Raw genomic sequence first — 250,167 nt, forward strand, 5'->3', positions numbered from 1 at the left:
TTTTTTTTCTGCTGAAAAATCAGAGTGTAAATTTACATTAGCATGCACAAGTGTAATGCTATTGACTTGTTTTAGATGTGTAGTGAACGCAAATATGGAAAAAACACAATTCACATACCAATTCTGTCTAGTGTGAATGGGAGGGGTGACCCTGCCATGAAGCAGACTGAATCATGTGATTCAGGGCAGCAGACGGTAGAGGGCAGCATCGGCTCTACACTGATCTTTTTCAGTCTCCTCCTCTGATCTGCTGCTTCGGCCTGAGTACACAGCTTGCCTGATGTGAGTCTGTGTGTGCAAGCACGCCCCTTAATTAAATATGCTCTGCTATTTGCTAGCCTCCTCTTTATTAGAGATGGCCCGAACTGTTCACCGGCGAGCAGTATTCTGCGAACATCCGCTGTTCACATTTGCGGCGAACAGCAAATATTTGGCGTGTTCGATTCGCCCCCTATACATCATCATTGAGCTAAACTTTGACCCCTTACCTCACAGTCAGCAGACACAATCAGTTACAACCTCTTCCTGGACCCCCCACCCCTTATCAAAAAGGATTTGCGTTGGCCATATTGGATTCATTCTCTGCTGGCCGCTGACAGTTAGTGAGAGCATGGTCAGACTTGCTGCAGATAGGTAGGGAAAGCATTAGCTGGGCCTGTGTTCTTGTTCCTCACTTGCTGTGAAAGCACCCCAAACAGCCCTATTGAGGACTAGCACATCGGTCTCCTGTGTTTTTTGTGTGTGACACTCCACAGCCCACTGACACCCACAGCTGTGTGCACACTACTGCTGCTGCCTTATGTTGCAGACACAGAACCACTCCAGTGCATTATTACTTCACTGTATTCTGATAGTACTATTGCATTTCTCTGTTTGTGACACTCCACAGCCCACTGACACCCACAGCTGTGCATAATGTGATTCCTGCCCTTTAGGGATTAAAACCCGACTGTGCATTAACTCTGTAATTTTTGGTGAGACTTTTGGCATGGATCCCCCTCCGGCAGGGCCGTAGCTAGAAATGATGGGGCCCCATAGCAAAATTTTGGTTCCCCCCGACCCCCCCAATCCCTCAGACGGCATTGCAGGGCCAGCACTGTGCAGAACGTGTCACTAGCCTGAAGGCTAGCAATGTGTTCTGTTGCTACTGGGCAGCACGGTGGTGCAGTGGTTAGCACTCTCGTTGCTATGTCAACATCTGCAAGGAGTTTGTATGTTCTCCCCGTGTCTGTGTGGGTTTCCTCTGTGCAATCCATTTGCCTCCAACATCCCAAAAACATACAGATAGATTAATTGGCTTCCCCCTAAATTGTCCTTGACTATGATACATAAACTGCACAATACATACAAAGACATATGACCATGGTAGGGGACTAGATTGTGAGCTTCTCTGAGGAACAGTTAGTGACAACTGACAAGACAATATACTCTGTACAGCGCTGCAGCAAATGTTGGCGCTATATAAACAATAATAATAAAAATAATGTGGGGACGGAAAGGCAGATGGATCAGCACACAAGTGCCATTACACAGGGGCGGGCAAGGTGAGTGGGGAGAATAGTGCACTGAGACTGAGCTGAGTTGTTCCACAAAGCTGATGGCTTGTCCTTTAACTTTGGGGGCTGCTGTATACATGCTGGATTCTGGGCACAGACAGTCATTATTGCCCAAGTTTTATCTAGTATGCTTATACAGCTATATGGCACAGAGAGTTAACAGTAATCATTACATTGCCTAGATCAAACACAAAAGAGCTTATTTGTTTACCTTTCTGAGGACAGTGCACACAGTCCCCCATAAACATGTCACTTTGTCCTGATACAGATAACTGCTGTCTGGGCCATCACAGCAGAGAGGACAAGCGTGGTGAGGATAGAGTCCAGGGAGGGCCCCAAAGCAATTGCTATCCCTGCTATAGTGATTCCTATGCCCCTGGCCTCCGGCATTCCACAGTCCAGGTGTTAGATCCCTTGAAACAACTTTTTCATCACTTTTGAAACAACTTTTTCATCACTTTTGTGGCCAGAAACTTTGTAGGTTTTAAAATTTGCCTGCCATTTAAGTCTTAGTTCGCGAACATTTTTGGAAGTTCGCGTTCCCGTTCGCGAACAGAAAATTCTATGTTCGCAACATCTCTACTCTCCATGTGCCCTTCTGCCCTCTGGTCATGTTGTGTGAAATTGCCGCAAATAGGGGGCCTAACTCCTGGTTTCGATCCTGCGTCTGACTTTGCTCTTCCTCTGATTTTGTACCCCATAATGCGTACATGTTTGTGTTTATGCATGCGTGTGTGTGCTTCTACACCTACCGTAGTATGGCTCATGTTGCTGGTCATGATTTGCATTTGCCTCACCATATTATTCACAGTTTATCACTAGCACATTGCCGCAAATATTGGTCATCAGCTCACTCCCTGTGAGGCCCACAAAAGCTGTACTCAGCTACATTTTAGCACAGAAACCGTAAGCGTCTTTTTATTTTTTAATAATTCAGCTTTATTTTACATTCCTGGATCCCCTTGTGTAGCACGTTGAGTGTTGACTGTCACGGAGAGAAACCAATTTTTACAGCTTGTCAGCAGGCTGTAATTAAGATTGAAAGCATCATTCCAGAAGAAAGCACGTGTCATCCCCATTCTGTCCTCTAAACAAGATTCAGCTTTCTTTCGAGAAAAAATAACGTCTTGAACAAAGTCTGAAATCCCTCTTCTGTCTCGGCACTCCTCTCATGCGTAATAATTACTTTTTTTATGGTAGGAAATAGTCGTTCGCTGTTGGTATCAAACTTTCAAAACTTGGGACGCATTGATACTATGCATTTGCTAGTTAAGGTTTGACATTTCTCAGGTTCGACCGTGTATTCAGTTCATCTTGTTTGACAATGGCCCTAAAACTGTCATTAGCAATACGGAACTGTCAGGCACCAGGTAGGGTTGTGGTTATCGCATTGTCACATCATATCCAATGCCTACTAGACATTCATTGACGGAGTCAAGTTGTGGAAGCACCTTATAAATTCAGAATATCATTTAACAGAATCGGTGGTTTGGCAGTAGGAACTAAAAATGAGGAGAAAATACTGGTCATAGAGAGACTCCGCCCTCTGCAATAATACCATAGCAAAAATCAATGAAAACAAATGGGATTTTCTAGAGTCCAAGAACATTGTGCAGTATAAAATGTAACCTTTAATGATTGAAGAATATAAAACATGTTCAGTCTCATATAAAAATAATGTTATGAGAATATAAGACTAATGTCCCTTTCATACGGCACACATAAACCATGAAAACATTTGCCTGACGTGCGTTTCACGGTTCACCTATAGCTTCATCGGAGGAAAATTCTGTAAAATCATTAACGCTGCTATAACTATCCATACACAATTTTAATTCATACCAGATTAAATATATCTTGAGCGTGAGATCAAAAATGCTATTATCCCATCTTTGAAAATGCAAAACGAAGAAGTGGATTTGTATGTTTGGTATGTACAGTGCAAAGATAAATATTCCGGAGACGGGACTCGTTTGATCGGTGTCCGTGTCCATACAGAGTACTGGGTGTGTAGACACAAACTTAGATCAAGCAAATCTGGAGAGAAATGATGTGCAAAATAACCCACTGAACTAAAGTGAGGGATTATGGGACCTGAATATTTGCAAATAGGAAAGGAAAAAAATACTGTATATTTAGCATTACTTTTTTTTTCAATAGAAGGGCTTTTCGTGCCTACAAAAATTGACGCCACAAAATTATGGTGAACAATAGTAGTGATGGCCTGAACTGTGCTAATTTCCGTTGTTTATGTTCTTGGCGAACTGCGAACATAATCATGCAGCCAAACTTTGACCTCTTACCTCACAGTCAGCAGACACATGGCAGCCAATCAGCTAGCACCCTCTCCTGGACCCTCACCCCCTATTAAAAAGCAGTTGCGGTGGCCATATGGATTCATTCTCTGCTGGCTGCTGTTAGTGAGAGCAGGGTCAGACTTGCTGCAGATAGGTAGGGAAAACCAATAGCTAGGCACCCCAAATAGCCCTTTTGAGGCCTAGTACATCGGTCTCCTGTTTTTTATTTTGTGTGTGACACTCCACAGCCCACTGACACCCATAGAAGTGCACACTACTGCTATTGTGGCCACATTAAGTTGCAGGCACATTACCACTCCAGTGCATTATTTGTAGCAATGTACTGCGATTTCTGCCCTTTAGGGATTAAAACACGACTCTGCGTCAACTGCGTAATTTTTAGTGGGACTTTTGGCACGGATCCCCCTCTGGCATGCCCCATATCCAGGTGCTGGACCCCTTGAAACAACGTTTCCATCACTTTTGTGGCCAGAAACAGTCCCTGTAGGTTTTAAAATTTGCCTGCCCATTAAAGTCTATGGTGGTTTGCCAGATTCACCTGTTTGCAAACATTTTTTGGAAGTTCCCGTTCGCCGTTCGTGAGCGGAAAATTCTATGTTTGCGACATCTCTACACTTTAACAGTCGGGCCTGTGTGCCATAATTACCCGTTTCACTTTTGTGTACTTTTTAACCATCCATAACGCTAGCGATTCTGGTCCTCCCTGATTTCACTGGATACTTTGCAACGTGTGCATAAATAGATGACTACACCTTTGACGCCATCACCACTTGCAAGCATAAGACTGCCGTGTACATATATTCACATATAATAATTTCATAGCACAATGCCTTAAAAGATGTGATCTATAGGATGCTGGACAGTAATGGAAAATAAATCAGTACAGTAATGTTCTGAATGAAAGAATAATTGCACCTGCACTAATGTCATCCTTGGACTATAATACAGAAGTCACAGCTTAAGCTTCCAGTACCTTCCAAGGATTTTTAATGCTGCTATTCTTCTGTTGTGTAGACAATGAAATATGTGCATGCTGATGACAATTGCTGAATTTTCTTTATGAGCCACCTATTGTATAGATATAAATTAATAACACGTCAGAGAACATAATAAAATCAAAGCCATGAGGCTGGCGACATTGTCAGGATTGTATTTACCATTAGGCACTTAAAGGGACACTTAAGTCAAACAAAAAAAAAATGAGTTTTACTCACCTGGGGCTTCCAATAGTCCCCTGCAGCTGTCCGGTGCCCTCGCCGTCTCCCTCCGATCCTCCTGGCCCCGCCGGCAGCCACTTCCTGTTTCGGTGACAGGAGCTGACAGGCTGGGGACGCGAGTGATTCTTCGTGTTCCTGGCCACAATAGCGCCATCTATGCTGCTATAGCATATATCCTATACCATATAGCAGCATAGAGGGTGCTAATGTGTCTGGGAACGCGAAGAATCACTCGCGTCCCCAGCCTATCAGCTCCTGTCACCGAGACAGGAAGTGGCTGCCGGCGGGGCCAGGAGGATCGGAGGGAGACGGTGAGGGCATCGGACAGCTGCAGGAGGCTATTGGAAGCCCTAGGTGAGTAAAACTCATTTTTTTTGTTTGACTTAAAGAGACACTGAAGCGAAAAAAAAATGATGATATTATGATTTGTATGTGTAGTACAGCTAAGAAATAAAACACTAAGATCAGATACATCAGTCTAATTGTTTCCAGTACAGGAAGAGTTAAGAAACTCCAGTTGTTGTCTCTATACAAAAAAGCCATTAAGCTCTACGACTTTCAAAGTCATGGAGAGGGCTGTTTTCTGACTTTTATTATCTCAACTGTAAGTGAGCAAATTCCTTTTTCTCTGCCAGAGGAGAGGTCATTAGTTCACAGACTGCTCTGAAAGAATCATTTTGAATGCTGAGTGTTGTGTAATCTGCACATATTATAGAATGATGCAATGTTAGAAAAAACACTATATACCTGAAAATAAAAATATGAGAATATTTTCTTTGCTGCTAATCTTCTAGTAATTATTCATAGTACACAACCAATTCATTATATCATATATTTTTTATCGCTTCAGTGTCTCTTTAAGTGTCCCTTTAAGAACCAGTAGCATTGGAAGATACATAACAGGTGGCAGTAGCTTTCTAGTTTTCAAACATATTTTTTATTTGTTTCCTTCCAGTTAGCTGCAGGATACGGTATTATTTGATTTAGCAGGGTTTGGATGGAGGGGATTACATTAGTGGGGTGCATGGCTGTACATGTTCAGAGCATGCAGCAGGAAGCGTGCTGTAGTAACTCCCCGAGAGGAAGTGAAATCACACGGATACAACAGGAGTCCCCTTCTATAGCTAACCTTATGTCAGTCATGTTGTTCAGCAACAACTCCCTCGTGATGCTATTGCCACGTCACACTGATTGCCAACCAGCAAGGCTAACAGTGCGGATGTGGATCTGTATACAAAGAGGGTGAGACATCGCCCGCCACTTCACAGTGGACACCTATCACAACCGGTGAGTAGTGATGAGCGTATAGAGATGGTTCGAACCTCCGATTTTAGGTTCGCGAACCTCGAACGTGAAGTTCCGCAAAAGTTCAGGTTTGCGCGACCTTCGCGAACTGCAATAGACTTCAATGGGGAGGCGAACGTTGAAAACTACAAACATTTATGCTGGCCACAAAAGTGATGGAAAAAATGTTTCAAGGGGTCTAACATCTGAGTTTTTGCATGGGGGAGTGGGATACACCCCAAAAGTCCCGGGGAAAAATCTGGATTTGACGCACAGCAGCGTTTTAAGGGCAGAAATCACATTGCAATGCTAAATTGCAGGCATAAACTGCTTTAAAACATCTTGCATGTGTATACATCAATCAGGTAGTGTAATTAGTGTACTGCTTCACACTGACAGACCAAACTCACTGTGTAACCCACCGCACACAGCTGTTTGTGTAGTGATGGCCGTGCTGGACTGGTGCGCACCATGGCGAGAGTGCAGGCCATGGGGGTTTTCAAGCCCATATGGTCGCCGGGTTGTTGTTGCTCAATGATAAGAATAATAGTGACTGTCCAGCTGATCAAATTTGGTCTGTCCACAACGAAGCAACGACCTTATTATCTTGGGTGTGCCCCCCCCAAAGCACTCATATAGCCGGCGGTCATTGCTTCATTGTGATACGCAAGCACCTTCACCGCCGCAAGGAAACGATCACGGAGGGCAATTGACACAGGCATGTACACGCACCAGAAAAATTATTATAGCGGCCTCTGCTAGCAGCGGCCTTAAAAATTCAGGAATCCACCTGGAGTCCTGGTGGTGGCGGAGAAGGCAGTCAAGCGGCCTGCAGGCAGAGATGCTGTTTGGGGAGCGACGTAGTCTTGGGGCAGGCAGTCACACGCCGTGCAGGCAGAGATGCTGTGTGTGGGGAGGACTGACTTAGTCTTCGGGCAGACAGTAGCCCTCCGGGATCCATGCCTCATTCATTTTGATAAAGGTGAGGTACTGAACACCTTTGTGACCTAGGTGACTTCTCTTCTCAGTGATAATGCCTCCAGCTGCACTGAAGGTCCTTTCTGACAGAACCTTGAGGTAGGGCAAGACAAAAGTTGGATGGCAAATTGTGACAGCTCTGGCCACAGGTCAAGCCTGTGCACCCAGTAGTCCAGGGGTTCATCGCTGCTCAGAGAGTCTACATCCGCAGTTAAGGCCAGGTAGTCGGCTACCTGCCGGTCCAGGCGTTGGTGGAGGGTGGATCTGGAAGGGCTAAGACGAGGCATTGGATTAAAGAATGTCCGCATGTCTGACATCACCATGAGATTGCTAGAACGTCCTGTCCTTGCATGCGTGGACATGGGAGAAGGATTACTAGCAGTGGCACCTTTATTCCGTTGTGCTGTGACATCACCCTTGAACGCACTGTAAAGCATACTTGCCAGCTTGCGTGCAAGTGCTGCATCCTTTCTGCCTTCTGGTGATTTGGTAACATCTCTGACACTTTGTGCTTATACCGAAGTTCTAGTAGCGTTGCCACCCAGGACAGGTCATTCCACTTGAGTTTTTTTATACGGGGGTCCCTCAACAGGCTGGACAGCATGAAAGCCCCCATCTGCACAAAGTCACTAGCCATCTCAGCTTGCTCTTCCTCAGTGATGTCAGGTAAGTTCTCCTCCTCTCCCCAGCCAGGAACAATACCACGGGAAAGGTGAGCAGCACAGGCCCCCTGCGATGCCTGCTGCGGTTGTTCTTCCGCCTCCTCCTAAGAAAAAAAAAACATTCCTCATCTGACTCCTCTTCCCCATGGGACTCTTCCTCCTCCTCCTCCCCCCTCCCCTGTGCTGCCACAGGTGTTGAGGAGTCATCTGGTTCTGCTGATGATTGTTCCCACTCTTCCCCCTCTTCCTGGTCACGCTCTTCCACAGCTTGATCCACCACTCAACGCACGGCACGCTCCAGGAAGAAAGCAAAAATAATCAAGTTGCTGATGGTGCCTTCACTGTGACTCACCAGGTTGGTCACCTCCCCAAACGGACGCATGAGCCTGCATGCATTACGCATGAGTGTCCTGTATTTTGGCAAACAAGATGCCCAGCTCCCCAGAGCCTGACCTTTGAACGTAGCTGTTCAGATAGTTGTTGACAGCTTTCTCCTGTTGTAGCAGGTGGTGGAACATGAGGGGCATCGAATTCCAGCGAGTCGGGCTATCTCAAATCAAGCACCTCACCGGCAAGTTGTTTTTACGCTGAAAATCGGCCAAGCGGGCCATGGCCGTGTACGACCGCCTGAAATGCCCACACACCTTCCTGGACTGCTTCAGGACGTCCTCTAAGCCTGGGTACTTTGACACAAATCTTTGAATGATTAGATTCAGCACATGTGCCATGCAGGGTACATATGTCAACTTTCCCAAACTCAAAGCCGAGATGAGATTGCTGCTGTTGTCACACACCACGTTGCCAATCTCCAGTTGGTGCGGGGTCAGCCACTGTTCCACCTGTTTGTTAAGAGCAGTAAGGAGAGTTGCTCCAGTGTGACTCTCCGCTTTGAGGCAAGACATGTCCAAGATGGCGTGACACCGTCGTACCTGGCACGCAGCATAGGCCCTGGGGAGTTGGGGTGTGTAGTTGGAGAGGAGATCGCAGCACCATTAGAGCTAAGGAGGAGGACGACAGTGAAGAGGATGTAGCAGGAGGAGTAGGAGGAGAAGGAGAGGAGGTGGCAGCAGGCCTGCCTGCAAGCCGTGGAGGTGTCACAACTAGGTCCGCTGCACAGCCACGTACTCCCTGCTTGCCAGCGGTCACCAGGTTGACCCAATGGGCCGTGTAAGTAATGTACCTGCCCTGACTGTGCTTGGCAGACCAGGCATCCATGGTCAGATGGACCCTTGACCCAACGCTGTGTGCCAGAGATGACACCACTTGCCTCTCAACTTCATGGTACAGTTTGGGTATCGCCTTTTTAGAGATATAATTGTGGCCTGGTATCTTCCACTGCGGTGTCCCAATCGCCACAAATTTTTGGAAGGCCTCAGAGTCCACCAGCTGGTATGGTAACAGCTGGCGAGCTAACAGTTCCGCCAAGCCAGCTGTCAGACGCCGGGCAAGGGGGTGACTGGCAGAAATTGTCTTCTTCCACTCAAAGATTTCCCTCACGGACACCTGACTGCTGCTGTGGGCAGAGGAGCAGGAACCGCTCAAGGTGGGAGGCGGAGTGGAGGAGGGTGGCTGTGAAGGTGCAAGGGAGAAAGCCGCTGAAGATAATGCACCTGAAGGAGGAAGAGGAGAAGGAGGATGGCTTTGCTTTTGTGTGCTGCTTTTGCTCAGGTGCAGGGATGCTCATCCGGATTTCGGATATCCGGGTAACCCGGATATCCGAACATTTTTACACTATCCGGCCGGATCCGGATTCCAGATAGTTGGGCAGAAATCCGGATAGCTATCTGCGGATAGTTTCATGGCCGACCCGGATATCCGCAGATTTCTACACAGCATTACATGCTGAAGCCAGCCTAGCATGTACCGTTGTGATATACCCAAAATAGTAAAACATGAGCTTGCTTATTTGCCTAATTTGCTAGATGAAAGCAGTGAGACACATGGTGATTTGCTTACAGGCTTCAATTCAAGACTTCCGAATCAGAAAGATCATGTGCCCCTCTAGATGATCCTGGTGTAACACACACAGCAAAGGACAGCAATTTGAAGTCTGGAAGATTCCAGGGCAAGGGTGGGAAGAATGAAAAGCTAGCTGGCCATGGAACTCTTCCTGCTAGGGACGGCCTTGCCTTTTGTGGTGGTATAGTGGTGAGCATAGCTGCCTTCAAAGCAGTTGACCTGGGTTTGATTCCTGGCCAATTGTATGTGAGGTTGCTTTTCACATCCTACAAATCCCTAAGCAAGCTCATTTTTCTCTTGGGTATATCACATTGGTATAAATTGCTAGGCTGGCTTCGGCATGTAGTGTTGGTGGTATAGTGGTGAGCATAGCTGCCTTCAAAGCAGTTGACCTGGGTTCGATTCCCGGCCAATGTATGTAAGCTGGCTTTTGACATCCTACAAATCCCTGGAAGACAAGAGGAGGAGGAGGGAGGACGTTTAGGCCTGCAATTTAGCATTGAATGTGATTTCTGCCCTTAATACACTGCTTTGCGTCAAAACAAAATTTATTTCCGGGACTTTTGACGTCTATCCCACTCAACTATGTCTCCCTTCAGGTGTTAGACCCCTTGAAACATCTTTTCCATCACTTTTCTGGCCAGCATAATTTTTTCTAGCTTTTCAAGTTCGCCTCCCCATTGAAGTCTATTGCGGTTCACGAAAGTTCGCGCGAACCGAACTTTTGCGGAAGTTCGCGAACCGAAAATCGGAGGTTCGGGCCATCTCTAGTAATAGCAAAGTCCCCTAACATGCTAGAAACACCAAATTTGCCAGGAATGTTAGGAAGAACAGTGGGAACAAGAGGACATTTTCAACACCTTATCGTTTTTTGAGAAAAATCGATTTTAAAGATTCAACGGAAAAAAATGATACATTTAAAGTGAATCCGAGATAAACTTTTACTCACTGCATAATTGTGTTCCTTTCATATAGTTTATAGGGCATTCCTCAAGCCAAATACTTTTTTTGTTTTGTTTTAATACTCTAATTCCCTATAAACTAAACAAGCCTCGCCCACAGCTCCTTTTGTGCCTTGGCAATGTAGCAACTAGCATGGGCTTAAGGGAGCTCAGTCTGGGCAGGAGGAGGAGGAGGAGGTTACTAGCAAGAGGTTTCAGAGGCAGAGGGGAGGAGGGAGGAGGAGAGGGGAGTGAATTTACACACAGGCAAGCTGATGGCATCTCCAGCCCTCAGCCTGTGATAAACAGAACATGGCTGAGCTCATTGTATCACAGGAATAAATAATCATAAACTTTTGAAGCTGTTTGCAGCTAGATATGCTGTGTAAACTATCTAAACTTTAGATAAGTTATATAGACAAGTTACTTGTTATAGTTAGTTTCTCATCTTGGATCCGCTTTACATACGGTAAATGACAGTTAATGTAGCTACCGCGCTTAAATGTATAATTTTTTCCTTTAAAACTTTAAAATTGAATTTCTCAAAAACTATAAGGTCTTTTAGATTTTTTCCCTCTTGTTTCCATTGTTCTTCTTAACATATCTGGCAAATTTGGTGTTTCTGGCATGTAAGGTGGCTTTGCTATTAACCGCTAAAGTCGGTGGGTTTTGGCGGGTTTTTAATCACGAATACTATTTTCCTTTGAAAATTTAAAATCGATTTTCTCAAAAACTATAAGGTCTTTTTAAAAAACAAACAAACAAAGAAAAAACCATCTCTTGTTCCCACTGTTCTTCTTAACATATCTGGCAAATTTGGTGTTCCTACCATGTAAGGGGGCTTTGCTATTAACCGTTAAACCCGGTGGGTTTTTAATCACGAAAACCACTTGTGATTCGTGATTCCAGGTGATTATTCGACTCAAAACCGCACTCAAGTCGGATATCTCTTTCTACTTGTGATCGTTTGTGATCACGAGTCAATTCGTAAGTGGGCAGAGTTGAATTTGTGATCACTTGAATTCGTGATTGGGGTTATCTGAGCACCACTGTTGGGAGCTAAGATCAGGTTCAGTTCAACACTAAAAACTGAAAAGCACAGAGCTGTCAGATCCAGGAAGAGCAGTGAAGAAATGGAACTGACGCTCGAGGTCTCATAACAGCTGCCTGGCCCTCTATGGCTATTGCCGTACTCACACTGCAGAGTGGTGATGTTTCATTTATTTATTATTAAACCATTCAAAGACTTCTAAGCTGTAATGTTTTTTTTGCCAACTGTAAAGTAGATTTCAATTCTTTTCTATTAACCAATATTTTTAGCGAGGTATATTAAAAAGGCCCTCGGAGCGCTGGAACATTTAATTTCGTAATGAATTCAAAAGCGCTCTTACTAGGCTGTTCGGTTCTCCGTCACAGGTGGATGGCAAGTTTTTTTAAAAAGTATAAAAGGCGCATGTATTCATGAGCAAATTACCATACTTGATCAGCGATGACTTATTAGCATACAGCTGCAAACTATTAGGTAGAGTGAAAGCAATTACTAATCCGCTCGCAAGAGAACCTGCGTCAAGTCCTATCTTTTTTTTTACATGTTATCAATCAGGCAAATGCTTTCCCGCGATCTATAACAGGCAGAAGAGGCTCGAGGTGAGATTTAAAGGACCGGGGAAAAAGTTTTGCTGTACAAAAGCGGAGCCGTGTTGCCGACAGCCCCGAGAACGCCATTTATTAATAATGCATCTTTATTGATGACGGCAGGTGTTCCGCACTCTCAGACACGTCAATCAATTTCATTATGTAAAATGTATTCCGTGCAGCATCAGGAAAAAAGGAACTGCGGAATCAGATCATAAATTAAGCCTCATGATTGACTGGAGGAAGCAGACTGAGCGGATCCCCGCCCACATAAAGGAATTCATGAAGTAAAAAGACGATTGTTTTTTATAACTCGTAACAGGTTTCTGACAGTTTTAAAGGAGAAGTTTTAGAGAAAAATTTTACCCCCCCCCCCCCCAAAAAAAATGTCAGGAATATGATGAAATGTTCACTTCCTGTGAGCAACGCAGGAGACAGAGCAGCCCGGCGGCATGTGATCCCCCATGGAGCCCGGAAGGTGAGTTTTTACTAACACCCCTTGCCGCTTTCATTAATTTCTTCAATGGAGGGGGGAGCACTGAGGGGAACTCGAGGAGAAGGAGGCAGGAGTCGGGCCACCCCCCCAGCGGCTGAGCCGCTGCCCCCCCCCCTCCTTCACTATCCCTCCTCACCCACTGCGCCACTGCCGTTCACCCACCTGGCTAGAAACGCAATTCTTGGTCTTGAATTATCACAACCGCCCCAAACTTGCAATCCATTCTACGGGCCAGCCCAACGGATCTGTTCTTACAAAGAAATGTGAACGGGTCCTATTGATTAACACAGGATCTGTTCAGCTCCATTAGGGTCTGGTCCGTTTCACACCATTGTATGCATCATCTTTGCATGCCAATGTGAACCGACAAAAGCTTAAAGAGAACCAGAGACGAAACACATAATAGATTCATACATACCTGGGGCTTCCTCCAGCCCCATCAGCATGGATCGCTCCCACGCCTCCATCCTCCGTGGCCTCTATCGTCAGTACCGGGTCCCGTCACTTCAGCCAGTCGATGCAAGCGCAGTTTGCTCCCTCCGTACTGCGCAGGTGCCTGCGTAAAGCAGGCGCCGCCAAGATGAAGGGAGTCCCTGTGGATGCGTACAACCGCCCGTGCCCGGCGGAAGTGATGGGACCCGGTACCGGCAATAGAGGCGGCGGAGGACGGCGCCGTAGGAGCGATCCATGCTGATGGGCCTGGAGGAAGCCCTAGGTATGTATGAATCTATGATGTGTTTTCGTCTCTGGTTCTCTTTAACCCCTTCAGTACCAGTGGTCTCTGCACTCTTAAGAACCAGAGACTGCTGGTACCAGAAACTGGCTCCTTCTGACGATTTGTCGCACATACCAGCCGCCACCAACGTCCACCTGTCGCGTCAGGCCACCCACTCTGCCATTTCTATGATGAGCCGTTCAGGAATCGCTTTGATTGGCTCCTGACTGTGTGATCAACGTAAGCCAATGGGAGTTGCTTATATTGATAACAGTATGGAAGAGAAAGCGGGTTGGCACTACTGTGAGAGCAGGCGTCCTGCGGTGGTCCTTCACTTATCCCACTTCCAGCTAAGCATGCTCTGGTATGAAGACGTATATAAGGTGGCAGAAGAAGTGAACAAGCAAGAACCGGCACTGCTGAAAGCTGTGTTTAATAAATATTTCTGGTTGCAGTACAAAAAGCGTGCAATAGAACAAGTTGCTGTCGCTACAGTATGTAAAATTGTTGCAAAAGTAAGGTGGGATACCTTGTGGTGCGGTGGGTGCCGGGTGGTGTTAAGCCTGACGGCCGTTTCGCGCACGTCTGCGCATCTACGGAGGCTGCAAAGCGGGGGGGCGGACTGACGGTATTTGTAACCAAGCGCGCATAGCGGTGACGTCCCGCTCGTCCGCTCCGTCCCTACACTTCCTTCTCAAGTCCACCGACTGCTAGAACGCATTGCGTGCCGGCAGCGTCTGACGTGATGGCGGCGGAAATACACTGAATCCATTGATCAGTGTAGCGTGTATTACGCTTGGTCGCACGCCTGTAACACAAGTTGGGCCATCTTGTGTTAAAAAAAGAGAAAGCACCTCCAATATGGCTTCAGGGTAAGAGTAGTGAAGAAAAAAAGTTAAAGACATAAAAAAAGTGGCAGGGAAAGGTGAGAAAGAACAGAGTGGGAAAAAGATTAGTGCCCTTGTGCCAACATTGCGAAGTGCTGTCCCAGCAGCAGCAGTATCGCATAAACAAGCAATTGTGCTATAGTGGAATATCAATGTGCCACTAAAAATCTACCTGGACTAAAAAACGAAATTGGTTAAAATCAATGACAAGGTTGGTTGCCAAATGCATTGACCTCCAAAGGGGGTCAAGCATAGGGTCAACCCAACCTCTTAGAAAGGTACGAGAAAGATGTAAGGAGGTAGGCATTGGAAAGCCAACACATCAACATATAGTTACATCTAGACAAAGGAGGAGGTTCTTGCTTGTTTGCTTCTTCTGCCACCTTGCTTATATTGATGACAGGGTCAGGAGCCAATGAAATCAGCTCCTGACAGGCTCACTGCTGTCATAGAGACGGTAGAGTGAGATCGGCGCAGGCGGCGAGAGCAGCAAGAACGTGCGGTGGGGGTGATGTGAATTTTACATACTGGCAGGAATAACAGTATCAAAACAGGCGGTAGATTTCAATCACCGCCGTCCGGAAGCGGTTAACTCCAGATCCCACTCCCCGGCTGAGTAGCACGCAGGAAGTGTGATAATAAAGCTGGACCTCATTGTTTTATCAATTAATTGCTTTCTTTTTAGAATTTCTTGTAAGTAACACAGGGACTAATAATGCTCGAGCCAAAACAACCATTTTACTAACAGGAGGATGCAAAACCAAATCTCTGTGTTCTAACTTGTGTACTTCAGAAGGACAGATAATGTGTGTGAAGAGCGGAGAAACAGGTGGCCGAATGAATAAAACAATTCAATACAGCTGGCAAGTTAATCTAGGGAGCCAATCATGAGATCATTCCTGGAATCCTAATCAGGGCTGTCCCATATTCACAAAACAATAAACAAAACCTTTAACTTGAATACAGATGTTGTTTGCATGATATTACACATCATAGAGCAGTGGTGCCCAAACGTTTTTTGCCCGAGGGCCGCACTTCATATCAAGATAAATTTCGCTGGCCGGAACACATATATACAAAATTTAAATATAAATCTTTAACATTTTTCTATGGTGCAGACTAACCAGCAAGCTCATGGTGAACCAGAACTCATTGGAGTGTGTAAGGGGCTACAATGGGACCATTGTAGCCCCTTACACAATCCAATGAGTTCTGGGTCACCATGAGCTTGCTGGTTAGTCTGTACCTCTCGGTGTTACAAGCCCTACTCCATAGAGCCAAATTAAGTCATGCCATGCACTGATGAGGATCAACCAATCCGAAACAGTCTGTATGCATGTTGGATTATTATGGCTCTGTACAAATTAACAAGCTGACACATCATTGCATTCCAGCGGATCTGGAGGTGTGTTTAGCTTTTAAGGGTACAATGGTTAATTTGCATATATTCAGCAGTGGTGCCTGGGAGACATCTCAAGCTCACTCCAACCTGAATTATCGCAAATTCTTTCTGTTTTAAGAAAGCAAACTTTTCTCTAACTTTTTTTTAGTAACAGTTGGTGTTGGAAAAGGAAAGAAAACGGCAAACTAAGAATTGTTGTACTAATCATTTGATGCCCATTTTCTGGGGTACCTGGTTGGATGTGCAGAGGCTTTCTGCGTGATCCCCCCGCCCAGCACAAGTGCTGTGTGAGCTGCGGGTAGCTGAGGCCTACTATTCAGCAGAAGGGTCTCACTTAGTTGCCATGGCCTAGCCGTAGGTAATGGTCTGGGTGAGGCAAAGTTTTTTACAGCTTGACTGGCTGGTAGGGTGTGATGTCACACTGTCCCCTGAGGTGAGAGGCCGGAGCAGTGGCAAAGCATCTAGGAAAAGAGAGCCAGAGCATGTGAGGAGAGCTGAAGCAAGAATCCATGCTGAGGAGGAGGCTGATTCCTATTGGAGGGTGGTTCCTGCAGCAACTAATGGACGAGGGTCTCTAACTATCACAGCACTACAGCAGAGAACGCATACTGGAGAGGAGTGAATGAAAGGTGTGTGCTTCTGACCAGTTTCACCTGACTTATATACTGGCTGCCTCAAGTCTATTGACTAATTTAAATGGACTCTCGTCTAATTAAAATGGCAAAGCGTTTGCATACTGCATTCGCCTACCAGATTATGCAGGATCTAGTATGAGAAAATCCCTGATCCTCCGTCTCAGGACACTTCCACAGGCCACAAAAGTTGGCTTTGTTGGCCACAAATGGCCCACAGGACGTAGTTTGGGCACAGCTGTCATAGAGAATGTCAGAAAATAGTGATATCATGTGACTATTACATATAACAAAAAAAAAAAACTACACACACGTAATGGGGCACCATCCTGAAAAATTTTAAATACATACATATAAAATGTATATATGTAACAGATTAAAGGGCACTACAAATGTCTCTTTTCCTATGTTGCCTTCACTTTCAATAAGTGGTACTGAAAAATCTGATTATGGTTTAGTTTATCTCCTCATAGGTGATTCTCAGTATTACCTTTATTCTTTACAAAAACACTCCTTGGAAAGGGTTTATACAAAGGGAGGAGTTTCAGAATTCTATGGGATTCCGATTTCCGTTCAGAAATTGGCTTTCTGCAGTGGAAAGCGGTATTGTAGGAATCGGAATTCCATGGAAATGCTCCATTACCAAGACTCGGAAATTTTAGGCCAATTAGCAAGCCAATCCAAGCACTAGACCAATCAGAGAATCAGTATCAGGGCCGGCCCGCTCATGAGGCGGGGTGAAACTTTTGCCTCAGGCGGCACATTTCTAGGGGCGGCATCCGCCTGTCGGTGGGTGCGGGGAGCCGGCCGCCGAGCTGGAGGGGTAGCGGGCAGGACGGGGGTATTGGGCCTAGCGGCGGGGAGGGGGGTCGGACCCCCCCCTCCCTCGCCTGGGTCCCCCGTCCTCCGCTCCCCTCCAGCCTTAAATAGATCAGAAGCGCTACTCGTAAGAGGCAGTGGGCGGGGAGGACTCACCTCTTCCTCGATCCAGCGTGCGCTCCACTGACGTCACTTCCTGCAACGCCGCCCACTGTATTGTAAGTGGACGGCGTTGCAGGAAGTGACGTCAGTGGAGCGCACGCTGGATCGAGCGACCCCCCTCCCCGCCGCTAGGCCCAATACCGCTAGGCCCAATGGATTGAGCAACCCCCCTCCCCGCCGCTAGGCCCAATACCCCCGTCCTGCCCGCTACCCCTCCAGCTCGGCGGTGGCGGGGGGGGGGGGGGGGGGGTTGCGGCAGCAATAATTTTTTCAAAATTTGCCTCAGGCGGCAAAAAGTCTAGGGCCGGCCCTGATCAGTATAGCACCTTTGAAATTGGATTACTGTGGAAGGCCAATCAGAGAATGCAGAAGTTACCACGGTTTCCGGTCGGAAGGCAGATTCTGCATAATAGCGTCCATCTGCAAAAAATAGCGGATTCTGTAAGAAAAAAATACAATAAGCTACTGTAACTTTATTGACAAATGCAGAAATCGGTAATTGGAATTCCACAGAATTCAGCGGAATTCCACAGAAATCACACAGTTACGGAAAGTGGAACTCTGTCGGAATTGGAAATCAGTATTTTCTGCTTTTTGTCTCAAAGTAAGTCCCACAGCATAGAATTCAGTTAGGCCAGGAACTGTTATTGTAATGGATGTATTATGTCAAATTAATTCAAAACACTCCAAAGGTGGCCATACATGGTACAATTTTTCATTTTTTTTTTATCAGATAATTTAGTTTGACTATTCCGTTAGATCGAATATAAAGATCTTTCCAGCATGTCCGATCAGAAAAACCGGGATAATTGTTTTTTTAATCGAATTTCTTGATCGAAAAAAAAATAATCATTTCAACTTTGATTCAATTCGATCATTTAGATCAAATAAACGGGAAAATTTAACGTTTTTATTGTATCGTGTATGGGCACCATTAGGCCTGGAAAGCACAAAACACTAGAAAGCGCAAAACACTGTCACAATTGCTAGCGATTTGTGATAACGTTTTGTAAGCTATTTGCAAGCGATTTTGTGAGTGATTTCACTGCTCCTGTACAATTCATTAGAATGGAAACGCTCCCAGAATTCTGCATGTCCTGCAATTGCGATTTGCTTAGTCGCAATCACTGTAGTGGAATCTGTCCCATCCATTTACATTGGCGGAGTGTTTAGGGAAATCACTAGCGATTAAAAATGCTCCCTAAGGCCCTGTTCACACCTAAAAGCGCAAAACACCGGCGGTATTTCCGGGAGTGATTTTTTTCCCCGCGATTACCGCGGTAAAATCACTGGACACTGCAGCGATTTTTCCACGATCGCGATTAGTGCTTCTATAGTACTAAATGAGATCGCCAGGAAATCACCTAAAAATGGTGCAGGCTACACGTTTGCGTTTGGTGATTTGCGTTAATCGCCAGCGATTAACGCAAATCGCCCAAGTGAGAACGGGCCCATAGGGTATCATTGTACTAGCGCTTTAAAAAGTGCTAGCGCTTGAGCGTTTGGCCGAAATCGTCAGCAAAACGCTCCAGTGCAGGGTTGCTCGTAAACTACGCCAGCGCGAATTTACGCATCGTAGTACGCAACTACGCATCGTAGTTCGTAGGCGAAGTTTAAGAACTACACTTACGCATTTCCGCGTAGTCGTAGTCCCGCTATGCGTAGCTTCGCCCGCTACGCGTAGTTGACGTATGTATTGCGAAGTCAACTACGCGTGCGGTAGCTGCATTGATATGGGTCATTGCGCATGCGCAGAAATTTTATTGCCCTTTGTACGCATACAATTTCGCATTGGATGTTGGAATGTATGCTTAAATTAGTTTGAGTATGCGCATAGTTAGCAGATTATTGCGGAAATTTTTCCGCATAAGGGCATAAGCGGTCGCATCAACTACGCAATACGTGAAGCTTGCGTATTTTAATGCGTAGTCTACGGTATGCTAATGTAGCGAAGTGGCTGATTTCGTAGCCATAGATTGCGAAGCGTATTTGCGTAAAAATATGCGTAGTTCCAGCGTAGCGAAGTTGGCTGCCTACGACCATCCCTGCTCCAGTGTGAATGGGCCCTAAACACTCCAAAAAACGCTGTAGTGGGTTCCAGGCCTCACAATGAGGAAACCTTTCTGTGCTCTGCTTACAGTCACACTGAATCCTGCAAAATAACGCTACATTTTCTCACCCTTACAATTAGTGATCAAAGGACAATATGGAAGCTATGAAAAAGAACAGCAAGTTGCTGATAAGCTTCTAAGCAAAGTTAAATACAGAGTCTTAGGGCGGATTTCCACTAAGCCACTGTGCATCTTACGGGAAGCACGCTGGCACTTGCAGAGATGCAAGTCCGAATTCCTGTAGCCATGCCATGCTCAGCAATAGGGATTCGGATGTGTGAAACGAAACCCCGTTGCGTGCCTTCCAGAATGGCACCAGCATGCGATTCAGACAGCATGACAGTATTTCTCTGTGAGACTCGGATGGTGGGAAACGCTGTGTATTTCGCTCAAGTGAAAATGGTCCCTAAAAGAAGAATGTTACTGAACATAAAATTGCTTATTTTTTTACAATATTACTTTATAATTCGTTTAAGCTTTCCTCCCACTCGGGACAGGTCCATTCAGCACAGAGCAGAGCAGACAGTTCAGTGTACGCTCAGCTCTGTTTTCTCATAGTGCTCACATCCGGAGTGGATGCATTAGCACCGTAAGTGGCTATGGGCAACATATCCTCTGGTCCGGAAAAATGAAACAGGTCGGGACTTTGCATTCCATTTGCCTCAACGCTGCAAATGGACCCGTTTTTAATAATTAGTGGAAGAGGACCATATTTAAATAGCGAAAAACTGTAAAATTTAAAATATGTGCAAACATATACTAATAAGAAGTACATTTTTTTCCAGAGCAAAATGAGCCATAAATTACTTTTCTCCTATGTTGCTGTCACTTACAGTAATTAGTAGAAATCTGACAGAAGCGACAGGCTTTGGACTAGTCCATCTCTTCATAGGGGATTCTCAGCAAGGCTTTTATTCTTCATAAACTTATTCCCTAAAAAAAGGATTTAACCACTTAAGGACCAGGGGATTTTCTTCTGATCGGTGCTGCGTGGACTCTCCAGCCCGCAGTACCGATCAGGAAATAGCCAGGGCGATCAGACTTACCCCCTTTTTTCCCCACTAGGGGGATGTCCTCCTGGGGGGGTCTGATCGCCGCCGGCTTGCTGAACTTTGCAGGGGGGGCTCTTCAAAGCCCCCCCTCCGCAGCGTTTTCGGCGCTCTCTCCCTCTCCCTCCCCCTGTGAGCAGCGCAGTACGGATATCCGTCCTGCGCATTGTAGGATAGGCTTCAGCCTATCAAATGACAGCGATCCCCGGCCATTCAGAGGCCGGGAATCGCCGATCTGCTCTACGGCGCTGCTGCGCAGCAGCGCCGTATGATGTAAACAGCGGGGATTTCTTCCCCGCGTGTTTACATTTTGCCGGCGAGCCGCGATCAGCGGCTCTCCAGCTGTTCACGGAAACACCCTCCGTGAACTGACATGGAAAGGCCGCTCGATCGAGCGGCCGTTTCCATGGTAACCCACTTAAGACCTGCTGACGCCTATGGGCGTTAGCTGGTCCTTAAAGAAAACCTGAACTGAAAATTAAAAGTCAAAATAAGCATACACAAGTCATACTTACCTTCCATGTAGTCTACTCCTCTGTGTCTTTCTCCTGTCCTGCGTCCTGTTTGTTCACTGTGATCAAGGGAATTTTCCGTCCTCCATTTTGAAAATGGCCATTACCCATTACAGCTTTCTGGGCAGCACACAGTTAAACTGTAACATCGCCCACTTGAGCCATAGGGAAACATGGACATTACCTGGTACATCAGTTTTCCTCTCAGCTATAACTGACAGCAACTGATATTTTATTGACAGCAACTGATATATTTCAGATCTGACAAAATATTGTCAGAACTGGATGGGATTATTGTCAGAAGAAAATGGTGAGCTTCTGAAAGGAACTGATGGCAAGGTAACTATGTAATGTTCATTTGAAGTTACCTCATGTGTTTATTTTAAATATTTTTACTCAGTACAGGTTCTCTTTAAACAATGATGCTGGCCAGCTTCCCTGGTCACTACACAGTTTTTTTGGCAGTTGGACAGAGCAACTGCCATTCACTAAGTGCTTTTGAAAATAAATATATCCCTGAGAATGCCCTATAAAGAGATGGACTAGTCCAAAACCTGTCACTTTTGTCAGATTTCTTCTACCTATTGTAAGTGACAGCAAAATAAGAAAAAGTAATTTATGGCTTATTTTACTCTGGAAAAAATGTACTTCTTATTTGTATATGTTTGCACCTATTTTACATTTTACAATTTTCGTGGTAATGCCTCTTTATCTATACTAGGATCCTGTGTTGCCTAAAGCTGCAGAAAATGTACCGAATGGTTTCCATTTGTGCTGGCTCCTGTTGAGGTGAGTATGCATCTGAATCCCTTTAGCTGTGCCATGCATGGCTGTGGAGATTCTGCGGTATTTGATTAAATGCAGCCACACTACACATTTTTTTATTGATAGAAATAGTCTGTGATTCCCCATCTGAATTTGTGAGCAGGTAATTGCTGAGAATCACCTCTTGTAGAAATGAGGTCCATAATGTACCTGTTCAAATCCCTTCTTAAAGGACAACTGTAGAGAGAAGATTATGGAGGCTGCCATATTTATTTCCTTTTAAGCAATACCAGTTGCCTGGCAGTCCTGCTGATCTATTTGGCTGCAGTAGTGTTTGAATAACACCAGAAACAAGCATGCAGCTAATCTCGTCAGATCTGACAATAATGTCAGAAATACATGAAAGGATCTGCAGGGCTGCCAGGCAACTGGTATTGTTTAAAAGCAAATAAATATGGCAGCCCCCATATCCCTCTCGCTTCAGTGGTCCTTTAAAGTGGACCTGAACTCTTGCACAGGACAGAAGGAAAACAGAGAGAAATGCACCCTGTATAGATTTAGAGAGTTTAGCCTGTCTTAATTCCCCCTCATCTGTGATAATAATCATAACTATAATTTGATCTCTCAGCTGTGTCAGCTGGCTGCCTCGGCAGAGCAGCTAATTTGTAAGCACAGGATGTTAACCCTTTGTCTGCTTCCATGAAAGCAGGAAGCAGACACACTACAGATTTATTGCAGGATTTTTATCAACTGTAACAAAGAAATGTTTTTTTTCTATAAAGGTTATTATGCTGCTGCTTACCTTTTAGAGCAGAGAGGAAGTTCTGTGTTCAGGTCCGCTTTAAAACTGAAAAAGTCCATTGTAGAGTGGCATTTATCTTACAGATATTACAACACAGTTAGTGCTGGTTCACACTCTAAGCGTTTGAGTATTTTTTTAAGTGCTGGCGATTTTATAAATCGCCCTGAAAACGATTGTGCAATGTTTTCCTATGAGAGTGTTCACATGTGTTTGAAAAATCGCAAATACGCTACATGTACCATTTTCTGAGCGTTTTTGCTCAGTGCAAGGCATAGGGAAATCGCAAAGTGCTTGAAAAAGCGCTTTGTATAGTGATTTTCCCAGCGCTTTTAAGAATAAATACATTCTATTTATTCTTTTTCAGGTACAGACTAACCAGCAAGCTCATGGTGAACCAGAACTCATTGGAGTGTGTGAGGGGCTACAATGGTCCAAAAAGTCCCCTTATTAAAATGCTAAGAAAAACAAACGTTTGCTTTCTTAAAGAGACACTGAAGCGAGAATAATTCTCTCTTCAGAGCTCATAGTTAGCAGGGGCACGTGTGCCCCTGCTAAAACGCCGCTATCCCACGGCTAAACGGGGTTCCCTTCACCCCCAACCCCCCCCCCCCCCCGCAAAATCAACGACCAGATTGGTCATAGATTTTGCTGCTCCTAGAGGCAGGGCTAACGGCTGCAGCCCTGCCTCCAGTCGCGTCTATCAGCGGCGCATCGCCGCCTCTCCCCTACCCCTCTCAGTGAAGGAAGACTGAGAGGGGCGGGGGAGAGGCGGAGAGATGCGCTGACAGACGTGCGTGGGGCAGGGCTGCGGCGGTTAGCCCTGCCTCAACCAGGAAGAGATCCCCGGTGGCTCGGAGGGGATTTGTGAGGTAAGGGACCCCCGTTTAGCGGCGTGATAGCGACGGTTTAGCAGGGGCACACATGCCTCTGCTAACTATGAGCTCTGAAGCGAGATTTATTCTCGCTTCAGAGTCTCTTTAAAACAGAAAGAATTTGCGATAATTCAGGTTGGAGTGAGCTTGAGATGTCTCCCAGGGCGTCACTGCTGAATATATGCAAATTAACCATTTTTACCCTTAGAAGCTAAACACACCTCCATAATGGCTGGAATGCAATGATGTGTCAGCTTGTTAATTTGTACAGAGCCATAATAATCCAACACGCATACAGACTGTTTCGGATTGTTTGAGTCTCATCAGTGCATGGCATGGATTAATTTGGCTCTATGGAGTAGGGCTTGTAACACCGAGAGGTACAGACTAACCAGCGAGCTCATGGTGACCCAGAACTCATTGGAGTGTGTAAGGGACTACAATGGTCCTAAAAGCCCCCTTACTAAAATGCTAAGAAAAACAAAAGTTTGCTTTCTTAAAACAGAAATAATTTGCGATAATTCAGGTTGGAGTGAGCTTGAGATGAAAGAGTTAACTTCCTGACTAACGGCAGGAATTGAAAATCTCAATCGCTGAGCAAAAGCGCTTAGAAAAGCAATTACAAAATCGCTTTTCTAAGCTAAAAGTGCAGGGAAAAGCACTTTCAAAATGCTCAATAAATAGCTCAGCACTTGCGATAGCGCTGGCGATTTATAATGTGAACAAGGCCGTCATTATACAACTCCAAACGTTAAGCAGAGTCAAACTCCCAGCCTGTTACGTTCAGAATCATGAATTACACTCATACTACTCAACATTTTGATTTTGCATTTTTATATATGCAGAAATATATGAGAGGAAGTCAGAAAAGCATTTCTGAAACCGCTGTGAATCCAGCTTGATTCAGCGTGCGCGCCGCGGAAAACGGGAAATAACGAAGCCGTGATTTAGAAAACACACAAACGAGTGAAAGCGTATCATATCCTTTCAGGGAGACGGAGTGAAGGATGGGGCAAGAAGCCGCAGTGATGGAACGAGTGCGGGAACCATTATACACAAGAGCCATTCTTTTAAGCCACATATTTTTTTTTCCTGATTAACCTTTCTTGATGTTCCAAATGTTGTATTTCATTTTGAATGTTTTGCTGATGTATTTTTTTTCACATGTATGATCATAACACATTTTTCTTATTTGGCTGAGAAAATCTAAGATGAGCTTTGGTTGTAGACTTTTACATAAGACGCTCTCCAATCAAATGAAGTGATGGGGGGGGGGGGGGGGGGAGGAGGATTGGGATGCTTGATTTCTGGATTGGGATGCTTGCAGGTAACAAGCCAAAAACAGCTACAGATTCTGCTTGTCACCACTCAGTAGACAGGGCTGGCAGCGCGTACATCAAAAAAGGGCATCGGGAAAAAAGGGCGTGTGGTGTAAACGATAAGCAGTATTATCGTTTATAAAAATATTGTGTAGAATTTCGTTTACAAATAGTGTTTTAACAATTTATAAATCATTAAATAATGTGTATGAAATCGGCAATTCTTAAAACGTTAATCTTCCCTGTTTGTAAACTGAAACTTATAATTACGTTTGTTAAAAAAAACAGTAATATTTGTTTAAACATTATTATTATATATTGTTATGAATAATCTTGATTTATCGTTTATTATTATAATAAAATTTGAAAATATTGTTTATAACAATGATATTAATATAAGTACATTCAATCATAATAACTGTTGATTAGTATTATTAAAATTGTACTAAAACTATACCTAACCCTACTCTCACACAGAACCCTCCCTGTACCTATCCCTAACCCCTAGACCCCCTGGTGGTGTCTAAACCTAAGACCCCCCTGGTGGTGCCTAAACCTAAGACCCCCCTGGTGGTGCCTAAACCTAAGACTCCCCTGGTGGTGCCTAAACCTAAGACCCCCCTGGTGGTGCCTAAACCTAAGACTCCCCTGGTGGTGCCTAAACCTAAGACCCCCCTGGTGGTGCCTAAACCTAAGACTCCCCTGGTGGTGCCTAAACCTAAGACCCCCCTGGTGGTGCCTAAACCTAAGACCCCCTTGGTGATGCCTAAACCTAAGACTCCCCTGGTGGTGTCTAAACCTAAGACCCCCCTGGTGGTGCCTAAACCTAAGACTCCCCTGGTGGTGCCTAAACCTAAGACCCCCCTGGTGGTGCCTAAACCTAAGACTTCCCTGGTAGTGCCTAAACCTAAGACCCCCCTGGTGGTGCCTAAACCTAAGACCCCCCTGGTGGTGCCTAAACCTAAGACCCCCCCTGGTGGTGCCTAAACCTAAGACCCCCCTGGTGGTGCCTAAAACTAACCACCCAAAGCCCTCCCTGTACCTATCCCTAACCCCTAGACCCCCTGGTGGTGCCTAAACTTAAGACCCCCCTGGTGGTGCCTAAACCTAAGACCCCCCTGGTGGTGCCTAAACCTAAGACCCCCCTGGTGGTGCCTAAACCTAAGACCCCCTATGGATAATAATGTTTTACAAACATTAATAAATAAAAAAATTTAATAAAAACATTTTAATAATTTTTTTTGGGTGGATAATAATGTTTTAGAAATGTTTTATAAATAATAATGTGAATAATAATGTTTTACAAACAGTAAGGGATAAAATGTTAAATAATGTTTTAGTTTAATAGGATAAACTAGCCAACCCGCGTCGTAGCATACGCCGCATCTATCTATCTAATAGAGTACGTGCCTCAACCTTGAAGCAAGAAGAAGTAGGCTTTCCATGAGAAAATGTATGCGTGCTCAAACACCAAGTTTAACCCTAGCAAGTCTGGCTTTGCAAATCCGGCCTAATTGGCTATTCATGAGGCAATGCTCATGCAAATATGCATTTGCTTTCGCATGCCAAACTATGCAGGGTCAAAAAAACAATACTGCAAAGTGCTCTCTCGCTGCCTGGGAACCACAGCGGCACCCCGGAGTGGGAGGCTTGGGAATCCTCCCCGTGGCGCTCCTGGAGGCCTGGAGCACACCAAAAACTGCTAGCAGATCCGCAAAATGCTAGCAGATTTTGAAACGCTTTTTCTTATTTTTCTGTAGCATTTCACCTAGCATTTTGCGGTTTTGTAAAGCGTTTTTGGTGTAGTAGATTTCATATATTGTTACAGTAAAGCTGTTACTGAACAGCTTCTGTAACAAAAACGCCTGCAAAACCGCTCTGAACTGCCGTTTTTCAGAGCGGTTTGCGTTTTTCCTATACTTTACATTGGAGGCAGAAACGCCTCCGCAATCCAAAAAATGCCTCACCTCGGGAGTATGCGTTTCAGCAAAACGCCTCCCGCTCTGGTGTGCACCAGCCCATTGAAATACATTACCCAAGCGTATCCGCAGCCGCAAGTGGATCGCAAAACGCTGCCAAACCGCTCTGGTGTGCACTAAGCCGGATAGTGCTAATGTAGCATGTAGCAGGGTGACTGCTTTGTGGTATTGGATTATGCATGCATTTGCTTGAGCATTGCCTCATGAATAGCCAATTAGGCCAGATTTGCAATGTCAGACTTGCTAGGGTAAGGCCTCTTTTCCATGGACTGTGAATAGGCAGTGAAATGGCTTTCAAACTCTCACAACTGCTCACTGCTGCCTGGTAACTGCTTGCTGCTGCCTGGTAACTGCTTGCTGCTGCCTGGTAACTGCTTGCTGCTGCCTGGTAACTGCTTGCTGCTGCCTGGTAACTGCTTGCTGCTGCCTGGTAACTGCTTGCTGCTGCCTGGTAACTGCTCACTGCTGCCTGGTAACTGCTCACTGCTGCCTGGTAACTGCTCGTTGCTGCCTGGTAACTGCTTGTTGCTGCCTGGTATCTGCTCACTGCTGCCTGGTAACTGCTCGTTGCTGCCTGGTATCTGCTCACTGCTGCCTGGTAACTGCTTGCTGCTGCCTGGTAACTGCTTGTTGCTGCCTGGTATCTGCTCACTGCTGACTGATAACTGCTTGCTGCTGCCTGGTAACTGCTTGTTGCTGCCTGGTATCTGCTCACTGCTGCCTGGTAACTGCTTGCTGAGCACACAGCTCAACAGTCTGTGGAAAAGAGGCCTTAAACTTGGTGTTTGAGCACGCATAAATTTTCTCATGCAAAGTACTTCTTCTTCTTGTTTGAAGGTTGAGGCACTTAGTCTATTATATATATCGATATGTTTAGTATTTTTATAAACGTTATTAGTCACGGGTGCATTTTCTAAACGTAAATCATCACAAGCACAGTTATAAAACATTAAAAATCTCCGGGCGCCGTTTGTAAAACGTTATTTATCTCCGGCGCCCTTTTTTCCCTGTTTGGCGCCCATTAAACGATATTTATAATGGGAGTGAATGGGGCGCCCTTTTTGTCCACTTGTCTCATGCGCCCAAATCTCCTGCTTCCCTGGCAGCTCCCTAGAGGCAAATTGGGTGATTGCCCAGGGCTTCAGAGCTGACTAAAGGGGCCCTCATAACTACCTGGATCGATAGTGCTTCTGCAAAGTACTAGTGACACTGGAGTACTCTCTTCACTCACCTGGCTGGCTGGCATGCTCCTTCTTCAGTCTTTGTCTTTCCTTCCTCATGCTTGCGAGCGCTCCTTCTCCATGATCCGGAACAGAGCCAGATCATCCACACAGCAATTCTAGACAGTTGCCTAGGGCCTAGAGTGAGTCTAGGGGCATTGTGGATGCTAGCCCCCCATCAGGGCCGGATTTACCATAAGGCACTGTAGGCACGTGCCTACAGGCTCCTGATGATGGAAAGGCAGCTCACTTCCCTCCCCTAGTCCCTCCCTCCTTCCCTATGCAGAGTCCTGAGCAGAGAGTAGATGAGAGGTTACTCTCATCAGTTAGGGGCATTTCTAGCTTCCTAATACTTGGAGGCAACTCTAGCTACTTAATACCAAGGATAGCTCTGGTTATGACAGGCAAGGGAAAACACTTGCGGTGTTGTTCAGTGGGTGTTTGTAGGTTAATGGAGGGAGACGTATAAGGCGCAAGGACATCTGTCCCTATAGGCTCATGTGATGTAAATCCGTGCCGACCCCCACCAAATCTAACTAAAACAGCCAGGTGACCATCAGTGCTGGGCAAATAGTGCTATCTTGCCCAATGCCCTATTTCATCTTAATCCTTTTCTGAACCGGAGGCCCGTTAGGCCCTGTTCAGACTATGTGCGTTCCTAGCCGTTTTGAGGGAACGCGTACGGGTACAATATACGCATAGAAACGCCTATCAATGCTTTCCAATGGCCTCGTTCACATGTATGCGTATGAGACGCATACGTTTCTCATCCGCATTGCTGCATGCAGTTCTGTGCGTCACGCGCAGAAACAGACACAATGAAAGTCTATGGACGCGTATCAAAAACACGTACTATTGCGTTTTAGCGTACGTTTCCCTCTGTGGTTCCCATAATTTTTTATTCCCCCGGGTCACGTGTGTGTGCAAAACGCAATAGAAAACGCATTTGAGCACAAGAAAAACGCATGCATTTTTCACCTTGAGTTTCTTTGAATTTATACGCGTTCTACAAATGCTGACAGTCTGAACAGGGCCTTACGTGAGTGCATATGTGTCGCCAGGTTACAGTGTATGACTCTTTTAACATCATTCCAGTCCATTTGACTTGGTTGAGACACTTTTCTGCATAAGAATCCTATTGCTGTAGCAATGTCCAGTCTTGTAATTGCCTATGTAGAGTAGTTTTACTATATCTTTTCTGTACTGACAGTCGTATGGCAGTAAATCACCTTGATTTATTAATTTCCTTCAGGTAATTTCTTTGTGTCCATAGGACAGTTAGCTTGTTTTACATTCCCAAACTAAAATTTCAATAACTACTCTTAGTTACGTAAAAGAACATTTGAAACCATTCCCACACATTCCCTGTGTGTAAAATAATTTATTTTCACTGCAGAAAGTAGTAGAAGCTTGTGTATCTCTGATAACTGGAAAAGGCAAGAATCTCCATGTGCTTGTGTCTTTACCCTACCCCATCCTTTTCTCTGCTGAAGTGACTTAGTTGTGGAAATTTTAGTTCTGGGAACATAAAGCCACTTTAAAGTGAACGCCAATGGACGTGGCCGTGGTGGCAGCCCCAGAATCGCGTAACGTTCGGCGTAAAGTCCTGGGGCAGTGGTTTGTAGGGGATTGCGCGCGTCGATATGCGTGCATCCCCACTTGGATGACGGAGCTCCGCTCCGCCTTCAGTCTCCCAGCGGTGATTGCCGCTAGGAGACTGTTAGACAGCGAAACCGCTGTCTATTTGCTAGGTACAGCGATGCGATCTATGGCAGCACTGTACTGGGGACAGCCGTGTGACACGGCAGTCCCCCTGAGACACAGGAGAGTGATCGGCTCTCATACGCTGAAGCTTATGACAGCCGATCGCCACTATTGGCTGGCTGGGGGAGGGTTTTTGGATAATAATTAAATAAGGAAATATATTTATAAAATAATACAAAAAATATTTATAAAAAAAAGTATATATATACATCCTGGCAGGCATCAGACCTCACCAAGAAAAATCTCCTTTGGTGGGGAGAAAAGGGAGGAATCACTTGTGTGCTGAGCTGTGCAGCCCTGCAGTGCAGCCTTAAAGCTGCAGTGGGCTATTTGTTGAAAGATGGCCCGGTCTTTAGGGCGGTTTAACACTGCGGTCCTCAAGTGGTTAACTTACCTGGGGCTTCTACCAGCCACCCTGTGCCTGCCCCTCACTGAGAGATCCTCCAGTCCATCCCAGCTCCCTTCTTTCTTCTGGATGTGTGGCCTGGTCCACTCGCCTCCTGATCACAATCCTGTGGGCAGTATGTGGAAACCTCTACTGCGCATGCGCAGAACGCTCCTGCCAGCAGGAGCGTGACCGAGGTCGCACATGCGCAGTGGCTATGGACTCCCCGAGTCACCCGACCGAAAGAGGAGGGAGCTGCGGGGCATTGGAAGATCCCTCAGGGCACAGGGCCACTGCAGAGGGCTGGTAGAAGCCCCATGTAAGTCAAACTCGTTTTTTTTTTTCCTTGCGATTTAGGTTCCCTTTAAGAAAAAGGGATTATGGTAAACAGAAGACACACCATATACAGTATTTATACATAGAATGCTGATCCTTGAAAGCCAGTTTAGTAATGCTAAAATGCAAAAAATAATTACCTGATGGGCATATTTTGGAGATGAATAACGTAATAACATAATGAAAGGAAACAAAAAAAGTGATATTAGAGCCTTTAATCTTTTTCCTTTGAGTTGTCTAAAAATAAAAGGATAAGTCATTTTAGTAGATGGGCTCTTCAGAGGGAACGTATAGAATGATCACATTAGTGGATGAAAACCATTACCATTACCTTTAATAACGGAGACAGCTTGCTGACTCACCCTGTGACACTGCTGCACCGCTACTAACAAGAGTCAGGACTTAATCACATGATCCCGAATGAGTCAATCAAGGAATCAGCTAAAAGCTTGCTCTATACTGCTGCTAAGAAATATTAGCTTTTTTTCATTCAAAGCAGGAATGAACTCTGTAAGCACTGCATATCTACGGATCAGTGAATAATGGAGCACAGCGCCTATGCATAAAAATGATGAGCGTAATGACTTAATTACGATTTTGCGAAATTTCGCGTAATTAGTGTAATTACGATTATGGCCGTAAGTACATAATCGTAATGAAGAAGGATTTCGCGAAATTCCACGTAAGCGTAATTTTCGCGTAATTTTCACATTACAGTGGGTATCGCGAAATTACGTTTGCCTTGCATGCAACTGTTTGTAAGCGTAGTTACATAACGTAATTTCGCGATAGTTCATATTACTGTAAGCGTTAATTTTCGCGTCATTTTCGATTTACGTATATAAAATTCGCCATGTAGTGATATTCCGCATCAAAATTCGCCATGCAGACGAAAACGCGAAAAAAAAATAAGCTAAATTTCGCGAAAATTAAGCGAACACGAAATTACTTTATGGTTTAACGCGAAATTACGTTATGAACGAAACGCGAAATTACGCGTTGAAAATTACGCTTACGGTATTTTCAATTACGATTTTAATGGCAATTACGCTACCATAATTTCGCATCTTAATAGCAAATTTCGCATGCGTCATTATAGTAACGCAAAATTTTGAAAATTTCGGCTCAACACTAGCCACATTAAAAAGATACGCTTATCGCTATTTATCGTAAGTACTGCATAATAATGGCGCACAGGGAAAAAAGAAGAAAAACGGCACACAGTAACGTTATTTATCAATGGCGCAGTTCATATACCAAACAGCAGATGTTATTGCGCACAGTAATGTTATTTATCAATAGCTAACCTACATAAGCCAAACTGCAGAAGTTATTTAACTGCAAAACGGTGAATGGATTTAATGTAACACTGTCAAGGTTAGGGTTAGGCACCATCAGGGGAGATTTAGGGTTACACACCACCTGGGGGGGTCTTAGGTTTAGGCACCACCAGGGGGGTGCTTAGGGTTAGGCACCTCCAGGGGGTGGTTAGGGCTAGGCACCACCAGGGGGGTGGTTAGGATTAGGCACCACCAGAGGGGTCTTAGGGTTAGGCACCACCAGGGGGGGGGGCCTTAGGGTTAGGCACCACCAGAGGGGTCTTAGGGTTAGGCACCACCAAGGGGGTCTTAGGGTTAGGCACCACCAGGGGGGGTTTAGGGGTTAGGGATAGGAACAGAGAGGGTTCTGTGTGTTAACGCTAAATAACGATAAGGCTTTAACGCTAAATAACGATAAGGCTTTAACGTTAAATAGCGATAAGCAACAAACGGATTAGCGGCAACAACGTGCGCCATTATTCGCAGGTGCCATTTTGAGATGGATCTGCATATCTAGCATCATTGGTTTACAACCATAACATCATTTCTGTGGTTAGGATTTAGGAAGAATCTTTTTTGCATATAGTTTTGGTAAGGACTCACAGCAATCACAGTCACAGAGCGTTCTTCTAGTACAGTCATGATCGTAATCAGCTAATTACGATTACGCAAAATTACGCGTAAATTTGCACATTTACACCTATACATAATTACAAATTGTTAATTTAATTGACTTTGTATAAGCATTCGTAATTACGCATGCATTTACGCGTAATTTTGTGCTGACTTTGGCGGTGAATAGCAAAGCACCCATACATGTTATTGCTACCAAAATTTCTACATATGTTAAGGAGATTAGTCGGCACAAGAAAAAAAAAGAATTTTTCAAAAACACCTTTTAGTTTTTCAGATAATAGATTTTAAAAATGCAAAGAAAAATGGTTTTTAAACAAAAAAAAAATGACAGATTGAAAACCATTTTTCTTTGCATTTACAAAATAGATTTTCTCAAAAACGACAGTCTTTTTGAAGTTTTTTTTTACTTGTACCCACTATCTTCCGTAGCATAAGTAGCAATTTTGGTAGCAATAGCATGTATGGGTGCTTTGCTATTCCCCCCCCCCCCCCCCTAAAGCCGTCACGAAATTACGCGTAATTACGAATGCCAACAATTGCATAGAAAATTATTACGCCATTCCCTAAAATTTCGCATTATGATTATGATCCGTAAATGTGAATTGTCCGTAAATGCGAGATAGGTTTAGGTAGCTAGTGTGTGTGTGTGTGTGTGTGTGTGTGTGTGTGTGTGTGTGTGTGTGTGTGTGCGTACGTGCGTGCGTGGTGTGGGTGTGTGTGTGCGTGCATGCGAGAGAGAGAGTGTGTGTGTGGGGTTAAGGGTTAGGAATTGGGTCGGTAGTTTTTGGGGGAGTGGGGAAGGCCTAAAACGTAAAAAAAAAGCGAGCTTAACTTACCTGGGGCTTAGACCACTGATCAGTCTGTAAAAACGAACTAAGCCACGGCAGGGGACCGGAGGACCGGTTTGGCATGGCGTGGGCACAGGACAGCTGCAGGGGGCCAGTTCAACCCCTAGGTAAGTTAAACTTTTTTTTTAACACTATAGGTTCCCTTTAAGGGTTAGGCATCAGGGGGGAGGGTTCTGTGTGAGAGTAGGGTTAGGTTTGCCCATAGGAAAATATCTCACACTATATTTCACACTTTATAGTAAAATATTGGAATTTAATACAGATATTTTATGATCGGTCTTACTGGGGCACCCAAATTTCCAGGCGCCTTTATTTGATGAACACCTTCTAGTCACCAAGTAGTGACACAACCCTCATCCATTGCAGACTCGTATAGCATGATAGCATGTGGTTTAGAAGGCATGTATACACTGCTACCAAACGTGAAACGAGGGCACCCAGCGAGGACAGGGAAGGTGCTATGGGATCCAGATCCATAGGTAGTATCAAATTTTTATTTTTTTGCACCACTTGATATTTACTTTAAAGGGCACCTGAACTCTTGCGCAGGACACAAGGAAACAGAGAGAAATTCACCCTGTGGTGATATATTGGGGTGTTGGTGATGTTAAGGATAATAAAGGAACATATTCTTTCATTTTTCTGCCTGTGTTCCATGTAGGTCTGCTAGAAGGGAGCTGTGGCCTTGAGTTGCTTGGGGCCAGGAAATGGGTGATTGTCTTGACCATAAAGTACTTTGAGTTTCTGTATGCAGTTCCTCTGAGAGTGGTTCCCTGCTAATGGGATTATCTGCTTGGCTTTTTGAACTCAGAAGACAGCCCATTGTCTCAATACACAAAGCAAGACTACCCCAGTCTGGAGACTAACACAGGAATGTTTGAAATGTACATGACAGCCTACTGGAAATGGGTGAAAGGTAGTGATGGCCCGAACCGTTCGCCTGGCGAACCTTTCTGGGCCTCTTACTACTTCCGGGTCGCAATGACCCGGAGTAGTACGCCTGCGCTGCCCGGCGGAGCGTGTCCTAGATCACGCTCCCGTTGCCGGGCACTTTCTGCGCATGTGCGTGACGTCATGAGTGACGTCACGCTCATGCGCAGAGAGTGCCCGGCAACAGGAGCGCGATCTAGGACGCGCTCCGCCGGGCAGCGCAGGCGTACTACTCCGGGTCATTGCGACCCGGAAGTAGTAAGAGGCCCAGAGTAGCAGAGCGGTTCGCCGGCGAACGGTTCGGGAACCATTCGCTACATCTCTAGTGAAGGGGTGAAGTCCTTTTGATACCATTTTTTACCTGTGGAAATTGAAATATTGGTGGAGGTGCAAACGATACCCTGTAAATTACATCTATTGGAAGGTGGTTGGAAATCTCTGCAGACTTTAAGGGCTGAGACAGGAAGGCTTTGATGCTAGGAAATAATGGGAGGAAGCCTTAATCAAGTTTTCACCTGGAGTTGAAAGCCTCACTTCACAATCTTTTGATGTATAGACTTTTACCTGGAAATGGAATATGTCTGAGATTTAATTAAAAACTAGTTCCTCCCCTCCCCAAGGAAGTTGCAGCCTCCAGGCGTATTGCACAGTATAAAACCGTAGCTAGGATAGCCGCAACTGGTAGTTCCTGGAGGTAGTCCACACGGCTAGAACTAACCTGGTTCCTGACCAGAAGTGCGTACCCCCGCAACAACGCCAGATCGATATGCTGGTACGTTTATTTCCCCGTTTATTTTGGTAAGCAAAATCGCTTTGTGTGTATTTTTGTACTTTATCTTTGTAACTTTTTACTTTGTTTTTGTAATCTTTTGTATATATTCTGTTCTGCATTGTTCCACTTTTTTCCCTGGAATATTAAATTATTATTTAATAAGCTTGACTTCTGCCGTACTAAACTAACATTCATAGCCTTGAAGAGATTGAAGTGTGTATAAGTCCATGCCTATTTGTATGCTTGAGCAACACTACCATATGAAATTGTAATTGCATTGTGTGTGGCGGCGTTTGTCAAACGTTGGTCTAAAGCGTGCAGCTGACCCAACGTACGAAAAACGCCAGTGCGAGTAGCGACAGCAGAGTAGCTAACAGTATTGTTCGGAACGACTGTTAGTGGTTTTTTGCTTCACTACAGTGTAAGATTGCAACTGTGTGTGTGTGTGGGTGCGTGGCGTTCCCGTATTCTGCCTAAGCGCAAAGCTGACCCGAATACAAAAATGCAGAGTGCGCGCTGAGGACTCGACAGCAGAGTGGAAGTGTCTAGCGAACCGCTAGTGGTGGCAGTGAGAGGTGTTCTGAGGGGTCCCAGCCTTGTTTTAGCTCGAATAAGGCTGCTCCCCGCTTGATCTGGTCAAACCCGCAGTCGGGAACCGTATACGCAGGCGTGCCGCGAGTCGGTTCCTGACACACCCTGTATGTATTTAGAAATAAGAGCCTGTCTAATTCCCCCTCATCTTCAAGTAATCATAAGTGTAATTCGATCTCCAGGTGTGTCAGCACAGAAATTCATCAGTCTGGGCTGACACAGCTAATATGTAACCACAGGATGTTAATCCTTTGCCTGCTTCCATGAAAGCAGGAAGTAGACACACTGCAGATTTATTGAAGGATTTGTATCAGCTGTATCAAAGAAATGTTTTTTTTTGAGGTTTTTTGAGGTTACTATGCTGTTGCTTATCTTTTAGAGCAGAGAGGAAGTTCTGCGTTCAGGTCCGCTTTAAAATGAAATAAATATGGCAGCCTTCATATCTCTTTCAATTTAGGATCACTTTCATTGCACATTCTTTGTGTATCTTCTGCAGTCCACATTTACACCTGAACTCCCTCCAGAGCTATATGATATACTCACACTGCAGCTGCCATCACCTCAGTAGATCGGTAAGTAGAGCTGATGTGGGGATCTTCACACAGAGAATGTATAAGGAGAAGCAGAACGTATATTCCAGTCACTCACACAGTGGAGGTTTTCATGTCTGCGCAGTGAATCACCTTTCAGCATGACCTGTTTCTGCATGATGGAGAGAGAGAGTGCTTTCCCGTCACCCCTGTCAGCTCAGGTGGCACCAACATCTCTCTAATTCTATCACTTGTCTACCAGGAAAACATGAAAGGCCTCGCGTGTCACCTGTCACTTGACACCGCTCACACTCTGCGACGGTCCACCGTGCGCTATGTATGACCTCCACCATTCCATATTCAGAGAGGTATGAATAATAAATATTTGGCTACAGAACCAGAAGGAAAAACTTTAAGAGTATGAAAATGGTTGGAACTGAATCTGTTCTGTGCTTAAAACACAGACCACATATTATTTATTCTTTATCCTTTTTAAGTACCCCTGAAGTGAGAGGGATATGGAAGCTGCCAGATTTATTTCCATTTAAACAATGGCCACAATTCACTAAGCTCATCTCCTGTCTTTATAAACATTTCTGAGCTGTTTTTACTTTTATCACCATGGTGATAAAGCATGTAAAATTCACTTAACATTTTACCTCAGGCAAACCTAAAGTTAAGAATTCTGTCTTTAAGTTAAAGAGAGATTTCTAAAGTTAAGGTTTCAATCCATAAAATAACAACATAATTCTAAAGCTAAAGCCAGGATGTTAATTCACACAGAGGAATGCAAGTGTTAAGTGTGTGAGAAGGTATCACCTGGCTTGAGCTGTCGTTAAGGGAAGTGTTACTCCAGGATGCAATGTAAAGTGAAGTATTCTGAGCTGTAGGGTTTATATCTTGCTAGTTTATGTGTAAGAAGACTCTGTATAGACAGAAATATACATGGCAGGCACACAGAGAAGGAGAGAGAGGGAGAGAGAGACAGCAAGCATATACACACACACACACGCACGCACGCATGCACGCACACAGAAACACACACAGACCCAGCCACAGTCTATCTATCCCTCTCTCCTTTTCTTGCTGTTCTACACAGGCTAGCTGTAATCGTCCTGGCAGGAGGAGGGGTGGAGCTACATCCTGCCTGCATGTGCTACTCCCCTCCATATCTACTGCATGTAAGAATAACTACAGATGTAACAACTTAAAGGGAACCAGAGAGGAAGCTAGGTAAAAAATAGAGAAAGCTTTTATACATACCTGGGGCTTCCTCCAGCCCCATAAACCTGGATCGCTCCCACGCCACCGTCCTCCGCTTCCTGTATCGCTGGTACCGGGTCCCGTCACCTCCGGCGGACACGGACAATTTTCCACATAAACAGGGGCTCCCACCATATCCTTACGCATGGCACGCGTAAGGCTAAGTAGGGAGCACCTGTGATGCGGAATATTGGTCTCGTCTGCCCGCTGACTGGCCGATTGGCGGAAGTGACGGGACCCAGTACCGGCGGACAGAGGAAGCGGAGGACGGCGGCGTGGGAGTGATCCAGGCTTATGGGGCTGGAGGAAGCCCCAGGTATGTATAAAACCTTTCCTCCCAACGTCTCTGGTTCCCTTTAAAGGACATCCAAGGGCAAAAATAAACTAATGAAATAAACAATTGTAACTATCCTCCTACTCCTAAAAATTACTTTTTAAGACTTCCCACCGTTGTTTTTTAAATTTAAATCTACTCTACTGCTCAATGACACATTTATTGAAGTATGCCAGTGCAAAAAAAAATCTATGAACTATTGAACCTTTTTATCTCTTTCCTGCTTCCAGAAGCCATTTACTGCCAGGAAAATTTTTCTTGGCTATAATTCCTCATCGGTGAGGGTTACGCTATAGTCCAACCCAGTCCCGACCCCAACAGAAACGGTAATTTGCGTACCCAATGTTTAACTTTTTCAGGCAAAGAAAGAAATAAGGGAACACAGCATAGTTATTTGTGTGGTTGGCACAGTACATACACATGTCTATCCCATTATGTCACATGTCACCTTGGATGTCCTTTAAGGACTGGACCGAAAAGACAATATCTAAGGAAAACTTATCACTACACCTTAATAAGGCAAGATTCTTTAGTGAATCAACACTTAAAATACTGATTGACGTGTGGTGATACGTTTTAACTTGCCTTATTATTACCAGCAAGATCTTAGTGAATTGATTCCAATACCAGTTGCCTGGCAGTTCTGCTGATCTCTTTGGCTGCAGTAGTGTCTGAATCACACCCCTGAAAAAACATGCAGCCAATCCAGTCATACTTCAGTCAGTCATAATGATGCCCCTGCAACTTACTTCTTACAACTAGACCTTAAGCCCGTTACAACAACGTGCGCTAGGCCTCGGCCGCTATACCCCTCAATGCCTGCACAGTCAACAAGCATTGCGCACGCACGACCATAATGCGTATGCGCTCGCACGCCGCAATGCAGGCGCACACACCCACCCCCTGCACATGCCCTCCTGTGCTATCCAAAGTCCGCCTGCGTGCCGCACATGCATACTGGCCCAAACGCACGGACACAGGAGGACGCAGGGACACAGGGAAATGATTATATAGGATGATACCTTCCAGTTCTGAGAAGATTTTGTCAGAACTGAAATATAGGAGTTGCTGTCAAATTTATATCAGTTGCTGTCAGTTACAACTGAAAGGACAACTGATGTGCAAGGTAATGTCCATGTTTCCCTATGGCTCAAGTGGGCGATCTTAAAGTTTAACAGTGTGCTAACTCGGAAGCTGTTATGGGGTAACCGCCATTTTCAAAATGGAGGATGGAGAATTCCATTGTTCACAGTGGACAAATGGGACGGAGGAGAGGAGAAAGAGACTACACAGGAGGTAAGTTTGACGTGTGTATGTTTATTTTTAATTTTCAGTTTAGGTTTGCTTTAAGACAAGCCGACTTACAAATAAAATGATATACTGAATACTAAGCTTGCTGGATCAGAGAATTCTTGTATCAAGTGTCGGCTTATGAGTTGCATGTGCATGTTTTCTGTGTATAAGGCTCCCAGCATACAGTCACAGGTGTTTTATTCTGATCCGCTCTGTCAATGAAGATGTCTTTAGCTTTCTCCTCCAGCCCCTAATGCTTTGTTCTTTTGATGTATGTATTTCTTGCTTGTTGTGACTAATCCCTAATTGCAGCTTTTTCGTTTCTTTATTCCTGATAAGCCTGCAGATGCACATACAGCCCAGCAACAATACACTTACAGCACACGGAAGCCCTTTATGTATATATATATCAGCTTTTTTTTATTAATAATATGACAGCATGTTTCTACGAAACAAAACAACATTGTGACAAACCCCTTTTTAAACTGATAATTTTGTACGGAGAGAGAATAATGAACTGAGGGCATGCATTCTTCCAGTCAGAGGCATAACTAGGGGGTCCAGAGCTGTGGCGGGCTCCAACTAATACCCTTCCACAGGGCCTAGGCAGAGGCGAGAGAGGCTCCAGCCTCAGGGCGCAGTGTAGGAGGGGCGCACAACTCGCTCAGTGATCATTCCCCTATTGTGTTTGAAGCAGAGAGAAATAAGAAAAGGGGATACATGGCAGTGACTGCAAGCCAGATAACTAGAGATTAAGGTGTTGGGGGCTCTGGGGCGTCTCTGGTGGCCATACACGGTACAATAAAAACGTTTGATTTTCCCGTTTATTCGATCTAAATGATCGAATTGAATGAAAGTTGAAAATATTTTTTTTTTTCGATCAAGAAATTCGAACGACTATCCCGTTTTTTCGGGAAAAATGATCGGACATGCTGGAAAAATCTTTATATTCGATCTAACAGAATAATCGAACTAAATTATCTAATTGAAAAATTGTACCATGTATGGCCACCTATTAGCAATCAGTGTGTGACGGCTGGGGTGGGAGGGATGGAGCGGCGCACTTTGATGTCTCAGCCTTGGGTGCTGGAGGACCTTGTCCTGGCTCTGACCTTCTTCCATTCCTCTGATACAGGGGACTATACTTCAGATCAGATGTTTTTGTGGCTATGTTTGCTATGGGTGTGAAGATCATAATGGCCCCACTTGTTCTATGACCCTTGTCAGTGGCGTAGCTGAGGAGCTATGGCCCCCAGTGCAAGTTTTACATTGAGCCCCCAAGCACTCTATACATAACAATTGATATGGCGCACCACAACCTGCCAAGGAAGGACAATCACAGTGTCCACATGTTTGTTTTTCTTACTTTGTACAGCGGAATATGCTGGTTGCTTTATAAATCGGTAATAATACTGTATGGCCAGGTTTAGTCCTGCTGGAGGGTTTTGTGGGGAAGGCAATGGGGGGGGGGGGGGGGGGGCTTTTGGGCCTGAAGTTTACTTACCTAAAGTCTCACTTTATAAATATGAGCTCACAATATTAGGCCTGGAACCTACTACAAGTCGTAAATCTCTATTGCAATCGCACGAATCGAACTTACGCAGAAGTTCGCGTTCACGGTTCGCGAACCGAAACTCGAAGGTTCGGGCCATCTCTAGACTTCAGTCAGCGCACCAGATCAGCATGTTTGTTCAGAGTCTATTGCTAAAAGTTTCAGAGGTATAGGCTCAGCAAGACAATCAGGCAATCTGCACTGTTTAAAGCGGACCTGGACTTTGAACTTCCTCTCTGCTCTAAAAGATAAGCAACAGAATAATTACCTTTAAAGAAAAACATTTCTTTGTTACAGCTGATACATATCTTGCAATATATCTGCATTGTGTCTACTTCCTTCTTTCATGGAAGCAGACATAGGGTTAACATCCTGAGTCCAATTAGCTGTTTTGCTGAGGCAGCCAGCTGACACAGCTGAGAGATCAAATTACACTCCAATTACACTTGTGATTAGTCACAGAAGAGGGGGAATTAGACAGGCTAAACTCTCTAAACACATACAGGGTGCATTTCTCTGTTTTACTTTTGTCCTGTGCAAGAGTTCAGGTCCACTTTAAAATGAAATAAACATGGCAACCTCCACATCTTTCTCACTCAGAAAAGGTTTAAGATGAAACGGTACCCTAGGCAAGATAGCAGGTTTTGCAAACTGCTGATGATCACCTGGTTTTCTTTAGTAAGATATGTTTGGGGCTGGTGTCCACCAGGCCCCTAGATTATCTCCGGGCCCTAGGCAACTGCCTAGGTTTGGCTTGAGGATGTTCTCCGCTTTCACTTCAGGTTTAAGGCCTGGTGCACACCGATTCTGCCTGTGAAGACGCTTGGCTAATGTATTTCAATGGGATGGTGCACACCAGCGAATTGCGTTTTTTAGCAAACCGCAAACGTGCCTCCTGCCGCATGTTTACGGTTTACAGAAGCGTTTCTGCCTCAATGTAAAGTATAGGAAAAATGCAAACCGCTATGGGAAACGCTAGATCAGAGCGGTTTTCCAGGCGTTTTTGTTACAGAAGCTGTTCAGTAACAGCTTTTACTGTAACAATATTTGTTATCTGCTACACAAAAATGCTCCCAAAAACGCTAGGCATGTTTAGAAAACGTCTCGAAACATGCCTAGAATCGCTCTGTAATCTGCTCCAAAAACCTCCAGCGTTTCGAAGGATCTGCTAGCGGTTTTGGTGTGCACTGGGCCTCAGTGTAATTACCCCCAGAATGGTGTAAAACTTCTATAGGATACGCAGAAACCTGTCTCTAAAACTCATTTCACTTAACTGCCGTCGGTAATTGTCATCTGTCTAATTCCACAGTAGCCGGTCTCCTCCTCCTCGGCTCCTCCGCCGACAAACAGGCCTCCGTTTTATAATTAAATGTGCTGACAACATGAATTGGCCTGTCAAGGAAAATTTGTCAGTGACATTTAAAACGAGGTAGTTGTTTTTGCTACACTAATTGTTTCCCTTCTGTTGTGCTGTCTCCCAAAATTAACCTCCTTCTTTTTATGTTACATTTGGGTTAAATTTAGACCGCAGGAAACAGGTGCATTTTAAATTTGTAATTACGGAAGCATTTCGTCTGCAGTACCTTCCGCGCGGATTTATTGTAATGGGTTTGATTGATGGCGTTTGTCTGAATACCGCATGATGATCCGCAAGTGAAAATGTAAGAATAAGTCTATGCCTCCCTTCCTCCTCTCTCCTGTTTTTTATTTCACGCAGACATCAACTTAAACTGGAAGGGTTATTTTTAAATGGTAAAAATGATTTACTAGACAGCAAAATAAAAAACATCTTGTTGCAGACGTCTGAGGCTGGATGAGATGTAAATATGTAAATGTTGTCTATTTCCTCTTCATGTTGAGACTCAGAACATGATCAGTCAGTAAATGGAGTTACACTCCAGTGAAGTATGGAAATTTTGCATTTGAATGAACGCAAAGCTTTCTCGATTGTCACAAATCTGATGGTGATTGTGTGCGGCAATCAGCCGACTTCTGCAACAGCAGCTTTAAAGGGACTCTGAGCACCTCTCATGGGCATGCATTTAAGACTCTGATCAGGACTGCAAATACTTAAAGAGACTCTGAAGTCTCTAAAAAAACGTTTTTTATTTCAATAATCTGTTTAATAGCTTAGCCCTAACTAAACCACCGCATCCCCCACGGCTATTAACTATCTAAATCATCCCTAACGTGCCCTACCTCTCCCCTGCAAAATCCACGACTTTCTTGGATGTGGATTTTGCTGCCCTAAGCGCTTCCGTGTGAGGCAGGGCTATGAGCCGCAGCCCTGCCTCACACGCGTCTGTCAGCGGCGGATCTCCGCCTCTCCCCGCCCCTCTCAGTCTTCCTTCAGTGAGAGGGGCGGGAGAGAGGCGGGGATCCGCCACTGACAGACGCGTGTGAGGCAGGGCTGCAGCTCATAGCTCTGCCTCACACGAAAGCGCTACCCGTAGTGTGCCCCGGGGAGTTTGGGGGTATTTAGAGCCGCGGGGATGCGGCGGTTTAGTTAGGGCTAAGCTATTTAAACAGATTACTGAGATAAAAAACGGTTTTTTTAGAGACTTCAGAGTCTCAGAGCTTGTGCTCTCCTCTTTCATTTGATGCCTGAATAACCATTCTACACCAAATGGTTTTTGTTTGATTCAATTTAAAAATTGTGGCTGCCATCTTGGCTCTGTTATAACTTCCGGGTCACCCCTGTCTTCTCTGTTAGAAAAATGCATCACTGAATGAAGCAGGAAGAGTAAGTGACACACATGGCCATTGCAAGAGGCTCCTCCAGAGGGGTCATAGCACGACTTTGTTGGAAGTCATCTGGCTTAAAGGCATGCCCATGAGAGGTGCTCGGAGTCCCTTTAAAGTGATCATACATCTAGCGATTTTGTGGCATAACAAACCATACAATTAAATAATTTTAATGTATGGTCTAGAAAGGGGCCCGGATTTGAATCACAGGAGCCTATAGGGAGAGATGTCCTGGCACCCTAGACCTCGCCCGCCATGAACCTAAAAACCCCACTGGGATGCACCACAAGTGTGCTGGCTGGCCCAGCTGTCACTTCTCCCCAGAGCAGGGACAAGGTCCTCCAGCACCCAAGGCTGAGACACCAAAGTGCGCCCCTCCATCCCTCCCACCCCAGCCGTCACACACTGATTGCTATTAGACTAAGAGGCACCCCAGGGCCCCCAACACCTTAATCTCTAGTTATCTGACTTGCAGTCACTGCCATGTATCCCCTTTTCTTATTTCTTTCTGCTTCATACACAATTAGGAATGACAGCTGAATGAATTGTACGCCCCCTCCTACACTGCGCCCTGAAGCTGGAGCCTCTCCAGCCTATGCCTCGGCCCGGCCCTGCTTCTCCCTTACTTGCCTTTCTTGCCGTGGGTAGCTACAGATGTCCCCTAGCATTAGGTAGCCAGATGTACCCTCAGTTTAAAGGAATTAGAGGTTTTCCGAATGAAGGGAGATCTGGTCAGTGGTATGCCGAGAGCAGGGTGAGTAATCTCTCATTTATACTTTCATCAGGACTCTGCATAGGGAAGGAGGGAGTGAGCCACATGGGAGGGGAGTGAGCCGACTTACCATCAACAGGCGCCTGTAGGCACAAGCCTACAGTGCCTTATGATAAATCCAGCCCTGGAATAAAATGAAAATTGGTGGTGAATCATTCCCACACCGATCAATATTTTGATCCATTTTGGGCTGAAATCAGTCGAAAAAGCACTGATTGGAAATGCTGAACAATCTTGGTCACATGGCAGAAACTGCATTCGATATCACCACTGTTGTTCACCACTGTAAATGCAGGTGGGGAGATTAGACCCAATCTGAAGTCAGTCTCGGTAGTAACAACAAAGGGGTGACATCGTCTCCTCCAAAGGGGTGGGCAAGAACTAGACTGATATAGGATAAACAGAGGCACCAGAGAGAATAAAATACACCAAAAACAGTATAAAAGTAGGAGGCAGTGGTGGACTTACCTCCTAGCAGATGACACAATGGGTCTATTTCAGTATAGAACTAAATTTTACTGAAATTTTACTCCACTTTATTGCGACACATTTCACGGTTCAAAATCGCTTCCTCAGGTAATAGGGGAGTAACAAAGTCGCCCACACACTGAGAGACTTAGCACAGTTACTCCCCTATTGCCTGAGGAAGTGGGATTGAACCTCGAAATTCAACAAAATATTGTTCTATACTGAAATAGACTCATTGTGTCATCTGTTGGGAGGTGAGTCCACCACTGCCCCCCCCCCCCCTTCCCCAATTTTAAACTGTTTTTAGTGTACAAACTGTGGAAAATTCTTTCAAATAGGGAAACAAACAGCAATAGAAGCTTAACCTCCTTAGCGGTAACCCCGTGTGTGACCACGGGGTAAGCCGCCGGAGGGTGCCGCTCAGGCCCTGCTGGGCCGATTTACTTAATTTTTTTTTTGCTGGACGCAGCTAGCACTTTGCTAGCTGCGCCAGCACCCCGATCGCCGCTATCCGGTGCGGCGCGCGGCCCCCCCCCCCCCCCCCAGACCCCGAGCGCTGCCTGGCCAATCAGTGCCAGGCAGCGCCGAGGGGTGGATCGGATCTCCCAATGACGTCCCGACGCCGCTGACGTCGGTGACGTCATTCCGCCCCGTCACCATGGCGACGGGGGAAGCCCTCCAGGAAATCCCGTTCTTTGAACGGGATTTCCTGATCGCCTATCGCCGGAGGCGATCGGCGGGGCTGGGGGGATGCCGCTGAGCAGCGGCTATCATGTAGCGAGCCCTCGGCTCGCTACATGATTTAAAAAAAAAATAATTAAAAAAAACTGCTGCGTTGCCCCCTGGCGGTATTTTTCATACCGCCAAGGGGGTTAAAGTGTTCCTGAGCTAAAGCTGAGCCATATGGATCCTGAAGAGGCATCCCGTGGCGCCCTTTGGTCCCCATTTTGCTGCTCTCGGGCCCCCCAAAGATTTCCAACAAGAGCTTGTCAGAAATCTGATCGGGGCCACACTGTTCTTCAAGCACAAGCACGGCCATATTATGCCATCATGAGTACGGCCGTGCCTGCGCAGTAAGATGGAGCAGCTCATGCTACTGTGCAGGCGTAGCCATGCTTGAAGAGGAGCATGGTTTGGATCTTCTGGAGGGTCCTGGTGACTGGCGACAGGGGTGAGGGGAACGCAGGGAGCCTTTATAGGATGCAGAGGCTTCCATTTTCTTAGGTAAGTATTTATTTTTTGACCCGGTTCTCTTTAAAAAGAGACTCTAACCTATTTCCAAACTATCGAAAATGAATTTGATTTTTTTATGCTGAGGTTTGGCTTTCATTTTATTTTTACAATGCATTTATTCTAAATGGTATATTTGCCAGAAAATAAAGAGCTGCAAATTAGCAATTTCAATGAACAATGTAGGGCGAGTGACCTGCTGTACCTTACTGTATACCATTTACCTATTTTAATCTGCCTAAAATAATACAGTGGCTCCTCTGCCAGGAGCCCAAGCCAGGAAAGGCTCTTTATGGAAATAGTGGAGAAAGGAACAGAGCCTTCTCAGTCATCTCAGTTTTACAGCAAAGTTCAGAATATACGGCCACACTATGACCTAGCCATGCATCTGCGGATGAGTGGGCTGAATTCCTTTTCAGCAAGTCATAGTATCTCACGCTGAGTGCCATCTGTAATGGATGCAGTCAGAGAAGGTTAGCAAGAATACTGTATATATACGAGTGTATAAAACATACTGGAAGAAAAGATAAAACAGGCTAAATAATTACTGCAGACAAAATCTACTGCATTGCTGTCCTGGCTGTGGCTAAACTATTTTTTGATAAATAAAAGAAGCTAAACACTTTTACGCTGTGTAAGCGTTTTTTATTGGAGGTCCTGCATCTTTGAGTGGCCTCACTGGCCTGTCACTCACCAAATGTGCCGCTCACCAAGGAGCTTACAATCTAATCCCTGCCATGTGGAGGGGAGTTTAGGATGCTGTCAGTCCGGGGGCAGCTGGTGATAGTGGGCCTTGGGCTGTAAAAAGTACAAATTTGGCCCTGGTGGTAACCAGGTGTCACCTGAGGCTGGACCCCTTCCCAGAGGCATTTTTGGACCCTGTTGGCTGCTGGATTTTCATGGGCATTTTCAGTACCCTATTTTACCGCAGCATGGCGCTAAATCAATGAAAGACATGGGCGTAGCAATAGGGGTTGCAGAGGTTGCGACCGCATCGGGGCCCTTGAGCCAGAGGGGCTCCGAAAGGGCCCTCCCTCAACCACAGTATTAGCTCTCTATTGGTCCTGTGCTCATAATAATCGCCTCTATAGATACTTTGAATATTAGTAATCATTAACACACTGTTCCCCATCCCCTTCTTGCACCTCTGACACTGTAGTTGCCATTGGCAGGTTTTGGTGCGCCGTATCAATTGTTATTTATAGAGTGCTTGGGGGCCCCAATATAAAACTTGCATCGGGGCCCACAGCTCCTTAGCTACGCCACTGATGAAAGACCTGCGCTGGAAAAGTTGCATTTGACCCAAAAGCAACAGCGCATTATCGGCTAACACCCACTGCAACCAAAAGTCATGTTAGTCAGTGGCGCGGCATATGTTTTAAACTGTTTTGCAGTTGTGTGTGTGCAAGTGAATTTTTCCAACACACCTCCGTGCAATTAGATTTTCGGCCATAGGAAGTGAGCGCCAGAGAGCCTCAGTTATAGCTTGACTTGCAGCCAGAAGGGAGATTACCGCACATTGCCGTGTGAGATGCGATCATGTGATCGCACTGCAACCAAAACGCTGGTTTCTGATATGAGTCGGGACCTGAAGGATATCACCGTACACAAGTCTTATCGCTAATATATATGGACTTGATCATTTGGAAGTTGAGCCCTTGTTACCAGGGACGGGCCGAGACAGAGGCAAAAGAGGCTCCAGCCTCAGGGCGCAATGTAAAAGGGAGCGCACAACTCACTCAGCTATCATTCCCCTATTATGTATGAAGCAGCGAGAAATAAGAAAAGGAGATACATGGCAGTGACTCCAAGCCAGATAACTAGAGATTAAGGTGTTGGGGGCCCTCTCAAGGTGGACACTAAGGCCTGGTTCACATCGCACCTAATCCGGGACAGATCCAACAAAACTGATCAATTCTCTGTTCCGTTTGATAAGTTTTCATACGTTTTGTTCACGTTTTACAACCATTTCGCATACGTTCTGTTCCGGTACAGTATGAACGAAAGCGTATGGAAAATGTACAATGGGGAAGGGAAAGGGATTGGCCAGGGTGGGGTTTGGATTCAGATGGTTTTCAGGTATTCTTCGACAACCACGATCAGGTCCTCCACACTGAAGTAGCGAGTGGTGTAGCTTCCAGTAGCCATGCTGCAGTGGATGGGTGATGTGACTAGAGATTTTGCGAACCTCCGATTTTCGGTTCGCGAACCGGGTTCGCAAACTTCAGCGGAAGGTTCGGTTCGCGGAAAAGTTTGCGAACCGCAATAGACTTCAATGGGGAGGCGAACTTTGAAAAATAGAAAAAATTATGCTGGCCACAAAAGTGATGGAAAAGATGTTTCAAGGGGTCTAACACCTGGAGGGGGGCATGGCAAAAGTCCCGGGGAAAAATCTGGATGTGACGCAAAGCAGCGTTTTAAGGGCAGAAATCACATTGAATGCTAAATTGCAGGCCTAACGTGCTTTAAAACATCTTGCATGTGTGTACATCAATCAGGGAGTGTAATTAGAGTACTGCTTCACACTGACACACCAAACTCACTGTGTAATGCACCGCAAACAGCTGTTTGTGTAGTGACGGCCATGCTGGACTACTGCGCAACATGGCGAGATTGCTCTTCCTCACTCAGTGATGTCAGGTAATGTGTGACTTCCTTCTCAACTTTCCATGGCATTGTTAAAAAGCTTACGTTTTGTTTTTAAATTACATTTTCTACTTGCTGTGTACTTGTTCAGTACCGCTACAATGAGAATCCTGTGGAGGCGGGCAAGTCTGCCATTGTGACCCCGGGTAATGGCCGGGGAATGAGGGATTTGAATCCGGTGTGGAGCCTGAGCAACGGCTACCACTACACATCCAAGGAGGGCAGCAGGCAGGCATGCACACCCGCCCGCCCGCCCGCCCCGAGGTAGTGACCAAAAATAACAATACAGGAGGACTTTCGAGGCCCTGCTGTGTATTTGAAATGAATGTACTTTAAATCCTTTATCGAGAACCAGTTATGGCGGGCAAAGATGACACCACATTCCTTTCACGAGAATCATATGGAGGCGGGCAAGTCTGCCATTTGTGACCCCGGGTAATGGCCGGGGAATGAGGGATGGAATCCGGTGTGGAGCCTGAGAAACGGCTACCACTACACATCCAAGGAGGGCAGCAGGCAGGCATGCACGCCCGCCCCGAGGTAGTGACCAAAAATAACAATACAGGAGGCGGAATTTCGAGGCCCTGCTGTGTATTTGAAATGAATTAACTTTAAATCCTTTAACGGGAATCCGTTATGGAGGGCAAGTCTGCCATTGTCACCGCGGGGAATGAAGGTTGGATTCCGGCCCGAAGTGGGAGCCTGCTGAGACCCATGCTGTAGCTGCCCTGACTGTGCTTTGCAGACCAGGCATCTGTGGTCAGATGGACCCTTGAGCCAGCGGAAGACAGACCAAGTCGAAAGCATTTGCCAAGAATGTTTTACGGAGGGCAAGTTTTTTTGCCCTTTTTTTAATTTTTTGAAAATGATAGATGGTTGTATTTTTAAGTTGTTTGAAAGTTTAGATGGTTGTATTTTTAAATTGTTTGAAAGTTTAGATGGTTGTATTTTTAAATTGTTTGAAAGTTTAGATGGTTGTATTTTTAAATTGTTTAAAAGTGTATCCATTCTTCCTCCCCCCAGCCACGAACAATACCATGGGAACGTGGAGCAGCAGAAGCCCCCTGTGACGGCTGCCGCGGTTGTTCTCCGCGGCTTGTCTTTTGAGGGGTGCTGCTTTTCCTCAGGTGTTCTTGCCATAGCTGTTTGTGCCTTCTATCCAGGTGCCTTCGTAAAGCACTTGTCCCTACGTGACAGTTGGCCTTTCCACGGCTCAATTTTTGATGGCAGAGACAACAGATGGCTTTGCTGCGATCTGAGACACACACGTGAAAAAATTTCCAAACCGCTGAGCCCCCCTGGGCTGATGGCGCTACGGTGGCATCAGCAGCTGAGGTTGAAGGGCATGTTGGCTGTCTGGCCATAGTGGGCGATACATGGCGCCGGACACTGCCCCCAGCTGTTTCTGAGGACGAGCTCCCTCTGCTTCTATCATGGAGTCGTCTCCTCCTACTCCTCTCTGACTCCTCCTCTGAACTGTCCCCCTGGTCATCTCCTCTACCGGGAACAAATGTGGTATCCGTATAATCGTCATCATAATCCTCCTGGCCAGCTGCACTTTCCTCAAACACCTGCTCAAGTGCACCAACTTCAGGTGGTCCACCATCATCCCCATCCACACACGTTACGTCCATACTATCGCCACCTAACTCAGACGTATGAGGTGGTGTACCTGCGCCTTCTTGTTGTTGTTGCAGTAGTGGCTGGGAATCAGTGATTTCACCACCACCACCAAATAACTCCTGCGAAGTGTCAAATGCAGCGGATGTGGTGCTTGTTGTAGCGCTGGTGGCTGCGGGAGATGAGGTGTTCTGTGTTAAATACTCAATCACCTCCTCACGATTTTGGGAAGTGATGGCACGTGCCTTCTTCTGAGCACTGTATTTTGGGGCAGGTCCGCACGAATTCAGAGCAACACCACCTCGCACAGCCACAGACCTGCCGGTGCCTGGTGGCCTTCCTCTGGGTCTGCCTCTACCTCTTCCTCTACCTGGTTTGTCCATTTTGTCCATCTCGGGGGTATGCTAGCTATATGCAGTGAGGTGGGTTCTCACTCAACACAACAGGTAGTTAGATGCAGTGAGGTGGCCAGGTGGGTTCTCACTCAACACAACAGGTAGTTAGATGCAGTGAGCTGGGTTCACTCAACACAACTCTAGGTATATGCAGTGATGAGGTGGGTTAAGTAAATACAACAGGTACTGGGTAGTTAGATGCAGTGAGCTGGGTTCACTGAACAGTAAAGGTACTTAAGATGCAGTGAGGTGGGTTCTCACTCAACACAACAGGTAGTTAGATGCAGTGAGGTGGCCAGGTGGGTTCTCACTCAACACAACAGGTAGTTATATGCAGTGAGCTGGGTTTACTCAACACAACGCTAGGTATATGCAGTGATGAGGTGGGTTAAGTAAACACAACAGGTACTGGGTAGTTAGATGCAGTGAACTGGGTTCACTCAACACAAAACTAGGTATATGCAGTGATGAGGTGGGTTAAGTAAACACAACAGGTACTGGGGTATATGCAGTACTGGGCAGTACAATGTGCAGCTCCCTGTCACACACACAGGTAGTCACTGAATGTGCTGGGCTGCTGGCAGTGGCACACACAATATCAATTAGCAAGGCTGTGCATGCAACAAAAGTGTCAGTTTGACACACAGAAAATTTTTTTTTACAGGTTGAGCTCTGAAAAGAGCTGTTGCTGGGTGCTTTAAAAGCAATAATAATCAGTCAGGAGCAAGCAAAGCAGCCTAGAACCTAACTAATCTGTCCTTAGGAGAAAAAGTCTGCAGCAGCTGTCCCTTTCCTCTCTCCAGCAGGCGCACGAGTGAGGCTAATGGCCGCCGGACCCTGCCTTATATAAGGGGGGGTGGGGCTCCAGGGCTTAGTGTAGCCTTAATGGCTACAATGTGCCTGCTGACTGTGATGCAGAGGGTCAAAGTTGACTCTCATAGTGCATTATGGGGCGAATCGAACTTCCACAAAAGTTCGCCTGATGCAGGCGAACGCGAACCCCCTAAGTTCGCCTGGAACCGTTCGCCGGCGAACCGTTCGCTACATCTCTAGATGTGACTTGCAATGGGCCTATGTTGCTAGGCCTATGTTGCAGTGTGCCTATGCAGCAGACAGACAGTCTGGAACCTGCTGTGTCTGGTGTGGTGTGCATCGATCTGTGCCCCAGAAGTAGAGAAAATCAAAACAGGAAGTGATCTTTTGGTATGATTCAGGTACGTTTTCTAGCTAACGGGATCAGTATTGTCCGTTTTCCATTAAGATACATTGAATACATTCAGCGTTCAGGTCCGTGCTAGTTCTGTGAAAATGGTACAGGTCGGGAACATCCGATCAGTTTAGCGGAACGTAGGAAGCTGATCCGTTTTTATAATATCAATGTGAACTTTCCCATTGAAATTGTATTGCATCCGTCCACAGATACGCTTCTACGCTCCGCTTCACGCTACGGCTTTTGTGCAATGTAAACCAGGCCTAACGGTCCAATTACTAGCGAAAAATCGTTAGAGCGATCAGAAATTCTGATCTGATTGGTTGAAAATAATCTCAGTTGATGGACACAATCGATTAGGAACGATTATAAAAAAAAAATCGTCCAACTGGATTTTTGTCAAACACTTTGATGTCTCAGCCTTGGGTGCTGGAGGACCTTGTCCCGGCTCTGCTTTTTACTCTATTGTACTATATGTCCTTTTAGTGAATTATTATTTTTGTTCAATGTTTCACATTTACCTAATTTTGCTTAAAAAAGCACACATGTATCTATTTTTTTAGCAGAAAAGTGCCGACATGCCTTTAAATTAAATCCAGCCAGAGTAATGCAATCCAAGAATCCATGAAATCAAACTGAAAGAAAATCCTAAATAGCATATTATTTAACTGTAAGCTCCACTATCACGTCTTACAGTGATGTTCACCGCAGCAGATGAACGGACATCTCCATTGTCATCCATCCACCATGTCTGATGAAATATTTATTCCTCAATGTAGTTGTGGTGGACACAGAACATCAGCACTTGATCAGCTCTGAATGGATCCATCAGTAGACTGGAGCCACATGGCCTACTCCTGTTCTCTGCTGGCCCCCTGGGATTGGGCATTCCCCAAAAGGCCTAGTGGACATAAAGAGAGATACTGTCTCTCATTTCAATGACAGATGTTACATAACTAAGCAGAGATGAGTGTTGACTAAATAATCTATACTGTAGGGATGACCTTGTGGAATTTTCTCTATGGACCCCCCAGTGCTTGCATGAAATAGAGGCGCTAGGGAAAATGGGTGAAGCCGATTTAAGCCTAAATAATACATACAGTCCTGAATTGGGCACCAAATTAAAAATATTTACAGTGGTAATAATGATAGTAAAACATTGATAAATGTTACTGTAACTTACTGATATTTTATTACAGCTAAACCTAACCCTACTCTCACACTCTCACACCCTACACAGAACCCTACCCCTCTGTCACCTAACCCTAAAACCTCCGTTCTTCACGTCTAACCATAAAATCCCCCTTCCTGATGCCTAACCCTAAAACCTCCCTTCCTGATGCCTAACCCTAAAACCCCTCTTCCTGATACCCAACCCTAAAACCCCCCTTCCTGATGCCTAACCCTAAAACCCCTCTTCCTGATGCCTAACCCTAAAACCTCCCTTCCTGATGCCTAACCCTAAAACCCCTCTTCCTGAAGCCCAACCCTAAAACCCCTCTTCCTGATGTCCAACCCTAAAACCTCCCTTCCTGATGCCTAAACTTAAATCTCCTCCGGTCCCTACTATGCCCGGAAATAACGTAAATACAAGAAACAATACTTTTCAAAAACACTAAATTTCAAAATCTTAAAATGATACATTTCAAAGTGCTAATTTTCAAAAAGGAAAAACTTTGTTTGGACAGACCTGCCGCCCACCATTTATTGATCGACAAAATGTTTGCTTTTGGAATCCGACAGCTGATATTTGCATTAGCACCCAAGGCTGCACCCCACATTGTTGATTAGCTACAGGTACCCACATTTTTTTGCATCCCCGTAGTAAGCCAAACGCCCCTCACCACCCACATTCCACCCCAGAATGTGTTGCCATTGATACATCCCTTAACTCCCCCAACAGCACATCTGCCTAGTAAAGCAAAAACACCCCCCTTCATGCACCCCTTCCTCCCCCCATATTACTGTAAGAGAGAGCAGAGGGGATCAGTGCTGGAGAAGGTAAATGTAATGCTCCACTGCGCTACTCTGCAACATGGGAAAAAAGTGCCAAGGGAGGGCAGGACATGAAGATGAAGCACCTTTGCTTCTTTGGACAGTTGTGTTGTTGATGGGGTCAGTGTCGGATTGGGAGGTGGTAAATCTGAGGAAATCCACTTGCTGGCCAAGCAGCAGTAATCAGCTATTGCTGCTCACATTGAAGACTTGCTGCAGGTTTCTATTGGGAGTGATATCAGGGTTACTGCTGCTTGACCAGCAGGGGAATTTCCTCCGTTTTTCCACCTCCCAGTCCGACACTGGATGGGGTGGAGGGGTGGCATGCTTCAGTGAAAGAGGAGACAGCCCCTATCATTTAGGCCTCCTTCAGGCGCAGCGGGTGCGGGAGCTATTGCTACTCCAGTTACTGGAAGAAAAGAGAGCAGCAGACTGAGTAAGGGGCAGGGCTTGCCATATTCAGCTTCCTTTTTTGCACCTGTGTCTATTGTCAAATCGGCTCTTGCATAGGTTTTCTAATCACACGCACTGGCTGACAAGGCCGGATTTATTCTTTTTCTGCTCCTTGCAACTTCCCTTCCATATGCAGCAGCCTCCTAGCATTCCTTGTGCAGCCCCCTCTTCCATGTCTAACATTCATCTACAGCAGCCTCCTTCAGTTCTATACAGCTCCCAATTTCCTTGTGTTGCTCCTTATATGCAACCTCTCTATCCCATTTGCAGCCTCTTCTTCCATATGCAGCAATCCTTCTTTCATGTCCAGCCGCCCCCGGCCAGCTACTGCCCAAAGCCCAGGCCTCTGTGGCCTTTCCAGAAATCCAACCCTGCTTGCTGAACAGAATGAAAAATCCTTTGGCCAGTAAATAGCTCCCACATACCTATTTCAGCTGTGTATTTAGTCTCAGTGCTAGGAGCTCTGCATGAAGTAAAGCTGATTGCTATGAATGATCTTGCAATAATGTGTATTATCTTTTCTCTGCGTCCTGATGACTTCCTGTGACCCAGTCTTCATTCAGTCAGCCCATCTCTGCCTATGAAGCTAAGCACAGGCCACCTGAACATGTCTGCATGGAAGCTCATTGTCTGGTAATGAAATAAGGTATACACTAATTGCTGAATTGTTTATATACAGTCTGAAATATAATTGTCATCCAATTAATACGCTCTCAGGAAAATTCCATACATGACAGTAATTATGCTGAAGCGATTTCCTCTCCTAATGTGCTGCACACCCTAATGACAACATATCGCTGGGAGAGACAGGCTGCTGCTTTAATGATTGGTCTTGTGTTACTAAGGTTTATTTTCTTTGAGAATAAAAAAAAAAAACTGCACTACTACTGGAGTTGGAAGCAGAAATTATTGTGGACCTTTTTACCTTTCTTGAAATGCTACTGATTGGGGACAGGGAAGGTTTGCACCAGACTTTGCTCCCTGTGTGCTCATAGGATGCTGAGACGTGTGTGCAAGGAATAGAAGGTAGGGAATTTACAAAATAACAAGAAAGAAAACAGTATCTATGCCCCTCACTTATGTTCCCAAGCGCATGCTGCTTTCAGTGCTGTCCATTCATACATTAAAGAGGAACTGTAAGGATGTGCATGCTGCTTTCAGTGCTGTCCATTCATACATTAAAGAGGAACTGTAAGGATGTGCATGCTGCTTTCAGTGCTGTCCATTCATACATTAAAGAGGAACTGTAAGGATGCGCATGCTGCTTTCAGTGCTGTCCATTCATACATTAAAGAGGAACTGTAAGGATGTGCATGCATCCCTGGCGCACATTGATGGGATAGATGGGAGTGCGGGCACAGAGCACACCCAGCATACAGCGCATGTGCGTTGACTGGGTAAAAGGGCGCTGACCATCTTAGGATACTGGAGCCGTTTACAGGTGAACAGAGGGGGATGCAGCCACAATGTAGGGTCGGTAAGGCTTTGTTCGTTTCGAAAATCGAAATTGCTGACGGCAGTGATTTTCAAATTTTTGGGCGTTTTTTTTCTCCTCTCGGCGTTTAGCTGCGCACTGTGATTTTGTAAAGTGCTTTTCAAAGCGCTTTTGCAGAGCGATTTTTTTCACTTCCTGACTTGCCTCTTTGACCTCGGTAATGAATAAATACAATGCATTTATTCTTAAAAGCTCTGGGGAAATCGCTATACAAAGCTCTGGGGTAATCGCTATACCAAGCATTTTTTCAAGCGCTTTCCATTTAGCAAAAACGCTCAGAAAATGGTACAGGCAGCGCTTTGCTGAGCGGATCGGAAACAAACAGCTCAGATGTGAATGTGACGAACATTACGGAAAGTCGTGCGCTAGCGCCAACGATTTTCGTATGGTCGTGCACAATTCCTGGCAGTCCTGTGTAAATGTACAATAGATGTCTTTTTCCCTCTCTTCTTACTGAGAGCAACAGCCCCTCACCCACACCCTGTGTCAGGTCAGCAAGGAGTTTCATGCCTGGCTACCCCCTTCCAAGGGCCATTTCCTGATTCACCCTTTCCCCAAAAGAAAACCAGCTCGAACCAGTAAGATAAGGAGATTCCCTCCAAACTCATAAGACACAAACAAAGAGAACGTTTATGTATTAATAATTAAAAATGGGTTTGGCACAGAAAGACAACAAACACATTTTCTGATACCTAGAAATCAGTGCTATCATTCACATGAATTGCAATTTTCTAGCTGTCAGGGATCTGTAGGAAAAGCACTTTATCCGGCCTGCGTAGAGCGAATGCGACAGACTAGGCATGTATAGCCTCGTTTAATACAGGGTCGCAAGCCGCTTATGAATATAGTCTCGGATTTGCGATGCGCCAATCTGGGGCAGAGCCACACCGATTATTAATAATTAGTACATTTCTTGCTCTGAGTCTGTGGGCGGCAACCTGCTGATTAGGAGGTAACCCCGCCTGAAACACACCTACTTTCCAGGTAGTGACAGCCCAAAACTCAGGTCAGTCAAAACTGGTTGCGAGGGACCCCTCCCGCAGTTCTCCAAATTTCATCGACCAGGGAAGTCCAAACATGCGTTCCACGGAGAACCGCCGCATGCTGTGATTCAAGGACTTTTAACCTGAATGCCTACTTTTAAACTGGACTCTTTTTCTTCATTCTTCAAATGGACTGCTCAGCATAACGAAGTAAGAATTTTCTGATTTTATTCCCTTTTATTTTTAAGCTCTGTGTATATATGTTAATTGGTGTATATAACTGTATGTAATGCATTTTTGTTATTAAACGTTTTAAAAATCGTCTAGCGTTTAGGACCTGTTGCTGAACATACACAATCGTACCTATTCTCCTTAACTCGCTACCCTGTGTTTAATAGAAGTATACATTTATAACCCGTATGCGAGAACCCGGCCCAGATATAACGATCTGACCCAGGTTCCTGCATACTGCTAAGGGTTAATAGAGCGTTCTCGAAGTCCTAGTAATTACAGTAGCGGGCTGTGTAACTCGCTTGGTGGCAGATCTTTGAATTGTATGTGTGTGGTGAATCCGTTTGTGTCCGAACGCTCCCTCCATTAGTCAGTTCATCAACTGCGAAGTCGGGTTTACGCTTCGTGATGGACAAAATGACAGTGTGAGAGGATTTCTGACTCTGATCGATTTACCCCATCCGCAGACCGGCCTTGCGGTCTGTGACATTGAACTCTCTCATAGGGAATCATTGCACAAGCACTTTTAGGGCAATTTTAAAATCGACGGTTCTTAAAAAAAAAAAAACCCTTAGAGACTGCATACCTCCTCATACACTGGCATAGCATCAGATTTTATACCCATCAAAATATAAGCCCCCCCCCCACCCCCGAAAATTAATATAAAGGTGGCCATACACTGGTCGATTTGCCATCAGATTCGACCAACAGATAGATCCCTCTTTGTTCGAATCTTTACTACAAACAGATTGTGAATCGATTTCAGCATGAAACCGATCACAATCTGTGGTGGTGCTGCTGCTGCCTCCCCCCCCCCCAACCCTTACACATTACCTGCTCCGGCCGGCGCGTGTCCCCGCTGTCACCGATGTCTTCTTCTCCGCTGGGTTCCGCGTTCCGGTCCGGCTGGCTTCACTTCTTTCTGTCCGGGGAAGTTTACACAGTAGATGGCGCTCTACTGTTTAAACTTCCTGCCGGGACAGGAAGTGAAGCCAGCCGGAACGGAACACGGAACCCAGCGGAGAAGAAGACATCAGTGACAGTGGGGACACGCGCCGGCCAGAGCAGGTAATGTATTGCCGCTGTATTGCATTGGTCGTCGGGCATTCGAACGCCGCTATCGACGCACTCCCGATCGAGAAAAATCTTCCGCACGGATGGCTCGACGGGAATTGACGGGAACGATTGATTTCAAACGGAAATCAAACGTTTGCGTCTGCGCAACGATTTCACAGCAGATTTGATCACAGTGATCGAATCTGCTGTATATCGGCGGGAAAGTGTCTTAGACAGTGTCTTATTTTTGGGGAAACACTGTACCTATGATAAATGTCAGAATGTAAATCGGAGTGAGCAAAGATTTTACAATGGACAAACACTTACTAAATAATCTGTATGAATATTGTAAAAAATAAGCAATTTTATTAATTACTTTTTTTTCACTTCAATTCCTCTTTAAAGCCTGTGAATGGGAGATGCATGGAAGTATAAGTTATTCATGGGGCTTGGAGGTAAGGTTGGTTTTCAGTTAGAAGTTTGGGCAGAGTTAGGGCAGGGCCGGGTTTCTGGAAAAGCCTGGGCCTTGGGCAGCTGTAGCCCAAGGGGGCATCTGAACATGAAAGAGGAGTTGCTACCGTGTTTCCCCTAAAGTAAGATATCGCCTGAGAATAAGCCCTAGCAGGAATTCCTAGCATGCTTGAAATATAAGACATCCCCCGAATGTAAGCCCTGGCAACAGCCCACATGACACCAGCAAGTCACGCTCAATACAAAGCCTGGATACAGGAGAGCAGCAGTATAATGTGAGTTCTACAGTCCTATATATGTGTCTGGCAATTTGTGTTTTTGTTGGATAAGCATCAGCAGCACTTCACCTCTTTCCAGGACACACAGCTTATCCTATGATAGCTCTGGGGAGCCTGACAGAGTACTCTGCCTACAAGAAATACACTCTTACCCACATGATAAGCAGAATCTATTTCTTGTAAGTGAGAGCCAATATCTTCAAACCACAAGCTCTGTGCATGCTGCTTGTGTTTCAGCATGGCATGCAGTATATACATTTTGTATAGGAAAACTACCAGTGTTTTGCCCAAAATAAGACATACTCTAAAAAATAAGCCCTGGACCATAGCACATCTTTTGGAGCAAAAATTAATATAAGACAGTGTCTTATTTTCGGGGAAACATGGTACATAGGAAAGGGAGGCTGAAAGTGGGGGGCAACACATAGAAAAGGGAACGGACGCCCAAGGGAGGTGTTTATGAAAGAGAGGGGCTATAGTACATGAATGATACACCTGGAAGAGGGGGCTGCTTATGGAATTGAAGGGTTACTGCTGCATCACATGAAAGGGGAGCCCAAACATGCATGGCCTAGAGGCACACAAAGTATAAATCCTGCCCAGGGTGGGGGACGGGCTGGAGGCCACTACAGGGGCACAAAAAATACAGATATCCTATTTGTGCAAATTAACCCAATTTCCTGATGTACAGATTGCCAAATATCAGTGCCAAATTAAATATGATTTGAATCTATAGGAAATATAGAATCCCCACCCCAGTTTGACGCTGCTGTGCATTTTGGACGCAGCGAGTTGACTTGCATTTCTGGTACCCGCCGTAATAGTGATTAAATTGCAGCTCTCCTGCCTCCCATGATAACTAGTTTAGTAAATTTGGAAAGGGGCCACTCACTAATTTCACGCAGGTCATTGATCAGCTGTCAGATGCTAATGATATTCGGCCCTCTTCTGTGCGGAGTCAGGCCTCAACCAGCCACTTACAGTTAAAAGCTCCGTGTTAGTCTGCCAATTACTCCGCTCTACTCATCAACTTAAAACAAGGGGGGAGAAAAAAAAAGTTTGCAGAAAATCTTATACAGTCTCCGCTTTTATTAATTTGCTTTAATGTATTTTCTATCAGGATTTTGCTGCATTTCGGAATACATAAAAGATGGGGAGAAGAGATTTTCGGCTTCTGCAGATACAAATCACTCAACGTAGTCTCATTTTCTGTTTTAAGATGGTTTCATCTCTTTAAATTAGTGACAGGCTATGATTATATTTCAGCTCATAAATTACAGCTCATACATTACAAAGCATCGTATGTCCCTCTGGCTATAACTGTGTGCTTCAGCTTAATCACATTTAGACAATAACTTGGTATGGTACTTATCTTATTTTTACGTTAATTTAAGAAGAAGATGGAGTGTTGACTGAAACGTCTTTGTATAAATGATTGATGAGTCTGATGAAGGGAGATGTAAAAGCAGAACTAAAGTTTAACAAAAAGAAAGCCCAGCTTGTAGGATAAAAGGCTTCGGGAAGAGTAGTTAAAGAGGAACTGCAGAGAAAATAATGTCATGAAAAAAAATTGCTTAATTTTTACAATAATTCTTTATAAATGATTAAGTCAGTGTTTGCCCATTGTAAAATCTTTCCTATCCCTGATTTACATTCTGAATTTTATCACATGACGACATGTTTACTGTTGTCAGGTGATGTCTGTGGAAGAAGATGCTGCTTGCTTTTTTGGCAGTTGGAAACAGCTCCATGGTCCTGACATCACACCGTAGGAGGGTTTTCACCACAATATTAACCATACAGACCCCCCTGTTGATCCGTTTGAGAAAAGGAAAAGATTTCTCATGGGAAAGGGGGTATCAGCTACTGCTTGGGATGAAGTTCAATCCTTGGTTACAGTTCCTCTTTAAAATTCTCCTAGGGATGCTCATTCGGATTCCGTGGAAATAATATTTTCACATTTCTGATTGGAAATCGGCATTTCCGATCGGAAATTGTATTTCTGCAGAAATACCGCAATTCTGTAATTTTAGCCCAATCACAGAACTCGGTAGCTTTGGACCAATCAGAGAATGCAGAATCAACTTGAAAGTATTTGGCCAATCAGAGAATGCAAAAATTACCAAAAAAAGAAGACTTTACAGGAATCGGAATACAGAAATTGGAAATCCACAGAATCGGTAATCATTGGTGGGAATCAGAATTTGCCCAGAATCAGAAATTGACATTTTTATCATCCCTAACTTCTACCTCATAAATTGACACCATTATGTTTATATTGTTTGTAAAATACAGTACATGATGAGCACTTCCTGACCCTGTTTTTGGACCACTCTCCATCTTTGAACCAGAGCCCTTTTAATTTAGGCTCTGCTACTTACTTTATGCAAATTATAGGCTGTGTGTCATTTTGGACACCCTGTTTCTTTTGGACCACAGCACTTGACTATTGTGTAGCTATGACCCAGGGCCAGGCCGAGGCATAGGCTGGAGAGGCTCCAGCCTCAGGGCGCAGTGTAGGAGGGGCGCACAATTCATTCAGCTGTAATTCCCAATTGTGTTTGAAGCAGAAAGAAATAAGAAAAGGAGATACATGGAAGTGATTACAAGCCAGATAACTAGAGATTAAGGTGTTGGGGTCCCTGGGGTCCCTCTAAGTCTAATAGCAATCAGTGTGTGATGGCTGGGGTGAGAGGGATGGAGGGGCACACTTTGGTGTCTCAGCCTTGGGTGCTGGAGGATCTTGTCCCGGCTCTGCTATGACCAGTGAAGTGTAGGACCCAGAACCGTCTTCAAAGTTTAATCAATATTCTTTTATTAAAGCATCTTCAATGATACAGTAGTAAGAAAAATGTCAGAGCTGGTGTCCACAACATTCTGAGAGTAGCCTCCTCAGTCCTCACCCTATCAAGCTAACCAGTTCTCTCTGTGATTATGACAAGGAACAGTCTTTTACATTCTGCCACAATCAGCGGAAACCAATTAAAGTGCCTGGGCACCCAGGCTCTGGCCAATAGTGCTGGCTTCTATAATTTCAAACCGTCAGCCATGCCCACAACTCTAGTGGACCTGATGGGGAACTTAAAGTGAACCTCCGGACTAAAAATCTACTCAGCAGAAGTGAAAAGGCTTGGTGTTTCTTTAACAGTTTCACAGCATCAGAACTTTATATTTCTTACCATAGCATCATTTTTAGCTGTATTTTTAGCTAAGCTCCACTAATCAAAGAAGACTGCCCGGGCTTTTGTCCCCTGATGCTGTGCAAAGCATGATGGGATTTCCTATGTTGTTATTCACGTTGCCTAGCAACTGGGAGGAGTAATCAGCACACAGGACAGTTGGAACTGTGTCTCATGCTCCCTGTCACCTCCTTTCAACCAAAAAGATGGCTGCCCTCATGAAATCAAACATTTGCCTGTTCTTTTAAAACAGGGTGGGTAAGAGATTATATTACCTATCTATTTTAATGACCATAACTAATGTAACTTAATGACAGTATGTTTGTTTAGGCTGAAGTTCCTCTTTAACTCCAACTCCAGCGCACCTATCACCCATGACCTTACAAATCCGCTGCCACGTCACCATAGAAACAAAGTCCGGAAGTGCCGTACGTCAGGAACTGTGACTGTTACCAAACACCACTTAGACCGAACTTGATAGGTAACTGAAAGGTAAACTCCTCAGCCTCCCAGCATTGCACACTATAGGGCTTAGATTACAAGCCATACTTCAATAAACCACATGAGCTCTATGCAAATATAGGAAGGCTGCAGGCATGCCCCCATTGCGTAGCTAAGTCACAACCCTTACCAGCAGTAGTGTTGGGCGAACAGTGTTCGCCACTGTTCGGGTTCTGCAGAACATCACCCTGTTCGGGTGATGTTCAAGTTCGGCCGAACACCTAATGGTGTTCGGCCAAACTGTTCGGGTTCCCCCGAACTGCTCAATGGCCGGCCGAACAGGGCCCTGTTCGGCCGAATACGGCCCCCCTATGGGGTCGCAGGCATATGGGGGGAGCATGCCCCGATCGATGGGGGGGGGTCGGAAATTCCCCCCACCCCCTCCGCTAGCGCTCCCCCCTCTGCCCGCTTCCCCATAAAAAAAGTTTAATGCAAGTTAAATAGTACCGGTGGCTGGCAGTGGAGTGAGGAGGAGGAGTCCGAGTAGGAGAGTGACGCGTTGAGGCCGGGCAGCGGGCGGTTCAGCGGTAGTACCCTTGTGGTACTTCCGCCCTTTCTCTGACCTCACGTCCTCTACGTGATGACGCATACGAGGGTACGCGTGACGCGTACCCTCGTATGCAGAGGACGTGAGGTCAGAGAAAGGGCGGAAGTACCACAAGGGTACTACCGCTGAACCGCCCGCTGCCCGGCCTCAACGCGTCACTCTCCTACCCGGACTCCTCCTCCTCACTCCACTGCCAGCCACCGGTACTATTTAACTTGCATTAAACTTTTTTTATGGGGAAGCAGGCAAAGGGGGGAGAGCTAGCGGAGGGGGTGGGGGGAATTTCCGACCCCCCCCCCCCCGCGATCGGGGCATGCTCCCCCCTTATGCCTGCGACCCCATGGGACCCCCATTTTCCATGTTCGGGGGTCCCATTGACTTCCATTGAGTTCGGGGTTCGGGGCGAACATGCCGAACATCTGGCCCATGTTCGGCCTGTTCGGCCCGAACCCGAACATCCAGGTGTTCGCCCAACACTAACCAGCAGTACAGTGTTTGGCCAATTCAAAACACAGCCAACCAGCACCCAATTTATGTAATCAAACAAAACAAACAAACACAGAACATTTATATCGCGCTTTTCTCCTGGCGGACTCAAAGCGCCAGAGCTGCAGCCACTAGGATGCGCTCTATAGGCAGTAGCGGTGTTAGGGAGACTTGCCCAAGGTCTCCTACTGAATAGGTGCTGGCTTACTGAACAGGCAGAGCCGAGATTCGAACCCAGGTCTCCTGTGTCAGAGGCAGAGCCCTTAACCATTACACTATCCTGCCACTGTAATGTAACATCGGCTACACAAAAGCAGGGAGTTGATGTCGAAATCACACACAAGAAAATGTAGAACATGGAGGGTGATGGACGCTTAGAGTTATAGTTGGACCCCGAATGACGGCTCTCCCAGATGCTGCTAATTTCCCCGGCAGCATTAAATACTATTCCCCCTCTGAGTCATCGCAACTCGGAGGTGATGTAATTCGGGGTCCGGGAACCGCTGGGAGCCCCAAATTACCCTTATGCATCCCGCGCAGCATTACATTGTTGCTATGGGGCGCTTGGTTTTGGGCCCGGCGCTGAGCACTGCGTGCCGTAACCACCTACTACGTCACACCTCCCCCTTCTACTGAGTAGTGCAGTGGAGAAGTTTAATACTTACCCAGAGGTGTATCTAGAGAAAACGACACCTATGGCACTGAAATTTTCTTTAATCTGATGAACAGTGATCTGGCCAATCATAGGAAAATGTGCTGAAAATCATAATGGCAACTAATCAAATGTTATTGTTGCACACATGGCTGATTGAGAGGCTATAAACACGTTCTCTGGCCTAATCTTATATGGATAAGGTTGCGGAAGGCATAACAAGTTCTTATTTGTCTCACATCAGCCTTTCTGCACCTATTCACTGGGCAGAGTTCAGCAGTTTTCATCTCCAGCAGTGCCCTGCGTGTTATCTTTTAATGAGATTTTAACAAGTTGTCCTTGTTTTGTAACTTTTAAGGAGGTACCGCACCTTTTAAGGAGGACCTTGAAACCGTGCATCGTCCATTATATTATCCATGACAGTAATCAGGCTAGAAGCTCTCCCAGGGGCTTAAAGGATACTCGAGGTGTCATGTGACATGATGAGATAGACATAGGTATGTACAGTGCCTAGCACCAGTGGCGTATCTAGAGGGGTAAAGGCATGGCTCTTGCCATGGGCGCCATAGCACCATGGGTGCTATACCTGCCCCTGTACTGCACCCCCATGCCGGAGCCTGTGCCTCCGTCACTCAGACTTCAGATCAGCTTAATTTTGTTATCTGGGGAACACTGCTACTTAACTCACGCATGCAGGGCGCACTTGGCTTGGTGTTACAAAAGAGGACAGTGAGAGAATAAGATAGATATTTCCAAAAAAGTAACTTCAGCAATATCCAGAGCCAAAAAACCTAGGCAACTATAACACTTGTACGGGAGAAAGGTTGCTGTTTTTAGAGGGGAAGGTGGATCTGGCTGGGGAAGGGGGGCGCAATTTCAGTGTTTGCCATAGGCGCTTTATTACCCAGGTACGCCCCCGCCTAGCACACAAATAACTATGCTGTGTTCCTTTTTTTCTTTCTCTGCCTGAAAGAGTTAAATATCAGGTATGTAAGTGGATGACTCAGTCCTGACTCAGACAGGAAGTGACTACAGTGTGACCCTCACTGATAAGAAATTCCAACTATAAAACACTTTCCTAGCAGAAAATGGCTTCTGAGAGCAGGAAAGAAATAAAAAGGGTCAATAGTTCATAGATTTTAGTTCAATGAATGTGCCATTGAGCAAAAACAATAAAACAGTTAAAACTTAAAAAGCAGATTTAAACATAAATAAAACTGTGGAATATCTTAAAAAGTCATTTTTAGGAGAAGGAAGATAGATACAATTGTTTATTTCATTAGTTTATTTTCACCTCGGGTGTCCTTTAAAGTGTACCTGAAGTAACATCTGACTTGGTAAGATAATCATATACAGGTAGTCCCATTATGAACGCCCAACATATGAACGACCTGCCGATACGAATGGCATGGATTCTCTGTTTCCATGGGAACAAGTCAAAAATTTGGACTTGTAGTTTTTGAAAAAATCGATTTAAAAAAACCCAAAGAAAAATGGCTTTTAAACTTGTATAAACAGGTTTAAAGGGCAGAGGTGACACAGGGGGGGACACTGGAGGCACAGGGGGGCACAGAGGTGGTACAGGGGACAGAGATGGCACAATGTTTTGACTTAAGAACAGATTCAGGTTAAGAACGAACCTACAGTCCATATCTTTTTCGTTAACCGGGGACTACATGTACACATATAGGACTAGCCCTACTAAGAAATCATCTGAAGTACCTTTCTGTTTTCCAGTAAAGCAAGATTTTTTTTAAAAAACTTGAGTTGTTATCTACACAAAAGAACTTGTTGACAGCTTGTTGAAAGCAGTTTTGTTTCCTGAAAAGAGAATAGAAGCTAAAGGCTGATATCTGTCAGGTAAAGGGAGATAAATAATACGGTTTTACTGCAGGAAAGTTCAAAGGGTGATTACGTCTGTATTTTTTTTTAGCTTAAAAGACAGTGTGTATTCTAAACTGCTGCTGTGACAGCCTGAAATGATATTCAAAAAAAAGCTATAAAATTTAAAATAAAAAATAGAAGACTCTTTTCTATACTACCAATGTTCTATTGATGATCCAAACAACACATCAATTCCTTCTCTCATAAGTTTATTTTCCCTTCAGGTTTGCTTTAAGCAACAGTTATGAAGCCCTTCTGCTTTCACTCACAAAGTTAAAGAAAAAACTAAATGCCAGTAACATTGCCAGTAACAAATCCTCCATTTTTTAACATGTTTAGCTAATTTTTACCTTTTGGCTCGTCTATCTGCTTGTACATTGCCTGAGTCTGCCCTTGGAGGAGGGGTGTAACCCTTTTCTTTTTCTTCCAATCTACAGAGAGCGACTTCTTATTCCAGAGTGGGGACAGGTCTAATCTCCCCACCTGCATATACAGTGGTTGCCTAATGGTAACCCTGCTTTGTGAGTATATTTGTATACTTGCTTTATCATATTCATCTTGCTGCCAGTACATACTACACTATATTGAGCTCTCGGTGTCCTCCTCTTCATGAAATGATTATATTCATGCAGGTCTACTGTCCTAAATGCAGGCTGTAGCGGTGTGAGATCTCTGAAAGAAGTCAGCAAGCAAAGCTAATATGGAAAGAAGACCTGTCACGTAACGCTCATTAGCTCGTCAAGTTGGCCAACTGACCTTTAATATTCTGAGTAACCTCTAACACACACGCTACAAAACAGATAGGTGAGGGCACTCAGTGCCTTTTTCATAAACGTTCAATACCTATTGACAATCCATGAAGTAAAACAGGCAGCTTGTGAAATAGAGAATTATTAATCACGGTCAGGCAGTGAACATTTCACAGCGAAAAAAACAAATGCAGTGATTGCTGGAAGATGTTTTATGAAGGCCTTTAAGCAAAACCGCCCTAATCAATACCACAACCAACATAAGTGTTCTATCTCGCTACAATACTGTCTCTATTAAATCGCTGACATCTGTTCGCCATCATGTAAAACAAATGAAAAGACAGAAGCAACTGAAACAACACTTAGCGGTCTGCTTGAATCATTGTTACAATTAGGTGTGAGCACTTGGCAGCTGAGAGGAAATAAAAATATTATGTAAGATGAGAAGTCGGGGGAAATGGATTAAAATCGCGCTACATGGAGACGCAACACAGGAAACATAATGACTGATGATTTATGGCCACAGCCAGACGTTCAAGTAATTATAATGTATGAACGGCGCAAGCAACTCCCGACTGCATGTTTAATAGTGCGGAGGGTTCACGTCCTGAAAGAGTCATCAAATGTATGGCACTATTTACTCATGTAATAAAAATACTGAGAGCTGGAACTGATCCCACCTGTTGAACACAACACACAGACACACACTGTACACACACACTGTACACACACACTGTACACACACACACACACACACACACTCACACACACTCTCTCTCACACACACACACACACACACACACACACACACACACACACACACACACACACTCACACACACTCTCTCTCACACACACACACACACACACACACACACACACTGTACACACACACTGTACACACACACACACACACACACACACACACTGTACACACACACACACACTGTACACACACACACACACACACACACACACACACACACACACACACACACACACACACACACACACACACACTGTACACACACAACACACACACACACACACACACAACACACACACACACACTCACACACACTCTCTCTCTCACACACACACACACACACACTCACACACTCTCTCACACACACACACACTCACACACTCTCTCACACACACACACACACACACACACACACACACACACACACACACACACACACACACACACACACACACACACTGTACACACACACACACACTGTACACACACAACACACACACACACACACACACACACACACACACACACAGAGTGGGGTAGCAATAGGGGGTGCAGAGGTAGTGACCGCATCGGGGCCCCAAAGGGTCCACCCTCTGTCACAGTATTCGCTCTCTATTGGTCCTGTGCTGGTAATTATCACTTCTTTAGATGCTTTGAATAGTAGTAATCCTTAACACACTGTTCCCCATCCCCTTCTTGCACCTCTGACACTGTGTTGTCCTTGGCAGGCTTTGGTGTGCCGTATCACTTCACTGTTATGTATTGAGTGCTTGGGAGAGCCCCATGTAAAACTTGCACCGGGGCCTATAGCTCCTTAGCTATGCCACTGCACACACACACGCACGCACGCACGCACGCACGCACGCACGCACGCACGCACGCACACACACACACACACACACACACACACACACACACACATTTACTTTCTAAGCAAATGAGTTTGGCATGAGTGGTAGCCATCAGTATACAATTGGTTATTTTATATTACTGATTTTATGTGATTTAAAACATAAAGCTTGCATCAAACTCTGTTTTCAATCCCTCTTTTCACACTAACTCTCCTGCTCCCACTACATCTAACAGTAACCCTCCTACTGCTACTACACCTAATACCAACCTCACTGCCGCCACTGCTAACAATAACCTTACTGACTTTTCTTCTAATACTAAACTCATTGCCGCTTCACTTAACACTAACCTCACTGCGTCTACGCTCAACACTAACTTCACTGTCGCTACACCTAACACTAACCTTACTGCCGCTGCACCTAACCTCACTGTTGCTACACTCAACACTAACTTCACTGCCGCTACACCTAACACTAACCTTACTGCTGCTACTCCTAACCTCACTGTTGCTACACTCAACACTAACTTCACTGCCGCTACACCTACAGTAACATTAACTTCACTGCTGCTACGCCTAACACTAACCTCACTGCTGCTACACCTAACACTAATTTAGTTTAAGTGCCGCTAAACTTAACACTAATATAACTTCTGCTACTTTTAACATTAACCTCACTGCTGCTACACCTAACACTAATCTCACTGCTGTTACACCCAAAACTAACCCCACTGCTGCTACACCTAACATGAACCTCACTGCTGCTCCACCTACCACTAAAGGTGGCTGAAGTGGCTGTATTTTTAAAGAGGTTCTTTCGCGAAAAAAGTAGGCAGTTAAAAAATGTGACAGATGACCGGTTTTGGGCCAGTCCATCTTTTTAAGGGGGATTCTCAGGGCTTTCTTTGTTTTCAACAGCATTTCCTGAACAACAGTTTAACTGCCAAAATAGCAAGATACCAGCCGGCCTCCCTAATCACTTGCACACTATTATGTCAGTTAGATTTTGCAACTGTTTTTCAGGAAATGTTGTTGAAAACAAAGATAGCCCTGAGAATCCCCCTTAAAAAGATGGACTGGCCCAAAACCTGTCATCTGTCACATTTTTTAACTGCCTACTTTTTTTGCGAAAGAACCCCTTTAAAGATGTAATCTTGCAACAGGCTGTTTTTCTATCTTGCCACAACAAAAAGATTTCAAAACAAACAAATGAGGTATAGCACTTAATGTGGGCAGGGCTGTTCCTTCCTAAGCATGCTCAGCCAATAGAGTTTACCACAGCTTGATTCCAAACAAATTTTAGAAACATCAGAAATGATCAATAGAATGAGATATGCCATTGCTAAATTTCAAGTGGTGCAGTACATATTTTGTTGTCTTGTGTAAATGTCACATTTAAAGAGAACCTGTACTGAGTAAAAATATTTAAAATAAACACATGAGGTAACTTCAAATGAACATTACATAGTTACCTTGCCATCAGTTCCTCTCAGAAACTCAACATTTTCTTCTGACCGTGATCCCTCCCAGTTCTGCCAACATTTTGTCAGAACTAAAATACATCAGTTGCTGTCAGTTATATATCAGTTGCTGTTAGTTATAGCTGAGAGGTCAACTGAGGTGCCAGTTAGCGTCCATGTTTCCCTATGGCTCAAGTCGGCAATGTTACAGTTTAACTGTGTGCTGACCAGAAAGCTGTTATGGGTAATGGCCATTTTCAAAATGGAGGACGGAAAATTCCCTTGATCACCGTGAACACACAGGACGTGGGACAGGAGAAAGACACTGAGGAGTAGACTACATGGAAGGTAAGTATGACTTGTGTATGCTTATTTTGACTTTGAATTTTCAGTTCAGGTTTCCTTTAAGTTTTCATTTTTAAACATATTCCAAATATTGCTAAAATCTTATTTTCTTTTCATTTTTTTTAACCGGATAATAGAGTGTTGCTTAATGGAGCAAGAATGAATACAAAGGAGTTTAACTTGAGATCATAACATATCAAAGGTTAATAGGTGTGAACACTTTCTGACCGCATTTTATTGAGATATTGAGGCCCTGTAGATGGGAAGTGAGAGGAAAGGTAGCCACTGAGAAAACTGCAGGAATACCACAAAAAAGGTTGTAACTTCTTGGCATACTGTTGCGCACTGTAGACAGGAAATCTAACTAACATACAGTAACCTATTAGACAGAGTTTTGAAGGCAGCTATAAGTATACAGGCCAGGATCATGGCAGTCTCTCCTGTCCAGCAAAAGAAGAGATGTGCAATCTTGCGCTACTCAAAACACAGGTGCGGTGAGGTCACTGGCACACAGACACCGACAGGAGGCACCCCATCCACACCATCTAGGACATCCCCCACTGCTGGCCACAGAGGAGGAGTTGGTTCATTGCCTGCTGGAGGTCTTTGATGGGTTCAACTCATGACAAGCTGATTTTAATTGCTTTCTAGTAAGTGGATTTTAATCTTGCATGTTTTTGCAAATTAGAGAAGGTTAATACACAACGGAGCGCTTCTCCGCTTTTCTCTTTTTATCTCCTGTTGAGCAGCCATTTTTTCCAGAGGGTAAGATGCAGACATTTGAGTCATTTGATAACCCCAAGGAATCCAGACATCCAAGCGTTGATTCTGGTGATACCTTTAATGACTAACTGTTCATGGATTATTGCAAGCTTTCGAAACGTTACGTTTCTTCTCCAGGCATAATACAGAACTGTGTCAGAACTGTACCTCCACAATGATATGGTTCTGACCCAGTTCTGGTTCTGTATACAAAGTCCAAGCATAAAAAATCAAGCAGAACTAGTAACAAAACTTGCGAATTGATCCCACTCACCAAATAAAAAACTTGGTAGGAAGCAGGTGACATGGTGGCTTCCGTGCACCAATGTCGGAAAGCCGCTAGGAGCTGCAGGAAGGCTACAAGATGTTGTTGGAGGCTTGCTAAGTATTTTAATGCCTCCAACCCTGCCCCCCCCCCCCCCCCCGCCAAAACAAAACAAAACAAAAAACAGTCTGCATTATCCATCAGGGATGCCGGTTAGATGAGGCTTCCGGTTGCCTGAGTTCCGGATAACGGGGATTTTGCTGTATATTGTTCTATGACCCAGGTGATGGTTGCAAACTTTGTTCTCCAGCCCTTTTCCTGCTTGTGGTTCTTCCTTAGAGTCGCCAGAATTCATTTTTTTTATACATTCACTACATGCGTCAAGTTGCAAAGCCTGACAGCTCAATTTGACTTCAATATCCGTTGCTCATCTCTTCTCCACTATCAGCTTTATTGGTAACCGTACATCACCTGCACTGATATATTCTTAGATTCATTTTCATTTCATATCACTGTATCTATTATTTTATTGCTTAATATCTCAGGCATCGAGATCTAACAAGAGGTTATAGAGCCGGCAGACGCGGGGATGGAGACTTCTTGTCTGTCTTTCCTTCTGTAAACAGGATTACTTTCCACCATCAATTTTAATTTGTGTTTGTAGGTACTGTAAAATTAAAAAAAGTCTTTGAAAAAAAGAGAAAAAAAACAACAACGTAAAACGGTAAGATTTTAAGGTATATCCATGCTATTTTTTTTTGCCCGACCCCAGTGCATTAAAGGATACACAAGGTGAGTAAATAAAACAATTTTTATTAACCCAGGGCTTCTTCCAGCCCCTAGAACAGTCATGTGTCCCTCGACGCAGCTCTGGTCATCTACCGTCTCCCGCTGGCAGCCTGTAAAGATTGCTGACTCCTGGATGGGTTGGCGTCTTCTGCGTATGCGTGCCAACATCACCAGCAGCATACTGCAGCCCTTGATGACACATTCACGCATGGCGTAGGCGCATGCCTGTGCATGGGAAGTAGATGCCGACCCGTCCAGGAGTCAGCAATCTTTAGAGGCTGCCAGCGGGAGAGAGGAGAACACTGGAGCTGCGGTGAGGGTGCAGTGACTTGTAGGGGTTGGAAGTAGCCCCACATTAGTAAAAATAGTTTTTTTTACTTGCCTCGTGTATCCTTTAAAGGGAACCTTAACCTGGATCAAAAAAAAGTTTCACTTACCTGGGGCTTTCCCAAGCCTCCTGCAGCCGTCCTGTGCCCGCGCAGCTCCTCCATTGTCCTCCGGTCCCCCGCTGCGGCTTAGTTTCGTTTTCGGCCGACTGCCAATCGTCCTGCAACGCGTCCTATTCTTCCGCATTCCCCGACGTAAAGTGCAGTAAAGCGCGTCATTCGGACGCGCTTTGCAGCGGGGAATGCGTTCCATGGACGCGCTTTACGGTGCTTTACGTCGGGGAATGTGGAAGAATAGGACGAGTTGCCTGAGGACGACTGTCAGTCGGCCAAAAACGAAGCTAAGACGCGGCAGGGCACCGGAGGACACTGGAGGAGCTGCGCGGGCACAGGACGGCTGCAGGAGGCTTGGGAAAGCCCCAGGTAAGTGAAACTTTTTTTTTGATCCACGGTTAAGGTTCCCTTTAAGTAATGTGAAGAAGGGCCTCTTCCCCCTCAAACAACCCATTATGCACCACTGAAGTTCCAGCAAGGTCATTACACTCATATTCTTGATGAGGGGTGTCTTGTCATTCCATCAGGTTGGCCTCCTGTTGTCTCTTCTGAACCTAAGGCTGAATTTATACTTTTTCCTAGGCCTAGTATATTGGGGCTCCTCCCCTTCTATGTGCAGTACTGTCCTCCCCATTCCATGTGAAGCCCCCTCTCCCGTGTGTACTGCAGTCCCTTTCTTTCATGTGCAGCTCCCTATGGCATTGACTCCCTGTTTTCATCTGTTGCTACCCATTCGCAGCCTTCTCTTTCGTATGTAGCTACCCCATTTTACATCCAAGTGCTTCAGCCGCCCAAGGCCCGGGCATTTGTGGCCTTTCCAGAAATCCTGCTTAAACTACTGTGCATCTCCTATTGCTACACCACTGGTGATTCCTTCTAAAGGTACAGTCAGTGACTCAAATTGCTTATTATTATCAGTAAAGGAAATAAGTCATTGTTTCGTAAGTACATAATAATAGTACTATTTCACAATAATAATACCTTATAACAATAATTACAATCCTTATCCTTTTGCACCACATCTTATCTGTAGCAATGAAAAATGTCTTGATTTCTAACTCAAAATTTAATTTAATTTTTGATTCGTACGCACTGCGAGCAACGTCTTCCGAAATAAGTCTGCTCTGCGCTTTCACCTAATCCGGCACACATTAAAAATCAAAATGCATTAAAGGAAACCAAGCCAAATGGTCAAGAAGGATTACTGCACGCTGACATTCCATTTACAACCCCGCAATGATATTCAAATGAGTACTTCAAAGCCGTGCGAGTCTGCCAAAACCTCAGCATTTACATACTACGGCCAGGCAAGCCCACCAGCAGACACCTGCATGAGCTGCTTTACAAATTTGGGAAGTGTAAAAAAAATCATGACGTGCTAACGACCCACGGGGAAGAGAGCTGGATAAATCTGAATGAGAGAATTGGTGAAATGCTAGAACTTCAAGACCTGCTGAAATTCTGAAGCTGATATTTTTAGTTATATACCAGCTAATGTTTGGACTAATCAGTAATTTACAGCACTGGGTGATCTCAGCACGATGATAGAGAATGGAATTATGGGAACTCCTGAAGATAATATGTAAACGACCACTATCGCGGAAAATAGTAAAATACACAAAAACACATAAGTAAGAAATACATTTCTCCTAGAGTAAAATGTGCTATAAATTACTTTTTCCCTATGTTGCTGTAGAAATCTGACAGAGCTGACAGGTTTTGGAGTAGCCTATCTCCTCATGGGGCGTTCACAGGGTTTTCTTTATTTTCAAAAGCACTTAGTGAACAGCAGTTGCTCAATCCAGCTACCAGAATAGGTTGCAAACAGGTGTGTGTGTGTGTGTGTGTGTGTGTGTGTGTGTGTGTGTGTGTGTGTGTGTGTGTGTGTGTGTGTGTGTGTGTGTGTGTGTGTGTGTGCGTGTGTGCGTGTGTGCGTGTGTGCGTGTGTGCGTGTGTGCGTGTGTGCGTGTGTGCGTGTGTGTGTGTGTGTGTGGCGGGGGGTATCTTTGTATAGATCCTTTCCAGGTAAAGGCTTTACAAAGAATAAATTAAATACTGAGAATCCCCCATGAAGAGATGGACTAGTCAAAAAACCTGTCACTGCCATCAGATTTTTACTAACTACTGTAAGTGAAAGTGACAGCAACATAGGAGAAAAGTAATTTATTGCTTATTTTCCATTGGAAGAAATATACTTGTTGGTATGTGTTTACTTGTATTTTAAATGTCACAATTTTTCTCGATAGTGGTCCCTTAAAGCAAACTTCTTTCGTTATACAATTATGATTAAGGGCCTGAATGGCTCGAAACATGTCAGCTCTCTGATGCTTGTCCTAATGTCTTGCTGATGTACATGTCCTAATAAAGTTTGGAACCTTGGACTGGTGCGGACCTTCCGTTTTTCCTGTATTCCTGTGGGCCTGCTGACCTGGTCGTGCACAGCCTCGGTTCCTGTGGGTGACAGCGGTGTTCACAGACTTTGTTACAAAGTTTTTTATTGTAAATTGTAACAGGTAAGATAGGCAGTTCACTACAAATTATTGGGATACACAGCTCATTGTACAAATGCGGAACAATGAAAAAGAGATAACATCATTATACTTAACAGGACAAGTCATTAATCAGGAGGAGAGCCCCTTATCTGACATTTACACAACCCTTAGGGTAGTCATCAAGGGGGGTGAGCCCAATTACTAAAACCGGCGGGACCAGATGGCCATACGGCCACCCGCCAGTGTAGGTATATCGTCTGGTTTGACTTGTAGTTGGTTTCCAAGAAGAGAAATGGCTATAAGTAATAACCTTTAACCTTACCTTAACATATAGAACATAAGGAACAGACATAACAACAGACATAACAAACCAAGGTCTAAGCATTATTAGCTGAAGACAGCCTTAAAGAGAGTCTGAAGCGAGAATAGATCTCGCTTCAGACCTCATAGCTAGCAGGGGCATGCGTGCCCCTGCTAAAACGCCGCTATAGCGCGGCTTAACGGGGGTCCCTGTCCCCCCAAACCCCCTCCGAGCAGCGGGGGAGCGCTTCCTGGTTGGGGCAGGGCTAACCGCCGCAGCCCTGCCCCATGCGCGTCTGTCAGACGCGTATCTCCGCCTCTCCCCCGCTCCTCTCAGTCTTCCTTCACTGTGAGGGGCGGGGGAGAGGCGGCGATGCGCGTCTGATAGACGCGACTGGAGGCAGGGCTGCAGCCGTTAGCCCTGCCTCCAGGAAGATCAGCTCCAGCGACCTTTTTCCGACCCAGGTTTGCGGGGGGTGGGTTGGGGGTGAAGGGACCCCCGTTAAGCCGCGGGATAGCGGCGTTTTAGCAGGGGCACACGTGCCCCTGCTATATATAAGACCTGAAGCGAGATTTAGTCTCGCTTCAGTGTCTCTTTAAAGCAAACTTCTACTTTTACTGATAAAATGTTATCCCTGTACACAAGAGAACCAATAAACACCTGGCACTGATTTGGCAAAAAAAAAAAAAAATCATTCACCGTTTCGCTCCAGCAGGCACTATTTCTGAAGCTGTGCGACACAACCTCTGAAGAAGTGCCCGTCGGAGCAAAATGGCCGTCAGGCTTATGTTTGTGCCCTGCATCCACTGCTTGACTCCTTTCACCATACCTGTTTCCTGCTTTTACTTTCTGAAGCTATGCACAATTGTATGCAATTGGTGATTTCATTTTGTACTTGACCTTTAGACCATGCTTATTTATGCAGACTACAGTGCTGTTTCATTTTTCATCAATAACTGCTGATTATTGGTGCAATACAACATGTTTGCAATGGCTAATGGGTAGTTTAAACACCCACAACACTCCACCCTTTGCCTAGCTTGTCTAGAAGGCCACATTTCTTGAATTCCAACCCTTCTCCCTCCCTGCAGAGTTGCGAGAGGGCGGCTTGGAGATTTCAAACTCATCTTGATCACTGATTCCTGTCTCGGGTCTTCATGGCAACAGGGCATCACATGAGAGAAAGTGCCAGCAGAGCCAAAATGCGGGAATCGGCAATTAGGCGAGTTTTAAGTTCCCCGGTAACTGCCTATTCAAGACTCTGCAGGGAGAGAGGTGGAAGGAGAGTAATCCAGCCGCCTGTCTGTGGGCCGGAGTAACAGCGTACATGGGCCGGTTACAGCCCGCGGGCCGTAGTTTGCCCAGTACTGATCTAGCTGAAGGTCCAACAAACATGGATAGAGATGGCAGACAAGTTCACTAATCCACATCCACATCTGGATTTGCAAAACTCATAAAAGGTGCCTTGCGGGTTTGCCAGTCGGCTAACGAAGTGCAACACGAGCAATATTGGCCATCAGGTTCACCCGTTGTACCGCACCTTGGCAAGTTTTCTTAATACTAAACATGGATGCTCTGCTGCAGGATAGCACCACTGATGAACAATTTACTGAAGTCAGGTTTCTTTGCACAGAACAGGAGAAACAATTTGCAGCAAACGAAGAGAAATGCTGTCAAAACCTTTCTTGTCTAGTCTTGTTACGCTAGCACAATTCACATTGCCATGGAGCAGCTGAACATCTTTCCTGTTTCCCTCTACAGCCCTAAGCTAGCACCATGTGATTATTACATCTCTGATCCACTTGAAGAAACACCATGCGGTCACAGGCTAACTTCTAAAGACTGATGAGGTTAAGGAAGCAATACAGACCTGGATTCAGGAGCAGATTAAACTCTTCTTCTCCGAAGAACTGAAGAAGCCAGTAAAACAATTCAAGTAGTGTGTCGACCTGTAAGGGCACCACATGGAGAAGCTGTGTTACCGTTATATTCATCTGCTCCCACCTACCTATATTAAAGTGTACTTTATTTTTCATATGGTATCTCACAAAAGTGTGTACACTTCTAACATTTTTATAAATAATTTTTATTATATCTTTTCATGGGACAACACTGAAGATATGACACTTTGATACAATGTAGGGTAGTATAGCTTGTATAGGAAACAGCAAGATTTCATGGCACCACTGTAAAAATGTGATTTGTTGGTTGCTATGGGCAGCACCAGCAGCTTGGTTGGCTGCAATTAGCTGTTTGGAAACTCTCACAGCCGGCAGATATCTTATCTAAAGGGGACTCCAAACGCCTCAAGCTTTAAGGAATTTATCTTTCAATTAACCCTCCTGGCGGTCTATTAAAAACCGCCAAGGGCAGCGCAGCAGTTTTCTTTTTTTTATTTTTTAAATCATGTAGAGAGTCTAGGGCTCACTACAGGACAGCTGCTGTGCAGTGGCATCCCCCCACCCTCTTCGATTGCCTCCGGGATTCTGAACAGGATTTCCATTAGGGATTCCCCCGTCGCCATGGCGACGTGCGGGATGACGTCACCGACGTCGTGACGTCAAAGAGAGTCCCGATCCACCCCTCAGCGCTGCCTGGTACTGTTTGGCCAGGCAGCGCATGGGGTCTGGGGGGGGCGGCGCGGCGGGTAGCGGCGGCGATCAGAGTGCATACGCAGCTAGCAAAGTGTCTTAGGAACATCTACGCTACGTTGCACTAAAGGTGCCCATTAACGGTACAATTTTTTCACCAAATGCACTTTCGTTTCTGTCAAACGCCCCCTAGTATATAAGTCAATATGACAGCGCTCCTCTTCTTAATTATCCTCACCACCTAAAAAAGATAAAACACAGCTCCACATAGTGCATTACTGCTAGATTTTCATCATCTTTTAAAACACCACGCCAGTGATAAGACTTGTGCTCTTAAGTGCTCCACTTCTAGTGCAAACTTATCACCAACTATAGAATGATTCCAGGCTCACCAGATGTAGGCCACCTCATACACCAGGTGGGTCTATCGCATGAATCAATCCACAACGATCTGCTGCTCTCATGTATCAAAAAACGTTTAATCCGGATTCTTCAATAAACAAAGATGGGGGCGTGAGAGCCATTTAGGGGTGGGTATATGTTTACTCCTCGAAAAGGGACCACAGAATTCTCCCCCATAAGACACGGTTCAAGGTGTATGTAAATGGGGACCTAAATAGGAGCATCATTGTATGTAAATTGAGCTTAGAATATGGGGTAAACACAAATCTGGAACTGTGATGCACCTCTTGCTTTTACTGGATGGTTAATCCTTACATCAGTATAGGGATGTTAAATGATACATGAACTGAGAGAATGTATGTAGTATAATCCACATTGGAAAGGTATATCTATTGCTCGTGTTATATTTGAAAGATTACGACGTATCTAAGGTGTCTTTTATAAAGAAAGTTAGTGCAAGATAGGTTAGGGAGCAGTTAGGAGATCAGCCACTAGATGGCAATGGTGATAGGGTCAACCATCCAACCTATATGAGGGCACGCATGGTAATGCGGTAAACGTTATATTAGGAAACACAGAGAGCGCACTACGCATGCCCAAAGGCCAGTTGATGCGGAATACGTATTGTTACGGAAACAGACATGCGCACATAAATACGGGATTGAATACAAATAGACGTCGGCTGCTCCTGTTACGTCAGCCTCTGATGAGTCCCGAGGGACGAAACGCGTAAGGCGGAGTAAAGCGGGCAGCGTCTGACGTCACAGGAAGTAGGACATTCATCGCTCGTAGGAAGCCTGAAACTGATGTACTAGTGCGGGGAGCGGGACGCCGTGACCGTAGTAGGAGGCACATCACAGGGCCAAGAGCCCGATATGCGGAGACTCATCTGTGGATAACGTGAGTGCGCAAGAGCGCAGGGAACAGTCACTTTTTAAAAGATTTTATGCTATGTCTTGTTATGTTTTATTGAAGAATCCGGATTAAACGTTTTTTGATACATGAGAGCAGCAGATCGTTGTGGATTGATTCATGCGATAGACCCACCTGGTGTATGAGGTGGCCTACATCTGGTGAGCCTGGAATCATTCTATAGTTGGTGATAAGTTTGCACTAGAAGTGGAGCACTTAAGAGCACAAGTCTTATCACTGGCGTGGTGTTTTAAAAGATGATGAAAATCTAGCAGTAATGCACTATGTGGAGCTGTGTTTTATCTTTTTTAGGTGGTGAGGATAATTAAGAAGAGGAGCGCTGTCATATTGACTTATATACATTTGTGACTGTGGACTATTTTGATAGCGAAGACTCTGTTTTGCATGATAGTTTGCCATATTATATACGGTGGGCGCAGTTTGCATAATATACAAACGCCCCCTAGTGACCAGACCGCACAATGCCTTCCAATAGGTTTTAGCACACAGACCTTGCAATCTGTGGTTGCAATCGGTGCGCAGAAACTGCTGGAATTTTGGCAGCAGACAGACTAGAAGGGAGCTTGTGAGTTACAGTAATACAAATTACACACTTTTTCAGGATATAACTGCCACCACTCCTACAGAAGGATAGGAGACCTAACTACACTGATACTAATACCTGCAAATAAAATGGTTAAACAATCTCTATTTTATCTAGCTATCAACAGTAGTATCGACTTCAGAAGCTAGGATTTGGTTTGTGCGGCTGAATAGCAGGGGTAGCTGAACAAATAAATGACTGTTTTAGTCGTTTATTATAAATGCAATATAAATAATTGATATATACAGAAAATCATTAAAATCAATAATTATAGAGACAATAATAGCACAGTGTGAAAATAAAAAGGGAAGAAAATACATATACTTAAGGTCAGGTGAAAATACGTCATTTCTGGGAAAAGACACTTGAAGTTTCTTTGTTTCCAGAGCAAAGTTCAAACAAAAATGGCGGCTGCAAGTCCTCAAAGCAGCAGCATGCTCCCATGAAGATGGAAATCGGAGGACTCCTCCTCTCTGCCTCAAGCTTGGTTTTATGGAAGCTAGTTTTGGGGTGGGACCAAGCCCGCCCCTCTGGTTGACAAGTCAATCACAGTTCAAGTCCTTGGAGAGAGATTTAGGCTTAAACTTATAAAAGGCTGTAATTCAAAAACAGGAAATGCCATATTTGTGCTGATGACAGATTCATATTCTTCAGAATATGACAATTCCTATGACATCAGACGTGGCTACCATATTATGTTTAGTTCCTGGGAGGTTTAATACTTGGTCGTGGCTCAGCCCTGGCCCCTCAAGATTGGTATCACAATGTCCATCAAGACACCCCGAATCAAATGATATAACTTTCATATCTCTCATATAAACAGTATTCCTTAAACAGGCTAAAATTCATATACTACATTTATGTTTCCTCTGTCTCCAACAGAGTCAAGAAGTCTGATCTCCCGCTGGGTTTATCCTGTCTCTTCAAAAGGCAACAACACTTTGTTATTTGGGATTACTGCTGCAAAACTTTTACACCTAGGTGTCACGGGCCCAGAAAGGAACTCTTTTGATCAAGTTAATTACACAAACAGGTCTTATCAGAGAGCGCCAACTTGTCTCATGAAAAGAAAGTTCTGCTAAGGGCTATGAAGAAAACAAGAGACCCCCAGGCTTGACTGCCTGCTAAGCCCTAAACATCAGATTCTGATCTGGCACGTAGTGCTGCTCGGATACCCCTTTTTAAAATCCAGATTAGATCCGGATACCCAGATATCCGATACGGGTCGGATATCCGAGTTCAAAATTTTCCAATCCGAATCGGATATCCGACCCTACTATTCGGGATATTCGGATATCTGGATAGAAAAAACGGAAGTGGCCTTTAAATTGCTTTAAAAACGTTTTTTAGGGTATATGAGGCATGTAGTATCATTACTTTGTAAAGGGGAACACTAATTGATGATGTGGGGACTTAAAATCCCCCCCCCCCAAAAAAAATGGCTGTCAATTAACATTAGGCCTAGATTCCAGACAGCGGTCGTGCAGCCCACATTGTGTCTAAAGTCCAACCGCACAACTGGGACATTACAGTTTTCAGCCAAGACACCTCCAAAAAATTACACAGCAATTGTGTTTTGGGTTAAATATAGGTGGTATCAGTGGCCTGTGGCACCCTAGCCTGGCGGTGGGAGCTGCACAGGCAGCAGGAGCAGGGCAGTGCTGCAGCAGCAGCAGGTTTAATGTGTGCCAGGAGCATTTCGGACATGGCACGTTGCAATTGGCACTTAGCACGTGTCACTTGGCATGTGTCATGTGGCACTTGCAACGTGGCACTTGGCACGTGTCACATGCCACGTGTCACATGGAAAGTGCCACTTGACACTCGGCAAGTGCCGCGTGACATGTGGCAAGCGCCACGTGACATGTGGCAAGTGACACGTGCCAAGTGCCAAGTGACAGTCAGACAGCAGAGGAGAAGACTCTAGTGCACACTAACTGTCACACTGCCACTGCTCACAGCATAGCAGTTCTGTAGAAAGCTAACACAGTAGTACTACTACTCTAACAACTACTAGCACACTGACTGCAGTACTACAGTACTAACTACACAATAACTCAGTAATCCTATCCCCTAATCCCTAACCTAACCTATACCTAAGGCTAATAGCTGGCCAGCAGGCAGCAGCTGGCCTGGTCTGTGCACAGCACACACAGAGACACATAGCAGCTGCCTGCAGCACACACTCTGATTGTCACACAAATGACATCAAGCTAATTAATGTTTTAATAATAGTGTAGTGATAGTGAAAGGGTTAATCACTGAACAGCTTTCGGTTTATCAATGCTAGGCCAGCAGCACTGGAGCACACACTCTGACTGTCATACAATGACATCAATCAAGCTAATTAATGATTTAACAATAGTGTAGTAATAAGAGTGAAAGGATTAATCACTGAACAGCTTATCACTGTGTACAGCCCTTGGCCCAGCAGCACTGGAGCAAACACTGACTGTCACACTATGACATCAATCAAGCTAATTAACGAATTAACAATAGTGTAGTGATAGTAGTGAAGGGGTTAATCACTGAACAGCCTTAGGTTTATAACTGTGTACAGCCCCTTTCTAGGAAACCAGCACTGGAGCATGTCTCTCAGTGAGCTTTCAGCAAGCTAATACGATATGTCTCATCATGGCAGCCCTCCTTATTATACAGGGGGGCTGGCCAGTGTTCCTTTCTGTGATTGGGTGCCAGGGTTTAGGCTGGGAGCCCTCTGATTGGCTTAATGAGGTCAGGTGGGGCTGGCCAGGGTTCCCCTCTGTGATTGGTTGCTAGGGCTTCTGGTGGGAGCCCTCTGATTGGCTCCAGGACGTCAGCTACTTAGTTACAGTATTTCGGATCCGGATATCCACAATATCCGCGGATATCCGCGTTATGCGGCCAAATATCCGCAGATAGCTGGAACCTGATACGGATAGCGTAAAAATGGTCAGATTTTTGGGTTACCCGGATGTCCGGAATCCGGATGAGCAACCCTGCTGGCACGTCAACGGCAATTGGTGCAGCAAACCAATTGCGATTGCGTTCTCTTTTCTCATGGCTCTTCTGTGACAGATGCAAATCAAAGTGTATAGAAAATTCACTGTTTATGGAGGCAATCGATAATGAATGATTCTTTGGTCAATTGCTAGATAGGATAAAATTGATTTTTTGATAAAATTTGAAGAAAGAATCATTCGGTAAATGTGAACAATCAATAATTGCCTTCCGATTAGTTACAATTGTTCAAATCACATTGAAAAATCGCATGTGGGGAAAAATTGTACCGTTAATGGGCACCTTAAGACAGATACTACGGCATATAAGCCTATGTACAGAATACAGATACAGGAAGTTTAAGGAAGTTATAAGAATTTAGAAGTAACTAGAAGTAGCCCACGCTCAGTTGGGTGGCCTCTTATAAGCCAGTCCACCTAGGGTTACTTGTGGATCCCAACCCCTGGGGGTGGAGCCCACTGTCCATCACATGCTGGGCCCATAATTGGCAGGCCTGAGCCTGTGATGTCCTAACCAACCCGGTATTTATTGCGCATGCACTGGAAAATCCCATTTTCCAGATACCCGTTGCCTTTATTCTAAGGCCGTTGTTTACCGCCTGTATGCTGCCACAATTTGAACTGATAAATTGCTCTCTTATACAAGGAAAACATTCTGCTAGAACCTTCAGTTTCTAGACATGTCTCTTAAAGAGATATTCTGCATAGTCTTCTTACTAAAACAGTGGTTCTTTAATTTAAATCAGGGTCATATAGTGCAAGAATCGAACCCCTCAATTCTTACATGTAACAGTGTCAATTTGCTGTCCCATCAAAATAACTCAACCCACAGCCATTAACCACTTCACCTCCAAGGATTTTTCCCCTTTTAAAAAAACAGAGCAATTTTCACCTGTCAGCATGCATTTGCCTATAACTTTATTACTAAATATCATAACAAAACAATCTATATCTTGTTTTTTTCGCTACAATTAGTCTTTCTTTGAGGGGTACTTTTTGCTGATAATTATTTTATTCTAAAAATGTTTTACCAGGAAAAAGAAAAGAACTATTGAAAAAAATTCATTATTTCTCAGTTTGCGGCCATTATAGTTTTAAAATAATACATGCTACCGGAAATAAAACTGACATATTTTATTTGCCCATTTGTCCCAGTTATTGCAACGTTTACAAGTTGTTGCTAGTACAATATATGGCTCCAAAATTTCATTTGGAAATAAAGGTGAATTTTTTCAGTTTTGCATCCATCCCTGATTACAAGCCCATCATTTATAAAGTTATAGTAAAATACCCTATTGACATACATATTAACAAAGTTCAGTCCTTAAGCTAACTATTTATGTATTTATTTATTTTTTTGTATTTTTTTTCCCCAAAAAAAATGTTTGCCAGCTATGGGGGAGTGTGGGAGGTCAGGGGTTAATTTAAATAGGTAAAACAAGGTAACTAGGGATTATTTACTGAAAAAAAGGGGGGGGGTGTAATTTTACAATTTGGCCACAAATTTCCCATTCATTGATCTAGTGGCGAACAATCGGCAGTAATGAGCGGCGGTACTGAGCGCGGGGGGGGGGGGGGGAGCGAGGGGAGCGGCACAGAGGGACGTAGTATCTACATTTTGCAGAGGCGTAGTTACTCTTCGCGGAAGAGGGGAAGTGGTTAATGTCTAAACCACTGCCAACAAAAATGAGTACACCCCTAAGCCAAAAATGTCAAAATTCTGCCTAATTAGAAATTTTTCCTCCCCAGGGTCATGTGACTCATTAGTGTTATAAGGTCTCAGGCGACAATGGGGAAGCAGGTGTGTTAAAGGGGTTCTGTGGAAGGGTGTTGAAAATAAAAACAGACACTTACCTGGGGCTTCTATCAGCCCCCTGTAGCAGTAATGTCCCACGCCATCCTCCTCCGATCTGCCTTTCCCCGCTGTGGGCACCGGGCAATTATTAGTCTAACAAGACGAATAATGTGCGCTCCCGCTCGGGTCATCGGAAGCTTACTGCACAGGCACAGTACAAAGTTTTCTTATACTGCTCCTGTGCAGTAAGCTTCCGATGACACGCGCGGGAGCGAGCAGGCACACGTCCACGGCCACGCAGCCGCAGTTGGATGGCATGCCGCGCTAGACCGGGGCAGGCAACGGCCGATCGGAGGAGGACGGCGTGGGACATTACTGCTACAGGGGGCTGATAGAAACCCCAGGTAAGTGTCTGTTTTCATTTTCAAACCCCCCCCCCCCCCCCTCCACAGAACCCATTTAAATTTGGTGTTATCACTCTAACACTCTCATAATGGCCACTGGAAGTTCAACATGGCACCTCAGGGCAGAGAACTTTCTGTGAATCTTAAAAAAAAATGGTTGCTCCACATAAAGATGGGCTAGGCTATAAGACGATTGCCAACACCCTAAAACTGAGCTGCAGCATGGTGGCCAAGACCATACAGCTGTTTAACAGGATAGGTTCCACTCAGAACAGGCCTCGCCATAATCAACCAAACAATATGAGTGCACATACTCAGCGTCATATCCAGAGGTTGTCTTTCGTAAATAGGCAACCCCTGGATATGACTGCAGCATTGTTGCAGAGGTTGAATGGGTGGGAGGTTGCTACAAAAATGTGAAAGGTGTACGGTACACACCTTTGTGAGATACTACATAGTAACTGTTTTTATTATTATTTAGTATTTATATATTGCCGCTTCACAGAGCCAGGACAATTTCCTCCAACACCTAAGGCTGAGACACCAAAGTGCGCCCCCCATCCATCCCACCCCAGCTGTCACATACTGATTGCTATTACACTGAGAAGCGCCCAACACTTTAATCCAGTTGTCCCCAACCTTTTCCAGCCTGGGGAACACTTTCTAATCAAATTTTTCTCCGGGGAACGGCGGGAGGGGGGGGGGGGGGTTTCAGGTGTTTGCGCGACCTAGTGGACAGTGTCGTGTGCAGTGGGTTATGGGGAGGAGGGGGGCTGGGGTGCGGCTGCATAGCTAGCATAGTTGCCCCAGTATAGGGAGTTTAGTTGCCCCAGTATGGCTAGTATAGTTACCCCAGTATAGCTAGTATAGTGCCCCAGTATAGCTAGTATAGTGCCCCAGTATAGCTAGTATAATGACCAGTATAGCTAGTATAGTCCCAGTATGGGTAGGTAGTGCCCCAGTATAGTGCCCAGTATGGGTAGGTAGTGCCCCAGTATAGCCAATAAAGTGCCCAGTATAGCTAGTATAGTGCCCAGATAGCTAGTATAGTGCCCAGTATAGTGCCCAGTATAGCTAGCATAGTGCCCAGTATTGTGCCCAGTATAGCTAGTATAGTGCCCAGTATAGCTAGCATAGTGCCCAGTATAGGTAGGTAGTGCCCAGTATAGGTAGGAAGTGCCCAGTATAGCTAGTATAGTGCCCAGTATAGGTAGGTAGTGCCCCAGTATAGTGCCCAGTATAGCTAGTATAGTGCCCAGTATAGGTAGGTAGTGCCCCAGTATAGTGCCCAGTATAGCTAGTATAGTGCCCAGTAGAGCTTCCTAGTATGGGTAGGTAGTGCCCCTCCCCCCTCCGCTCCTGTTACCTTATCATGAGCGGGCGGCCGCTTGTCCGATTAGATTCCCCCGTAGCTGCTCTCCTCAGTGGCATCTCCTATTACAGCAGCGCGCTCGGCGGCTGCTGTGATGAGCAGGAAGCGGTACAGCGGCTTCCTGTAGCGGCGATATGCATCGCCGTTACCATGGGAACCGCTGTACCGCTTCCTGCTCATCACAGCAGCCGCCGAGCGCGCTGCTGTAATAGGAGATGCCACTGAAGAGAGCGGCTATGGGGGATCTAATCGGACAAGCGGCCGCCCGCTCATGATAAGGTAACAGGAGCGGCGGCCGCGGGGAGGGGAGGAGCGAGAGGCCAGACCTGCCACGGCCCGGTGGTTGGGGACCCCTGCCGTACGGCACACCAGGCAACATCTCGCGGCACACTAGTTTGCCGCGGAACAGTGGTTGAAAAACACTGCTTTAATCTCTAGTTATTTGGCTGGCTTGCAGCCACTGCCATGTACTCCCTTTTTTATTTCTCCCTGTTTCAAACACAATAGGGGAATGATAGCTGAGTGAGTTGTGTGCCCCCTCCTACACTGCGCCCTGAGGCTGGAGCCTCTCTAGCCTCTGCCTCGGCCCAACTCTGTCGCTGACATCTTCCCTAGCGCTGTACAAATTATATATAGTCTTGTCATTCAACTGTCCCTCAGTGGAGTTTCACAATCTAATCCCTACCATAGTCTTATGTATATGTATGTATCATTAAGTGTATGCATCGTAGTCTAGGGCAAATTTTAGGGGGAAGCCAATTAACTTATCTGTGTGTTTTTGGGATGTGGGAGGAAACCCGGAGTGCCCGGGGAAAACCCATGCAGACACGGGGAGAACATACAAACTCCTTGCCCTGCAAGGCTAGAGCGCCAAACTTCAGCCATGCAAGGTGGGAGCGTTCCAAGCTCTGTACCTTGGCTATCCAGACACTGCTTTATTTGATCTGAGGAAGCGGAATGTGCTCCATGAAACGCGCTATCATTTTTGTGTCTGATTATTACATTTTTTTTTCTAATGTTGGCGTTGCCCTCTTCTTAGAGGTAAGCCATTTTACATTTATTACATCTATGGTTATTTTTGGGGTGCCTTCTCCCTCCCAGTGATATTGTTTACAGCCCCCTAGCTATTAGAGGCAGTGATGCTCATCCAGATTCCAGATACCTGAACTATCCAGATATCCGAACTTTTTTCTGGTATCCGAACTCAGATACAGATTCAAGATACTTGGATAAATCCGGAATGCACTATTCGAGCTAACTCAGATACCTATTAGGTATCCGGAAATCAGTCCAGATACCTAGTTCGGGTACCCGGATTCGGATAACGTAACCACGAAGATGACATTCAGCCAATCAGAGGGCTCCCAGCTGAAGCCCTAGCCAGTGTTGCTCGGATACCTCATTATCCTATTCGAGTTTGGTCGAATTCGGATAGTAAACTATCCGAATTCACTCGAAGTCGGATATCAGATGTAATCGAATATCCAATTCGACCTCGGATATCCGACGTCACTATCCGAGTCTGTATTCGAGTAAAATATTCGAGCTGGCCTTAAATAGCTTGTAAAACTTGTATAGGAGGTCAATGATGCATGAAACCACCTTTTTTATGAAGAAAAACATCAAGTGATTATGTGGTAATGTAGTAGTTATAAAAAAGGTCTCAAAAAAAGTAAATTAACTTCATGAAAAGTGTTTGCATGAGAAGGTGTGTCCAAAATGGTTGTTGGAAGTCTTCATTTAAGTCGTCTTCATCTTCTTCTTCTATATCTTCTTTTTCTTCTATATCTTCTTCTTCTTCTTCTATATCTTCTTCTTCTATATCTTCTTCTTCTATATCTTTTTCTTCTTCTTCTATATCTTCTTCTTCTTCTACATCTTCTTCTTCTTCTACATCTTCTTCTTCTTCTACATCTTCTTCTTCTTCTTCTATATCTTCTTCTTCTTCTTCTTCTTCTTCTTCTTCTTCTTCTTCTTCTATATCTTCTTCTTCTATATCTTCTTCATCTTCTTCTATATCTTCTTCTTCTTCATCTTCTATATCTTCTTCTTCTATATCTTCTTTTTCTATATTTTCTTCTTCTATATCTTCTTCTTCTTCTTCTTCTTCTATATCTTCTTCTTCTTCTTCTTCTTCTATATCTCCTTCTTCTTCTATATCTTCTTCTTCTATATCTTCCTCTTGTATATCTTCTTCTTCTTCTATACCTTCTTCTTCTTCTTCTTCTTCATCTTCTTCTTCTATATCTTCTTCATCTTCTTCTATATCTTCTTCTTCTTTTTCTATATCTTCTTCTTCTTCTTCTTCTAGGTAGTGGCAAATTGCAAGCCACAGCGCCTTTTTCTGTGTACCCTGGCAGTGGTAAAACACAGACATCAGCAGGAGGAGGAAGTAGTAGTTGCAGGCTTGCAGCTATTTGTAGTGTGTGGTAATAGTCGGTCGGTACTCAGTAGGAGAGTGGGTGGGCAGGTGGCAGTAGAAAATAGTTCTTCTTCTGTTCTCCCTGGCAGTGGTAGCAGCACACAGACAGCAGAAGCTCAATGCAGCTACAGGAGGAGGAGTAATGTGTGTCAGGCAGTGTGATGTGACTGACATAATAGGCCCTGGTACCTAGCGGTGGTACCAGGGCCATAAATAAACATCATGAGGTTCCAGACAGCGGTCGTGAAGCCCACATTGTGTCCAAGACACAATTGGGACAGCACAGTTTTCAACCCGGACACCTCTAAAATAATTACAATTTTTTTTTTTAATTATTGCAGCTATTGTTGAGCGTAATAGCTGGTGGCGCTTGGGCAGCAGCACCTTGTAATGTGTTTCCTGGCAGCGGAGAGGAGACACAGACAGCAGAAGGGAAATATTACAGCAGGCAGCGTGAGGAGGATAAGTGTGTGTGGCAGACTGGCATTTGGCAGCAGGCAGGAGGGCAGGCAGCGAGACATAGTAGGCCCTGGGTCCTAGAGGTGGTCCCAGGGCCGTAAATGAACAGCATGAGGTTCCAGACAGCGGTCGTGAAGCCCACATTGTGTCCAATACACAATTGGGACAGCACAGTTTTCAACCCGGACACCTCTAAAATAATTACAATTTTTTTTTTAAATTATTGCAGCTATTGTTGAGCGTAATAGCTGGTGGCGCTTGGGCAGCAGCACCTTGTAATGTGTTCCCTGGCAGCGGAGAGGAGACACAGACAGCAGGAGGAAATATAACAGCAGGCAGCGTGAGGAGGATAAGTGTGTGTGGCAGACTGGCATTTGGCAGCAGGCAGGAGGGCAGGCAGCGAGACATAGTAGGCCCTGGGTCCTAGCGGGGGTTCCAGGGCCGTAAATACACAGCATGAGTTTCCAGACAGCGGTCGTGAAGCCCACATTGTGTCCAATACACAATTGGGACAGCACAGTTTTCAACCCGGACACCTCTAAAATAATTACAATTTTTTTTTTCAAATTAATGCAGCTATTTTTGAGCGTAATAGCTGGTGGCGCTTGGGCAGCATCACCTTGTAATGTGTTCCCTGGCAGTGGAAACACACAGACAGCAGGAGGAAATATAACAGCAGGCAGCGTGAGGAGGATAAGTGTGTGTGGCAGACTGGCAGCAGGCAGGAGGGCAGGCAGCGAGACATAGTAGGCCCTGGGTCCTAGCGGTGGTCCCAGGGCCGTAAATACACAGCATGAGGTTCCAGACAGCGGTCGTGAAGCCCACATTGTGTCCAATACACAATTGGGACAGCACAGTTTTCAACCCGGACACCTCTAAAATAATTACAATTTTTTAAAAAAATTATTGCAGCTATTTTTGAGCGTAATAGCTGGTGGCGCTTGGGCAGCAGCACCTTGTAATGTGTTTCCTGGCAGCGGAGAGGAGACACAGACAGCAGAAGGGAAATATTACAGCAGGCAGCGTGAGGAGGATAAGTGTGTGTGGCAGACTGGCATTTGGCAGCAGGCAGGAGGGCAGGCAGCGAGACATAGTAGGCCCTGGGTCCTAGAGGTGGTCCCAGGGCCGTAAATGAACAGCATGAGGTTCCAGACAGCGGTCGTGAAGCCCACATTGTGTCCAATACACAATTGGGACAGCACAGTTTTCAACCCGGACACCTCTAAAATAATTACAATTTTTTTTTTAAATTATTGCAGCTATTGTTGAGCGTAATAGCTGGTGGCGCTTGGGCAGCAGCACCTTGTAATGTGTTCCCTGGCAGCGGAGAGGAGACACAGACAGCAGGAGGAAATATAACAGCAGGCAGCGTGAGGAGGATAAGTGTGTGTGGCAGACTGGCATTTGGCAGCAGGCAGGAGGGCAGGCAGCGAGACATAGTAGGCCCTGGGTCCTAGCGGGGGTTCCAGGGCCGTAAATACACAGCATGAGTTTCCAGACAGCGGTCGTGAAGCCCACATTGTGTCCAATACACAATTGGGACAGCACAGTTTTCAACCCGGACACCTCTAAAATAATTACAATTTTTTTTTTCAAATTAATGCAGCTATTTTTGAGCGTAATAGCTGGTGGCGCTTGGGCAGCATCACCTTGTAATGTGTTCCCTGGCAGTGGAAACACACAGACAGCAGGAGGAAATATAACAGCTGGCAGCGTGAGGAGGATAAGTGTGTGTGGCAGACTGGCAGCAGGCAGGAGGGCAGGCAGCGAGACATAGTAGGCCCTGGGTCCTAGCGGTGGTCCCAGGGCCGTAAATACACAGCATGAGGTTCCAGACAGCGGTCGTGAAGCCCACATTGTGTCCAATACACAATTGGGACAGCACAGTTTTCAACCCGGACACCTCTAAAATAATTACAATTTTTTAAAAAAATTATTGCAGCTATTTTTGAGCGTAATAGCTGGTGGCGCTTGGGCAGCAGCACCTTGTAATGTGTTTCCTGGCAGCGGAGAGGAGACACAGACAGCAGGAGGAAATATTACAGCAGGCAGCGTGAGGAGGATAAGTGTGTGTGGCAGACTGGCATTTGGCAGCAGGCAGGAGGGCAGGCAGCGAGACATAGTAGGCCCTGGGTCCTAGAGGTGGTCCCAGGGCCATAAATGAACAGCATGAGGTTCCAGACAGCGGTCGTGAAGCCCACATTGTGTCCAATACACAATTGGGACAGCACAGTTTTCATCCCGGACACCTCTAAAATAATTACAATTTTTTTTTTAATTATTGCAGCTATTGTTGAGCGTAATAGCTGGTGGCGCTTGGGCAGCAGCACCTTGTAATGTGTTCCCTGGCAGCGGAGAGGAGACACAGACAGCAGGAGGAAATATAACAGCAGGCAGCGTGAGGAGGATAAGTGTGTGAGGCAGACTGGCATTTGGCAGCAGGCAGGAGGGCAGGCAGCGAGACATAGTAGGCCCTGGGTCCTAGCGGGGGTTCCAGGGCCGTAAATACACAGCATGAGGTTCCAGACAGCGGTCGTGAAGCCCACATTGTGTCCAATACACAATTGGGACAGCACAGTTTTCAACCCGGACACCTCTAAAATAATTACAATTTTTTTTTTCAAATTAATGCAGCTATTTTTGAGCGTAATAGCTGGTGGCGCTTGGGCAGCATCACCTTGTAATGTGTTCCCTGGCAGTGGAAACACACAGACAGCAGGAGGAAATATAACAGCAGGCAGCGTGAGGAGGATAAGTGTGTGTGGCAGACTGGCAGCAGGCAGGAGGGCAGGCAGCGAGACATAGTAGGCCCTGGGTCCTAGCGGTGGTCCCAGGGCCGTAAATACACAGCATGAGGTTCCAGACAGCGGTCGTGAAGCCCACATTGTGTCCAATACACAATTGGGACAGCACAGTTTTCAACCCGGACACCTCTAAAATAATTACAATTTTTTAAAAAAATTATTGCAGCTATTTTTGAGCGTAATAGCTGGTGGCGCTTGGGCAGCAGCACCTTGTAATGTGTTTCCTGGCAGCGGAGAGGAGACACAGACAGCAGGAGGAAATATTACAGCAGGCAGCGTGAGGAGGATAAGTGTGTGTGGCAGACTGGCATTTGGCAGCAGGCAGGAGGGCAGGCAGCGAGACATAGTAGGCCCTGGGTCCTAGAGGTGGTCCCAGGGCCATAAATGAACAGCATGAGGTTCCAGACAGCGGTCGTGAAGCCCACATTGTGTCCAATACACAATTGGGACAGCACAGTTTTCATCCCGGACACCTCTAAAATAATTACAATTTTTTTTTTAAATTATTGCAGCTATTGTTGAGCGTAATAGCTGGTGGCGCTTGGGCAGCAGCACCTTGTAATGTGTTCCCTGGCAGCGGAGAGGAGACACAGACAGCAGGAGGAAATATAACAGCAGGCAGCGTGAGGAGGATAAGTGTGTGAGGCAGACTGGCATTTGGCAGCAGGCAGGAGGGCAGGCAGCGAGACATAGTAGGCCCTGGGTCCTAGCGGGGGTTCCAGGGCCGTAAATACACAGCATGAGGTTCCAGACAGCGGTCGTGAAGCCCACATTGTGTCCAATACACAATTGGGACAGCACAGTTTTCAACCCGGACACCTCTAAAATAATTACAATTTTTTTTTTTTCAAATTAATGCAGCTATTTTTTAGCGTAATAGCTGGTGGCGCTTGGGCAGCATCACCTTGTAATGTGTTCCCTGGCAGTGGAAACACACAGACAGCAGGAGGAAATATAACAGCAGGCAGCGTGAGGAGGATAAGTGTGTGTGGCAGACTGGCAGCAGGCAGGAGGGCAGGCAGCGAGACATAGTAGGCCCTGGGTCCTAGCGGTGGTCCCAGGGCCGTAAATACACAGCATGAGGTTCCAGACAGCGGTCGTGAAGCCCACATTGTGTCCAATACACAATTGGGACAGCACAGTTTTCAACCCGGACACCTCTAAAATAATTACAATTTTTTTTTTAAATTATTGCAGCTATTTTTGAGCGTAATAGCTGGTGGCGCTTGGGCAGCAGCACCTTGTAATGTGTTCCCTGGCAGTGGAGACACAGACAGCAGGATGAAATATAACAGCAGCAGCAGCAGCAGCAGCAGGTGTATGTGTGTGTGGCAGTCGTCACTTCATGTACCCCTCTCGCCGACAACAGGGGCCATGAATTCGCCTTCCACCCAAGCCTGGTTCATTTTGAGAAACGTCAGTCTGTCCACAGACTTGTGAGACAGACAAGATCGCTTCTCAGTGACGACTCCACCGGCTGCACTGAAGCAACGCTCTGACAGTACGCTGGAAGGGGGCAGGAGAGCACTTCCAGGGCATACTGCGCAAGCTCGCTCCAGATCGGCAGGTGCTTGACCCAATACTCCATGGGATCAACAGGGGCCACGCTGTCAAGCCCGCTGAAGGACCCTATGTAGTCAGCCACCATGCGGGTCAAGCGCTGCCTGTGACTGGAGAAGGATGCTGCTGCAGGCACCTCCTCTCTAGTCCTTGGCAGCTCTACACTCATGTAGAGCTCTTGGGTCAGAGACAGCAGGTCTGTGGTGCGCGAGCGCTTGCTGCTGGTGGATGCAGGCACCTGCTGCTGCCTCTGTGCTGGCTGGACAGTGGGGGTGGATGGCTCAGGGAAGGCTTCCTGCAAGCGCTCAACAAGGGACAGCTGCAAATCCCTCATTTGTTGCGCATGGTCTCCTCCTGCAGGCAGGAACTGGCTGAGCTTCCCCTTCAGACGTGGGTCCAGCATCATGCAGATCCAGATGTCCTCCCTCTGCTTCATCTGGATCACCCTTGGGTCCTTGCGCAGGCACCTCAGCATGTGCGCTGCCATTGGGAACAGTCTGGCCACGTCTGTTGGCACATCATCGGCAGCCCCAGAGCTGACATTGCTGTCCTCCTCTGCCTCCTCCACCTCATCCTCTCTCCCCCCCCGCACCAGTCCAGCTGTGCTCTGCTGCTCCCCCTCATCAGCAGCAAGGTCAGGGACCTCCACCAACTCCGAGGCCTCCTCCTCAGAGGTGGCCTGTGAAGCTGCCTGCAGCTCCTGCTGGTCCAAGGCTGCCGCTCCCTCTTCCACCAGTGCATACAGGGCCCTGTCCAGCACACACATCAAGGGGACCCACTCGCACACCATTGCATGGTCCCTGCTCACCATGTTGGTGGCCTGCAGTAAGGGTGCCAGGACTGAGCACACCTGGTGCATGTGCCCCCAGTCCTCCGTGGAGATGATGGACGGGAGGTTGGTGGCAGCACGCCCAGTTGCAGTGGGGTGGCAACTGTTGCTCATGCAACGTACTGGCTGACAGCCTGCCTCTGTTCAACCAGACGCTCCAACATCGCCAGGGTGGAGTTCCAGCGAGTTGGAACATCGAGCATGAGCCGGTGCTGTGGCAGGTGCAGCTCCTTCTGCACCTCTTCCAGGCTCGCCACGGCTGCAGGCGAGTGCCGGAAGTGACGCACAACCTTCCTTGCTGCCTCAAGGAGTCGGTCCATCCCCTGGTAGGTCCGCAGGAACTTTTGGACTACCAGGTTCAGGACGTGCGCCAGGCAGGGGATGTGGGTCAGGTTTCCCCTGCTGATGGCAGCGACCAGGTTTGCCCCATTGTCGGACACCACCTCTCCGACTCTGAGGCCTCTGGGGGTCAGCCAATTCCTCTCCTGCTCTCTGAGTTTGGCCAGGACGTGGTTCACCGTCAGTTTGGTCTTCCCCAGGCTGACCAATTCCAGCAGCGCTTGGCAGTGGCGGGGCTTCATGCTGCTGCTGAGGCGGGGGGTTTGGGCTGGTGTGGCGGAGGATGGAAGCGGATCAGAGGAACCTGCTGCTGTTCCGCTGACCCTGCATGGTGGCACCACCCACTGCGTTGTTGGTGCTGCTGCTGCTCTGGCAGTGCCGGCCGATGCTGCTCCCCCCTCCTCACCCCCTTCCACCAAGCTGACCCAATGCGCGGTGAAGGACAGATAGCGGGCGGCCTGTCCCAAACCGGCTGCTCCATGAGTCCATGGTGACGTGGACCCGTTGACCCACCGCGTGCTCCAGCCCTCTCCCGACATTGGCCATCACAGAGCGGTGAAGTGCAGGGATGGCCGTGCGTGCAAAATAATGTCGGCTGGGGATTGGCCAATCGGGGGCTGCACACATCAGGAGCACACGCATGTCGCTCCCCTCCTGCACAAGGGAATAAGGCAGGAGTTGGAAGCACATGGCCCGTGCCAGCAAGCCGTTCAGTTGACGCATGCGACGGCTGCTGGGAGGCAGAACCCTGACCACCCCCTGGAAGGTGTCGCTGAGCAGGGTCTGGCGAGGTCTTTTGCTGGCACGGGAAGCAGTGGAGGGAGCAGAGGAGGCCACTGAGGACTGGCTGCCAGAACAGGCCTCAGTGTCGGCGGCAGGAGTTGCAGAGGGAGGAGGAGCAGTGCGTTGCTGACGCACTCCTGCTGCCGACGGCTTTGCAGTGGTGGCGGGTCTGCCACTGCCAGCTTCCTTCAACTTCACGAACTCCTCATGCTCGTGAAAGTGTTTCCCTGCAAGGTGGTTGACCAGAGAGGTGGTGCCAAATGCAGAGGGCTCCTTCCCTCTGCTGAGCTGCTTGCGGCACTGGTTGCAGGTGGCATACTTGCACTCCAAATATGGAAGGGTGAAAAAATTCCATATTGGGGAGGTGAAGTTGCCCCTTCGGCTGGAAGGTGCTGCTGCCGCTGGTCTCCCTGTGGTGGTTGGGGGGGGGGGGGGTGTTCTTGGTGCGGCTGGTGGTGGCACTGGCAGAACTCGTCTCCTGATCAGCACGCTGTGTGGCCTGCATACCACGCCCACTTGTGATCCTGCTCATGCCTGCGATGCTTATCCTTCTAGCAAGGCCCGCAGACGCATCCTCCTCCTCCTCCTCAGAGCTGATGACATCCCCACTCCCAGGACCTGGCAACCAGTCTTTGTCCTGCTCCCTGTCATCATCATCCTCCCCCTCCACAAACATGTCCTGCTGGGATCCCCCAAACTCCCCTTCTGCATGCATGGGCGGATGGACAGTCACCACTGTCTGACTGTCCAAAGCATCATCCCCCAAAGTGCCCATGAGCATTCCTTCCTCTGCCAATTCTTCCGCAACAGCACTCAATACCTTCTCTGTGCTTGGGGTCCATAAGAAGGTGCTGAGTGACAGGGTGCTGGTGTCGCCCGCTGGGGCTGGAGAACTGCACTCCTCCTCCTCTCCCCCAGGCAGTGCTGGGCGGCTGCTGCTGCTCTTGCGAACAGGAGTGGTGGCGGGGGTGGAGGACTCTGTTCCAGAGCTAATGGTGGCCTGCTCATCCACCATCAGTTCCACCACAGCGTCTGCGTCCTTCTCCTCAATAGGACGGCTACGACCTGGCGGTGGGAGGAACATCTGGGCCACACGCTGCTGCTGCTGCTGTGTCTCTGCAGCGTGACTCCCAGCTGTTGGGCGGCCAAGGCGTCCACGGCCAGTGGCTAATGGCAGAACAGCCACTGGTGCAGACGCAGAACTGCCCATGGTGGTGGTGGTGCGACTGCCACGCCCATGACCTCCTCTCTTGGTGATGCCCTTGCTGCCCTTGCTGCCCCTGCCCAGACCGCGGCTGCCAGTGCCAGACATTGTATATTTTTAATATTATACAAATGAAAAAAAAAAACATATGTATGTAAAGGCGGGTGGGACAAGTGGGGTACTTTAATGGGGTGGGACTGGTGGTTGTGGGTGTGTGAGGTGACGGACAGGTGTTCTCTACAGCAGAGATTGGTGTAACGCTAACGAGAGAGTGCGCACTGCGCACACAAAGACCCTAGCTGACGCTGACTGACGGTGTCCCTATACACAGACTATAGTACAAGTCAGAAAATACACAATAGAAGTAATAAACAATAGGACGGGTGTAGAACTAACGAGAGGGTGCGGACAGCGCAGACGTGCACTGACTGCGCACACAAAGACCCTAGGTAACGCGGTGACGGACGGTACCTATACACAGACTAGAGTACACTACAGTACTAACTAAACAATAGAAGAATCTAGCTAAACAATACAACAGGTGTGACTAGATTACAGAGAGCAGATAGCAGGACAGGTATAGCAGTAAGGTTGGGCCTTGCTAACTATAAAATAGTACAATATCTATCTAACACAGAAGTAGTACAGTAAGGACAGGTGAGAGCACAGGTGAGGTGAGGTAACTAGAGACTAGAGCAAGAGCAGGGCAGGCACAGGGCCTAGCTGCTGGCTGCAGGCCTGCAGCAGCAGCACCAGTGACAGACTCTCCCTCCCTAGTCCCTAATCACACAACCTAAACTGCCTAAAATACAATCTATCCACAATACAAAGCAATACAGTTGAAGATCAAGTGTTGGAGTGTAAAAACGCTAGGTTTAGAACAATAGCAATGCACTTGCACACAGACAAAAAGCACTGGAGCAGTCTCTCAGTACAATCAGTCAGTAAGTCGCAAGCAGGACGAGTGAGGCAAGATGGCGTCCGCTATTTATAGAGGGGGGCTTGGCCAGGCTCCCCCTCTGTGATTGGCTACAGTCAGAGGGCTTGGAGCCCTCTGATTTGCTTGTGAGGACTCGAGGTGACGTCTGTCGTGACGCTATCCGAGCTCGTGACGCTATCCGAGCTCAGATAGCTAGGATATCTCCGGATAGCTGCTTGCTATCCGAGTGCGCTCGGCTAGCACAGCCCGGATAGTTAATACTATTCGAGCTCGGTATTCGAGCTCGAATAGTGAAAAAAGAGCTAGGATATCCGAGTAACTCGGATATCCTAGCTCAGATGAGCACCACTAGCCCTAGCAACCATTCACAGAGGGGAACCCTGGCCAGCCCCTCCAGTATATAAGGCGGGCGCCATGATGAGAATCTCGTCCTTGCTTGTGACTGCTCACTGAGAGACATCTCCAGTGCTGTTGGCTAAGCAAGTGCTGTATTACTGTGTTAAACCTAGCGTTATTGCTCCTAAACACCTGTGCTACACCAGTATTTTATTGTTTTTTAGTTAGCTAGCTTGTATTTTGATTTTAGTCAATGTGACAGTCAGACTCAGTGCTGCAGCTGCTAGGCTAAGTTAGGGCCTGCTGTGTGCACAGGCTAGGCCTGCTGCCAGCCTTAGCTACAGTATAACTTGTAGGTTATTAGGGATTAGATTACTGTACTACTACTAGTCTTATATTGTGTGTAGTTAGTTGTTAGAGAGAGTACTACTACTGTGTTAACTTCATTTACTACAGATAGTTACTGCAGTGCTGCTGTTAGAGTCAGTCAATGTGTGACAGATCAACAGTTAGTGTGTGCTCCTGTCACTCCGTCAGTTGAAGTTCTACTAGTACTACTACAGCTAGTATACTACTACCAGTTATATATAGTTCATTTGTATTGAGTTAGCTTACTTTAATTGCAGTGCTGTTACAGTGTGACAGATAGACAGACAGTTAGTGTGTCAGTGTGTGCTACTCTGCTGTCACTCCGTTAGTTGAAGTTCTACTACTGCTACTATCTACTAGTACTACTGATTTGAATAAAGTACAAGTACCCCACTTCATTTGGACACATATAAAGTTGTACTATGTCTGCTGGCACTGGCAGCCGGGGGAGGGGCAGCATGAAAAGCAAGGGCAAGAGGAGAGGGAGCAGCATTGCCGCCACTGTCGGCAGTTCTGACGCGTCAGTGTCCATTCCACCACTATTCAGTGGCCGTGAACGCACTGGATGCCCAGCTGTTAGGGGGAGTAACATTGCAGAGGCGCAGCAGCGTGTAGTGGCCATTTTCCAACAGGGTCATCGGTGCACATTGGAGGAGAAAGACGCCGAGCCTGTGATGGAGCTGATGGTGGATGGGAGGAGTTTAGTGTTAGGCATAGATGGGGAGGTTAGTGTTAGACATAAATAGTGGAAGGTTAGTGTTAGGATGGGGGTGGTTAGACGAGGAGAGGTTAGTTTTGGGCATTGATGGTGGGAGGTTAGTGTTGGGCATAAATGGTGGGAGGTTAGTGTTGGGCATAAATGGTGGGAGGATAGTGTTGGGAATAAATGGTGGGAGGATAGTGTTGGGCATAGAGGGTGGGAGGTTAGTGTTAGCCATAGATGGTGGTGTGAGGTTAGTGCTAGAGGTAGATGGTGGGAGATTTGTGTTAGACATAGATGGTGGGAGGTTAGTGTTAGGCATAGATGGTGGGAGGATAGCGTTAGGCATAGACAGGGAGGTTAGTGTTAGGCAGGCATAGATGGTGGGAGGTAAGTGCTAGGCATAGATGGGGAGGATAGTGTTAGGCATAAATGGTGGAAGTTTAGTGTTAAGCATAGATGGGGAGGTTAGTGTAAGGCATAAATGGGGAGGTTAGTGCTAGGCATAGATGGGGAGGATAGTGTTAGGCATAGATGGGGAGGTTAGTGTTAGGCATAGATGGTGGGAGGTTAGTGCTAGGCATAGATGGGGAGGATAGTGTTAGGCATAGATGGGGAGGTTAGTGTTATACAGGCATAGATGGTGGGAGGTTAGTGCTAGGCATAGATAGGGAGGATAGTGTTAGACATAGATGGGGAAGGTTAGTGTTAGGCAGGCATAGATGGTGGGAGGTTAGTGCTAGGCATAGATGAGGAGGCTAGTGTAAGGCATAAATGGTGGGAGTTTAGTGTTAGGCATAGATGGGGAGGTTAGTGTAATGCATAAATGGGGAGGTTAGTGCTAGGCATAGATGGGGAGGATAGTGTTAGGCATAGATGGGGAGGTTAGTGTTAGGCATAGATGGTGGGAGGTTAGTGCTAGGCATAGATGGGGAGGATAGTGTTAGGCATAGATGGGGAGGTTAGTGTTATACAGGCATAGATGGTTGGAGGTTAGTGCTAGGCATAGATAGGGAGGATAGTGTTAGACATAGATGGGGAAGGTTAGTGTTAGGCAGGCATAGATGGTGGGAGGTTAGTGCTAGGCATAGATGAGGAGGCTAGTGTAAGGCATAAATGGTGGGAGTTTAGTGTTAGGCATAGATGGGGAGGTTAGTGTAAGGCATAAATGGGGAGGTTAGTGCTAGGCATAGATGGGGAGGTTAGTGTAAGGCATAGATGGTGTGTAAACTTATACTGTACTAGGGTATGATATGTCAACGTCTTAAAATAGGTCTAAAATTGCATGATCAATCAGGTTCATTTAATGAAATTGTAAGTGCGCTTAAGTATAAATCCACTAACGCTTTCTACAGTAGAATATGTTTGAGCACATAATGCGTATGTTATTTTTAGAGGAATTAGCTTGAGCCTGTAATACCAATGTGATTTTTTAGAGTAATGCAAGGAGCTCTCCAACACTTTTAAGAAAAAGAGAAGAAATCTCTGACAGTGCGCTTCTCGCTCCCAGTGAGTAGATGCCAAATTCAGAGTTTGCAGTGACCTGTTACTGGTCTGTTACATAAAGCTGGAGCCATGGGATTGGCTGCTACAGGATGGAACGGACAGAAATCAATAGCACTGGGATGGAGCTGGTTACAGCACAATACTTGAGGCACTCGGAGACATTGCTCATTAAGAGAGAGCAGGCTGTGCTTATCAAGACATTCTAAGGCTTCTGAACACTAACAAGCCAGGAGAAGCGACCGAGAGGAGAGAGAGACATGACACATCAGACTGTCATTTGCAGCACAATCAGGATTCAGGAGCAACGGGACTACTAAACTCTCACTTCATTATTTCAGTTTCATTTTCCTGCGATATATACATTTGATATCTTTCTTATTGCGGACTCTCGTCATGCTGTACCCAGCGCTGTACTCCAACACGTTGCTGGTGCTGCTCTGTGCCAGCCTCTGGGGGCATGGCAGATCAGACACACGTGTCATGAGCGGTGAGTACTCCTGCAGCATGCTCACTTTTCTTTGGAAAACTTTGTACAGTGGCAGCATGGTGATGTAGTGGTTAGCGCTCTTGCTTTGCAGTGCTGGGTCCCTGGTTCAAATCCCATCCAGGGCACTATCTGCACAGAGTTTGTATGTTCTCTCTGTGTCTGTGTGGGTTTCCTCTGGGTATTCTGAGTTCCTCCTACATCCTAAAAACATACAGATAAGTTAATTGGCTTCCCCCTAAAATTGTCCCTAGACTACAATACATACACTACATGATATAGATATATGACTATGGTAGGGATTAGATTGTCCCTCTGAAGGACAGTTAAGTGACAAGACAATATACTCTGTACAGCTTTGTGGAAGATGTTGGAGCTATATAAATACTAAATATTAATAATTATGCATGTGACTCATTTGCTGACAGAGTACATCTGTGCTGTATGCGTTTCATTTGCCTTCAAAAAATACAGGTAGTCCCCAGTTAACGGACGAGATAGGGATTGTAGGTTCATTCTTAACCTGAATTGGTTCTTAAGTTGGAACACTGTGCCTCCAGTGTTCCCCTCTGTGTCACCTCTGCCCCCTGTACCTGCTTATACAAGTTTAATAGTCATTTTTTTCTTTGAATTTTTTTTTATTGATTTTCTCAAAAGCTACAAGTCCAATTTAAAAGAAAAAACAGTTGACTTGTTCCCACAGAATCCATGCTGTTAGTATCAGCGGGTCGTTTGTAAGTCGGGTGTTCGTAAGTCTGGGACGCCCTGCATTTACATATTTTGGGAGTGATGTATTCTGGGAAACCAGAGTTGCTCATTTAAAGGCAGCTGAGTTATCGCTAATATCTGCTGGTTTAAGAAGGCAAACTGTACTTTGCGTTGCTTTTTAATAAGAGGGTTTTTTGTTTGTTTGTTTTTTTTTTGTTTTTTTTTACTCGTTTAGCCCCTTATACTTTCTTAGTGGTTCTTGTTCAGCATGAGCTATCTATCTGGGTATTCCTTTGTTTGCTTCAAGTGACCCTATTAAAAGGAACCTGAGGTGTGAGACTGATGGAAGCTGCCATATGTATTTCCTTTTAAACTATACCAGTTGCCTGGCTGTCCTGCTGATCTTTCCGGTCAGTAGGGTCTAAATCACACACCTGAAACAAGCATGCAGCTAATCTTGTCAGATTTGTCATAGACTTCTGATCTGCATGCTTGTTCAAGGTATATGGCTTATAGTTATAGAGGCAGAGAATCAACAGGACAGCCAGGCAATGTGCATTGTTTAAAAGGAAATAAACAGGTCTGCCTCCATATCTCTCTCACCTCGGGCTCCATTTTAACTTTTCCCCACAATATGAAGTTGAAATAGTTGAAATGACTCATTAACAATGTTCATTTTTTCCCCAAATTAAACCACAGTGCCCTTTCCCAGATAAATGAGATTAAGCTTATTACACACTTGTATTGGTCTTATCCTATCAGACTTGACATGTTACAGCAGAAAAAAAGTGTCTGTGGAATAGAAAATAAATGTTAGTGCTCTGAGTTGCAGTAGCCCTGCTCATCCTTAAAGGGGAACTAAAGTAAGAGGTATACGGAGGCTGCCATATTTATTTCCTTTTAATCAATACCAGTTGCCTGGCAGCCCTGCTGGTCTCTTTCTCTGCAGTAGTATCTGAATAACACCAGAAACAAGCGTGCAGCTAGTCTTGCCAGATCTGACTTTAAAGTCTGAAACACCTGATCTGCTGCATGCTTGTTCAGGGGCTATGGCTAATAGTATTAGAGGCAGAGGATAAGCAGGGCTGCCAGGCAACTGGTACCGCTTAAAAGGAAATAAACATGGCAGCCTCCATATACTTCTCTCTTCAGTTCCTCTTTAAAGAAAAACCTGAAGTGAGTGTGTTTTGGAGGCTGCCATATTTATTTCCTTTTAAACAATATCAGTTGCCCGGCATTCCTGCTGATCTTTCATGTATTCATGTACTCAAATTTCAGATAGAAGCATCTAATCCGCATGCTTGTTCAGGGTCTATGGCTTAAAGTATTAGAGGCAGAGGATCAGCAGGACAGCCAGGCAGTTTGCATTTTTTAAAAGGAATAAGGAAGCTTCCATATTCATCTCACTTCAGGTGTCCTTTATAGCACAGCACCCTTTCCCAAATATATTGGTTTATAGGAAACCCGAAAAGAGAGGGCTATGGAGGCTGACATACTTGTTTCCTTTTAAAAGATACACATTGCTGGGCTGTCCTGCTGATCCTTTACCACTAACACTTTTATCTATAGACTCTGAACAAGCATGCAGATCAGACGTTCTGACTGAAATCTGACTAGATTAGCCACATGTTTTTTTTTCCTGTGTGTCATTCAGACACAACTGCAGCCAAAGAGATAAGCTGCCACTGGTATTGTTTAAAAGCAGTTAAATATACCAGCCTCCATATCCCTCAAACTTCAGATTTTCTTTAAAGGACAACTGAAGTGAGTAGAATATGGAGGCTGCCAAATGTATTTCCTTTTAAACATTACCAGTTGCCTGGCAGCCCCACTGGTCTATTTGGCTGCAGTAGTGTCTGAATCATACAAGAAACAAGCATGCAGCTAATCTTGTCAGATCTGACAATAATGTCAGAAACATCTGAACTGCTATATGCTTGTTCACGGTCTATGGCTAAAATTATTACAGGCAGAAGTCCAGCAGGCCAGCCTGGCAACTGACCTTACTTACAAGGAAATACATATGGCAGCCTCTTTATCCCTCTCGCTTTAAAGGTGGGCATGGCTGCTACAACTCAGAACACTTTACATTTCATTTCTATTTCACAAACCTTTAATTTTTCTGCCATAAGATATCAAGTCTGATAGGATAAGATAAATACAATTGATTAATGAGCTTAAAGCAGGCCATACACTGGCTCGATTCCCGGCCGTTTCGACAATCGTTCGCAGTAAAAGCAGCCGCCGATCCGATTTCCTCCCGAAATCGGATCGGTCCGTCGATTACCCTCAATCGCCCGCGGGTAAAGTGCGCGTCGCCAGCGGCGGCCGATTCGATCAAGTATACATTACCTGAGGCTGGCTCCAGGGCGTCTTCTCCGTGCTGCACGGCTCTGTTCCGGCTCCATCCATCCCGGCGCTTCCTGTGTCACTGCAGTGACCAGGAAGTTCAAATAGAGGGCGCTCTATTTGAACTTCCTGGTCACGGAGTAACACAGGAAGCGCCGTAATGGAGCCGGAACAGAGCCGTGCAATGCGGAGAAGATGCCCGGGAGCCAGCATCAGGTAATGTATACGGGGGGGGGGGGGGGGGGGACAGGCGGCAGGAGCAGCTCAGCAGATGGTGAATCGGTTTCAGGCTGAAATCGATTCACCATCTGTTTGCAGTAAAGGCAGCCATACGATCCCTCTCTGATCAGATTCGATCAGATAGGGATCTGTCAGCTGGTCGATCTAATGGCACATCGACCAGTGTATGGCCACCTTGGCCATACACGTATAGATTTGCAGCAGATTCGACCATCAGATAGATTCCTGTCAGATGTCATTTACCAAATCTACAGTATGTAGCAGAAGGGTAAACTGAGTGAATATACCTATGTCTGTCCTGTTTGTTACAGAATGGACTGGACTGTCCATTCTGTCCAGAGCCTGTAGGGGCCCCCAAGGTGTCCCTCCCCATCTTAGCTGTTGCTCCCCAGGGACTCTGCAGAGTCTGTTAAGTTGGGAGTTGATTGGGGGAGGGTCAGTAGCCAGCTCAGGGCCCAGGAGGGAAATTTGGCTGCAACAAAGGGCCTCTAATGACGCTTTTTGGTCGGGGGTGTCTGTTGGGGGGCCCCCAGGCTAATCTTGCCCTAGGGCCCAATTGTTACTTGAACCGGCCCAGGCTGCACCGGACATCCTTTTACACTTTTGACAGTTTTGTTGTTGAGAGGTGGCCGTGGGGAAGTGGAGATTTTTACTACCCCCCCCCCCCCCCCCAGCCACCTAGGAAGCCTAATGCATATTTCTGTAGTTTGTAAAATGTCTAATATATTAAGTATATAAGATGCTAATTACCATATGTTTGGATATTTACAATAAATGGACATTAACAGAAAAAATAGCATAACTGATTTCTATTAATTTCCTTTAAGTTATTATTATTAGGTATTTGCATAACATTGCATGACTTTAAACAGTGGCATAACTACAAATGATAAGGGCCTCCCAGTTAAACTTTGATGCCCCCCCCCCAATGTTCGCACCCCTTCCCTTGCCTCCCCTTGGTGCCCTTCATGGCTTGGAGGCCCATCCCACAAGGGTCATAAAACTAGTGTGGCCATCAGGATCTTCACACCCATAGCAAGTGTAACCACAACAACACCAGATCTGCAGTATAACCCCCTGTACCGGAGGATGGGAAGGTTAGTAGCTGGGCCCCCACAGCTCTGGGCCCCCCTGCGATCGCAGGCACTACACCCCTCTAGTTACACCCCTGACTTTAAACACCTTCCTCAGCACTTCAGCCCACATTCTAGTCTCTATCAAAGCCATAGTCTAATGATCCTACCATCGTCTGAGGCCAATTATGGGGAGAACCAATTGACATCAGTATTTCTTTATTTATAACCACAAGTAGAACATACAAAATCTGAGGGTGTCCTAGGCTAGAATTTAGTCTTGGACCACAGTGCGTCAAGACGAAGATGCTACACACTAAATTACCATGAACGAATGGATGGACGGACCAATGGGTGGTTGACTATAGGGATCTTTGTTGAATGTTACCACGCCCATTTAGTTAAAGGGTGAAAACATCATTCATATTAAGTGTACTTAGATCAGGTTGTTTAAAGAGACCCCGAGCTAGCTTTCTTTAAAATAAAAAAAACATACTACCTGATCCGGGGGTCAAGCCAGATCACATAGCGTCCATCCCTGCCACTCCCTGACCTCCTCCTCTTTGCTCTCATTCAAGAAGTACAGAGCTCACATAGGTGGGCAATGGGCAGGGGATGGGTGGCAAAGGACCAGTGGGAGGAGGGAAGGGGCGTTCCTGATGCCCAGACTGAGCATTTTGCAGGAGTGCCTCTGCTGCAAGGGAAGCCCCTTTCCCCTCGAGATGCCGCCAAGCTGCATGTTGGTAATTTATTGGGGTGACAGTGTGGCGTGGGGGGGGGGGGGGTGGAACCAGGGAGTGGCATATAAGTAACACAGAGGCATGTCATGGACCAGTGAACATGTCTCTGTTTCCCATTTGCCCCACCCGTACCGCCTTGGGTACTCTTTAAAACCTTAAAGTGGATCCGAGATGAACTTTTACTCATTGCATAATTGTGTTCCTTTCCTATTGTTTATAGGGGCATTCCTCAAGCCAAATACTTTTTTGTTTTTGTTTTAATACTCTAATTCCCTGTAAACAAAACAAGCAATGCCCACAGGTTTTCAGAGAGCCTTGGCAGTAGCAAGCGCTCATGGGAGCTCAGTCTGGGCAGGAAGAGGGGGAGGTATTACTAGCCAGAGATTTCAGAGGCAGAAGGGAGGAGGAGGGGGGATTAGGTTTTTTTGCTCAAGATACAGATAAGCCTGCCTCTGTGTAATGTTTACAAACAACATGGCTGCTGTCATTGTCTCACAGGAAGAAATAATCATATTCTATTAAAGCTGTTTGCAGTTAGATTTGCTGTGTAAACTATATAAACTTTAGATAAGATATATAGACAAGTTACTTGTCATAGTTAGTTTTTCATCTCGGATCCAAGCGGAATATAACCCTGCATTTCAACTTTGCTCTAAAATATTATTTACAGCATATTATATGCAAAAAGCATTTTTTTTTTACTAGACCAGCATTGGAAGGGTTAAACACAGACGTTTCAAGTTCCGTGGAGAGATATGCAGAAGTTCAGATTGTTACATTCCATTTAGTTATATGTATCTATTGATAAACAGTTACACACTCTTTGGCAGTCCTCCAAGCTCCTTCTCAGTCAGAGAGATGAGTCATTCAACACTTAGATACATTTCTGTAAACAAAATGTATCTCTTTTCAGCTTCGGATGCGTCTGCAGAAATCTAAAGGAACTTTAAAGCCCTGTGTAACCCTTCCAATGCTGGTCTAGTAAAAAAAAAATATGCTGGTTGCATATAATATACTGTAAATAATGTTTTAGAGCAAAGTTGAAATGCAGGGTTATATTCCGCTTTAAGGTGCTTTTTCTTTCGCCCTGTAGTCCACCTGGTTCCTCAATGACATTCTGTGCCAATCCATTAATCAGCCGTCCCCTCCAAATTCTGTACGCTTGGCCTTGGGCTGTGTGCCTCCTTCATCACACTCCCAAAGCCGGGAGCGTTCTACACTTGCACAGTTCATAAAAAAAATGACTACTGCACATTCACCAGATGCTCCCAACCCCAGGAGCGCAATCCAGGAGACGGGCTCCTATAGGCACTCAATGGCCATATCTGTAAGGATTTTTCGCCTTCCTCTGGATCAACAGGGATATGTGAGGGAGCAGGCTGGTGTTGTACTTTGTTCTCTGGTTGAACTTGATGGACAATGTCTTTTGTCAACCCAAGTAACTATGTAACTATGTAACTATGATTTCACAGAAATTCTAATTTCCGCCAATGCCAATTTCTGATTTCCGATTTCCTTATTTCCAATTTTTGAGGAGTATTTTATTAGTCATTTTTTGGCATCAGAGAACATAGAACGAAAATAAAAAAATTGGAAAAAACGGAAATAGAAAAAAATGGGTCTTGTGATTGGTCAAAAATAACAGTGGTATCTGATTTTTGCAGAAAAATTCTTCATTCTCTGATTAGTCCAATGCTTCCGAGGTCTGTGAGTGGGCTAACATTACCAAACTGGGGTAAATCAGATTTACACAGAATTCCGATTACCAAATTCCGATTTCCATTTTCCCAATTCCAATCAGAAGCTTCTCTGATTTGACAATATGCTGCCAATGAAAGCCTCGGGAATTATTTCTGATTGGTTGTTTGAATAGCTGTAGTTCCATATTGCCCTTTGATTTTTTATGCCCTTTTTGAATGTCTTCATGATTGTTCAGACCTGTTTTTATTTGCATATTACAACCAGTCTTACAACACAACATAACCAACAATATAAAACTGCTAAGCTTTATATGCTGTAATCTCTCCATTATGAAGACAATAAAAGCCTTGTGCTCGGACAGCTGATGCAGTTGTTTATGCAAAGCGCTGTCTTCTCTCCGGTGTAATGCAGAATTTGGATGCAGAGTGCTAGATAGCCGAGCGCTGTGTGACATGTGCTGCTTTACGTTCTGACTGACAGACACGACATATGGCTCTCTGAGCAGCCAGATGTGAGAGTCAATGAAATCTACACTGTAGTGAGAGATATGGAGGCTACCATTGCTGACTTCCTTCTGAACAATGCTAATTTCCTGGCTGCCATTCTGCACTGCTGCCTTTAATGCTTTTTGATTGACGTTACAGTAATCATTTCAGCCAGCGGTGTAGCGACATAGTCATGGACAACTTTTACTACTCAACATACACACACATGATATGTTACCAATGTAGTACCAATAAAGAGCTTATACATTTGACAAAGGGGTGGGGGTGGGGGGGGGGGGGTCTTGATGGGATCTTCAGGTCCAGGGGCTGTTCTAAGGAACAAGGTAGCAGGATCTCCTGTATCAAATGGAGGGAGTTTAAGACATCAGGAATAGTACAGCCAACATCTCTGCCTATTCCATTTGCTCACCCACCTATAAGCCATAACCTACTCTGGTGTAAAGGCTGGTCAGGTAGGTGGCAGTGCCATTACTTTTCCTTTCCATTTGAGAAGCACCACGTTTTCTTCTTGATTACAGCATCACCTTTAGCCAGTGGTGTATCTAGAGGGGTGCAGGCATGGCGTGTGCCATGGGCACCACAGCACCATAGGCGCCAGGGCTGTCCCCTCCGCCCTCGGATCAGTGACAAGTTCAGTGTTTGCCATAGGCGCTATATTACCCAGATATAGAATCAATAGAACCGCACACCTTTGTAGAGCAGTGCTGGTGCCAGAATCCGTAGCAGCTGATAATCCAAATTACATGAGATGGTTTTGCACACAGACTTCAGGGTACAATATGGAATTTATTGACCCAATGCACATATGTACAATATATTATTGTCCAACCGATAATCATTTTGGGGCCTATAATAGGTCCTCTTCGTCAAGGCATAAACAGAAACAAATATACACTTACATATATTTTTGTCTGTTTATGCCTTGACAAAGGGGACCTATTATAGGCCCTGAAACGATCGTCGTTTGGACGATAATATATTGTACATGTGTGCATTGGGTCAATAAATTCCATATTGTACTCTGAAGTCTGTGTATCTCTTGTACTTTATATTAACCAGATATGCAACTGCCTTTAGCTGTCTTCTCTATCTCAGAAGTACCACCAACTCTCCTTTCCATCTGAGCAGTACCATCAGTTGAACTTTTCATCTGAGCAGTATGATCACCTATGATCCTAGCAGCACCATCATTTCTGCTCTCCATCTGCGCAACACCAGCAGATGACCTCTTCACTGAAGCAGTGCCATCAGCTGTCTTCTCCATCCAAGCAGCATCTTCTGCTCTCCTCTCCAACCAAGCAGTGCCATCTGGTCTTCTCTCATTATGTACAGTACCACTAGCTCTCCTCTTCATCCAAGCAGTACCATAAACTTTCCTCTTCATCCAAGCAGTACTATCAGGTCTCTTTCCATTCTAGCAGCACCATCAGCTCTCCTTTATATCTGAACAGCACCCTCACCTTTCCTCTCTATCTGAGCATCAGCTCTCCTCTCTATCTGAACATAAAATACAGACTGCATTTGGGCATGTGACAGTTTTTTGTGTACTCATTATGCAAAGCAAGTACTACTGAAAAGGAGTTATTGTAAGCAGTGGCGTAACAATAGGGGCTGCAGGCCATGCAACTGTGGGGGGCCTGCCCAGGGTCATTTAGGGGGACAGGAGGGGATGCAGTAGGAGGGGAGAGCATTGGCCACCTACAGTGACAGGAAGGTGGCTCTCCCTGGAGGTCCAATCTCTAAGTGCCACACGCTACTTCCTGTAAAACAGGAAGTAACGTGTGGCACATAGAGATCGGACCTCCATGGTGAAACACATGGGGCTCTATTTACAAAACGGTGCTAACTTTAGCACTGGCCCTTAGCACGTCTAAACTCAGTTGAAATGTGAGAAGTAGTAATCGTGCGCAAAGTACCGCGCGCAAAGCATTGCACGCGCACTGCACAGAGCGCAGGGCGCTCCGCGCGAAGTGCCCACTAAAGCCTATGGGACTTAGCGCGCGCATAGGACTTTGCACGCGCAAAACTTTGCGCGCGGTACTTAGCGCGCGATCTGATTGAGAAAACCGGTGCTAGCCTACTTAGCACCCTGGTTAGCGCGCCTTAAGACTTTAGACGTGCTAAGTAGGTTAGCACCGCATAGTAAATCAAGCCCTTGGAGGTATGTCTGTGTTCCTGCTTGCCGCTGCTGCCACCTATTAATGCTGGAGGGGGAGCGCTGAGGGGAGTGCCCGATGTGAGGGAGGGGAGGAATGACCCCCCCTCCTAGCCAATGTAGATGGCCAATGCTCTCCCCTCATGCTGCCACCCCTCCTGCCCCCCAAAATGGCCTGGGGGGGGGCATCCAAATTTTCGCAGGGGAGCCAAGTGATTTCTAGTTATGCCCCTGATTGTAAGCTTAAAGGAGTTATCAGGAGAAAATAAAGAAAATAAGTGCTACTTATACTTACTCGGGGCTTCCTCCAGCCCCAAGCTCCCAGCATGTCCCTTGCCGCAGCTCTGCAGTCAGCCATTTGCCGCAGCTCTGTCCCGGTCCCCGGCGTTGACGTCAGGCCGGTCTCCAGGTTGACCTGTATTGCGCCTGCACGAGCAGCACTGTCAATCACCGCTACGTGGGCCGGAGCGGACTTTTTGTGTGCAGCCTATTTTTTAAAGATTGACATACGGCTGGGTTCCTACAGGTGAATTAACATACCTCCCAACTTTTTGAGATGAGAAAGAGGGAAGCTTAAGCCACGCCCCTGCCACACCCCTGATCGCTCCTCCATCACACCCCTAGTCACACATACCATAACGATTTCATAAGAAAAATATGTTATAAAAAATAATATAATTCAAACCATACTGGTCCTTTCTATCCTGGTTCATTTTCCTTCATATCAACGTTATAAAATTAGTAATATATCAATTTAAAGGATGGGAATAAAGTTTAGAGTCAATCAAACAATTTTTTTTAGTAGGGAATATATACTGTATATTTACATAGACAGTGGGACAAAGTCCTGAAAGAGGGACAATTGAAGAGGAAAGAGGGACAGGGCTCTCAAAGAGAGACTGTCCTTCCAAAAGAGGAACAGTTGGGAGTTATGGATTAAAGTTTCAAAGTGATCTGTCTGCAGGCCATCTCCCTTGCCCCAGGCTCTGCATGTGCTCTGAATCCTGTGACAAAATGGAAGGCTTACTTTTTGTATCGTCTGAGATCTTTTAGGACTTGTCTCCATAGAGCTGTGAAAGTCACTCTTCTACTCTGTCTTTGAGGATTCCCATTCCCCCCATTTAACACATAAACAGTGGAGTGTTAATAATAAAATGTTTCTAAATGCGTGTAATTACAATTTGAATCATGTGGTGATCGGATCTACACCCAAATCTCCTGCTGTCCTCTTTCCCTTGGTAGGAGGGGTGCTGAATGACCTGGCCTGCCTTTAACTCTCCTTATGTACTGCCCCATAATAGAGTCCTGGCTGTCACTTACCCTCCCTCCCATTGCTGACTTCTGAGGGTGGCATGACTGGCACCACCCAATTCCCAGATTAAATATCTGTCTACCACTCAGGGTTGTAACCACAGTGAGCTGGGCCCTGCTGTTTGGCAGTTCCCACAATGCAATACAGTTCTTAGACAGGAATCTGTCAGGACCATGGCGCTGACATCACTCTGTGGGAGGGGTTTTACCACAATATCAGCCACACAGACATCCCTGATGCACCATTAGAGAAAAGGTAAAGATGTATTGTGGGTAATGGGGTATTGGCTACTGATTGGGATGCAGTTCAATCCTAGGTTTAGGCTTTCAATTCCAAAGAGAGCTAACAACATGCTGGGATTTCATGTCTCTAGCTGATGTTATTACAAATGTTGACCAAGCTAATTATACAGAATTATGTGGGCCACATTAAGCTTAATTGAAATTATAACCACAATTATGATAAAATATATATGGTACTGGAGTTTTATATTTGTACTGCGGGTGAATTCTTTGCCTGGAATGTTAGTGAAGCCAAAGCATTGCACAGGGAAGCAGGGAAGCCTATATCATATCGTACGCTGGCTTAAACAGCTTAATGAATAAACTGCAGAACACAGCAAAACTGTCAGGTGATGTCAGTCCCAATCTTAAAATAAGTTTGGCAAGCCCACAGCGCACTGTGCATAATGAAGCGGTGAGAGTGGGCCACTGTAACGATTGTCTGGCCATTGTTTTAAATGAAGTGCTTGAAGTGCCTGAGGTTACTCAGCGAAACATCCATTCTGCAGATCCACAGTAAACCAGTGCCAAATTTTTCAGGGAAGCACAACGGTTAAGGCCCACCCACGTCATGCTGCTAGCTGCTATGCATGGGGGCTTTAGGGGAAACCTGATCTAAAAAAAAATATAGAGAGATTACAATTACTGATTTCTTTCTTTCCTTCTTTTAAAAAAAAAACTTAAAAAAAACTTGCTTAAAGAGACACTGAAGCGAAAAAAAAATTATGATATTATGATTTGTATGTGTAGTACAGCTAAGAAATAAAACATTAAGATCAGATACATCAGTCTAATTGTTTCCAATACAGGAAGAGTTAAGAAACTCCAGTTGTTATCTCTATGCAAAAAAGCCATTAATCTCTATGACTTTCACAGTCGTGGAGAGGGCTGTCTTCTGACTTTTATTATCTCAACTGTAAGTGAACAGTTTTCTTTGTATCTGCCAGAGGAGAGGTCGTTAGTTCACAGACTGCTCTGAAATAATCATTTTGAATGCTGAGTGTTGTGCAATCTGCACATATTAGAGAATGATGCAATGTTAGAAAAAACACTATATACCTGAAAATAAAAATATGAGAATATTTTCCTTGCTGCTAATCTTCTAGTAATTATTCGTAGTACACAACCAATTCATTATATCATTTTTTTTTTCGCTTCAGTGTCTCTTTAAAGCGCACCCAAACCAAACATTTTTTGAATTCAAAATATTTAGTTGCACCACTCTGACACATACAAAGATAAATAAACACTCCTTCAAGCCTATGATCATTTCAGTGCATGCTTTTCACCCTTCTCTTTTCTCAACTAGGGTTATACAGGTGGCAGCCATTAGCAATTCCTCCTTGCTGGACACCTACTACTGCACCAGTCTGCTGGATTCTGTCCCGGCAATATGAAAGGGAGGGGTTCCTCCAATAAATGTAAAATATTTTATATTTGTCATCATTCAGCTGAAAAAAGGCTGCTATTTATTATTATTATTTAGAAAATAGATTTTATTTCTGAAATCTTGTATTTTTAATTTGGGTCCACTTTAAAGGGAACCTAAACCGTAGCAAGGAAAAAGAGGTTCATTTACCTGGGGCTTCTACCAGCCCCCTGAAGCCGTCCCCTGTCCCACGCCGGCCCTCAACAATCCTCTGTTCCTCTGCTGCGGCTTAGTTTTGGTTCTTCCGAGTGACCAGTCGGTGGGCCACTGCGTCTGCGTGACCCTGGCCGTGCGCATCTTTGTTCACTTTCCTGAGAGAAAACCTTGTACTGCGCCTGCCCAGGACGCTCTTGCCGAAGGAAACGGGAATGAGGATGGGCTTGGCCAGTGGCTCGCCGACTGATCAGAACCGAAACTAGGCCGCGCATAACTTGCCTATGCGTAATTATTGCTACGCAAACAGAATGTAATGTGTGGACGTGTACGTTTCGGTTTTTGTGAATGACGTCGCCGTCTCATGGATGGCGGGCGGTCATTCACACAGGGACTTAGATTAATGAATGGGAACTCTGTTCCCATTCATTGATCTCCTGGCTGGGAGCGGGAGGCGGGGAGGATGTAGTAGCTCGTCCCTGCAAGGAAATTATAATAATCGAATTGAACGGTTGATCAGCCGCCAATTCGCCTGATGTATGAGCACCTTAAAAGTATTAGAGGCAGAAGATTAGCAGGACAGCCAGGCGATATGCCCTGTTTAATTAAGGATTGACCTGCTTTGTTATTAAGAAATTAATATATTAAAGTAGAGTGACCATATTTTTGTGGGTCCAACCTGGGACGGGGGGGGGGGGGCGGCGAGCGCAGCGCGCCGCGGCGAAAAGTGGGAAGGAGTGAGGAGCACGCAGCGGCGAAGACTGGGGGAGGGGGGCTGCGGCGCGCGCAGCGCGCCGCGCCGAAAAAATGGGCGTGGCCATGACATTGTATGGGCGGAGCTAACATAATGATGTAACAGCGAGGCATAAGAAAGCAGTGTTTATGCCATGATGTGGACAAACGAGACTTTGTATCATGGGTGTGCAGAAACTGTGTGATGCTAATAGTATACCGTAACCACAAAGCAGCAAACATAGCCATCTATGACCATTAAATAATAAATGCAGTAACAGTTACCCCGGACACCAGAAAATAAACGCAATAGGCAACACGTCAGTATAAAATAAATGCAATGCGGGCAAACATGTCAGTACAAAATAAACGCACTGCGGGCAAACATTTCACCAGAAAAGAAACGCACTGCGGCCAAACATTTCACCAGAAAAGAAACGCACTGCGGCCAAACATTTCACCAGAAAAGAAACGCACTGCGGCCAAACATTTCACCAGAAAAGAAACGCAATGCGGGCAAACATTTCGCCAGAAAAGAAACGCACTGCGGGCAAACATTTCGCCAGAAAAGAAACGCAATGCGGGCAAACATTTCGCCAGAAAAGAAACGCACTGCGGGCAAACATTTCACCAGAAAAGAAACGCACTGCGGCCAAACATTTCACCAGAAAAGAAACGCAATGCGGCAAACATTTCGCCAGAAAAGAAACGCACTGCGGGCAAACATTTCGCCAGAAAAGAAACGCACTGCAGGCAAACATTTCGCCAGAAAAGAAACAATGCGGGCAAACAATAACATTTCACTAGAAAAGAAACGCAATGCGGCAAACATTTTGCCAGAAAAGAAACGCACTGCGGGCAAACATTTCGCCAGAAAAGAAACGCACTGCAGGCAAACATTTCGCCAGAAAAGAAACAATGCGGGCAAACAATAACATTTCACTAGAAAAGAAACAATGCGGGCAAACATTTCACCAGAAAAGAAACAATGCGGGCAAACATTTCACCAGAAAAGAAACAATGCGGGCAAACATTTCACCTGGAAAAGAAACAATGCGGGCAAACATTTCACCAGAAAAGAAACAATGCGGGCAAACATTTCACCTGGAAAAGAAACAATGCGGGCAAACATTTCACCAGAAAAGAAACAATGCGGGCAAACATTTCACCTGGAAAAGAAACAATGCGGGCAAACATTTCACCTGGAAAAGAAACAATGCGGGCAAACATTTCACCTGGAAAAGAAACAATGCGGGCAAACATTTCACCTGGAAAAGAAACAATGCGGGCAAACATTTCACCTGGAAAAGAAAGCATTTACTCACCTGGCAGAAGTGTCCGGCCTCTGGCGCGCTGCTCCGTCCCGGGACCGTCTTGTTCCTCCTGCTCTGGTCTCCCACGCTGACAGGGCTACGGCAAGATGGCGCCCGAAGCCCTGTACTAATGACACAAATAGGTCTCCAGTACAGGGCTTCGGCAGCCATCTTGCCGTAGCCCTGCTCGCCTGCCGGTGTCGGAAACAGACACCGGAAGAGGAGGCTGGAGCGGGGCTGCGGGCAATGAACTGGCACGGCGTCTATAGACGCCGCTGCCAGTTCATTGAGGAGAGAGTGGCCAGAGTCCCAAGGCCGGGACGTCCCGCTGCTGAAAGCGGGACGTTTCCCGGGACCTCATTAAGCCTGGGACAGCGGACCCCGAATCCGGGACGTCTGGTCACTCTAATTAAAGAGACTCTGAAGTCTCTAAAAAAAGTCTTTTTATTTAAAAAAATATGTTTATTATGTTATCCCTAACTAAACCGCCACATCCCCGTCGCAGTACGCTATCTAAATCCCCCAAACTCCCCGGGGGGCAATCCGGGCAGCGCTTCCGTGTGAGGGAGGGCTATGAACTGCAGCCCCGCCTCACACGGAAGACTAGAGGGTAGCAAAATCCACGACCAACAAAGTCGTGGATTTTGCGAGGGAGAGGTAGGGGGGAGTTTGGGGGGATTTAGATAGCGTACTGCAGAGGGGGTGCGGCGGTTTAATTAGGGATAACATATTACACACATTTATGAAATAAAAAGACTTTTTTAGATACTTCAGAGTCTCTTTAAATAAATAAGGAAATAATAATAATATGGCGGCCTCCAGGATTTTATATAACAATTTTATGTTAATTATTGTGCAAGGCGTGATCAGTTTTTAATCTGGGTCCGCTTTAACCGTCACTTTGAACCTCTGTTTTCTGACTTCTTATCCAGCATGCTTGTTTCCAGTCACTGACTTAGAAACTGCTGAAGCATACAGCTACGCGGCATCAGCATTTTTGGCAGGATTTTGAATGAGAGGCCTCCATGTTTCTTCAAATTCAGATTTCTTCTTAACCTGCTGGCAGCCTGGCAAACAAAAAACAATCTAACACGCTTCGATACATAGTTAGCTTGATCTGGATCTATACCTTAAAGAGAAACTCCGACCAAGAATTGAACTCTATTCCAATCAGTAGCTGATACCCCCTTTTACATGAGAAATCTATTCCTTTTCACAAAAAGACCATCAGGGGGCGCTGTATGACTGATATTGTGGGGAAACCCCTCCCATAAGAAACTCTGAGGACCGTGGTACTCCTGGCAGTTTCCTGTCTGTGAACCCTTGTTGCATTGTGGGAAATAGCTGTTTACAGCTGTTTCCAACTGCCAAAAGCATGCAGCAGCTACATCACCTGCCAACAGTAAAAATGTCACCATGTAATAAATGTCAGAATGTAAATCAGGGATTTAAAAGATTTTACAATAGGCAAACACTGACTAAATAATTTACACATAATTATTGTAAAAATGAAGCACTTTTTTATTACATTATTTTCACTGGCGTTCCTCTTTAAGTTTAACCAGAAAAAGAGTAGTACATCACTATCCTGCACCCTCACATATCCCAGCTGATCCAGAGGAAGGGGGAAAACTCTTACAAGGCTTGGGCCAATTAGGCCCGGTTCACACTTGCAATTAAGTGGCAAACGAATCAGTGAAAACGGATCTGATCACTGGTCGATCAGATCAGTTTTCACTCTGTTGCCACTACGTTTCCGTTCAGCTGCTTCCGTTTAGTTTCCCCTCAGACTCCCACCCCCAAAGTGGATTTCTCTAGCTAGAATGGTCCATTTCTTCACTAGTGTGAAGAAACATTCCGTTTTCTCATTGCCCAAAGCATCGCTTCCGTTTCCGTTCCGCCTGGGCTCAGCCAACTGGGAAAAAAAGGTGCAAAACCAAATTGCGGCCCATTCAGCGGATCGTTAAAAATTGTGAGATTGTACAAATAAGGCAGGCTGAGAGTAGTGAAAATCCAGGCAGAGGTCGGTGCAGACGGCAGGCTGAGAGTAGTGAAAATCCAGGCAGAGGTCGGTGCAGGCAGCAGGCGGAGAGTAGTGAAAATCCAGGCAGAGGTAGGTGCAGACGGCAGGCTGAGAGTAGTGAAAATCCAGGCAAAGGTAGGTGCAGACGGCAGGCTGAGAGTAGTGAAAATCTAGGCAGAGGTAGGTGCAGACGGCAGGCTGAGAGGAAGCAGGAAATTTGGGCGCATGAGGCAGGTGGACAAAAAGGGCGCTGCCATTCACTCCCATAATAAATATCGTTTAATGGGCGCCCAACAGGAAAAAAGGGCGCCGGAGAAAAATAATGTTTTAAAAGCGGCGCCCGGAGACTTTTAATGTTTTATAACTGCTTCTCATGATTACCCATTATTTAATGATTTATAATTTTTTAAACATTATTTTTAAATGAAAAACAGTACAATATTTTTTTAAAACATTACTTTTAAACGAAAAACCGTACAATTTTTTTTTTTTAAACATTTTTAAACGAAAACCCGCACCATATTTTTTTTAAAACGTTATTAATGCTTATCACAGGGGGGGTCTTAGATTTAGGCACCACCAGGGGGGTCTTAGGTTTAGGCACCACCAGGGGGGTCTTAGGTTTAGGCACCACCAGGGGGGTCTTAGGTTTAGGCACCACCAGGGGAGTCTTAGGTTTAGGCACCAACAGGGGGGTCTTAGGTTTAGGCACCAACAGGGGGGTCTTAGGTTTAGGCACCAACAGGGGGGTCTTAGGTTTAGGCACCAACAGGGGGGTCTAGGGGTTAGGGATAGGTACAGGGAGGGTTCTGTGTGAGAGTAGGGTTAGGTATAGCTTTAGTAAAATTCTTATTAATGTTTTATAAAACGTTATTATAAATTTCACTTTTTAAACAGGGAAGATTAACGTTTTTAAAATTGCCGATTTCATACACATTATTTAATGATTTATAACTTTATAAAACATTATTTTTAAACGAAATATAGCACAAATTTTTTTAAACGTTATTCATGATTATCGTTTAAAACCCTGCGCCCTTTTTTCCGGCGCCCTTTTTTAACGTACGCGGCTGAGAGTAGTCAAAATCCAGGCAGAGGTCGGTGCAGACGGCAGGCTGAGAGTGGTCACAATCCAGGCAGAGGTTGGTGCAGGCGGCACTTATTGGCCATCGGGTCCCCGGAAGAAGAGTGGATCCCGGGGGGGCGGAGATTACTGCGGGCATCCGGGCAGAGCAGGGGAGACATGCTGGAGTCCCGCTGCACTGGAAAGTAGGTAAATTGCTGGCCCGAGCTGAGCTCGGGATTACCGCTCCCAGCTAATTTCTCCCACACCGATCTCATCTTGGGCTTACCGGCTACCGCTAGGGAGGTTAACCCATTAGCATTTTCAATTGAAATGTTTCATTTGAAGATGCGCACTTATTTTAACCTCAGCTGGCAGAATGCGGAATTCTTCCGCCTGCTGGGGTCATGCAGAGCAGCGCAGGGAATGTTTTTATAGTTAATTACCTGTTCTGGACCCTTTGCCGGAGGGCCACGATTGCGGGTGCCGCTATGTACCTGAATTTCCGTTCTTTGCCACAAATCGCTGTTTTTATAATAGGTACCTATGGCAGTGCAATTTTTTCCATAAGGGCCAGTGGCGTAGCAATAGGGGGTGCAAAGGTTGCAACTGCATTGGGGCCCTTGAGCCAGAGGGGCCCCAAGAGGGCCCTCCCTCAACCACAGTATTAGCTCTCTATTGGTCCTGTGCTGGTAATGTTCCCTTCTATAGATGCTTTAAATAGTAGTAATCATTAACAAACTGTTCTCCATCCCCTTCTTGCACCTCTGACACTGTAGTTGTCCTTGGCAGGTTTTGGTACACCATATCAATTGTTATGTATAGAGTACTTGGGGTGGCCCAATCTAAAACTTGCACTTGGGCCCATAGATCTCCTTAGCTACGCCACTGATAAGGGCTCCTGCACCCTTTCTTCCTGATTTGGACCTGCCCTGTCCTATCAGTTGCTAGGAGAGGTAGTGGGGGTCAGGCAGCGTTGAGCAGCTGTAAAAGGCAGGAAAGACAAAAGGATTTACTGGATGAGCTGTTCAGCTGGGCTATTAAAAGTACAGAAGTGGGTGGACAGAAGTACAAATCTCTTGGCAGATAAGACATTTCACAAATACTGTATTTCTCCTGTGCATTCAGCTATCTCAGGCCTGGAACCCACTACAAGTCGCAACTCGCAAATCGCTATCGCAATACCTAGCATTTTGAAAGAGCCTTTTGCAAGTGACTTCATGAGCGTTTTCTGGCGATTTTGGTAGCAATTTTAAAAAGTGTAAGCTTTTTGCTAGCGATTGTGGTGATAGCGATTTGCGATTAGCGATTTTAATTCTGATTGGTCCTTTCAAATAATTATAATTTTTTTTACAGTTTGCAGTGATTTAAAATCACACACAAATCGCTATGTGCAGTGATTTGATAGCAATTAGCCATCGCTTATATACTTTACATTGAAGCGCAAAACGACCAAAATGCTGCATGTCCTGTGATTGCAATTTTGCTAAGGGAAATTGCTAGCGATTTAAAGCACTCCCTAAACACTCAAAAAAATGCTCTTGTGGGTTCCAGCCAGGGGCGCCTTTAGGCATAGGCAGTACAGGCCATTGCCTGGAGTGCCATAGGTCCTGGGTAGCTGGATTAAGCCCTGCCCCTGAATGAAGCCCCACCCCATGACTAAGCCCTGCCCCATGGGTGTATCTATTTCTGCTGCATCTGCTTAGTGTAAGTTTCAGGCAGCTGCTACTGTGTCCCTCTGTGCCTTGTACATCCTTTTTTCCCCCTTTGTGCCTCCTTCTGTTTTCTTGTGCCTCCTTCAGTCCCTTGTGCCATGTCTGACCCCCTGTTTGTCCTTCTGTCTCCCTTTATGCCTCCTGTCTCCCTTTGTGCCTCTTTCTGTCTCCATGTGCCTCCTTTAGTTTCCCTGTGCCACCTCTGCCTCCTTCTGTGCAACCCCCCCCCCCCGCCCCTCGTGCCTCCCTATTTATTTTTTTTGTCCCTATGTGCCACCTCTGACCCCCTGTTCCTCTTTCAGTCCCACTCTGCCTCCTTCTGTCCTCATGTGCTTCTGTCTCCCTATGTGCTTCATTCTGTCTCCATGTGCCTCTTCAGTCCCCACGTGCCTTCCTCTGTCCCCCTGTGCCTCCTTCTGTGCCCCTTTGTGCCTTCATCTGTCTCCTGGTGGCGCCCTGCCTATGTGTATTTTCTGATGAAACGCTGCCCGCATTGTGTATTTTCTGGTGAAACACTGCCCACATCACGTGTATATTTTGGTAAAACGCTGCCCACTTTGGGCTTCATTCACAAAGCGGTGCTAACCTACTTAGCACGTCTAAAGTCATTAGGCGCACTAACCAGGGTGCTAAGTAGGTTAGCACCGGTTTTCTCAATCAGATCGCGCGCTAAGTACCACACGCTAAGTCCCATAGGCTTTAATGGGCACTTCGCGCGGAGCGCCCTGCGCTCTGTGCAGCGCACGCATAAAGTTTTACGCGCATAAAGTTTTACGCGCGAAAAGCTTGTTTAGACGTGCTAAGGGGGTTTTCACAGGCGTGGTAACAGTTAGCACCACTTTGTGAATCAAGCCCATTGTGTATTTTCTGGTGAAACACTGCCCACATTATGTGTATTTTCTGGTGAAACGCTGCACACATTGTGTATTTTCTGGTGAAACGCTGCCCCCATTACGATTATTTTCTGGTGAAACGCTGCTGCATTACGATAATCTTCTGGTGAAATGCTGTCGCATTACAATTTTTTTCATGGGGGAGCGCACCAGGGGGGCTGGGGGGTTGGGGAGAGGCACCACAGGTTTTCTCGCCTGGAGTGACGACATGGCTAGAGGCACCCCTGGTTCCAGCCCTGAGGCAGGGAACACACTTGACTTTCAGTTTTCCGCGCGCATTTTTCTGCATACTTTTTCTGCACACCAAGTGTGTTTTCATGCAGGAAAACGTGTGTGTTTTTTCACAGCAGCTGATGCAATTGATAGAGAAAACTGCCAAAATGTGCAGAGTCATCATGCAGAATGTAATTTTTTTTTTTCTGCGCGCGAACAACTCAGTAAGTGTGAACTAGCACATTGATTATCATGAGTTCTCAGTTTTTCTGTGCAGAAAACGCGCATGAAAGCAGTCAAGTGTGTTCCCAGCCTGAATGTAGTTTCGGTTTAAAGCGCAGATACCTGATCGTAGGTTGAAATGCTAATATGTGATGTGAACGGTTACTTCTTTTAAATATCACTTTGTTAAAGAGAACCCGAGGCGGGGTTCTTCCATCGCAATCCATATACAGAGGTCTGTCTATAGTGCCCAGCCTCTGTTGCTAGTTAAATGAAGGATAAGGAGTACCAGAGGCGCCAGATTAGTATAAAATGTTTAAAAACCGCTTAAAAGGAGGGGGGTTGGTAGTTACCGCCCTCAGGTAAAAAGTGACCAGCCAATGAGTCATGTATAAACGAAATTTATTTTAAAATCTCCAGGCAAGCAACGCGTTTCACGGGTACATCGCCCGCTTCATCAGGCAATTAATTTGGAGACATACACGACTGTGTCAGTGGAAGGAAAAGCGCCTTACAGTAGGCGCTTTTCCTTCCACTGACACAGTCGTGTATGTCTCCAAATTAATTGCCTGATGAAGCGGGCGATGTACCCGTGAAACGCGTTGCTTGCCTGGAGATTTTAAAATAAATTTCGTTTATACATGACTCATTGGCTGGTCACTTTTTACCTGAGGGCGGTAACTACCAACCCCCCTCCTTTTAAGCGGTTTTTAAACATTTTATACTAATCTGGCGCCTCTGGTACTCCTTATCCTTCATTGATCTAGTCCACCCTTGGTGGAGGGGTGTATCCCCGTTTTTCCTGTCTACAGAGAGCGACTTCTTAAACCTGAGTGGGGTCAGGTCATAATTCTCCCCACCCGCACCATCAGTGGTTGCCTTAGTGGTAACCCAGACTTGTGAGTATATCTCTTATTGTTACTCCAACTCTTTCCATTTAACAAAACATACTACACTATATTTGGCTCTCGGTTTTCTCCCTTGCATTTTTCAAGCTCTGTTGCTAGTTAGTTTCCTTCAAAGCCCCGCCTGCGCGCTGTCAGACCCCATAAAACACAGCCGCGCTGGCGACAAGCAGCGTGTCGCAGCCGGCTGTGTTTAGCTCACTAATGTCAGTCTCGCCGCTCCCCCGCCTCCTGAATCGCTCCGGTCTTCGCCCACGTCCCTTCCCTCGTCGCTGATTGGAGGGAAGGGACGCGGGCGGGGACCGGAGCGATTCAGCAGGCGGGGGAGCAGCCGAGACTGACAGTAGTGAGGTAAACACAGCCGCGTAGCGCAGCTGTGTTTTATGGGGTCTGACAGCGCGCAGGGGGGGCTTTGGAGGGAACTAACTAGCAACAGAGGCTGGGCTCTATAGACAGACCCAGCCTCTGTATATGGATTGCAATGAAAGAACCCCGCCTCGGGTTCTCTTTAAGCTTGACTGATGACTCGGCACACCCTACAACTTCTCTGTATTAAAAACCACTGGTGGACATACCCCCCCACCAACTTTTTGAGATGAGAAAGATGGACACTTAAACCACACCCCTGTCACACCCCTAACCACACCCCTGGCACAACCCTAGTCACGCATACCATAAAGATTTCATAAGAAAAATATGTTGTTTTATAATTTAAACCACACTGGTCCTTTCTATCCTGGTTCATTTTCCTTCATATTAACATTTTAAAATTAGTAATATATCAATTTAAAGGATGGGAATAAAGCTTAGAGTCAATCAAACACTTTTTTTTAGTAGAGAAATACATATATTTACATAGAAAGAGGGACAAAGTCCTGAAAGAGGGACAAATGGGCAAGAAAGAGAGACAGTGGGACAGGGCTCCCAAAGAGGGACTGTCCCTCCAAAAGAGGGACAGCTGGGAGCTATACTGGAGGGGGCGCCCTTGATGATATGATACTACTAGATGTTGTAAATATGAGAAGCGTAATGTCTTACCTTCTCAGAAGGACAAGTCAATATTTAATGGAAAAAGTAATGTTTATTCATGCACAGTAGACAACACGTTTCATGGGTCTTGGGCCGCTTCCTCAGGTCAATACAAGTCAGTTATCTGCTCACTACACAGTGACATCAGTAGCTAAAGACTTTATCAGGCAGGCTTTGCAAAATGTTCCTAGCTTTTGATAAGCAACTCTGTTAACAAGCTTTGATTTGGTTATTAGCCTGTGTTTTGTTCATATGATGGTGACAAAGGAAGTAGTGCTGAATAGGTCCCTTTGCATCAACTAGGATTAACACAAGTGTCACAACTATAGGCATCAGTCTTGTCAGAGGGATTCAGTCTGTGCCTGACCCCTTATTATCTGAACAGTAGCATGCTGAAATCCGGGGCTGCAGCAGTAGCCCCACATACATAGACTGAACATGACTGCCTGTATCACAGCATTTCTAGTGATATGATAAAAATGTAGCTGTAAAAGCCTCTTTTTACACAAAAAGGTAACACTTCAATAGTTTACTTACTTAACCATTTCTGCCGCCCGGATGTGAAGCTCACATCGGGGCGGCTGCTCTGCTGTGGTGCCGCACTTTGGCGCGCTTCCGCGCGCGATCGCGGGTGATCCCCCGTGCTGTCCCCCGGTAGCCCTGGGATCAGTGAACGGGAACATGGTTCCGGATCACGATCCGTGTCCCCAGCAGAAAAACCGAAGCGCTCTTACAAGAGGCTTCAGTCTTGCTGCACGTAAAATTTTCCGTGTCATCCTTGTGCTTCCAGTTAGCGAGAAGCACAAGGAGAAAAAAAAACTCAAGGTGGCCATCTTGTGGCCAAATAGTAAAACTACATCTACATATTTTTGACATTACAATTTACACATATAATAACATTAAAAATTAACTATTCCCACACCAAAATATTACACAAATAAGATTTTTAATGGAAAAAAAAAGCCATTAATAGTTACCTAAGGGTCTGAACTTTTTAAATATGCATTTGAAGGGGCTATACTACGAACATTTATTAAATTATAAGCTTGTAAATAGTGATGGACGCAAAACGGAAAAAATGCACCTTTATTTCCAAATAAAATATTGGCGCCATACATTGTGATAGGGACAAAATTTAAATGGTGTCATAACCGAGACAAACGGGCAAATAAAATACATAGGTTTTAATTATGGTAGCCTGGATTATTTTAAAGCTATAATGGTCGAAAAACTGAGAAATAATGATTTTTTTCCATTTTCTTCTTATTAATCCTGTTAAAATGCATGTATAAAAAAAAATAATTCTTAGCAAAATGTACCACCCACAGAAAGCCTAATTAGTGGCGGAAAAAACAAGATATAGATCAATAAATTGTGATAAGTAGTGATAAAGTTATTAGCGAATGAATGGGAGGTGAAAATTGCTCTGATGCATAAGGTGAAAAATTCCCGCGGGCTGAAATGGTTAAAGAGGAATTGTCGCGAAAATCTTAAAATTTAAAACACATACAAATAAGAAGTATGTTTCTTCCAGAGTAAAATGAGCCATAAATGACTTCTCTCCTGTGTTGCTGGCATTTACAGTAAGTAGTAGAAATCTGACAGAACCAACAGGTTTTGGGCTAGCTACCACACATAGATCATTGAAAATCCATAATTTTTCCCATTATCTGCCATAGTTTAGACAACTGTTTTGGGACCATGTAGCCCCTTTCTCAAGGACACTGTTTGTACACAGTGTCTGCATACCTGGAGAAAGGGGAGCACTTCAGGCCCCAAGATAATGTTCGGATAAGAATTGGTTTATTTTGCTGGGAGCTGCAACTGTGCTGCTCTCCTTGCTGCATGGTGTGGTCCTGCAGATGATTTGAGAACCAGATGCCAGTCTGGGGATCCAGCATGGTGGCCAGGGAGATAAAGCAATGGCTGGCCACTAAGGGGACCAGGAGGAGGGTGACTGGCCTGCAGAGACGCAAGGGGCCACACAGGGCTGTACAACTGGCCTGATTTGTGGAGCAGGGGCCTGCAGCCATAGGACCAGGAGGACTCCAACCAGTTCAGCGGCGGAGGGCATGGCCTTTCCAGGGGGCAAACTAGAGCAGTGGTGTCTGGCTCTTTAACGCAGAAGCAATGTTCTATCGCAGCTAATGAAACAAAATCATGGCCTTTCATTGATCCATGTGTGGTTTGCTGACCCAAACAACAAACTAAAAAGCCAGGAATTCAGACCCGTGAAAATGGACAGCTTTGAGGGCAGGTGATAAGTGCTGTGTGCTCCCATAGAAAAAACCATGCAAACAGCATATTCTCCATTTACCAGCACTTTCAGCTTCCATTTAATAGCAGAGATTACAGTGCTGGCTTCAGAGCCTTGTTCATACACACACTATACAAATTGCATCTGTTTGCTGTTTCAGTAATATATAGTGGGAATAAATCCCGTATTTGCAGATAAACAGTTTTCGGTGTCTCTCGTAAGACGACTGTGGTCGGGTGATGTAAAGTCGCTGTTTCGCCTCCAGCTCTGCTGCAGTGCCGTGCCATGACATCATAAAGTAGCAGAAGTGATGATAATGCACTTTGTAGAGATGCAATTACTTTAAGTATATATTGGGCAGGGAAGATGCAAGCTAATCTCGTTACCCACCATTTAACAAGCAGCGTATTAATCATAGCCATTATACCTTAATGACTGCTGTTTACTGCATTCTGCTTTCACATTTTTTTTCCTTTTTGTAATATGGCTGCATTTTAAATGTACTGCTGAAGATAATTTTGACTTCTCTATTACAAAACTGTAAACAACGATACAGGAGCTCAGATGGAGAGAGGACTCGAGACACAAAGCTCTGTCTGCAGTAAATAGGCAACGGCAAGAGCCATTTACCTGGCTCTACTTTTTGTTTTGGTAAAGCATTTAAAGAGAAACTGTCATGAATGTATATTTGTAGAAATGTAAATCTCAGAGTGTGATACTTACCTAAACAGGCATGTCCGCTAAAAGATGGTAAAATTGCCTGGCACAGGTAGCGCCAAGCTGAGATGGATTAAGATGTAATGGGATCCTACGTAAGTTAGTAGATTTAGGGCTCCCTTGTTGTTGTTTTTTTGGTAAGCTGAAGTGGAGAGAGATGAGAGAATGGGGCTGGTGGGCCTCTTGACACCCACTAAGCCCCAGGCACTTGCCTAGGTTGACTGGTAGATAATCCTGCTCTGGTGTCAAGATTGGATTTATACTTTTCCTGCCCGTAGGCCAAGTATGTCGGGGTTCCCCTTCCACGTTCAGCTCCTTTTCTATGTGTAACATCCATGTATACAGCCCCTCGCTTTCAGGTACAGCTCCCTTAAAGAGAATCTGTAACATCAAATGTCCCCTGGGGGGTACTCACCTCGGGTGGGGGAAGCCTCAGGATCCTAATGAGGCTTCCCACGCCGTCCTCCGTCCCTCGGGGGTCTCCTGCAGCCCTCCGTACAGCAGTGACGTCAATATTTACCTTCCCGGCTCCTGCGCAGGCGCTCTGGCGGCTCCAAAGTAGGTGGAAACACCCGATCGCCGTCTGGTCTGCTCTACTGCGCAGGCGCAAGTCTCCGGCGCCTGCGCAGTAGAGCGGACCCGACTGAGATCGGGTATTTCCGTCTACATCGGAGCCGAAAGAAGCCACAGCGCCCCCGCTGGGGCCTGCAAAGGTAAATATTGATTTGACAGTCGGGTCTGTCGGCGGCTGTTCGGAGGGCTGCAGCGAGACCCCCGTGGGACAGAGGACGGCCTGGGAAGCCTCATTAGGATCCTGAGGCTTCCCCCACCCGAGGTGAGTACCCCCCAGGGGAGTTTTTTCGATGTTACAGTGTCTCTTTAAAGTGTACCAGAGATGTCATTATACAAAAATGTGATACTTTGATTTGACCCAGTCCTTCGCCGTCCTCCCACGGTCTGTCGTTCAGCCGCAATCAGGCCCCTTAACTGCCTCAGTTGCATCAGTCTGAGTGTTCTGCGCATGCGCGGACCTCCCACGCAGGCGCAGAAGACCCTGACTGACATGACTGAGCCAGTTACCGGGGCTGATTGCGGCTGAATGGAGGACAGCGGGAGGACGGCGAGGGACTCAGACGTGCTTATGGGGCAAGAGGAATCACTGGGTAAGTATCAATTCTTAGTATAATTATGTCTCGGGTTTCCTTTAAGCATCAACTTCCCTTTTTCATTTTTTCCCCTCATATCAACCTCTATTTTATGTCCAGGTGCCCCTTATGTCCCAAGGCCCAGGGCTTTGTAGCGCACAGCAATTTTAGGCCCCGTCCACATCAGCAAACGTGGATGCCCGTGCGTTCGGAACAGAAGCACGCCATCTGCGTTTGCATGCGTTGCGTGGCTGATCCCATTCACTGAAAATGAATGGGTCAGCCACGCGTTTTGTTATAAAATGGGTGCACTGGTCCGGAACGCATGCAGTGTGAACATCAGAAAGTGCACTCTATGCACTTTCTCATGTCCTGCGTGTCGGGCTCCTGCACGCGTTGTCGTAATCCGGACGGCAACGCGTGCAGTGTGAACAGGACCATACCAGTATTTGTGTCACTGATGTGGTGTGGGTTGCACAATTTTGATCCTAGGTGTCAGGTGCAATGCCAGGCGATTTGGGCTATGCCAGTGGCATAAGAGCTGGTGAAATTGCGATGGGTCGATTTAGTATCTTTTATTGAACCTGCCTAAAGGTCTTTTACACACGCTGGATCAGGCCTCGGCAAAATTTGTGGCCCAGGCCACATGCTGTGGAGTGTGGACCACAGGCCACATTCCTAAAATACTTTCCCTCCTCCTTCCCTGCAGAGTCACGAGTGGGCGATAAGAGTGAGTTAAAACTCACCTGACCACGGCTCCCAGCTTCACGTCTCCAATGGCAACAGAACATCATGTGACACTCAGTCAGGATGTGCCTGCATATTACACGCTGACTGTCAGCTTGTAATATGCTGCCATGTCCCATCGGTGTGTCATATGATGCCCTGCTGGTGCATGGTGGATGATGCTGGAAGCTGTGATCAGGAAAGTTTATGTTAATATCTCCCTAGAAAAAAGCTTCTTCCTATTGGCTCTGAATAGTGGTGCTCTCCTTAGTGTTCCTCATTTAGTTATCCCCCATTTAGTTATCCCCCACTACTGTGCTTTTCTATTAGTGTGTTCTTCTTTAAGTGATGCCCCATAGTGCTCACCTGCTATTGTGTTCCCCCTTTTAGTGCTGCCCTGCTATTGTGCTCACCCAGTTGTGTGCTCCCTTTTAGTGCTCTTCTGCTTTGAGCGCCTCCATGAGTCTATTACCCTTTTAGTACTCCCTAATTAGTGTAATGCGCTCCTCTTTTAGTGTTCCCCTACTATTGTGCTTAAAGTGGTCTGAAAGCCAGCATTTCTACTTTGCTCTAAAAGATTCCTTACAGTTTTAAAGCTACTATCCCAGAAAACAAAATTGTAGCAGAACATCACTGAAATGGTTAAACAAAGCACTTTGTCCTGCTATTCAGTTTCAAATCCGCATCCAGACTGGAGATAACAGTATCTTTGTTTACATTCCAATGTTGTTCCATTTGTGTGTAAACACAGTGTAACAACTGAAAACATGCTCTCTGTGAAGCGCTCTCTGCTTCAGACACACACACAGTTCAGAACAGCTCATTAGAAGATTTTAATATATAATAAAAAGCAGTTGGAATAAAATGCAATGGCAGCTTTCAGGGTGAGATAAACTACACTTTGGAAACTTGTAATTTGTAAACAGACAGTATTACATATGCATAAAAGCAAATATGATAACTGAATGGGTAATAAAAAGCAGGAAAACACATTTTTATTTAATGTTATGTCAGAGTTTCAGACCACTTTACACATTAGTGTCATACTTTTTAGTGCTTCCTCCAAATTGTGCTTCCCATTTTTATGTTCCCATGCTATTGTGCTCATCAATTTCTGCATGCGTTCTGCCACAATTGTGCTCCTCCGCTTGTGTGCTTTTCCATTAGAGTACTCTTCTGCCAGGGGTGTAACTAGAAGTCATTGGGCCCTACAGGAATATTCTATCAGGCCCCCCACCTAAACCCCCCATAGTCTAGCGGTTATCCCTCCGTATAGCTTTCCCTGTGGCCTAGCAGTCCCCCCTTTCTGGGGTTAGAGGCAGAGCAACAACAGCAAAAAGAATCACAATGAGGATTAAATTTACACTTGAAACAAATTGAATTGGTTGTGTAGTACAGATAATTACTAGAACATTAGTGTTATTTTTAGTTATATAGTGTTTTTTATTACTTTGCATCATTCTCTAATATTTGAAGTTTACACACTACTCAGCATTCTAAATGATTTTACAGAGCAGGCCAGTGAACTTTTGAACTGTGTTCTTGAGAGAAAAAGAACATACAATGACTGACAGTTGAAATAACAAGCTTCAGAAGAAAGAGCTCTCAGCGACTTTGAAAGTCGTGACGCTCAATGGCTCTTTTGCATAGATAACAACTGGAGTTTCTTAACTCTTCTTGTACTGGAAACAATATTAGACTTATGTCTCTGTTCCTAATGTTTTATTTCTTAGCTGTACTACACATACAAATCATTATATCATATTTTTTCCCCGCTTCAGTGTCTCTTTAAGAGTCTCTCGTCACCTACATTGCTGTTAGTAGGATTTTGCAATATATGATGGATTGATAGATCAAAGAACCACTTTGACAAAGAGTTGTACAATTTAAAATACACATGTATACATACATATAAGATGTACATTAGCCTCAGAGTAAAAGGCACTCTAGATGACACTCTTCTTATGTAGCTGTCACTTACTGTAGGTATTATTAATCTGAAAGCTCTGAACTCTTCCTAACAGGTTTGGTCTAGAATGTCTCCTCCTCAGAGCCGGATTAAGGCTAAATGGGGCCCTAAGCAAAGTAACTGATTTGGGCCCCCCCATCATGTCCCCATCATGTCGTAATAGAATCAGAAGATGCAGCTGAACAGCAATATGCCGCACACACCGGGCAGCCGAGCTACTGGTTGCTATGGGCAACAGCACGCTTTCCTCTGTGGGTGCACAATGCAGGGAATAGCAGCGGCAAAATGCAGAGTGAGAGATGAATGGCTGGGACATTTGCACTCAGGGGCTGGGGCACCCCTGTGAAGAGGGTGCCAGATATCACAGCAGCAGCACTTTCCCCCTGCATCTCCAGCCTGGCAATAGCAGAAAGCTCTGGACCCCGCCAAACCGGAAGCCGTTCCCCAGACAGAATTACATAACCACTCCCACCACCGAACAACCAATTTCCTCCCAAACTAGACAGCCACCATGCAGCCTCCATCCCAGTGAATACGATAGTCCAGCAGAGAAGGCAGCCGCAGTGGGGGAGAATGACAGCACCAGATGAATCACATTCACCTATTGCGATCCAAGCAATAGAGGTCCCGTCATCCGGAGCCCATCTGTCTCCTCTAGAGTGCTGCCGTTCTGTTACTACTACTATTACTACTTCCTACTTCCTGTCTGATCTGAGAATCAGGAAGTTCAGAGCGAGCGGCTACACTGTAGAAGAGAAAGATGGGTTTCAGATGACGGGATCTCTATCGCTTGGATCATGGATAGGTGAGTGAGCGTTTGCCATCTGCTGCTATCATTCTTGCTGCAGCTGTGGTTCTCTGTGGGAAGGGAGGGTGGAGTGGGCAGCGGCAGAGCGCACAGTAGCAGGAGGGGGACCTAGGAGGAGAGCCTGGCTCTGAAGACAATCAGCAGCGCACGGCATCATTTGACAAGACGAGACAAATAACATTTATATCGCGCTTTTCTCCTGGTGGACTCAAAGCGCCAGAGCTGCAGCCACTAGGACGCGCCCTATAGGCAGTAGCAGTGTTAGAGAGACTTGCCTACGGTCTCCTACTGAATAGGTGCTGGCTTACTGAACAGGCAGAGCTGAGGTTTGAACCCTGGTCTCCTGTGTCAGCGGCAGAGCCCTTAAAGGGACTCCAAGCAGTGCCTGTGGATATGCCTTTAAGCATACCCACAACTAATTCATTACATCCTCACACCTACCAGCATGATGTTTGTAATTATATCCCCCTGGGTTCCTTATATTCCATTGCATTGTGCTGAATCGAGCTGCCAACTTTGGAGAAAAGTCGTCCTGTGGTCGTGATTTTGATCGCGAAAATATCGAAAACTAAAAGGCATAGAGCAGCCGTTTATATATTATTGGAAAGAGGAGAAAAAGAGCTTTAAAATGATATGCATCTTTCCATAGTTACTGCACTGCTCAGAGTCCCTTTAACCATTATACCATCCAGCCACCTCTGACTTTGGAGAAAAGTCGTCCTGTGGCCGCGATTTAGATCGCGAAAATATTGAAAACTAAAAGGCATAGAGCAGCTGTTTATATATCATTGGAAAGAGGAGAAAGAGAGCTTTAAAATGATATGAATCTTTCCATAGTTACTGCACTGCTCAGAGTCCCTTTAACCATTATACCATCCAGCCACCACTGACTTTGGAGAAAAGTCGTCCTGTGGCCGCGATTTCAATCGCGAAAATAACGAAAACTAAAAGGCATAGAGCAGCCATTCATATATCATTGGAAAGAGGAGAAAGAGAGCTTTAAAATGATATGCATCTTTCCATAGTTACTGCACTGCTCAGAGTCCCTTTAACCATTATACCATCCAGCCACCGCTGACAGGATGGCAAGGGCTGGTTTATGTGCTGATGGGGCCCCTTTGACTCTGAATGGGGCCCCAAGCGACTGCTTTTGTTGCCTGGTTGGTAATCCGGCCCTGCTCCTCCTACATGCTTTTCATGTTTGGCTTGTCCTCCCCTCCCTCCTCAATATTGCCCAACAGAACTTGTTGTTTGCACTCCTTGATGCATTTACTGCAGCAACGGCGTAACTCCACCTCCAGATGCATTGAGCATGCATGGACCTCTGCTGCAACAGGTGTGTGTGTGTTTACGTACAGTGCTGTATATTTGCGTACAGTGTGTGCGTCTCTGTGCATACATAATGTGCAACACATGAAATGTTTTGGAGGTGGGCAGTAGGGGCATTATGAAATGTGGGGTAGGGGATTGGATAGAGTACATTGTTTAATGTAGGGATGGAAGGGGGTGGATTAAAGAGAACCTGAACTGAAAATAAAAAGTCAAAATAAACATAAACAAGTCATACTTACCTCCCATGTAGTCTACTCATCAATCTCTTGACAGACAGGCTAAACTCTATAAATACATACAGGGTACATTTCTCTATGTTTTCCTTTTGTCCTGTGCAAGAGTTCAGGTCCACTTTAATGATCATTTTACCCCAATTTTTGCATGATTTTGCATTGTAATTGGGATGTGAAATTACGATTATGCGAAATTTGTGCTTAACACCAGTGAATCATTCCCATGGTAACTTGGTCGGACTCAGTTATTCTGAATAATTACCATTAGAACCTCCACAGGTTTAGTGGCAGTGCAGGTAAAAAGGTTTGCAGAGAGCAGATAAATGATTTGCACCTTCCTGCCAGGTAAAATAAGAGGTTGCAGCAATAGTAATAATGATTGGTGGAGGCGGCTTTGCTGCCAATGCCTTGCAGGGAAAACGCTAGCAGGCTCTTTACTCTGATTTATGGAAGATCTCTGCCTGCACACTTAGGCAGCCCCTAATTTATTAGGCTTTAATTTGCCTGTTTTGGCTGACGGATCTTCAGCTATCAAAGAAGCTGAGTATTACGGTATGCAAAATTATCAAATGGAAGAAATCCAGGCACTGCGGATTCTGAATCCATTTGATTTTTTAATACCCAGTCCCAGGCCAAGATGTTACTGCTGCTCTGGCTCCCATTAAACCAATGGAGCACAGCAGGCTCAGGATTGAATCACAGGCTCCTATAGGCACTGATGTTCCATCATCCTAAACTTCGCCCTCCACAAACCTACAGACACCTGCCGAACCGCACTGCAAGTGTGCTGGCTGGCCCAGCTGTCACTTCTCCCTTACTTTGCCTGCCTGGTGTAGGTTAATACTGAGTGTACCAATGGGTATCTAATACTAAGTAGCTAGAGGTATTAAGTAGCTAGAGGTGCCCCTGATTTAAGGGAGATCTCGCCAGTGGAATACCAAGAGCTGGGTGAGTAACCTCTCATTTATGCTCCACTTGGGACTCTTCATAGGGAAGGAGGGAGTAAGGCACTCAAGGAGAGAGTAAGATGCCTTTCCATCATCAGCCGCCTGTAGGCATGAGCCTACAGTGCCTTATAGTAAATCCAGCCCTGGAGCCCAAAGTAAATAATTATAACAACCTTTATGACTCTTCTTGGTGTAGCATGTTGATTGTTCAGTCTGTGGCTCCACCCCCCACCCCCTTTGCAGTATCATTCTCTGAATGGAAGAGCCCGGGACCATCATTCACAGCACTATTATAGGGGCACTAGTCTAGTTTAGTTTAGGGGACAGAACAGGAAACCTTATAGGAAAGAGTTCACAAAACACCCTCTACAGCATAAAATGCTTTAATTGGTTGCATAATGTCGACATACTATACTACAACTTATCTGAAACCTATCAGTTTATCACCCGTTCCAGCTACATGGCAGACTCTGACTCCAGTTAACTAGCTCATTGTTATGCATGAATGATGTGCAGGAAGTGGTTTCTGGTTGGCTGCTGGGAGGTGTGGTCTGGTGTGATTGGCTTACTGTGCTATATAAGCTGCTCCTGACTCTCACTCATTGCCCATGATATAACGTTAGTTACACTAGCTGCTAAGTGTGTTTGGATTACTGTTGATCTTCTGTTGTGTCTATTGCCTGGACTCTGACTACTCTTTTGGATTGCTGCCTGGACAGACATAGGATTGTTTCTAACCCTCTTGCCTAATCCTTGTGTACTGAGATATTCCTGATTTCCTGTGCATGACCCTGGATTGTTACTGGATGTGATTTTACGCTACAAATTTGTACTTCACCTTATCTGATCCTGTTGATGCTCCAGACTGCTTGTACTCTCCACCCAGGGCCGGCCTTAGGTTTCACAGCGCCCTGATCGAAACCTGATTTTTGTACCCCCCTTCATCCTCTTCACGAATGCGCGCACACACACACAGGCCCATATGCAATTCATCTTTTCTCCTGAGATATCTCCTAGGACAGTGGTTCCCAACTTTTTTGACGTCATGACACAGAGATCACATAGATCACAGAGATGCAAAATGCTCAGATCTCTGTGACACATCACATATGTATAATAGGAAAAATACTATTAATAACCATGAATCGATGGAAAGAGTGCATTATCCTGAATATTCTTAAAAATGAAGGCTAGAACCCTTCAGGAATATTAATAAAAACAATCAGTGGGACAATTAGCCACCACCCCCCCCCCCCCCCCATTTAGAATGATAGCACAGCACCGCCAATTTGCACTACGCGTTATAACTGCAGTGTGCCCCCCCCAAAAAAAAATGCCCCTGATCTTACGTGTAGGTGCCCTCAATATAGGTTGCCAAGCATAGGTGCCCCCAGTATAGGAAGTCAGTTGAAGGTCTCCATCGTCCCCATAGGTAGCCAGGTGTAGAAGCCTCCAGTATAGGAAGCCATGTGTTGGGGCCCTCAGTAAAGGTAGCCAGCTATAGGTGCCCTCAGTATAGGAAATCAGGTGTAGGTGCCCTCAGTATAGGTAACCAGCTATTAGGCGCCCCCTTGGAAGCTGCCGCCCTGAGCGACCGCTCTGGTCGCACAGGTCAAAGGTCGGCTATGTCTCCACCTGTTCCAGTAAGTTTGGTTCTGGTAGTACTTCTGCCTTCCTGGCCTCAGTCCTTATGCTTTGCACACTGTCCATGGGTAACTGTAGTCAGGTTGGCGTAACTCCGCCTCCCATTAATGCCAGGACTTGGCTTTAGGTGAAGAGTGTGGTGGTTGATTGGGGCATAAACACTAAAGGAAGGCGGGAGATCTGCCAGGCCTCACATATATCTGTTGTTCTGTTGTTGTTCATTCTGTGAAATGGACCAATTTTAGCTCGAATGTGAACCTACAAAAAAACTACCAGAGAACTCCTGCAATCAGTAAGCATTATATTTTATATTTTGTATGTTGTTCATGCATATTACAAACATGTTGGAGGGGGGACATTGCTGAAGTGCCCTTTTGTTTGTCATCACAGACTACCATACAAAAAGTGCTCATTGCAATCTATTAAAAAGTAGATAGAACAGCCAAAAGAACATAAACCAGGACAATTTCATATCAATTCACATAAATACACCCTATTACCCTATTAGGGATTGGGAAGGGTCCTCCTTGCTAAATAGCGAAGCAGGAAAAAAGACCTCCATCTGAGGGTGGACAAAAAGGGCGTCGCCATAGACTCTAATGCATTTATCGTTAATACGGCACCCAAAGCAAAAAAAGGGGCGCCCGACAAATATGGTTAACAATTATTAGAACATTAAAGTTTTTTAAATATGTTATCATTTTAGAAGCTTGCAACATTATAGTTTTTGTCATAATATTTCATTTGTATGTAGAGATTTTACGTTATTAAATATGTTATTGTTTCTATGTGTGTAAGGGTGTTTGTGCAGGGGGAGGGGTTAGGGTTAGGTACCACGGGGGGAAGGGGAGGGGGTTTAGGGTTAATCACCACCAGGGCCTGGTGTTTAGGTGGAGGTTAGGAGGTGGTGATTAGGGTTAGGCACCACTGGGGGTCGTTAGGGGTTAGGCACCACCAGGGTAATAGAGTTAGGTTAAGCTGTATTGTTTAATTAGGTAATAATTTTTAACGTTAATATCTTTTCATCTCCCAGTTGTTTTAAAACGGTATTTATAGGTAACCAATTATCATTAACGATGTTATCGTTATTGAGATTGTGTTATCTACTGGCACCAATTTGTTAACCAGCCGGGCTGATACCCCCTTTCCCAGGAGAAATCTTTTCCTTTTCTGGAACATATCATCAGGCTGTCTGTATGGCTGACATTGTGGTGAAACCCCTCCCACAGTGTGATGTCAGGACCATGGTCCTGACATTTTCCTGTCTGTGAACCTTGTTACATTGTAGAAAATAACGGCTGTTTCCAAATGGCAAGCAACCAGTATCTACCTCAGTGGATATGTATATCTATTAAAAAAACACACACAAAAAAACCTTTAGACTATCGCATTATTAGGATGTGTGATAATAGCCTTTGGTGCTGTCTTTTTTTTCATGTCTGTCAGTAGTAAAGATGATGACCTGCAAAATGATTGCGGATAAAAGAACATGAACAAATTACATGACGGATGTCAATGATTTCTTGATCTCTCTTCTCTTTTATAACTTCTCACTTTGCAATGTATTGATTCATTTTTTCCCCTTTTCGCTAAAGTTCCTCTTTAAGTAAAACAAATGTGCCCAGTTTATTTTACCAAGGGCTTCTTCTAGCCCTCTGTAGCCTACTGGTCTCACACCGTTTTTCCGCTCCGATCCTTTCAGCAAATGTGTCCCTCTGAAAGCCGGCTACTGTGCATGCATGGCCTTGGGCCATGTGACTCCTTGATTGCGCTCTCGGGCATGCACAGTTGCAACTTATATGAACTGCGCAAGCGCAGAACACGCCCAGCAGTGAGAGCACCAACAAGTAGGAGTGCAGGCTGAGGCCATGCTGAAGCTTTCTGAGAAACACAGCTACTGAAGAGATCACACAGGAAAACAATGTTGGACAAGGATGATCCTGGCTGCTATAGTCTTTTTTTTTTACTTTAAAATTTCCCCTTAGACCTCCTCTACCCAATCAGCCTTCACCCTAATCCCCCTCAGTTCCACAAGGCAGAGGCAGGCAGGTGAATAGGAACTATTTTTCCACAGTGTAAGGACACATTCTCCTAACCAGCCGACAATAAATCTTTAGTTCCGGCTGGCGAGAGAGCGGAAGCACTCAGCAGAGGGAGGATGTCAGCACTGCAGGGGGCTGTGACAGGCAGCACACAAAGGTGAGAGAGTGGAGGAGTCAGCTCCAGGCACCAGGGCTCTTTAGAAAAAACAGCCCAGGCTTGTGTGCAGGAAGCTATTAAATTTCCCCAGTACTCAGTCTGTGTATACGGCTTCCATTTAGGATGCAGGCACCGCCCCGCCCTCTATCCTTCCCCAGCTGCAGAGACCAGTTTGAAATAGTGATGGGAATTCCGGCTCTTCTCTGAGAATCGGCTCTTCTGAATTGGCTCCCATCAAAGAGCCGGCTCTTATGGCTCTGAATCAGCTCTTCATTACATTTCACTAGACACCACTCAGAATTGGAGTAAAAGCCACACCCCCGTCTCCATGACAACTCCAGACTGCTTCTCGGAAGGGGAAATCCCTCCTGCTACTGCTCTGCTCCGCCCCATACACTCCTACAAGCTGGAAGAGGAGGACTACATCTCCCAGCATGCCTCAGCGCCCTTTATTACAGAGCAAAGCAGGGCTGTGTGGGGCGGCTGAGGCATCGGCTCTTTTAAAACTGAGAGCCGGCTCTTGTCGTTCGCAGCAAAGAGCTCTTAGAGCCGGCTCGTTCGCAACGACCCATCACTAGTTTGAAAGTGAGCTCTTAGCTCTGGCTGCAGTGACATGCTGTGTGACTTGACCTGCCCAGCAGCAGAGTGAGGAGCAGAGGAGAGACTGATGCCAGGGTTCAGATGTGCGGGCTCCAGTTCTAACATGGCATCAGAGAGAAGGTGTGGGGTACAGATATTTCTGTGTTGTTCATTGCTGTACTTCTGAAAGTTTCACAAGGACCTTGTAAAGTGTCACTATCCCTTGATGGTGAGGTGTCGCTATCCCTTGCAATACTGATCACAATGATTATAGTGTACAGGGCAGTCTGTTATTGCAGAGATCAGTTGTACTGAGCATTGTAATGAAGGCTGATATTTGTACTGTGTGAGGTCCTGACTTATTGTAAGCTCACTTGTCTGTGGCTGCCAGGAGGATTCTAAGTATTCATCTCTCCTGCCCCCCAATCCTGATATATCTCCCTGTCTCTCTCTCTTTCCCCCGTGTCACCTCTACAGGATCTGACTATATATGCTGGCTAGCTACAGGGGGATCTGATGATATACACTGGCTAGATACAGGTGGGAATCTGGCTATGGACACGGGGATCTGGCTATATTCACGGGGATCTGACTATATACACTGGCTATATAAAAAGGGGTTCTGGCTATATACAGGGGGAATATGACTATATACACTGGCTATATACAAAGGGGATCTGGCTATATACCCTGGCTATATACAAGGGGGATCTGGCTATATACCCTGGCTATATACAAGGGGGATCTGGCTATATACACTGGCTATATACAAAGGGGATCTGGCTATATACACTGGCTATATACAAAGGGGATCTGGCTATATACAGGGGGAATATGACTATATACACTGGCTATATACAAAGGGGATCTGGTTATATATACAGGGGGTATATGCAAAGGGGATCTGGCTATATACAGGGGGTATATGCAAAGGGGATCTGGCGATATACTGGGGGAATATGACTATATACCCTGGCTATATACAAGGGGGATCTGGCTATATACCCTGGCTATATACAAAGGGGATCTGGCTATATACACTGGCTATATACAAAGGGGATCTGGCTATATACCCTGGCTATATACAAGGGGGATCTGGCTATATACCCTGGCTATATACAAGGGGGATCTGGCTATATACCCTGGCTATATACAAGGGGGATCTGGCTATATACACTGGCTATATACAAAGGGGATCTGGCTATATACACTGGCTATATACAAAGGGGATCTGGCTATATACTGGGGGAATATGACTATATACAGGGGGATCTGGCTATATACCCTGGCTATATACAAGGAACGATCTGACTGTATACACTGGCTATATACAAGGGGGATCTGGTGAAATACAAGGGGGGATGTACTGAACGGGGAGTCATCTGGCTATATACTATGAATAGGAATCAGGTGGTTACCTATCCTACCTGGGGATCATCTAGCTACCTATACTGTAAATGGGGGGGGGGGCTCCTCTCGCTACCTGTGAAATAAATGGGGGGTCATCTGGTCACTTATACTAAAGGGGGGGGGGGTTATTTGGTTATCCATAATAAAGGGGGTTTATCTGGCTACCTAACCACTTCCACATTATATACATTTTGGTGAAACACTACCGCATCCTGTGTATTTTGTAGGGAAACACGGCGCATTGTGTGTATTTAGTGGGCAAACGCATGCGCGGTAGTGTGCTGCTTGCCAAAAGAGACCTTTCAGGAATCCCCCCCTTGAAAATCCTGGATTTGCCCCTGCCCTCCATCCCCTATACACTTCCCTGGTGTCTAGTGCCCACCTCCCTCCCCTATACAGTTCCCTGGTGTGAAGTAGCTCCCCCTACCTCCCCTATACAATTCCCGGATGTTTAGTGGTCCTCCCTCTCCTACATAGTTCCCTGGTATTTAGTGCTTTTCCCCACCCCATATGACTTCCCTGGTGACCTAGGGCTTACCCTCCATTATAGCTTCTCTGGTGGTCTAGGGTGGGCCAAATATAATGCAAAGTGAGGAAACCACCTGAGGGCCAAATATGACAGCTCTGAGGGCCAGATTTGGCCCACGGGCCAGAGTTTGACATGTATGCCTTAAACCATATGAAAATTTAAAAACGGGGGAGCAGACATGTGTAAGTGGCTCTCCTCATGCTCACTGCTCTCCCTGTTCTCCTCCGTCCCCCTCCAATATCGTGTAATGCCCCCCCCCCCCCAGCTATTTCCAAATCGGGAGGGTCAGTGAAGACTGCGCACGCTCTGCTCGGCTCTGCGCATGAGCATTATGGCACAATTATTTAGTGCGCATGCACAGAGTGCCACAGGCCACAGTAGCGCGATCAAGGATGAGCGTTGCCGAGCAGCGCCTGCTCAGTCTTCACAACCCTACCAATCCAGAAGTAGCTTCGGGGGGCACTACACCTTAACAGAGGAGGAGAATGGGGGGAACAGTGGGCATGAGGAGAGCCTCTTACTGTCATAATACAATAATACAATAATACAATAACATTTCTATAGCGCTTTTCTCCCATAGGACTCAAAGCGCTTAGGCTCTCTCAGATTCAGTAATTAGTAGGATGAAGTATTCACACAACAAATGTTATATTTCTGCAAATGCCAGACTGAACAGGTGGGTTTTCAGTCTGGATTTAAACACATCCAGGGATGGGGCTGTCCTGATCTGTTGAGGTAAGTTCCAAAACGTAGGGGCAGCATGACAGAAGGCTCTGGGACCAAAAGTTTCCAAGTGGACTCTGGGTATGACTAGATTATTAGAACCTGTGAATCTGAGAATGCGGGGATTGCTACGCAGCTGTAACATATCTTTCATGTATCCAGGGCCTAGATTATTCAGGGATTTGAATGTCAGTAGGCCGATCTTGAATAGGACCCTCCATTCTATAGGTAGCCAGTGAAGGGAATGCAGGACTGGCGTTATGTGGCAGTGACGGGGTTGGTTGGTTAGCAGTTTGGCAGCAGTATTCTGTATCAGCTGTAGGCGGTACAAGACCTTTTTTGGAAGGCCAGTGTAGAGAGCATTGCAGTAGTCCAGTCGGGATGTGATGAAGGCGTGGACTAAGGTTGGCAGATCTTCTGGGGGTATGAGGTGCTTGATTTTTGCAATGTTCTTCAGGTGAAAATAGGATGATTTCACCACAGCAGAGATTTGAGTTCTGAAGTTTAAATCCCCATCAATTAGAACTCCCAGGCTACGCACATGATCAGAGCTGCGTAGATCCGTGCCTCCTATTCCCAGTGGTGAAGACTGCAAGTTAAGTTGTTTTGTTATCATGCTCTGCCCTCCAATCAGAAGGACTTCAGTTTTGTCTGCATTTAGTTTCAGCCAGTTGTCATTCATCCATTGCTGTAGTTCACGTAAGCAGGCGTTTATAGTTAGAGTTGGGTCTGTCACACCAGGCTTGAAGGAAAGATATAGTTGGGTGTCGTCTGCATAGCAGTGGTATGTCAGGCCATGTTTTTGGATTATTTTTCCCAACGGTAGCATGTAAATCGTGAAAAGCAGGGGAGAGAGGATTGAGCCCTGGGGCACCCCATACTTAAGTGTTACAGGGGTGGACAGGAAGGGCCCCATAGACACTTTGTGGGTTCTGCCACTCAAGAAGGATTGGAACCACTGAAGTACTATGCCATCAATGCCGCAGTATTCCTGTAGCCTGTTTATCAAGATGTCATGGTCAACTGTGTCAAAGGCTGCAGAACGGTCTAGCAGTATGAGGATCGAGCACTCTCCTCTGTCTCTTGCCATGAGCAGGTGGTTGCATATTTGGATGAGGGCAGTTTCAGTGCTGTGGTGTTTCCTGAAGCCAGACTGGAATGGGTCATAATTGTTATTTTGTAGGATTCTGGCTTCTAGCTGGAGGTATACAGCTTTTTCAATTAGCTTGCCCAGAAAGGGGAGGTTAGAGACAGGTCTGTAGCTGGTCATTGCATCTGGGTCCAGGGAGGGTTTTTTGAGGAGAGGCCTGATGATTGCTTCCTTCAGTAAAGCAGGAAATATCCCTGATTGTAAGGAACAGTTAACAATTTTGAGGAATACCGGTACGAACAGGTCGGGGCAGTTCAACATGAACTGTGTTGGGCCAGGATCCAGGTCACAGGTAGTTAGGCGGACGTAAAGGAGGATGCTTGATGTGACTTCTTCATCAATTTCTTTGAAGTTTGACCAAGGTGTTACGTTGTCTCTGCTAATGGTCTTCGGCGCTATATTAGGCTCAGATGCTGTAAGTTGGATGGCGGACCTTATAGCGGAGACTTTGTCTGTGAAGAAATGGGCAAATTGGTCACAGAGGTCCTTTGAAGACTCGATATTAAGTTTTTGACATGCCGGGTTGCAGAGTTTTTCCACTGTGCGGAACAGTTGGGCTGGTTTGTTAACTGCATTTGCAATCTCTTGTGATAGAAAGGATGATTTTTTTCCCGTGATTACATTTTGGTAGCTCTTCAAGTGGAAGATTAAGGCATGTTTGTCTTCTGGGGACTGAGATTTGCGCCACAGCCTCTCAAGTTTTCGGCCTTGTCTTTTCAGCTCTTTTATAGCGTTATCAAACCACTGTGCATGATGGTGTGGAGTAAGATATTTGGTGCGCAGAGGAGCAATGGTCTCAAAGGTGGAGGACACACATTTGTTGTATTTAAACACCAGAGTATCAGGGTCCAAGCTGGAGTCAGTCAATTCATCAAAGCTAAGGTTATCTCGGATATGTTGAGGTATTTTATTTGATTCTTGACCTGGTGTTTGACGGCTGGTATTGAGAGGGAGAAGTGGATAGTGTGATGGTCTGACCAGGCAACAGGATTAATTTCCACATTGGCTATTGACAGCCCAGTATGGAATATAAGGTCCAGAGTGTGACCTTTCCTGTGAGTAGCAGAGCTGATTGATTGGAGGAAGCCCAGTTCATGTAAGGCACGAGGTAGCTCTTTTCCAAATTGTGAAGAGGAGTCATCCACCCATGTATTGAAATCTCCAAGAACAATCCATCTGGGGTGTTCCAGTGTTAGGTTGCATAGGAGGTCTACAAGTTCCTCAAGGAAGTCTGAGTATTTTTCTGGTGGGCGGTAGATCAGCAATATGTTAATGTTTTCCTCAGCTGAAAGTTGCACCCCCAAGCATTCAAACGAGTTGGTAGGACCTACAGTAAGTGGTCTGATTTTCAAAGCTGATCTAAAGCAAAGTGCAACCCCTCCTCCCCTGCGTTCTTTCCTGTTGCAGTATATCACGGAATCGTTTGTTGGCACAGCTGCCTCCAGGGTGGGGCCAACAGGTTCAGAAAGCCAGGTTTCAGTCAGGCAGGCCAGATCAGAAGACTCTATTAGATCATGTATGATTGCTGTTTTGTTGTTTATTGATCTAACGTTGCAGAGGACAGCCTTGATGGGGCTACCCTGGGAGCTGAGGTCTGAGATTGAGGACTCCAGGAGGGAACAGTCTCCAGATGTGTGGCTGACATCTCTGCTGGATTGTGCTGGAGCTATTAGGGTTGTTGGCTGGGTGTACTCTGTAGATTTTGTCACAGAGTTATTTTGGTTCTGCAGTGAATAACGTCTTTTCCCACGTCCCCTGGATCCTCTCTTTGTCTTTCTGTAGATTCCAACAGACTTAAGTAGAATTATTGTTGATTTGTCAATTGGATATATATTTCACAAAGAGGCAGAAAGTCTTTAAGGTCTCAGGTCAATTCCAAGGAAGGTGTGCAGTGTCCAGCAGTGTGTGATACCAAGGAAGATCCAATCCAGCTTAAATCTTTGCCATCCCAAGTAATCCAGGTGTTCTGAAAGGTTATAGGTGTTGCTGGAGAAGTGATACATTAGAATCCACTGAAATTTCAGTCCAGTCTTTCCATTAAGAGGTTTAAAGTAGCAGAAATGAGATGTAATGTCTGGAGCAGCCTTAGAGAGCAGCAGCACCAGTCTGGGCGCGCTCAATACTTACATATGCCTGCTCCCCCCTTTTTAACATTTTCATATGGACTAAGGTTTCCTTTAAAGCCTAATAAAGTCTTCTCTGTGTTGTGGATGCTGATCAAAGAAAGCACTGCAATACTTATAGATGAATCACACTCCTGTCTATATTCCATGATGCACATCCCAAGACAGCCAGGTGCTCCAAATGATGGAGTAAACATATTGACATCTACACAACTCCTTTTTTTCCCTTATTACATGACTCTCTAAGCATTGCTGTCAGCTTACTGGAAATAGCTGTTGTCAGATGGCTTTTGAGTAATGGGAGCAGAGCACGTCTTGATTTCATGGATGATCACTATGAATAAATTACTTTGTGATGTATAAATCGGCTCACACGTCTGACAAGGCTCAGTAAATTCATGTTCTCCTTCCCCTCTGAGGTCTTGCTAGGCTATGAATGGTATTTAATATGCGTGATCTGTCTGAAACAGCATCTCATTTCCCAGCTCTCTCCACCATGATTAGTAAACAAATACATATGTCCCATGTTGCTCATGGCATTGTCTAATGTGTTGACGAGGCAGGAAGTGGAATCTTATTGGTTGTCATGGGCAGAGTTTGTACCTTCCTGTCATATTTACAAGCGAGACCCATGTTGTAACAGTCTTACTGCAGCAAAGCTATGAGAACAGATACAATGAGCCTCCTTTTTTTTCTCTTTCAGGCTGTTTTCACAGTGGGACGTTAAAGTCCCACGTTACAGCAGCCTGTAACGCAGAGTAACGCACATCACTGTAAAATCAATGGGCTGTTCACAGTGGCCACGTTGTGTTACATTGTAACGCTGCACCTTAGCCGCGTTAGACTGTGTGCACATGCTCAGTAATGGCCTTTTTTTATATTTTGCTGGCCGAGAGGAGGTGGGGAGAGTCCGCTAATGTAGCCAGCCACACGGCTATTTAATATTCACTGCACTTGCAGTGTTGTCTTCCTGAGAGCGGCCGCTGATTGGCTGGTGGAACACTCCGCATCACGTGGTACCGCCAGCCAATCAGCGCCACGGAGACCACGTGATCGGAACGATCACGTGGTCTCCGCAGTCTATACTGCGCAGTGTGCACAAAGAGCTGCATAACGCGGCTCACTATGGCGTCCTCCTCCAACACCACCAGGCGTTGCGTTAGGGGCACGTTATGCTACCTATAACGTCCCCTAAAACGCAACGTCTTGGTGGTAAAGAGGGATAAAAGTAAATTCTATGCTGAGTCAGGGGCATAACCAGGGGGAGCGGCACATGCGGACGGTCGCAACTACTAATCGGAACGATCACGTGGTCTCCGCAGTCTATACTGCGCAGTGCGCACAAAGAGCTGCATAACGCAGCTCACTCTGGCGTCCTCCTCTAACACCACCATGCGGTCGGTCGCAACTACTAACCTTCCCATCCTTTTTGAAAAGCTGAAACTTAAGTTTAAAGGACACCTGATGTGAGAGGGATATGGAGGCTGCCATATTTATGTTCTTGTAAAAAATTCCTGTTGCCTGGCTGTCCTGACGATCTTTCTGGCATCAGTAGTGTCTGGATCACACACCTGAAACAAGCAAGCTGCAAATCCAGTCACAAACATCTGATCTGCATGCTTGGAACTGGCATTGTTTAAAATGAAATAAATATGACAGCCTCCATGACCCTCTCACTTCAGGTGTCTTTTAACTACTGACCCTGTGTGATTACATGACAAGGTCCACACCCCACTTGGGGAACAGACTTCAGGCATCCTACTTTACATGTGAGCTATGACTAAGGAGGTATTCCCACCCCGAAACGCATGAACTATTTTGATGTACTGCTATTTTAATTTTGATGTACCATCTTTCCCCGAATATAAGATACTTTCTTATATTTTTTGGAGGGGGAGAAATATGTGCTAGGGCTTATTTTTTTGGGGGAGGGGCTTACTCTCAGGAGAGGGGTAGACGCTTTGTGTATGGGGAGGTGTGTGTAGTCCCTTACCGCACCTCCCTTGTGGCTGCGCCCCCCCCTACGTTCCTTGTAACTTTTCTGGTGTATGCGGTAGCATACTATTCAAGATGTGAGGGCACCCTTTGACTCTCACGCCGACGCTGTACGCAGTACGCTAGGTCGGCTCAGCGCTGCCGCTCCCATCTTGTCATAATCAATGTGCAACTGGGATGCATCAGCCAGCTGTACATTAACTATGACAAGAGGGGGGTGCCAGCACAGAGCTGACCTAGCGTACTGCGTACAGCGTCAGTGTGAATGTCGAAGGGCGCCCTCACAACTTGAATACTATGCCGCTGCTGACACTGGAGAGGTTACAAGGAATGGAGGGGGACGCAGCCACAAGGGAGGTGCGGTAAGAGACCACACACCTCCCCATACACAAAAGTGTCCCTCAGCTAGGTCTTATTTTCGGGTAGGGCTTATATTTCAAGCATGCTTGAAATATAAGCCAGGCTTTATTTTCGGGGTAGGTCTTATTTTAGGGGAAACACGATAGCTCATTGTCTAATACAGACTGGATGTTTTATCCACATCCGTGAAGCGGAGCCTTTACTTGTGCATCCCTGTCTGGCATTCTTGGTATCCAGCTCTGGATTATTAGAGGTGGACCTTTATACTATTTGACTACTTCACATGTGAGATAAACTCTTAAAGTGATACATTAAGAAAAAGACATTCTCAGTGAAACACGGGTCTCATTCCATGAAGTAGCTTCAGCTTTGTCTGAAGAGCAATCAAGATTGACCCTAGAGAGCAATATCCATAAACAGGACAGTCAAAACTCAACACGTTAATCTGCAGCAACCTAGTAACAGATTTTCTCCACTGTGTATATTACCTCTGTGGGTCTGGGCTGCAGTTTTACACAGAGGAGTAGGCAGGTAGTAATGAAGGCTCTCTTCTGAGTAATAGGCAATGCAGGGACTAGGGAACTAGTGCTGATCATGGTTTTTGATGATGATGGTGAAAGAGAATTTGGAGGGTAACAATGCACAACCCTTGTAGTTACCCAGGTTACAGGAGCAGCCTACAAAATGGAAGTTTTCTTTAGAATAGCTGTTAAAATCCCTGGGTTATCACTAGGTTTTACCATTCAGTTCCCTGGTCCCAATATCGCATGTTGTTACTGCCGCGCACCCAATCGAGCATGTCAGCCTGCGATTTTGCAGCATGTCCGATCGATACATGCAACCAGTTAGAGCCCAAAATGGATTGCATTATTGATCGAGCAGGCTCTTGGCAGCACCAATTTTCATTTGATTATAATCATCAATTCGGATTGGTCAATTGGCTGCCAAGTCGCCTGAAGTATGGCCACACTCAACGTCAGCATCCTGGTGGATGTGGCAAGTCCTCATCACATAGTGTTATCAGTCCCGGCTAATGCTGTTAGCTGACCCTGGCCTATACTGATAAACATTTATAGACTATTTCCCTATCTATATAAATAAAATTGTATGTATGTATATGTATATATAGTACAGTATATATGTGTGTATGTGCCACGACCACTCAAAAACACCTTGACCGATTTGAATGAAACTTGGTGTACGGTTCCCTTCCTACCTGGGATGATATGTTCTGGGGGTCTCGAGCCTAAAACAGCTAATCAAATTTCAGCTATTCATTTTAAATGAGAAACTGCAGCCATTCTTACACTGTTAATGGCAGGGTTTACAAACTTACCACACTTGGTCACTGAGTGAATGGGATTAATATTCAGGAAAGTGGGTGGAGCCTACAACAGCAAATCAAAATTCACCTATTGATTTTCAAGGGTAATATTTAAACTGCTGCCATTCTTACACTGTTAATGGCAGATGCTTCCAACTTTCTACAGTGGGTCATTGGGTGACTGGGACTCAAATTCACTTAACGGGACAGAACCACAAACAGCCAATCAGATTTCCTTGGTAGATAAACTGCTTCCATTCACACATTTTTGATGCCAGGAACCCGAAAAGCTCACAAACTTGGTCATTGAGTGACTGTATGTCAAGGTTACAAAAAGTGGGCAGAGCCAAAAACGAATTTCACTGGGAAAATATAAACTGCAGCCAATCTTACACTGTTAATAGCAGGGTTCTCAAACTTTGCCCAGTTGGTCACTGGGTGACTTAGATTAATATTCAGGGAAATGGGTGGAGCCTACAACAGCCAATCAAAATTAGGCTGTTGATTTTCAAGGGGAATATTTAAATTGCTGCCATTCTTGCACTGTTAATGGCACAAGCCTCAATTCTGGTACAGTTGATCATTGGGCCACTGGGGTTCAAATTCAGAAAATGGGGTGGAGCCACAAACAGCCAATCAGATGTGTTTTATTTCACTGGGAAAATACAAATTATTGATTCCAAGGACTCCAAAGCTTACAAACTTGGTCATTGAGTGTTTGTGTGTTAGGGTTGGAAAAAGTGGGCAGAGCCAACAGCAGCCAAATACGTACCCCAGGCAAAGCCGGGTCATCAGCTAGTTTACTGATAAGAATGTGCTTCTTTTCACAACAATACATGGGAGAATAGCGAGGGACAGTTCTAGTAACAATTGGGCCCCCCAGGCAAAATAAATGCAGGGGACCCCCTGACAGGCACCCCCAAACCAGAAAGCGGCAGGAGGGGCCCTTTATTGCAGCCAGATTCCCCCCCTCCTCCCCCCCCTGCAACCACCACCCAACTTAACTGTGTTCCCTGCGGCCCCTGCAGAGTCTGTGGCACAGCATTGTCTGGTGCATTGTCTTGTTCTGGTGGGCGTGCGCCTCTGTCAGTCCACGGCTCTGTGCACTCCCTGACTTCACCTACACAGGGGCGTGTCTTCTCTGTGACCCTACGCATGTTATTACGTAATATCATGTCACAGGTCACAGAGAAAATGCAGCCAGCAGTGGATGAAGATGGAAGTGCACAGATCCAGGACAGGTGAGACACTACTGCCAAAGACTCTGCAGGGGCCATAATGAGCAACAGTTAAATTGGGGAAGAGACACCTTGGGGGGCCCTATAAAATCGCAACGTGTTTCGCGGTCAACAGTCCCGCTTCATCAGGCAGTACAGGAGCATATAAAACTGGTTCAGGTCCATAAAGCGTATGAGCGCCTCTGGACCTGAGGCGCTCACACGCTTTATGGACCTAACCCAGTTTTATATGCTCCTGTACTGCCTGATGAAGCGGGACTGTTGACCGAGAAACGCGTTGCAATTTTATGGAGCTGTGAATAAATTGTATATTTTTTACTTTGCATTTGAGTATATGTCCACTACCAGAGGAAGGTAAGTCCACCTCGACTTCCCTCTTTTTAGCATTTTTAGAACATTGTTTTACTCTGCTTGGCACCTCTGTTCGTACATATTACAGCACGATTAAGTCCACCCCTGGTGGAGGGGTTCTTTCCCCATTTTCCTATCTACAGAGAGCGACTTTTATACCTGAGTGGGGTCAGGTACTAATACTCCCCACCTGCCTGTCAAGTGGTTGCCTGATGGTAACCCACCTTTGTGAGTATAAGAACCTTTGACATTATATTATATATTGAGCTTACCAGACAATATTGCACTATTGGGCTCTTGGTGTCCTCTGTTTTGTTTTTACAAGTACCTTGGGGGGCCCGTACAGGCTCTGGGGCAATTGCCCCGGTTTGCCACTATGGTAGCACTGGTCCTGAGAATAGTGCATGATAAATGCCTTTTTTTTTTTGCAAGAAATCCCAAAACTCATCCCTGGTCATGAGTGGATGCATACCAGTCATCTCATGGTGAGACCATCTACAGGCCAATAGCCACATTATGTCTTCTAAGTGTGTCCTTTGTATCCGTTTATAAGATTAAACACTGCACTACGTTGTTCACACCTTTCTGTATTTTTTTATTTTTGCAAATTTCCATTTGTGTAAATTCTCTTTTGTCAACTTCCATTAACTTTCTTCTGAGGTGATTAGTTGCAGCTGCGCCCAATCCTATATTAATGTAGTGTTGCACGTAAAATTTCATAAGGTAATGTACGACCTCACCTCGAAAAACCGCGCTACCAGCATAAGTCATTTATTTTACAACCACCCCCTGCTCTCGCTTGAGAGCGATAAGCCACGGCTTCATCATACACAGTCGCCTCCGGCACGTCGTCTGTCACAATTGAGCTGAGTCATAAAGTTCATTAGAAATTGAGAAAAAAAAAAAAAAGGAGCAGTAAACACAAAGAGGATGCGTTTAATGAGAACTAGTAAAACATGAGGTAAGGATCTGAAGAGGCCAGAGGAAATAAAAAACAGAGTAATTGGACAAGCTGCTATATTACGGTGCAGAATCCATTTTGAAAGATCAATGTGTAATATACAGTATGGAAGGGGACGCCAGAGATCTCGACATTTTTCCACTTAAAAGCCACTGTAAAACTGCCATGAGTCAGGCTCTTGGCTGGGAAGCTCTTTGTCATATAACACATTTAAAACCTTTTTCCCAGATAGAGTTATTTTGCCTCAAATGTGCCATCTCATTTACAAAAATACAGAAGCTTATGGCTCCTCGAGCTGTATTAACAATAGCTGGCAAAGAAAATGCTGAGCCGAAATGGGTTCGGCAGTCCAAAGCCTGATGCCTCCATCTGTCTCGGTTCATCCGGTTTATTAGGATTTATGTATAGCTTATTAAAGTGCTATTTCTGCATGTGTCTGAATTATTTACTTTTAGAAAATTATAAGAAAAACATTTTTTTTTTCCATCCTGAAAACAGCGCTGTACGATTAGTGCACTTAAAGTGGACCCGAACTCTAGCACAGCACACAATGAAAAGTCTTTATTCCACCTATAGTTGCTAAGGAAATTCACTGCACTGGTTTCTGTGTTTGTTTAGCTAGATCAAAGGGTCCAGTTAGCTCTTTGCAGCTGTAAATCAGAGAACCAGCTCTGTGCCTGTACAGGAAGTACTGATGCTTAACTCTTTCAGTGCTCCCAGGAAAGTGATACCAAGTTAAATCTTCAGGTTTTTTTTTCAGGATTTTCATAAATTATAATGATGATTTTTTCCCCCTTAAAAGTAATCATGGTGTGAATAATCTTTTTATAGCAGAGAGGAAGTTCTGAGTTTAGATCCGAGTTTAGAAATACAACTATGAGCAATGAACAGTTTTATGCTGGGAGGCAGAAGGGCAGGCAGCAGAAGGGCAGGCTCATTTGCAAGCATTCGGCATGGGCAGTGGGGTGGCGAGTGACTGCTCTCTGCGTTTTTTTTGGGGGGGCACCTTTTGGCTACCTACTATTATGGGAGTAGGGACCTCTGACTGGGGCGGCACACAAATTATGTGCCCCCCTGGGGCTCTAAAAACCTCAGCAGCACCTCTGGCTGCGTATGTACCACTGATACACATGTGGCTACAAACACTGCCATTCAGGTGCATTACACAGCAACTGGGTGTCATCTGTTTCCTGGCAGGTGCCTACAGGTGCCTGATGGTGGAAAGGTGGTGTGATCCAATGCCAGAGTACTTCCCTCCCTCCTTCCCTAAGCAGAATCTGAGCAGAGCGTAAATAAGAGGTTACTCATCCGGGTCTCGGCATTTCAATGACGCAATCTCACTTCAGTCTGGGGCTCCACTAGCTACCTAATACTTCAGGACATCTATAGCTACTTTATACTGAGGGTACTTTTGGCTATCTAATACTAAGGGGCACCTGCAGCTACTTAATATTGAGGGTACTTTTTGCTGCCTAATACTAAGGGGCACCTGTAGGGGAACAGTAAATTCGGGCGCCTGAGGCAAGTGGACAAATCGGGCGCCGCCATTCACTCCCATAATAAATATCGTTTAATGGGCGCCCGACAGGAAAAAAGGGCGCCGGAGAAAAATAACGTTTTATAAGCGGCGCCCGGAGACTTTTACTGTTTTATAACTGCTTCTCATGATTACACATTATTTTATGATTTAAAATTTTTTAAACATTATTTTTAAACGAAAAACAGTACAATCTTTTTTAAAACATTATTTTTAAACGAAAAACAGCACAATATTTTTTTCACACGTTATTAATGCTTATCACAGGGGGGTCTTAGGTTTAGGCACCACCAGGGGGGTCTTAGGTTTAGGCATCAACAGGGGGGTCTTAGGTTTAGGCACCACCAGGGGGGTCTTAGGTTTAGGCACCACCAGGGGAGTCTTAGGTTTAGGCACCACCAGGGGAGTCTTAGGTTTAGGCACCATCAGGGGAGTCTTAGGTTTAGGCACCACCAGGGGGGTCTTAGGTTTAGGCACCAACACGGGGGTCTAGGGGTTAGGGGTAGGTACAGGGAGGGTTACTTACTATTTTTTTTTAAACGTTATTATACGTTTCACTTTTTAAACGGAAGATTAACGTTTTCACAATTGCCAATTTCATGCACATTATTTAATGATTTATAACTTTATAAAACATTTTTAAACGAAATATAGTACATTATATTTTTAAACGTTATCCATGTTTATCGTTTAAAACCCGGCGCCCTTTTTTCCCAGCGCCCCTTTTTAACGTATGCCACCTGTAGCTACTTAATATTAAGGGTTCTTCTGGATACCTAATGCTAAGGGGCGTCTGTAGCTATCTATGAAAGGTAAGGGAAGCAAGGGAGGAGTGACAGCTGGGACAGCCAGCACACCTGCGGTGTGGTTCAGCAGGGGTTTGTAGGTTCATGGAGGGTGAAGTCTAGGGTGCCAGGACATCTGTGCAAAAGGTGGATCAGCGCAACACCAGGCTGCCTCCGAATTGATTAGCCGCACCCAGGCTATGCATATACATAGGTTAGGATTTAGTTAGTGTTAGGCCCCTCCGATGGAGGATTGACTTCTTCGCAGTGCGAGGGACGAGTACTCAATAGGTTGCATGCAAGCTGTTACAAGAAACCAACATCCTCCAGTGGTAGACAGGTCATGTGTATGCTTGGTGTGTATTATATCCCACAAGTGGGGCTTGCACTCTTTTGCAGGTAGGCACTTGCCTGTTTTTAAGTAGCGCTGTTCATTTCCTTGCTATGCCAGGACATCTGTGCCTATAGGCTCCTGTGATGTAAATCTGGGCCTGCCCAGCACCAGGGGCTTGATTCACAAAAGCGTGCTAAGTGTTAGCACGCCAGTGAAAAGCCCCTTAGCACGTGCAAAGTGGCTTTGCACGAGCTAATATGTGCACAAAAGTTTACGCGCAAAAAGTTTAAGCCCTGCACGTGAAACGTCGCACTGTTGCGTGCGAAACGTCGCCCCGATTGCGTGCAAAATAGCCTGATAAGTGCACTTAGCATGCGAACGGTGTGATGTTTCGTGCGCAAGGGTGCAACGCTTTGTGCGCACCGGTGCGAAGTTTTCGGTGCACCAAATAGCGCGCGATCAGTAACAGCTTTGCCCGTGCAAACATCTTAGCACCCTAGTTTGCACGTGCAAAGCTTTTAGGCGTGCTAACTGTGTTAGCACACTTTAGTGGATCTAGGCCCAAGTGTAAAAAGTTTACAAATCAAATATTAGCTAATCACAAACGTCGCCTGTAGCTGCTGTTGTTTAATATTACTTAGTATTTGTCATTCAGCTGTTCAGAGCCATTTGGAGAGTGATAAGACTGTCTGCAATCATCCGGAAAAAAAATAATAATAATGGCACAGTGATAAATACAAATAAACTGCAATAAAACTGCTTTTCTGAAATGATAATTTATGCTGCAACCATCAGGCTATGAATTAATGTAATCAGATACATCTACTTAGCTGCTTATGACATCTGAGGCTGAATCACACATCACTCATTCCTGGATTGTCTCTGGCTATTATGAGAAAAACAGTCAGGGCCATGCCTGTTGTGTATTAAGCTAGAAAGGGGGGGGGGGGGACATGTTTTGTTCCCCATGTATAATTTAACACACCAATTTTTCTTTAACATACATATATATCTACTGACTGCAGGGCCAGGCCGAGGCAGAGGGGAGAGAGGCTCCAGCCTCGGGGCGCAGTGTAGGAGGGGGTGCACAACTCACTCAGCTATCATTTCCTTTTTGTGTTTGAAGTAGAGAGATATAAGAAAAGGGGATACATGGCAGTGACTTAAAGCCAGATAACTAGAGATTAAAGTGTTTGGGGGGGTTGGGGGCCCTGGGCCGCCTGTTAGTCTAATAGCAATCATAGCCTAAAAGAGGTTTTCTAGCACTCAATTCCTGCGGTGGAAATACATATTGCAAGGAAGTGTCCCAAAAAAAAAGTGCTCACGTGCATGCGCGCCACAACGTAAACACTGAACAGTTTAAAAAAGCTGTGTTGTCACAGACTTACATGACTTCCTGTCTCCTCACATCACAGTGCATGCTGGCCCCTAACGCGTTATTGCCCACACGTCAAATTGGAGACTTCCACCACATTGCATCTCACCGCGCCAGGTATGAAATGCCCCATAGACTTGTATTGGTTTAGAGTTATCCTGCGGCAAAAAAGGGTAGCGCAACGCCCCATTGGGAAAGGGACCTCAGGGTAATTCTGGACCCCGAATTACATCTCCCTTTTACGCCACCGTGGGATTAAAGCGGCAGCAGCGTGAGCGGTCATTCGGCTCACCCTGTGCTCAGCGCTCACTGGCGGCGTACATATACGCATGTTATTGATTTAGGTAAGCTATGTTTGTGTTACCCATGTAACACAGGCTATGATAATTGCTACCTTGTCTGCGTTTCACTTACCTGGGGATTCCACCAGCCCCCTGCAGCTGACCCGTGCCCGCGCAGCCACTAAGCGTTCCATCAGTCCCCCACAGCAACCCTCTTCCTGCGAGTCGACGGGCCACTGCACATGTGCGGCTGTAGCTGCAGGCGTCATCAATTACGCTCCCGATGCGGGGAGTGTTCAGTGTGTGCACAGTAGATAATTTTCATGCTGCACATACGCAGAGCACTCCCGTGCACGGGACCACGATCAGGAGGCAAGAGGACCTGGGCCGCACATCAAATCAAAACTCAGTACTGCGGGGACCTGGAGGTGCGTTCGGTGATGGCGCGAGCGCAGGGTAGCTGCAGGGGGCTGGTAGAAGCCCCAGGTAAGTGAAACTCTTTTTATGTGTTTCAGATTAGGTTCATTTTAATGGTAAAACTGTGCTCTTCACGCGTGTCAACTTTACCAAACTTTTGTAAATATGCCCTATACACTCATTCAAAGTATATCAATTTCTAACTAGTGTTGGGCGAACACCTGGATGTTCGGGTTCGGGCCGAACAGGCCGAACATGGGCCAGATGTTCGGCATGTTCGGCCCGAACGCCGAACTCAATGGAAGTCAATGGGACCCCCGAACATGGGGGCCCTATGGGGTCGCAGGCATAAGGGGGGAGCATGCCCCGGTCGCGGGGGGGGGGGGTCAGAAATTCCCCCCACCCCCTCCGCTAGCGCTCCCCCCTCTGCCCGCTTCCCCATAAAAAAAGTTATAGTACCTGGTGCCTGGTGGCTGGCAGTGGAGTGAGGAGGAGGAGGAGGAGTCCGAGTAGCAGAGTGGCGTTGAGGCCGGGCAGCGGGCGGTTCAGCGCTAGTACCCTTGTGGTACTTCCGCCCTTTCTCTGACCTCACGTCCTCTGCATACGAGGGTACGCATCACGCGTACCCTCGTATGCGTCATCACGCAGAGGACGTGAGGTCAGAGAAAGGGCGGAAGTACCACAAGGTACTAGCGCTGAACCGCCCGAACCGCCCGCTGCCCGGCCTCAACGCCACTCTGCTACTCGGACTCCTCCTCCTCCTCCTCACTCCACTGCCAGCCACCAGGCACCAGGTACTATAACTTTTTTTATGGGGAAGCGGGCAGAGGGGGGAGCGCTAGCGGAGGGGGTGGGGGGAATTTCCGACCCCCCCCGCGACCGGGGCATGCTCCCCCCTTATACCTGCGACCCCATAGGGGGGCAGTATTCGGCCGAACAGGGCCCTGTTCGGCCGAACAGGGGCCCTGTTCGGCCATGTTCGGCCATGCATTCAACAGTTCGGGCGAACCCCGAACAGTTTGGCCGAACACCACCAGGTGTTCGGCCGAACTCGAACATCACCCGAACAGGGTGATGTTCTGCAGAACCCGAACAGTGGCGAACACTGTTCGCCCAACACTAAGTCAGAGGCCCTTATTCAATTCACTTTATCAGTGATTTCCTATTCCTTACTGATATCTCTGTTCAGCTTACATTGCATATTATCCTATCTCTTCCCCTGGCAGTTTTCATCACAATTCTCATTTAGAGTTCTCTAGGAAGTAATCAAGACCTCTGAGAAAGTTTTTTTCTTGCTGCAGAACATGTGAGAACATTTTTCTTTTCATAGCCTCCCGTCACGAAGGGTTGTCTACTTGACTTGGAAAGTTTATATCCACTTTAATGGAGAAAAGTTTACTCTTTACGAGTCCTTAAAGTATAAAACTAGTTTTAGGTATTCATTTTTCTTCCTAAAATCTCATCTAAGTTTTGTGGTAGGGAGGGGGCAGATGTACGCAGCATGAGTTATTTAAATAGTGAATCACATTCATTGTGAAATTCCATCTTTTTGTCTTTGGCAGAAACCATGAAGAATTAAACACATATCAGCTATGCAGTGGGCTGGATTCCCGCAAGGACTCTTGGAGCTCGAACTGATTTCTGCAATGTTAGAAAGATTCCAGTGTTTTCAGATCTCATTTTCATGTGTATTTCTCTCAAGGCCGCAGAGTGGTTTGGTACTTGGCCAGAAACCAAACCATTTATATTTGATAAGGCTCTTGAGATCTCTTCTCGGTTTATTGGTGAAAGTAACTCTGACAATGCAGATACTCTGTGCCTGGATGGATGACAATCCTTCGCATGAAATAGGGGGAAAACATACATTCTGTGATTTTCAAAACATAAGAATATATCTGTAACAGGGTCACATCCCTTATTATGATTTAATGTGACCTTAAAGGAAACGTCCAGGATGAATAAAAAGTAAAAATCTACTTACTTGGGACTTTCTCCAGCCCATGGCAGCTGTCCTGTGCCCTCGCCGCAGCTCTGCTCCCCGCTGGTGGCCCAGAGTCCCCTCTGGTACAAAAGATCTACTTGCGTTCCAGCATGTGGCCCACGTAGTTGCGCTGACGTCATCCGGACTGTACTGCGCAGACGCAGTAGTTCTGCGCCTGCGCACAGTGGCGTAACTAAGGAGCTGTGGGCCCCGATGCAAGTTTTACAGTGGGGCCCCCTAAGCACTCTATAGATAACAATAGATACAGTCAGAGGTGCGAGAAGGGGATGGGGAACAGTTTGTTAACCTTCCTGGCGGTAACCCCGAACGTAGTTCGGAGTAAGCCGCGCAGGAGGTTTTCTCAGGCCCTGCTGGGCCGATTTGCAAAATTTTTTTTTTGCTGCACGCAGCTAGCACTTTGCTAGTTGCGTGAGCACACTGATCGCTGCCGCCCCGCGCTCGATCGCCGCTATCCGCTCCGCCGCGCCCCCCTCCGCCCAGACCCCGTGCGCTGCCTGGCCAATCAGTGCCAGGCAGCGCTGAGGGGTGGATCGGGACTCCCAATGACATCACGATGTCGATGACGTCGGTGACGTCATCCCGCCCCTTTGCCATGGCGACGGGGGAAGCCCTCTTTGAACGGGATTTCCTGATCGGAGATCGCCGCAGGCGATTGAAGCGGGCGGGGGATGCCACTGCATAGCGGCTATCATGTAGCGAGCCCTAGGCTCGCTACATGATTTTAAAAAAAAATTAAAAAAAGACTGCTGCGCTGCCCCCTGGCGGATTTTAATAAACCGCCAGGAGGGTTAATGATTACCACTATGCACAGTATCTATAGAAGTGATTATTATGAGCACAGGACCAATAGAGAGCTAATACTGTAGTTGAGGGAGGGCCCTTCAGGACCCGTCTGGCCCAAGGGCCCCGATGTGGTCGCTACCTCTGCACCCCCTATTGCTACGCCCCTGCCTGCGCAGTACAGTTCGTATGGCATTAGTGCGACTCAGTGAGCTGCATGGTGAAGCGCAAGCAGATGCACAGGACGGCTGCCAGGGGCTGGAGGAAGCTCCAGGTAAGTAGATTTTTACTTTTTATTTATCCTGGACATACCCTTTAAAGTACCCTTGATAGTTTTAGAGCAAGCCACAGCAAGGGAACTTGAAGGACCAAGGTGTTATTCAAATGCCTCTAAATTTCAACACATGGCTAAACCTTCTCAATAAGGATGGCCGAACAGTTCGACCACTGGACCTGTTCACAGCGAACATTGACCGTTCCCCAGCTTGCACTCAGCGCGATCAGTATGTGCTGTTTGCGCCTGCCCCATGGTTACCCTTGGAGCCATTTTTGACCCTTTACCCTGAAATCAGGTGGGGGAGGATGGCCAATCTGAGTTAATCACCACCTGGGCTACTCCCCCCTTTATAAAAGACCAGCTCCCATCAGCCATTTTACAGTCTACCTAGGGAGAGGTGCGACAGCTGCTGATAGAGGGATAGTGATAGAGAGGATTTATTGTTCTATTGTGCTGTGCAGCTGCTTCCTAGGTGCTCCCATTAAGAGCTACCGTTAAGACAAGCGACCTGAATCATTATATTCAGGTAGAAAACTCTTGAGGCGGCACTGGCAACATCTTCAAGGAGTTATGTGGGGTGTAAAAATAAACAAAAAGCATTACTTACCTAAGGCTTCTACCGGCCCCCTGCAGCTATTAAGTCCCAGGCCGTCACTGAAGCCTCCGCTGTTCGCCGCCACCAGTGACCTGCTATTTATTCGTCTAACTGGGCGAATAGTGCGTGTATTCTCTCTCCCATGCGCGTTATCAGGAGCTTACTGCGCAGTAGTGTTGGGCGAACACCTAGATGTTCGGGTTCGCGAACGTTCGCCGAACATCGCCGCGATGTTCGGGTGTTCGCTCCGAACATAATGGAAGTCAATGGGGACCCGAACTTTCGTGCTTTGTAAAGCTTCCTTACATGCTACATACCCCAAATTTGCAGGGTATGTGCACCTTGGGAGTGGGTACAAGAGGAAAAAAAATATTTGAAAAAGAGCTTATAGTTTTTGAGAAAATTGATTGTAAAGTTTCAAAGGAAAAACTGTCTTTGAAATGTGGAAAATGTCATGTTTCTTTGCACAGATAACATGCTTTTTGTCGCCATGCAGTCATAAATGTAATACAGAGAAGAGGTTCCAGGAAAAGGGACCGGTAACGCTAACCCAGCACAAGCAGCAGAACACGTGATGGAACAGGAGGAGGCGCAGGAGGAGAAGGCCACGCTTTTTGAGACACAGCATCCCAGGCCTTGCATGAGGACAAATAGCGTGCGGATATAGCAATGCTTTTTGCCGCCATGCAGTCATAAATGTAATAAAGATGAGAGGTTCAATAAACAGGGACCGGAAACGCTAGCCCAGCAGCAGCAGCAGCAGCACACGTGATGGAACAGGAGGAGGCGCAGGAGGAGAAGGCCATGCTTTTTGAGACACAGCATCCCAGGCCTTGCATGAGGACAAATAGCGTGCGGATATAGCAGGGCCGGGCCGAGGCAGAGGCTGAAGAGGCTCCAGCCTCAGGGCGCAGTGTAGGAGGGGGCGCACAATTCATTCAGCTGTCATTCCCAATTGTGTTTGAAGCACAAAGAAATAAGAAAAGGGCATACATAGCAGTGACTGCAAGCCAGATAACTAGAGATTAAGGAGTTGGGGGCCCTGGGGAGCCTCTTAGTCTAATAACAATTAGTGTGTGACGCTGGGATGGGAGGGATGGAGGGGCGCACTTTGCTGTCTCAGCCTTGGGTGCTGAAGGACCTTGTCCCAGCTCTGCTATATAGCAATGCTTTTTGCCGCCATGCAGTCATAAATGTAATAAAGATGAGAGGTTCAATAAACAGGGACCGGAAACGCTAACCCAGCAGCAGCAGCACACGTGATGGAACAGGAGGAGGCGCAGGAGGAGAAGGCCACGCTTTTTGAGACACAACATCCCAGGCCTTGCATGAGGACAAATAGCGTGCGGATATAGCAATGCTTTTTTCCGCCATGCAGTCATAAATGTAATAAAGATGAGAGGTTCAATAAACAGGGACCGGAAACGCTAACCCAGCAGCAGCAGCACACGTGATGGAACAGGAGGAGGCGCAGGAGGAGAAGGCCACGCTTTTTGAGACACAGCATCCCAGGCCTTGCATGAGGACAAATAGCGTGCGGATATAACAATGCTTTTTGCCGCCATGCAGTCATAAATGTAATACAGATAAGAGGTTTAATAAACAGGGACCGGAAACGCTAACCCATCACAGATGGTCATTGTTCATGTTACTTGGTTGGGGTCCAGGAGTGTTGCGTAGTCGTTTCCAATCCAGGATTGATTCATTTTAATTTAAGTCAGACGGTCTGCATTTTCTGTGGAGAGGCGGATACGCCGATCTGTGACGATGCCTCCGGCAGCACTGAAACAGCGTTCCGACATAACGATGGCTGCCGGGCAAGCCAGCACCTCTATTGCGTACATTGCCAGTTCGTGCCAGGTGTCTAGCTTCGATACCCAATAGTTGAAGGGTGCAGATGGATTGTTCAACACAGCTACGCCATCTGACATGTAGTCCTTGACCATCTTCTCCAGGCGATCGGTGTTGGAGGTGGATCTGCACGCTTGCTGTTCTGTGGGCTGCTGCTGCATGGGTGTCATAAAATTTTCCCACTCCAAGGACACTGCCGATACCATTCCCTTTTGGGCACTAGCTGCGGCTTGTGTTGTTTGCTGCCCTCCAGGTCGTCCTGGGTTTGCGGAAGTCAGTCTGTCGGCGTACAACTGGCTAGAGGAGGGGGAGGATGTCAATCTCCTCTCTAAAGTCTCCACAAGGGCCTGCTGGTATTCTTCCATTTTGACCTGTCTGACTCTTTCTTCAAGCAGTTTTGGAACATTGTGTTTGTACCGTGGATCCAGAAGGGTATAAACCCAGTAATTGGTGTTGTCCAGAATGCGCACAATGCGTGGGTCGCGTTCAATGCAGTCTAGCATGAATTGAGCCATGTGTGCCAGAGTCCTGCCAGAATCCTCATCATCCTCTTGTGAGCGTTGTGATAGTTGTTGTTATGCATCATAGTCGTCACCTTCTTCCTGGTCTGCTTCTGCTGACCATTCGCGCTGAATTGTGGAAGTCCAACGTGCACCGCTCTGGCCCTCGTCAGTGGTGGCAGGAAATTCCTGCTCCAACTCCAGCTGTTCCTCCTCCTCTTCTTCGTCATAGCTGCTGGGGCCAGCGTTTCCTGATGCGGATGGCCTGATGTTGGTACCATCACGCTGATCGTTTTCTCCTTCAGATTCCCCAGTTGCATCATGACAGCTGTTTCCTTGATTTTCAACATTGACCTCTTCAGTAAACACAGCAGTGGTATAGTAATGCTGACTGAAGAGTTGTCACTGCTCACAAGCAACGTGGATTGCTCAAAATTTTGGAGGACTTGGCAGAGGTCCAACATGTTGGCCCAATCGGATCCACAGAAGCTTGGCAGCTGTCCGGATGCGCCTCGGTACTGCGCCGTCATGTACTGGACTACTGCACTCTTCTGCTCGCAAAAGCGGGCTAGCATGTGCAGCGTAGAATTCCAGCACGTAGGGACATCACACAGCAAGCGATGGTGGGGGAGATTGAAGCGCTCCTGCATCTTGGCGAGTGCCCCCGAAGCAGTACTGGAATTTCTGCAATGTTTGGCCACTCGTCGCACCTTCAACAGAAGATCGGCCATGCCTAGGTATGTCCTCAGGAACCGCTGAACTACTAGGTTCATCACGTGCGCCAGGCAAGGGATGTGTGTCAGCTTAGCCAACCTTAAAGCGCGAATGAGATTACTCCCATTATCACACACAACCATGCCCGGTTTCAGGTCCAGCGGTGCCAGCCACAAATCCGTCTGTTCCTTTATTCCCCTCCAAATTTCCTCCCCTGTGTGCTGCTTATCCCCAAGGCAGATCAGCTTCAGCAACGCTTGCTGACGCATGCCAACAGCTGTGCTGCACTGCTTCCATGATCCTACTGCTGCTGGGTTAGCGTTTCCGGATGAGGTACAGCTTTGAGATGCGTTGGAGGAGAAGGAGTCAGAGAGGTAGGTGCTGCTGTTGTTATCCAGTGGGAGGGACGGCGGTGCAGCTGTTTGCGGCGTGGGCAACACCCGCACCATAGCAGGTGAGGAATCGCTGCCAGGCTCCACAAGGTTCACCCAGTGCGCGGTAAGGGAGATGTATCGACCCTGGCCGAACGCACTCGTCCAGGTGTCAGTGGTGAGGTGAACCTTGCAGGCAACGGCATTCTTCAAGCTTCGGGTTATTTTGCTGACCACGTGCTCATGCAACTCAGGCACTGCAGAGCGCGCAAAGTGGTAGCGGCTGGGAACCACGTAACGTGGGATGGCCACTGACATCATGCCCTTGAAGCTGCTTGTCTCCACCACTCGATATGGCAGCATTTCGCAGGCCAGAAGCTTGGCTATGCTGGCTGTTACTGCCACGGCCCGGGGGTCATTTGCTGGCAATTTCCTCTTGAGATCAAACATCTCCGAGACAGACAACTGAATCGTAGGGCTGCACACTGAAGGGCTGTTGGTTGTTGTGTTTGATGAACACTGGGAGACCTCAAGAGCACTACTCCGGAAAGTGACAGTGTTAGCGTCTGATGTTTGTGAATGTTGTGAACCACGCAATGGCTGGGCTACTGCTGCTGCTGAGGCGGGTCTGGTGGTGAGTCTGGTGACCCCAAGGGAGGCAGTGTTGCTGGTACCCTGTCCTGCCGCGTTTGCCCACAGAGTGGGATGTTTGAATAGCATGTGGCGGCTCATGCTGGTGGTGGAGAGGTTGTTAATACTTTTCCCCCTGCTCAGGCGGGTCTTGCACACCTTGCAAATTGCCATAGTACCATCCTCAGTGCAGTCTTCAAAGAAAGCCCAGACTTTGGAGCACCTGCCTTGCTGGCGATTTCTGTTTGCGCCTCTTTTGCCTCTCACTTGAACTTCCACGCTTGTGGTGCCTGAAATTGCGTGCCGCCTACCTTGTGGCACAAGGCGAACTCGTGCAGCAGTGGGTTCTTCAACAGACTCATCTGTGCTGCTGCTACGACGGCGATGTTCTCGTTCACAAACAAAATCTGGGTCTATGTCCACATTGTCCATACCCTCCTCTTCCATCTCCTGAAACTCGTCATATGTCATTGTGGGGGGCCGCCGCCGTGGAGTAGAGCTCCCCAGAACAACCTCTGCGCAGCTCACTCCAACGTCATCTTCCAGATCTTGTCGGCCGACCTCCTGCAATTGCAACCCCTCCTGCCCAACTTGCTCTGGGATTTGGGTTTCCGAGTCCTCCTCGGACTCGCCTTGTATTTCAGTGCGCGGTGCATTTCCCACAGTTAATGGTTGTGAATCCGGGCACAACATTTCTGGCTGTTCCTCCATTGACCTTTGAAAGGTGGAAGTTTGTTGGGCTGGGAATAGCTCCTGCGAATACCCCATTGTGTCCTGAGGTAATTCATCGGACTGGTTATCTGGCAGTTGTGTGCGTGGTGTCGCTGCCGGTTGTGTCAGCTTTGTGCCCACTGGCTCCTTGTAACTGGCTGAGGACTCAGACCTCGTGCGTGATGTGCTGGTGCTGCTTAACCCACTGCTGGACGCTTGAGAGGTCATCCAAGTAATTATCTGGTCCTGTTCTTTTGGATTTGTGAGGGTTGTTGTCCTGGACAACATGGGCGGTATTGAGTGGGTTTTCTTGGGTGCTCCCCTGTGGCCTGTACGTGAACCGTCAGGGGAAACACCTCTTCCCTTGCCCCTTCCTCTTTCACCGGATTTCTTCCTCATTTCACTTAAAGTACACGCTGACTGGCAGCAGTTCAGTGGCAGTACAGAAATGCTATACAGTGGTGGGTGAGCGGTGTACCACTATTCCCAGCAGCGACACAGGGCACAATGCTATACAGTGGCGGGTGAGCGGTGTACCACTATTCCCAGCAGCGACACAGAGCACAATGCTATACAGTGGCGGGTGAGCGGTGTACTACTGTTCCCAGCAGACACAGAGTGGCAGTAAACACAATGCTATATAGTGTGGCTGAGCAAGGTACACAGAGTGGCAGTAAACACAATGCTATATAGTGTGGCTGAGCGAGCGGTGTACTACTATTCCCAGCAGACACAGAGTGGCAGTAAACACAATGCTATATAGTGTGGCTGAGCGAGGTACACAGAGTGGCAGTAAACAGAATGCTATATAGTGTGGCTGAGCGAGCGGTGTACTACTATTCCCAGCAGACACAGAGTGGCAATAAACAGAATGCTATATAGTGTGGCTGAGCGAGGTACACAGAGTGGCAGTAAACAGAATGCTATATAGTGTGGCTGAGCGAGCAGTGTACTACTATTCCCAGCAGACACAGAGTGGCAGTAAACAGAATGCTATATAGTGTGGCTGAGCGAGGTACACAGAGTGGCAGTAAACAGAATGCTATATAGTGTGGCTGAGCGAGCGGTGTACTACTATTCCCAGCAGACACAGAACAGTAAACAGAATGCTATATAGTGTGGCTGAGCGAGGTACACAGGGTGGCAGTAAACAGAATGCTATATAGTGTGGCTGAGAGAGCGGTGTACTACTATTCCCAGCAGCGACACAATGACTGGGGGGACCCTGGCTAGCGTGGCTGGAGCGCGAACTACCCTGCCTGCCTACCCAAAGCTAAACCCACAGACAAATGGCGGAGATATGACGTGGTTCGGGTATTTATTTACCCGAACCACGTGACAGTTCGGCCAATCAGAGCGCGTTCGGGTCCGAACCACGTGACCCGTTCGGCCAATCACAGTGCTAGCCGAACGTTCGGGGAACGTTTGGCAATGCGCTCTTAGTTCGGCCATGTGGCCGAACGGTTTGGCCGAACACCATCAGGTGTTCGGCCGAACTCGAACATCACCCGAACAAGGTTATGTTTTGCAGAACCCGAACAGTGGCGAACACTGTTCGCCCAACACTACTGCGCAGGTGCAGTACAAGAAAACTTTGCACTGCACTTGCGCAGTAAGGTCCCCTTCAAAGTGAACCCGCGGTAAAAATAAACTGCTGAGATAAATAACTGCATCTATCCTATTATTATTGTTTATTGTATTTCCAAAAACCGCAACATAGTGTGCAGCACTGTACAACAGATAACATACTTCTACTCACAAAAATGTTTTTCTTATATTATGTTTAAACATTTAAAAAGTAGTTTTAATGTTTAATTGTCTCTGCTCAATGGCAGTCTATTAAGAGTCCCAAAGTTAAAATCAATGAATTATTTACTTTTTTTTCTATCCCCTGCAGTCAGAAGCACTTCTCTGCTAGAAATTAGGAAAGGGTTTTATGGCTGTAATTCCTAATAAGTGAGGGTTATGCTATAATCTGACAAGGGTCCGACAAGAGAGTCACTTGCACGCCTGAAGGTTAACTCTTTCAGGCAGAAAAATCAAAGGAAGGAACACAGCCTAGTTATTAATATTCTTGGCACTGTTCATGCATATTTTTATCTCATCATGTCACCTCAGGTACTCTTTTATATGCAGAATGGCCACAACAGAGGATAATTACCTGGTTTATCGCCAGGTTCTCTCCTCTTCTTCAGTGTGCCTCTCCTATCACTGTGTGGCAGTGTCTCTATGTAGGTTCCTGATGCATGTCATAGAGAGACGCAGTGAAGAAGAGAGGAGGACCCGGGAAAGAACCAGGTAATTGCTGCTCTGCATGTTAAAGGATACCCGAACTGACATGTGACATGATGAGATAGGCATGTGTATGTACAGTGCCTAGCACACAAATAACTATGCTGTGTTCCTTTTTTTCTTTCTCTGCCTGAAAGAGTTAAATATCAGGTATGTAAGTGGCTGACTCAGTCCTGACTCAGACAGGAAGTGACTACAGTGTGACCCTTACTGATAAGAAATTCCAACTATAAAACACTTTCCTAGCATAAAATGGCTTCTGAGAGCAAGAACGAGGTAAAAAGGGGGATTTCTTATCAGTGAGGGTCACACTGTAGTCACTTCCTGTCTGAGTCAGGACTGAGTCAGCCACTTACATACCTGATGTTTAACCCTTTCAGGCAGAGAAAGAAAATAAGGAACACAGCCTAGTTATTTGTGTGCTAGGCACTGTACATACCCATGTCTATCTCATCATGTCACATGTCAGTTCGGGTATCCTTTAAGATGGAGAGGGCTAATAGGACATTGCACCTGGCCGGACCTCTTTCTATGGGAGTGGAAGGGGCAGTTTGGGGACAGGTTCTGACACACTTCTTATTTTTGGGAGTTGGGGGAGGGTTAGAATTTGCAGCAGACGTCATAAACATTAGGGCGGGCCATAATTCTGCATTATGTGGAATCAAAATTTAATTTGTCGTCAATACTGAAGCAGCAAAACAACCCCAGACCATCACACTACCACCACCATATTTTACTGTTGGTATGATGTTCTTTTGCTGAAATGCTGTGTTACTTCTACGCCAGATGTAATGGGACACGCACCTTCCAAAAAGTTCAACTTTTGTCTCGTCGGTCCATAAGGCATTTTCCCAAAAGTCTTGGCAATCATTGAGATGTTTTTTAGCAAAATTGAGACGAGCCTTAATGTTCTTTTTGCTTAAAAGTGGATTGCGCCTTGGATATCTGCCATGCAGGCGGTTTTTGCCCAGTCTCTTTCTTATGGTGGAGTCGTGAACACTGACCTTAATTGAGGCAAGTGAGGCCTGCAGTTCTTTAGATGTTGTCCTGGGGTCTTTTGTGGCCTCTCGGATGAGTTTTCTCTGCGCTCTTGGGGTAATATTGGTCGGCCAGCCACTCCTGGGAAGGTTCATCACTGTTCCATGTTTTTGCCATTTGTGGATAATGGCTCTCACTGTGGTTTGCTGGAGTCCCAAAGCTTTAGAAATGGCTTTATAACCTTTACCAGACTGATAGATCTCAATTACAGTACTTTTGTTCTCATTTGTTCCTGAATTTCTTTGGATCTTGGCAGGATGTCTAGCTTTTGAGGTGCTTTTGGTCTACTTCTCTGTGTCAGATAGCTCCTATTTAAGTGATTTCTTGATTGAAACAGGTGTGGCAGTAATCAGGCCTGGGGGTGACTACAGAAATTGAACTCAGGTGTGATAAACCACAGTTAAGTTATTTTTTAACAAGGGGGGCAATCACTTTTTCACACAGGGCCATGTAGATTTGGAGGTTTTTTTCTCACTAAATAATAAAAACAATCATTTAAAACTCCATTTTGTGTTCAATTATGTCTTCTTTGACTAATAGTTAACGGTTTTTGATGAGCAGAAACATTTAAGTGTGACAAACATGCAAAAGAATAAGAAATCAGGAGGGGGGCAAATAGTTTTTCACACCACTGTAAGTTCCGATTATTTAACCTTTCCTTCATTGTAACTTCTTCCTCTCTACGGTAATTAATACATCATAATCACAGTATATAAAAAATTCTCCGTTTTGTTACCCTTGCTTGCAGCTGCCGCTAATGTCCATTTCTTTAAGCTGCCACATCGAAAGTCTGTTCATTGGCTTGATCCGCTTGTTGTTAATTATCTTCCATTCATTTATCAGTACACAGTACTTACTAAAGTGAATGCCCGTTTATTAGCTATATCTTTTGTTCATGTAACAATCGCAAGTTTGATTTATTTAGCATTTGAATAAATAATAAACAGTCCCTAATAACATTAGTTACCGTAATTAAAGTTATTAGGAACTGTACACTGTGTGTCATTAATTCAAATGCTAAACAAACAAACTTGCAATTGTGTCATGAACAAAAGATAATAAACAGCAACTAGCCCAGGCCAATAAATGGGTATTCACTTTAGTAAGTACTGTACTGATAAACAAATAGAAGATAATTGTGTGTGTTAGCGCAAACCGGTTACTCTGCGTGTAAATGAGGAAAGGGAAATATGAGGAATTTATATTTTGGATCACATGGACAGTATTAGATCACTACCATTCGGTGAGGATCCGTACAGCTGATCTTCTCCATCCTATAGCTCAGCATTAAAGGATACCCAAAGTGACATGTGACATGATGAGATAGACATGCGTATGTACAGTGACAAGCACATTAATAACTATGCTGTGTTCCTTTTTTTCTTTCTCTGCCTGAAAGAGTTAAATATCAGGTATGTAAGTGGCTGACTCAGTCCTGACTCAGACAGGAAGTGACTACAGTGTGACCCTCACTGATAAGAAATTCCAACTATAAAACACTTTCCTAGCAGAAAATGGCTTCTGAGAGCAAGAAAAAGATAAAAAGGGGAATTTCTTATCAGTGAGGGTCACACTGTAGTCACTTCCTGTCTGAGTCAGGACTGATATGTAACTCTTTCAGGCAGAGAAAGAAAAAAAAAGGAACACAGCATAGTTATTTGTGTGCTAAGCACTGTACATACACATGTCTATCTCATCATGTCACATGTCACTTCAGGTATCCTTTAAAAATGTTTTTAAGCAGCAAATTTTGCAACTCCTTGTGACGCCGTTGATATGACATATCGAATGCGTCATGGAGTCCCAAACGCAAGTTTCTTTGCAAAACCACCCAAAATGACATTTTGGTTGGGTTAAATACACTTTTTTTTTCTCTTACCCCCTACTCTCTGGTAGCTTCTAATTACAGCTCTTCTCACCTATGTGTGAAAGCGGTTCCCAAGCATCCCTGCAAAGGTTATAGCTCATCCATCAGAGATTAGGTGGACAGAAGCTAATAAAAAGCCTCCTTCTCCAGACTGGTAGGAATCGATCACAGCAGGGGGTTCTCTCAGGATTACCTCAGCTGAAGGATCAAAGAGAATCCATATCCCAGCTGACCCCCATGTGGCCCTGAGATACCCAATATTCATATGTTCTCCATATTTCCTTAATTCATTGCATGGCAAATCTCTATGCCCATCAAATCTGCACAGGTTGTGGGATTCCGCAGGACGCTGGTTCTGAGAGGTTTACGGACCAATAGGACTCCCAGATCTAGCGTAAGACTGTTTTAAAATAACCCTCTAATACCCCAGGGGTCTGACCCCCCCAAGTTTGGTATCAACGTTCTTGATAAATTCTGACAAACCTAAAAATGTTACTAGATTTAACATAACCTGTATGGTTTGCAGATTAGCACACCTATCATGATTCAGGTATATTCCTGTGTCCATGAGAGGGGCGGGCATATCTCCTGTTCCAAAGAGGTGTGTGATCCACGCCCCCTAACCCCTCCTTGCTGGAGGGGGGGCTATAACTACAGAGAGCCCAAAAAGCTCTGGGTCCTTTACCTTTAATCTGACGTGATGTCGAATTAACATCAAATCGACCAGCCCGCCATCTTGGATTTTACGCCAAAGACTTGCGATTGCCGCATGGACTACCAATAATGGTATTTGAACTGTATATTAAAGCGGAATATAACCCTGCATTTCAACTTTGCTCTAAAACATTATTTACAGTATATTATATGCAACCAGCATTTTTTTTTTTACTAGACCAGCATTGGAAGGGTTACACAGGGCTTTAAAGTCCCTGGAGATTTTTGCAGACGCATCCGAACTTCAGTTAGATACTTTTTGTTTACAAATAAGTATCTAAGTGTTTATTGTGACTCATCTCTCTCACTGAGAAGGAGCTTGGAGGACAGCCAAAGAGTGTGTAACTGTTTATCAATAGATACATCTAACTAAATAGAATGTAACTATCTGAACGTCTGCACGGAACTTAAAACCTCTGTGTTTAACCCTTCCAATGCTGGTCTACTAAAAAAAAAAATGCTTTTTGCATATAATATGCTGTAAATAATGTTTTAGAGCAAAGTTGAAATGCAGGGTTATATTCCGCTTTAAGACATTCTGTTTCTTTTCATCTCTACTCTCTTTCTATCAAACCAAACTGTTGTAAAGTAAGCTGTGCGTATGTAGTTTTCGAATAAAACTAACGATTTTTATCGTTCAGTCTTGTGCCTGTTCTGGTCATCTAATTGCTGCTATAACGAATCTGCCCTCTGAAGAGTCAGTCATACTACCGCATTGTTTTATTATTTGCTTATAAATTGTTGATTTGCTAGCTAGGTTGTAAATAACCATTTCTTCCTTTTAGGATTAGCTAGTACCAGGTTTCCTGTGTGAAATCGATAACTTTAGTTTCTCGATTGTAAATACAATTCGAGATTGCATCATATATGGACCCAGTAACCTTTCTTTAAACGTCACATTGCTCACAGTCTTTAACCTCCCTGGCGTTCCATTAAGATCGCCAGGGAGGCTGCGGGAGGGTTTTTTTTTCAATAAAAAAAAACTGTTTCATGCAGCCAACTGAAAGTTGGCTGCATGAAAGCCCACTAGAGGGCGCTCCGGAAGCGTCATTCTGATCGCCTCCGGCGACCAGAATAAACAAGGAAGGCCGCAATGAGCAGCCTTCCTTGTTTTGCTTACATCGTCGCCATAGCGACGAGCAGAGTGACGTCATGGACGTCAGCCAACGTCCTGACGTCAGCCGCCTCCGATCCAGCCCTTAGCGCTGGCCGGAACTTTTGTTCCGGCTGCGCAGGGCTCGGGCGGCTGGGGGGACCCTCTTTCGCCGCTGCTCGCGGCGGATCGCTGCAGAGCGGCGGCGATCAGGCAGCACACGCGGCTGGCAAAGTGCCGGCTGCGTGTGCTGCTTTTCATTTCATTAAAATCGGCCCAGCAGGGCCTGAGCGGCGACCTCCGGCGGTGATGGACGTGTATATTCGTCCGTACCGCTGAGGAGGTTAAGCCTTCGGAAGTGACTACCCCGAACGGTGACTGGAGCATGTCGAACGTGAATAGGCTGGCTACCATATTATGATAGCGTTGTGGTCTCTTCGGTCCTGGCAAAACAAAGAGTGGTGGCAGTGTATTTACCCGATTTACAGCGCGAAATCGATATTTTTCATTTACCGATTGTACGTACAACCGGGATTGTACATGTATGGGCACCTCCAACCAATCTTAACCGTTTACTACGCACACAATGAATTTGCCTCCAGCAGTTTCTAGTGCATGAGACGTGCATGTCAACAGTGGCCTAGTAATCCGGGATTGGTGGATAATTGTCCCATTACATATTGTTGGCAGCTGTGCGATCAATCCTTATTGTCAGTCTGTTCACCGTACTTCCTGCGTATGCTAACGGGAGCAGATTAGACGGGATTGGCACGCTCTGTCGCATTAACCTTTCTATCCCTCTGACGATCCAGCAACCGGTCCACGTTGTCCGTCTGCACCCGTACTTCCTGCGTACGCTAACGGGAGCAGATCTCGAAGGGATCGCGGGGCTGGATTGTCACACTCCTGTGAGAAGTTAGGGAATCCTCATTACAATCTGAAATGAAGCCATTATTATAGCCAGGAGCGTTTATGGACGAAAGGTGAACAAAAGCTCTAATTAGCTGATGTTTTCAAATATCCCGCCACTTTATCGATCTCCACCAACTATACACTCTTGACGATTCGATCGGTGACGATTTACACTCCTAGTCCTACAATAAAGATTACCGCTGAGAATCATTTACTGCCCTCATATGGTCTCTCTGCTGCGAGCATATCCCTCCTTCCCAACTGCATAGCCGCCAATTACGTGCTTAAAACGCTATTTAGCATTTTAAAGTCATTACTCATATTACCTTTACAGTTCACTTAAAACGCTACTTAAAGAAAACCTGAACTGAAAATTAAAAGTCAAAATAAGCATACACAAGTCATACTTACCTGCCATGTAGTCTATCCCTCAATGTCTTTCTCCTGTCCTGCGTCCTGTTTGTCCACTGTGATCAAGGGAATTTTCCGTCCTCCATTTTGAAAATGGCCATTACCCATAACAGCTTTCTGGTCAGCACACAGTTAAACTGTAACATCGCCCACTTGAGCCATAGGGAAACATGGACATTACCTGGTACATCAGTTTTCCTCTCAGCTATAACTGACAGCAACTGATATTTTACTGACAGCAACTGATATATTTCAGATCTGACAAAATATTGTCAGAACTGGAAGGGATTATTGTCAGAAGAAAATGGTGAGCTTCTGAGAGGAACTGATGGCGAGGTAACTATGTAATGTTCATTTGAAGTTACCTCATGTGTTTATTTTAAATATTTTTACTCAGTACAGGTTCTCTTTAAACTACTTAAATAGCGTTTTAAAAGAACTTTAAAGGTTGTATGCGCTATTACTTTAAAACGCTAAATAGCGTTTTAAGCACTTTAGTGGGCGGCACCGTGCGCCATTTTTTCCCCATGACGTTTTTGACTGTATGCCATTTAACATCCTTGAAGTGTCATATGTTCATATGTACTATGTCCTCCTAACTGCATGGGACCGCCCCTCCTCTCAGGCATTTTCCTCAGCTTGTTACAGATGGAGGTGTGGTCTTATGTATTTAACTGTCACATTGTTGGTGTGGATTTATGCTATGACTAAGGACCAGTGTGTGTCCGAAACATGTTAGGAAACATGTTGTGCCGTTTTTTACTGTTTCCATAAAGGTTTATATATTTTTTTTGTGGACCATTCACATTGAGCGGAAACCCACTTTCTCATTTCTACTGTCTGGGGATAGAGTTACCTGGTTCCTGCCCTGATCCCACTGAGTGGACGGTAGAGCGGACTTCACTTTGAACGATGTCTCTCTTCTAGCAGGAAATATAGAAAATGAAAGCAGAAGTCCTCTGTTATAGCTTCACACTGCCCCCTAGTGACCAGTGGCCATAAATACGCTTTATAGCAGCACTAATTAGAAACTAGGAAATTTAACAAATGAGAAATAAAAAATGTGCTAAAATAAATTGTCCTGGAGCACTTGCAAGCCACTAAATTAATTGGCTGTTAAAGGGTTAATAGTTCCTACATTCCAAACTATTCTGTGATTGCTTTTCAGCACCATGTGTGAATGACATGATGCACAGCTATGTGGCACTAACAAGCGCAGTATATTAACACTAATAACAACGCTGATTTCAGATAATGTATCTCAGCCATTAGTCTGGCACTTTACCAGGGAACATCATCGCAATTTATCATTGCTGGAATTTTACGACGCTGGTGTTAATAATTACGAGACACAGAGTGAGAAGGGGGAACGCAATTAAACTTAATGATCTCTCCTATAGCTTCGATAAAATGGTCACTGACCTTATAGGAGGGGAGCACTGGCCGACAATGTAAAACCAACACATTTCCTGGAATGGGCACTTTGCTTTTCTATTACAAATCAGTTTGAAAGGGAAATCCTACTTTCACTAAAAATTCTCTAAATATCCCACCCACCTCTCTGGATAACGACCAGTAACAGCATCGAGCAAGAGGCACATGTAACTTTCTTGGCACCCCTCCAAACTAAACCTAAACAAGTGGATAGTTAACTCTGGCGGGATCTGTGCAGTGCATTGGCTGGGTTTTATATGCACATAAAAGACAGGTAAGGAGCCTGAAATGATGATATTCCTTTCAAGGTGTAGAGCTGAAGAGAAGAAGTAAAGAATTGTTTTTTTTCTTTAACCTTCCTGGCGGTAAGCCACGCAGGAGGTTTTCTCAGGCCCTGCTGGGCCGATTTGCGCAATTTTTTTTTTGCTGCATGCATGCAGCTAGCACTTTGCTAGCTGCGTGAGCACACCAATCGACGCCGCCCAGCGCCAATTCGCCACTATCTGCGTCGCCGCAGAGCCCCCCCCCCTAGACCCCTGCGCTGCCTGGCCTATCAGCGCCAGGCAGCGCTGAGGGGTGGATCGGGACTCCCTTAGACGTCACGACGTCCATGACGTCGGTGATGTCATGCCGCCCCATCGCCATGGCGACGGGGGAAGCCCTCCAGGAAATCCCGTTCTTTGAACGGGATTTCCTGATCGCCGATCGCCGGAGGGATTGAAGAGGGTAGGGGGATGCCGCTGCACAGCGGCTATCATGTAGCAAGCCCCAGGCTCGCTACATGATTTAAAAAAAACAAAACAAAAAAAAACGGCTGCGCTGCCCCCTGGCGGTTTTTAATAGACTGCCAGGAGGGTTAACAAAAAGATGATTTTCCCTTCTAAGTGTTCACATGCAGTGATGAGTGAAAATGGCAATATTCTTTTTGCATTAATTTTCGCTAAAATAATGTTACATTCGATCTTCGAGCGAAAATTCCATTGAAAATGTGTTTTTCTATTTTTCGCAGTTTCGCCCTTTATACGATTTTTCATGGTAAAAATATCATTTTTTGCAAGCAACCCTGTTCAGGAACCTCCAACCGGCCGCACTATTGGGGACTTCCTGTACTGTGCACATGCAGAGGAAGAAACAGGGGGACACAAAGGGGCATAGAGGAGGACACAGGGGGACAAACAGAGGACACGGGGGGCACAAAGGGGCATAGAGGAGGACACAAGGAGGACAAAGGGTAACACAGGAGGAAACAAAGGGAACAGAGAAGGACACGGGGAGACACAAGAGGTACAAGGGGGCATGAGGTACATTTTGATGAATGTATTTCAAATTTTCCAGTTTTTCGCGGTAGTTGTCCTATTAGCCTGGGAACTCTGAAAGGGTGTATGGATTCTTATTTGCGATTATAGATTCACTTGAAAAGAAATGCAGTGACCGGCCGCTCTCCACCGCTTCGTTAGCCTGCAGTCTTCCGGTTTCACTGGAAGAAGCTGCTCTCACAGAGCAGCATGCAGGGAGGTGGGGGAGCTGCAGGGGGAGCGGCCGTGAAGAGACAGAGCTGCCCACTGACAGCTGGGGAAAGCCTGCAGGAATGCCCCTAGTGGGCGTTTTGAGCAGGGAATTCCTCTCTTCTCATTACTTTCCGGAATAGCGGCAAATTGCTAATTTCGGGGGGCTATAGTGTGGCGGTGGGGGAGGGGGCAGACTGTGGCATGGGGGGACACAGAGGCATGTCCTGCAGCAGGGAACATGCCTCTGTGTCCCATCTGCCCCTCCCACCTGCCATCTGTCCCATCTGCCCCTCCTGCCGTACCACCTCAGGTCCTCTTTCGCCATGGCGACTGCATACAGCCGCAGGCACTCAGGTCCAGTATATCTCGGACATGAGCGCCTCTCGTTTCCACTTGTGCGCGGCATGCGTCTGGCGAGACGCGATGCCGGAACAGCTGTGACCTGTCTCGGAGCCGAATCCCTCTAGTGACAGTGACGCATGAATTTATGCTGCAGGGCCTCAGATTTTTCCGCGGCCAGAAATTCGGATGCTCTTCATAGAGTTCTATAGGCTGCCAAATTCCATCCAAATTCACGGCCGGGGAATCGGCCCGTTTTCGTACAAATGGAAACCTAGCCTAATTAGTAGGTAGGAGTGCCTCTCCACCTCACAGTCTGAGCACTAGCAAGCGCCCGTACCAAGGCACAGGAGCAGCTGACGGGCGGCGAATTCCTCGCCTTCAGTCTCCCCCGTGAAAGAGGCCTAAGGCTACACAGGATAAATGATCACCATGCAGAAGAAGTGTGAGAACTGGGTTGTTTAGCATTCATATCAAGCGTATCAGTTTTGAGTAATGCTTTGCTGTAATACTCTCATTTTTTGTAAGTATATTATGTCTCCTCCCAGGACGAAGCTTGCTTCTTATTTCCATATGAAATAGGAGCTTTGATGCATTTTTCTCCTACCTGATATTTGCTGGCCTCCCAACATAAGAGAATATATAACAACAGCAAAATGTATTGCCATTTTTAAAATGAGGCCATTAAGCCCTCCGCCGCTATATATTTTCTTTGACAGCCGCCGTATTCCGCGCCCGGTAGTTGAAGTCCGTATAGAGCGTCCTGAGCAGAATCTCAGCATGTGTCTCGGATCTTTAAGATCTAACATCTCTTGTTGTTTACGTTTTGCTTTTTTGAAAAAAAAAGCGTATGAAAGAATTGGATATTTGTCAGATAGAAGACACCCTATCAGAAAAATCACCGATATTATTCAGCTCGCGCTTCACAACACTATCCAGTAAAACGGCAGCCCAATGAATTATGGATGGCGCATTTACATCTAGATTTCACAGACTTCCACAGGTTGGAGAGTCATATTTTATATACGGGAGTTACGTGAGCTGATGTTAGATTGGATTCTTAATACTGAAGGACGTTCCAATGCTCAACACCAGACGTTAAAAGTGGACCTGAACTCTTGCACAGGACAGAAGGAAAACACAGAGAAATGCACCCTGTATGTATTTAGAGAGTTTAGCCTGTCTAATTCCCCCTCCTTTGTGACTAATCACAAGTGTAATTTGGTCTCTCAGCTGCGTCAGCTGGCTGCCATGGCAGAACAGCTAATCTGTAAACACAAGGGGCTTGATTCACAAAACCGTGCTAACTGACTTAGCACCTTTGGGCGTGATAAGCAGGGTGCTAAGTAGGTTAGCACTGTTTTGTGAATCCCATCAAGCACAAAGTCCCATGCGCAAGACTTTGCGCACGCACAGCGCGGTGCGCACGTAACGTCGCATACAGCTGAATAGGCAGTTTGCACGCACTGTGCTGCGCACTGCGCTACGCGGGACTTTGCGTGTGATCAGAACTTATCACGCCTAAACCGAGTTTAGGCGTGATAAGGGGCTTATCACAAGTGTGCTAACAGTTAGCACGGCTTTGTGAATCAAGCCCAAGATGTTAACGCATGTCTGATTCCATAAAAGCAGGAAGTAGACGCACTGCAGATTTATTGCTGAATTTGTATAAGCTGTAGCAAAGAAATGTTTTACTCTAAAGGTTATTATGCTGTTGGTCATCTTTTAGAGCAGAGAGGAAGTTCTGAGTTCAGGTCCGCTTTAAAGCTTTGCTAGTCCTGTGTAGCTATTCAGTAACAGAGCTTTCGTGTTACCTGGGTATGGGCCAGGCATGGGCAGGGCCGGATTTGGACTTCCCAGTGCCCTAGGCCCGGTACCACCAACCGCCCCCCCCCCCCCCCCCCCCACACACACACACACACACACACACACACACACTCAGGGTGCATACACACATCAGACCATAGTCTTTGGAAAATGAAGGATCACAGACCAATTTTACCCCCTTCCATGTAGTATGAGGGCCATACCTACAAAGTCTATTCTATGGAGCTGAACTCCACATCAGATAGAAATCTTTGCAAGATGCTGCACACAAAGATGCTGTACACATGCAACAGATCAGTATCTGCAAAAGATCTGTTCCTGCAAAAGATCCGTTTCTGCAAAATGCATTCATAGTCTATGATATCTGCAGATCATCATACACACCTTGTTTAACAAACATTCATCTGCAGATCAGATCCACCAGGATGGATCTTCAGATCTGCAGATGATTGTCTGATCTGCAGATAATTGTCTGTTAAACAAGGTGTGTATGAGGATCTGCAGATATCATAGACTATGAATGCATTTTGCAGGAACGGATCTTTTGCAGGAACAGATCTTTTGCAGATATTGATCTTTTGAACGTGTTCAGCATCTTGCAAAGATTTTTATCTGATGGGGAGTTCAGCTCCATAGAATAGACTGTGTAGGTATGGCTCTCGGACTCCATGGAAGGGGGTAAAATTGGTCTGTGATCTTTCATTTTCCAAAGACTGTGGTCTGATGTGTGTATGAGCCTTTAGGAAAATGAAAGATCACAGACCAATTTTACCCCCTTCCATGTAGTATGAGAGCCATACCTACACAGTCTATTCTATGGAGCTGAACTCCCCATCAGACAGAAATCTTTGCAAGATGCTGCACACAAAGATGCTGTACACATTCAAAAGATCAGTATCTGCAAAAGATCTGTTCCTGCAAAATGCATTCATAGTCTATGATATCTGCAGATCATCATACACACCTTGTTTAACAGACATTCATCTGCAGATCTGATCCACCAGGATGGATTTTCAGATCTGCAGATGATTGTCTGATCTGCAGATGAATGTCAGTTAAACAAGGTGTGTATGATGATATGCAGATCTCATAGACTATGAATGCAATTTGCAGGAACGGATCTGTGGCAGGAACAGATCTTTTGCAGATACTGATCTTTTGTGTCTGTACAGCATCTGTGTGTGCAGAATCTTGCAAAGATTTTTTCTGATGGGGAGTTCAGCTCCATAGAAAAGACTGTGAAGGTATGGCTCTCATACTACATGAAGGGTGGTAAGATTGGACTGTGATCTTTCTTTTTCCAAAGACTATAGTCTGATATGTGTATGAGCCTTAACGATCACTTGTTTGCAGGATACCTATGAATGTTTTCTCTCTGAAAAATGATGAATGATTGTTTTTCCTGTTAGAGCAGTGAGTCCCTAATGCCTGGTACGCACCAGATAGATGTGTTGAATCGATTTTCCGATCACTTATACAAAGTCGATTAGAAAAATGATCAGAAATCAGATTAGACCTGTCAGAAATAATCAATTTGAACCCATCTATCTGATGGCAAATTGCATGGTGTGTACCAGGCATGAAGTAGCAGAGTGGCATTCATCTCCCTCTCTGCTCTTCTGTAATCACAGATCTGTTGCATTTATTTTATAGTATTTATTGTACTGATTCTTTCACAGGTGTTTTTTTACTGTTTGCCAACACGGTACAAATATATTTTTTTTAATTTTTAGTGTATGTTATTACTTTTGGTATACAAAACAGAATGTAACAATACAAAAGTATACAACAGTACATTTGTAATTATAATTATAGAGAAGTTGTCTATCTCATACTAGACTACTGCTGCCTTTAAAATGAGCCAGCAAGGGGTTAAGATTTAGCTTAGAAGTGGCTGCCATAAATCTCTCTAAGGAAAAAAAAACCCTTATCTGTTTAAGATTTACAATCCAGGGGGAGAGAGGAGAAGGAATGGCTCAAGTCATTAACAGAATCTGACCAGCAATACATTGTTTAGCCCAGCTTGAGTTGTAAAGTGGAAATAATTCTGTTAAAATGTTTACTTTTACTGGATCAGAAATTGTCTACATTGTGATCCATGTTTCTCTCACCCCTGGCAATAAACTGAAGCGTGTATGTTCAGTAGATAGCACTGTCTCATCGCACACCACGAAGTAAGGAAAATACACGGAGCACTGGAATTCTGACTGTCTGTGTGTGTGCAGCAAAGCCGGGGCGGGCGCTTTGGAGCAGGAGAAATGATTTATTTTGACATGCAGCCTCTTATCTCTCTCAGGTCCTGCCGCCCTTTTATCCTTCTGATTTTTGTCCGCCCTAGGCCGTGACCTTTGGGGCCTTTGCAGAAATCCGGCCCTGGGCATGGGCAAACTTGGCCCTCCAGCTGTTACGGAACTACAAGTCCCACAATGCATTTGCCTTTATGAGTCATGACTGTGGCTGTCAGACTCCTGCAATGCATTGTGGGACTTGAAGTTTCTTAACAGCTGGAGGGCCAAGTTTGCCCATGCCGAGTATAGCCTCTATTAGGAATTATGCCCTTGTTTGCCTGCTGGTGGCAGAAAATCCATGACTTTATCTTTTATTTCACCAGCCAACAGCAGGTGGCTCTGATCTCTGTTGTTCCTGACCTCGCCTTTGGATGGTGCATAGAGCCATGAATGGACTCTCTTCCACCAGCAGAGGCCGCCACCCTTCTGCTACTTGTACAATCTATTGCAGGTGGCCATAGGACATATAATGACTACTCTGGCTTGCAGCAAGTGCCAGAACTTCAGTACCTTTGTCCTGAAGTGCTGCCTGGCCTCTCCTGCCTCTTGCCCTCTGTGATCTGTTCCTTGATCTCCTGTCTGGCATCCATCTGAAAATGGCACCTGCGAATAATGGCACACGGCAGGGATGAGCAGAAACGATGCCAGTGCGAATTTACGCATCATAGTTCGCATCTACGCATCGTAGTTCGTAGGCGAAGTACCGTTACGAGTAGTTTACGCCCATACGTGTAGTTCTCATGTGTATTGTGAAGTAAGCTACGAATGCGTTATTTGCGTCTATATTTCCACGTATGCATACAAAATTACGCATTGGAAAGGGGAATGTACGCATAGAAGAGTTACCGTCACAAGCATTTGCAGAGGAATTCATGCGTACATTTTTATGCATAATGGCATAAGCGTCCTTATGTAATACGCTACGCATTACGCGTAATTGCGTATTTTAATGCGTATTCTACGAAATGCATACGAAGCAATTATTTGGTTTTGGAGCCGTAGTTTGGCGAAGCGTAATTGCGTAAAACTACGCGTACTTCCAGCGTAGCGAAGTTGGCTGACTACGACCATCCCTGGCGCACGGTGTTGCCGCTAATCCGTTTGCCGCTTATCGCTATTTAACGTTAAAGCCTTATTGTTATTTAACGTTAAAGCCTTATTGTTATTTACCGTTAACACACAGAACCCTCTCTGTACCTATCCCTAACCCCTAAACCCCCCTGGTGGTGCCTAACCCTAAGACCCCCCTGGTGTTGCCTAACCCTAAGACCCCCCTGGTGGTGCCTAACCCTAAGACCCTACTGGTGGTGTCTAACCCTAACCACCCCCCCTGGTAGTGCCCAACCCTAAGACCCCCCTGGTGGCGCCTAACCCTAAGACCCCCCCTGGTGGTGCCTAACTCTAAGACCCCCCTGGTGGTGCCTAATCCTAACCACCCCACTGGTGGTGCCTAACACTAACCACCCCCCTGGTGGTGCCTAACCCTAAGACCCCCCTGGTGGTGCCTAACCCTAAGGACCCCCTGGTGGTGCCTAACCCTAAGACCCCCCCCCCCAGTGGCGCCTAACCCTAACCTTGACAGTGTTGCATTAAATCCATTCCCCGTTTTGCAGTTAAATAACGTCTGCAGTTTGGCTTATGTAGGGCGCTATTGATAAATAACGTTAGTGTGTGCCACTATTGATAAATAACGTTACTGTGTGCCACTATTGATAAATAACGTTAGTGTGTGCCGTTTTTCTTCTTTTTTCCCTGTGCGCCATTATTATGCAGTACTAACGATAAATAGCGATAAGCGTATCTTTTTAATGCGGCACCATTTTTATGCATAGGCGCTGTGCGCCATTATTCACTGATCCCCCTGTCTGTACTCTGATCAGTTATATCTGCACTTGGCTCGTTTGTTTGACTATGTTTATTGTCTGGCCATTTGGTCCTGCGTTTCTTGTATATACAATATGCCCTGTATATTATTGCATATATTTGCATGACCTAGTTAGATAGATGGGTTGTAGTGTTTGGGGTTTATGATTGCGTGTTTTGGGACATTGCTATATGTCTGCATTGCTTTGTTTACAATACTGGTGTACTTCATAATTAACATGTGTTTAAACTTATTCAGATTCTATCTTGTGCTTCTCTGCCATTATGGTGTTCCCCAACCAATCTCCTTTGTACCACCCTCCTCCATTAGCTCATATTAAATAAATCTGTTTTGAGGATTATGCTCAGGAGCCTATGCACCAGCTGTTTCCTGCATCATAGGTTACCAGAGTTGCAGGTTGTGATTTTTCCAATGAATACTAAGGAATAGTAAATGACGATGTGTCTCACAACAGACCTGGAACAAATGGGAGATAGAGAGATTTTACATTTGGCTTTCAGCACATTTTTGCAAGTAAATTTCAAATCATAGCTTTGCCTATTGCGGAAGAGCCATCCGTGCTCTGGAGAAACTGTGTCCTTCTTGCTTCTGGTACACCAAGTACAGCAGGAGGAAATTAAATATGAAAATACAGATTATGTCACTAGACTGGAACTATAGGCTTGCCGATCACACGCCAGTGCTTTGGGTCCACAGTTGAATGAGCTGAGCTTTAGAACCAGAAAAATGTCACTTAGTCTCTCTACTTACACAAATGCATACTGTGAATGGTTGCCTTGCAATGGAGGCTAGAGTATTTCATACCCGGCAAAAGATAATTCCTAAGGAGGAGCTTTAAATGTTAGTTCTGATCATTCATTTTATTTTTAAAGCAGTGAATGTTACCTACTGTATATTCTGGCATATAAGACTACTTTTTAACCCTTGAAAATCTTCTGAAGAGTCAGGGGTCGTCTTATACGCCGGGTGTCATTGATGCCGGGTACCGCCTCTCAGATCTCCCTGCTGAGGACTGTAGTGAAGTGGCGCAGGCGCACATGTGTGAGATCTGAGAGGCAGAGAAGGAGGTAAATAGGATACAAGGGCGGGCCAGAAGGGTGAAAGAGGCATGTTTTATGGACACAGCGCACAATCTATTCTTTCATACGGCTCTGATAAACAGGGAGACAAGGACAGCTGACTAATATTAGGGAGAGTTGACCAATCCAATTGATAGGGCCCCCAATGTTTACATCCTTATACTTACCAACCACTTGTGCCCCTTACAACATGGGGCTCATCTCACAAGGCTCATAAAACAAGTGTGGACATCATGGTTTTAACAACCATAACAAGTGTAGCCGAAAAAGCATCTGATCTAAAGGATGGTCCCCTTTATCAGAGGGAGTGAAGTTGTGAACCCACTGCAGCTCGGGGCCTCCCTGCATTTAAAAAAGTTAACATAAATATTGATTTTAAAAAAAAATAAACACAGGGGGGGGCGATCAGACCCCACCAACAGACAGCTCTGTTGATGGGGAGAAAAGGGTGGGGAATCACCTGTGCGCTGTGTTGTGCGGCCCTGCAGCTCGGCCTTAAAGCTGCAGTGGCCAATTTAACTAAACATAGCCTGGTCTTTAGGGGGGGTTAACACTGTGGTCCTGAAGTGGTTAATGATGACTGTGTCCTCAATACAGGAAAAACATACGCCTCACACCAGGGGCGTAGCTAGAAATGATTGGGCCCCATAGCAATTTTTTTATGGGCCCCCCCCTCCCAAACCTCCCACCCCACACACATCTCTCGACTTCCCACCCCTTCCAGACCTCTCACCCAAGCATCCCTTCCAGGACCTTCCACACCACCATAGCAAGGAAATGAGCAGCGCTACTTAAAAACAGACTAGTGCCTACCTGCAAAAGAGTGCAAGCCCCACTTGTGGGGTCGAATACACACCGAGCATACACATGACCTGTCTACCACTGGAGGAGGATGTTGGTTTCCTGTAACAGCTTGCATGCAACCTATTAAGTACTCGTCCCTCCCACTGCAAAGAAGTCAATCCTCCATGGGAGGGGCCTAACACTAACTAAATCCTAACCTATGTATACGCATAGCCTGGGTGCGCTACCAAATAAAATTGAAAAATCGAAAATTGTGCAAAAGGGGGATCAGCGCAACACCAGGCCGCCTCCGAATGGCCTCCAATCAGAGATGCGCTGAGCCCCCCAGGAACTACAAACGCACCTTGAACCCAAACAGAAGCTCTGCATATACACCAAAAGCATGGCTGTTAAGTGGGAGCAGCTGACCAAAAACGAATTAAAATAGTACATAGCAAGGAAATGAGCAGCGCTACTTAAAAACAGACTAGTGCCTACCTGCAAAAGATTGCAAGCCCCACTTGTGGGGTCGAATACACACCGAGCATACACATGGCGTACGAGAGAGAACGGCGCCGGAGACTTGGGCGCAGGACACAGCCAGGATATGACTGATCCTGTTGCCGCACAAGTCCGGGCCGTGTTAATTACTATTCCCCCTCCAGGCCGACATAGATAGTGGGGGAATGAAATAATTCGGCTTCCAGCAATTGCTGGAAGCCGAATTATTGTTTTAAAAGCAACTTCAGGTCCGTCTTCTGACGGCGCTGAAGTTGCTCCCTGTGCCTGCGATAGTCGTAGTTCCTATTACGGCCTATGGTGGCGCCGGCTGCGCCCAAGTCTCCTGCGCTGCTGTGCCCAAGTCTCCAGCGCTGGATTTACCGTGTTCGTACACATGACCTGTCTACCACTGAAGGAGGATGTTGGTTTCCTGTAACAAGTGGGGCTTGCACTCTTTTGCAGGTAGGCACTAGTCTGTTTTTAAGTAGCGCTGCTCATTTCCTTGCTATGTACTATTTTAATTCGTTTTTGGTCTGCTGCTCCCACTTAACAGCCATGCTTTTGGTGTATATGCAGAGCTTCTGTTTGGGTTCAAGGTGCGTTTGTAGTTCCTGGGGGGCCCAGCGCATCTCTGATTGGAGGCCATTCGGAGGCGGCCTGGTGTTGCGCTGATCCACCTTTTGCGCAATTTTAGACCTTCCACACCACCATGCCCAAACCCCTACTAGACCTACCACCCCTGCACCCATCCCAAACCTTCCACCCCTGCACCCCTCCCAAACCTCCCACCCCAATGACATTAGAAAATAGTCGTATTGCGGCAGCATTTGACCATAAAATAATCGTAATGCGGCAATCTTTCACCAGAAAATAATTGTAATGCGGCAATGGTTAACCATAAAATAATCGTAATGCGGCAATCTTTCACCATAAAATAATCGTAATGTGGCAATCGTTCACCATAAAATAATCGTAATGCGGCAATCGTTCACCATAAAATAATCGTAATGCCGCAATAGTTCACCATAAAATAATCGTAATGCGGCAATCTTTCACCATAAAATAATCAGAATGCGGCAATCGTTAACCATAAAATAATCATAAAGCGGCAATCGTTCACCATAAAATAATCGTAATGCGGCAATCTTTCACCATAAAATAATCGAAATAAAGCAATCTTTCACCATAAAATAATCGTAATGCAGCAGTGTTTCACCAGATAATAATCGTAATGCAGCGATCTTTCACCATAAAATAATCGGAATGCAGCAATCTTTCACCAGATAATAATCATATTGCGGCAATCGTTCACCATAAAATAACGTAATGCGGCAACCGTTCACCATAAAATAACGTAATGCGGCAATCTTTCACCATAAAATAATCGTAATGCGGCAATCTTTCACCATAAAATAATCGTAACGCGGCAATCTTTCACCATAAAATAATCGTAATGCGGCAATCTTTCACCATAAAATAATCGGAATGCGGTAATCTTTCATCATAAAATAATTGGAATGCAGCAATCGTTCACCAGAAAATAACGTAATGCGGCAATGGTTCACCAGAAAATAATCGGGATGTGGCAATGGTTCACCAGGCTCCTCTCTCCTCCCCCCCCCCCCCCCAATTAGTTCTCCCAATAGCCCTGGTGGATGCTGCACCTGTAAAAAAAATGCATTTACTCACCTGTAGGAGACTCCTTTTCTGGTGCGCAGCTCCTCTCTCAGTGAAATTCCCTTCATGCTGCACTGTGTGCCCCACTCAGTGACTGGGAAGACAGGCAGAAAGGGGCAGAGCTACACTCAGAGGGGCAGGGCTATGCACAGGAGGGGCAGAGCCACACACAACGCTGAGAGGAGGGGCGGAGCCATAAACTGTGCTGCTTGTTTTATGTTCCGGCTTCCGGGCCAGGCCGGAACTATAGAATAACACACAATAACACACACACAATAACACACCCCCTTCCTGCTCTCCCCCAGCTTAGTAGGTAAACGCAGAGTATAGCACAGCAGAAGCTTTGCTCACACTTCTCTGCTGAACTCCAGTGCTGTGTTTCCACCTTTCTGCTCCCCACTCAGCCTAGAGGCACAGAGGGGGGGGGGGGGGGGGGGCAGAAGGAAACATGGGGCAGAGGTGGCATGGGGGACTGAAGGAGCCACAAGGAGACAGAAGGAGGCACAAAGGGGAAACAAGAGGACAGAGGGATGCACGGGAGAGGGGGGCACAAAGGTTCACAGCGGCAGCTGCCTGCAATTTACGCTACCCAAAAACAGTAGAGGCGGGTGATATAGCACCTGTGGATGCCAAGTTTAGTCTGGGGGCAGGGCTTTGTACAGGGGCAGGCTTAATCCAGGGACATGGCACCCCCAGGAGCAATGGTACTCCAGGCAATGGTGTATAATGCCTAAAGACGCCCTTGGGTGTAAGCAATCGTAAGACATTAGCTCTGGTAACAGGACATAACAGGCAGGTGAGGTCTCAAAGTGTACCCGTGTTAAATTTTAGATCAGGGTCCTATAGAAGCTTCCCACGCCATCCTCTGGACCACCACTGCTGTTCACGGACCCCCAAAAGAAATCTGACAAGAGCTAGTCAGATTTCAGATCTGGGCTGCGCTCCCTTTCATGCATGAGCGCAGCCGTGCTACACCTACGCTAATACAGCTGTGCCTGCACAGACATGTGGACCCACTGGTGCACAACAGGCTTTGTGCTACTGCGCAGGCATGGCCATGCTTGAATGGGTGCAGCACGGCCACACTTGTGCATGTAGGACCAAGGAGTAGCAGTGGGGTGGACAAGCACCCAAATGGGGAGAGACATGTGCTACAGCAGATAAACCCTGTAGCCCGCCAGGGTCTAATGTAGGAAGAACAACGTTCTGCAGCACCATGCCAGTGTATTTAATAGCTGTTTATTGGGATAAAAACAGAGAGGTTGCCATACAGCTATTGGGATTAAAACTGCTGTATGTCAACCTCTCTATTTTTATCTCAATAAAGAACTATTACATACATTGACGTGGTGCTGTGGAACTTTGTTCTTGTAGAACCAAGGAGAACATTAATCCTCCGGGGGCTTCAGATTCTTAGGTAAGTATCTTAGGTTCACTTTACTCTTTGTATGGATAGGTGCACAGCTGCAGCAAAAACAGCAGCGCAAAGGAGTTTTCTATTTTAAATTTTTCGTTTCAAAGGTAATACTTATTATTTGCCTTAACTAATATTGATTAAAATTTTCATTATTCAATTTTGGGTTTAAAGGGAACCCGAGGTGAGAGGAATATGGAGGCTGCCATATTTATTTCCCTTTAAACAATACCAGTTGCCTGGCAGTCCCCCTGAGCCTGTGTCTCTAATACATTTTTAGCCATGGACTCTGAACAAGCATGCAGATCAAGTACTCAGCTGACTCAAGTTTTACTGGATTAGCCATATGCCTGTTTCAGGGTTTTGACTCCGTATCCCTTTCAGCGCAGGTTCCCTTTAAGGGGCATTAGATAGGACACACTTTCAAACCTTCCTAAGTTGTATCAATCTTACACTTACTCTCTTTGTTGTTTATTACAGGTCGGAAGATTTGCTACGCAGGCTACAAACATCCGTGCTACAAACTGGCCTACTTTCAGGACTTAACTGCACGAGTAGGTTACTACCAGGCTCATCAGGTCTGCAATGGCGAAGGCGGACATCTTTTAAGCATTGAAAATGAAGCTGAGCAAAAACTCATCGAGAAAATGCTGCAAAATCTCACAAATTCAGGATCGGGGAAGTCGGACGGGGATTTTTGGATTGGTCTTTCACGAAACATAGAATCAGTGGCCTCCTCTGGTGCTTGTCCAGACCTCTACAGATGGGCTGATGGGAGCACTGCTCATTTCAGGTATAATTGTCAGTGATCCTAATACTCCCTAGCTCAAAGTAATAACTTAATTTAGTTTATTAGAAGATGTTAATAGAATAACAATTTCATTGAATGTCTCTGGATATGCTCAAGAGCCCATTAAGTTGGCTCATTGAGAGATAATGCAAAACACGCTTCTCTATTTTTAGCATCATTTGACAAAAATGATGTTTTCCATTTTACCGTAAAGATCTCACCAAACTGACCTGGGAAATTAAAGGGAAGTTAAAATAAATTCAAAGATTATATTGTTCATTTTACGAGTTAGGTAAATGATAATGTGAACACCAATAGAAGGGGTAAAGTAAAGTGAGTATTGATTTTGCTATTCGTCATAGAGACAAGTTTTCAGATAGTTGTGGCATGCTTCAAAATTTTTAAAGAATTTTCAGAGCAGGAAACATTGATTACTGGGGAGGACTTATGGATGTCCTTCACTCATATAATTCAGCTATATGCTGTACCTGCAAATTAAAACCGTGGAGGATATAACATGTTTTTTTCTTTGTATTTCAAATCGTAATGATATTTTATTTCAAATCGGAATGATATTAAGTTGCTCATTACGCAATCTTTTTTGTCCAATCTTGCCACCTCTATATAAGGATCTACCTAAAGTATCCAATCAAAGTACATATTTACAGGGGCGTAACTAGAAATCACCGGGCCCCCCTGGCCTTTTTGGGGGGCTGGAGGGGCCGCGGCATGAGGGAAAAATGTGGGCGAACATCGATGGGGAGGGGGGACAGTCTCCCCCCCCCTCACCTCGGGCTCTCCCCTCTGCGCTTCCCTCAGGCATCTACGATCAGTGGAATCTGCAGCGGCAGCAACACATACATCCATCCGCTGCGGAGGTCCATGTCTAAGTGCCTCACGCTACTTCCTGTTTAAACAGGAAGTAGCATCAGACACTTAGAGATCGGAACCTCCGGCAGTGGATGGAGGTATGCGTTCCTGCCGCCGCCACTGATGATAGATGCTGGAGGGAAGCGCAGAGGGGAGAGCCCGAGGTGAGGGGGGGGGCTGTCCCCTCTCTCCGCCAATGTTCGGCCACGCTTTCCCCTCATGCTGCGACCCCTCCAGCCCCCAAAACGGCTCTGTGTGGGCCCTATAGGGGCCCCAGCCCTCCACGGGTACAAGGGCTGCATCCCCTATTGTTACGCCCCTGTATATTTACTTTGTTTACCCTTATACTACATAGATTTGGTGAGATTGGACTAAAAAGATTGTATCATTAGAGGGCACCTTTAAAGTACTCCTGTACCAACCTTTTAACCTCCCTGCCATTCTGATTCCCGCGGCCCTGCGGCCGCGAGAAGGTTTTTTTTGCATAATTTTTTTTCCTAGCATGTAGCTAGCCTAGAGCTAGCTACATGATGCGCCCTCCATGTGGCATCTCTCCCACCCTTCTGATCGCCGCCGTCGCGTATGCCCATTAGGAAATCCCGTACTGAACGGGATTTTCTTTAGGGCTTCCCCCGATCGCGATGACGTCACCAACGTCATGGACGTCGTGACGTCAGCGGGAGTCCCAATCCACCCCTCAGCGCTGCCTGCCACTGATTGGCCAGGCTGCGCACGGGGTCCCGGCGGGGGGGGGCCCTCGAACGCGGCGGGTAGCGACGAATCGGCGGCGAGCGGCGGCGGCGACCGCAGGATACATGCATCTAGCAAGGTGAAATCCTCCGCGGCGGGTTACCCCGAGCTCAGCTCGGGATAACCGGCAAGGAGATTAAGACCTGTAGAAAAAAAAAAAATGTTCCGCATTATAACTCAGCTACTCCAGGTTCCCTTCGCTGCCTATTATGCCTATGTCAATTCAATTCAATTCAATTCACTTTATTGTCATTGTGTAACACAACGAAATTACTTTTCATGACAACCCCACGGTGCATATAGGGAACATAGTGATAGTAACAAGGAAGAGAAGAAATTATACAAGTATGCCAGGTATTACAGATGTTTAAACAATTTGTACACAGTGTTAATTATTTCAGAGAGGATTCAGAGTTTATCAAGTTTATGGCGGATGGGAAAAAGCTGTCTTTCAGTCTGTTTGTGTGTGTGTGCGGGTTGATCTAAAACATTTACCTGATGGAAGGAGCTCAAACATGGCATTTCCAGGGTGAGTGTTGTCTTTGATAATGTTTTTGGCCCTTCTCAAGCTGCGAGTATTATACAAAAGTTCCAGTGATGGTAGTTCAGTTCCAATAAAGGCTTCTGCTGTTTTAACAACTCGCTGCAGGGCTTCTCTAGTAGCCTTCGTGCAGCTGTTGTACCAGGCCGTCATGCAATTGGTCAGAACGCTTTCTATAGTGCATCTGTAGAAATTAACCAGCAGCTTCTGTGGGAGGTTAGCGCTCCTTAGTTTTCTCAGAAAGTAGAGGCGTTGTTGTGCTTTGCCAGTCACAGCACCATGTCACAGCACCATTCACACAATGGCAATTAAACCCCCGTCTCAGTTAACAGGTACTTAAAGCCATGGTGGTCATGCACTATTCCATTTTTTTTGTTTTTTTTTCAACTATTGAAATCTAACAGATTTTTTGGCTTGATCAAATAATCATAAAAAAATCGAACCAATATGCCATAGACTTATGATGACTGATTATTCTGAAAATATGAAAAAAAGACTTTCAGTTATATTTTTCTATTTGTTTTTTCCATCTCATCAGATCACATTTTTATTGAAAAAAAATCCAATCAACTTAAATTCTGTTTCAATTCAATTTCTGATTATTATTTGTATTGAAAAAATTGGAACATTGATTGATTTGATTGATTTGTACATGGCCACCTTTACTCAGGGAATACATATTTCATAGTCCTGTTTAGGACCTCAGTTGCAAAGCTTACATTTTTTTGTTTGCAGTAGAAACTCTCTCATTATTGAAAGTCCAAAACATTTTTGGTTTGTGTCTTCCCCTTTATAGTCTGAACAGCTGGATGATGCAATCCATGCAGTAGCACCCCAATCTGCTAGAACCTGCTAATTTTTAAAAGTATACCTGTAGGACAAAAAGTGCCCTTACAACAGGGCCTTAGGAACCACATGCTGCGTGGGGGGATGCGGCGGTACGTCATCAATAGGGCTGAGCTCTCGGATTCCGAATTTCGAGTTTGCCATCGGAATTTGGCAGTTCCGAGTAAGCACTCGAAACTCGAAAATTCTGCAATTCCGAGTACCGAATTCGTGTTTACATTGAAGTCAATTGTGCTAAATTCCGTGGTGAATTGTGAAGCCCCCTTACATGCTATCATCACCAAATTTGGCATGTATGTTAAGCAGATGAGTAGGAACATGGTAAAAAAAATGTTTGTGAAAAGAGCTTATAGTTTTTGAAATAAATGATTTTAAAGTTTCATAGGAAAAATGATTTTTAAACTGTGTAAAATGACACTGCTGCAGAGCAGGTTACTGCATTCCGAGTTCTGTATACATATTGTATACATTTCATGAAAACAGACAGCGTGGGGTCCCCCCTCCCAAGCCTTCTTAACCCCTTGTCCCCCACGCAGGCTGGGATAGCCAGAATGCGGAGCCCCGGCCACGTGGGGCTTCGCACCCTGAGCTATACCAGTCCGCATGGTCCATAGTATGGGGGGGCTCTGGAGGAGAGGGGCGGCCAACCTCCCCCTCTCCCCCAGAGCCCTTGTCCAATCCATGGACAAGGGGCTCTTCCCCACCTCCGGTGCCCCAGGAGGAGGTGGGGGCCGCCGACGTCCTGGGGGGTTCATGGTGCCATCCGGGGTTCCCCTTTAACGAGCGGACCCCGGAAGCCGCCCCCTCCCCAGGAGAAATGAGTATAGGGGTACACGGTACCCCTTACCCATTTCAGCAGAGTTAAAAAAAGAAATAAAAACACGACAACGAAAAAAGTCCTTTATTGTTCTAAATTAACCAGGGATACTTACCTTGGGATAATCTCACGCCAGTAACCTCAGGAGTGGCCCCACGCCAGTATCCTCTTAGGACATCTCACCACCCTCCCACACTGACGAACTCCCACCACTGAATGGTCACAGTCAGCCTCTGCATCTGTATAGCAGAGGCTGAGAACACGAAAATTTTGCCTTTAAAACAAGAAATTTCGGCAAACAGTGATGCAATCAAAATGGCCACTGGGAAATCCCCGATCGCTGGAGGCCACACTAGAGTGGCGAAACCAGTGATTTTTCACATAGATGGTGGGTCCAGGTGACCAGAGCAGGAGGTGCCCTAATCCCCTGGACCCACCCATTCATGTGAAATAACGCGTATTCTGACACTCTGAGGTGGCCTCCGGGGAACGGGGATTCCCCAGCAGCCATTTTGTTTATGACGCTGTTTGCCGAAAATTCTTGTTTTAGCAAACAATTTTCGTGTTTCTAGTTTATGCAATACAGATTGCAGAGGCTGTCTACAGCCATTCATCCCCACGAGTTCTGCAGGATCAGCAGGTGCGCGGGACCTCCTAAGAGAATAGAGGGGGGCACAGCGCAGGAAGGTGGGAAAGTGGGCACAGAGCAGCGGGGAGGGGGGGAAGCCTCCCCTCCCTCACCTAGGGCCCCCCCTTGCGCACTCCCCCCCCACCTCCAGAATTTCAGCCAGCCAGCGGAACGGCTTACCGAGAGCGATAGCTCTGTGTGCCGCTGGTCTGGTATTCTGCACTGACACTGTCCAATCACGCTCTCGCAGTACTTCCTGTGAGAGCGTAATTGGACAATGCAATGCAGGAGACCAGACCAGCAGCGGCACACAGAGCTCTTCTCTCGGTAAGTGATTCCCGCTCGCTGCCGCTGCTGGCTGCAATTTTGGAGGGGGAGCATGGAAGGTTGACCCTAGGTGAGGGAGGGGGGGAGGCTTCCACTCCTCCCCGCCACTCTGTGCCCACTGCCCCCCCCTTCCAGCATGGGGGCCCCCACTAACTGGTGACCTGCCTACCTAAACTGGGGACACCTATAGACCTGGGTATATCTATACTGGGGACACCTATATACCTGCCTACCTAAACTTGGAAACTTGGCAGCGAGCGGGAATCACTTACCGAGAGAAGAGCTCTGTGTGCTGCTGCTGGTCTGGTCTCCTGCATTGCATTGTCCAATTACGCTCTCACAGGAAGTACTGCGAGAGCGTGATTGGACAGTGTCAGTGCAGAATACCAGACCAGCGGCACACAGAGCTTTCGCTCTCGGTAAGCCGTTCTGCTGGCTAGCTGGAATTCTGGAGGTGTGGGGGAGTGCGCAAGGGGGGGCCCTAGGTGAGGGAGGGGAGGCTTCCCCCCCTCCCCGCCGCTCTGTGCCCACTTTCCCACCTTCCTGCGCTGTGCCCCCCTCTATCCTCTTAGGAGATCCCGCACACCTGCCGATCCTGCAGAACTCCTGGGGATGAATGGCTGTAGACAGCCTCTGCAATCTGTATTGCATAAGCTAGAAACACGAAAATTGTTTGCTAAAACAAGAATTTTCGGCAAACAGTGTCATAAACAAAATGGCTGCTGGGGAATCCCCGTTCCCCGGAGGCCACCTCAGAGTGTCAGAATACGCGTTATTTCACATGAATGGGTGGGTCCAGGGGATTAGGGCACCTCCTGCTCTGGTCACCTGGACCCACCATCTATGTGAAAAATCACTGGTTTCGCCACTCTAGTGTGGCCTCCAGCGATCGGGGATTTCCCAGTGGCCATTTTGATTGCATCACTGTTTGCCGAAATTTCTTGTTTTAAAGGCAACATTTTCGTGTTCTCAGCCTCTGCTATACAGATGCAGAGGCTGACTGTGACCATGAGGAGTTCGTCAGTGTGGGAGGGTGGTGAGATGTCCTAAGAGAATACTGGCGTGGGGCCACTCCTGAGGTTACTGGCGTGAGATTATCCCAAGGTAACTATCCCTGGTTAATTTAGAACAATAAAGGACTTTTTTCGTTGTCGTGTTTTTATTTCTTTTTTTAACTCTGCTGAAATGGGTAAGGGGTACCGTGTACCCCTATACTCATTTCTCCTGGGGAGGGGGCGGCTTCCGGGGTCCGCTCGTTAAAGGGGAACCCCGGATGGCACCATGAACCCCCCAGGACGTCGGCGGCCCCCACCTCCTCCTGGGGCACCGGAGGTGGGGAAGAGCCCCTTGTCCGTGGATTGGACAAGGGCTCTGGGGGAGAGGGGGAGGTTGGCCGCCCCTCTCCTCCAGAGCCCCCCCATAGCATGGACCATGCGGGCTGGTATAGCTCAGGGTGCGAAGCCCCACGTGGCCGGGACTCCGCATTCTGGCTATCCCAACCTGCATGGGGGACAAGGGGTTAAGGAGGCTTGGGAGGGGGGACCCCACGCTGTCTGTTTTCATGAAATGTATACAATATGTATACAGAACTCGGAATGCAGTAACCTGCTCTGCAGCAGTGTCATTTTACACAGTTTAAAAAACATTTTTCTTATGAAACTTTGAAATCGATTTGCTCAAAAACTATAAGCTCTTTTCACAAACATTTTTTTTACCATGTTCCTACTCATCTGCTTAACATACATGCCAAATTTGGTGATGATAGCATGTACGGGGGCTTTACAATTAACCGCAGAAGTTAACACTATTTAATTCAATAGAAATGCACTCGGAACACGAAAATTCGGAACACGAAACTCGGTTTTCGCATGCGGTACACGAAATTTCTACGAAATCGGAATTTAGCTGTTCCGATCAGCCCTGGTCATCAAATACTCACTTCGCCATGATCCATGCATCTACTTACTTCTTCCTGTCCTGCATTACAGCTCACAGTAACAGCGTCCCCTAGGATTTAAATATCAGTAGGCCGAACTTGAATAGGATCCTCCACTTTATAGGTAGCCAGTGAAGAGAGTGGAGTACTGGTGTTATGTGAGGAGGCTTGTTGGTTAACAGTCTGGCAGCAGTATTCTGTATCAGCTGTAGGTGGTACAAGTCCTTTTTTGGAAGGCCGATGTAGAGGGCATTACAATAGTCCAGTCGGGATGTAATGAAGGCATAAACTAAGGTTGGCAGATCTTCTGGGGGTATGAGGTGCTTGATTTTTGAATGTTCTTCAGGTGAAAAGTAGGATGATTTCACCACAGCAGAGATGTGATTTCTGAAGTTTAAATCCACATCAATTAGAACTCCCAGACATTCTCAGAGCTGCATAGATCTGTGCCTCCTATTCCCAGTGGTGAAGACTGTAAGTGAAGCTGTTTTGTTGTCATGCGCTGCCCTTCGATCAGAAGGACTTCAGTTTTATCTGTGTTTAGTCTCAGCCAGTTGTCACTCATGCATTGCTGTAGTTCCTGCTAAGCGGGCGTTCATGGTTGGAGTTGGGTCTGTCACACCAGGCTTGAAAGAAAGATAACATTGGGTGTCATCAGCATTGCAGTGGTATGTCAGACTGTGTTTTTGGTTATTAGTTTTTCAAGCGGTAACATGTACATTGTGAAAAGCAGGGGAGAAAGGAATCCAATGTCGGACCCCCCATGTGCTCATCTATAAGGATCATTAGCTTTGAGGCCATGTTATGCAGCCAGAGATGGTCAAAAGAATGGTGATCATGTTCATGCAAAATGAATGTACATTGTTGTAAGCACAAAGTATTCACAGGTAATATTTTACTGGTATATTTAATAAGAATAAGCGTAATACATTTATTTGTTTGTTTGTTCTGTCAGGAACTGGTATGCAGATGAACCATCATGCGGCAGTGAGGCATGCGTAGTTATGTATCATCAGCCGACTGCTAACCCAGGAATAGGAGGACCATACATGTACCAGTGGAATGACGACCGGTGTAACATGAAGCACAATTTTATATGCAAATATCCTCCAGGTAGGTGCAAATAAAATAGCTTGCTGCTTAATTTCACAGAGGGTTTTGTCAAAAGCAATCCTATGTGCAAGGCAGCAAAAATATCACATTTCTGTTTATGTAATGTCTTATTCAAGGATTTCCTAAAATCTCTTATCCTTGGTCTGAACATAGTTACCTAGTTTGTCCATCACGCCGACCAGGAGGAAAAAAAAACAAACAAACTAATAAATACCATAAGTAAAAATTAGGTACATCTCTACCTTGCATCCTCACATATTCCAGTTGATCCAGAGGAAGGCACAAACTCCTTACAAAGCTTGGGCCTAATCCTCCCCTTTCTGTGACAGTCAGATTCTGGTCAGATCTGTCTGTTCTTGGATACTAATTAGATTTTCTGTAGTCCAATTTGCATAATGGAATGTCGCCAGCAAACATAACTTCACTTTTCTATTGCATAGTAAGTAAGTGCACAGTACTGCTATCCCCAGCAGTATTGTACATTAAGGGCTTGATTCACTAACCGGCACTAAGTGTTAGCGCCGGTGTAAAAAGACCTTTTTGGCCGCTAGTGTGCGGAAACCTACTTTACATGCAACCCCGCGCAGTGCGCGTGCAGCACGGGTGCGCGAAATTAGTGCGCAGTGCGACGATAACGTTGCACCCGCTGGCCCTTAAAAGTCGCACCCGCTGCGACGAAAATGGCGCATCGGATGCCCCCGAAGTGGCGCATCATAGCGCTGCTTAATGGGCACCCAATGCGCCATTTTCGTCGCACCGGGTGTGAGTCTTAAGGGCCAGCAGCGCGCACTATTACCCGCGCTGCGCGCGCAGTGAGCGGGATTGTTTTAAATGTGATGGCGCAAACCACCTGACGCCGTGGTTTGCGCACACTAGCACTTAGGGCACACTAACCGGCTTAGCGCCGGTTAGTGAATCAAGCCCCAAGTATGTTATGCTTGGCAATATGCTTCCACTGGAAATAGAAATGAAAAGGTGAAGCCAACTGCAGAATTTCTTAGGAAACTTTTAACATGTAATTATCTGAAAAGCAGTATTTGAATACTAAAAAGGCGTGCATGAAAGAAGGGCCCGGCTAGATAACGAAATGGCGGCGGTGGATAACTAAATCTGATAATGATAAACATCGTTGTCAAACTTGGTTTCCACCCCACCCTTCAGATTGTAAGCCTCTAGCAGGGTCCTCCACTCCCTAGTGTAATCTACAGGATTGTGTGCTCCTGTCCTATGACAGCCTGTACTTGTACTACTGGGCCTACCTAACCAGCCCATATTGCATGATCATGTATTTTGTACAATTTGCATGTTTAACTTTGTTCTATGTTGTATAACCTTGTTATGTCTGTCATCCTTGTATCATTGTATATATTTATTGTCCAGCGCTGCGTTGGTGCTTTATAAATACAATAAATAATAAATAATAATAATAACAATAAATACCGTTGTAAAAACAGACAGAAAATAATAACGAAAAGATCATAAAGTTAAAAATCGTTACGCAATTTAACAATACAGCTTAAACCAACCCTACTCTCACACAGAGCCCTCCCCTGGTGGTGCCTAAAACTAACCACCCCCTGGTGGTACCTAACCCTAACCACTCCCTGGTGTTGCCTAAAACTAACTGCTTCCCGTGTGGTGCCTAACCCTAACCACTCCCCCTGGTGGTGCCTAACCCTAACCACTCCATCTGCAGAAACACCCTTTTACACATAGAAACAATAATATCTTTGATAACATAAAATCTGTACAACAAATGAAATAATATGACAAAAACTATAACCTTGCAAGCTTCTAAAACAATAATATACTTCAAAAGCTATAATGTTCTAATGTTGTTAACGATACTTATCGCGGCGCCCTTTTTTCTGCTTTTTTTCGCCGTATTAACGATAATTGCATTAGAGTCTATGGCGGCGTCCTTTTCGTCCACAATCAGCCGGCACCCTTTTGGTATAACTTGTAATTCACATACATATACAGTACAACATTTTAACACAGGCAATTTAAAATTTAAGACAGTTTGAAAAACTGGAAACATTGGAAAAATGAATTAATTATGTATACTTTATAAAATTTAATAGCATGGCGGCTGTTTTTATTAAGCATCTAGTTGCATAAAATAACGTAAGCACAAGCAGTGAAAAATAGAATAAAAATTGATTTGAATTAAAAAAAAAGAAACATTGGAAAAATGAATACATTATGTATACTGCATAAAATTAAATTAACCACTTCAGGTTCCAGGGTTCTTAACCCTTAAGTTTCCTGTCAATTTTGACATTTCAGCTGTTTCGCTATTGATACAACAATAAGTTTCGTAATACTTATGCCATTGAAGTAATACATATATATTGTTGTTTTTGTGGAAACATAGGCTTTCTGTGGATAATATTTTTTCCAAGAATTGTTTAATGTTATTGTAATTCTACTGGGGGGGGGGGGATTATTTATTAAGCGCCATAATTTAGACTTCTTGCTGCTAATCGCGGCTTGTAGTGCCACCTATGGCAGCACCATTTTTATAGGCACTCATTCTGCACCATTTTTATCTGCTCCCACCAGAAAATACTCAGAATAAGTCTGACAGTACCTTTTCACCTACTTCCTGGTACTTTTTCAATTGCAAAGTCTTGAAAAGTTTTTTTAAACAGAAGATGAAAAATTATTACCTAGTAGAAAATTTAGGAGAAAAAAAAATGAATTGATAAGGGCCCTTGTTTTTCTGCTTTTTATTGACACCCACCCCCAACTTTGAAACTAAGATGAACTAAAAATGTGGTTGCTTTGGGGGATCTGCTCTACTTTCCCAACCTTTGGAATTACTAGTAAATTGCAATATATTGTTAGTTGTCGTCACTCAAGGCTACCATGTTAAGAAATTTTTAAAATCTAATTTTTATATTGATTCTTACTATAAGAAATACATTTGCTGAAGAATCAGTGGGGAGGAAAAACGAATGAAAGGGTTCACTTTCACTGGTGGAGTTCACAGATGGTATGCCAAGGAAAATTCATAACAGACTCAAAGAGCCGCCGGTAACTGATCCTATCAGATGGAATGCATCAATTCTATACATATGCTGACTGTGAGCTGCTGCAGGAGATACCTTCTGGTTAACATTAAGGAAACAATCTGATTATCATCAGAAAAGCACATGTATGTATTTCTTACTACATCTAATGTCAATCTAGATAAGCTAAATGTCAACAGGAAGAAGAGACAACGCAAGACAGCTCTCTATATGATTGATTTATAAAGCGCCAATATATTACACAGGTGTAACGATTGGCCATGCAGATCGTGGTCGTGACTGGAACCAGACTGGCAGATCCACGATCTCTGCATGGCAATCGTTTTGGTTTAACAAAACCAGAAGATCACAATGGAAATACTGACGTCTGCACAACAGAGTAGAATGATAAATGTGTTTTATTTACAATAATGCTAGTGTACAAATGCAGATCACCATACACATACAATATACAATCATACAACGCGTGGTGCACCACAAATACCAGAACCCTGACTATCTATCTATCTATACAAATATATACAGCAACACACACAATATGAGAATATATACAATAATACAATATATACAGACACGTCTCAGCAGAATCAGCACACGGAAGAATAGTCATACAAGCCAGGATCAATAATCAGAGAATACAAAGTACAAAGGCAGAAGACAGAGAATAGTCAGACTAGCAAGGATCAAATACCAGGAGTACAGAATACTGGAACAGAGTTCAGGAACACAGGACTTGATGGCCAGAGTCACAACTGCAGCGAGCAGACAAACGGAATGACCTAGCAATGTGCTGCTAGGAAGTCCGGCCTTAAATATGCAGCACATTGCTCAGGTGAGTGGCCAGAATCTTCCACAGTTCCATCTGCTGGTGAGCCTAGAAATAGCACTGCTCCCAGCAATATGAGAGCCATCTGCTGGTAGACAGCGGAAGTCCACCTCAAGTTCCTTAGTGCTGCCACCAGCAGGATGACACAGGCACAGATCATTACAACAGGCTGAGGGGTGGAGATGCAGAGCAGCTTGGCTGTGTAATGATGACAAGAAGAATATGGTTGCTCATATTTGATCACAGTAAGGAAATACTCATAAACTGTTGAAGCTGAGTGCAGCTAGATTTACTGTGTAAACCATGTAAACTTTAGATAAGATTTATAGACAAGTTACTTGCTATAGTTAGTTTTTTATCTCTGATCCACTTCACAGCAGATCCAAGATGAAAAACTAACTAGTAACTTGTCTATATATCTTATCTAAAGTGTAGATAGTTTACACAGCAACTCTAGCTGCAACACAGCTTCAACAGTATATGATTATTTCCTGTGATACAATGAGAGCAGCCATGTTCTATTTGTTATCATTACTCACAGGCAAGCTAATCTGCATCTTCAGCCCTCAGCCTGTGAAAACTTCACTCCCCTCCTCACTCCTCCCCTCTGCCTTTGAAATCTCTGGCTAGTAACACCTCCTCCTGCCCAGACTGAGATCCCATAAGCCCTTGCTACATGGGCCTGAGAGTGCCAAGGCGCCGGAGAAGCTGTGGGCAAGGTTTGTTTTGTTTATAGGGAATTAGAGTATTAAAACAAAAAGAAAGTATTGGGCTTGAGGAATGCCCTATAAACTATATGAAAGGAACATAATTATGCAATGAGTAAAAGTTTATCTCGGATCCACTTTAAGCTCCTATTGTTGCAGTCTCTAAAGAGTTAACTGTAACTGATATGCTCCCATTTTTTTCCTACTTAAAAAGTTCAAGGTGAGGTGAAGCCGTTTGGCGTAGCAGCATGTACAGTGTAATCCGGGTTATTTGGCATGATACAGTAAGTGTGAAACAAATGTCTACTTGTTACAGCCAGTTAATAGAATTCTATACCTCTTGAGCTATTTTCTTTTCTTTTACAGAAAATATCCTAGAGAAAGAATTAGGAGACAGAGCAGAGCCGGATCACGGTAAGAAACCTGGGGAAAAAATTTCCAGTTGGGGGCGACAAGTATCCAGTGATTCACCAGGGAACAGAAGAGCTTGATAATAAAAGGCAAATATATAGTGACATATAAATATGGAAAGATAATCTAGTAGAGTATAATAATCAGACATGTTTTTTCAAATGTTCCCATCTTTTCTATTGTAAAGGTAATTCAATTTCCAGACTTGATGTAATGTTAGCAGAGAAGTGTACACGGATTTTCAAGGCTGGTTTATATGACTAGACTCCAGGGGGAAAAAATAGACACTTGATCATCTGCATGGAGAAAGCATTTGTCTAACTAAAGAAAAACAGCAATGAAAACAAGCTGGATGCACAGATGTTTCAGTTTTAGCTTATGGCGTGGCCTGAGTTCCACCCACATGCTACAGAGGTAGACCTTAAAGGGGAACTATGGCGAAAATTGTACAATTTAAAATATGTGCAAACATAGACAAATAAGAAGTATGTTTTTTTCCAGAGTAAAATGAGCCATAAATTACTTTTCTCCTATGTTGCTGTCACTTACAATAGGTAGTAGAAATCTGACAGAAGCGACAGGTTTTTGTAACAATCGGTGTCAGCAACCAGAGAGAGAATCTGATCCTTGGCGATCCGCAGTATCCCCAAGAATACAGATATACCCGATTATTGAGGATCTGCGGAATCGTCAATAATCAGATATGTCTAACCTCTAGACACCGGAGGGAGTGTAAGTGTTTGGTGCAACAGTAACAACTCTGAGTGAAGACCACCAGAGGAGCTGGCGGCTTGACTCCTGAGGAATTCACCCCTGACTGTGGGTGATATTCCTGTAGCCTGTGGACCCCTGAGCGAGGGACCGAGGCTGGGGTTGCAGGAAGCCCTGCTGCTAATATAAGTTCTTGCCCTGAACTGGGCTAACGTAATACAGTAGTAGCACAATCCTAGTCTTGGGTGTGAGATCCGTATTCACAACACCCTGGAACTAGTCTGGAGCATAACATAAATGATAATACAGTTCCCTAGTCTTGGGTGTGAGTTCCGTGATCATCAACACCCTGGAACTAGTCTAACAAATAATACAATTCAATTAGTACTTTAAGCTATCAACAGAATCTGGCTAAGTGTGAATTCCTAGGTCCACCTAGTTCAAACACACTGAAAGGATCTGACTATGGTCTGAGTGCCTTCACGAAGTGTTAGCAATGGCAGACAACCAGCAACTGACAAGCAGCAGAATATATAGTTGCTGGACTCTGCCGCCCCGCCCGAACCATTCAGCCAATCATGAGTCCTACAGGAATCAGCTGATCTTCCTGATCAGCTGACACTTCCCCTGCTGGTATAAAGGTCCTGAGTTCAGGCCCATCGCGCGCGTAGCTCTCCATCTGCCTATGTGCACTAACAGACCCAGCCACACCAAGCGCACGCTGCTGCATGCAAACCGCCGCGTTGGACGCGGAAACAGCCGCTTTGCTGTCAAGACATGCGGCGGCTTTTCCACATTCCACCATACTACCAGACGCGTGTCTATGCGTGCAAACCGCCGCGTTGGACGCGGAGTCAGCCGCCTTGCTCTTGGCACAGGCGGCGGCTTTTCCGCGTTTTCTCACAGTTTTGGACTAGTCCATCTCTTCATGTGGATTCTCAGCATGGCTTTTATTTCTTTATAAAGATATTCCCTAAAAAAGATTTAAACAATGATGCTGACCAGCCTTCCTGCTCGCTACAGTTTTTTTGCAGTTGGACAGGGCAGCTGCCATTCACTAAGTGCTTTTGAAAATAAATAAATCCCTGAGAATCTCCCCATGAAGAGATGGACTAGTCCAAAACCTGTCGCTTCTGTCAGATTTCTATTACCTACTGTAAGTCACAGCAACATAGGAAAAAAGTAATTTATGGCTCATTTTACTCTGGAAAAACGTACTTCTTATTTGTTTATGTTTGCAAATATTTTAAATTTTAAATTTTTTTGCCATAGTGCCCCTTTAAAGTGTATATAATTCCTCTATGGCTGCAGTATGTCATCTTGCAACACTGCTGAAAAGATGAGAAACAAAATGATCTATATTTGATAAAAAAAAAACTCATTTACAAATGGAACAACACTGCTGTCATCATGAGCAGTTTTTCCTGTTAATGAGAACCGGAGGCGATCCTTGGGTAAAATAACATACTTACCTAAGCTTAGTGTGATTCCCCTTCTTAAAACAGAAGGTACCATGATTCTTGACTAGCGTGACCGACCGCTGCTATATCAACTAATGTAGTAAGGGGCCGTGCTAGTCAAGTATCGTGGTCGCAGTGCTGCACAAGCACGCATAATTTACACGCTACGCTGCCAGCAGCGCACATAGCATGCAAGCATTACATTTTACTATAGCTCAACAATTTACCTTGCGCCAAACAGCGCAATATAAATTAACCTTTTGGGGACCGCCACATGTAAATCCTACGCCGCACTCATGGCTGTCTAAGGATTTACGCCACCTGTCATTTTCGCTTCCGACTACGATTGTACACACCCGAGAGGGGAGATTAAGCTGTAATATGACAGCTGACATCTCCCCTCAGTGAGCCATCGTGATTGGCTCCTGATCACGTGATCACTACGATCGCCGGCGGATCGTAGTGATCACTATTATAGCTGCGGCAGTAGGGGGGGGGGGAAGAACAACATAGGAAAAAAGTAATTTATGGCTCATTTTACTCTGGAAAAAAACTTACTTCTTATTTGTTTATGTTTGCAAATATTTTAAAATTTACAAATTTTACAATTTTTTGCCATAGTGCCCCTTTAATTTGCTATAGTGCCCCTCTGATGTTCTTTCGGGGATCCTTGCTCCCCTCCGCTCTGGCCAGCATCCCCGCTCGCTCTGACGTAAGTGTTGGGTCCCGGCTTGACGACGTCATCAAGCCGCGACCCGGAACTTAACGGCAGTGCGAGCGGGGACGCCAGCCAGAGCGGAGGGGTCTAGGGCTGCTCATCGCTGGAGCCTGGGAGGTAAGTAAAGGCTGCTGGCTGCAGGGGGGACACCTGGCTACAAGGGGGACACCATGCCCAGCTAGCTAGACTGGGGATCCGGCTGCCTGACCTTCCAAATGCGTCCTACCGCATGTAAAATGGCCTGGTCCTTAAAGTGAACCTCCAAACTAAAAATCGACTCAGCAGAGCTGAAAAGGTCTGGTGTTTCTTTAACAGTTTCACAGCATCAGAACTCTGTGTTTCTTATACAAGCCTTATTTTTAGCTGCACAGAAGAAAACTGCCCGGGCAGTTTTCCCCTAATGCTGTGCAAAGCATGATGGGATTTCTGATGTTGTTGTTCTCGTTCTGCTGTTTTGGTGCAATTTTTTTTTTTACAGTTTGAATTTGACATTTGAAGCCTAGTGTGTGCAGCTAGGAGGGGTTATCAGGACACAGGACAGTTGGAACTGTGTCTCCTGCTCCCTGTCACCTCCTTTCAACCAAAAAGATGGCTGCCCCCATGATAAAGATGGCAGCCCCCATGAATCAAAAACATTTGCCTGTTCTTTTAAAACAGGGTGGGTAAAAGATTATATTACCTATCTATTCTAATTAACATAAGTAATTTAACTTAATAACAGTATGTTTGTTTAGGCTGAAGTCCCCCTTTAAGGGGGTTATGCATCTAGTCCCCAAAGGGTTAATGAATCAACCCCATGGAGTTCTTCAAATGCTGGAATATACTATATTATAATTATATATAATAATTATATATAATGATATAATACAGAGGGTACAATAGTGCACCCTGTACACTAGAGGTCATCTCAGGCCTTTGCCTGGATGGCCTGTGCCCACAAACACCACTGCATGCATCAAACTTGTAGTCTGAGGCTTACATCTGGACCATTTAAATAATTAGCTATAGACTAATGTAGGAGTCTATAGTCAGTCAACAAAAAGGAAGCAAATAATGCTGCAAAAAGGAAGAATGTTGCCCCCAACTACTGGGAGAGTGTGGTGCAGATTTTAACTACTGCAAAAAAAAATGGAGAAAAACTAGTTAAAAATTGAAGCAGATATCCAGATAAAACATGTGGTCCTTCTAGACAGCTACTCCACTTAGTTTTGCACACGATTTGCTCCATTTCTACTTCTTTTATTTTGCTAAATCTGCCCCAGTATTTTTGCAAGCAGGTGACAAAGTAATGACCATTGCACAGGTATTTAGGTATGTTACACACAGGCTGCTCTCAGAATGCTTTAGGTGGTCACTTCAGTTGGGATGAGCGAGAATGCCTCTGGCAGGCTCACCAAAATTTCCTCGAACTACACGTGGTCCCACAATTTTCAGCTGACACCCATTTTGCACTTCCTGGCAAAAATTTGGAGCTGTACTGCCCAGTGCCCACTAGTTTTGCCCACGATTATTCAGCGAGAAAGCACTGACATGAGTAATTGGGCAATGGGCATGTCTCACTGTGAAGTTTGGTAAGCAGAAAGGCACAATTTGCCACAAGATGGAACTTTCAGTTCTCGCTCACTCATCTCTACATTTCAGTACAGGACATGTACAAATACTATAATATGCATTTGTGTATACAGTCTGCTTTCTTATCTGAAACCTTTTTTCTAGTGCAAGGTGTACTTTAAACCAGTACAACACCACTGTATCTTGTATTTTTACACCCATGGACTTCACTTCAGCACCAGGGGCGTAGATGCACATATTTTGCAGTTTACATTGGTGTGCACGCTCCCTCACGCCTGCAACCCTCCTGCGGCAGAGTACTGCTTAGTGAATGGGAACATGTGTTCCCAAAGTCGATTAGAGTGCCTGTAGTGAACGATCACCATCAACAATGAGATGCCAGTGGTCATTCACAAAATGAAAGCAAAATACGCACAGTTTTACACTACTTCCTGTGTACTATTCAGTAGTGTGATGACATCTAGTGGGCCAGAAATAAAAATACAACTACATATGTTAAAGTAAATAAAATAAATAAATAAACCCCCATTAATTTGAACCCCTTATTTATATATTGTAGTTGTAGTAGCAGTAGTAGTAGTAGTAGTAGTAGTTCTATTATTATTATTATTATTATTATTATTATTATTATTATTATTATTATTATTACATGCATTAACATTGCATAATGCATACTGACTTTAGAGTCAATGGCTTCAATTCATCAAGCATTACCGCATTCGGTAATGCTGAAAACAGCTGACTTAACGAAGCACTTTAGAAAATGTTAATTCATCAAAGCTGTTACCGAATGAGAAGCTGAAATGACACAGCAATGAGATAAATTACCGACATGTGCTCAACAAATGTTAATTCATCAAGGTTCCCACATTCGATAACACATTCGGTGTTTATCTCAAGCTCTCCCCTGTCGTTACAGGCTTCGAAAGCCTTCTGTGTGAATGTTTTCATGATTAGCAGGAGCAGGCAGCCAATAGAAACAGCCCCTGTTCTCCTGCAAGTGCCACTGATAGGTCACACAGGCTTCTCCACACAAGCTTTCAGACCCCCCAAGCAGTGAGCAGAGAGAACGGGTCAAAATATATCCCCAGATTCCCTTCGGTGGTGTAACCCTTTCAGGCCCTGTTTGATAATGCAAAGATGCTGGTGGTGAAATCACCAAGCATGGCATTTGTAATGTCTCCAGGAAGTTCATCTACGTTGTGGCAAATAAATAAAATGTTAAGAAAGACTGATCGACAGATTCAGAGCAGCAGAGGCAGTATAAATAACAGTAACTATAACACCTTTACATCTAAAGGGATGTCTGGATGCCTTCTATTGTTATCAGCTTGTAACAACACACGGACATTCCAAGCTGCTCTGCACCACTCTGCTGTTATGGAACAGCCTTTGATGAATTGAAGCCTAGTAGTTCGGTAACTTAAGGAACCTCTACCACACATGGGAAAATATTGATGAATTAGCACAGTGAAGTGTAAAATACCGAATGCGGTATTTTAAGGACTGGGGTTTTGTTATCGAACACCCTTTGATGAATTGAAGCCAATGACTTTAGAGCAGTCTTATCATGTTTCATATAGATTTTTTTACTGTGTTTAACCACCTCCTGACCACCTAATGCAGGAGTGTGGTGGGAGAGTGGCTCTTTCCTGAATGAGATTTGACTGGAGCGTGCGCTCGCACGAGCATGCTCTCCCGTCACTGTGCACAGCGGGCCCCAGTGATCAGCCTGCCAGCCAGCAATCAGAGCTGACAGGCTGTTTGTTTAGGTAAATATTTGATAAAACATTTATATAGCACTGACACCTTCCGCAGCGCTGCATGGAGTATATTGTTTTTGTCACTAACTGTCCCCCAGAGGGGTTCACAATCTAATTCCTGCCATGTCATGTAGTGTATGTACCTTAGTCTAGGGCCAATTAAGGGGGAAGCCAATTAAGTTATCTGTACGCTTGTTTAAGGCTTTTTTATTAATAAAAAAATAAATAAAAAACAACTAGCAGCAGCAATCAAATAGCACCAAAAGAAAGCTCTATTTGTGAGAAGAAGAGGAGGTAAAATTAATTTGGGTGCTAAGTTGTATGACCGATATAAACTGTTAACGTTGTGAAGTGCTGACTTGTAAAAAATTGCCAGTCACTGCGGGGGTTGGTATAAACCTCTGGTCTTCACGTGGTTAATTAGAGGAAAATTTTAATTTTGAGAGTAAAATACACTTTAATAATACCAAGATACAATATTTCAGGATTCTGGTAGATGTGTTGCATGGAGGCGCAAGAGACTTAGCTGTACTCTTTTAAAATAAATAATAATAATAAATAATTGTTTTTTTCAGACCCAAAGTTTCATGTGACGACGAACAAAGCCTTCACCACGGAGCAGCCGGATGACTCTTCCCGTGTCGTTGTGGCAGAAACAGGTGATTTTTCTTTTATTTCCGTCAACCGGAGACAACTCAGCTAAAAATCATTTGAGTGGGCGAAACGCTTCCTTCATTTCCCAATAAGAACTGCGGCTTGCAGTAAATATTCCCATAACACAGTTGTCAGCCTGAAGGGAAGCAGCCGTGTGAGCCGTTCCTTCAGGCCATAATTAAAGCTGTGATAGTAACTGACCCGGAGATTAAATCAATGATCAATACTCTTAAAAACGGGAATAAATACAGTTATACTGCTGCCTAAGCAAAAAGTGTCAGCTAGGTGGAGCAACCTGTGGCACGCTCAGCCACAAATAATCGCTGGCAGAATTAGATCTACAGCATGATGGTTATCTGTGTTCTCTCTTCCAGGAATAATGCCCAATCTAATCTACGTCATCATCCCCACCATTCCATTGTTGCTGCTCATACTGGTGGCCTTCGGAACCTGCTGCTTCCAGATGTTACACAGAAGGTAAAACAAGTTAACCAGCTTAAAATGGAAAAAAAAAACAAAAAATGTCTGTGTTAAGCCTCGTACACACAAACCAACCTGCCTTAAAGCTAAGTACTCACAGACCAACCTGCAGCATGATTATCATCTGACTTTAGTCTGTTGGATGACAATCAGGCATGTGAACGTGTGCAAAGAACTTGATGAGCAACTGATAACAGGCGGTTTGATCAATCCAAATGTCGGAGCTATGTTGCTCAGATATCATGCAGTTGGTGAGTGTGCACAAGTTGTTTGAAAGACTTGTACTTGTTTTGAATGTGTAGTCCGTCAGTCTTCTTGCGTGCACGGTATGTTAATTGAGTTGGTTGTTTAGCCGTCTAGGCTTGTGTACATACAGGTCATGTGGTTCATCAGGTTGTGTGGTTTGTCATGTTGGTCATATGGTTGTGTGCATGTTGGACGTGTGTATGGGACTTTAGTATGGTCTGACTTTAGTCTGTTGGGCAATGTAACAGGGATACAGAGGCGCCAGAAGAATAAAAATGTCTAAAAAGTTTAAAATTTGTGGAGGCAGTTGTGGAATTACCTCCTCCAAACAGACACAAGATATGCCAACAAAGTTTAGCTACTTTTTCTATTGGATTGATCATAATGGTACATGCTAGGCTGGCTTTGGCATGTAGTGTGGTTGGTGGTCTAGGGGGTAAGTCAGATACCTACTACACACTGAGACCTGGGTTCAAATCCTGGCCAAGGTATGTAAGCTGGCTTTTGAAAAAGTACAAATCCTTATGATACTTTTTCTATTGGATTGATCATAATGGTACATGCTGGGCTGGCTTTAGCATGTAGTGTGGTTGGTGGTCTAGGGGGTAAGTCAGATACCTACTACACACTGAGACCTGAGTTCAAATCCCAGCCATGGTATGTGAGGTGGCTTTTCCCTACAAGATGATGGATGATATAACATCCCTAGAGGAAAGCACAGAAGTGGTAATAACAGTGGCAGAATAATATGAATAAAGGTGTAACAAAATCCAAAACACAAGAGGAGTGAGAGAGCCCTGCCCTTGCGAGCTTACAATCTAAAAGAATAGGGGGTAAAACAAAAGGTGGGGTAGTATACAATATTCATGCCTAGAGGCAATGTGCCATATGCAATTAACTTTTTCACCTCAGTTTTCTCCTAGGTGATATTTTCACAATTTGTAAATAAAATGTGTTTTAAACTGCGAGCAAGCAAACAAATACCCCAAATAATTTTTAAAGTATTGTTTCACCTACTTTTTGGTATTTTTTCAATTACAAAGTGCTAAAAAGTTATTTTAAATCGAAGATGAAAAATTATCTCCTAGGAGAAAACTTAGGCGAAAAAGTGAATTGCATATGGCCCAATGTGTTTTAGGTTATCTGGTAGGAAGTGCAACTTGGCAAGCGGTCAAACAGGTGAACTGGCCTAGAGCATATGTTTGACGGAAAAAGTGAGTTTTGAGGGCATGTTTAAAGATATCAAAGGTTGGGGAGTGGTGGATGTATTGTGGCAGAGGATTCCAGAGGAGGGGTGAAGCACTTGTGAAATTTTGTATAGGTGAATGTGAGGAGGTGATTCTAGAGGAGGATAATAGAAGGTCATGTGCAGTAGGTTAGTAGATAGAAGGTCATGTCATAATAGAAGGTCATGTGGGTTAGGTTTAGGCACCACCGGGAGGGGGGGTTAGACTTAGGCACCTCCAGGGGGATCTTAGGATTACGTACCACCAGGGGGGTCTTCGGGTTAGGCACCTTTAGGGTAGGGTTCTGTGTGAGAGTAGGGTTAAGTTTAGCCATAGTAAAATATCGGTAAATATCCCAACAAAATCTAGAAGTAGAATACGTAGTGAAAGGATACCATTAATTTTAGTGATATTTTACTAGTGGCAATCCCCACGCCCTTTTTTTTCATGTATGCCTCTAAGACAGGGTTGCTCGGATAGCCCTGATCATGAATACGAGTGATCACGAGCATGACTCTGCCCACTTCCGAATGTACTTGTGATCACGATCACGAGTAGACAGAGATATCTGATTCGTGCAGTTTCGAGTCGAATAACCGCATGAAATCACTAATCACGAGTTGGTATCCATGGTTAAAAACCCGCCGACTTTAGTGGTTAATAGCAAAGCCCCTTCCACCCCCCCCCCTCCCCATGTCGCACAGCACACAGCTCTAGCTATACTCTGTATGGCTAGAGCAAAGCATCTTTGAATTTTGGCCCCAAATCTCTCGATTGGTCTCTTAACAGACCAATGGGAATCCTCCTGACCTCCATTGTGTACGGAGCCCGTGGAAACCTCATCATGAAATTCATTGCTCTTTCTTTTGATATATATAAGTATACACTACCGGAAGGTTTGCTACATTAACTGTCCTTTGCCGCATTTAAATGTATACTTTTTTCCTTTGAAACTTTATTTTCTCAAAAACTATAAGGCCTTTTTTAAAAAAAATCCCCTTGTTCCCGCTGTTCTTCTTAACATACCCCGCAAATTTGGTGTTTCTAGCATGTAAGGGGGCTTTGCTATTAACCGCTAAAGTCGGCGGGTTTTTAACCATGGATACCAACTCGTGATTAGTGATTTCATGCGGTTATTCGACTCGAAACCGCACAAATCAGATATCCATGTGTTTTTAATCACGAATACCGACTCGTGATCCCGAGTAACTCGTGATCACAATGAGCCAGGTAATGAGTGCAATCACAAGTGCATTTGTGATCGGCATTCGTGATCGAGAGCTGAGCACGGATGCTGATTACGACGTCGTAATCGCAAAAAACAGTTACTCATGATCAGGTGCTCATAATGAGCACCACTGCTCTAAGATAACTATATACATTACAAATATTTTAAGAGACTTTACTCAGCTTGCACTCAGCTTGCAAGTGATTTGACTCAAGTACTGAGAGGCACATGGCCAACCTCAAGCTGCCAGCAGTAATATGGGTTTCTGACATTCAGGGGCGTAACTATTAATCAGTTTGCCCACCTGCAAAACTATGTATGCAAAATCTTTGTCTGCAAAACTATGTATGATTCCTTATCAATGGCTGAGCAGATGCAGTCATTAGAACAATTGTGCAGTGAGCAGAAAGTTTTTTTCTCTCCTTGCCCTTAGTTGTCAGCCTTTCAGGATGGGGCCTCATTGGCTTCTGGGCCCCACTGCAGCTACATCTCTTACAGGGTCTATTGTTATGCCCCTGCTGACATTTATGTAGATGTGAATCTTGTCTATACATATATGTAATTATCTGTACTGTACATATAAGTCATTAAAAGATTTTATAGAAGGAATTTGGCAAGTTTACTGACATTCCTAGGCTAAATAAATAAGCAGGAACATTAAAAATGTAATCGATAGTGTCACCAGCTGGTGAGATCTGGAATTGCAAGACTTTCATTTGAAATACACTTGATTTGTTTAATGTACTGTATTATTTGTTTGCTACTTTATTAGTATAAAATTTGACCATGGCATTTCCTGTTGTGAGGAGGCAACAAGGAAGACAACTTTTGATCTGCAGAAATATGGTGGCACTTATTTAATTTGGCTATTAGGAATTGCTAATTCGGATTCTGCGAAATTGAAATTTCTACATTTCCGATCAGTAAACGCAAAAACGGAATTCCATGGAAATCCAGTTTACCACAACTTGGTAATTTTAGTCCAATCACAGAACTCAGAAGCACTGGACCAATCAGAGAATTTTTCTGCAAAAATCGGATTACCGTGGTGATTTTAGACCAATCACAAGAATGTTTTAATTTTTTTTAACATTTTTGCATTCTCTGATAAAAAAAGACAAATAAGATACTCCCCAGTGATTGGAAAATCAGAAATCGGAAAAACAGATAATCGGAAAAAGGAAAATCGGAAATTGACATTGGCGGAAATCGGAATTTCCATGGAATCAGCAATGGGCATTTCCGACCATCCCTATAGACCATATTTACTACCTCATGTTTATGTATGTTATTATTTACAGCACCTACTGTCTGTATATAAATGCTGTCTGCTTATGAAATAGGATACATTAATTTTTTTGAATACATTTTCCAATTGTAATGTAAACTTTTGATTCAATACTGTGTTTGAGCACAGCTGTTTTGCACTAGTCACGTTAACACAATATTTAATACAATTTTGTTGCCTGGCTATCCTGCTGATCCTCCTGAAGGTGGCCACTAACGGTACAATTTCTAGCGAAAAATCGTTCGAGCGATCAGAAATTCTGATCGGATTGGTTGTAAATAATCTCCGTTGGTGGACACAATCGATTATGAACGAGTGAAAAAAATGTCGTCCGAATGAATTTTCGTCTAACCAAAATTTGGATTTTCTTGTTGGTTGTGATAGATAGGAAGCAAAGATTGGTTCGTTGATGGTGTAGTGAACGATGTACTAAAATGTTTCACTTCCGATCAGAATTTCTGATCGCTCGAACGATTTTTCGCTAGAAATTGGACGGTTAGTGGCCAGCTTCATACTTTTAAGCTGCTTTCACAGTGCGACGTTAAAGTCGCACGTTATAAAAAGTCATAATGCAGCAACACAAAGTCTGTGCGACATTCACAATGCTCACGTTGCGTTGTGTATAACGTGTAGCAATATTTCGAAAGTGCTGCATGCTGTGCGTTATAAGCGTTATTAGCTGCGTTGGACTGTTTGCACATGCTCAGTTATGTTTTTTTTTTTTTTTTTTTTAAATATGACACATGCACCGTTTTCGTTCTATCAGTATGCAACAAAAATGGCGCACCAAGAGACACATAAAGCAGTTTAAAATAATGTCCAACTTCAAAACCAACATGCGTTGCGTTAGGAGCAAGTTTTGCGACTTTAACGTTGCATCAAACGTAACGTCCCACTGGGAAAGAGGCCTTAGTCATAGACCCTGAACAAGCATGCAGCAGATCAGGTGCTCCTTGTCAGATCTGACAAGATTAGCTACATGCTTGATTCTGCTGTTATTCAGACACTGCTGCAGCCAAATAGATCAGCAAGGCAGCTGGTATTGTTTAAAAGGAAATAAATATGATGGCCTCTATATGCCTCTTGCTACAGTTGTCCATTTAAGTGATCCTGTAGTCAATCCATGCATATGAAGCCACACTTTAAAGGGCAACTGAAGCAAAAGAGATGTGGAGGCTGCCATACAGTGGGTTGCAAAAGTATTCGGCCCCCTTGAAGTTTTACACATTTTGTCACATTACTGCCACAAACATGCATCAATTTTATTGGAATTCCACGTGAAAGACCAATACAAAGTGTTGTACACGTGAGAAGTGGAACGAAAATCATACAAGATTCCAAACATTTTTTACAACTCAATAACTTTAGGGTCATTGTCCTGCTGGAAGGTGAACCTCCGCCCCAGTCTCAAGTCTTTTGCAGACTCCAAGAGGTATTCTTCCAAGTTTGCCCTATATTTGGCTCCATCCATCTTCCCATCAACTCTGACCAGCTTCCCTGTCCCTGCTGAAGAGATGCATCCCCCGAACATGATGCTGCCACCACATATTTGACCAGTGGGGATGGTGTGTTCAGAGTGATGTGCAGTGTTAGTTTTCCGCCACACATAGCGTTTTGCATTTTGGCCAAAAAGTTCCATTTTGGTCTCATCTGACCAGAGCACCTTCTTCTTCCACATGGTTGCTGTGTCCCCCACATGGCTTGTGGCAAACTGCAAACAGGACTTCTTATGCTTTCTGTTAACAATGCCTTTCTTCTTGCCACTCTTCCATAAATGCCAACTTTGTACAGTGCATGACTAATAGTTGTCCTATGGACAGAGTCTCCCACCTGAGCTGTAGATCTCTGCAGCTCGTCCAAAGTCACCATGGGCCTCTTGACTGCATTTCTGATCAGCGCTCTCCTTGTTCGACCTGTGAGTTTAGGTGGATGGCCTTGTCTTGGTAGATTTATAGTTGTGCCATACTCCTTCCATTTCTGAATGATCACTTGAACAGTGCTCCGTGGGATGTTCAAGGCTTTGGAAATCTTTTTGTAGCCTAAGCCTGCTTTAAATTTCTCAATAACTTGATCCCTGACCTGTCGTGTGTGTTCTTTGGACTTCACGGTGTTGTTGATCCCAATATTCTCTTAGAGGCCCTCACAGAGCAGCTGTATTTGTACTGACATTAGATTACACACAGGTGCACTCTATTTAGTCGTTAGCACTCATCAGGCAATGTCTATAGGCAACTGATTGCACTCAGATCAAAGGGGGCCGAATAATTATGCACACACCACTTTGCAGTTTTTTTATTTGTAAAAAATGTTTGGAATCATGTATGATTTTCGTTCCACTTCTCATGTGTACACCACTTTGTGTTGGTCTTTCATGTGGAATTCAAATAAAATTGATTCATGTTTGTGGCAGTAATGTGAAAAAATGTGGAAAACTTCAAGGGGGCCGAATACTTTTGCAACCCACTGTATTTATTTCCTTTTAAGCAATACCAGTTACCTGGCTATCCTGCTAATCCTCTTCCTCTAATACTTTTAGCCATAGCCCCTGAACGAGCATGCAGCAGATCAGGAGTTTCTGACATTATTGTCAGATCTGAAAGATTAGCTTCATGCTTGTTTCTGACATTATTTGGACACTACTGCATCCTAATAGACCAGCCGGACTGCCAGGCAACTGGTATTGTATAAAAGGAAATAAATATGACAGCCTCCATATATTTCTCACATCAGTTGTCCTTTAATCCTGCAACATAAGCATATAACAAAAACACAGTGGTTTGCATTCCTTTTTACCCAGATATTATTGATTTCCATTTATACTGTACAGCCATTTCAAAGTGTAGTGAAATTTGACTATGGCAGTAATCTAGTAGTTCAGTCTCTAGCCTGACTGCTGGTGCCGCCGACTCCCTCATGACCACCCCTCACCCCATAGCAGAAGGGAGGAAGGGGAACAGTGATCACTCCGGACTCGGTCAGTGTTGATAACGCAAAAAACAAGAAGGACAAATCCTACCACCAGTTATACACTGCAAGGCAAAAAAAAACCCAAAACAAAACAAAAATCAGATATTAAATTATAAGGCTATTACATTTTTTTTATTTCAGTTGTTACTGTATTTTTTGGACTATAAAACTCACTTTTTCTCCCCCAAAAGTGGTGAAAAACAGTCACTGCGTCTTATAGTGCAAGTGCAGGAAATTACTGACTTGTGAATGTATGCCAATACAAACCTCCAACCTGCTGCAATGTGGGACTCCCTGTACTGTGCCCATGCAGAGGAGGATATAGGGGGACACAAAGGGGCATAGAGGAGGACACAAGGAGGACAGAGGTGGACACATGAGGGACACAGAAGGACACAAGGAGTACAGAGGAGGACACAGGGAGACACAAGAGGAACAAGGGGGCATGAGATACAAAGGGGGTATAATCCACAAGATGCCCCTTCACCATGGATGCACCAGGTTTAGTATATATTTTTTTCCCTGGTTTTTGTCCTCCAAACCTAGGTGCGTCTTATGGTCAGGAGCGTCTTATAGTCCGAAAAATACAGTAACTTATTTTAGCCATTGCATCAGCTGTTTTACTACACAACAATAAACCAATAAAATATTTATTGCTAGGTACATAAAATGCGTTTTTTGGTCAATTTTCCATTCGATTGATTTTCGATTCGTTTTTCCGCTCGATTTCCTACTTGATTCTCTTCTCGTTTCTTATCAATTTTCATTCACTTCTATGAGAAATCAAGAGGTGAAACGATCAAAAGTAATATCGGACATGGCGGAAAATTATCTATCGATTGTATCTATTGAACGCAAAAATGTATCACGTGTACCTAGCATTACAGATACAATATGTATCCATCAAACCAGCAGGTAGAGCTGCAAAGCAATTGATAACATGTAATTTGCAAGATTTCACATACTCCTTATAAGATAACAACAACAAAAAAGTGTCTGTGCATATCTATCTATCTATCTATCTATCTATCTATCTATCTATCTATCTATCTATCTATCTATTGGCCATCAACTTCAATCCCCACATCCAAACCATTGCTTCAGCTTGCAATTTACGCAACTCCTTATCCATGCCCTCCTATACCACCTGGACTACCGTAAAACCCTCCTGTCAGGCCTCCCTCAGAACCGCATAGTCCCCCTACAATCTTCTGTATAATGATCGCAGCAGCCAGACTAATTTACTCCTAAAACCGTTCTGTGTCCATGACTCCCATATGTGAATCCCTTCACTGGCTCATGACCCACTTCAGAATCAGCTTCAAGATCCTATGTTGCCTACAAATCTATACACAAGTCCTGCACGATCTACATCTCTGACCTGGTTTAGGAGACACACACTTGGCCTCCCACTTCGCTCCTCCAATGAACTCCTCCCAACCACCGCATGCATCTTGCACTCTCATGCACGACTACAGGACTTAACTAGTGCTGCCTCCATCCTGTGGAACTCTCTTCCACTGCCCATCAGGCGTGCCCCCTCCTTCAGCACCTTCAAACGAGCCCTCAAAACTCACCTCTTCAAGGAAGCCTACCCCACCTTAACGCTGCCCTAACTCTCTCTGCCGAGAACCTCTCAATGCAGCCCTCCTCCTTTCATGTCACCACCCCCTCCCTCTAGATTGTAAGCCTTCGGCAGGGCCCTCTCTTCTTGTGTACCATACAGGGACGGATTTACCATAAGGCACTGTAGGCACGTGCCTACAGGCGCCTGAGGTGGGAAGGCGGCTCACTCCTCTCCCTGAGCACCTTCCTCCCTCCTTCCCTTGCAGAGTCCTGCTGAGAGTATAAATGAGAGGTTGCTCACTCTGCTCTCTGCATTCCACTGATCAAATCTCCCTTCAGTCACTGCCATATCTAGCTACTTAATACTGAGGTTCCTCTAGCTACCTAATACTTGAGGGCACCTCTAACTACTTAATATTGAGGTTACTTCTGGCTGCCTAATACCAAGGGGCATCTGTAGCTACCTATGACGGGCAAGAGAAATGAGGCAGAAGTGACAGCTGGGACAGCCAGCACACTTGCGGTACGGTTTGGAAGGAGTTTGTAAGTTCACGAAGGGCAAAATCTAGGGTGTCAGGACATCTGTGCCTATAGGCTCCTGTAAGGTAAATCCAGGCCTGGTACCATACTTGATTGTACACTCTACCCAGAAAATGTGAACTTGTTCTACTAGGGCTATTACTCCAGTGTATGATCTGGCATTATGCATTTTATTTCTTATTTCCAGTATTGTGTTGTCGGTCACCCCTGTTATCATTGTCTGTGATCTTATGTATTGTACAGCATCATTTGTTGGCGCCAATAAATAATAATGATAATTATCTGTCTATCTCTGACATTTAAGCATGGCTCTCTGTTTATTTCTAGCAAAGAAAGATCAAAGACCAGCCCAACCCAATCAACTCTGTGGATTTCCAAAGCTGCAAGGAACGAGATCAACATGGAGGTATAGGAAAAACAATGACTCAAATCCCCACAAACAGCGCACAGGAAAAAAAAAATACATGTACCCCCGTTTATTTTCTGGATCACTAAACTTGAAAGCATCAGCTCGGAATGACTCGCATCAGTATTCAGTTCAGCAAGAAGAACTAACGGCTCCCCCTTGAGGCACATTTTAAGAACACTTTTATAACTCTCATGTTTCATTCATAAGCAAACTGGAATCCTTGTCTTGCTAAGTTAAAGAAAAAAAACACAATCTATTGCTTTTATTTTTTTGGTGTTTGAAACGGTTGCATTACTACACAGTTGAAGAAATGGACAATTGCTCTTCACATTTATACGGAGAGCTGTTATGTATGTTTGACATTGTCGCAATACGAATGTTCCATTTATTATTTTATTTCGCTTCTATACCAAACTTTTGGATGTACATTAAAATGTATTGCTATGAATGTGAATTGTTAGAAACTAATTTATCTTTGCATAAAGGTTTGATAAAAAAAGGAAAAAAGATGATCTTTTATTATCCTGCCTGTCTTTATTGCGTTACTCTTCCTTAAGATCAATTGCAGGCGGAGAATGCGTTTTTCCAGTGAAATTTGTCCCAGGGGTTTGGATGGCTCATGGTACTTGGAAAGTAAACCTGAGATTGTGTAAAAGGAAGAAATTATACATACCTGGGGCTTCCTCCAGCCCCCTCCAGGCTGATCGGTCCCTCGCCGCACATCTGCGCTGCTTGGATCCTACCGCCAATTGCCCGGAAAGTCGTCTGGGACGTTCTGCGCATGCACGGCCTAGATGTGTGTGCTCCCCTGTCACGCTCCTGTGGGCGGAAGCATTCTGCACCTGCGCAGTTTTACTGCACAGGTATGCTTGGCTGGACTGCGATTGCGCTAACTGGAGGATTTTCCAGGGCACATTGCGGAGGATCCAGGTGGCACAGAAAGATGACGAGGGATCAATCAGCCTAGAGGGGGCTGGAGGAAGCCCAAGGCAAGTATAATTTCTTCTTTTTACATCATATCAGGTACCCTTTAAAGTGAGTGTCCAAGTTTAAAAAAAAAAAAAAGATCCACTTTCCTGGGGTTTCCTCCAGCCCGTGGCAGCCGTCCTGTGCCCTCGCCGCAGCTCCGGAGGCTCCCGGTCTTCTCCCCTGTCGCAGCCGACCTCGCCAGGTCGAGTTCCGGGTCGGCGTCTTCTGCGCTCCACGGCGCGGGTCATGTGGTCTGGCCGACGTCATCAGGACAGTACTGCGCAGCTGCCACGGGCTGGAGGAAGCCCCAGGTAAGTGGGTCTTTTTAAAAAAAAAAAAAACCTTGGATGTTTCCTTTAAGTGTTAAATAGGAAAATACAACAAGGGGTAAGAAGAGGCCTGGAGGTATATAAGATTACCACTTCACCTCCAAGGTTTTTCCCCATAAACACCAGAGCAATAGCATTCCTTCAATTCATTCACTTATAACTTTATTACTACTTTCACAATGAAACAACCTATATCTTATTTTTTTCGCCACCAATTAGGCTTTCTTTGTGGGGTACTTTTTGCTAAGAATTATTTTAATTAAACTGCATTTTAACAGAAAAAATAAGAAAAAAAATGACAAAAAATGTTTACGCCCATTATAGTTTTAAAATGATACATGCTACCATACTTAAAACCCACATATTTTATTTGTCTATTTTTCCCAGTTATTGCACCATTTTAAATGTTTCCCTTGTACAATGTATGGCACCAATATCTTATTTGGAAAAATAAAGGTGCATTTTTTCAGTTTTGCATCCATCCCTAATTACAAGCCCATAATTTAAAAAGTAACAGTAATACACCCTCTTGACATACATATTAAAAAAAGTTCAGTCCCTAAGGTAGCTATTTATGTTTTTTTTTTAATTGTAAGTTTAACTGTAAGTTTTTTTTATTTTTTCTTTACTCCAAAATCTTGGGGGAACTATTGGGCACTGTGGGATGCCAGGGGTTAATTTGTTAATTTAAAATGTTTAAAATAATCAATATATGTATTTTGTTGAAAAAAAAAATTCTATGTAATTTTACTTTTTGGCCACAAGGTGTCCTCGCCGCCGCCGCTCACTTTCTTATGGCTGCAGCAGTTCACACGGAGACTTAGATCAATGAATAAGAACTATGTTCCCATTCATTGATCTTCCGGCTAATGAACGACAGTGGTAACGAGCACGGGAGCGCGCGCGTGCGGGGGGGATATCTATGTCCTTGTTTACTAAACAGGGACGTAGATACTCGTGCCAAGGGAGGGGAAGTGGTTAAAGGGATACTGTAGGGGGGTCAGGGGAAAATGATTTGAAGTTACCTAGGGCTTCTAATGGTCCCCCACAGACATCCTGTGCCCACGCAGGCACTCACCGATGCTCCGGCCCCGCCTCCGGTTCACTTCTGGAATTTCAGACTTTAAAGTCTGAAAACCACTGCGCCTGCGTTGCCGTGTCCTCACTTCCCCTGATGTCACCAGGAGTGCACGGCGTAGGCACAGACCATACTGGGCCTGCGCAGTACGCTCCTGGTGTCCCTTTAAGTTAAAACAACTATAATGAAAAAAATAAAAAAATGGTTACCTCAATAATGACAACTCCATATAGCAATGACACTTATTATGCACTGGCTAATAAGTAGGAAAATGTGCAGCTGCTGTCAGGATTGCTTGATCTTTTCCATGTTTGTGTGTCAGTTAAATTGTTCTGTTCTTTATTATCTGTCTTTTGTTAAGAGGATAGAACTGCCTTCAGTTAATTGCGAAGGCTTAAAAGATAAGTGTGCTTATGACACAATCATGCTAATTCAGCCCCAAATGGCACTCTGATCAATAATGCCATTATAATGCATTACCGATTTTACCTTCCTGAACTTATCTTCAAAACCTGGCTGCCTGTGTTAAAGGAAGTTGAAGTGAGAGGAATATGGAGTCTGACATATTTATTTCCTTTTCAACAATGCAAATTGCCTGACTGTTGTGCTGTTTCTCTGCCTCTAATACTTTTAGCCACAGCCCCTGAACAAGCATGCAGCAGATCAGGTACTCTGATTGAAGTCTGTCTAGTTTAGCCACTTTTGATGATCGTAATCGGATAACTATGATTACATGAAATTACATGTACATTTTCGCAATTATGCCTATACGTAATTAAAAATTGTTAATTCAAATGACTTTGTATAAGCGTTCAGAATTACGCATAAAGTTACGCATGTTTTACAGGTAATTTTGTGCCGAATTTGGCGGTGAATAGCAAAGCCCCCATACATGCTATTGCTATCAAAATTGCTACATATGTTAAAGCGGAATATAACCCTGCATTTCAACTTTGCTCTAAAACATTATTTACAGCATATTATTTGCAACCAGCATTTTTTTTTACTAGACCAGCATTGGAAGGGTTACACACAGAGCTTTAAAGTTCCGTGGAGAGAAATGCTACCCGAAGTTTAGATAGATACATTTAAGTAAACACAATGTAACAAGTGAGGAATGTGACTCACTCTCTCTCTGTGTCCGGCAGCTCCTGCACAGTCAGAGAGTGAGTCACATTCCACACTTGTTACATTGTGTTTACTTAAATGTATCTATCTAAACTTCGGATGCATCTGCATTTCACTCCACGGAACTTTAAAGCTCTGTGTGTAACCCTTCCAATGCTGGTCTAGTAAAAAAAAAATGCTGGTTGCATATAATATGCTGTAAATAATGTTTTAGAGCAAAGTTGAAATGCTGGGTTATATTCCGCTTTAAAGGGGAACTTCAGCCTAAACAAACATACTGTCATTAAGTTACATTAGTTATGTTAATTAGAATAGATAGGTAATATAATCTCTTACCGACCTGGTTTTAAAAGAACAGGCAAATGTTTGTGATTCATGGGGGCTGCCATCTTTGTCATGGGGGCAGCCATCTTTTTGGTTGAAAGGAGGTGACAGAGAGCAGGAGACACAGTTCCAACTGTCCTGTGTCCTGATCACCCCTCCCAGCTGCACACACTAGGCTTCAAATGTCAAATTCAAAATGTAAAAAAAAAAAATTGCACCAAAACAGCAGAACGAGAACAACAACATCAGAAATCCCATCATGCTTTGCACAGCATTAGGGGAAAAATGCCCGGGCAGTTTTTTTCTGTGCAGCTAAAAATGAGGCTTGTATAAGAGAAAAAAAGTTCTGAAGCTGTGAAACAGTTAAAGGAACATCAGGCCTTTCCAGTGCTGCTGAGTCAATGTTTAGTTTGGAGGTTCACTTTCAGGAGAATAGTGGATATAAGTAAAAAAATAATTAAAAAAAAAGACCTTTAAGTTTTCGAGAAAATTGATTTTAAAAATGCAAAGGAAAATGGGTTTTTAAACTCAGAAAAATGACAATAGCATGTATGAAGGCTTTGCTATTTACCGCCAAAGTCAGCACGAAATTACGCATACATGACGTGTAAATTTATGTGAAATTACGAATGGTAACAATTAACTATGAAATTAATTATGCTTTTCCCCTGAAATTTAGCATTACGATTACGATGCGTAATTGCAAATTATGCATAGGCGTACTTTATGCTCATCACTATTAGCCACATGCCTGTTTCAGATTTGTGATTCAGACACTACTGCAGCCAGGCAGATCAGCAGGGCTGCCAGGCAACTTGTTTTATTCAAACGGAAATACTTTAAATATAGTCACCAGCAAATGCCTCTTTCTTCAGGTTCCCGTTAAGCATGTTTGGTCAATTTTATACCTAAAACTTGGCAGAATGTAAAATATCTCAGGACTTATGAAATGTCATGAATAAGGGAGATAATTGCATTTAGACCACTTTTAAAGGGGCAACATGTCTTAATATATGTAAAGGATGCAATGCCATGAGTTTTAATCTCCATCTGGTATCCTTAGTTCTATGACATTTATCTTGTAAAAATAAATATAATTGCAGAGAAGCATTGCTACCCTCTAGTATGAGCAGGAGGCAGGTGTTCTCCGTAGTGCTGGACCTTTGCTGTCAATGTCAGCAGAAGTAGGCACTTAGGGAAACCTTACGTCATTTAAAAATAAAACGATGGGCAGCCATCTACAAATTCCAACCAGACTAGTCCCCAGGTATATAGACAAGAAGAGAGACGAGTGATCATGTGCCTGTACCCTTGTTACATTAGACTAATCAGCTCAGAAGATAAAAGGGGCTACATGCTTATTGGATTCCTTCTGATTACCAGCCCACGTGTTTGTGAATATGGCCCGTAAAAAGTTGGATGGCTACATGATTGGTTGATGAGATAGGCTGTTTGCGTTACAGGACCCATTGCATTTTAAACTTAAATCACTGTAGGATCCCCCCACCCCCACCCATGAAGTAAGGCAGGAGCATCACATGATCTCCCAGAGTGCCCTGGGACAGAACATACTTCAATATATGTATTACAAAAAAACATTTCTGAACCTGAAACCAGGATACTTGCGTTAAAAATGGGCATTTTCAATAATGTATTATGTTTTTCTGTTTGCCATTATGGTTCCTCTTTAAATCCTTTTTTACACAGTTCCAAAAATACAATTCAATTCAAGACAGCCCTCGTAACTCAGATCTACCGATCAGCAGTGAAGGAATTATGATGCATAGTTAAAAGGTCAGAATTTATGCCCACTGAATTCGAAGTCTGGTTGAATTATTTAGTGATCTGCCGATTATGGGTTAAAGAACAGATCCCGGCAATGCTCACAGCTTGGCCTGAGAAAATAGCATCCTCACAAGTACGTTCACAAATGGTACAGCGGCTCCAGTCACACAGAGCTGGCTTTTCTTGTTTTTGTGTTTGTTCGAAGTGTGCTGATTGGAAATTAAATTTCCCAGGGAGAAAGACAACAGGAGGAATATTGATTACTGATAAACTGCAAGAACAGATGATTTCTTCATTTGTTTTCCATTTCAGATTTCAATGAAACGCAGCTAGAAACCGAGAAAAACGAAAGCAGTTAATTAGACTTGTCATATCTGAGGTGTCTTTGAGCACGATGAAATACTATTTAAAGCAGGCCTGACCTAAAAAGATACAAACAAAGGGGTTGGGCAACTTTGAAATACAGCCTACATTAAAGCAAGCCTGAGGTAAAAAATAAAATGATGAGATAGATAACTGTATCTATACTCCTGAAACTAAATAAGACTTCTCAATCACAAGAAAATGTATGCGTGCTCAACACCAAGCTTAACCCTTTCAAGTCTAGCTGTGCAAATCTGGCTAAAATGGCTTACCATGAGACATGCTCACGCAGAAATGCAACTGCTTTCGCATGCCAAACTTTGCAGGGTCAAAAACCAATACCGTGAAGCGGTTGCCCTGCGGGAATTAGTTCATGCTATACAGCACTATCCAGGAGCGCCTCGGGGAGGCTTCCCATTGCCCCCATACAACCGGGGGGGGCTGCGGGGCCCCAGGCTCTCTCACTGCCTAGGGACCACAGCGTCACCCCGGAGGAGGAGGCTGGGTAGCGCAGACGACCCCCCCAAGCGTGGCCGAAGGTGTGTGCTGGCGGCTCTTCCCGGCGCTGGCCACGCTGGGGAGATCGCCTGCACCCCCCAGCCTCCACCTCCGGGGTGCCACTGTGTGGGTTCCAGGCGGTGAGAGTGCCTGGAACCCCTGCGGCCCCCCGGTTGTATGGGGGCAATGGGAAGCCTCCTCGTGGCACCCCTGGATAGTGCTATATAGCATGAACTAATTCCCGCAGGGCGATTGTTTTGCGGTTTTTGGTTTTTGACCCTGCATATTTAGGCATGCGAAAGCAAATGCTTATTTGCATGAGCAATGTCTCGTGATTAGCCAATAGGCCAAATTTGCAAAGCCAGATTTGTCAAGTTCACTTGGTTGATGCACACATTTTCTCTCTGTTGTAATTAGCATTGTATTTCTTTTTTCTGAGGGCAGGTAGTGAGTGGCTTGTTTTAGGAGGTGAGAGCCCTGGAGCAGGCTATTTGCGCCTGTCCTCCCCTTATGTGTCGCGCCCAGGTTATGCGCATATAGCAGAACGCAATGGACGTTAAGGTAAGTGCCTGTATTTAATCTTGGGAGGTGTGTGCGGGCGGCTCTTCCCGGCGCTGGCCACGCTGGGGAGATCGCCTGCACCCCCCAGCCTCCACCTCTGGGGTGCCGCTGTGTGGGTTCCAGGCGGTGAGAGTGCCTGGGACCCCCGCGCCCCCCAGGTTGTATGGGGGCAATGGGAAGCCTCCTCGTGGCGCCCCTGGATAGTGCTATATAGCATGAACTAATTCCCGCAGGGCGATTGTTTTGCGGTTTTTGGTTTTTGACCCTGCATATTTAGGCATGCGAAAGCAAATGCTTATTTGCATGAGCAATGTCTCGTGATTAGCCAATAGGCCAAATTTGCAAAGCCAGATTTGTCAAGTTCACTTGGTTGATGCACACATTTTCTCTCTGTTGTAATTAGCTAAATAAGACTTCCCTGGAATGTTATAGCCTAATTTGTGTTTAATATAAACCTGTAATAAAAACAAAACAAAAGTAAGATCCTCCAGTGGCTTCCCATGTCCTCCTCCCGACCTCCGATTCAGCACTGGACCCTCTAAAAGCCGTGCTCCCGTCTGTAAACGAATGTGGTGACACTGGGCAGGGTGCCTTGTGCCTGTGCAGTACCACAGAGTCCTCAAGGTTTGGTTGGAAAAGCTGAACAACCTTTTTGGCTTTGTGCTACTACGTAGACACGAGGTGTCCAGCACCTACGCAGTGCGGCCATGTTCATCCACAGATGGGAGCGCAGCTCTTTAACAAGGTTCTTGCCGAATAGATTTGGTGGCTCCCAACGATGGATCGATGAAGGTGAGGCAGACGGGGACGCCTCTGGGTTATCCAGAGGACTCTCTCTACTGAGGTAAGTACCCATTTGGGGCACTTTTTGTTACTTTTTAAGTTTAACACCTCACCAAAGCATTGCAGTGCAATGTTCCACTGCCATCGCATTGCCCAGCTACGCCAAAAACTTCATTCATATGATTCTGAGGCACAGTGCGCAGATAGGGTCATATTTATTTACATTTTCTGCATTGCCCATTGACCTACATACATTCCATTGCCACGAAAGTCTGACGGTAATGCACTGTTGCACTGCAGCTGTGAATCGGGCACTTCTGGCACAATGCTACACGAGTGGGTTAATAATGTGGTAGGCCCCATAGACTTTCATTACTGTTGCGTTATCCTGTGTGCAGAGAGGGAAAGGCAACACAAAGAAAGAGGCCAGTGGAAAAGGGGCCTTACCAAAAGGGCAACATTCCAGCCTCCCTCAGTAGTATAGTGCTGTATCCCCCCCCCCCTTACAATCTCTGTGCACATCCATCTAGCAGGCAGGTAACATGGAGCTTGTCCTGAGTGCAGTAACTGGCTCCACTCCTCTATGGCTACACTGTGACCACTCCCACCCACCTTCCCACTTGACAGTCCATCCATGTGAGCTGGCTATGGAGGAGGCAGGTGAGGAGTGATGTTACAATGTATGTAGAGAGGGATGGAATCAATCACTGCACCCACGTCAACTTCCATGCAACTTGGCTGTTTGTCAAATTGGAGTGTTATTTGAGTGATGCTGCTATGCTACAATAACTCAGATAAGGCAACACACAGTACAACACACATTAAATACAGCCTTATGTGGTGCTGTGTTTACCTTCATTACCAGTTCTCCACTGCAGGTCCTCTTTAAAGTGACACTGAAGCGAAAAAAAAATTCATATTTTTATTTTCAGTTATATAGTTTTTTTTGTTTTTTTTATAACATTGCATCATTCTCTAATATTTGCAATTTACACATTACGATCAGCATTCTAAATGATTTCACAGAGCAGGCTAGTGCACTTTTGAACTTTACTCTGCAGAAAAACAAAATACAGTGACAGACATGTGAGATAATAAGCTTCAGAAGACAGAGCTCTCTGCGACTTTGAAAGTCGTGCAGCTCAGTGAAACTCTTTTGCATAGCCAACAACTGGAGTTTCTAAACTCTTCCTGTACTGGAAACAATATTAGACTCATATCTCCGCTGCTAATGTTTTATTACTTAGATCTACTACACATACAAATCATTATATCATAGGTCTATTTTCGCTTCAGATTCCCTTTAATGCGATCGGCACACATCAGAGAAAAAGAATAAACTGTTTTAATAAATGTTTATTGATCAAAAATGATTGAACAGGAATCTTTACTTTGCTAATTTTTGATGAGTTCATTCCCCTTTTAAACCTGCTGGGGAAACCTGCAATGCATTGCCCTTTGGTACTGCAAGGGATCCCAAAAGCAATGAAAGTCCATGGAGACGTTCACACCTATTCCAGTCTGTTGCGGTGCATGGGGAGTATCCGATCCGCTGCAAGGGCTGCAGCGCATTGCAGCAAGCACCATGCTTAACACATAGAGCATGGGGTAATGGAAATTTATGGGTGATGCCGTAAGTGTAAATGAGGGAGTGCGATGCGCAGATGCGCACATACAAGGACCAATGGGAATACCAGTGACATACTTCCTGCACAGCAGGAAGTATGTCACTGAATGGGGGGCCGGCCTTTGCATATGACCCTGTCACTGCACCATGGTGCAGGTTCATATGAAGAAGGGTTTGTAGCTATGGTGTAGAACCAGCCTGAATGGTCTGCTTGAAGGGAGGGGGATAGGAAAATGACTGTATTATTGTTCAGGGATTTGTGGGGTTGTATATCCTAAACAGCTTTATCCTTTAAGTGACAATTCATGGAAGGAAAATAATCAGGATAAAAGACATTTATAAATGTATTACTCATGTAATGTTGTGCTGAATCTGCAGCTACAATTAAAGCAGGTGCTGTACTGAAATGGAGACAGAAAAGTGACCCTCGCTGTGAGTTCCTGCTTCACTGAGAGGACCTCAGGATCAATATAAATGTCACTGAGATCAAAGCCGCCTTTCTCATCTGCATCTCTAAGATGGCCATATAATGGAGACAAGCTCCAGCCTGTCACTGTGTTCTTTTTAAGCCATTTTCCATCACTGTGCTGCAAACTAGTTAACTGCCCCTGTTGTACTAATAGATTTCCTCTCATGCGTAGTCTTATGCTAACATCTCCCACTCTCCTCAATATTACTTGAAGGATAACTACATGTATTCATAAAGGTCACTGAGGCTGATTTATTGACAACGTCTGAGAGAAAACCTTAGGAGGTTCCTAGAAATACGTGGAGAAATGTCTCAGAGGGTGCAGTTTCCCTAAACAGGTAATTTGGGCACTGGCTGCTCTATGGGGAAGTGAGCATCTCATAGACTGCAATGCTAAGACTGCCTATGAATCATCCGCCGGGATATTTGGGCACAGGGTAAAGCCGATATACGGCTTATCCTGCTCCTGCACAAGTCCTGGTGGCGTTAATTACTATTCTCCCTCCAGGTTGTCATGGATAGTGGGGGAAAGATGTAATTCAGTTTCCAGCTATTGCTGGCGGCCAAATTACAGTGTTTTTGTATTAATTTGTGCTGCCTCTGTTGACGACGCCCAAATTACTTACTGAGCGCCGCTATAGCCGTAATTCCTATTACGGCCTCAGTTGGCCCTGGCTGCACCCAAATCTCCTGCACTGTTATTACAGCACTCAAATGCTAATTGCAGTTGTAGATACTCACAGGGGGTAATTCGTGTGCCATGGGCACTTGATAAATATATCAGGATTGCAACTGATGCACAATAAATAGCATGGGGATGGCATATTTAGTGGCAAAGGCGGCATGGAAGTTGACGGGAACAGTGCCGGCATGGCTGCAACATGACAGTCACTACGGCATTCAGTGCATTTCATAGCAGCTTTACATTCCTTTGCGAGGTGACACAGCACCTAACTTTTCAAGTAACTCCTTACAATCTAGCAATGGCTTTGCTCTGAGTCCCCAACATATCCTGAGGGCATGGGGCTTTTTGTAGATTTGTTGGCCAATATCCTTTTCTCCATCACTAGGAATACCAGTAGGTGTAGCTGTGTTCAGTGGGACCACTGTTTTTGTGAACGATATTATTGCCTCTGTGTGTTTTGCTGTGTGCTCATGCCTTAATGAAGATTTGCTAACTCAAGCTCCAACAGCAGGTGTAACACCTCTAAAATGCTTTAACTGTAAAGAAATCCTCCAGACACCAATCAGGTTCTTTTTAAGAAATATTTGTATTAAATCATATGAATAAAAAAGTTCAGTGACAAAACACATTCATAAACTTCTTCTTAGCAGATGAGTATAAGTAAGCCTCTTGTATACATCCGCCTGCTAGGATCAGGGCTAGCTCAGGAAACATATATGTGATACACTTTATTAGCATTAACTTGCCAGAATTTTCCTCACACAACACTCCGCTGTCTGCAACTTCTTCACAGCTGTCTTTTTAAAGTGGACCTGAATTCTTGCACAGGACAGAAGGAAACGTAGAGAAATGTCTGGCGGTTACCTAGCAACATCCAGGATGGGACAGAATATGTGAAATTGATGATTGTGAATGATCACTTAACATATAAGACACACTGCTGTCTCCTCTGTATTTTGTCTGCCAGCTGTTATCACAAATCTCTTCAGACACTGCATTGCAGTCTTCACTCCTTTTCTTTAATCCTGTCACTTGTTTCTCTGTCTCACTCTTGTATGCTTTGCTGTCCTGACTCCTGTTGTCTCTGTGTCACTGTAATGTCTCTGCTGTTTTCTGTTCTCTCTCTCTGTTACAGGTACATTTTAATGTCCTTGTCTTTCTTTCTTATTGCTTACTGTTTCTCTTCTGGCTTATCTCTCCAGTATCGCTGCTCTTTACTGGCCTGTAGCTGTGAGTGGTCTCTCTCCTCTCATGTAATGTCTGCAGCTCTCTTTCTCTTCCTTAGTTTAGTTTTCAGTAGTGCTCACTTGTCTGTGGCTCTGCCTTGCTCAGACTGTCTCACCAATGGCTGGTCTCTTCTTGTGTCTCTCCTCAATTTCCTCGCAAATCAAGCGTATTTCTTGCTGCAGTACAGTGTAGTATCGTGACACAATTTATTTCTGCTGCATCATCAGCTCAGTCTCCACGGCTACTTGGCTCCTCCCCCTCACTAGCCTTCAACTGTCAAACTCAACTGTTACTTCCTCCCTGCACATGCCCAGCTTCTCTCTCCTCTTTCCTGCTCATTGGCTTCCCCTGGCGGCACCTGCAGGCTCCCTTTACAGCAGCACTTTCCACAAAAAGTAAATGCATCTGTAACCCTTGGTGTGTGTGTGTCTGTTGCAATGACACACACACAGGGTTACATTCACCCCCTTTTTTTCAAATTGTAGTCCCTACAATTTTTCTTTTAACCAAGTCAAAGTGTCTACATATAATCCGAACTGTTCAGGAAGCGGGGAATGTTGAGTATTTTTCCATTTTGACTCGTGGTCTAGTTCTGTTTGTGTAGAGCACCTTTGCTCTCCCTTCTCTGACTTCTCAAACTCTTTGTCTTGAGCTACCTTGACGTTTGTAAGCTGAATAGTTTCCAATGAACACTGTGTCCGTTTAGAACGCTTGAGCCGTTGAGGTTGTGGCATCGGTTGCCAATACGATTCCACTTCCTTTCTTTGAGAAGTATCTGTTCTATGTTGTAATACTTCATCTCCTACTAAGAAGTCATTAATCATTACTTTCTGACTAGGTCCTGGTATTTCTTTATTTATCCGACTACTTTCTTCAGCCTTCTCATGGCCTAAATCTTCTGGTGCTCTACTCTGAGCATGAATAATAGGTTTCTCTGGAGTCTTATTTTTCTTTCCTTCATTAGTTCCAGCTTCCAGAAATCTTCCAGTATCACTTGTTGTTCTTCCTGGTTGAGGAACAGATGAGTCCTGATCACACCTCTGTCTAAATTCTTCATATAAAGTAGGTTGTACAGGGTATTTTGCTCCTCCTTGTTTCTGGCTGTACAAGAAGCTCTTCACTTGATAATCACCATAGTTTCCCTGAGGCTTATATGGTCTCCAACATCTTGCATCCTTGCTACCTTGAACTGGAGTTCCACCAGGGCCAGTTAAATTAGTGGCTTCTGTACCTTTCCTTCCTTCCACAACGTCAAATTCAACCAATTCTCCATCTCTTACACTGTGAAGATAATGCCTGGGGTTGTTCTTCTTTATGGCAGACCAGTGCACAAACACATCTTCTTTGGTGTCATTCCGATTTAAAAATCCATATCCATTTCGCACATGAAACCATTTGACAATGCCTAGAACTTTGGTTGCGATTACCTTATTTTTTCTCTTTAGCTTATCTTCCTTCCATTTCTCTGAGGCCTTCTTGTTTTGTCCTGCCATGCGGACCACCACTGCAGAATTCCTTGATTTTCTCTGAAAGCCTCTTCCACAGTCTCTTGCAGTGTGATCACTATGGTGACAGATCCAACATCCTGATTCCTCTGTGTTTCTATATCTCCACCTTGGATTTTCTGTTCTGAGTTCAGTTTTCTCCATGTTTTGTTTCATTTTGGCTAACTCTTCACTTAGTTCTTTGAGTGTTGTTTTTATTTTTCTAAATTCCCCCTCAGCATTATTGGTTATGAATTCAACTGCTGAATTTTTATGAGTAATCATAGTGGTGTTTTGTTGCAGTGTTCCCAGATGATTGGCTTCTTCCTCCTGACTGAGCTTGATAGCTAAGCTTTGAAGTTTCCGGAAATTCAAACTTGGATAATATTCTACTTTCTGTTTTAAGGATCTTTTAATAAAGTTGCTCCTTAATCCCCATATAAACTGATCTCTCAGCCACACAGCAGAATCTGTGGTAGTTTGTCCTCTTTCCTTTTCCTCTTTTATCTGTAGTCCACTCATTATTTCTTGTAAGGCATTGGCGAACTGAGGAATATTTTCGTTATCCTTCTGAATTCTGTCAACAAATCTCTTTCTCCACAAATGCAGCTCTGTAGGATCTCCATATATGTCTTCCAATACCTCGATAATTTGTTTCAGCGATACTGGTGTGGGCAGTTTAGCATTAATTACTGTTCGTTGAGCATCTCCCTCCAAAGTTATAACCGCTATTTCCATATGCAGCTCTCTGGGCACTTTATAAGCCTGCACAGCACTCTCTATTCTTTCACTCCACTCTCTCAGGGCCATATTATAACCATTGAACCTTGGTAGGTATGCAGCTAACATCCCTATAGCGGTCATGGTAAACACTGATGTGTAGCTTGCTGACCATTCTCCTGCAGCCTGAGTAGCTGAAGCATCATTTCTGGAGGGTAGTGTAGGCTGAGACTCCATCTTCCAGTTTTAAGGCACTTAGGTAATATCCTGCCGACTGTACGCCAAATGCCTGAGGGCATGGGGCTTTTTGTAGATTTGTTGGCCAATATCCTTTTCTCCATCACTAGGAATACCAGTAGGTGTAGCTGTGTTCAGTGGGACCACTGTTTTTGTGAACGATATTATTGCCTCTGTGTGTTTTGCTGTGTGCTCATGCCTTAATGAAGATTTGCTAACTCAAGCTCCAACAGCAGGTTGCTTAGTTCCTGGACTTACAGTGGTCTTTGTCGGGGATTTGGGACAGTCGGTAGTCTTTTGAACAAGGTAGTCTTTTGAACAAGGCACTTTCTATGGCTTCAGAGCTGCCATAAGTTTGCTCAATTCTTTCCCATGCAGCTGCAATGCGAGCTTCTGGGTAATCCATGTGCACTGATCTCAGTCTCTTGAAAAAAACCCACAGATTCTGGTCTAAGCCATTAAACAAGCAAATCTAGCTGCTCCTTTGCAGTGAGATGAAGGTCAGCAATTGCAGCCTGAAATGTAGATTTTCAAGCGCTGTAGTTCTATGGGCAGTCATCAATCCTCAAAAGACTGATGTTTGATGAGCTCATGGCGTATCACATACCTGGCAAATGTCTGATCTGTCACCCCCAGTTATCTATCAAACTTGTGGAGCATGCTGGTTGTGGAAGTTCTTTGGTGAATGGGGTGATGACTACCGGGATTCTATGATGTTGCATGCGGATTTAGCAAATATTTGGTTTCTAAGGTTTTGGCTGGCTGCTGTTTGAACTGTGGCTCATGGCTAGATAGGAAGTAGTGTCTTTGGCTGTTTGGCCAAACAAGTGTTGTGAATCTGAGGTACTGCAGGCGTCTTCAGTTTACTATCAAAGTCTAGAGTTGAGACAGTGATCTTAATGGGGGTATGGGCAGTGATCCTAGGTCATAGTAAGTATTCTGTTTTAAAGAGACTCCGTAACAAAAATTGCATCCTGTTTTTTATCATCCTACAAGTTCCAAAAGCTATTCTAATATGTTCTGGCTTACTGCAGCACGTTCTACTATCACCATCTCTGTAATAAATCAACTTATCTCTCTCTTGTCAGACTTGTCAGGCCTGTGTCTGGAAGGCTGCCAAGTTCTTCAGTGTTGTGGTTCTGCTATGAACTCCCTCATCCAGGCCCCTCTCTGCACACTGCCTGTGTGATATTTAGATTAGTGCAGCTTCTCTCTGTTCTATTATCTTTTACAAGCTGGATAAATCCTCCTCTGAGCTGGCTGGGCTTTCACATACTGAGGAATTACATACAGGCACAGCTGTCTGCACTCTGCAGGAAGAAATAGCCTGACACTTCAGTGGAAGATAGCTGCAGGGGGAAAGAAACACACAAATGATCTCTTGAGATTCAAAAGGATGGCTGTATACAGCCTGCTTGTGTATGGATGTATTTTCTATGTGTGGACATACTGTACATCAATCTACTTCCTGTTTTGGTGGCCATTTTGTTTGTTTATAAACAAACTTTTTAAAACTGTTTTTAACCACTTTTAATGTGGCGAGGAGCGGCGAAATTGTGACAGAGGGTAATAGGAGATGTCCCCTAACGCACTGGTATGTTTACTTTTGTGCGATTTTAACAATACAGATTCTCTTTAACACATATTCACTAGTGCGGTAGGCTAGATCTGGTGGGATCAAGCTACTTGACTCAGAACCTTCTCCCACCGGTTGGACAAGGGTTTTTAAAGTTGCTATGACAGCGGCTTCTTCTGCCTCCTTCTGTAGTTTCTCCATAATGGCTTCCAGGAGGGCTTTCCTTTCTGCCTTTTCAGCTTCAAGTTGTGCCTTTTCAACTTCAAGGAGACTTTCATGATCTCCACCCTTGCATGGTTCTCTATTAGCTTACACTTAGCGCTGACCTTCCAGACCAATATGATCTAGAGGAATGTGATGTGTGTCTAGTGGCGCTGGATCTGTAAGATCTAATTTCTTGTAGGTGAGCAATGCGGAGTTCTGCCTTATTTTTTATGTTTTGTACTTACAGGATTCTTTGTTGGGTCTGAGCCTCATGGTTATTTAGCTCTGTTAAGGAGTCCTCAATGCTAGAGTCTCTTAAAAAGGTTGTACTGTACTTTACAGAAAGTCTCTGATAGTGCTCAAAGGCTGTAGACAGCTGGTTGGTAGTGTCTCTTAATATTGCTGCTTGGTCACTGCAGCAGGTAAAAACTGACATATGGGCCCATATGCAATTCATTTTTTTCTCCTGAGTTTCCTCCTAGGTGATATTTTCAAACTTGTCAATAAAATGCCTTTTAAACCACCAGCAAGCAAACAAAAGTACTTTTCAAGTACTTGTTAGTACTTTTTCCATTGCAAAGTGCTAAAAAGCTATTAAAAATTGAAGATAAAAAAATTATCTCCTAGAAGAAAGGGAAATTACATATGGTACATGGGGCCATATGCAATTCGAGGAGATAAGAAGCTTAAAACATGTGAGCTTCTTATCTCCTCACATCGCTCAGGATTTACTGGCAAATTCAATTGCCAGTTTCACCTGAGCGATGTCCTTGCGTAAAGGAGCGTAACTCAGGCGAATACTAGGTAATTGCTGAGCGATGCTCCTGTGTGGGTAGCGATGTGGAGCGAGGCATTAGTGCCGGGGAGTTGTCCTTCAGCACCATATCACTGCAGACTCGCTCCCCCGGGAGATGCGCACGCATCGTCGCAAGAGCCAGACTTTGCTCTTATCCGCCGCCCGTCGCCTCCTGCCGCTCGTCGCCTCCTGTCGCTCGTCGCTTTTCGGGACCTGGCGAAAAACATACCTCCATCGTTCCCGTATCGTCGCATGTCTCACGCCGCTCCTCCGCTCATTCTTCTTCCATCTCTGTTTATTCTTGGAGCCAGCAAAGCATCTTTGAGTCTCCCGCCGGGGCTCCCCATTCGTCCACTAGGTGGCCCAATGAGAATCATCCTGATTCTAATTGGACCAATGAGAATCAGGATGATTATCATTGGGCCACCTAGTGGACGAATGGGGAGCCCTGGCGGGAGACTCAAAGATGCTTTTGCCGGGTCCGAGAATAAACAGAGATGGAAAAAGAATGAGAGGAGGAGCGGCGTGGGACATGCGGCGATACGAGAACGATGGAGGTATGGTTTTTTTTTACATTTTAAATAGGTAAGGAGTCAAAACTGACTCCTTTACCTACTTAAATCCCTGGCATCTGGGGTGTCCTTAGTAAAGGAGGCTCCCAGATGCCTAAAATAGCTTGCCGACACCGGCGATAGGTCTTTTCGCCTGCTCAGAGCAGGTGAAAAGTTATCATCTATGTTTTGCGGGAAGCATCGCTTCCCGGGGGGTGCAAAATGCAATTGCATAGGGGGAAAGGAACTTGCTGGGCGATTATATCGCCCAAACGAGTTCTTTTCCGCCCCGGTGGGTGTAAAATGCAATTGCATTAGGTGAACTTACTGACGCCTAATTTAAGAACTCGCCAGCATTTATCGCTGGCGAGTTTGGTAATTGCATAGGGCCCATGATGTGTTATTCTGCCCCACGTCAGAGAAATTGGCGGTGAAGTGGTCTCTGGTGAATTTTTAATGTTCTCTGGCTTTTTAGCGTGCATTTGAGAGTGCATTTAGGTCTGCCACTTTGCAATTTCTGTGGGATTTAATTCCAGGGTGTCTATTTGTTCAAGAATAGAGTTTTCTTGTGCTGAGAGAGCGTCAGAAGAATGTGCAGAGCCTTCATATGCTATTTTGTGCAAGTTATATGGGAACTGTGGAATGAGTGTGATGAACCGTGTGAAAAAAACACAGGGATACTGAGAGCCCGGATAGTGTAGTATGTTCTGACTAGGTATAAGTAGTTGTGATGTAGAAACTGTGGTACTCACATAGGTGGGTTGCAACACTGGGCAACCATCCAACCACTGCTTGTGGAGAATAACCGTCTCCAAATGGGTATGGAAGACCTGTACGTCAGTCACTCTCTCTAAAAGGCCTGGAGCCCGAGGCTTGGTGGCTTACTGCAAAGACAACAATAATTGTGGTACAAGACAAAAAGTTTATTAGCACAAGGCCGAGTGCTAATAAACTTTTTTGTCTTGTACCGCAAGTATTATAATCTTGGGCCCCTCTCCACCGTGTGTTAAATGGGATTTGTCTCTTTAGGAAAATGGTATTGCAGCTAAAGCACAGTCCGGTTCAAGAAGACAGTTAAACACTCTCTTTTAGGTGTTGGAAGCCTTCTTTGAGCTTATGTGGCCATGTGCAGCCGTGTAATGGCGGATACAGTATATGCACTTTTGTTTTACTATTCTGACTTCACTTTTCGATTTGGCAACTACCTACTGGAGGTTCGTTATGCCCCCTGGACAGCGGAGATTCACCGATATGATCGCTGCAGTCAGTGGCATAGCTAGAGATCATGGGGCCCCATAGCAAAACTTTCTTGGGACCCACAGACTGAGGCAATCTTAGGCAATGCCACCTGCTCCTACCCTATGGATATGAGTTTATTGGACAGTTTACATTATCATGCAGTTTACACTGCACATAGTTCATGGGCACTGAGACAAGTGGTCTGAAAGCCAGCATTTCTACACTGTTCTAAAAGACTCCTCACAGCTTGAAAGAGGCTATCCCAGAAAAAAAAATCAGAACATCACCAGAACATCAATGAAATGGTTGAACAAAGTACTTTCTCTTGCTATTCAGCTTCAAATCTGCATCCAAACTGGAGATAACAGTATCTTTTTTTACTTGTTAACCTCCCTGGCGGTTTATTTATTTTGCCAGGGAGGCTGCAATGTGGTTTTTTTTTAATTAAAAAAAAAATATTTCATGCAGCCAACTGAAAGTTGGCTGCATGAAAGCCCACTAGAGGGCGCTCCTGATGCGTACTTTCGATCGCCTTCGGCAATCGAAAGTAACAAGATAGGCCGCAATGAGCGGCCTATCTTGTTTCGCTTTCCTCGTCGCCATGGCGACGAGCGGAGTGACGTCATGGACGTCAGTCGACGTTCTGAAGTCAGAGCCGCCCGATCCAGCCCCTAGCGCCGGCCAGAACTGTTTGTTCCGTCTGCGCTGGGCTCGGGCGGCTGGGGGGACCCTCTGGCGGCGATCGGGCAGCACACGCGGCTGGCAAAGTGCCAGCTGCGTGTGCTGCTTTTTACAGAACCGAAATCGGCCCAGCAGGGCCTGAGCGGCGACCTCCGGCGGCATACCCCGAGCTCAGCTCGGGATTACCGCCAAGGAGGTTAAACACAAATGTATCAACACTGGAATGTAAGCAAAACACTCTCTGAGAAGCTGCCTCTGCTTCAGACACACACACAGTTCAGAATAGTTCATTAGAAGATTTTAATATATAATAAAAAGCAGTTATAATAGAAAAAGAATAAAATGCAATGCCAGCTTTCAGGGCAAGGAAAACTACACTTTGAAAACTTGTAAACAGACAATATTACGTGTGCACAAAAGGAAATATGATAACTGTATGAGTAATAAAAAGTAGGAAAACACATTTTTATTGAATGTTATGTCAGAGTTTCAGACCACTTTCAGTACCACCTGGGCCCTCTCTACTCCAGGGCCCCATAGCAGCTGCTATGGCTGCTATGGCTATTGCTACGCACTTGGCTCCAGTCAGATAGCAGAACCATTCCAAACATCTGTATCTTGATAATCATGTCTATATTTATTAATGCAACAAAACAGGTGTCATGCTAGGAGATACAGACATTGGTGAAAGTAAAAAAAAAAAAGAGTATTCTCCTCCCCAAACCTCTACAAAAACAGTTACCTTAAATATCTTTCCCAGAATGCCCTGCTCAGAGTAACCATCGACAGAAAGTAGGAGGGGAAACGTTTACATAACGGGAAAAGGGCATTACAGAAAAAGACCACAGGGTGGCAGTGCTGCATACTAACTGAACAAAATACATAATGTAAAGAGACATAACAATTTTCAGACTGGCAATGCAATATTAAACTTCATCTGAGGAAAATCATGCCCCTTCTTTGTTTGATACCTTGTACAATGCCATGGGAGATGATGGTGCCATGCCATATACATCTAAAATAATATTTAAAGTGAACCCAAACCGAGTAAAATTATGTCCATGTAAAAGGTAATGTCGATGTTTCCCTATGGCTCAAGTGGGCGATATTACAGCAACGGTGTGCTGACCCAGTAGCTGTTATGGTAACAGGAAAGGAAAAATAGATTAATAAGTGGACTACGCAGGAGGTTAAGTATGATGTGTGTATGTTTATTTTGACTTTTAATTTTCAGTTCAGGTTTGCTTTAATGACAAGTTCAGTTTATGCCTTGAATTATATGTCTTAGTGAGACTTTTTCACTCCTGACAATTGCCTCTGCATGATTGTTGTGATATAACAAGTGCACGGCGGGTAGGACAAATTGTTCTCATTTGTAGCTATTCTTACTCAATTTGAAACCAAATGAACTTGGGGGCAGCTTCTTTCTTTGAAGTGACTTCCCAACCATTTAGGTACGAGAACATCTTCTTCAAAGTGGATTGCTGCCAGAGTTGACCGAGTCAAAGATGCAACTTACTTGAAGGGTGATGTTCCCACTTGTCTGCTCTATGTAAGAATTGTATGAAAAAAGCTCTTAGGATCTGCTTTTATAAAGTACAAAGCTTGTCTAAAGTTACAACAATGAATACTAGCAATGGAAAGAAAAATTCGCAAACAAATCAAAAATGTTCTGGACACTTATCCACAAGTTAATGATTTCATAATTTTCTGGTTGAACTCGATGGAAATATGTCACTTTTCAAACCAAAATAACTAAATAATGGATCCATCCATTTTGTCACGAGGTCAACCACGGCTGAGGGATTCGTGCTCTCAGGACATACCCCAAGCTGTGCCAAATTCTCTTGTATCTCTAGCTAGTTAACACCTTTGATTAGGTGATCCATGGTTCCTTATCCTTACCTCTGATCGGTGACTCCCAGATTTAAAAGTACTGATTAGTCAACCAGTACACAGGAAGGATGTATAGTGAGGATCCTTGAGGAAGGAACTGCTGTCCTTGCTCCAAATGTAGGAGATCCATTATTGGATTGTTTATATATTATCTGGGCTCCTTGGGACATGTGTTTTATTGTAGGGGTTAACTGTGTGCCTATCTAGTAGTAAGACTGCACACTAGACAGCCCTGTTAACTCATATGCACTAGCTGCTACCACAGACGAGTCTCTACAAAACCATAGTGAGATGTGCCCTTATTGACCAGGTGACTAAGGGAATGCAGTTGGATGCTTGCCTCCGGGTCCTGATGGGTGGGCTAGGGAAGCATGGTAAAGCCAATGCATTATGGGGAATCCCACCCTACCTGCTTATCATTGGCAAAGTTCAACTTTGCTTGTTTTGGTCTGAGTGACTATTGTTCTGGTCAAACTAGTAAACCATCCAAAGCTTAACACCTTCACACTTTCTTATACCAACTGTCAAGACTGGGAGTGTCAGGGCTTCCTGCCAGTTATTCAGTTTGTCCAGGTGTGGAAAACAAACAACAATTTAGTGTTGTAGCTAAGGAACTCAGAGTCCCAGGATGAGCTTGACATTAGAGCCTTTCAAACACCCATTATGTAACAGTATGATATGAATCAGATGAGGTTGAGAGAATAATAATAATAATATGTACTGTGTAAAGTGAAATGGAAGACGTCAATGCAATAAAAATAAACTATAATAATAGTAGTATATCAGTATCATTTATTACACACCTCATTGCTCACTCATGACATTTTCATTAAAATATATGTTATATTTGAGCTATATAAGTAATAGATCATGTCATTGATCTACACAGTATGTTGAGTCCACCTGACAGCTTGATTAAATAACTGGGAAGACTGGAGTGAATCGCTGAGATGAGGTGACATGTCAGGAATGTATTCTGCATCCAGCTAAGCACAGAAGAATCAGATAACAGTGACCATCTCAACAGTTCTCAGGGCTTCCAAAGCTGAAGGTTACTAAGGAAGGGAAATGGATACATTTCTGAATTGTGGAGATGTGTTTTTTTTTTTTTTTTTTAAGTTTGTGTGTGCTGTATATACTTATGGACCTCTACACAAGGCATCATTTATGGCCTTTACTCCTGTACCAGTGGAGTAAATGTAAATCCCTGTCAGTGACCATGAAATCAGCTCCAAATCAGGAATGACAATTTGTATAGAATTCCAAATCTGCGGTCTTCCAAAGTACTCAGTGAAATGAGCAAACTGAATTTTCCAGCCACTAGAGGCACACTAGAGTTCAAGTTGAATATTTAAAGGACAACTGTAGTGAGAGGTACATGGGGGCTGCCATATTTATTTCCTTTTAAGTAATACCAGTCACCTGGCTATCCTGCTGATCCTCTGCCTCTAATACTTTTAGCCATGGACCCTGAACAAGCATACAGCAGATCGAGTGTTTCTGACATTTTTGTCAAATCTGACAAGATTAGCTGCATGATTGTCTCTGGTGTAACTCAGACTACACTGCATCCAAATAGATCAGCAGGGCTACCAAGCAACTGGTATCGCTTAAAAGGAAATAAATATGGCAGCCTCCATATACCTCTCACTACAGTTGTCCTTTAAGTTAATTCAATATAATGGAGGTGCACTATATCACCAAAAATAATGATGGCTCACCCTGCTGCCGCACAAACTCCGGGCGGGGTTAATTACTATTTTCCCTTTGAGTCGTAGCAACTCGGAGGGAGAATTAATTTGGGGTCCAGTGATCGCCAAAACACCTGAATTACATGTCTGCGTGGCCATAGACATTATTCAGTGAGATGCGAAAGTTTGAGCAATCTTGTTAATCATCATGATTTTCCTGTATAAATCGTTGGTTGTTACGATAAAAAATGTCAGATAACTATATCATATAGGAGACACACACAGTGATATTTGAGAGGTAAAATGAAGTTTATTGGATTTACATAAGTGCACAATCATTGTTTAAATAAAATTAGGCAGGTACAAAAATGTGGGCACTGTTGTCATTTTATTGATTCCAAAACTTTTAGAACTAATTATTGGAACTCAAATTGGCTTGGTAAGCTCAGTGACCCCTGACCTACACACAAGTGAATCCGAGCATGAGAGTATTTAAGGGGGTCAATTGTAAGCTTCCTTATAATTTTCTCTGAAGAGTAGCAACATGGGGGTCTCAAAACAACTCTCAAATGACCTGAAGACAAAGATTGTTCACCATAATGGTTTAGGGAAAGGATACAGAAAGCTGTTTCAGAGACAGTTAGGAACATACTGAGGAAATGAAAGACCACAGGCTTAGTTCAAGTTAAAGCGGATCCAAACCAAACATTTTTTTAATTAAAAATATTTAGTTGCACCACTCTGACACATACAAAGATAAATAAACACTCCTTCAAACCTATGATCATTTCAGTGCATGCTTTTCACCCTTCTCTTTTCATAGCTAGGGTTATACTGGGGGCAGCCATTAGCAATTCCTCCATTGCCAGACACCATCTACTGCACCAGTTTGCCGGAAAAATCCCAGCAATTTGAAAGGAAGGGAGGGGTTCCTCCAATAAATGTCAAATATTTTATATTTGTCATCATGCAGCTGAAAAAGGGCTGCTATTTATTATTATAATTTAGAAAATAGATTTTATTTCTGAAATCTTGTATTTTTAATTTGGGTCCACTTTAAGGCTCGAAGTGGCAGACCAAGAAAAATCTCGGATAAACAGCAGCAATGAATGGTGAGAACAGTAAGAGTCAACCCACACACCAGCATCAAAGACATACAGCATCATCTTGCTGCAGATGGAGTCACTGTGCATCGTTTAACCATTCGGCGCACTTTACACAAAGAGATGCTGTATGCAAGAGTGATGCAAAGGAAGACTTTTCTCCACCCACAGCACAAACAGAGCCGCTTGAGGTATGCTAAAGCACATTTGTAGAAGCTAGCTTCATTTTGGAATAATGTGCTGTGGACTGATAAAACTAAAATTGAGTTATTTGGGCATGACAAGGGGCATTATGCATGGAGGGAAGAGAACACAGCATTCCAAGAAAAACACCTGCTACCTACAGTAAAATATGGTGGTGGTTCCATCATGCTGTGGGGCTGTGTGGCCAGTGCAGGAACTGGGAATCTTGTCAAAGTTAAAGGAACACATGGATTCCACTCAGTATCAGCAGATTCTGGGGCTGGATCTTTCAACAAGACAATGGACTCGATTCATCAAGACTTATCGAATTGGTTAACGACAGTTCGGTAAAATACTGAATTCGTTAAGTTGATTTCAGGATTCATCAAATTTATCTACAGCTGTTAGCGAGCATTCTGTAATAATTCGGTAATCATTCGTTAGTGATGCGTTAAAACGGAAGAAAGTGCAATTCATGAAAATGAAAGTAGGCGTGGTTTAGCGTTACATTTATGATTGGTTATCTCCTTCACTGCTCTGTCGTTATTCCTGTCACATCATTGCTGACAGAGAAAATGGAGCCATTTGAAGTGGTTATGTATCAGCTGAGAGTGATTCAAAGGCGCAGAAGGGCAAGAATAAGGTCTAGAACCATATCAATTTGCAAGAGAATAGATTTATTTGCTATAACAGGACATATGCATTTCTCTTGAATCATCTTGTAAGAGAGCACAGGCAGTGCCAGGGTTAACTAATTTGCTAGCTGCACTATATTTTTTTTGAAAAGACTCCAATCAACTTATCAAGCCGCAGCTGGCAAAATTGTGAGATTGTCCCAAACCACTTCCAGAATCCTGGTCCAGGTGTAAAGCCCTATTCAGAATGTTGCTACGTAGTGTTCAAAGGACTGCCTTTTACCCACAATTCCATGGGAATCTTATGGCCTTGTGTTAAATTACCGCTGTAAAATGGAAATATCGCCACGTTACCAAATTGTTATCGAATTCACACTGAATGCAGAAAAACCTTGATGAATACAGCTAGAAATCAATAAACTTCGAATTCGGTAATTTAACAAACAGGAAAAAGTTATCTCAAAGACAATGATGAATCTAGCCCAATGACCCTAAACACTGCTCAAAATCCACTAAGGCATTCATGCAGAGGAACAAGTACAACATCCTGGAATGGCCATCTCAGTCCCCAGACCTGAATATAATTGAAAATCTGTGGTGTGAGTTAAAGCGGTTTAAAACCCTGACATAATATTCGATAAAAACATGTTTTCCTACTTTTTATATGCCATACGGTTATCATATTTGCATTTGTGCATAAGTATTATTATTCATTTAGAAATAATAGGTTCCCAAAAGTACAGTTTTTTGCTTTGTGAGCTGACTTTGCATTTTATTAATAACTGGTTTTATTCATTGCTGTATTGCAGGCAGACAAGCTTTCAGTGTCTCTCTGTCTCCAGCAGCTTCTCTGCAGTCAGAGAATGTGTTACATCACTCACTTGATACATTTAACACAAGATAACATAATCTACAACTTTGGATGTGTCCACATTTCACTGAACTGAACTTTCAAGCTCTGTGTGTAACCCTTCGAATTCTGGTCTAGTAAAAAAAAAAAAAATATGCTGGTTGCATATAATATGCTCTAAATAATGTTTTAAAGCAAAGATGAAATGCTGGGTTATATTCCGCTTTAAAGAGAGCCGTTGATGCTCAGAAGCCATCAAACCTGAATGAGCTAGAGATGTTTTGTAAAGAGGAATGGTCCAAAATACCTATTATTGATTTCATTTCTTTTTTTGTGGTGCCCAAATTCATGCACCGGCCTAATTTAGTTTAAACAATTATTGCACACTTTCTGTAAATCCAATAAACTTCATTTCACTTCTCAAATATCACTGTGTATTGCCTCCTATATAATATATTTAACTGAAATTTTTTATCGTAACAACCAACGATTTATACAGGAAAATCATGATGATCAACAAGGTTGCCCAAACTTTCGCATCTCACTGTAATATTATTTCTATGGCAGCACCCAGGTCAGGCGCAGCACGGGGAAGAGCGCTCACCGAGATAACCTGCTTCGATCCTAACACGCTCTCTACAGCAACTTAACCATATTATGAGGTTTACATGCAGAGTTTTCCATGCATTATGTCCCTGTTGTAGAGCAAAGCCTTATGCAAGACATATTGGCCCTTATTTAAAGGGACTCCGATCAGTAACTCAATTCAAAATCTGAACTTACCTGGGGCTTTCTCCAGCCCAGTGTAGGTCGGGAGGTCCCTTGGCGTCCATCTGGCTCTTCGCCCAGGCCTTGGTCAGAAATGGCTCCCCGGCAGCTCCCGGCGACACTGGGCCCGAGTGTCGGGCTCCTTCTTCCTGAAAGGTGACGTCAGTCGTCACCACGCCGGCCGCCTCACATCATCACGGCGGCTTGCATGACAGTACTGCACATGCGCATAATATCGGTCATGCGCAGTGCTGTCACACTGGCTGCCTCACGTCATCATAGCAGCCGGCGTGACAGCACTGCGCATGCGCAATTAACCCGCACATGCGCAGTACTGTCACGCCAGCTGCCGTGATGATGTGAGGCGGCCGGCGTGGTGACAACTGACGTCCCCTTTCAGGAATAGAGCCCGACACTCAGGCCCAGTGTTGACGGGAGCCACCGGGAGCCGCCGGGGAGCCATTTCTGACCATTTTCACACCTTATCAATACAATGCCTTTTAAGCCACCAGCAAGTACGAAAATACTCAGATTAATTTTGGCAGTACCTTTTCACCAAATTTTGATACTTTTCTTATTGCAGACTAGTATTCAAAATGTATTTAAAACAGAAGATGAAACATTATCTCCTAAGTGAAAACTTAGGAGAAAAAGTAAATGATTAAGGGCAAATCTGGGCCGATCCATTCCATTTTTTTCTCCTAGGAGATCATTTTCATCTTCCTTTTAAAATAACTTTTCTGCACTTTGAAACAGTACCAAAAAGTAAGGGGAAAGGTACTGTCAAATATATTATATAAAATATTATAAAATGATTACTATATAGTATATGAGTATTTTCTTGCTTCCTTCTGACTTAAAAGGTACTTCACTGATAAGATGTGAAAACATCACCTTGAAGAAAATTTGAAGAAAAAGTAACCTGGATAGGGCCCAAAGCGTGAATAAGATAACACAACATAACATAATTTCCTACCAAAGCTAAAATGGTAATGTAACGATTGCAGAATTATTTCCGTGGTCAGTGCACAGGATGCGCGCTGACACTGCGGAAATCCTCCACAAGCGTATAATTGGACAGAGCCCAGCTATGGTGCTATGCGCTTGTAGAGGGAAATTCCCACCGGCAGATGGAGCTGTGGAGAGCAGACGAACACAGCCTCTGCACTGCCACAGATGGCAGATGGCAATTGTACGAGTTGAAGCAATGCAGGGCAAGATAGCCCTTAAAGAGAGAGAGCACAGGGACAGAATGTATGTGTGTCCACCAATCTAGTCGCCACCCAGCGACGGTGAACACACAACAATGGAAACGAAGTGGAAACACAATCGCAAGAGTAGCGATTGCCAATAGTGACACAAGACCGAATTAGACAGAGCACAAGTGTAGCAAGAAAGACATAGCAAATAACAAAGATCAGAACGTCAAGGAAAATAACAAACGCTAGCTAAACGCGAACACCGCACTCATTCACAACAGTGAACGCATTTAAGACACGATCACCACGCGTTAGGGGCCCAGTGATAAGCGTGCCACCCTAACCAACCAATGTAACACAAACACGAAATAGAGAACGCGAATGCTTGCTAAACGGTTACCTCACCGAGCCTACAGCAAGCGTTCGTATCAGACAAGACAGACAGAAGGAGTAGCCAGTAGCAACCGCAGCTCTGGCCAACGCTCCCAGACAGAGTACAGGATGAACCACCGCCACTACCGCTAGAGCGGATGCGATCCAGACAGACAGAACGATTTCCTGTCGACCGCCGCTGGCGACAAGACAATCGCAAGACAGAAGGAGTAACCAGTAGCAACCGCAGCTCTGGCCTACACTCCCAGACAGAGTACAAAAGGAACCACCGCCACTACCGCTAGAGCGAGTGCGATCCAAACAGACAGAACGATTTCCTGTCGACCACCACTGGTGACAAGACAATCGCAACAGAGAGATAGTACAAGGCAAACAGATAATACAACCTGACTATGCTAGAAGGGATGCCTAGTGCAGTCCCAAGGAATTACACTAAGCTAATCTTAGCAAACAATAGCAAAGGCTGATACTTCTGGTGAGTTAGCAGGAACAAACCATCATGACCAGCAAGGAATTCTGGGAGCAAAAGGTATTTATACTGCAAGCCATCAAAGGAGGCAGCTAAGCAATTTGCATGACAAGTGTATGCAAATTTCTCACCAGCAGAGCAACTCTAAAACTTGCAAGGTGAAGACAGGTCTCTTTTCCAGAGACCTGCAGCACTCAGACCTAAAGAATGGACAAACAGCTGTCTGCCCGTGCAGACAGCTGAGCAGATCATTACAAGTAAAAAAAAAATGTCCAAAAGTTGCACTTGAAAACTGTGAAAAAGTATTCTTAGGTTAGTTTCCTGCTTTAAAAATATTTATAATAAAATGACAACTTCCTATAAAAGAACTGACATTAATGGATAATCTTCATGACAAGTAAAATTATTTTTAAACTGTTATTTCATGATGTCCATTTTGCAATATTAACGGCACATCTGCCTTTCAGAATAACAAAGATTTAGAAAAAATAAAGTAACGAAACGTTGACGTTCTCCTGCCATTATCCATGTCCTGCATGTTTAGCCAAATGATTATTTTTACTGAAATCGGCAATGTTCTCTTTTTTGATTTGGAACTGAAGGGACTTCAGAGTAGACACAGTATCAATCACAGTCAAGTTTCAGAATAAGGCTCAACAAAGGGAAACCATGTCTTTGATCCGAGTGACAATTTTTTAGAATTTATTTAGAAAGTGCCAAAGCATTTCTTAGAGACGTACAAAGAAGAGAGACATCTATGTAGTCTTATAATTTGGAAGCTGCACACATAACAACCGCGGCACAATACATCTCAAGACCTTGTTCTTGAAGCATATCATGTTCAGATAAGATTCTCAAGGCAGCCGAATCTTTCTAGGCTCGATGTCAAGCCAACCCGACTTACTTTTAAAGCCTGCTATTACTATTTTATAACTTTCCAAACTGAAATGACCTCAGCTTACTAAAGCGGGAAGGAATTTGCCATTTGCACATGCAGACGAATGTAGATGCTGCAAGTTGGCGAGCCAATCTTTTTAACATGCAGGCTATCAGTTTCCTTGGCAATAAGTATAACTCAGGATAATGTCATGGAGTTGCCGATGCCATCATGATGAGTTCATATTCTGAGAAAAGGAAAACAATCCCGGAGAATGATGCTCTTATTGCCATGAACCTTCTTTTTTTCTGTAAAATCAATTTCACAGCAGAGTGGCTTTTTTGCTTTTTGACAACATTTCACAAAAACACGCGTTTTAAATATTTAAAGCTCAAATATGTTGATCTGAACCGCAAGCTACCCACTTATCTGTCTCAGATTCTGGGTCTGTCTGACCGAATGCCAATTTCAATGATGCATAAAAGCCTGCTGCTACCTAGTCCAGATCCAGGAATTATTGCTTTTCTCCAGCAATCCCTGCAGGGGTGTACAGTATTTGAAAGTCATGAAGCCTCAAAGTTATACTGTGATTGGGCACACCTCCCAACTTTTGGAGCTAAGAAAAAAGGACACTAAGAGACGCCGTGCAACACCTTTAGCCCCACCTTTACATGTGGCACACCCTGCCTCCCTTATACAGTTGCCTGGAGTCTAGTGGCCCTTTTTTCTCCTATACAGTTTCATGATCTCCCCTATACAGTTCCCTGGTGTCTAGAGGCCCCATCCCTCCTCAGTACTGTTCTAAGGTGTCTAGTGCCCCCCTCTTCTCTTATACAATTTCCTGGTGTCTGGTGGCCCCCTTCCTTTATACAGTTCCATGGTGGCTAGTAGTCCTCGCTCCCCTATACAGTTCCCAGGTGCTAATGGCCCCTCCCTCCCCTATACAGTTCCCTGGTGTTTATTGCCCCCCTCCTGTTTTCAGTTCCATAGTGTCTAGTCCAGTCCCCCCTTCCCTACAAAAAGTTCCCTGGTGCCCCCTCCCCTACTGTCCCTTTACAGAGTTCCCTGATGTCCAGTGCCCACCCTCCCTTATACACAGTTCACTAGTCTTTAGTGCCCCCCCCCCTCCCATAGACAGAGTTCCCTGGGTCCATATGCAGGGGCCTAACTAGGCCCCACCGGGCCCCCCTGCAGAATTTCAGAGCAGGTCCCCCCCTCCCCTGGGGCCCGCTCGTGGCCGTTTTTTGGGGGCTGGAGGGGTGAGCATGAGGGGAAAGCCTTGGCCACAGTCGGCGGGGAGAGGGGAAGTTCCCCCCTCTCCCTCACCTCGGGGCTCTCCCCTCTGCGCTCCCCTCCAGCTAGTTAGTGTGTGGGCAGCGGGCAGCTGCGGGCAGATACATACCTTCTTCCGTGCGCTCCATCGCAGACTTCTCGCTCTAGCGGATGATGTCACTTCCGGAAGCGGAAGTGATGTCAGCCGCTAGAGCGAGAAGTCTGCGATGGAACGCACGGAAGAAGTTATGTATCTGCCCGCCGCTGCCCGCTGCCCATACACTAACTAGCTGGAGGGGAGCGCAGAGGGGAGAGCCTCGAGGTGAGGGAGAGGGAGGGAACTTCCCCTCTCCCCGCCGACTGTGGCCAAGGCTTTCCCCTCATGCTGCCACCTCTCCAGCCCCCACAAAACGGCCCCGAGCGGGCCCCAGGGGGGGGGGGGGGGCCCACGGGCGCATGGGCTGCAGGGCCTATTGTTACGCCACTGTCCATAGGCAAATAACTTTTTCTCCTTGGAGATAATTTTCATCTTCTGTTTAAACTAACTTTTCAGCATTTTACAATTAAAAAAGTGCCCAAAAGTTGGTGAAAAGGTACTATCAAATTTATTCTGAGTATTTTCTTGCTTGCTGCCTGGTGGCTTGAAAGGCATTTTATGACAAGTTGTGAAAATATCACCCAGGAGAAAACTCAGGAGAAAAGGTTACTTGCATATAGGCCCTGGGGCCATATGCAATTAATTTTTTTTTACCTGAGTTTTCTCCTAATAGATAATTTTTCATCTTCCATTTAGAATATCTTTTTAGCATGTTGCAATGGAAAAAGCACCAAAAGTAGGTGAAAAAGTACTATCAAAATTATTTTGAGTATTTTTTTTTTTGCTCTCAGGTGGTTTGAAATGGCATTTTATTGACAAGTTTGAAAATACCACCTAAGATGTGGGCCCTGGGCCCATATGCAATTCACTTTTTCTCCTGAGTTTTCTCCTAGGTGATATTTTTACAACTTGCCATAAAATGTTTTTTTTTTAAGCCATCAGCAAGCAAGAAATTACTAAAAATAAATTTGATAGTACTTTTTCGCCAACTTTTGGGTACTTTTTCATTAGTAAAATGCTGAAAATTTAGTTTATAGAGAAGATGATAATGATCTCCTAGGAGATAACTCAGGTGAAAAAATGAATTGCATATGGGCACTGGTGTCTAGTGGTTCCTCCTTACGCCCTTCAACCCTCCCATGCAAAGATCAGTACAGAAAGGTAAGTTACACAGATCTCTGCTCATTCTAGCATTGATTAATCAGGCAAACTTCGAGCTGGCTGTATTGCCATAGGCCTGTAATCTGTTTTTATTCTTCTTACATATACTACTCACACACTTTCTCAAAGATGTATCTACAGGGGTGCAGGTGTGGCACCTGCCATGGGTGACACTTATTTTTGCACCTTTGCTACAACCCTTGTGTTCTCCATTTAGATTTCAGTTTTTTTTAGGGGGGTGTTCTGCTGCCTGATTATATTGTTTTGGGGACAAGCAGCCTAATTTTTATTTTGGGAAAATGCATAGGCTGACCTATGGCTATACTTCCTTCTTACAGGCTACGCTTCACTTCAACTTGGGCACAACCAATTCAACTGAGACCACACCTTAAAATATTTGGAACGTATGACCGCCTCCCCCACCATAGGCATTGTTTTCTCGACACATGTCTCTGGGTGAGCAAGGATAGGCAACCACTTATGGTGTGGATGGTGAATGCTACAATCAACCAACTCTCGTGCATGTCACTCTCACAGGGAAAAAAAATGTCTCAGGCATATTTATCACTATTGAACACATTGTACAAAATCAAAGCACAACAGAATGAAGAATTCCACTTCTGTTCTGAACATCGAAGCTCAAAAGACTAAATCGATTGACAGAATACTTTGGCTTGCACTGCAAGTATCAATTATGTTATTATTATTATGACTTTCTTATTTTCTCTTCTTCCATTCACTTGATATTCTATATTCACACCTTAATCACTCGTATTCATATCCTGTACTGTATCTTTTATATCCAGTTTTCTTTGTGACTTGTTCAGGGTTTATATATCATTACGGATGATTTATGCTGTTCATACACTCATTTATTTCTATTGTCGGAACAGTGCAATCATTACCTTTTTTGCTCCATTGTAGCACACTTTGCTCTGTACAATTCCGGCTGGAACATTGCGT

At 45.1% G+C, this 250,167-nt stretch overlaps 1 protein-coding gene and 1 long non-coding RNA gene across 3 annotated transcripts; both read left to right on the plus strand.

Moving 5' to 3' along the window:
* Positions 1-21,850: 21,850 nt before the first annotated feature.
* On the plus strand, positions 21,851-24,876 carry LOC137545021 (uncharacterized). The gene is made up of 3 exons (XR_011025969.1): positions 21,851-21,921; positions 22,057-22,124; positions 24,620-24,876. It is a non-coding gene; the product is annotated as an uncharacterized lncRNA (long non-coding RNA).
* Positions 24,877-39,236: 14,360 nt separating this feature from the next.
* Positions 39,237-217,400, plus strand: CHODL (chondrolectin). Of its 2 annotated transcripts, none has more exons than XM_068266132.1 (7): positions 39,237-39,296; positions 187,352-187,664; positions 195,332-195,489; positions 200,424-200,471; positions 207,268-207,351; positions 207,721-207,823; positions 217,215-217,400. In XM_068266132.1, the coding sequence occupies exons 1-7, from the start codon at positions 39,260-39,262 to the stop codon at positions 217,297-217,299; spliced, it is 828 nt and encodes a 275-aa protein (XP_068122233.1). In that variant the 5' UTR covers positions 39,237-39,259; the 3' UTR covers positions 217,300-217,400. The 2 variants fall into 2 exon arrangements, with proteins under 2 accessions (XP_068122233.1, XP_068122232.1); XM_068266131.1 differs by lacking the exon at positions 39,237-39,296 and adding an exon at positions 100,842-101,177.
* The last annotated feature ends 32,767 nt before the right edge of the window (positions 217,401-250,167 follow it).

Source organism: Hyperolius riggenbachi, chromosome 2 (assembly GCF_040937935.1).
Source record: "Hyperolius riggenbachi isolate aHypRig1 chromosome 2, aHypRig1.pri, whole genome shotgun sequence".
Lineage (NCBI taxonomy): Eukaryota > Metazoa > Chordata > Amphibia > Anura > Hyperoliidae > Hyperolius > Hyperolius riggenbachi.

What these genes read in the sequence shown, in the direction of transcription:
- CHODL (XM_068266131.1), top strand. Translation starts at nt 101,084, where the DNA reads ATGCTGTACCCAGCGCTGTACTCCAACACGTTGCTGGTGCTGCTCTGT. An exon ending in GGGAGCACTGCTCATTTCAG is followed by an intron (nt 187,665 to 195,331) that starts GTATAATTGTCA and finishes TTGTTCTGTCAG; the next exon opens with GAACTGGTATGCAGATGAAC. An exon ending in TTCCAGATGTTACACAGAAG is followed by an intron (nt 207,824 to 217,214) that starts GTAAAACAAGTT and finishes GTTTATTTCTAG; the next exon opens with CAAAGAAAGATCAAAGACCA.